Consider the following 288,358-nt stretch of genomic DNA (forward strand, 5'->3'; position numbering starts at 1 on the left):
GCTGGAAAAACAATGGCACCAAATCAGAGGAGGAAGGCAATTTAGACAAGGGTACCAAATGGACCATCTTAGAGAAGCGATCACAAACCACCCAAATGACCGACATCCTTTGAGAGACAGGGAGATCTGAAATAAAATCCATGGAAATATGCGTCCAGGGCCTCTTCGGGACCGGCAAGGGCAAAAGCAACCCACTGGCACGAGAACAGCAGGGCTTAGCCCGAGCACAAGTCCCACAGGACTGCACAAAAGAACGCACATCCCGTGACAAAGAAGGCCACCAAAAGGATCTAGCCACCAAATCTCTGGTACCAAAGATTCCACGATGACCAGCCAACACCGAACAATGAACCTCAGAGATAACTCTACTAGTCCATCTATCAGGGACAAACAGTCTCTCCGCTGGACAACGGTCAGGTCTATCAGCCTGAAACTTCTGCAGCACCCGCCGCAAATCAGGGGAGATGGCAGACAAAATTACCCCCTCTTTGAGAATACCCGCCGGCTCAGGAACACCCGGAGAGTCAGGCACAAAACTCCTTGACAGGGCATCAGCCTTCACATTCTTAGAGCCCGGAAGGTACGAAACCACAAATTCAAAACGGGAGAAAAACAGCGACCATCGAGCCTGTCTAGGATTCAACCGCTTGGCAGACTCGAGATAAGTCAAATTCTTGTGATCCGTCAAGACCACCACGCGATGCTTGGCTCCTTCAAGCCAACGTCGCCACTCCTCGAATGCCCACTTCATGGCCAACAACTCTCGATTGCCAACATCATAATTGCGCTCAGCAGGTGAGAACTTTCTAGAAAAGAAGGCACATGGTTTCATCACCGAGCCATCAGAACTTCTTTGCGACAAAACAGCCCCTGCTCCAATCTCAGAAGCATCAACCTCGACCTGAAACGGGAGCGAAACATCTGGCTGGCACAACACAGGGGCAGAAGAAAAACGACGCTTCAACTCCTGAAAAGCCTCTACAGCCGCAGAGGACCAATTGACCACATCAGCACCTTTCTTGGTCAAATCAGTCAACGGTTTAGCAACACTAGAAAAATTAGCGATGAAGCGACGGTAAAAATTAGCAAAGCCCAGGAACTTCTGCAGGCTCTTCACAGATGTCGGCTGAGTCCAATCATAAATGGCCTGAACTTTAACAGGGTCCATCTCGATAGTAGAAGGGGAAAAAATGAAACCCAAAAATGAAACCTTCTGAACTCCAAAGAGACACTTTGACCCCTTCACAAACAAGGAATTCGCACGAAGGACCTGGAACACCATTCTGACCTGCTTTACATGAGACTCTTAGTCATCCGAAAAGACCAAAATATCATCCAAATATACAATCATGAATCTATCCAGGTACTCTCGGAAGATGTCATGCATAAAGGACTGAAACACAGATGGAGCATTAGAAAGCCCGAATGGCATAACCAGGTACTCAAAATGGCCCTCAGGCGTATTAAATGCTGTTTTCCATTCAACGCCTTGTTTAATACGCACAAGATTATACGCCCCTCGAAGATCTATCTTGGTGAACCAACTAGCCCCCTTAATCCGAGCAAACAAATCAGACAGCAGCGGCAAAGGGTACTGAAATTTGACTGTGATCTTATTAAGAAGGCGGTAATCAATACAAGGCCTCAAAGAACCATCCTTCTTGGCCACAAAAAAGAACCCTGCTCCCAACGGTGATGACGACGGGCGAATATGACCTTTCTCCAAGGATTCCTTTATATAACTCCGCATAGCGGCGTGCTCTGGCACAGATAAAATGAACAGTCGGCCCTTAGGAAACTTACTACCAGGAATCAAATTAATAGCACAATCGCAATCCCTATGAGGAGGTAGGGCACTGGATTTGGGCTCATCAAATACATCCCAGTAATCCGACAAAAACTCAGGGACTTCAGGAGTGGAAGGCGAAATTGACAGCAATGGAACATCACCATGTACCCCTTGACAACCCCAGCTGGACACAGACATAGATTTCCAATCCAATACTGGATTATGGACCTGTAGCCATGGCAACTCCAAAACGACCACATCATGCAGATTATGCAACACCAAAAAGCGAATATCCTCCTGATGTGCAGGAGCCATGCACATGGTCAATTGAGTCCAGTACTGAGGCTTATTCTTGGCCAAAGGCGTAGCATCAATTCCTCTCAATGGAATAGGATACTGCAAGGGCTCCAAAAAAAACCCACAGCGCCTGGCAAACTCCAAGTCCATCAAATTCAGGGCAGCGCCTGAATCCACAAATGCCATAACAAAATAGGACGACAAAGAGCAAATCAGAGTAACGGACAAAAGAAATTTAGACTGTACCGTACCAATGGTGGCAGACCTAGCGAACCGCTTAGTGCGCTTAGGACAATCGGAGATAGCATGAGTGGAATCACCACAGTAAAAAAACAGCCCATTCCGACGTCTGTGTTCTTGCCGTTCAGCTCTGGTCAAAGTCCTATCACATTGCATAGGCTCAGGCCTATGCTCAGAGAATACCGCCAAATGGTGCACAGCTTTGTGCTCACGCAAGCGCCGATCGATCTGAATGGCCAAGGACATAGACTCATTCAGACCAGCAGGCGTGGGAAATCCCACCATGACATCCTTAAGGGCTTCAGAAAGACCCTTTCTGAAAATTGCCGTCAGGGCACACTCATTCCACTGAGTAAGCACAGACCACTTTCTAAACTTCTGACAATATACCTCCGCTTCATCCTGACCCTGACACAAAGCCAGCAAGATTTTCTCTGCCTGATCCACTGAATTTGGTTCATCATAAAGCAATCCAAGCGCCAGAAAAAACGCATCTACATCAGGCAATGCAGGATCTCCTGGCGCAAGGGAAAATGCCCAGTCTTGAGGGTCGCCACGCAACAAAGAAATAATGATTTTTACTTGTTGAACGGGGTCACCAGAGGAGCGGGGTTTCAAAGCAAGAAACAGTTTACAATTATTTTTGAAATTCAGGAACTTAGATCTATCCCCAGAAAACAAATCAGGAATTGGAATTCTAGGCTCTAACATCGGATTCTGAACCACAAAATCTTGAATGTTTTGTACCCTTGCAGTGAGAAGATCCACACAAGAGGACAGACCTTGAATGTCCATATCTACACCTGTGTCCTGAACCACCCAGAGGTTAAGGGGAAAAGAAAAACAAAACACACTGGAGAGAAAAAAAAAATGGTCTCAGAACTTCTCTTATCCCTCTATTGAGATGCATTAACACTTTGGGCCCGCTGTACTGTTATGGACCTGGTGGTTAGGAGCACCCGGAACGACCTGATGGTTAAACTAACACAGGACAAGCTCTGGGAAGTGGGAGCTCTGCTGACCGCAACCCCTAATCCTATCACACACACTAGAAATAGCCGTGGAGCGTACCTAACTCTGCCTAGACGCCTCTTCACAGCCTAAGAGCTAACTAGCCCTAGAGATAGAAAATAAAGCCTATCTTGCCTCAGAGAAATTCCCCAAAGGAAAAGGCAGCCCCCCACATATATTGACTGTGAGTTAAGATGAAAGTCACAAACACAGAAATGAAACAGGTTTCAGCAAAGGAGGCCAGACTTACTAAACAGACTGAGGATAGGAAAGGTATCTTTGCGGTCAGCACAAAAAAACACAAAAAGACCACGCAGAGTGTGTAAAAAGACATCCGCACCGACTCACGGTGCGGAGGTGCCACTCTGCATCCCAGAGCTTCCAGCTAGCAAGGCTAAATCATGATAGCAAGCTGGACAAGAAAACAATGAACAAATAATTAACCAGCAGGGACTTAGCTTCTGCTGGAGTAGACAGGTCACCAGAAAGATCCAAGAGCGAACTGAACTAGTACAAGAACATTGACAGCAGGCATGGAGTAACGATCTGAGTGGAGTTAAATAGAGCAGCCAGCCAAAGAATAAACTAAGTCACCTGTGGAAGGAACCTCAGAAGCAGCAGCTCCACTCACAGCCACCAGAGGGAGTCCATGGACAGAACTCGCCGAAGTACCATTCATGACCACAGGAGGGAGTTCGATAACAGAATTCACAACAGATATTATGTCTTCCTGGACCAGAACTATATTGTATCATACAATTATTAGGTTCTGTAGAAGGACGTAGATCTGGGGATTTATTATGATGGAATATAGGCTGAACTGGATGGACAAATGTCTTTTTTCGGCCTTACTAACTATGTTACTATGTTACTATTTTACTCTTGGCCACGGTGTAATCCTGTGCTGTATGACCCGTTAAATAAGCATCAGCTTGCCTGTATATGAGCCGTGCCTGCCAGTACCAACCTGCACCTGCATGTGCCTATCTGTATACCAGTCGTATCAGTCTGCACCTGGCGGTACAATCTGTACTCTCTTCCAAGGCTGTTCCAGCTACCTATCACTTGGGGTCAGCTGCCATGTGTCTGAGCATTCCCTGGTGTAGCACCTGGTATCCATTGGGAGCCAAGTCTAACCCCACCATCATGGGCTCTAGTGAAGAGTCAGGTATTCACCTAGTCAGTGTCGGATTGGGGTGCCAAAGGCCCACCAGTAACTGACTTTGGGGGGCCCACTTTCACTTGCATAAAAATATTACACTACCCTGGTTCACAAATTTACCTATATCTCTATATAATAATAAACTGGGTAGTTTAGTAAATGAATTATGAGATGCTGTTACCATACCATACATTACCATATACATACAATACCATACAATACCATACGGACGGCCGCCGGGGAAGTAGCGCTACTGTAGGCGGTGTTCCCCGGTGGCTGGTGCTGAAGCCGGCTGTCATCCATTCTCCCCTGCTCGGCCGGTGAGAAGCGTGAGCAGGGGAGATTGAATGAGAAGCAGCGGGCACAGGCTCAGTAACTAGCGGTGACGTCACTGAGTCTGTGCTCGCTTCCGACATGACCTCTTGTTACCTCAGGACCGTGGTATTATGCAAGTGATGAGGTCACGTAAGTTCAAGCTCTGTCACAGTGACCTCATCACTTGCATTCTCCCACGGTCCTGAGGTCACAGGAGTTCATGCCGGCAGCGAGCACAGACTCATTTCCGTCACTGGTAGTTACTGAGCCTGCGCCCGCTACTTTTCATTCATTCCCCAGTAGTTTACAGCCAGGCCGGTCACATTAGCACCGCTCCCGGTTTTAAACTGTACATTTCCCAGACATGGATTACGACGTGGGACTGACTGTACATTGGACAAGTATGGTATATTGTTGGTTTATAATTTTAATTTTTTTTTACAGGACATCGAGGGAGTTGCTTGGATTAGCAGTATAATAAAGATGGAAAAACATAGTAACATAGTTATTAAGGTTGAAGGAAGACTTTAAATCCATCTAGTTCAACCCATAGCCTAACCTAACATGCCCTAACATGTTGATCTAGAGGAAGGCAAAAAAAAACCCATGTGGCAAAGAGTAATCTCCACATTGGGGAAAAAAATTCCTTCCCGACTCCACATAAGGCAATCAGACTAATTCTCTGGATCAACGCCCTATCAAGGAATCTAGTGTATGTACCCTGTAACATTATACTTTTCCAGAAAGGTATCCAGTCCCCTCTTAAATTGAATCTTGAATCACTCATTACAACATCATACGGCAGAGAGTTCCATAGTCTCACTGCTCTTACAGTAAAGAATCCGCGTCTGTTATTATGCTTAAACCTTCTTTCCTCTAGATGTAGAGGATGCCCCCTTGTCCCTGTCTCAGGTCTATGATTAAAAAGAGCATCAGAAAGGTCTTTGTACTGTCCCCTTATGTATTTATACATTAACATAAGATCACCCCTTAGCCTTCATTTTTCCAAACTAAATAGCCCCAAGTGTAATAACCTATCTTGGTATTGCAGACCCCCAGTCCTCTAATAACCTTGGTCGCTCTTCTCTGCACCCGCTCTGGTTCAGCTATGTGTTTCTTATACACCGGAGACCAGAACTGTACACAGTATTCTAAGTGTGGTCGAACTAGTGACTTGTATAGAGGTAAAATTATGTTCTCCTCATGAGCATCTATGCCTCTTTTAATGCATCCCATTATTTTATTTGCCTTTATAGCAGCTGCCTGACACTGGCCACTAAATGTGAGTTTGTCATCCACCCATACACCCAGGTCTTTTTCATTGACGGTTTTGCCCAGAGTTTTAGAATTAAGCACATACTTATACATCTTATTACTTCTACCCAAGTGCATGACCTTACATTTATCCCCATTAAAGATCATTTACCATTTAACAGCCCAAGCTTCTAGTTTACATAAATCATCCTGTAATATAAAATTGTCCTCCTCCGTATTGATTACCCTGCAGAGTTTAGTGTCATCTGCAAATATGGAAATTCTGCTCTGTATGCCCCCTACAAGGTAATCAACCCCTTAAGCCCCAAGGGTGGTTTGCACGTTAATGACCGGGCCAATTTTTACAATTCTGACCACTGTCCCTTTATGAAGTTATAACTCTGGAACGCTTCAACGGATCTTGGCGATTCTGACAATGTTTTCTCGAGACATATTGTACTTCATGATAGTGGTAAAATTTCTTAGATATAACATGCGTTTATTTGTGAAAAAAATGGAAATTTGGCAAAAATTTTGAAAATGTTGCAGTTTTCCAACTTTGAATTTGTATGCCTTTAAATCACAGAGATATGTCACACAAAGTACTTAATAAGTAACATTTCCCACATGTCTACTTTACATCAGCACAATTTTGGAACCAACATTTTTTTTTCTTAGGGAGTTATGAGGGTTAAAATTGACCAGCAATTTCTCATTTTTACAACACCAATATTTTTTAGGGACCACATCACATTTGAAGTCATTTTGAGGAGTCTATATGATAGAAAATACCCAAGTGTGACACCATTCTAAAAACTACACCCCTCAAGGTGCTCAAAACCACATTCATGAAGTTTATTAACCCTTCAGGTGTTTTACAGGAATTTTTGGAATGTTTAAAAAAAAATAAACATTTAACTTTTTTTCACAAAAAATTTACTTCAGCTCCAATTTGTTTTATTTTACCAAGGGTAACAGGAGAAAATGGACCCCAAAAGTTGTACAATTTGTTCTGAGTACGCTGACACCCCATATGTGGAGGTAAACCACTGTTTGGGTTCATAGCAGAGCTCGGAAGGGAAGGAGCGCCGTTTGACTTTTCAGTGCTCACCGCACTTTGACCCACCAAGTGCTTCACAGAAGTTTATAATGCAGAAATGTCAAAATAAAAAATCATATTTTTTCACAAATATGATCTTTTCGCCCCCAGTTTTTTTCCCCAAGGGTAAGAGAAGAAATTGGACCCCAAAAGTTGTTGTGCCATTTGTCCTGAGTACGCTGATACCCCATATGTGGGGGGTAAACCACTGTTTGGGCGCATGGTAGAGCTTGGAAGGGAAGGAGCGCCATTTGACTTTTCAATGCAAAATTGACTGGAATTGAGATGGGACACCATGTCACATTTGGAGAGCCCCTGATGTGCCTAAACATTGAAACCCCCCACAAGTGACACCATTTTGGAAAGTAGACCCCCTAAGGAACTTATATAGATGTGTTTTGACAGCTTTAAACCCCCAAGTGTTTCACTACAGTTTATAATGCAGAGCCGTGAAAATAAAATCTTTTTTTTTTCACAAAAATTATTTTTTTGTCCCCAGTTTTGTATTTTCCCAAGGGTAACAGGAGAAATTCGACCCTAAAAGTTGTTGTCCAATTTGTCCTGAGTACGCTGATACCCCATATGTGGGGGAAGGAACCACCGTTTGGGTGCATGGCAGAGCTCGGAAGGGAAGGAGCGCCATTTGGAATGCAGACTACTCGTAGATGGATTGGTCTGCAGGTGTCACGTTGCATTTGCAGAGCCCCTGATGCACCTAAACAGTAGAAAACCCCCACAAGTAACCCCATATTGGAAACTAGACCCCCAAGGAACTTATCTAGATGTGTTGTGAGAACTTTGAACCCCCAACTTATATAGATGTGTTTTGACAGCTTTAAACCCCCAAGTGTTTCACTACAGTTTATAACGCAGTCGTGAAAATAAAAATTATTTTTTTTCCTACAAAAATGTTTTTTAGCCCCCCAAATTTTTATTTTCCCAAGGGTAGCAAGAGAAATTGGACCCCAATAGTTGTTGTACAATTTGTCTTGAGTATGCCGATACCCCATATGTTGGGGTAAACCCGTTTTGGCGCACGGGAGAGCTCAGAAGGGAAGGAGCACTGTTTTACTTTTTCAATGCAGAATTGGCTGGAATTGAGATTGGACACCACGTCGCGTTTGGAGAGCCCCTGATGTGCCTAAACAGTGGAAACCCCAATTCTAACTGAAACCCTAACCCAAACACACCCCTAACCGTAATCCCAACCATAACCCTAACCACACCCCAAACCCTGACACACCCCTAACCCTAATCCCAACCATAAATGAAATCCAAACCCTAACCCTAACTTTTAGCCCCAACCCTAACTTTAGCCCCAACCCTAACTGTAGCCCTAACCCTAACTGTAGCCCTAACCCTAGCCCCACTCCTAACCCCAACCCTAACCCTAGCTCGAACCCTAACCCTAACCCTAGGCCCAACCCTAACCCTAATGGGAAAATGGAAATAAATACATTTTGTTAATTTTTTGTTTCCCTAACTAAGGAGGTGATGAATGGGGGTTTGATTTACTTTTATAGCAGGTTTTTTTAGCGGATTTTTATGATTGGCAGCCGTCACACACTAAAAGACGCTTTTTATTGCAAAAAATATTTTTTGCGTTACCATATTTTGAGACCTATAATTTTTCCAGATTTTGGTCCACATAGTCATGTGAGGTCTTTTTCTTTGCGGAACGAGTTGTCGTTTTTATTGGTACCATTTTTGGGCATGTGACATTTTTTGATCGCTTTTTATTCCGATTTTTGTGAGGCAGAATGACCAAAAACCAGCTATTCATGAATTTCTTTTGGGGGAGGCGTTTATACCGTACCACGTTTGGTAAAATGGATAAAGCAGTTTTACTCTTCCGGTCAGTACGATTACAGCGATACCTCATTTAGATTTTTTATGTTTTGGCGCTTTTATACAATAAAAACTATTTTCTAGAAAAAATAATTATTTTTGCATCGATTTATTCTGAGGAGTATAATTTTTTTATTTTTTTGCTGATGATGCTGTATGGTGGCTCGTTTTTTGAAGGAAAAGATGTCGTTTTCAGCGGTACAATGGTTATTTAAATCCTTTTTTTTTATTGCGTGTTATTCCACTTTTAGTTCGGCGGTATGATAATAAAGCGTTGTTTTTTGCCTCGTTTTTTTTTTTATGGTGTTCACTGAAGGGGTCCTGGGGGGACATCACTGTACAGTGACAGATCACTGATCTGACACTTTGCAGAGTACTGTGTCAGATCAGCGATCTGACGTGCACTGCTCCTGGTTTACCAGCGCCTGCTCTTAACAGGCACTTGATAAGCCACCTCCCTGCAGGACCCGGAAGTAGCCCCGCGGCCATTTTGGATCCAGGGCCTGCAGGGAGGAGACGCTCGGTAAAGGTGAGCACATTGCCTTGTACACCTTTTGTGTGGCACCGTATCAAAAGCTTTTGAAAAGTCCATGAAAACTACATCCATTGGGTTCCCTTGGTCCAGTCCGGCACTTACCTCTTCATAGAAATTGATCAGATTAGTCTGACATGAACGGTCCCTAGTAAACCCATGCTGATACTGGGTCATGAGGTTATTCCTCTTCAGATACTCCAGTATAGCGTCCCTAAGAATGCCCTCCAGGATTTTACCCACACTAGAGGTTAAGCTTACTGGCCTATAATTTCCAATTTCAGTTTTTGTCCCCTTTTGGAATATTGGCACCACATTTGCTATACGCCAGTCCTGTGGTACAGACCCTGTTATTATGGACTCTTTAAAGATTAAAAATAATGGTCTATCGATGACTGTACTTAATTCCTGCAGTACTCGGGGGTGTATCCCATCTGGGCCCGGAGATTTGTCAATTTAAATGATTTTTAGACGCCGACGTACTTCCTGCTGGGTTAAGCAGGTTACATTTAATTGGGAATTTTTATCACTAGTCATTTTGTCTGAGATTGGAATTTTCTTGTGTAAATACTGATGAAAAAAAGTCATTTAGCATATTGGCTTTTTCCTCATCCTCATCCACCATTTCAACCAGACTATTTTTAAAGGGGCCAACACTATCATTTTTTAGTTTCTTACTATTTACGCAGTTAAAGAATATTTTGGGATTATTTTTACTCTCTCTGGCAATAAGTCTCTCTGTCTCAATCTTTGCTGCCTTGATTTGCTTTTTACAGAATTTAATTTTCTGTATTTATTTGATGCCTCATCACTACCTACTTCCTTTAATTCTCTTTAATTCTCTTTAATTGGGCAGCACGGTGGCGCAGTGGTTAGCACTGCAGCCTTGCAGCGCTGGGGTCCTGGGTTCGAATCCCACCCAGGACAACATCTGCAAAGAGTTTGTATGTTCTCTCCGTGTTTGCGTGGGTTTCCTCCGGGCACTCCGGCTTCCTCCCACATTCCAAAGACATACTGATAGGGAATCTAGATTGTGAGCCCCCATCGGGGACAGTGATGATAATGTGTGCAAACTGTAAAGCGCTGCGGAATATGTTAGCGCTATATAAAAATAAAGATTATTATTCTCTAAATGCTTTCTTTTTGTCACTTATTGCGCCTCTTACAGCTCTATTTAGCCATATCGGTTTCCTCCTATTTCTAGTATGTTTATTCCCATACGGTATATACTGTGCGCAGGTCCTATCCAGGATACTAATAAACGTCTCCCATTTTCTTTGTGTATTTTTGTTTCTCAGGATATCGTCCCAGTTAATTGCACTAAGATCCTCTCTCATCTGTTGGAAATTTGCCCTCCTGAAGTTTAGTGTCCTTGTAACCCCTCTATTACACATCTTATTAAAGGTTACATGAAAACTTATTATTTTGTGATCACTATTCCCCAAGAGACCCCCAACCCTTATATTTGATATGCGGTCTGGCCTGTTGGTTAATATTAGGTCTAGCAGTGTCCCTCTTCTTGTTGGGTCCTGAACCAGTTGTGAAAGGTAATTGTCTCTCATAGTTGTCAAAAACCGATTACCTTTGCTGGAACTGCAGATTTCCGTTCCCCAATCTATTTCCGGGTAGTTGAAGTCCCCCATAATAATGACTTCCCCTTGAGTCGCAGCTTCATCTATTTGCTTTATGAGGATATTCTCCATTGCTTCCATTATTTTTGGAGGCTTATAACTAACCCCTATCAGTAATTTGTTATTTTTTCCCCCTCCCCTTATCTCCACCCACAGGGACTCTACATTTTCATTAGATTCACCCATATTATCACGCCGGATGGGTTTTAGGTCTGTCCCACACGTCCAGATAATTCCGGTACTGGAAAAATCGGTACCGGAGTTATCCGGTGGCAGCCGTGTGCCGTCCGTGTGCCGACTGGGTACCACACGCACCATGCAGGAGACAGCGCTACAGTTAAGCGCTGTCCCCTGCTTTGGGTGATGAATCCAGAATTCATTCCTTCTTCCCAGCAGCGTTCTCTGGAGAGAAGGAATGAAAAATCATTTTTTTAAAAAATTTTTTGTTGTTAAAATAAAGTTCCCGGTAATCTCCCCCTTCCCACCCCCTGTGCGCCCACCCGCTGGCATTAAAATACTTACCCAGCTTCCTCGATGCTTCCATCCTCTCAGCGTCGCACCTCTTTCTGTATGAGCGGTCACGTGGTGCCGCTTATTACAGTGATGAATGTGCGGCTCCACCCCTATGGGAAGTGGAGCCGCATATTCATCACTGTAATGTGCGGTACCACGTGACCGCTCATACAGGAAGAGCTGCGACGCTGAGAGGATGGAAGCATCGAGGGAGCTGGGTAAGTATTTTAATGCCAGCGGGCGGGCGCACAGGAGGTGGGAGGGGGAAGATTACCGGGAACTTTAACAACAAAAATTAAAAAAAATATATATTTTTCATTCCTTCTCTCCAGCGAACGCTGCTGGAGAGAAATGAATGGGGCTTCAGCACCACAAGCTGGGGGGAAAGCGCTTACTGTAGCACTGTCTCCTGCACGGCACACGGACAGCTTCCGTGTGCGGTACGTGTTTTACACAGACCCATTGACTTTAATGGGTCTGTGTGATCCGTGCGTTCCCACAAACACTGACATGTCTCCGTGTTTTGCAAACGGACACACGGTCCGTGAAAACACGCCGACATGTGCAGAGACACATTGATTTTAATGTGTCTACGTGAGTCAGTGTCTCCGGTACGTGAGGAAACTGTCACCTCACGTGCCGGAGCCACTGACGTGTGAAACCGGCCTTAAGGACGATTTTACATACAGACACACCCTTCCCCCTCGCTTATCCGTTCGGTCATTTCTGAACAGACTATAGCCCTGCAAGTTGACAGCCCAGTCATGGCTCTCGTCCAGCCATGTCTCAGATATCCCCACCATGTCATAATTATGCTCCAACAACATTAGTTCTAATTCGTCCATTTTGTTGGCGAGGCTTCTGGCATTAGTATACATACACTTTATGTATCTCTCTGTACCTCTATTCTTTCTTAAAATATTTATTGATCTAACCCCACCCCCCATGCCACCGTCACCCCTTACTTCCTTATTTGTACCTAGGTCTCTACCTGCACTATCTTCCCCTCCTAGAAAATGAATACCCTCCCCCCAATTCCTAGTTTAAACACTCCTCCAACCTTTTAGCCATTCTCTCTCCCAGCACAGCTGCACTTTCCCCATTGAGGTGCAGCCCGTCCCTAGCGTAGAACCTGTAGCCAACTGAGAAGTCGGCCCAGTTCTGAAGGAACCCAAACCCCTCCTTCCTACACCAATTCTTGAGCCACTTATTAACCTCCCTAATCTCCCGTTGCCTCTCTGACGTGGCACGTGGTACAGGCAGTATTTCGCAAAATACCACGTTGGAGGTCCTTGCTTTCAGCTTAATTCCCTGAAATCATTTTTAAGGACCTTCCACTTACCTCTGTCATTTGTGTCAATGTGCACCATAAAATTGTGTGGTGTATGATTTCATTAAAAGACTTTATTCTTACTGTGTGTTTTATCAACCCTTTAACAGCTATAGGATTAGCAATGGATAGGTGTCTTGTTGACACCTCTCCATTACTAAGCCAGGCTTAATGTCACCTTACAATAGGAAGTTGACATTAACCCCTCATTACCCCACTTGCCACCACTACAGGGCAAGTGGGAAGAACAGGGCAAAGCTCCAGAATTGGCGCATCTAATAGATGCACCTTTTCTGGGCAGTTGCGGGCTGCTGTTTTTAGGCTGGGGAGGGGGGCAAATTCATGACCCCTTACCAGCCTAAGAATAGCAGCCGCACCTGAGAGTTTGGCCGGGTTGGTTTAAAAACATAGGGGGGACCCCAAGTCGGGTTTTTCATTCATTCATTCTCCCCTGCTCACCGGCAGAGCAGGGAAGAATGGACGAAAGCCGTATTCAGCACCTGCCGCCAGGGAACAGCGCTTACAGTAGCACTGCTTCCCCCGTGGCCATTCGCGCACACGGAGAAGTGTGCACTGTTCTCTGTGTGCACGTGTGTGGCACGCTTTGCGGCCCGTGTGTCCGGGAGAAAATGGACATGTCTGCATGTTTTGCACATGGACACACAGTCCATGAAAACACGCTGACATGTGTCTACGGGTGTCAGTGTCTCCGGTATGTGAGAAAACTGTCACCACACGTACCGGAGACACTGACGTGTGAAAGAGGCCTAAGTCTATGAGAGCCAGGATGAGGCCTGGATGAGGTCCTCATAGACTTACAGTACACGGAGTTGTGACCACCGGCTCGCTCCATGAGAGACAGCAGCGTTCTGGCAGGAGACCGACCGGAGCGGTGGTGATAGAATGTGAAGAAGGCGGCTGGTAAGCCTAGGACTGAATGCAGGGACCTTACATTAGAAGCACCACTCCATCGCTGAAAAAAAAAAAAAAAAAAACATGAGTGGCGCTTTCATTATACCCGGAGCCTTTGCACCCACCATACCTTAAAGTGGATTTCTCATACAGATAAATAGGAAATGTTTGGCAAGTGTTTTAAAACTTTAAAAAAATATATTTTTAGGATTTTCCAACTGATCAAAAAAAAAAAAAAAAAGCTCAGTATAATATATCATTTCAAGTGTATAATATATCATTTCAAAACCTAACAAGTTTTCCAAGCAGAATCCTCTGGGAAATGTGTTTTTTAAATAAAGTTTTGGAGGGAATTTTTTTTTTATCCTAATCCGTATTTGCAGAGTTTGGGAATTATTTTTCTCCTTATTTTTTTTTTTCTTTTTACTTTTCATTTGCCAGCGCCCATCCTGGATCGGATGGCGGGTGACTACCACTTTTTTTTTCCAGCCAGGCACTTTTGAAAGCCTCTTCACAAAATAAAAAAAAAGTTAAAAAGAAAAACCTAGAATGAGCAGCTGAGTGGATTTCCCACAGAAGTGAATAAGAGATTTCCAATTGTTTTAAAGATTTTTAGAGCGGATCTGCGTTATAAAAAAAACCCATCTGTCCCTGCAGCATCCACAGAGGCTGTCACCCAGCTTTACCAGAGGACGGAAGGGCAGGTCTGCCGGTACACGGTGGGATCTGGCAGTGACGGATGGGGAAGATCCGACCACCACACTCCAGGAGAGGACACGGCGGACGGTTTCACGTGTCGGGAGTTGTAGTGACTGGAGATTGTATTTTGCCGCATCGGGTGGGCGAGCTGTCCTCCTACACCCGGCCAGTGGTGGCGATGACGCCCGGTCACAGGGGCCATGCCCGGCTCTACAGTGGGAGAACCCAGGCAGCAGCAGCACACGCAGGAGCCGGGGAGGGCGCAGAGCGGCGGCGGCGGCAGGGGCTGCACATCCCGGGGATACTGTGTCCTGGATCCACCCCTGGCTGCTGAGATCACTGGAGACATTCAGAGCCGCGGATCAAGTGCACTGTCCTGTAATCGATTGCCGAGCGCCTGGAGCTGCCAGCCTGGATTTATTGGCCGTGTGTCTGGGGAGCTGCTGCCGCTGCCTGCTTCATCCGTTTCTCTGGGTTTGACCAGCTGTCCCGGGCTAACCCCTGCCTGGCTCTGTGCAGATCATGGAGGAAGTGGGAGCTGGATTACCCTCCGCTGCAGCACCACTGCCCTAGTGCCCGGCGCAGCTGCAGAGCACCAGAGGCGGCGGGCAGCCCCAGGGATGGCAGCAGTGTGGCCCCGCATGCCCTGCTAAGGTAATGGCAGCCGTGCGCTCCGTGCTGCAGGTGACGGAGGAGGAGGGATGGGAGGGGGGCACAAACTTGTTATTGTCTGGCACTGTCACTGCGCTGCCGACTTGTTGATAGCAGGAGGAGGGGAGGGAGCTGTCACCCTGGCTGTCGCCGCGCTGTCACCCTGGCTGTCGCCGCGCTGTCACCCTGGCTGTCACCCTGGCTGTCGGCGCGCTGTCACCCTGGCTGTCGGCGCGCTGTCACCCTGGCTGTCGGCGCGCTGTCACCCTGGCTGTCGGCGCGCTGTCACCCTGGCTGTCGGCGCGCTGTCACCCTGGCTGTCGGCGCGCTGTCAGCCTGCCTGTCACTGCGCTGTCAGCCTGCCTGTCACTGCGCTGTCAGCCTGCCTGTCACTGCGCTGTCAGCCTGCCTGTCACTGCGCTGTCAGCCTGCCTGTCACTGCGCTGTCAGCCTGCCTGTCACTGCGCTGTCAGCCTGCCTGTCACTGCGCTGTCAGCCTGCCTGTCACTGCGCTGTCAGCCTGCCTGTCACTGCGCTGTCAGCCTGCCTGTCACTGCGCTGTCAGCCTGCCTGTGACTGCGCTGTCAGCCTGCCTGTCACTGCGCTGTCAGCCTGCCTGTCACTGCGCTGTCAGCCTGCCTGTCACTGCGCTGTCAGCCTGCCTGTCACTGCGCTGTCAGCCTGCCTGTCACTGCGCTGTCAGCCTGCCTGTCACTGCGCTGTCAGCCTGCCTGTCACTGCGCTGTCAGCCTGCCTGTCACTGCGCTGTCAGCCTGCCTGTCACTGCGCTGTCAGCCTGCCTGTCACTGCGCTGTCAGCCTGCCTGTCACTGCGCTGTCAGCCTGCCTGTCACTGCGCTGTCAGCCTGCCTGTCACTGCGCTGTCAGCCTGCCTGTCACTGCGCTGTCAGCCTGCCTGTCACTGCGCTGTCAGCCTGCCTGTCACTGCGCTGTCAGCCTGCCTGTCACTGCGCTGTCAGCCTGCCTGTCACTGCGCTGTCAGCCTGCCTGTCACTGCGCTGTCAGCCTGCCTGTCACTGCGCTGTCAGCCTGCCTGTCACTGCGCTGTCAGCCTGCCTGTCACTGCGCTGTCAGCCTGCCTGTCACTGCGCTGTCAGCCTGCCTGTCACTGCGCTGTCAGCCTGCCTGTCACTGCGCTGTCAGCCTGCCTGTCACTGCGCTGTCAGCCTGCCTGTCACTGCGCTGTCAGCCTGCCTGTCACTGCGCTGTCAGCCTGCCTGTCACTGCGCTGTCAGCCTGCCTGTCACCGCGCTGTCATCACATTGTCACCCTGCCTATCACCGCGCTGTCACCCTGCCTGCTCCTGGCTGTCACAGCGCTGTCACCATGGCTGTCACAGCACTGTCACCCATGCCCCTGCCTGTCACAGCACTGTCACCTTGCTCGTGCCCCTGCCTGTCACCCTGCCCCAAGCTGTGACTGCACTGTCACCCTGCCCCTGACTGTCACCTTGGCTGTCACAGTATTGTCACCCTGGCTGTCATAGTGCTGTCACTCTGACCTTGCTTGTCATAGCGTTATTACCCTGACCCTGGTTGTCACACTGTCCCTGACTGTCATAGACGCTGTCACCATGCCTGGAATCATGCACCTTATACCTGCGTGCCTCTTCTGTCTCCCTGCCTGTCCTCCTTCTCCTGCCTATCTGCATGTCACCCTGCTGTCCAAATGCTTATCCTACCTCGTCTGCCTGTCACTCTCCTGTCCATCTGCTGAATTTTATTCTGCTGCCTGCATCTCTACTTTTCACCCTACCTGTCACCTGTCCCTGTTCTGTCTGTCATCCTGCTGTGCACCTGTTTATCCTTCTTCTGCTGCTGGCGGCCCTACTACTTTTCATCCAACCAGATACCAGTGCCTGCCAGTCTATCCCCTGCCTGCTTGTTCTCACTGCCTGTCACCGCTGTTCACCTGTTTATCTTTGTTCTGTTATTTCTACTTTTACAATGTCAGTGCACAATATATCTGTCTGTCTGTCTGTCACTGGTGTCTGCTTCTTACTTGTACCTGTTCTTTCTTATTCTGCTGCCTGCTTTTCTACATTGCACTTGTGCCTGAGCCTTTTCTGCCTGCTTGTCATCCTGCTGTCCATCTGATAATCCTGCGTATTTTTCTGCTTGTCCTTCTACTTTTCATCCTGCCTGTCACCGGTGTCTGCCCTCCCCCGTCTGCGCCTGTCACCGCTTTCTGCCCTCCCCGTCTGCCTGTCACCGGTGTCTGCCCTCCCCCGTCTGCCTGTCACCGGTGTCTGCCCTCCCCCGTCTGCCTGTCACCGGTGTCTGCCCTCCCCCATCTGCCTGTCACCGGTGTCTGCCCTCCACCTTCTGCCTGTCACCGGTGTCTGCCCTCCCCCTTCTGCCTGTCACCAGTGCCTGCCCCAACCACTCCGTCTGCATGTCACCAGTGCGTGCCTCCAACCACCCAGTCTGCATGTCACCAGTGCCTGCCCCCCAACCACCCAGTCTGCCTGTCACCAGTGCCTGCCCCCAACCACCCAGTCTGCCTGTCACCAGTGCCTGCCCCCAACCACCCAGTCTGCATGTCACCAGTGCCTGCCCCCAACCACCCAGTCTGCCTGTCACCAGTGCCTGCCCCCAACCACCCAGTCGGCCTGTCACCAGTGCCTGCCCCCAACCACCCAGTCTGCCTGTCACCAGTGCCTGCCCCCAACCACCCAGTCTGCCTGTCACCAGTGCCTGCTTTCCCTCCGTTCTGTCTGTCACCAATGCATGCCCCTATGTCCAACTACACACGTGTACATCTGGTGTTATATGCAGCCATTGTCATTCAGTGACTGTAATAATGCTTCAGTAGGTGGCGGTTCCACATGAAGGTAGGGAGGGGAGTCTGTGTCTGAAATGTTGGGGTGCATAAACCTATTGGTGATGTATCTAGATCACAATCAGTGTTGACCACCATTTTTTTTTTTTCTTTGCCCACACTGTAAGGGCTTGTTCAGACAAGCATGTAACTGGGCAGTGTGCTGTCTGTGTGTCATGGACCATACATACAGGCCACATGCACACGTGGCAAGCGTTCCAGTGAACATGGCCGATTGTTTCCATGTAGACAGTCGCAGCGTGCACTCCCCTGATTCGATTCACAGAGCAGACTAGTTATTGTAAATGGCGGCAGCACCTGCACTCGTCCGATACGCGGATAGACACATGGAGCCGGTCACGTCTGCAGTTTGCGAGCATCATTGTCCCCAGCGTTGGTCTGAGTGTGTGAGGCTGTACATGTAGCTGCCAGGACAGCTGTGCCAGGCACTGTCCAACCCCACACTTCTTAATATCGGCGGTCCTTGTGGTCAGAGTGTGAATACTTATTGCGTAGAAGTGGAAATGTGATGATGGGGTCTCACCGTAATCTCGTGTGGGGCCAGGTTGATATTCTCAATGATGGGGTTTGGCAGTGAAGCCTCATATGAGGTGACCATGGACAATGGGTGACCATGTACATCGGTGGGATGTAATCCTGGGCCAGGACTGACGCACAGCTCTGCTATACCGGTTACACGCCCGTCATGTGATGGCAATGTCGCATGAATCGCACTCCACTGTGAAACGCAGATGTCATGTGGCTGATGGGCTCCTCCTTTCCTGCAGACTAAATAATCTGATATTGGTGAGTTGTGATCAGCTGCAGATTCCCTGGGCTCCGGCTTTTTAGTTTCATTGCATTTCCGAAATTGTGAAATTGATCCCATGGGTGCAACTCCGATGACTTACCTGTATTGTCTGGGAGGTGATACAACCTGTGTGATTGTGCGGGACACTGGATGTCATGTAACCTGGAGATGACTGATGTGACTATGTATGTAATGATGGCCCTGGTGACAATTACTGATGTGACACTATGACAACACTTCCAGTCATAGGAGGAATAATGCGACAGTGCGCCATGGTATACATTATAACCTGGTGGTTTGGAGTGTTGACACTGCTCTTGTATGGGAACTATTGCTGATTTTAGTCATAGGCTTTCACACTACAACACTATGGGTTAATAATGGCCAGGCTTGGGGCACTCTCAATAACATCAGATTGGAAAAGTTTTTCACTATTTTCAAATTTTGGGGGATACCGTAATTCCAAAATAATGTCAATCATGTCAAACATCCATGAAACTTTATTATGTTTTACTTATATTGTGCCATCATATTCTACAGCAATTCGCATATAGGTAGTCGCAGACCCCATTGGGGCTCACAATGTAAATTCCTTATCAGTATGGCTTTAGAGTGTGGGAGGAAACCCACGCAAACACGGGGAGAACATACAAACGCCTTGCAGATGTTGTCATTGTTGGGATTTGAACCCAGGACCCCATGGCTGGAAAGTAACAGTGGTAACCACTGAGCCACGGTGCTGCCTGGAACTTTTACTCAGATCATAATACCCAGCCAGATAGGTCACATCTGGAAACCCACCAAACCGGCTCATATATGAGGCAGTTATCTCAGGTCAGGAGACCGGGCAGAAGAGCTAGGGCTGAATATTGAAAACCAAGCGCTCTCCATGTGTCACAGACTTCGGCCTTAGTGGTGTTTTTATTGTTTTGTGATGATGTTCTTTAATGTTGGGGATACTTTGGCATGGCTGTGTTATATCCCAGGCCTTACCGCTGCTTGCTGAACAGATTGATGTTGGGACACATTGTTGTTGGTGTGACAGCTGCTGTGGATGTTCATACAGAAATGCTATGGTTGTGCTACCTTCACTAGTTCCAAGGTTGAGGATGGGAGCTCGTTCTCCTAGAACAGAACACTTTCCTTCTTTAAACTTCGGTATTACAAAGTCACTTGGGAGAACTATGCACCGATAGATACTAGATGTGCTTGGCGTAATGTGAAAGGTAGCAAGGTTTCAGGTTTTGTACCCTTCATCAGGCTTAGGTTGGCCACCAGGAAGACATGGATGACTTGGTGGCCACACAAGACCTGTTTCTGTACTGGAAGCTTGACACTATTGCCATTGAGGAATGTCACTCTAGATCTAGACTTTTTTTTTTTTTTTACACAGTCTTCTTGGTGACCTTCTCACGCCCGATGAGCAGTATACAACCTGAAATGTTTCTTTTTTTCACCTTTATGTCCAGCACTTCTATCTCATGTGATGTGTTAAGTTTGGATATGAGAGAGAATAGATAAATTGTTGAAGCATACCTTGTGCTTATTTTTGGGCTGTTCCCACAAGTGACTTCGTAATACATCTGCTATGGATGTGACATGTCTGGGTGGAGCACTAGTGACAATCGAATATACATATTGCCCATTCAGAGAGGAAGAGGACTTGAACTCTATAGTGCCACTTATTGGAAGTAGCGATCCTACAAGTCATTATCAACCCTTTAACGATTCTTGCAACATGACTTGGGATAAAAGCCAAATCAGAATCTCAATTTGCAGACAGTGTTTCGGGGTTTTGCCCCTCATCAGTGCAGAGTATGAGAACTGATTTGGCTAGGTGAGAGGCTCTGGACTGGGGTCTAAGGGGTAAGGTTTCTCCTTGTGGAGAGTGACATACCAATATGAGGAGGCTTATTCGCCATTTAATGACTATGGAGTAACTGGAGGGACCCTACATGTGGTTGATAAGACTACCTTGTTGGAAAAACTGCAATTCCCAAAGTGCCATAGCCACTGCAAGCTGGGAGTTGTAGACATGTATGACATGAACAGAACTCCATCCCCTGACAAGTAGGTATCACCTGGCAGTGAAAAGGTTAGTGTTGTGCCTCAGTAGATGGCAGTACCCGAGGTCCTCTCCATCATCGGAGTTGGATGCTATTGATGGCCTTGATCTTGGCGTCTCACCAAACCAACCTTGTCCTCACCTAGGAGCTGTCCTTTCCCTGTTTTCCTCCCTACACTTTTTTTTTTCTCACCCCTCTACCTCCTCCCCTTTCCTCCCCTTTTTTTTCTTCTCCTATTTTCTTTCTCAGCTGCTTCAGAAATAACCGGTGGATCCAGTTTTGTTTCTTGTTAATCTCATTGCTGGAGCAATGACCTCCCTCTCCCTCTTGCTTTCCTGAAAGTACGTGACATTCCTAACTTTCTTCACTAGTCTGCACCTCACCACACTCATCCTCACTGCTCTGCACCTCCCTTGGACTCATCACTACTACCACCACTATCCTCTCAGGACTGCCCTGCTCCTCCGCACTCTTCACCTGCTAGCAGACATCAATGGGCCAGCCCCACACATGAGGTAGTGACCTGTTTAATGTGCGCTCTTATCTCCTCTACATACTCGCACACCCTCACTGTGCTTTACATTGGGTTATTAGTATTTCTTCCATTATGGCTTTGTACATCTTATGTGTCAGGAATCCTTCCAATATATGTTAGTGTATCGAGATCAATAATTCTATTGTCTTATAGATGTAGCAGTGCTGATTTGGTTGTGTGCGCTTTCTGTGCCGTGTCAGTTTCCTAATAAAAGTTTTACTAACGCCTGTAATGGTCTTCCGTACTTCTCCAGGATTACCTGCAGTCCTTTGTAAAACCACAGGTGGCTCAAAGTATCGCAATCTGTTCTGCAAAATGACAAAATCACGCCTGCTACTTCTACCAGGCTTGGCTCTGTTATATCTTCATACATTTTTTTTCTTCTTTTTTTACGATTTCTACAGACGTTATGGGTTGCACTGGTTGTCTTTTACAAATTCGGTAAAAGTGACGCGTAGACTTGTGCCAAGTGCGTGAAGCAGCTAGAGACTTCACGTGGTGCGGACGCTTCCGACAGAAACTTTAAGACGTGCCCGTCACTGGGTGATGGGTGCACAATCGTTTCGCGGCATTTTTAAGTACGCAGTGTCAGATGGCAAATATCCGTCTGTCTTCTGTCTCCTGCATTCTGATACTTTGTATGCACGTTTTCCTTGGCCGAGATGAGATTTAATTTGTTTTCTCCGCCAATTGATGTCTTAAGGACTTTTTGCACGCAATTCTTTAAATAAGGGCAGGTGCACCCCTTCCATTCCGTATGATGCGCTGCAGCATATGTTGGTGCAATATATCTAATGGATCTCTTCTAGATTTTTGCCTGGTCGTTTCTATACCGCCTTGGAAAGTTATGTTTGCATTTGAGGACACTCGGTCGCTTCTTCACTGCGCCATGCCATCACTCCCTCTTATCTCGGTTGCCCCAATTCAGAGTTGGTTCCTGATTTTTATCTTTTCCGCCCTCGTATGTGACACATGAGTCCTAAGTAACTGAACTTTCCAACCTGTTGAATTTCCTTCTGAGAAGTAGCCCAGGCACCTCTTCCTCTTTGTCATGGTGGGTCTGTAGCATGTGGAAACAAACCTGTAATCTGCTGTCTGTGAAGGCAATTGTATCTGTCTGACAAGGGGGAAAAGGAGACCAGAGAGAGGGAAAAGTGCTCCTGCCATAAAGGCTGCAGATAGTTATAGACTTTTTTTTTTTTTTTACTTTTTTGGGAAGTGATTTGGAGACAGGACTTGAAGCTGCTCACTTTCCAGTAAGTAATGCAGAAATTCCAGGAGCAGGAGCTAAATATACTTGGTGGATCAATACTGAAATGGCTGGTTGTGAATAATTTAACTGGCCGTGCTGGAACGATTTGGAAGCTAAGAGCAAACGAGGAAGAGGTGACAAGAAAATTCCTCTTCGTTCCCCATGATATAAGCTCTAGGTTCTGACAGGCGATTGGAGTGTTTATTTCTTTTTATGTGTTTACTATTTTCTCCACTTACTGTAAATATTTATCTTTAAAGTATTTAGTGTAGCAAAAAGAGACTTTTCATTTTCTATCCATTTTGTCACTTTACTCGTTGACATGCGGGCTCTAAGTATTACTGCGATTTGATGTGCGGTTGTAGAAATAAATTGACGACATCTCACAAGCGGTTCTTTATGAAGGTAGTGGTGGTAATCTTCCATTCTGCAATGGTTTATCTTTTAAGAAGATAGGGGGGAGAATAGCTTGGGTAACAATTCCTGTAATAAGTTTGTGTTGCCCGTGGTGTATGATTTATGCCGGATTTGTTTGCTTCCGTTCAGTAGCTTCAAAACTGTAAGAAAATAGGGGACAATAGCTTAAGTAGCAATCCCTGTAGTCCGTCTGTATTGCCCATGGCGTATGAGTTATGTATTGATGGTATTCTTCTTCTTCTCTGTAGTTCCAAACATGTAAGAAAATGGGAGAATTGCTTAAGTAACAATTGCTGTAGTCATTCTGTATTGCCCTTGGTGTCCGATTTATGCCTAATTGTACTCTTCCGTTCAGTAGTTCCAAATCTATGAGAAAATAGAGATTAGCTTAAGTAGCAATTCCTATAAGGTGTACTTTGCTCGTGGTGGTGGTCTTTTCATTTTGCAATATCAAATCTTTTAGAAAATAGGGCAGAATTGCTCCCGTAACAATTCCTGCAGCAAGTATGTAATTGCCTGCTGTGTATGACTTGTACCATCATGGTAATCCGTCATTCTGTAATGGTAAATCCTTAAGAAAATAGTAAAAAATTGCTTAGGTAACAATTCCTCTGGTATGTGTATTTGCTGATGCGTCTTGCATTGTTCTGTAGCATGGAACTGTTCTTTTAGCTTTTGTACATCCTGCAAGGCTTTTCCAGTATAAATCTGCTATACATTTTGTTTTTGGAGCGTTAATTCTACAAGTGCCGTCCTGCAGACATTATGTGCAGCGCAATGTCCAAGGGATCAGACGTAGCCCAGGAAGCAATCACGGACTGACCACATAGCCATTCTGTTCTATAGATTGGACCCAGCAGAGTTTCTGCTGTGCGATGTACGGTAGCCCATACATTATTTAATCTCCCACCATTTCCATGTCCATCTCCTATGCTATACACTGCAGTGGAGGAGACTGGCTGACATATCATGTACAGATGATACAATATAGCATGTACTATTGTGTAACCACCATCAGGTAAGGTTCATTCCTTCTCAGTTTTTTTTTTTTTTTTTTTTTTTTTTGCTGTGGTCGACAAGTGTCATTCGCTCTACTGTATATTTTTTTTCTAATTACTGGATTTTTCTGATATTGCAGTCTATGCTGAAGAACTGACAGTAATTCCAGTAAACTGACAAGAACTTGGCAAGAACTACTTGCTGAAATTAAGAACTTTTTTTTTTAAAGACCTGTATCTCTTGGTTTTCTTGAAATCAATGCGAATTTCACTGTCTATTAATTGGTAAACAGTAGTGTAATTACATGATGTCATTTGTCCTTTGATATCATAGTAACCTATGGCACGCTGTGCGGAGTGCTAGCTAGCTTTTTCGTGGCTTCAAAGGGGTTAAGTGACATAAGACAGGAAGATAGTAGCATAGTAGTGTGTGACAGCACTCGGCTCACAGGGAGGACATAGGTACTTATGCTGTGTTCTTACAGGGGCTCTCCTATAACGCTTTCTCTTTATGTTGTGCATCTGCTGGTGATAGGACTATAACCTTTTTATAGTATTTTTTGGGAGGATTTGATGAGACTTAATCTGATATCATATAGGAAAATTAATATGAAATTAAATGTTCTATCTGAAAAGCGCTACGTTTAGTCCCTGCCGATCTGAATAATGGCCATGCACTTGACGGAGGACACCAGCAGGGCTTTCATAAAAGAGGGTCAGTTTTCCAAAACCTTGAAGCAGATAGACCGATCTGGAGTGGTACATTACAAAAAGATGAAGTACTGGATCTCGCCTGGTGGCCCAGGTCTATACACAGTCCAGCAGACACATGTAATTAGTTTGTTACATATGACACATTTATTTTCTTGTAGGAATGTCTATTGTTCTTAAAGATGTCCTATTATTCTTTGTTTCAGCACTGCTCTTTGACTATGGAAACAGAGAGACCCGATGGCTACGTAACTAGTAAGTGACCATTTCTGTGTTATGTCCTTTGCCTGTCATACTTGGGTTAATGGTTTTCTTCAATCCGGGATGTTTATGCCTAGCTTAGAGCAATGTTTCACATTCTGTAGTCCTCACAACTTCCATTATAGGCCATATTTTCAGGTTTTCCTTAGGGTTGCCTAGGTGAAAGAACCTGTGCCGATTTCTGATCCCTTGCTACTAATTCCATCATCTGTACAACTAAGGAAACCCATGGTCTGTTGGTGGGCCACGAGGACTGGAGTTTGGGAAGCACTGGTTTAAAGGGACATATTATAGAGACATGTGTCTGGATCCCGAAGATGTCTTCAGCCACCATGACCTCCCATGGTTCTCAGTGTGTTCTGGGTTAAAATTGCATTGTTTCTTTGTGTGTTCCGGATGTTTTAGGGTTAAAATCAGTTTTTGGTTGAGCTCTATATTTTGGTTACTTCCTATAGAGATATGGGATACTTGTTATACACCTGTTACTAGCCCTTGAACTTGAGCCTGTAAGACCTCGAGAGGTTGATGTTTGGTTGTGTGGTGGGGATTCTCGTGATCATGTCTGTGTTTAGTAGAAACCCTTCTACTTGATTTCTGGATGTCCCATCTGTAACGATATCTCTTGGGTAATCCATTACACTATGCAACTAGTTTTTTCAGTTCTTCACGAAGTTGCTCAGAACTTGATCCTATAGTGAACTGATGTGTAAGATATTGATTATACACTGCTTGTACATGGGACTGATTTACTAATTTCAGCAGTGGAGAACATGCGAGCAGCACATAGTAAATATTGTAATAACATCCTATTTAGTAGGACATCCAACATTTGTGGATGACGTTTTGCAAACCTTTACTATTCTATAATGCACTTATTGCTTCCAGGTAGGAATCTTCAGCCGTGGTACTGTGCAATGTCATGTATAACTTGTACGTTTACGTAGATTACTATGTACTTGGCACAAGGATAATTTACTTACGTGGCACAGTGCCATCACTCCGTTGTATGATTATGAAGCTGGTTTTGCTTTTTTTCTGCTCCTACAGAAGATCTGACCTCCGGACAATTGGTGGACTACTAATCGGTTCCTGTAGACTAGTATTAGCCACTGTGCATCTTAGTGCTACATGTTGTGTCTCAGCCTGTTGACCATGTTTTACCTATGACTTGTGCTTCTGTATTTTGATCTTCGTTTTTAAATGCTATACAGTGTCCATGGATGACATAATATCTCCTCTCCGACTCTCTCTCAACAGTAGTATACTACATGATGGGAAATTCTTTGTCAGTCGTGATAATGTGCTTGTGTTGGGTTATTCATCAAGACATCTTGGCCAATTTCAATACGTCAGGTGGCTTATGTGTCCCATAAGTTTTTGGGATGAAAGTGATAATTTAAATTGTCACAAATGAATATAAGGTCTAGTGTTCCTGCGTACAATTAATCCCCAGATGCTGATGTTGAGTTTACTATATATTCTGTCATGTGAATGTACTATGGTTTTCATGGAAAGGGTCATCAAACCTACCAAGTGCTTCCAACTATTCAGCAGTAATGATCAGGATTGGACGTGCCATTGGTGTAACCTGTGCAGCTGCAGAGGGGTCCAAGTGTTAAGGTTGCCCACCTCCACCTCTAAAGAATGTGGAATTGGATTGCAAAGGGCCCATATATTGTTGTTGCCCAGAGCCTTCTGTCTGTGCCAACTTCTGGTGAGAATAACAATGGTGTGCAGTTACATTACTGATAAAATGGTGAATCCTCACGCTGTTGTGGCTTCTTAATTACCATCTGCTACAGGTTCTTGCAGTTTTCAGTTTCCTAAGAAAACCACATTGCAAATGTGATGCACACGTCCTTAATTATTCCATTGTGAGCTGAATAAATAGTGTAATGTAATGGAAACTGAGGCTAGGGTTCTATTTTGACTGGTGGCATCCACATTTTCCTTCCAGACCATAACGTCATAATTTCTATTCTGCATAAATTCTGTAAACTACGATAGAAACCTACACGGCCACATCATTTCCAAAGACCTAGTCATCTGCTGTTCAGTGGTCCAAAAGCCTGTGACCATCAACCACCATCTAGGAAATCGCCTACTGTCTATGAAACGGCTCCTTGTCATCGCTTCAAGGATGATACCACTAGGGTAATAAAAAAGAAAAAATGTGGGTCACAAATCAGACATATACTGGTAAGCTTTAGTGAGTGCAACACAAACCCATATTGGTTTCAGATCAGTGATTCATTCTTAATGTTTCATGTCTTGGTAAAAAGTTGCCTATTCTGATGGAGCATTCACAACCTACTTTAGGCCTGTTTGGTTTTATGTGAATATTGCTTAAATGACTGGTCCAACAGCGTCCCTTCTATGGCCTATCTTGGTGGGCAATACTGTAAATTGAGGCCACAGGATCCCCTTCAACCTATAACGAGGAGTCGTCCTACAAAAAAAGGACTCCCACATATCAGATATGTTGGTGTGTCCTAAGAATGTCATAAAGGTCTCCTCTGAATACACCTTTAAATACCCAAACAGTAAAAGTTCTCTAACTTTCCTTTACTTGAGCTGATATTAGAGAATGCATCTTAAGGGGCAGTTTGCCGATGGAGTCTTGTCCATGGACTTGGGATATGTACATAGATCATCACTCATGGCCATAACATATTTCATCTTTAGGGCTTTTTTTCAGCATTTTTAAACACTTCTTCAATCATTTTTCATAGTGGGGTTTTTTGTGTTTTTTTTTTTTTTTTTTCCCTTGATGTGCTTTAACTGATATTTTTCACATTTTCTAGAGAAGTCTATGGGGAAAAACAACTATTCCCAGAGCATTCTGTATCTTTTAAGAGCAAATAAAAGCCCACTGCCCTCATTCTACCCACCCCCCATTAAAGTCATAAACCAAAACCAATTGCGATTTATTATATACTTATTAATGGATCATCTGAATGCAGTTTTTGTCGTCAAACAAAATACTCAACAATTCTCGAAAAAGTGTTCACCTCTAGATCTTCGGTTACACACTGACCGACCTGTATTTTTGTAGTTATTGCAATCTCAGGACCCAGGTCACCATTCCACCTAGATAATTTTTCTGCGTCTAAATTATTATTATTTTATTTTTTATTTTTTTTTGCTCTGTCACTGATGATAAAAGTTGTGTTTTACAGGTCAATGAGATTAGTCATTTACGCTGCAGGGTTGCCTATGGTCTTATAGAATTTTTTTTTTTTTTTTTTTTACATTGTCGAAATTCATTATGGGTGAATCAACCCAAGAATTAATACGACATGGTTATTGCTTGTATTTTTTTTTTTTTTTTTTTGGATACTTGCTCTTGCTAGTAATAATTCTTCACTTGTAAGAAGTCATAAAATCCCTAAGCAATGGAATGCCCTTCTAGCTGGGAATTGCATCCACAGGAAAGAACATGTTAAGACTCTGGAAGAAAACATTCTACGAAGAGAAGGATCCTGTTGCAGATGTGATTCCTCAGGAGTTTTTGTTGGATGGACACCGGTGTCTGTGCTCAAATTGCAGATTTTGAGAGTCTGACTCTGCGGTCCTTTATTAAAGAACTGCTACAAGGTGTAAGAATAATGAAGTGGTGATGGGTAATTTCGCACTAAATACTGATTTATTTCCGCCCTTACATCAGACTATGGCTGTTTCCGGACATGTTGGACAGCTCTTGGCTCGATCCCGTTAATACCATCTCTATACAGATTGCCCAATACTTTTTTAGGATCTGCATTTCTGTAATAGAGATGTATCTATTATTAACCCCAAACTCTGCATAATGACAACCGACCTGCATGTAAAACTGCCCTTGCACATTGAATCACAGGGCCAATATGGCTCGGCTGCACGTGACCAAGGCAATATCTGGAGGGTTAAACGTTCCACCAGGTACTTTGGAATATCCCAGTAATTCTCGAGTATAGACAGTTCGTGAGCAGTAGTTCTGGTCTTCTGATTGCTACATTCTTGACGTTCATCAAGCTGCTGCCCCACAGGCAGATTTCTAACTGATCTTTCTTTCTTTATTTTTCTTTCTTTTTCTCAAACAGGTGATAATGAGCTTGTGCCCGAGAGGGACCACTCCAACATGGCTATAGATTTGACCTCCTGCACACCCAATGGGCAACATTCTTCCCCAAACCACTTGGCAAGCAGTAAGTCAACAGTATTTGCTAATAGAAGTCACGATTGACCAATTTGTACATCTGTTCAGAACCACAAAAAAAAACTTTTTTTTAAATTTCTCCTCCCTCGGAGACATTTTGTCCAACAAAAAGTAAACGTAAAGCCTGTCTGATCATCTTTGTCTGAAGTCATCTTCTCTTATTATAAAACTAAGCAATTATAAAGCTAATTAATGAGTTTCACCCAGAAAACTTTTTTTTTCTGCTTTTTCCTCTTGTTTTTTTTCCAAAATGGCTACCGTATATATTGTATTCACACCCAGATTTGATCAGTGGGGGGAAATAAACACGCACACATCTACAGTGCCCCATTGAATCACATTGGTATTTTTTTTTTTTTTTTCATGGACAGCGCTCAAAATTATATCAGTGTGAACCTTTCTTTAAAGAGGGCGAATTTCATATTTAACCATCATTCCTGGCAGCTGTACTGTAAGGAATCTCTATATGCCCTCATGCTCAAATTTTGGGCAGGACGAAATCCAGACTAGCTTCCTCATCACAAAAAAACTAGTATATATTACTCAAAAATACTTGAGTATTTGAGAGAAAATACTGCTTTTGGGTTAAAAAAAGAAAACAAAAAAAAAAAAAAACAGCCACAGGAAAAAGTTTTGGTTTGATTGACAGGTGCTTGGTGAGTGGGGAGATCGCCGGTCGAGTCCTCTTCCTGGATCATTATGTCGCTCTCTAAAACTCTGCCATATTCTAAGTAGGAAAGAAAACTGTTGAATAATTTGCAGGATGACATTTAGAAGCCTAAGATTATTGGTATCAGCCGTATGGAGCTGCTGTGTTGTTGCACATGTGCCGAATAGCTTTTCTTGTACATCTGATTTGGGGTGGTTTCTGCAGCTCGTGCATAGATTTTGTTGAAATATTTTTTTAGATTTATACAGAAATTTCTGTACCAGACCTTTGGGTGAATAGATGGTGCCCATGGATAGCCCTGCTAGTATGCCATGCTGCTTATTCTTGTGCACACTTCTCTGCAAAATCTGCCCCCATCATAGAAGTCAGTAAGTAACTGATGGCAACCTTGTGCTCTCAGTAACATTCATTTTAGAGTAGAGGATCCCTTAGAAACAGCAAATCCATAAATTAAAGTATGTAAAGTTTTAATAGTGTTTTTTTTTTTTTTTTAAATAAAGTCAAGAATGTCATTATTATTATTATTATATTTTTATTTTTTTTTTTGTGGGGGGGGGGGGGACTTTCTGTGCTGGTAAATATATCATTTTTTTAGTGGGTATTGCAGTATATATCTCCTTCCCATCTTTAGGCTTAACCCTTTACCGACTCTCTGATTTAGGCTTCCGTCACACATTATTTACATACGCGTTGGTATGGTGGTGCTTATGGATCACACGCTGTGAGTCAATGAGTCCGTGAAAAACCAACTAACAAAAATAACAAAAAAAGTAGCACTTGGACGTCATCCATGTTTCAGCCAATTGTTGTCTACTCTTTATTGTTTAATGGGTTGGGAATTCTTGGATTTTTTTTTTTATGGAATATGAGAAAAACTGATTCCACACTGGAAAATGAACGCATTGACCAAAAATTGATGAAAATTGGATCCCGCACACTGATGGCTAATGGTGTGTTTTTTTTTTGTTTTTTTTTAATTAGCTAAAAGTAATAAAAAAATTTGTCTGAATGGGCGCCTACTTCCCTTATGAGCAATTGATTGCCAGGTCACCCATGCACTTGTACTACTAGTGCCCTAATATTGAAGTTGTTTCCTAAAATTGCTAAAAAATGAGATCCATGTGGATAAAGAATATCGGTGGCATTGTACCTGCAGGTTTCTATACAGTGTAGCGGGCACTGAGTCTTGTCTTTTGCATGGCAATCATCAGTAGCTTTTATGTTTAAGTATTTTTTTTTTTGCCTTTTTTTTTTCTCCCAGTGACTTAAGCATATGTTGTGGCATTACATTAAATAATAATGAATTCAGATTTAGTGTTAAATATAATTTAAATATTCATCGCTCCATTAGGTTTTGGTCAAGTAATTATTTCCATGTGCCTTAAATACTTAAATTGAAAGTGTACTGCATAATTATTTTTACTGCGGCAAATCCGTTCTATTGATAGCTCTTCTTTGCTGGAAGCATTAAGTTTTACACTTTCAATTTCTGAAATTCTAATGAGGCCTCCAGAGCTCGCGCTGTAAGATGACGAATGTTCCAGGTCCGATAAAGCCCACCACAATGTGGAGTAAGCGTCTAAGCGTGGTCAGTCTACTAGTTGAACGAGATAAAGTGTGCTGTAATTCGCAATGGCTTGGGCCGTTTTCCTTCCTTTTGTGGCCAGCGTCTCAAGGTCTTTGAATGTTGTGGAAGGCCGTTCTGCAGAAGTGTCATTTGAATAGAGCCGGCGGAGCTTGTGCTTTAGCAAACATGACCAATTATCCGCCGGTCTCTAGAGAACTGAACACCTCATCTCCTGGAACAGTGGTGTTAGTTTCTCCTGGGATCCCAGCATTCGATAACACAAGCAGGTGATTCCTTCACAAGGTGCTGCTCAATGTTGCTTGTGTGCCGGTAGCTCTCGATATGTTCATGCCTTATCCTTCTAATGACCGTTTTATTGAGGGATTGCAATTTTACAAGCCCCGTTGTAAACTTTTTCTTGTTGGAAGAGATCCTACACCACTCACTTTTCCAGGGGATTACCGTAAACTAATGAACGTTCGTAAAATTAGTGACTAATTTCATCAGCTTAAGCCTAGGGTTACACACAGACTTATCTGGTGGAACGGTTGTATTAGCACTGTCACCAGACAGTCGCAGTCTATAGGAAAACCCATGCTGGTGTGATTAAAATGCTAGGGACTCAATTTTTTATGTATTTTTTATTCCTTCAAGAAGCATTAAAGATGTTTTCTAACGCTATGATTATTTTTCTTCACAAATGGATTCTAAAAGTTTACAAAGGATTTTAAAAAAGTAATGCTCCACTTTACCGATTATCTTCAGCTCCCAACACTTGTGAGGACACCTCCATGGTGATACCCTGGTGTCTTTTCCCCAGCTCAATCCATAGTACATCCATACAATACGTGAATTTTGTAGCCAGTCATTCGCCGCAGCAGTGACCTCAGTGGTTTGGACACATTACCACCACAGCCAATAATTTGGCGGCAACCGTGCAGGAGCCAAACGTCATACTGATGATAAAAACTGACATCCCTCGATTTATTTTTATATTTTTTTGGTTGGGGTATCAGTGGCTTACTAGCATGGGTGCTTCAGGTGATGATTAACATGTTTATTATGTATTATTTTATTTTTTACCATTGTAAGCTGTGTGTGGCCAACCACTTTTAAAGTTGTGTAGATAACATTTTCATGCTTTTTTTTTTTTTCTTTTAAATATTTGAAATACAAGTGAACAGTAAGCGCATGTCCACGGGGAGGAGATTTCATGAAATGTCATCCACATACTGTGGAGAAAATCCACAGAGTAAATTGACCAGCACTATGGATTTTACATTAACATTATTTCAATCTATGCTGTGGATTTTTACCAAGAATGTCAGTTTTTTTGCAAGGGAGGAGAAACTTGTATTTATCAGAAAACCCACAGCAGATTAATTTTTGTCGGACTCTCTCTAAGGGTATGTTCACCCAGTTGTTTCTCATAGACTTTTCCGTGAAAACACGCTATGAAAAGATTGCAAACGTTTCTGCTCCATTTTTTTTTTTTTTCCTCTACACTTTTATGGTTTGTTTTACAGTTTTTTTTGTTTTTTTGACCCTTTTCTACTTCAGTTGATTCAGGATTTCAATTTGGAGCATTTTTTTTTTTTTTTTGGAAAACCATCGCCATGTACATTTTAGATGTGCATTCCCATTAAAATGATTAAGTTTATGCAAAAAAAAAAAATATCTGAAACAGAATTTTATGTGGATTTTGGACCAAAATCTGCTCCAAAATCCACATCCAAAAGCTCTTTGTAAACCTACGTTTAGGCACTGGTGATCCAAGATGCCATCCGCATAACACCTTGTGGTTTTTCCTTGGTATGTCTTGCTGTCGACAACACTTTGCACACTCATGTTACATAAGATAGATTCAGGGAGGGTAGAAGTCTCTGTTATCCTTTGAGTACCAGCCAGATTCTCTGTAACTTATAAAGGTTATTAATACTATTGTAAATGCCGTTACTGCTATGCAATATTAAAGAGTAACTCCAATTATGTTGCTGCCCAAGTCTCCTACAAGAGTGAGTGGTCCAGTTTCATGGACAACCTTCCGTTTTCGGCTCAATGTAATTATTTTATTCTATATCCATGTTGTCCTAACCCTTTTCACTTTCATATACTGGATTGTAATTTTTTTATTTTCAGAGTAAACTTTTTAATTCTTTGTGTATCTACTTTGGATATAGGAGCCCAGACCCCTTCTATATGTGACCACTCGCTCTTGGGATACATTTTAGATGGTGTTGCTACAGTGTAGAGTTCTTGAATGTTACCCGAGATGGCAATTCATAAAACATTCTGACCAGAGGTCACCTTGCTCCTTCCACTACATAAGGCTCCGGTTAAGACTTTTGCCGGTTACAGTGGAGGAAGTCTGCCTCTCAGCTCCACGCTATCTGTGTCTGTTTGTGGTATCCAGGACCTTTTCTCTTTCCTGTAGACATCATTCTCTGACAAATCCATACACAATAGCAGAGTAGACGAGATCCAGCCTATTCTATAGAAAGAACCCTACCTAGCTGGATTTTCTCAATGTCAACTGGTGACAAAGGGGAGTTGAAAAACAAGTTGTTAAATGAGACAACAGAAATGATGATGTAGCGTAGCATATTTTTATGTAAGACCAAAGCAAATACTGCGTAAATCGCAACTCTCCACACAAACTAAGGCAAAGGTTTGTTCTGTATTTTTTTTTTTTTTTCAATGGCAGGGAATTCCAGGATCTGAAATCTATCACTGCTAGGAAAGATTTACATTACATAAATGGCCTTTTCTTTAATCTTTCATATCAGACCTTAGAGGTTCTAATGAATGGAATTTGTCTTCCTGCTGAGTTTTCTATCTATCTATAATCTTAAATTGTTAAAAAAATAAATATATATTTTTTTGTGTATTTTAAATCCAGAAAATAGAATAGTTGTGTGTATGTGTGTGAGTAAGGCACATATGCTTTTGTATTAGTTATTTGTTATGCAATCCGCTGTCGAACAACCACAAGACATGCATGCTTCGGTAACTCAAACATATTTTACGAGCATGCCGAAGACACTCTATTAGCACATTGATATGAGCAGGTAATGCATTATCCCAGCACGTTCGCTCATCACTAATTATCATCTATTAAATGCTTCGTATCACATTTTTCTATAACAGAAATATTTGACCTATTACAGCTAACATGGCTGAAAGGAAGTTGTAGCTATTTCCTGTTTGAGAAAGAAACACATACTTCTTAGTGGGGGGGGGGAGGAATTGAACAAGTAAGTGAAGTGGGCTGTCTATGATTACGAAGAAAGCTCTGCCTTTTTCTCCAAAAATAATGCTACTATTGGACTGTATAGGTAGACCATTGACTGTAGAAACACTGATTTCTGGGGTTAAAAAATGTAGCCTCTTTTTTTCTAATCTTAATAAAAACCCAATTCTATAATAATATTATAGGGATTACCCACTTTACGGACAACCCCTTCTCAATTACTATACTCCTCCATGTAAAATAAAAATAACCTGTACTCAACATCTGCATTACTGACCTCTGGAGGAAGTGAGAGAGAAGCAGAAGCGCTAACGTCTTCCGGATTTGTCAGTTTCATCGGAAGGAAGTGAGCGCGAGAAGGAAGTATGAGCGAAGAGGTTGCAGGGCTCACGTGGCCCTGGAAGATCCAGAGCTGACGCTGGAGGTGAGCACTGGCTGTTTTTATGTTACACTAGGTAATATAGTAATTAAGAAGGGGACGTCTGACTAGTGGGCATTATATATTTAATAAAAATATATGTGACTTTTTTTATTTATTTTTTTATGACTAGTGCTTCTTAAATCCATTCTCAGGCCACGCTGATTTTTTTTTTTTTTCAGGGGGCGGGGTAGAAGGAAATTGGTGGATCTTGTTTGTACATGTAAAACAAGGGACACGTTGGCGATTCGTAGATTAAGCAGTGTTAACAGCACTCCAAGTTTTGGCTCCTTTAGCATAAATCAAGGTTCTTACCTCCTCGGTGGATAATTTCAGTCAAACCTCCTGACAGAAATCCAAGAAATGGAGACCGGAGTCAGCTCTCCAAATTAGTTGCAAACAAGTATATTCACCCAACATGCAACATTTTGGCTCCATTAGCCTGAGAAAGATTGCACACTAGTCACATGTTGGACTGATATACTCGGTTGAAACTAACTCCGAGTGCTGCCTTGTTCTTCCATAACTTAGTCTGTAGTGTCTGACCAGATATCAGAGTAATGTCTGATCTGTTACAGCATTAAATTACATTATCTGGTCCTATGATGGAACAGAAAATGAATTCACAACGCATATGTGAATATAACCCTCCTGAAATTGGAAGACGTTTCAAATTCCTCGTCTTCTAAACAGGCCGCGTATTGCATTTTTACAAATGGATCTGTGATTTTTATCAGCTGCACATTGCATATTATCTGTTTATATATTGAGAACTGTAAGTGTTTATACTTGCCTATATAATTACAGGTAAATTCATGAATAATAGAAGAGTTCTAAAATGGGTCTAGTATATAGACCAGATATAAATATAGTTATGGCTTGTTCAGTGCAGCGATCCCGGGGCACGGCATGTAAGTGGACAGCCCATGGAAAGCTTGTGATCGGATCTTGAACGTCACCCTAAAATGTAGCCACTAGCATATGTGCACCCAGTCTTTTTTGCAGAGTTTTTTTTTTTTTTTTAGAGCACCAGCTGAGTGGACCCTTTGAGGAAGATTTTGTAAGTTTTCACTCAGTTTTTGCTTCAAAACATCCTAAGAAAACTCATTGTGAACATATCCTTGAAAGGGTTGTCAGGGACTTTATTGATGGCCTACCCTTGGGGTAGATAATCCATGTCTGATTGTGGGGGAGAGATAAATGGCACCTCATCGATCAGCTGTTCCCAGTACCGGCGGCGGCTGCATGTGCTGAGTTGCACTGCACAGCTCTGTCTACCGTATATAGTGGCCGCAGCCATGTACCTCGCATCCGGCCCCCTATTGATTTGAATGGGGTCAGCGGAGGTGTAGTACCCGATCGTGGCCATTATTACTTTGAGTTGTGCAGCTCCGGACCTCAGTACATGCGGCTGCCACCAGTTGATCGGCGGGGTATGCTCCATGTCTCATCCCACCGACCAGATATTGATGACCTATCTAAGAATAGGCCTTCATTATAAATATCCCAGAAAACACCTTTTGATTGCTTTACTCCTCTGCCTACTTGGTGCTGTTCGTAGATGTTAGTGGTCAAAACTTTTTAACATAGAATTAAGTACTATGTGTGTAACTGTCATCTGAACCAAAAATGCAGCACTTTCTGGGAAATCTGAAGACTCTTTACTTCAACTTCAGACTGAAGAAGAATTCGCGGAGTGGGTTTCCTGCAGGTTGATGGTGGTTTCACGTCAGGGCAGACTCTTGAATGAGTCCAGATGAACCCTTCGCCCCAGAACCTTCTTTTTACTCTGTACTTCCAAGGAATAAAATTTTGCCAGTGTTTTTAGCGTGAATTGGAGCGAGACCCACTTTTCTTCTATTACACACTAGCGTATCACATCCAATACGATCGCATCAGCTGCGATATGCTAATGACCCTCGGCTCCTGCTCTTCCGCAAGCATGAGCCGAGTGTTCGTGCTCTGTGCTTTGATCCTCCCGCATGACCGGTTCGGATCACAGCTATAGAGGAGGTACCACAGTACCAAGATATATTTCTTTCCTGTAGCTATAGAGGAGACAGAGAAAGTAATTTCTCCATCTTCTCTCCTGCCAGCATTGGTGGGAATCGCACTGCACTCGATTGAGATCCGATGTTTCACATGCCCCCATGGATTTGTATGTTGAATTTTTTTTTTCTTCTTTCCAAAAGCGATCCGATCAGAGCAGGGAAAAAACGCCACTGAGCACACAAGCGTAGGATTAAATTGTTACGAATGAAATCCAATTTTGAATCTGATTGCAGTCATCCGATTTAATCACAAGTGGGAGCAAGCCCTGATGATTATCTGCTGATAAAAAGACTAGTAAACATGCCGCCAGGCGTCATGAGAATTGCATTCAAAATCTCAAATTTTTCCTTGGCCTGTTTTTTACAAACTGGAATTTCTGGACTGTTTGCAACCCTGGTTCACACTCGCTTCAGAGTTGCGGTATGGTTTTTTTTTTTTGTACTATTATAAGAACAGGATAACGAGGAAAATATAAATTTGTCACATGACGAACCGAAACGGTGCTCTCGGTATAATTGGGTTTCTGTTTGGGTGTCGATCATTCTCATGGCGGGAAAAAAAAAATGCAACATTATCCAAGTTTCACACCAAGGACAAGTAATTGCATTTTAACTGCCACCTGCCAAAGATGTCTTTTAAAATCACGCTGGGCATTACCGGTAGTTTATATGAAATCACATCCACGTTGTTTGAATAGTTAAATGCAGGAAATTTTCTTTAAAAAGCAAAAAAACTAAAAAAAAAAAAAAAAATTGCACTATTTACGCTATTTGAAACCATGGCTTAATGGAGACTCTGATGCAAGTGTGAACCAAGCCTTCGCTAATGAGTCTTTTCTTCTTGTAGGCTCCATTGTTGTGTTCAGAGGCCATTTCATTATGGGGCCTAGAAGAAAATGTCCCAAGAATGCATAACCCTCTATTTTAAAGGTTGGCTCCCAGTCCTAACCTAACTATAGAGTTTTATTGGGGTGATGAAGAGACAATTTTATGGCAGAAAGCGCTAAACATGGTTGTCTCTTTCCAGACCAACTTCTGCAGTATTAGATCAGCACTTAGGAAGATAAAGAATCCAATGTGCTGCATTCTAGGACATCGCCATCAAGGCCTCTTACTTATTGCTTCCAAGCGATGTTGTGAGCATTGCAGAAGGTATATGTAGGGTTCTCTTCCTCCATATTTCCCAGACTATTACTTTCTCATGGAATCGACTCTGTTATTAATTATCTATTAGAATTCTGGTTGATTCCAGTCTCTAAAATACTTTTAAAGGAAGAAGCACAACAAATATATTGTGCACAAGAAAATTACTTTGTAGATTGGGAAAAAGTTCTGGGTTTCAGATGGAGGTAAGGAAAGCCAGAAGATCCAGTTGTGATTTATTGTCTAAACAACCCTTGTCAAATTCCACCTTCTTCGAGGTATTTTTCATTCTCCCTCCAGCAATGAAGTCATTATGGGTGAAGTTCAGAGTTCTGTTTTGCAATTATAAGTACTCCCTGAAAACAATCTGTCTGTCTGGCCTTGTCCATCTGTCTTTCTGTATAATTGGTTCTAGAAAACTATGCACTTATTTTGAGTCTTTGATGTAGAGTATCGTAAGCAAAAAGAATGTTTTTATAGAGCTATGTAGGAGTTTTCACCAAAAGTTATAGGAGCAAATTCCTCCTTAATTTTTTTTTTAATTTTAAATACCCGCATGGAGACAAATTGAATTAAAATAATATGAAGTCCATTATTTGCTTGTACTCCTGACTCCCAATTCCGGGACTATATGGAAGTGTTGGTGGTGCCTCACCGATGTCTTCATCAGAAGTTCTGCTTCTTCAGGGAAGTCCCTAATGCCGCAAGGTGAGTCATATAGTCATTTTGTTAGGAACGTGAAGATATTTTTGATGTGTCTTGAATGTTCTCTCTACAGAAGAGTAAATGAAGACAGGTGAGTGATTCCATGCCCATATAGCCATGTGCCCCCAGGTATGAGGTGACAACCCTATCATATTTCTGACTTTTATACTTCTCTCCCAAATGGTGGTTAGCGGACTGTCTAATTGACATTGGGTGGGGCAGGAGAGGGGGAGGTGTTGCAGTGTGGCCAAAGGGAGAAACTGAGCCTCTGAGCAGAAGAAAACTGACACTCTCGCTGGGAGTCTGGGAAACTTAATTTCTTCAACTCCCTTAAAGCATGATACATATTGATGGACAGCTCAGGTAAGATCTGCCTGAGATAAAGGCTTTCATCTTCGTAAAAGGTGCAGCAAAACGGTGAAACTTGTAGGGACATTTTACCCCAAATAAAAAGTCGTAACTTTTTCTCCTTCTTGAACATACATCAAATGTGGGACTTCTATTACTAAAGCAATAAAGCAGTAGAAACCTGAAGAGTCTGTGCAATGATTGCCCATTTTATCAAGTGGTACAGTATTGAGAGAAGCTACATCTGACACGAACAGGTCCAATGTTTCATGACATGTAATTATGGTGCACTCCTGCTAATATCAGCTGTGCACGGTGCAAGACTGCCATGTGAATTGGATCTTTTATGTGCTCTATGAAGTCACACAACTTAAATACTTTCATTCACAAGGTTGATTCTGGCTTACTATACTAAAATATGGATCATTTATCGATGTAGTAAGATTTTTCTTTAGCGCATCGTGCTTCTTGCTGCTAGCATTCTGTTTCTTTAGTAATCCTTCCCCCAATGCTCAGTACTTGCCTCCACGGTCTTCTGTTGTCCACTGATGATGAGACGGTCTAGTGGAGTATATCATCACGTAGTGATCTGGCCGTATTGCCTGTCTGGCTCTTTTATTTAGCACAGATATTACACCAATCTATTTAGCTTTATCCCAGACTGTTATTAAAAGCTCATCGTTATCGCCCTTCACTAGTACAAAATTGGGATATCGTCCATATTGTCTCTTTACAGGGTTACCTAAATGCCACTCTTGTAGCTGTCCCTTTAAAAAAGAAACCCCCCCCCCCCAAAATCCTTTAGATAAAATTAGTTTAGATCCAGTTATACTTTACTCTTTCCTTTTATGCATCACTAAATAAATGCGTTTTAAATGCCAAATCAGAAATCCCTTTTTTTACATTTTTTGTTGTTTTAATCACTTCTATAGCAACGTTAATTCCACAGCACTTTACAGATATTATCATCACTGTCCCCATAGGGCTTGCAATCTAAATTCCCTGTCTTTAACGTGTGGTAGAAGGCCCATGCAAACACAGGGAACATAGAAGCTCCTTACAGATGTTGTCCTTGGTGGGATTGAACCCAGGACGCCAGCGCTGCAAGGCTGCAGTACTGAGCCACCGTGTTGCCCATGCTGCCCTATAAAAGTTGTAGTGACGTTTTCGTGCCTTTCACCCAGCTTTCCCAGAAACGGGTCTAACCAAGAATACCCACATTTTTTTTACAATTTTAACCAAACCAGGGCTGTACCCCAGTAGTGCTCTTTTTATTTTTAATTAATTTGCATAAATACCCTCTCGCTTGTGATTTAAAATACACATAGGATTAAGAGCATGCACTGTGCTCAAAACGCCTAAGAAGAATTGCTTGTTTTTCCTTTGTTATAGATTCCCTTTAAATCCATCAGTAGGTTTTTGCTACCTCATCCAAGAACCGCTTGATGTAGACAAAGAGAAGCTGAATCCAAGGATGTATCACTTTGATTACCTGAGAACAGCTGCACCCAGGAATCTGAGATTTAGCAATGAAGCAGAGCTGAGAAAGCTACCCCCGACCACACCAGTCTCTATATACAATGTCCATAGACAGTGAGCTGCTAATCACAGTAGGGGGCGTGTCATACCAGGGCTCACAGCGAACAGCTAGTCACAGCAATGATAAGTTCTTGGTGCTAAAAAAATCATTGTAAGCAAACAAAGCCTCAGAAATTGATGAGAGGCATCACTAAAATCTGTGTTTTAACCTCTACCTCGTGCTGTATTCAGCTTGCATAGTAAAAACCTGCTGAATGATTCCCTGTTAATACCATGAAAAGTAAAGTTGATCTACTTTAGAACCACACAAGTGTTCCAGACTTCTTTTCGCATTCCTGTTGGTGATGCTGTATAATTAGGCCCATGCACCTGATCTCCCACCCCTCTATACGCCTACACTTTATAACCACGGGTTCAAATTATACTTGTGCCCATGGATTTTGAATGGGATGTTAATAGATGGTCCACCCTCTCCTCTACCCTTTTCTAACAAAAATTGCGCTCATTCTTCTGGAAAGGTTGTCTACAAGATTTTGGAGGTAATGTTTTGCCTATTCATCCAGAAAAGAATTTGCGAGATCAGACTCTGATTTTTGGGCCTGGCTCACACTCCCCTTTCTCCCTTTCTTGTTGATCCCAAAGGTGTTTGATGAAGTTAAGGTCAGGCCAGTCAAGTTCTTCCACCCCAAAAGTCCCCAGCCATAACTTCCACACCATGCCTCATTCAACCATGCTTTGCTTTGTCAACGGAGCACAGTCCTGCTGCAACAGAAAGGGGTAAGGGTCTTCCTCAAACTGTTCCCGCAAAGTTGTAAGGATACAGTTGTCCACAATTTCTCCTCATTTCTCAGCAACACCATTTTTTTTTTTTTTTCAAAGTTTTAATAGGGTTTCCACTTTCAGGTGGAGTTGCATTGGTTCCTAAAATCTTTTATGTTTCAATAATATCACAATTGATCATGGAATATTTAGGAGGGAAGAAATTTCACAAACTGATGTGTTTCAACTCCGGCATCCTATTTCATGACCATGCTCGAATTCAGTGAGGTCTTTAGAATGAGCCATTCCTTCCTTTAAAGGGAACCTGTCACCTGAATTTGGCGGGACTGGTTTTGGGTCATATGGGCGGAGTTTTCGGGTGTTTGATTCACCCTTTCCTTACCCGCTGGCTGCATGCTGGCTGCAATATTGGATTGAAGTTCATTCTCTGTCCTCCGTAGTACATGCCTGCACAAGGCAAGATTGCTTTGCGCAGGCGTGTACTATGTAGGACAGAGAATGAACTTCAATCCAATATTGCAGCCAGCATGCAGCCAGCGGGTAAAGAAAGGGTGAATCAAACACCCGAAAACTCCGCCCATATGACCCAAAACCAGTCCCGCCAAATTCAGGTGACAGAGTCCCTTTAAAGGCAGACTGCAAGATGGGGTGGGGGATTGATGTTATACACCTGTGGCAAAGGAACTGAAAGAAAAACCTGAATTCCATGGTAAAAACGTGTCCCAATATTTTTGTCACTACGAGCGTGTCCGCATTGGAAGTTTTATATTGGTGAGTACAGTTATATAAAACGCTGTAAAGCTGTCGACACCATTATTGTTGAAAACCTTTTACCCGAATGTTGCATTTGGTCTTTTTCATTGTACCAAGAAAGGGTTAATAAAATGGACTGTGTTTACAGTTGAAATTGCATGACCCATCTCATCCACCCCATTCCTTAACAAACCTTTCGCCAGTTCCCTCCGCACCTTCCTAGATACTCCAGGTTATTCTGGCCTCTGGCCAAAACCTGTCATAAAAAAGTTTTTTGTTTTTTTTTTCTTTTTTTCTTTCTCATCATATTTTTTTTTTTTTTGACAGATTCCCTCCCACCTGTATTTTGTTCCAACAGAACAGGTTTCTGGTCTTTCCACATTTTCTTTTAAACAATCCCAAGGTTGTATCCGGGTGGATTTACTCTTTTTTTTTTTTTTCAGCTAAGAACAAGCAACTTGTTCTTATCACCAACAGTCTAGTGTCAGGAAATCTTGTATGGCCTTTTAAGGTGCATATAGACCTCACATTAAAGCGCCACTGCTGGAGTGGTGCCACTACTGTAAGGTCTCTGACCCTATTATTTGAGTTACCAGTCTCCATGTTCTGCGCTACCCGACGCCACTCCGGTTCCACACCATTATCTTGTAACTGCAATTTCTAACTGACCGAAGTAACATAATTGTCACATAGAATAAGAGTTCTGCTTTAATATGACCCATTTTAGACATTCGCTGTTTAATCCAATTACTGCGAGGTCTCTGCCCCTCTTACCTGATCCGATGCCTGCTTCTAACCAATGCTAGTACCAACATTAATGGTAAATGACGCCTACGTTTTCTAATGCTTGGTCATAGAGGGCATACAATTCAGGATATGGACCGTTAGCGGATATCTTCATATGCGGACAACTGGTTTTTATTTTTTGCAGGAATTTCTGCACATTTAAATCCTTTTCACACACAATTTAGAATGAAATGTGTGCACGTACTCTTAAGTTTAGTTTACAAAAAAAGAGGAATTGGCAGCAAAAACGACAGAGAAAAGGCCAACGAAGACCCATCAGGGAAACTCTGCTGAGTTTTTGTGACGTGTCTTCGCCTTGGAAAATTCTGAGGGTGCACCTGTAGCGCCCCCAGACGCAGGGCCGCGGGTTGTTCGGTACCGGTCCTCTGCTGGCTCAGTTCTGGGGATGTCACGGTGGCTGGACCCGGTCCGTGACCCTGCTAAGGGGCGCCCAATGAAAGGTGATACAAGTCTGTCAAGGGTTTGTGACGCCACCTGTGGTGTTCGGTCAGGGTGACCGCTGCTTGGGGTCCACTGGGGTGATGTGATGGCAGCTAGATGGTATACCTTCCCACAGGTGAAGTATGTCCCCAGGGCTTCCCAGTATGATGGATGGTGATGGTGTGAGGTGCAGACAATAACGAGGACACAGGGTTGCAGTCTCTTTACCTCTTTACTGAAGACTTCAGGATCCGCAATCCAGAGCACAGTTAACAGGGCTGTCTGAGACCGGCCGGTCCGAAGGCACATCCAGAGTACCCTTTGCAGGTGGAAATCGTTGCCTACCACTAGCCCCTGTGTGTTGTAGTGCTTCCCTGCTGAGCATTCGGGATAGTCCTCACAACTTCTATTCTAATTCGTTCCAGTTCTTTCTAGTTCTCCATCCCCCAGTATGTTATGGCTAGGACGCACCCGTTTGACAGGTAGGCTCGGAGCTCTTCCGGGACCCTAGAGATGCCCCTCTCCACGCGTTGCCCCCTATGTCTGCTTAGGTGATGTAAGGTAGACAGCCAACCTATAATTAACTGTCCTGCGGTATTTGAAGTAAGGCATAAAGTCAGTCGCTTCCTCGGTGTTCCAGGCACCGGCTACGCGCCTCAATAGAATGTTGCCGTTCTCCGGGCACGATTCCTACTGGCTCTCCTTTGTGCTTGATCTCGTTTCTCACTGTCCACAATATCCTTCGCTTCATGTCTATTTCTTAGGATACCGCCGCGGGCTGTGCAGGCGCGGTTCCGTAACATTCTGTTCTTGTCGCTAGGTACCTGCCAGGTTCCCACGCCTGACAGGGACCCCCCTGAATCTTCCCCCTGCAACACCCCCTGCCACGGGATGTTGCCTGAATCCAACCCAGTCAGCTTCTGACTAACTTCCTATCCAACCCCTAGTTTTACCAGTATGAGGAGTGGCCTAATAAATAAAACCTTTTGCTCCCCCTAGTGGCCGGAGTGTGAAGTGTAATGTGTGCTGGTGATACCTGGTCAGGTGAACTCCTTTAGTGCCATCAGACGTACCATCACTCCCCTTAGTGTCAGAGCGATACTACTGCAACGACCATGTCTCTGGGGCGCTGCACACCTGTATCTTTAAAAAAAAAAAAAAAAAAAAAACTTGTGTGCACCTACCTTTTTTTAATAGGGTTGTTTCTACAGCTTGTGCATGGATTTTTGTATTTTTCTTTTCTGCAACAAATCTGGCATGTCTGTATGTGCCCTTTTTTTAAAGTGTGTTTTTTTTTTTTGGGGGGGGGGAGGTTGAGCAAAATTTTCTGCCGTCACTCTGACTACAGATTACCAAATCCTGACAGTGTGCACAGTCCCCTCCTATTGCCGGCTCAAGCAGTCTACATGTGATGTTCTGTTGAGAGAAGCTTGCTGACACATCACCACCATTACATGAAGGGCATACTTGTGGCCACGTGACAACCGGTGAAACCTGATGGTGTGCCCGTTGCGCACTGTCAGTATTCAGCAATCTGCGGTCATGTAGAGTAGCTGCAGAAATTTATGTTCAAGCGGAAAAAAAACCTTCAATCAGGTGGCCTTTTATCTGGCTAGCTATTGGCCCTGTATTAGAGAATATTCGTACAGCAGATATGCTGCTAATTTTTTAAGTGAAAAACTGTAAATACATCTATTGTGCAACAGCTATTGTCATAAAAGTCATGTAGGTTGCGATCATTAACAAGAGTCCTGCACATATGCCACTCAATGGGGTATCCGTGGATGCATTGTTGTAATGCGATGCTTGTTGTGTAACTGTAGCCTAATGGCTCGCATATTGCACATGCAATTGGGTAGCCCTCTGACCAATGTTCTACTATGGGGCAGTGCAGATCTGCAATTATTATTGTATTTATTATTTTTCCCTCATGCCGATTTCTGATCATTCACACGCACCTGTAGATTTGTATTGGTGTGCAACATTAAAAATCTTAAAAATCTTGATATTCTCACCTTCCGTCATCCCTCGCAGAATTCCCGATGCTCCCGTCCCCAGTAATGCTTTGCGAAATGACCCGATGATGTAGCGGTCTCGCGAGACCGCAACGTCATCACAGGTCATTCTCGCAATGCATTACTGGGAACGTGAGCATCGAAAACGCTACGGCGGACGCCGGAAGGTGAGAATATCAAGATTTATTTTTAAATTATTTTTAACATTACATCTTTTTACTATTTATGCTGCATAGGCAGCATCAATAGTAAAAAGAGAGAGAGAGAATTTCCCTACAACAGATCCAGTGCACGATGGATGAAACGGAAGGCCATCCGTCACAATCCGTTGCTAATTCAAGTCTATGAGAAAAAAACGGATCCAGCAGAAACATTTGCTGGACCTGTGTGTTTTTTTTTTTTTCCACAAAACGACGCATTGTGACCAAAAAAGAAAGACAGAAGTGTGAAAGATGCCTCAGGAAGATCTATGAGATGGAGGAAAGATGATGAGTTCAGATTTGTCCACATTGAGTTGAGGAAGCGAGAGGAGAAGGAGGATATGGCTGATAGACACTCCGGGATTCTGGACAGCAGAGAGGTGACGTCTGGGCCAGAAAGGTAGATCTGAGTTTCATTAGCATAAAGGTGGTACTGGAATCCATGGGACTTTGAGTTGTCCCAGGCCAAGTGTATAGATTGAGAAAAGTAGGGGTCCTAGAACAGAGCCTTGGGGGACTCCAACAGAGAGAGCGTGGGATGAGGAGGTAGAGTGGGAGACGCTGAATGTGCTGTTGGAAAGGTATGAGGACATCCGGGATAGGGCGATGTCTTTGATGCCAAAGGAGGAGAGGATCTGTAGTGGGAGGCAGTGGTCAACTGTGTCGAAAGCAGAGGACAGGTCTAGAAGGAGGAGTACAGAGTATTGTCCGTTAGCTTTGGCTGTAAGTAGGTCGTTAGTAATTTTGGTCAAGGCTGTCTCCGTTGAGTGATGGGGACGGAAACCAGATTGTAGATTGTCAAAGGGCAAGTTAGATGAGAGATGGGAGGAAAGTTCAGCGTGGACGTGCTGCTCCAGGAGTTTGGAAGCGAATGGGAGCAGGGATATTGGGCGATAGCTGGACATATCAGTTGGATCGAGGGTTGGCTTTTTAAGGATAGGCGTGATTGTGGCATGTTTGAAAGCACAAATGAAGGTGCCAGAAGTTAGTGATAGGTTGAAGAGGTGGGTTAGGGATGGGATAAGAGTGGTGGTGAGGTTGGGGAGGAGATGGGATGGGGTCGAGAGCACAGATGAAGTGATTTGGAGAGGAGACAATTAAGCCCCTTTTCAGTGCTTCAGTGATGTTGGATAGGAAGGTTATGGGTTTTGGTCTGGTGTACAAAGGGGTTGTGGTGGTTGAACAGTGAAGACTTGCCTTGTTTGGTCGATCTTATTTATAAAGTGTGTGTGGCAAAGTCCTCAGCAGAGATGAGGGAGGTTGGAGGGGGCAGTGGTGGGTGGAGGAGGGAGTTAAAGGTTTTAAATTACTGTTTGGGGTTGTAGGATAGGGAAGAAATGAGGGTTGTGAAGTGGGCCTGTTTGGCAAAGTTGAGAGCAGATTTAAAAGCGTGTGTTGCCTGTTTGAATGCCGTGAAGTCGTCTTGCGAATGTTTTTTCTTCCAATGCCGCTCTGCAACCCTGGACACTTGCTGGAGCTTTTTAGTGGTGTTATTGTGCCAGGGTTGTCTATTGATACGTTGCACTCAGCCATCAACGAGAGGGGCAACCGTGTCAATAGCTGATGTGAGAGTGGCATTGTAGAGAGCAGTGGCACGGTCTGTCGTGGAGTGAGGATATGGATGCCAGTGGTAGAATAAAGTCAGAGAACATGTGTGTGTCTAGGTGTGCAAAGTTTCTGCGGGGGTGAGCATGTTGCTTGACATAGATGACCAGTGAGGAGGACCGGGATGAGAAAGTGAGCAGATGGTGGTCGGATAGAGGGAGAGGGGAAGTGGTGAACACTAGGTCTAGTGTATGTCCGTCTGTGTGGGTGGCTGCGTAGGACCACTGAGTAAGTCCAAAAGATGAAGTAAAGGACAGAAGTTTGGAGGCTGCTGACTAAAGGGTGTCAGTGGGGATGTTGAAGTCACCCATGATGATGCGACTGTCTCAGTAAGCTGACACTCTGCTCAAACCCTGCTCCGCTCACACTTTTGACATATTTTGAGCTAATGGTAATTTGCATAATCTACCTGATTCTCTCACATGAGAGATCTTGGTCTGGCACAGCTGTGACACCCCTTGAAGTGATAACCCATACAATCACTTTAAAAAAAATAAATAAAACAAAATAAACAAAAAAATGTTTGATCAATGCCACCATAGATGAGGCGCCTGCACTGTCCTAACTATCCAATCACCCCCCCCCCCCCCCCCCCCCCTATTTACTAGCAGAATTCCAGGGTGCTTGCAAACAGCTTTCATTTTATTTTTTATGAAGAGCTGCAGTAGTTTAATGGTTATTTTTTCCCTTTGCTAAGATATTTTAGTTCTCCTTCTCAGTTACTTAAAGATCTTCCTTTTGGAGTTTCTTATCTCCCAAGTCCCCAAAGGACAAGAGCAGAAGGGTGACATGTGTGCGATTGTTTACTGATCTGCAGCTGAGCTAAGACACCTCATAGATGAAAGGTTGATCGGATAACTAACGTCCTTATCTCCCATATACTGTAAAGGCCCCTTCACATTAAGCGACGCTGCAGCGATACCGACAACGATCCGGATCGCTGCAGCGTCGCTGTTTGGTCGCTGGAGAGCTGTCACACAGACAGCTCTCCAGCGACCAACGATCCCGAGGTCCCCGGTAACCAGGGTAAACATCGGGTAACTAAGCGCAGGGCCGCGCTTAGTAACCCGATGTTTACCCTGGTTACCATCCTAAAAGTAAAAAAAACCAAACACTACATACTTACCTACAGCTGATATGTTAGATGTTTTTCCTGTAATGACGGTAAAGGATTTAATTCACTGTCTACTGATGATGGTAAGGAAACCACTTTCTCTGCAGAATTATACAAATTTTCCTAGCTAAGCCAAAGAACCACATGTTTTGTAAGAAGTGCTTACTGGTTTCCCTTTCAAGACTGATTGTAGCAGTTAACAGATGTTTTATCATCTTCAAATAGCAGTACAAATACTTGGTGGTTATGGACCAAGACATGGTACAATAAGCTTAATGGTTGCAGATCACACTAGATGGAGGTAAACACTTAATTGAACGTTTGCAGAACTTATTTTCTCACTTCTATTGTGACTGATCATTTTAATTTGGCTGTAGGCCCATGTGCTGCTCCTGTTTTCTGCCAAAATGGCAACTGACTTTCACCTGCTCCTCAATTCTTCGGTGGATCTCGCAGATTTTACCCCCAACTGCAGCATTCTTTCCTAGATTTTCTCTCATGGTTTCATCAGCAAGTCTTTTTGACCATGTCCTGTACCTCCAAGGGTCCTTGCCACTGCACATTGCCTAAGTCTTTGAATTACGAGTGAACCACCAATTAGTCAGTGTTTAAAGGGAACGTGTCATTGATTCATGCTGCCCAAACCGTGGGGCAGTATTAATCAGAGCCTGGAGGCACAGTTGCAGCTATGTATATACAGATGCTTCTCACAAAATTAGAATATCCTCAAAAAAGTTACTTTATTTCCCTTCTTCAATGCAAAAAGTGAAACTCGCATGTTATATAGAGTCATTACAGAGTGATCTATTTCAAGTGTTTATTTCTGTTAATGTTTATGATTATGGCTTACAGCCAATGAAAACTCAAGTCATTGTCTCAGTAAATTAGAATACTTTATAACACCAGCATGAAAAATGATTTTAAAATCTGAAGTGTTGGCCTACTGAAATGTGTGTTCAGTAAATGCACTCAAAACTTGGTCGAGGCTCCTTTTTACATGAATTACTGCATCAATACGGCGTGGCATGGAGGCGATCAGCCTGTGGCACTGCTGAGGTGTTATGGAAGCCCAGGTTGCTTTGATAACAGCCTTCAGCTCATCTGCATTGTTGGGTCTGGTGTCTCTCATCTTCTTCTTGACAATACCCCATAGAGTCTCTATGGGGTTAAAGGGAACCTGTCACCCCCAAAATCGAAGCTGAGCTAAGCCCACCAGCATCAGGGGCTTATCTACAGCATTCTGTAATGCTGTAGATAAGCCCCCGGTGTATCCTGAAAGATGATAAAAAGAGGTTAGATTATACTCACCTGGGCGGGCAGTCCGATCCGATGGGTGTCGCGGTCTGGTCTGGGGCCTCCCATCTTTATAGGATGACGTCCTCTTCTTGTCTTCATGCTGCGGCTCTGGTGCAGGCGTACTTTGCCTTGTTGAGGGCAGAGCAAAGTACTGCAGTGAGGTGCTGGGCCTCTCTGACCTTTCCCAGCGCCTGCACACTGCAGTACTTTGCTCTGCCCTCAACAGAGCAGACAGAGTACGCCTGCGCCGGAGCCGCAGCGTGAAGACAAGAAGAGGACGTCATCGTAAGAAGATGGGAGGCCCTGGACCGCGACACCCATCGGACCGGACTGCAGCAGGACCGCCCCTGGGTGAGTATAATCTAACCTTTTTCTCATCTTTCATGATACATCGGGGGCTTATCTACAGCATTACAGAATGCTGTAGATAAGCCCCTGATGCCTGTGGGCTTAGCTCATCTTCGATTTTGGGGGTGACAGGTTCCCTTTAAGGTCAGGTGAGTTTGCTGGCCAATCAAGCACAGTGATACTGTTGTTAAACCAGGTATTGGTACTTTTGGCAGTGTGGACAGGTGCTAAGTCCTGCTGGAGAATGAAATTTCTATCTCCAAAAAGCTTGTCAGCAGAGGAAGCATGAAGTGCTCTAAAATTTCCTGGTAGACGGCTGCTCTGACTTTGGTCTTGATAAAACACAGTGGACCTACACCAGCAGGTGACAATGCTCCCCAAACCATCACTATTAATAATTTATACAGCGCCAACATATTCCGTAGCGCTTCCACTGATTGTGGAAACTTCACACTAGACCTCAAGAAGCTTGTATTGTGGCCTCTCCACTCTTCCTCCAGACTCTGGGACCTTAATTTCAAATGAAATGCAAAATTTATTTTTCATCTGAAAACACCTTGGACCACTGAGCAACAGTCCAGTTCTTTTTCTCCTTGGCCCAGGTAAGACGCTTTTGGTGTTGTCTATTGGTCATGCGTGGCTTGACACAAGGAATGCGACATTTGTAGCCCATGTCCTGGATACGTCTGTGTGTGGTGGCTCTTGAAGCAGTGACTCCAGCAGCAGTCCACTCCTTGTGAATCTCCCTCAAATTTTTGAATGGCCTTTTCTTAACAATCCTTTCAAGGCTGCGGTTATCTTGGTTGCTTGTGCACCTTTTTTTTTTTCTTCCATACTTTTTCCTTCCACTCCTACTTTCCATTAATGTGCTTGGATACAGAACTCTGTGAACAGCCAGCTTTTGTAGCCATGACCTTCTGTGACTTACCCTCCTTGTTGAGTGTGTCAGTGACTGCCTTCTGGACATCTGTCATGTCAGCAGCAGGCTTCCCCATGGCTGTGGATCCTACTGAAACAGATTAAAGGTACCTTCACACTAAGCAACTTTCCAACGAGAACGACAACGATCCATGACGTTGCAGCGTGCTGGATAGCGATCTCGTTGTGTTTTACACGCAGCAGCGATCAGGATCCTGCTGTGACATCGCTGGTCGTTGCTAGAAGTCCGGAACTTTATTTGGTCGTCAGGTCGGCGTGATTCGTCATGTTTGACACCAAAAGCAACGATGCCAGCAATGGTTTTTCATGGAGCAAACAACCAGCGAGAACGATAAGGACGTCACTGGATCGCTCCTGCATCGTTCAGCTGTTGCCGGTGTTTGACGTCTCCTAGCGACATAAACAGCGACGTTGCAGCGATCGGCTCGTTGTCTATATCGCTGCAGCGTCGCTTAATGTGACGGTACCTTTAGGGAACTTTTTAAACACTTAGGAAGCCTTTGCAGGTGTTTTTTGTTAATTATTCTAATTTGCTATAATGGGTTTTCATTGGCTGTAAGCCATAATCCTCAACATTAACAAATAAACACTAGAAATAGATCACTCCATTTGTGATGATTCTATATAATGAGTTTCACTTTGTGTATTGAATAACTGAAAGAAAATTAACTTTTTGATAGTCTAATTTTGTGAGAAGCACCTTTTTAATTGTCTGAAACACTCTGACGTTTCAAAGAAAATTGACTAACAATTCAGCTGGAGAACATACTTGGAAACCAGTCTTTCTCTGCCCCATCTGGCTCTTCCCAGATATGTTGCAGGTGATTGACAGGTCTCTCCTTTGTATGTACACATTCACACGTCAGTGATTTCTCGTACGATAAAAATATGTCCAAATGTCATCAGTGTTTTTGATCAGAGGGTCATTGGAGTTTAGGCAGAGTGCCAGTTTTTACCATCAAAGTTTCATCAGTTTTTTTTTTTCTTGGATTGAATAAAGAGATTTCTCTAGCTCCTCTTGCAAAAAATTCTGTGAAAATCAATCAGCACACTGCTGACATCTGAGTGCAATATGATAATATTATTATTTTTATTTTTTTCACTGTCCCATAGCCTGGACTTTCATTTGCAATATTTCTCCAAGAATCGGATCAATATCAGACAAGTGTTTGTGCTATTTTTGTGCAGACCAATGTGTGCAAAGAAAATAATCGGACATGCAAATCACCCATAGACTTTCAGTGTTAAGGTTTGCTCACATCTGCTTATCAAAAATCGCTCTGATGTTCATCCTGAAAAGTTGGACAAGTGTCCAGCGTACCCCACTCAGTATGTCATGCGAGTGCAATGTAAGTGGGCATGGGTTTTTTTTGTTTTTTTTTCCTCACCTACCATCCATATGACATGCATATACAATCCATTTTAACATCGTTTGCATACTGTAACACTCTATGTAACTTAAAGCTAGTTAACAAACCTAAAAAAGCAATTTTGTGTAAAGATATAGATGGATGATGTAAGGTAAATAGATAAAATAAGTCTACCCCCCAATTTTTTTTTAACGAATTTAGGGCATTTTGAGGATGCTGAATTAAAAATATCTCATTACTTTTGCTGAACTGGTTCTTGTTTTTGAGGATTCATCCATGCAAATAATGCATTCCCCCAATGTGATTTGTGTGTGATAACAAATACAATACCTTTTTGGTCTGTCTTTTGGCTTTTAGCCGTGTCTTAGGTAATTAAATATCCCATATAATTTTTTTATATTTTAATTTGTAGGCTTACAATGCAATAAAAGCTACGTTTGGAAGCCAGTATTCTACTGTAATTAACTATTAAATATCTCAGAAACTAGAGCCAATCTGGCAAAGCTGAAATAATATTCTTAATCCGCACCATAAACTTAATATAAAACAGTTTAGGCATTGTTGGCACCAAAATCACTGTATTCGAGTGTAATAGACAAAATAGCTAGATGTCCTGTAGTTGTATAATATCACAAGCCCCCTACATATAATAAACTTGCACCCTTTAGTGCCTTTCATGTGGCACTAAAGGGTGTTCAACCTTGTTTAACTAAATAAATAAAATTACTTGGGGGTCCCCCCTATTTTTTTTATAACCAGCATAGGTAAAGCAAACAGCTGTGGGCTGATATTTTAAGGCTGGGAAGGTCCATGGTTGTTGGGCCCTTCCCAGCCTAAAAAATACCAGCCACAGTCACTCCAGAAGTGGCGCATCACATTAGATGCGCCAATTCTGGTGCTTTACCCGGCATCTTCCGATTACCCTGGTGCGTTTGCAATTGGGTAATGGTAATTGGAGTTGATGTCAGCTGTGTCAAAAATCACAGCTGGCATCAAGCCCCGGGGTTTGTAATGGAGAGATGTATCTCACACGCTATAGAGTAGAGTTCGCTTTACATTTGGGGGAACCCTACGTCATTTTATTTAAATAAGGCTAAACACACTATATTGTCACATGAAGGGCACTAAAGGGTGCACGTTTATTATAGGTTGGGGACTTGTGAAATTGTGTATCTACAAGACAATTTATCGTTTTTTTTTTTGTTTTTTTTTGGGTTCTGACTGTGAAGTTACTGTACTTGGACGTTGAAATTTCATGGTTCCTTTTGAGATGTGTGTATGAAAATCAGATGGCACACGCTTGGTCTGTGTGCCATGCGTGTTTTTTTTTCTGCACCCACTGACCTGCATTGGGGAGTCTCAATTATAGTTCAGCGCTCACTGTATGTGTTGGTGGACATTCGCTTGGCAGCAGAATTAAGGCACACCGGAACGGTTTCTCACTTAAACAGACGATCCAATTTAAACACAGCATAAACCGGATAGAGTACAGTCCTTTTCGTTACATCCCCGAACATATTAAGACACCAGTCTGTTCATGTAGCAGATACACCTCTCTGCCGGTCTTACAACCCCTTATCTGAGGTTACCTTCCAGACCTCATGCTGACTTCTTGTCAGTCCCGGCTTCCAGGGAAGATGCCTTACTGGGATCACTGTCCCAGACGATGACTTGCTCCACAGGTCAAACCCAATAGTTCCAGGCCCTCAGAAGGTCTGTAGCTTCCCCAATGCAGTTAGCCGTCACAGGCTCTGCAGGTACATGGTCTCACCATGTGCTAGCTATTCAGGAATCCAGTCCTCTTGCAGGACCTTCCAACACAGAGACCATGTGACCAAAACACAGTCTCATTATAACGTATGAGACACCCCCATTGATGGGAGGTGTGTGGTTAGCCAGACCCGCCCATCTCTCTGACTAACCCTGCAAGCTCAGCCCTTTATAAGCTAAATAAGGCTCATGGAACTGCAGGTCCCAGAGTACCATTTCAGACTTTTAGCGCAGAGGACCTCCTCCTCTGCGATACATACTGGCCATTCACCACAACGCCGGTCACTGTCTCAATATATATTAGAACTTTTCCCAGGTGGGGAAAAACTCACAGATGAACACTGCCTCGTTAAATAACATTGGTGCAAGTGCAATGAGTTTTTTTATCACATTGCACTCTCTGATTTTATACGCAGATGTGAGCAAACCCTTGGCAGTGCTATCTATATATATATATATATATATATATATATATATATATATATATATATATATATATATATATATATATATATATATATATATAATTTATATTTTCCTGCTTTTGGACAGTTCTGTCAGTGTAAGTGCTGAGTCTATGAGGATGTCGTGGCTCAAGACCAATGAGCATCTTGACTAGCAGCAGGGATGCTGTTTAACACCTATGCATCGTTTATGGGAAAAAATGCATCCTGCAAAGTTGTTTGCAGGATGCGTTTTTGCCCCATAGATTAACATTAGCGACACATTGACACACGTCGCAACCGTCGTGCGACGGTTGAGCCGTGTTGTGGCGGACCGCCGGGAGCAAAAAACGTTACATGTAACGATTTTTGCTGCCGACGAACCGCTTTTTCCGACCGCGCATGCTTACACCTCCCCACCTCCCCGCACCTTACAATGGGGCAGCGGATGCGCAGGAAAAATGCATCCGCTGCCTACGTTGTGCGGCGCATTCACTGCTAGCGTTGGAACCTCGGCCCAACACCAGTGTGAAAGTAGCCTTAGTCACGTCCCCTGCAGGTGCAGTGTTGTGGCAGCAATGGTGGCCATGCAGCATTGCATTTAAGCCATCTCCGCAAATGGACGGAACTGTACTTCTAGACTGCAAGTGATTTCTATTGCATCAGGAGCCGGTGGTCATACACAGCCTGGGTCTTGCTGCATGTGAGGAGACCAGACATGGCTCTAATCTTATCATTTCAGCCCCTCAGATGCAGCTGTCAGTGGTGACTACAGCGTGTGAAGAGTTTGACGAAGGGAGATCGATGACTTATTCTGCTCAATTTTAATATTAACATATTAATTACTAGATGGTGGCCCGATTTCTAACGCATCGGGTATTCTAGAATATTCATGTCCACGTAGTATATTGCCCAGTCACGTAATATATTGCCCAGTCACGTAGTATATTGCCCAGTCACATAGTATTTTGCCCAGCTACGTAGTATATTGCCCAGCCACGTAGTATATTGCCCAGCCACGTAGTATATAGCACAGGGCCACGTAGTATACAGCACAGAGCCACGTAGTATATTGCCCAGCCACGTAGTGTATTGCCCAGCCACGTAGTATACAGCAAAGAGCCACGTAGTATACAGCACCGAGCCACGTAATATACAGCACAGAGCATACAGCACAGAGCCACGTAATATATTGCCCAGTGACGTAGTATATTGCTCAGTCACGTAGAATATTGCACAGCGACGTAGTATATTGCCCAGCTACGTAGTATATTGCCCAGCCACATATGTAACAGGTTAAAAAATAAACATATACTCACCATCTGAGGGCCCCTTGTAGTCTTGTCGCCTGTGTGCGGTGGACACGGCAGCTTCCGGTCCCAGGGTTGGTATGAGCGCAGGACCTGTGGTGACGTCGCGGTCACATGACCGTGATGTCATGGCAGGTCCTTCTCGCATAGCATCCTTAGCATCGGAACCTGCTGATTGCACTGCCAAGGACAGGACACCACGTCGGAGGGTGAGAATAACGTGTTTTTGTTTTTTTTTTATTATTATTATTTGTAACATTAGATCTTTTTACTATTGATGCTGCATACGCATCATCAATAGTAAAAAGTTGGTCACACAGGGTTAATAGCTGCGTAACCGGAGTGCGTTACACTGCGCTCCGGTAACGCTGGCATTAACCCTGTGTGAGGGCTGACTGGATGACTGGAGGGGAGTATGGAGCAGGAACTGACTGCGGGGAGGAAAGAGCGGCCATATTGCTGCTGAACTGTGGCCGTCGCTGATTGGTTGTGGCAAAACGCCCACGACCATTGCCACGACCAATCAGCGACTTGGATTCCATGACAGACAGAGGCTGCGACCAATGAATATCCGTGACAGAAAGACTGAAGGACAGACAGAAAGACGGAAGTGACCCTTAGACAATTATATAGTAGATGAGCCCCCACATAGTCTCTGATGTACGGTGTACAGCATGTGCTCCACATAGCCCCATATAGACATCATGTAGCCTCTTGTATACAGCATGAGCCCCCCTATATACTGTATAAGACCCACACAGTCCCCTATATACATACAAATATCCTATACACATGAACAAAAACAAAACTGCACATACTCGCCTTGCTCCCATTTCCCCGATGCACTGACTCTCTGCAATGCGCAGCTGATGCGATTAAATTACGTCATCTCAACTGTTGGCTGACATGCTGATTGGTGGATGAAGGAGCCTGTGGCGCTGTCCTCCACCGATGTATTCACCGTTGTCTGCATCCAGAGAGCGGTTGCAGCGAGCGGGGACGGCAGAATATTGATGAATAGGGTCCTAAGAGTCAATGCATAAAAAAATTCAGAAAGTCTACCTGCTCCAGTAAAAAAAAAAAAAAAAAATGGATGACACCTGAGGGGAAAAAAAATCAATCCTTTTCTCTGAAATGGTAACCTTCACGTGGATGTGTGAATGAAGCCTAAGACTTGTCGTCTTTCCTCCACCAGTCTAATTACCGATAGGACTAGAATAAATCTTCCACTTTACAGACCAAAGGGCAGCCAGTCTAACTCTATTTGCAAGCTGCTTTTAGTTCCTGTGTCTGAAGTTTCCACATTTAGCTTCACTATAACTTTCATTAGGGCTTAAAGGGGTTGCCCAGTTAAAAATTGTAACAATGAAAAGTACCAGAATGGCATATGCAAATTGCCTCTTCTGAGAAAAAGAGGACTTAAACTCTATAGCGCCACCTGTTGGAAGTAGCGATCCTACAAGTCACAATCAACTCTTTAACGAGTCGTGCAATATGACTTAGGATAAAAGCCAAATCAGTATCTCCGTTTGCAGACACGGTGTTTCGGGCTGTTGGCCCTCGTCAGTGCGAAGCATGAGAACTAATTTGGCTAGGTGAGAGGCTCTGGACTGGGGTCTAAGGGGTATCATTTCTCCTTATGGAGAGTGACATACCATCTCTGGCTTGTCAAGGTAAGGAGGCTTATTCGCCATGCAATGCTCCTCTGGGAAATATAATATGCAAATTGCCTCTTCTGAGAAAAAGAGGACTTAAACTCTATAGCGCCACCTGTTGGCTTTTATCCAAAGTCGTATTGCACGACTCGTTAAAGAGTTGATTGTGACTTGTAGGATCGCAACTTCCAACAGGTGGCGCTATAGAGTTTAAGTCCTCTTTTTCTCAGAAGAGGCATTCAGCAGAATGGCATAAAGTGAAATCTCACTAATTCCTTCTTCCATTGCAAGTAAGCATGTTGGAAATATAGTAAAAACTATATACAATATATATCCAATATTGATGGAGTTTTGGGCATTCCAAAGAAGTTTGTTTGATAACTTTGTCTAAAATCTAGGCAAAATTGCATTACAGTGCTACAAAAGGCATAATTATCCTCTGCATGTTACTGGAATCGGCACAATATGAAATCTTTTGACCTTGGTAATGTAATAAAAAGAAGCTGTCATGCAATGAGGAAACCAGTAAAAAAAACCCAGGGAAATGTTGAGAGAAAACATGGGAATTTTTTAGAGATTACCATTTATATTTTAATCAACAGGGCTTAAAAAAAATAATATAAATAAATAAATTTGCATTTGGTAAAATGCATTATCTTTGATGGTAAAAACTAGAGTTGAGCGAATATGTTCGGAATTGGTCGCCGAATCTGAATTTGCCATATTGGTACCTTAATCGTGCTGAATTTTTATGTTTAACAATCGAATCCAAACCTATTCATTCATTTCAACTCCCATTGACTCCTATTGACGTTCTTCTTTGTTCGACGAATATTGCAAAAACCATATTCGCCGCCAATCGTAATTGGAACTGAATTTTGAAAATCTCGCTTAAATCTACTCAAGACTGAAAAATAAAATCTAGCTGTCTGTTAGACATGCTGTCTCTTGAAAAGTTACTCCACACCAGAAAAAAACATGTTTTGCAAATCTAAAATAATAAATTTTACTAATATACCGATTCCACCATGTGGTCTCCCACAGCTTACAGGTTATTCTGTCTCCGGTGGCAGGGGGCTTCCTCCTGCTCATTGTGTGTTGGTGATTTGTATGAAATGTTTGGCTATCTTGGTGAGTCCATTAGACAAGCCAAACCCTTCTCACACCAGTCTGCCCATTACACAGGAACACAGGTTGACTATATGTCAACCGAAAAGGCTGTCAATCATCTATGGACAGGGTAAACTGGACACGGACTGTCTCTTAGAGTCCTGTTAAGAATTTCTCTGCTCTTTATTCAGAAATCTTTCTTCAAATGATCTAAAACTTTAGATATGGCAGCACAAATTAACAGACAGGTTTGTTTTTCGACCTCCCTTAAGACAAGTCATGAGAAAAAAAAAAATTTGTATATTGCAAAAAAAAAAAAAATCCTTTGTCGGGCAAGTCTCAGATTGGGCGGCCAGGGGGAGAATTCATTAATTTCAGCTACTTTCTAAGGAAAATGTTATGGAACCGGTTTCATGGCTGTAAGCTAGTGTTGGTGCCGCCAGTGCAAGTGCAATGTAGGGTGTGTCTATTTTGGGATCCTATAGTTCTTGTCCCATATTTTCTTGAATAGAATTATTTTTTTAAACAGGTGCCGTCTTTGTAGTCCTCGTCATAATTGGGTATCGGCATCTCCAGTGATCAAGGTTATGAATTTGCCGGACTTGGAATAATGTATGGTCCTCTGTATACAATGTTTTATACTGTATATTGTGTGAATATATCCTATGTGGGGGAATATATGTCCCACATTTTGGTTAGACCATTCGAAAATGAAGATTTTCTGAGAAACTGACATCGTTGTGGCATAAACTATTGTGACCCCCTTCACAGTCCTAAAATTATCGGAAATTCTGTTGTAAATGGTCTCCTATAAAATGTATTCTAGATGCCGATCATCATGTGTTGAAGACATTTCTTTTACACTTGATGCGTAACCACTTTCTCGTAAGACGAGTGCAATAATTGTTGTTGTAAATATGATGTCACTTGTGGAATATGGTAAATCCAGTTTTTGCGGTAATATCTATACGATCTTGGCAAGAACTGTAATGTGCAGAACCTTGTCAAATTAATATTAGTATTTCTAGTATTTTATGGGACTAAAGATGATATTTAGGGCAGAGACACTGATTGGTTATTTGCTTTTCTCTACATCTTTTTAATTGTTTTTGGTTCTATTTTCCCATTTTCAGAAGTGTTTGGCTTAATTATTATTTATTTTTATTTTTTTTTTAGGTATTATTTACAGAAGTTATTTTCAAGTAAAGGATAGAGAAAGCGCCCCCCAAAAAAATTGTTCACTAAAATCTGTTTTTTCTTTTGTTTTTGTTTTTTTGTAAGCTGTGGGTTAGTGCCACATAGCAGCTTTTTACTGTGCAGTATTTTGGGCTGTTATATTGCTTCTATGGATAGTAAAATCCAGAAGGTTTGCTTTATATTGAGGTCACATTAACTTGTATGTGGCAGCAGTGTCAGACTGTGTTGGCAAAGGCCCGCCAGTAACATTGATTGTTGGGGCCTAATGTTCAGTTACATGCAAGCTGACCCGAGCACACAAATTTTACTTTTGCGTTTATGTAATATCAACTTGGCTAGCTTGTTTCATGAATGATTACGTTATACCTTTTTCTGCAAACTGTGAATCAAGTATAATAGCACTGCTCATCCGCACTCCTTCATAGAGGCCTACCGGAGGATTCTCCTGTGGGCTAGTCCAAGCCTGTGTGGCAGCGTGACCAGTCACTATAATTTGCTGTGAGTTAGCAGCACACCATTATTATTCTTTCCACTGTGGGGAAGTAATCGTCTGCCGTCTTAACTAGAACTGCTAGACAAGTGCCTACAATGAGTACCGTGTATACTCGAGTATAAGCCGAGACCCCTAATTTTACGACAAAAAACTGGGAAAACTTAATGACTTGAGTATAAGCCTAGGGTGGAAAATGCAGCAGCTACCGGTAAATGTCAAAAAGAAAAATAGATACCAATAAAAGTAAAATTAATTGAGACATCAGTAGGTTACGTGTTTTTGAATATCCATATTGAATCAGGAGCCCCAGGTAATGCTCCATAAAGTTCGTTATGGCCCCATAAGATGCTCCATACAGACATTTGCCCCATATAATGCTGCACAAACGTTGAATATGGCCCCGTAAGATGCTCCATAGTGATATTTGCCCCATATAATGCTGCACAAACGTTGAATATGGCCCCGTAAGATGCTCCATAGTGATATTTGCACCATATAATGCAGCACAAACGTTGAATATGGCCCCATAAGATGCTCCATATAAAAATGTGCCACATATAATGCTGCTGCAATAACCAAAATTGACATGCTCACCTCTTGTTGCTGCCCGCTGCTAATCAGCGTCTCGTCTCTCCGCAGTGACTGTTCAGGCAGAGGGTGGCGCGCACACTAATAGTCACTGCAGAGGACGCGGAAGACGGGGCGGCGGTGAAACGGGGAAAGGTGAATATGAAATACTCACCTGCTCCCGGTGCAGTCCCTGGCACCTTCTCCCGGACAGATGGTCTTCGGGAGCCGGCGGCTTCTTTCTCTGTTCAGCGGTCACTGGTACCGCTCATTACAGTAATGAATATTCGACTCCACCCCCATCGGAGTGGAGTCCATATTCATTGCTTTAATGAGCGGTACCACGTGACCGCTGAACAGAGAAAAAGCTGCGGGCGCTGGAGACCATGGGACATGCAGGGACCGTGCCAGGAGCAGGTAAGTATGTGACAGTTGTCGCTCCCCCTTGTGCTTTTTCAAACGATCTAGAACAGCACATCTTGAAAACTCCAATCTCCTTTGAAAGCTGATTCAGATGTATTATAGCTTCCTATCTACCTGCCTTGTTACTGTCTACTGTGCTCAATCTTTCCATGGTGTGACACACTGTCTTCTCCAACCTCCCCTTTTGTAGCAGTTTGTCTGTTCCTCACTCAGTTTTAAGCCTCCTACACAGTTGTTCATTTCAGTTGTTGGCTGTTTTTTCAACCTACATATGAAGATGATGATCAGGAATCTGTTAGGTATAACTGGTTACCCATACACTTGACTATAATCAAACAAAATCCCTGACTTTGTGCAAGTGTACCTAGAATAATCGGTTCTGTTCTGTAGAGAAAGGATAATCACACCAAATATTGATTTAGATTTTTTTTCTTTTGTTCATTCTCTATTTTTATCAATTTAAAAAATGCAAACTATTAACATATGTGTTTTATATATGTACTTCTTATTTTAGGAAATACTTTAACCATTTGATATTTGACTGGTCCTATCATCGACTTGGATTTGCTTAGCAATTGATGTTCTAGCGTGCCTCTAGTTCTTTATCTTCTGTGCCCCTTGTATTCTGACAGATCCTCTTGACTTTTGTCCTGCTGTGGATTTCTTGCCGTGAAACTATGTAGGGCTGGATTTCTTGTTCTCTGGGTATCAAAATAAGTAATTAGACCTTAGGGACTTTCCTGATGTGACTGCTGGGATGAGATGGGAGAAGGTGTTCTAGTTGCCGGTGTTCACTTCAACACATCTCTACAATCGCAAAACAGGCTGATCTTAAGAACATTTGTTGCTTCTGTGTATTCTAATCCATTAGTAATATTACCGCTTGCTTTTACAAGCAAGGATGGCATGACGTGCTTACCAATAAAAGTTTGACAAATGGTTCCTTTTCATGTTGTGTTGATTGATTAGAACAACTTTCTAGAACACTTTTTTTTTTTTTTTTTATGATGAAGATCCTCAATAAGCTTCTTGTCATGGACCCTGGGAATCACATCCTGGGAGGTGCGATTAAAAGATCAGAGGCAGGAGTAGTCCAGGGGAAGACACGCCCTGCTTCTATATATCCTGGGCGGAAAACCTAGGGATTGAGAAGGGACATGTCTGAGTAGTGTGCAACCCCTTAAAGAATCTGGAATGGATATAGGATCACTGTTATTCTGTTCGGAATATGGATTTCCTTACTGAAGGTTTTTTTTTTTTCTTTAAAAACTCTTTTTAAAAACAAACAAACAAAAAATTGCATGGCATTTCTGTGAAGCAGGTCCTGATGGAATCTTCTCCAATCTAGGCACTGTTCAATCAAAATGCTCCAAAAAAAGCTTCAGGAAAAAAAATCTTCAAAGCCATTTTAGGCTGCTTTCACACTGGCGTTTTTTGCCAGACGTCGCAATGCGTCGTTTATGGCAAAAAACGCATCTTGCAAAGTTGTTTGCAGGATGCGTTTTTGCCCCATAGATTAACATTAGCGACGCATTGCGACGCTTTGCCACACGTCGCAACCGTCGTGCGACGGTTGCGCCATGTTGTGGCGGACCGCCGGGAGCAAAAAATGTTTTTCTCCGGACGGACCGCTTTTTCCGACCGCGCATGCGCGGCCGGAACTCCGCCCCCCACCTCCCCGCACCTCACAATGGGGCAGCGGATGCGCCGGAGAAATGCATCCGCTGCACCCGTTGTGCAGTGCGTCAAACGCTAGCGTCGGAATCTCTGCCCGACGCATTGCGACGGGGAGATTCCGACACTAGTGTGAAAGTAGCCTAAGAAAACCAAAACGTCCCAAAAATTGAGTCTTTCCTTCAGTAGTTTCTGCTTGGAAAATCTAATTGTTTTTGAAGACTTTCCAAAACTTTGTGAACATAGTTTTTTTTAATTTTTTTACAGAAGCCTTTTTAAATCAAACCTTTGCATTGGGAGATGCTCTTGGTGTCCTGCAGGAGTCTGAAGAGACCATTGTATAGTTCACATTACATAATGTGTATTTTATATTTGTAGCATTTGATCTGAGATATAATTTTCTACAGGTGCTACTGTCTTCCCATTTTGTGATTTCTTGGATATATAGTTTCTTCAGTTTCCATTTTTAGCCTCTTTACTTGTAGATGTAGAGTCTTCACGGGATTGGTAATCAGACCCAATAATTACTGGTGATGCCTTAATATGTGATGCAAAGTACTCCTGAACCATCTGGTAAAAAGAAACTTCAGAATTTGAATGAGCAAGAGATCTTACAGGTTATTATTTTTTTCTTCTTCTAATTTCTAAGATGTTTTCTGTTGATAATTTTGAGATCATCCGCTACATGAGGCAACTTTGAAAATGTCATGTGAATGCAGGAAGAGACAGTTACTGAGAATGTTGCTCAAACAGCACAAGGAAAGAAAGATAGCGAAGGCTTTCATAATGATGAGATGGTTGTCACATTCCCTTATCAAAGGCTGAAAACAACAGGTTGTGAAACTGAACATGACATTGACTTAAAGGTGTCTGCATGTTCCGGCGATAAGAGACAAAGTATGCCGCAGGTCTGTAAGCACTTAATAATGTGCAGTGACACCCAGATACTTTGCTAGCTGAGTCTGTGGTATGCAAGTAACATGCAAGAAGTAAAGGTTTAGTAAGGAAGGTTCTACAGAAGTATTAAATATAAAATTAATATTTATCCCTTATATAGCCCCATCATATTCCACAGTGCTTTAGACATCATGATCTCTGTCCTCATTGGGGTTCAAAATCTAAATTCCCTATCGGTATGTCTTGGAAGTGTTAGCAAATCAGAGAACCTGGAGGAAACTCGCACAAACATGGGAAGAACATACAAAAATCAGAGACCTACCGTATTTGATTTGGTCCGAGTCACAGATCAAAGCTACCCACAAGTATATGGGTCTGGGAGAATCACTGACCGCACACGGATGTGCAATTTATGTTCTGCATGTGCTTAAATAGGGTCTATATGCTTAGAAGGAATGTTCAAACCAAGTACAGGTGCTTGGTGCACCCTTGATGTGGCCAAACAGTTCAGTGCACCTTCCGACATACTTGTTTTCCCTCCATCTCCCTGTCTTCTTTTGATTGACAAAATTCTTGACATCTTTTTCAGCCCTTCTCTGGCTCTATGAAAGAGGCAGCTAGAAGAGCATAACCCAATAGAATAAAACATAACTTTTACTAATAATATTAAAAAGTGGACAAAACCATGCAAAAGAAAATTAATAAGTGCTCACGCCGAAAACTGTGCTCAGATAAAAAATGGTTTGATCTCACCAATCATGGACACAGGGTCCCCATGCCAATGATGAAGGGTCCCTAAGAGGGTCCAATAGTTGTGGGATGAAGAAATGGGGGCGGGGGACCTGTTTCCTAACCCCCTGTCGTGCCCCAGTAATGACTCCTGTCCTGACAAGGACAGGTCCAAATCAGTCCCACTAAGGACACCCTCCAAAAAATATTAGATGTAGATGTAGATAACGCCTCCCTACGTGTTTCTTCTCCAATCGCGGAGATTCATCAGGGGAGTTTTCAATGGCCAAATGGCCCGGATACAGCTAACAAGTCCGTGGATGATAATTAACAGTCCAAACGAGCAGAGCCTATACGCAGTGGCTGTATGGCTTCCCAGGTACAGGCAGACCTGTGTGCTGTCTGCCGGCAAAAGATGAGTGAGCCAGCTCCACATGGCATCTGCTGCCTCCTAATAAGTTAGAAGCCACTCCCCCCTGGCCAGCTGGAATAATCAATGGTCACCCCCACCAACCTGTCACATAGTCCCTAATATGAATGGGGTCCCTACCGCGCTCCCATCCTGAAGCACATGTCAGAGCTTCCCCATGCCTACAGTTCACAAGCCGCTCAATACGGCGAAACCGGAAGTACCGGCGCCATATTGGATATCCGGCTTCCTGTGCGCCGCTGATGTCGTGCGCTCCACCGCTGGAACGCAAGCGCCGGGTGCCTAACTATGACAAGAGCGTCCATAGGAGCAGTGCCGCTCAATATGGTGAAACCGGAAGTGCCGGCGCCATATTGGATACTTGACTTCTATGAAGCCTGAGCTGTCAATTAAAGGGGTGCAGATCATGGAGAAACTAGCAGGTGAGAAGGTGAAAGTAAATGTTTGGCCACACCATGGGTGCACCGAGCACAGGTACACGATTTGAACAGTTACTCTGTGCTGACCAAGTCCCTTTTTAACATTGTAATGAGTAGAAGTTTTGCAATTTATTTATTATTTTGTCATACGTGAAAAATCACTGATGAAATCTGATCCAAAACACTGGTGAAACATGGACGTAAAAAATCACTTAGGTCTGAATGAGGACCTATTGGATTTATCGCATTGTGCCGAACTGAATTCACTCAAAGGCAATGGATTGGTGACCTCAACAGCTTTCTGGTTGTTGGAACCTCCTGTTAAATCATCCCTAGGCAACGCAATACCCCAACACTTAGTCAAGAACCACTCAATAAAATCCTAATCATGAACGATTGCATAAATATTTCCTATTTCCTGTGTTTGATGAGATCTATCGCTGTAATCTTGCAGTGAGATAATTTTTTTTTTTTTTATGTCTGACACACAGCCTGCCACATGCTCTTCTAAGTGCCATATACGATCAACTTGTCTGAAGATCAGTCTTTTTTACGTTCATCGTACGATTTTATCTACCCAGATGTGATATGTATACCTTTTCACTTTCCATGTTCTATTACATCATGGCAGTAGTGCTCAGCTCACGTGTAAGGCCGGAGTCACATTACCGTAGAATACGGCCGAGTACTATGCGACAAAACATCACATTACACATCAGCGTTTATTTTCTCAGGCGTAAACGGCATGCGAGTTAAAATCGCAGCTGGCTGCGATTGGCACTAAGACTCGCTAATGCAAGCCTATGGGTGCGATAAAAACATCGCACAGCACTTGGACCATGCGAGTGCTGTCCGATTTCTACTGTACGCGGCAGTTCATCTGCCACATACGGTAATATCACAGCATGACAGGTCTGAACAGGTATATACACATGGAATACATAGATATATAGAAGTCCGAGATAGAGAGATATATATATATATATATATATATATATATATATATATATATATATATTTCACACTGCTCAAAAAAATAAAGGGAACACCAACATACCACATCCTAGATATCTCTGAATTAAATATTCCAGTTGCAAATTTTTATTTATTGCATAGTGGAATGTGTTCAGAACAATAAAAAATAACAATTATCAATGTAAATCAAAATGAATATCCCATGGAGATCTGGATTTGGCATGATACTCAAAATCAAAGTAGAAAATCATATCACAGGCTGATCCAACTTCAGTGGAAATGCCTCATGACAAGAAAAAGATGCTCAGTATTGTGTATGGCCTCCAAGTGCCTGTATGATCTCCCTAGTGTAAAACGCCTAGGCATGCTCCTGATGAGGTGTCAGATGGTCTCCTGAGGGATCTCCTCCCAGACCTGGACCGGGACAGTCTGTGGTACAATGTGACGTTGGTTGATGGAGCGAGACATGATGCCCCAGATGTGCTCAATCGGATTCAGGTCTGGGGAACGGGCGGGCCAGTCCATAGCTTCAATGCCTTCATCTTGCAGGAACTGCTGACACACTCCAACAACATGAGGTCTGGCATTGTCGTGCATTAGGAGGAACCCAGGGCCAACCACTCCAGCATATGGTCAAACAAAGGGTCTGAGGATCTCATCTCGGTACCTAATGGCTGTCAGGCTACCTCTGGCGAGCACATGGAGGGCTGTGCGGCCCTCCAAAGAAATGCCACCCCACACCATTACTGACCCACTGCCAAAGCGGTCATGCTGAAGGATGTTGCAAGCAGCAGATCGCTCTCCACGGCATCTCCAGACTCTATCACGTCTGTCACATGTGTTGTGTGAACCTGCTTTCATTTGCGAAATGCACAGGGCGCCTGTGGCGAATTTGCCAATCCTGGTGTTCTGTGGCAAATGCCAAGCATCCTTCACGATGTTGGGCTTTGAACACAACCCCCATCTGTGGACGTCGGGCACTCAGGAACAGACTCCATGAGGATGGTCTAACTGTTTGTGCAGACACATGCACATATGTTGCCTTCTGGAGGTCATTTTGCAGGGCTCTGGCAGTGCTCCTCCTGTTCCTCCTTGCACAAAGGCGGAAGTAGCAGTCCTGCTGCTGGGTTGTTGCCCTCCTACAGCCCCCTCCACATCTCCTGGTATACTGGCCTGTCTCCTGGTAGCACCTCCAGCCTCTGGACACTATGCTGACAGACACAGCAAACCTTCTTGCCACAGCTCGCATTGATGTGCCATCCTGGATGAGCTGCACTACCTGAGCCATTTGTGTGGGTTGTAGAGTCCGTCTCATGCTACCATGAGTGTGAAAGCACAACCAATATTCAAAAGTGACCAAAACTCAGTACCAATGCTTTCTGGCTGATGATGTGGTCCCCGCCTGCAGAACCACTCCTTTATTGAGGGTGTCTTGACAATTGCCAATAATTTCCATCTGTTGTCTATTCCATTTACACAACAGCATGTCAAATTGATTGTCAAACAGTGTTGCTTCCTAAGTGGACAGTTTGCTTTCACAGAAGTTTGATATGACAGTTATTTTCTGTTAAGTGTCCCCCTTATGTTTTTGAGCAGTGAGTGTGTGTGTGTATATATATATATATATATGTATATATATATATATATATATATATATATATATATACATACACACACACACACACACACACACACACACACACACACACACACACTCTCTATCTATCTATCTATCTATCTATCTATCTATCTATATATATATATATATATATATATATATATATATATTCTATATCTATATTATAGTGGAACACCTCTCCATAAATGTCAGTCACCTGCACGATAATAAACACCTCAACAAACAAGGGGTCAGACTCCTGGCCAAAGAGGTGAAGGACATCGTGCTAAACAGAGACCCCAGGCCTGGATTCAACAGTCGCCATAATCACACTGAAAGACCCCCGAGAACGAAAAATCAGAAAACCCCAATGCTACCTCCTGAAGCTGGAAACAAAGCTCTTCACCCAGTGTCAGACCATCAGAGGTGGAGACCTCCACGGAGGGGACCACCGAGCCCACACAGACACATGCAGAGCAGAGATAGGGATGAGATAAAGAACCTGCTCAATGCACTGTGCAGCAGACTAATGTGACTGGATGGAACCAAGCACTTCTATAAAACAGTCAGAAATCCAGTTTGTCCCACACAGCCATACTCATTACAAGGTATATACACACAAAATACACAGAAGAATGTCTTCACTTACAATCAGCAGCTGGAATATTCAGGGTCTCAACGCCTCAACCTTTGGATCTAAAACAAAGGACCCTGATTTTATACAAAGTCTGAAAAATATAGACATTCAGATCCTCCTGGAAACATGGACCAGAGCCGAAAACGAATCACTGGTGCCTATTGGATACAAGGAATTCTGGGTCCATGCCCAGAAAAATAAAAACATCAAACCGGGCCGGGGCTCAGGAAGAGTAGTGATCTGGTATAAAGAGGATCTCCACCAGTACATCAAACCGGTGAAGAAAGGAGGCAGCCACATATGGATCAGAATCAGCAGCTCCATCCTCACTTGTCAGTCTGATGTCCACCTTTGTGCCACCTATATACCACCGCCAGAGTCCCCCTACTTCAATCCAGACTGCTTCAAGATCTTACAAAGAGAAGCCGCCCATTATCAGGCCCTGGGCAAAGTTCTCATCTTTGGAGACATCAATGCAAGAACAGGGAGAGAGAGAGACTTCCTGACCATGAATGGAAACATCTACATACTTGGAGCAGAGAATGACGGCCAAGACCCTGTACACACTGAGAGAAACAGCTATGACAGCACAGTCAACAAAAGTGGCAGAAAGCTCCTGAACGTATGTAAAAGTTTAGGACTTCATATCCTTAATGGACGAAGCAAGGGTGACTCCTTAGGAAGGTATACACTAAACTCCCATGTAGGGAGGAGTGTAGTAGATTACGCCATTACAGATCTGAACCTGGCAGATGTTAGCGCCTTCTTAGTCACCCCACAAACGCACCTGTCAGACCACAGCCAACTTCTTCTGTACATGAAATCTACAGAGAAACCATCCACTCAGAAGCCACAGCAGAGCGGCCTCTTCACCCGGCCTCCATCCTATAAATGGTCCAAAATGTCGGCACTAAATTATAAAGAAGCTTCCAGCAGACCTGAAATACAGCGGATGCTCCACCACTTCTACAACCTCGAGTACATGCCAAACCCAGAGGGAGTGAGCCAAGCCGCAAAGGACCTCAACAATATATTCTACGCAATGGCCAGACTGTCCGACCTTAAAAAAGTCGACTACAAGAGACCAAAAGAAACACAGGTCAATGGCTGGTTTGACAGAGAAAAGCTGTACGGAAGACCCTGAGAACAGCCTCCAACAAGAAACACAGAGACCGCAACCACCTGGGCCTGAGGGAAGCTTATGACTCCATACAAAGGCAGTACAAAACCATCCTCAGGAGGAAGAAGCAGAGTTACATCTCTACCAAGCTTAACCAACTCCAAGACGCCCTCCAAGACAACTCCTTCTGGGAACTATGGAACTACATGGGCACCAAAGACAAGAAAAACAACAACCATATCCAAAATGGCAACCTTTGGCTCCAATACTTCAGAGACCTCTATAAAGACATTCCAAAGGAAGAACTGAGCCAAGAACAGGAAAACATAATGGTGAAACTAAAAGCGGTGGAGGAAAAAATCAAAAACTTCCAAAACCCGGTGGATACACCTATAACACTACAGGAAGTAGCCGAGAGACTCTCCTCTATAAGATGTAGAAAAGCTGGTGGCCTGGATGGAATCCTACCAGAAATGCTGAAGTTCAGCCCACCAGAAATACAGGCTGCAATGGTTAAACTCTTCAATATTGTGCTGAGTGCCGGCTACTTCCCTCGTACCTGGAACCAAGGCCTCATCACACACATCCACAAGAGTGGGGACAGGTATGACCCAGCCAACTACAGAGGCATATGTGTCAGCAGCAACCTGGGAAAACTGTTCAACAGTATCCTGAACAAGAGGATCCTCACCGAGCACAACGTCCTCAGCAAGAGCCAAGCAGGGTTCATGCCGAACCACCGCACCACTGACCACATCTATACTCTGCATAGCCTCATTCAGAGACACGTCTACAATACAAAGAATGGGAAGATATACACCTGCTTTGTGGACTTTAAAAAGGCCTTTGATTCAGTGTGGCACCCGGGCTTATTCCTGAAACTGCTGGAGAGCGGAATAGGAGGAAAGACCTACGATGTCATCAAAAGCTCCTACACCGAGAACCGCTGCAGCGTGAGTGTGAACGGCAGAAGAACGGCTTACTTCCAGCAGAGCCGTGGAGTCAGACAAGGCTGCAGCCTAAGTCCAATGCTCTTCAACATTTACATCAACGAGCTGGCTACCGCCCTGGAATCCTCCTCAGCACCAGGTCTCACCCTCCACGACGCTCAGGTGAAATTCCTGCTGTATGCAGATGACCTGCTGCTGCTGTCACCAACCGAGAAAGGCCTCCAGGACAACCTGAAAGTCCTAGAGAAATTCAGCTCCACCTGGGCTCTACCGGTCAACCTAAAGAAAACCAACACCGTGGTGTTCCAGAGGAGAAAGAGAAGATCAGCCCAGCACCCATCACTTGTCCTCAACAACTGCGACCTCACAGGAACGGACAAATATACCTACCTGGGCCTAGAGATTCAATGGTCAGGGAGCTTCAAACAAGCCATAGAGACCCTGAAAGACCAGGCCTGCAAAACCTTGTATGCCATTCAAAGGAAACTCTACCATCTGAAGACACCAGTGAGGGTCTGGCTAAAAATCTTCGACTCCATCATCGCCCCAATCCTCCTGTATGGCAGCAAAGTCTGGGGTCCTCACACCTACCCAGACTGGTCAAGGTGGGATTCCAGTCCAACAGAAATATTCCACCTGGAATTCTGCAAGCACCTTCTCCAGGTCCATCGGAGCACCTCCAGCAGTGCTTGTCGGGCCGAGCTGGGCAGATTCCCTCTACACCTAACAGTTCTAAAGAGGGCGCTGTCATTCCGGGCTCACCTGCATAGGAGCAATCCAAGCTCCCATCACCATAAAGCCCTGATACATGTAGGTGAAACGGAAAAACCAGAACCCTCGGAACAACCCAGCCAAACCCAACCGGACCAGAACACCAATCACAACAACCTGACAAAAGCCGGAATCAGGAAGATGGCAGACGAAGGCCAGGAGAGGTATGTCAGTGACTGGAAGAATGATATCATCAGCTCACAGAAACTGACCATGTACCGGAGCCTACAGAGAGACTACAGACTGGCCCCATATCTGGAGAAACTCCCGGACCCCAGAGATCGCAAGCTCCTGAGCCGATATAGACTCAGTGCCCAGTCTGGCCATCGAATGTGGCCGACACAGGCAGAACTACAAGCCCAGGGAGGAAAGACTGTGCCAACACTGTGATCAGGAGGCCATAGAGGACGAAACCCACTTCCTGCTACACTGCTCCAAATACTCAGCAGTGAGGGACACTCACTTCAGGAGACTCTCACATCTCTTCCCGGACTTGATCACTATGAAGGAGGAAGAGAAAAGATAGCGCAGTATGTGAGCGAATGTCATAGACTGCGAGAAAGAGAACTATGATGCCATGGATGTGCCCCATCCACCTCCCCTATGCCATGGGCTATAGCCCCCACCCTGGATCTGCCCCCATCCACCTTCCCCACAGCTCCTACCCAACATCCCCACAGACCCTATCCCTATTGCCTTTATACACTTGCTTTGGCAAAACTGATGTGCATTTGGTCCTGCCAATAAAGCTTCTTTGAATATCTCTCTCTCTATCTATCTATCTATCTATCTATATATATATATATATATATATCTATATATATAATTGCCTAAGGGTTTTTCCGTCTGTCTGTCTGTCTGTCTGTCCTGGAAATCCCACGTCTCTGATCGGTCGAGGCCGCCAGGCCTCGACCAATCAGCAACAGGCACAGCATCGACGTAGAAATCCCGCGCCTCTGATTGGTCGAGGCCTGGCGGCCTCGACCAATCAGCGACGGGCACAGCGACGATGATGTCATAAAGGACGTAGACATCCCGCGTCTCTGATTGGTCGAGGCCGCCAGGCCTCGACCAATCAGAGGCGCGGGATTTCTACGTCGATGCTGTGCCTGTTGCTGATTGGTCGAGGCCTGGCGGCCTCGACCGATCAGAGACGTGGGATTTCCAGGACAGACTGCCGCGAATTCTGGAATCATCATTGTCCATATACTACGGGGACATGCATATTCTAGAATACCCGATGCGTTAGAATCGGGCCACAATCTAGTGTGTGTATATATATATATATATATATATATATATATATATATATATATATATATATATATATATATATATATATATATATATATATATATATATATATATATATATATATATATATATATATATATACACACACACACAGTTAGGGCCAGATATATTTGGACAGTGACACAAGTTTTGTTATTTTAGCTGTTTGCAAAAACATGTTCAGAAATACAATTATATATATAATATGGGCTGAAAGTGCACACTCTCAGCTGCAATATGATAGTTTCCACATCCAAATCGGAGAAAGGGTTTAGGAATCATAGCTCTGTAATGCATAGCGTCCTCTTTTTCAAGGGACCAAAAGTAATTGGACAATGGACTCTAAGGGCTGCAATTAACTCTGAAGGCGTCTCCCTCGTTAACCTGTAATCAATGAAGTAGTTAAAAGGTCAGGGGTGGATTCCAGGTGTGTGGTTTTGCATTTGGAAGCTGTTGCTGTGAGCAGACAACATGCGGTCAAAGGAACTCTCAATTGAGGTGAAGCAGAACATCCTGAGGCTGAAAAAAAAGAAAAAATCCATCAGAGAGATAGCAGACATGCTTGGAGTAGCAAAATCAACAGTTGGGTACATTCTGAGAAAAAAGGAATTGACTGGTGAGCTTGGGAACTCAAAAAGGCCTGGGCGTCCACGGATGACAACAGTGGTGGATGATCGCCGCATACTTAATTTGGTGAAGAAGAACCCGTTCACAACATCAACTGAAGTCCAGAACACTCTCAGTGAAGTAGGTGTATCTGTCTCTAAGTCAACAGTAAAGAGAAGACTCCATGACAGTAAATACAAAGGGTTCACATCTAGATGCAAACCATTCATCAATACCAAAAATAGACAGGCCAGAGTTAAATTTGCAGAAAAACACCTCAAGAAGCCAGCTCAGTTCTGGAAAAGTATTCTATGGACAGATGAGACAAAGATCAACCTGTACCAGAATGATGGGAAGAAAAAAGTTTGGAGAAGAAGGGGAACGGCACATGATCCAAGGCACACCACATCCTCTGTAAAACATGGTGGAGGCAACGTGATGGCATGGGCATGCATGGCTTTCAATGGCACTGGGTCACTTGTGTTTATTGATGACATAAGAGCAGACAAGAGTAGCCGGATGAATTCTGAAGTGTACTGGGATATACTTTCAGCCCAGATTCAGCCAAATGCTGCAAAGTTGATTGGACGGCGCTTCATAGTACAGATGGACAATGACCCCAAACATACATCCAAAGCTACCCAGGAGTTCATGAGTGCCAAAAAGTGGAACATTCTGCAATGGCCAAGTCAATCTCCAGATCTAAACCCAATTGAGCATGCATTTCACTTGCTCAAATCCAGACTTAAGACGGAAAGACCCACAAACAAGCAAGACCTGAAGGCTGCGGCTGTAAAGGCCTGGCAAAGCATTAAGAAGGAGGAAACCCAGCGTTTGGTGATGTCCATGGGTTCCAGACTTAAGGCAGTGATTGCCTCCAAAGGATTTGCAACAAAATATTGAAAAGAAAAATATTTTGTTTGGGTTATGTTTATTTGTCCAATTACTTTTGACCTCCTAAAATGTGGAGTGTTTGTAAAGAAATGTGTACAATTCCTACATTTTCTATCAGATATTTTTGTTCAACCCTTCAAATTAAACGTTACAATCTGCACTTGAATTCTGTTGTAGAGGTTTCATTTCAAATCCAATGTGGTGGCATGCAGAGCCCAACTCGCGAAAATTGTGTCACTGTCCAAATATTTCTGGCCCTAACTGTATGTGTGTGTGTGTGTGTATATATATATATATATATATATATATATATATATATATATATATTATATATATTTAGATTGCGGCCCGATTCTAACGAATCGGGTATTCTAGAATATGCATGTCCCCGTAGTATATGGACAATGATGATTCCAGAATTCGCGGCAGACTGTGCCCGTCGCTGATTGGTCGAGGCAACCTTTATGACATCATCGTCGCCATGGCAACCATTATGACATCTACGTCGATACTGTGCCCGTCGCTGAATCAGAAACGTGAGATTTCTACGTCCTTTGACATCATCGTCGCTGTGCCCGTTGCTGATTGGTCGAGGCCTGGCGGCCTCGACCAATCAGAGAGGCGGGATTTCTACGTCGATGCTGTGCCGGTCTCTGATTGGTCGATCAGAGACGCGGGATTTCCAGGACAGACAGAAAGACAGACAGAAAAACATATATATATATATATATATATATATATATATATATATATATATATATATATATATATATATATATATATATATATTTTTTTTTTTATTTATACCGGTAATTCTGCAGCCACTTAGTGTAAAATCACAGCAGGAGCCGACAGCATAGAGTAAATGGAGTACATGCAGTAGATACAGATGTCAGTGACAAATACAATTTTAGTACAGTGTGTACAGCTTACTGTACATGTATTTAATTAATGAAATATTATTTTTCTGAAAAAAATGGCTTGGGCTCCCACGTAATTTTTGTAACCAGCAGAGGGAAAGCCGATGGCTGGGGTCTGATGTTTATAGCCTGGCTAGGGGGTAACACCCCTGGAGCTTCCCAGGCTATTAATATCAGCTTGTAACTTTATACTTATCCTTTACTGGCTATTAAAATGTGGGACCCTAAAAAAATGCTAAAAACATCAGCTCTCAAACACCCTAGAATAGGTGCATCTTTAAGATGTGCTAGTTCTGGCGTTTAGCCTCACTCTTCCTACTTGCCCTCTTGTGATGGTTAGGGGGGTTGATGTCACCGTTGTATTTTCAGGTGATATTAAGCCCCGAGGTTAGTAATGGAGAGGCATCAATAAGACACCCCCATTACTAACCCCATAGTCATATCGTATAAACACGCACACGCACAATAATGTCCTTTAATTGAAAGAATGACACCGACTCCTTTAATAAATTTTAATTAAGCCATAATTACGACCTCGCCCATTCCACCAACGCCATTGTCTAATGCAAAAGAGTTAAAAAAAAACAAAAAAAAAAACAAAAAAACACGATATTCCTCACCTTTCCGCAGAGATGATGATAATCCATTTGTCCCACAACGTGTTTATCTCTGCTACATCTAGATGGCAGGCTGCATGGTTGCATGATTCGACCATACAGCCTGTCATCCAGCAAATATACTGAGCATTGTGTGCTCAGTGTCTCCCTGTGAACTCCTATTGCCGCGCCCCCACATAAGGGCAATGGGGTACTCAGTACCGGGTCCTTCAGTTCCCTCAGCTGGGATGTCACGGTGGCCCGACCCGGACCGTGGCCCTATGAGGGGCGCCCAAATAAATAGGGGGAAATAGTTTGTAGATAATGGTAGTGTTCGTGACGCCACCTGTGGTATTCGTTCAGGGTGACAGACACTGCTTAGGGGTCCGCTAGGGTGATGGAATGGCAGCTAGATGGTATATCTTCCCACAGGTGAAGTATATCCCCAGGGCTTCCCAGAATTGTAGATGTTGATGGTGGATGGTGCAAGGCGGGGTGTATAATGAGGACACAATGGGTGCAGTCTCTTTACCTTTACTGAAGGCTACAGCATCCACAGTCCAGAGTGCCGGATGACAGAGTAGGCAGAGTCCGGCCGGTCTGATGGCAATTCCAGAGTCCCCTTTTCCAGGTGGAAATCCGTAGCCTTCCCCTTGCGCACAGTAACGTAGTAGGTCCCTACGTGCATTAGCTCCCATAGGGTCCTCACTCTTGTTACTCTTCTCTCTGTCCCCCAGATGGATAGGACAAACCCGTATGATGGTGGTGGCCTGAGGCTATTTTATAGTGACCCTAGCGTCGCCCTTCCTCCGCGTTGCCACTTTGTCTGCTTAGGTTCTTAGGTTGGACAGCCAACTTGGAATCAACTGTCTTGCCGGTCTCTGAAGTAAAGCGTAGAGTCTATTACTCCCTCGGTGTTCTGGCCACCGGTTCTGTGGGTGGCAGCCTGCTTCTAGCTGGTCTCCCACTGGTGTTTTACTCCTGTTGCTACGACTTCGGTGCTCACTCACTACGGCACACTTCCTTTCTTGTCCTTTCCTAGGAGGCTGCCGCATGGGTTGCAGGCGCAGCTCCGTATCCTTCTTTTTTTTTTTTTCCTGGGCCGAGCCCAGTCTGCTCCTCTCCTCTCCTCCTCCTGGCTCCTTCTCCCACTGCTCTCCATCCAGCTTCTCTCTCACTTCCTAACCAACCCCCAGTTTTACCCAAGTGTGAAGAGTGGCCTAATAGATAGAACCCTTTTGCTCCCCCTTGTGGCCGGCGTGTGAAGTGTGTGTGTGGCTGTGATACCTGGCAGGGTGAACTCCTTTGGTGCCATCAGACGTAACATCACTCCCCCAAGTGGAAGAACGACATTACTGCAACGACCAGGACTCTGGGGCGCTGCACTATTATCTGTCCGATGGCACCGAGAGCTTGACAAAGTTCTACTGCTCGCAGTGCCACCAGACAGGTCCTGGGAGTTCACGGCTAATGAACTCACTTCAGCTAACTGACGTCAACTGGAGCACAGTGGGAAAATTTCCCACAGCACTCGCGCTGACATCAGATGTAAATCGAATGCTAGGTGTGAAAAATCGGATTGTAGTCGCATGACACTTGCATTATTACACTTGTGTGACTCTCGATTTTTCATACGTTTAGTGTGACTCTGGCCTAAGGCGTATTCACAGTGCAGCTTCCTAGAAGTCACACCAGCCTTCTGCTATGTCCTTAGAAATGGATGGCAAATGGCTAGCATTATTGTTAATAGACTCTAAGAAAAGGCAAACCATTTCTATTTAACTTGCACTGTTGCCGCCGAAGCCACTGACACCTACAAGTCTTGTTTCCATGTGGAAAAATGCTGCTTTTTGTTTTTGCAGGTATCTGCACTAAAATGTGCAATAGCAATCTGTATTTTGTTGTTACATTTTTGCTGGGTGTTTTTTCTTTTATGCATCTTTCGTCTTTTTTTTTTTTTATATATACTTTTTTTGGGCCGATTTGACAAGGGCAGCACTTTTTTTTCAGGGTACCTGACAGCTGATACATGCTCGAAGCTTGACCTAGACTTATACTAGGGAGTCAAAACAATGCCGAAGTCTATGTACCGTATTTGTGATGCCACTATGAAGCAAGTTGATCATTGGCTGCTGAAGCCACTTTCTTTTATTTTAATTTTTTTCAGGTGGGGGGGCATCCCACATTTGGCTTCTGGGCATCCCACATTTGGCTTCTGGGCATCTACATGGTAATGAAGCTTGGTGCTGTCTCAACTCTACTATTGTTATCCATTGGGGAGTCTATGTCCATTTTGTTGGAGTTAAAGTTAGTATAAAATAAACCGACTCCTAAAATATATATAATAAATTGGGTTCAGTAATTCAGTGGAGGATGTGCTGTAAATGTTTTCATAATAATTTTGGAAACTTCTAAAATTTCCTATAAATGTCTGTTCTGTTCCTGATCTAAGGATCTGGGCTTTTAGTTGACATGAATCTGTGCTGCACTTTGTTCATGCTCAGTAGTGACCAGTGCTGAGGACTTGGGGAGTTGAAGGATTGGCATACCAACTCCACAGTCCTGGCAGAAACGTTTGGGTTGTGTTTTTAAAAACTCATTTTAATTTTTTACATGCATTTTTTTCCCTCCTGTTCTTATGTAAGCCACTTTGCTTGAGCAGTTAAAAGCAACAGATTTTCTGCACAGAAGAGGCAACGATAAGAATGTACCGTAGCATTCATGCAACGTCACAACGTGGCCTTAAGTAGCAGCTTCTTAGAAAATACTATTGGAGTGCTGTATGGGACCTCAGTTTGAGGCTTGGTCCACTTTTTGTTATGTAAATGTGTAATGCCACAGGCATTCATTGGGCAACAGTCAAAAGATGGCACAACTTTTTTTTTAATATGGATTAGTGGGAGACAAGTATCTACAGATCTAAATCAGGCATTTAGAGATCCAAATTTAGGATTTTCTCCATCTTTTCTAGAACCTGTGGATCACACACCGTTTTTGTTTTTTTTATTTAGACACACAAAAAATGAAATTGCAAAGAATTACAATTTATGTGCCTTTATATCTCTTAATAAAATGGAAAGTAAAGGATATTGTCATTTTTCTGCCATATTGTTTTGTAATAGTCGGGTGTATGACCAGGTGTCTTATAATACAGGTCTTGTTGATTCTGTAGTTCCCGCAGAGTGGTAAACCGGGTCACATTCACAGTACACGTTCCATGTACCGTATGTGCCTGTATTATTATTGTACAGGTACGGTAGAGTCTGTCTAGCTGCGAGGAGATCCCTCTTGCAGTATTTATCCTCTATGGAGATCTGCTGTTCGCCTTTCCATCCCAGTGGGAGAGGATACAGGCACACAACAAGCACTGACGGCAGGATCTATAAGTGGAAGGATGGAGATGTGCTAAGCAGGAGCCCGGGGCTACATGAGGTTAGGCTTCACTCCTTCCTGCGCTGCCAACGACCCTGCACTCTTACTTGTGGGCTTCTACGCGCACACCACAAGGAGAGGGGCAAACAACTTGCAGAATACACCTGGCAGATGTTCTGTCCTACTGGAGGAGAGCCAAAAAGTAGCGTGATGAGACCATACGGTGAGAAGTTGGGAGCAAGAAACAGTCAACTCTCTGCGAGAGTAATCTTGAATCTTTTGAGGCTTGTTTGTTTCGTTTCTTTTTTTTTTTTTTTTTTAATTAATCCTGGCATAATGTTAGAGCATCCACTTATTTTATACAGACCATGTTTTTCTGAAAAATATTATACTACTTTATTGCAATGTATTTACATTTCCATTTGATTTTAACTTACAGTATGTATAATTTTAGGCAAAATTAGGATTTGGTCTTATTGCTGGTAAAGACTATCTACTACTTATTTTTAGGCATGTAGGGATAACCTTTGATAATTAAATCAATGTCTACTAAGTCATTGTTGGTCTACTCTGCATAGAGGTGTGTGTTTTTTGTTTTTTTTTTGTTTTGTTTTTCTTTTTTATGGCAGTTTTATTTTTTCTTAAAACATGCTAAAGTCAAGATTGTATATAATCTTTCAAAATATAAAATTCTAGAGCTCATTATTCTTCTTAGTTTCCCAGTATGACGCTCCTGGGCACCAATACAAAAAAGTAATGTTGCCACATGGCAATTACTTTAATGTCTAAGTACTGTGGTCCTCCACATCTTTGAACCTTATTTAAAATTATTTGTATTGTGGATGAGTTGGTTCCCAGCAGTCCTCCACATTTTTTTTTTATCACCTAGCTGCACTGCCATGTGCTTGATTGATATCAGCCATACTCAGTCACTGTTGGCAGTGCTGAGCAGATGTTAATCAATCATATAGGGGTGGCGCTAGGCAGAGGATTGATGCCCTAACTGCAAATCGGCAGGCACCCCAGTACACTTGTGCCCAGGAAGGTATGTATAAACTTGCCTATTTACCCAGCCAGCAATGTAATCCGTTTTAAGCTTGGTGACCTATCGGGAGCCCAAAGGTCACCATCGTGCGCCTAGCCTAGAGTTTAGGGAATGTATCGGAAGATTTCCTACATATTGCACACACATGCATGTTCTCTAGAATGATCCAGAAAAATTATATTATATATTTCAGCTTTTGATAACTGTGGAATTAGTCAGCCAAAGCGAGAAGCAAGATCCAATTCCTAGAGGTTCAGCCCCCCCTTTTCAGCTAGATCTAAGATGTTTTCATCTCGTCTCAAAGACTCTGTATAAATATATTTGGTGTTGTGTTTTAGATTATTGCTACTTAATAATTGTAAATATTTTTTTTTTTTTTTTTAATAGTGATACATTATGGTGTTACTGGTTGTGCTCTTACATACCAGATATGTATGTACCTTTTGATCAAGCCAAAGGGCTTTGAGGTCTCCTCAGTTTCATGAACTCCTTGGCCAGTAACTTGAAGAGACCGAGTTCACAGTCCCTTCCAATGTTATGACTCTGAACTCATTCAGACTCCAGGGACTTCCTGCTAGAAAATTGGTCCAAGTCTCAACAGTTTGGCCAGTGTCCACTTTTATAGTTTGGTCTTGGTTCCATCAGTTTTGTTTCTTGGGTGAGGAAAATAGGTTCTCCACCTTTTCCAAATTAGCAGTCCATGAAAAGCGTACAGCGCTCATGGCATCTGAGTACTGTCTGTTTTTTTTTTTCCCTCTGACTGGCATTGCCAATTTTCATCTTGACACTCAAATCAATATTGGACATGCTTTAGCAATTTTGCACAGACCACTTGGTCCTCGAAAAATCACAACCATGGGAAATGGCCCCATGCACTATTATAAGTATACGGAAAGCACTTGTATGCAAAAAAAAGGATCTTTGAAGGAGCCTTTATTTGTATAAATGACTTTAGGTTAAATTTCTCTACATTTTAAGAAGCCTGTTGTATACTAAGTGCTTGATCCTTTCTTTCTATAGGTGGTTTCACCCTGCATTCCTAGGGTACTGATTGGCATATATATAATTTTTTTTCTTTTTCTAGCAAACTCTGTGAAGTTAGAGATGCATAGCGATGAGGAAGGAGACCGAAAGACGCTTCGTCGCGACACACCACTACAGTCACAGGATGATGAGAGCGGACTGGAAGAATCTGTAGCTGACACCAATGGGATCTCTGACAGCCGCATGAGCCAGGATATGTCTCTGGACGGCGGAATCCGGCTTCCGAATGGTAAACTGAAATGTGACGTCTGTGGCATGATTTGCATTGGCCCCAATGTGCTAATGGTCCATAAGAGGAGTCATACGGGTAAGCAGCCAGAAGCCAAATTGCCTGTTGAATCTGATATTAATATTACCTGATACTATTGCCTGTCATTGCTTACATGTTGTACCCTTTGCAAGACTCCATAATGTTACCAAAAAATGTAAAGAAGCAGACAATGTATTAGTTTTGTAATTTTTTTTTTTGCAATCAGTTTACTCACCGTAGGTTCCTCTAATATAGAGATTGCAATAAAATAAGTTACCACTTTAAAATGATTAGGATTAGGTATATTTAAGACGTTGAATAGGACTTTGGTTTCTAGAAAAGTTGGGCGACGGTCAATACAGTTCCTATGGGTGTTGTCACCAGCTTTTCAGAGTCCAGAATGGCAAATGCTGGAGATATATTCTCTCTCTGTAGGGCATATACCGTAATACCATTTTGTGGTTATCGTTGCCTTTTTGTTAATCCGAGCACCATTGAAAATAGACATTGTGTATAGTTGAGCAGTAATGAAAACTCCTGTCTGCCCCCAAACATGAATTATGGATAGTCCTTACCGATTATCCACTATATAAAATTATCTTACGAAACATCCTCTGAGATAAATTCTAAGTGGCCTTTATAAGACCTCTCGGTAAAGGTCATGGACCCCGTTGGCTGCCTTTAGAATTGTTGATTCTTTCTTGACTTTTAATAATGTTAAAATTGGCTGAAAATTTAAAAAAAAATGAGCTACTACTGTCCTCTTTGGAATAATCCTTCTAATCTGAGATGGGGAAATAGAAGCTGAATTAGCCTTCCAGTAGAGTTGTATCCAAAATCTTGTGAGGCATGATGAAGCCTGTCATAATAACTAAAATAATGATTACCGAATATTGTGTGAAAGTTCTGTATAGCTCATTGCCATAGTGAGTGTTGTCTGCATTGTTTTTCGAGCAAAGTGCTAGTTTTGGGTAAATGGATACGGGTGAGAAAATGTATGTTTTGTATATACTGGTACCAACACTTCAGTCTTGTCAGGTACAGCATGGCTATAGCGCTAGTCTTTGTTTGGCTATCATTCACGGATTTATTTAACGTGGGCAATAATTTGTGGTCAACGCTTTATTCAGGTTCTAACATTAATAATCTAATGACTTATCTGACCCTATTAGGCTGGGGCTATATGGCGACGTGTTATGTTACTATATTAGAGCTTTGATTTTGCTGCAAATAAAATTATTGTAGGCAATTTATCTGCAACTTGGCCAAGTCTGTGGCACGTGACTTGTCACCGGCCACAGAACATCCAAAAAATTTCTAAACCTATGCAAATCTGCACTGCAGTATGTTGCAGGAAACATCCATTATTGCAATGTGTCAGTGCGATACATGTCGCCATGAAGTCTTAAGCCTAAATCCAACACGAATTACGTTTTTGCAATGAATCTAAAGGAGTATTCTGCAATTACTATCTATGGTTCCTATAACTGATCACTGACTCGGATCCTCATGTTCCTTGATGCTCCAGTTGTATACTATGGTTGTCCATGCTATTCATGGATTTATGCTATGTGATTTTTCCTTTAGCCTCAGTCCCAAATTTCTATATTTGGAGACTGTAATGCATCTTACCATATTGTAGATGCAAACCAGAACACATTCAGTGCTTGGTATGAGCCATGTAGTAACTCGTTGACCACTTTTATAGTTCTGGGTAGAACCATTTCTTCTTGACTGTCAAAATGTACCATATTTATTTTTTTTGTGCTATTAATCCCAAGCAGAAGAGAGAAATATTCCAGTTTTTTCTGTTGCATCTGGATTGACAGCTACTTTTTCATGTTGCAATTCTCCTGTTCCAACACATACCAGAGGTGCTCTGTTTTTGACTGAGATCTATTGATTGTAGGGGTCATAAAAGGGAACCTGCAGATATAGGGTTAATCTTCAGTCGTTCTGAACCTGCCCTGTGCCCACACTGAGAGCCCCTTTGCCAGGGGGAAATTTACTCTATTCCCAACTCCTCCCCCAGCAGCGTTCGTCTTCCAATTACGGAGGCGGTGCTGGCACCGCTTCAGTCACCGCTCTGTGTTGGAGAGCGCCATCATTGGACAGTTTGAGAGCACTATATTAACCTGCGGATTAACCCCATGTCTGCAGGTTAATAGCATTTTTTCATGTGACAGGTTCCCTTTAACCCCTCTGTGACCTTAGACGTACTATCCCGTCGAGGTGCCCTGGGCTTATCTGACCCTGGACGGGATAGTACGTCATAGCGATCGGCAGCGCTCACGGGGGGAGCGCCGCCGATCGCAGCTGACATCCGGCACTATGTGCCAGGAGCAGTCACGGACCGCCCCCGGCACATTAACCCCTGGCACACCGCGATCAAACATGATCGCGATGTGCCGGCGGTGCAGGGAAGCACCGCACAGGGAGGGGGCTCCCTGCGGGCTTCCCTGAGCCCCCCGCAGCAATGCGATGTGATCGCGTTGCTGCGGGGGTCTTACCTCCCTCCCTCCCTGCTCGAGCCCCGGATCCAAGATGGCCGCGGATCCGGGTCCTGCAGGGAGGGAGGTGGCTTCACAGAGCCTGCAGCACTCTGAGACAGATCAGTGATCTGACAGAGTGCTGTGCACACTGTCAGATCACTGATCTGTGATGTCCCCCCCTGGGACAAAGTAAAAAAGTAAAAAAAAAAATTTTCCAAATGTGTAAAAAAAAAAAAATATTCCAAAATAATGAAAAAAAAAAAAATATTATTCCCATAAATACATTTCTTCATCTAAATAAAAAAAAAACCAATAAAACTACACATATTTAGTATCGCCGCGTCCGTAACGACCCGACCTATAAAACTGTCCCACTAGTTAACCCCTTCAGTAAACACCGTAAGAAAAAAAAAAAAAAACGAGGCAAAAAACAACGCTTTATTATCATACCGCCGAACAAAAAGTGGAATAACACGCGATCAAAAGGACAGATATAAATAACCATGGTACCGCTGAAAACGTCATATTGTCCCGCAAAAAACGAGCTACCATACAGCATCATCAGCAAAAAAATAAAAAAGTTATAGTCCTGAGAATAAAGCGATGCAAAAATAATTATTTTTTCTGTAAAATAGTTTTTATCGTATAAAAGCGCCAAACCATAAAAAAATGATATAAATGAGGTGTCGCTGTAATCGTACTGACCCGAAGAATAAAACTGCTTCATCAATTTTACCAAACGCGGAACGGTATAAACGCCTCCCCCAACAGAAATTCATGAATAGCTGGTTTTTGGTCATTCTTCCTCACAAAAATCAGAATAAAAAGCGATCAAAAAATGTCACGTGCCCGAAAATGTTTTCAATAAAAACGTCAACTCGTCCCGCAAAAAACAAGACCTCACATGACTCTGTGGACCAAAATATGGAAAAATTATAGCTCTCAAAATGTGGTATTGCAAAAAATATTTTTTGCAATAAAAAGCGTCTTTCAGTGTGTGACGGCTGCCCATCATAAAAATCTGCTAAAAAACTCGCTATAAAAGTAAATCAAACCCCCCCTTCATCACCCCCTTAGTTAGGGGAAAAAAAATGTATTTATTTCCATTTTCCCATTAGGGCTAGGGTTAGGGCTAGGGTTAGGATTAGGGTTAGGGTTAGGGCTAGGGTTAGGGTTGGGGCTACAGTTAGGGTTGGGGCTAAAGTTAGGGTTTAGATTACATTTACAGTTGGGAATAGGGTTGGGATTAGGGTTAGGGGTGTGTCTGGGTTAGAGGTGTGGTTAGGGTTACTGTTGGGATTAGGGTTAGGGGTGTGTTTAGATTAGGGTTTCAGTTATAATTGGGGGGTTTCCACTGTTTTGGCACATCAGGGGCTCTCCAAACACGACATGGCGTCCGATCTCAATTCCAGCCAATTCTGCGTTGAAAAAGTAAAACAGTGCTCCTTCCCTTCCGAGCTCTCCTGTGTGCCCAAACAGGGGTTTACCCTCACATATGGGGTATCAGCGTACTCAGGACAAATTGGACAACAACTTTTGTGGACCAATTTCTCCTGTTACCCTTGGGAAAATACAAAACTGGGGGCTAAAAAATAATTTTTGTGGGAAAAAAAAATATTTTTTATTTTCACGGCTCTGCGTTATAAACTGTAGTGAAACACTTGGGGGTTCAAAGTTCTCACAACACATCTAGATAAGTTCATTGAGGGGTCTAGTTTCCAATATGGGGTCACTTGTGGGGGGTTTCTACTGTTTAGGTACATTAGGGGCTCTGCAAACGCAATGTGACGCCTGCAGACCAATCCATCTAAGTCTGCATTCCAAATGATGCTCCTTCCCTTCCGAGCCCTCCCATGCGCCCAAACGGTGGTTCCCCCCCCCACATATGGGGTATCAGCGTACTCAGGACAAATTGGACAACAACTTTTGAGGTCCAATTTCTTCTCTTACCCTTGGAAAAATAAAAAATTGGGGGCAAAAATATAATTTTTGTGAAAAAATATGATTTTTTATTTTTACGGTTCTGCATTATAAACTTCTGTGAAGCACTTGGTGGGTCAAAGTGCTCACCACACCTCTAGATAAGTTCCTTAGGGGGTCTACTTTCCAAAATGGTGTCACTTGTGGGGGGTTTCAATGTTTAGGCACATCAGTGACTCTCCAAACGCAACATGGCGTCCCATCTCAATTCCTGTCAATTTTGCATTGAAAAGTCAAACGGCGCGCCTTCCCTTCCGAGCTCTCCCATGCGCCCAAACAGTGGTTTACTGCCACATATGGGGTATCAGCGTACTCATGACAAATTGGACAACAACTTTTGGGGTCCATTTTCTCCTGTTACCCTTGGTAAAATAAAACAAATTGGAGCTGAAGTAAATTTTTTGTGTAAAAAAGTTAAATGTTCATTTTTATTTAAACATTCAAAAAATTCCTATTAAACACCTGAAGGGTTAATAAACTTCTTGAATGTGGTTTTGAGCACCTTGAGGGGTGCAGTTTTTAGAATGGTGTCACACTTGGGTATTTTCTATCATATAGACCCCTCAAAATGACTTCAAATGAGATGTGGTCCCTAAAAAAAAATGGTGTTGTAAAAATGAGAAATTGCTGGTCAACTTTTAACCCTTATAACTTCCTAACAAAAAAAAAATTTGGTTCCAAAATTATGCTGATGTAAAGGAGACATGTGGGAAATGTTACTTATTAAGTATTTTGTGTGACATATCTCTGCGATTTAATTGCATAAAAATTCAAAGTTTGAAAATTGCGAAATTTTCAAAATTTTCGCCAAATTTCCGTTTTTTTCACAAATAAACGCAGGTACTATCAAAGAAATTTTACCACTATCATGAAGTACAATATGTCACGAGAAAACAATGTCAGAATCACCAGGATCCGTGGAAGCGTTCCAGAGTTATAACCTCATAAAGGGACAGTGGTCAGAATTGTAAAAATTGGCCTGGTCATTGACGTGCAAACCACCCTTGGGGGTAAAGGGGTTAAAATAAACCAAAGTTTATTGTAATCCTTGGTGACCTGCACTTGGTATGTCGGCATTCCTTGTTCAAATCACACTTATTCTTTGCGCTTAGAATCCATATAGGTTACTACAGCGCAAAAAATAAAAAAGTATGTAATAAAATCCAAGGGGTTCTTTACAACTATTTCCATCATTGGCTCACAAAACCTACAACATTTCAATCCTATATGGGGGTCCTTGATGGTTTGACCATATATAAAGTCTTTGGTAAGGACCCCATATAGAGTTGAAACGTCATTTCTTTTGTAAGCTGCTGATGGAACGTGCAGTGATACACTTTTTGAAGAATCCTGCCTTTTTTATTTTCGGCATGTGACCTGTTGTTTTATCCTGCTAGAATTAGTTGCTAGATTATTGGTAGACTATGGCCATTTCTCCACCATCATTGGCATCATCAGTCCAAACCCTTCATACATGGAAGGGTGGAGAGCTCATTTTTGGTTGGCCTGTGCCAGGTGAGGCCGCTTTTTTTTTTTGTTTGTTTGTTTGTTTTTTAAACTGAAAACCTAGCGTGTGGCATTTTGCAGTTGTAGTCCTTGTACCTGACGGCTGTATTGTGCGCTCAGAGATGCTCCTCCGCATACCACTCTTGTGACGCATGGATATCTGAGATACTGTCACTTGTCATCTTGAACTAATCTGGCCATTTTTTTTCTAAACTGTCATTATCAGGGCGTCATTGCTAACAAGACTGCCACTCACCGGTTGCTTTATGTTGCACGCTATGCAACCTGTAGAGACTGTTATTCTGCTTTTGGTGTGACAATGACTGATCCCCTTGACCATATTTGCTTGTTTTTTTTGCATTGAGTTGCTGCCAGGTGAATGATTGCACACACATATTAGATGCCCCTATAGAGTATGGCCATCTGATGGCTTGTTTCTTTTGAGTGATGAATTCTACTTAAGGCTGTGTTCAAACGTTGCGTTTTTGCTGCGTTTTTTTTTTCTTCTGCAGGCAACACCTGCTCTCTTGACAGTTAAGAAGCTGCTTACAGAAAACAGGTTTTGCTGCTTATTTATCAGGTACATTTGTCTCTTGTGCTTTCTGATAAAGTTTAGTGTCCCCCTAAAAAAACTATGATGCAACTTCCAGAGTTTTCTGCACCAAAAATGCATCAAAACCTGATACCTGCATTTTTGCACTTGTTGTTTTCTATGGGTGAAAAAAAAAAAAAACGCTGAAAGAAGGGACATGCTGCAGTTTTCAAAAACGCAGCAATTTTCCAATTCATTCAGGAAAAAAAAGCAATGTGTGTGCATGAGATTTCTGAAAGCGCATAGCTTTTACTGGTGCTGCAAAATGCAGCTTAACCTTTGCATAAAAAGCCGCTAAAAAAACACAATGTGTCAACATAGCCTTACTGTCCAATATAAATGACCTGAGAGCTTCTGTCAAAGGACGGAAAAGTTAAAATCTATGGAAGGACCGTTTTGTTTTGTTTGTTTTTTTTTGTTGACCTAGTGGTGTGTGGCCCCATTTTTTTGATGGGATAACCACTCTTGTTGTTTTGTTTTTTTTATGCAGTGGGAGCTTAGTTGTATTTTACGGCCAGCTGCAGGTTGAACATACTCCACTCGGTCCCCTTCTTACCATTGTTTCAGCCCCTTTTTTTTTTTTTTTTGCGCCATTGATATTGCATGTTCTAAACTCTTAAAACTTGTAAAGCTTTTTACATACTTTTTTTCCTATGTTTTTATTTGTATATATGTAAGAGTCCCTAATATAATTCATTATGAGATCCAACATACGGTAATTCTTCTTTGTGTATGCAGAGGACCTCGTGGAGGATCATGGGGTTTTGCTGTTTGATGTGATCCGTAGGAAACATGATAGAGAACTTATGGAATTTGTGTAGTGGTAGTAAATTTGGCCCTTTTTCTAGGCAGATATTAAAATTTACGTTCTTGCTTTAGGAGATGTACTTTAATTTACTAGATAGAAACACAGATAATTCTTTACGGCAGTTACCTTCCAAATAATGGTTACATAATCAGGTGATGCAACTACTGTATGACCTTAGCCAGTGGGCTTAATTCTAGTTTGCATGGCATTGTCCAGTTTCAGCACTCGGTAGTTATGTCAGAAGACTAGCGCTTTATTTCCAAAGTATCTAACCCCTATACCCTTCAACAGAAGAGGTAGTTATTTGAGGAAGTACGCAAAGTTGGTCAACTCCAAATTGATTATAAACTTCTTGTTTAACTTTCTTCTCAAGTTAGAAAAGTCTGGGGCGAAACTCATTACACTTGCTGTTCTCATTATTCAGCGCCGTCACAAGAGCGGTACGACATGTCGGTAATGGCAGTTAACATTATGGGTATTTTATTATTTGATTAGCTTATTTGTCAGGTGAACGAAATTACTTTGTACTGACAGAGCCTTGAGACATGCTCTGAAAAATAAGCTTTATACAGTGATGTGAATCACTAGTGGGGATAAGCGCCGTACTTCAACTGGATGCGCACCATGGAAGACATAGCTCAGAAAGAACTGGAGTGCGATTTGGGTATTACCTGTCATTGAGCATTAAATCTGGTAAAATTGTTTATGCTAATCATGTGTGTGCTTGCAATAGCTCAGGTAATATTACAATCTGATCCTTCAGGCATTCTTGAGTGGAGCAGCCAACCCAATATCCATCCTCTTAAAACCTCCGTCAAAGTAACTGACACCAGCTAAATCAACAGCCTTTTATTATCTTACAGACACTGAAAAGTACAAGAAAGGTTTGTGTTGAATGATAATAATCCATTATCAAGCACAAATGTCCATATAACAAGATTTTTGTTCTAGGGTGGCAGAACCTGGTTTTGTCTCACAGTGGATAACATTCTGCATGGAATTCTTCATCCTAATCTAAATGGGACCTGTCATGTTGAAAATGGTATTTGATCTCCTGGATGAATGTTATAGAGCAGGAGGAGCTGATCATTTTTGTGGGAAAATTTTCAGTAAAACTTAGTTTTAATTATTGAAATCCGTGGTATTTGTGTGGATACGAGTCCAGGGGGTGGTCCTAGTCAGTGATTAGCAGTCTTCCCTCAATGACTGTGCATTCAGAGATTGAGTTGGACCACTCGCTGGACTCGTATGCATACAAACACCAGGGATTTCAATTAACAAGATACGAGTTAGGCCCCATTCACAGGTCTGTGTTGCACATAAATGTTCTATCTAGGTTTTTCAATGGTACAACACTTGGCTATTATAGTCTATGAGGCTGTTTACATGTCCGTGCTTTTTCACAGCCAGTGTGTCTGTGAAAAAGTCAGACATGACCGTTTTTTTTTCCAGTTTCACTGATGAAAAGTGCCAATACAAGTCTATGGGTCAGTGAAGAACACAGAGCATACAGATGGCATCAGTGTGTTGTAAGTATATACTCCTGTGTAAGCCGAGTTTTTCAGCACATTTTTTTTGTGCTGAAAACACCCCCTCCTCTGCTTATACATGAGTCATTGTCCCAGAATGATGGTGGGGGAACGGCCGAGCAGCGGGTCAGAGGCAGGAGCCGGGGCTACTGCTGTAACTGTGCCCACTGCTAAAGAGAAATGGATATTCACTGCGCTGGCAGTGAATATTCATTTCTCTTAAAGTGCGCACAGTTAGAGGCAGCCTCCAACTTCTAGCACACATCCTACGTTCCTTCCCTGTGCGCCCTCGCTGCATCTCGTTCCGGCACCAGCAGCTCTTCCGACCGAGCGATCACGAGTCCCTCGCTTATTAAGGTAATGAATATTCACCTCTCTCCACTCCCATAGGCGTGGAGTGAATATTCATTACTTTAATGAGCGGGGACATGTGATTGCTCGGCCAGAAGAGCTGTTGGGAGCTGGAAAGCTTATACTCGGGTCGACTTATACTCAAGTATATACGGTATTTAACATTCAAAGACTAGGAGAAGCTTTGTAATTTGTTTATCCGTCTGTGAAAAATACTGATGGTAAAAACAGACACGTGAACCATATACTGATAACACACTGATCCTAAACACTGGTACCATTTTTACACACGACCTGTGGATGGGGCCTTATACTGAATCTTTTCCAGCATACCTATATATAATTCTGCTCCGCTTCTTCTCTCTACCATGCTTCACACAGATCGGACTGCATGTACGATCTGACAGGTTGCTTTTAAAGCAGTTTTTCCTAAATGACATATAGCTTGTCTCCCTTCTAAACACTAGAATGGGGGTTTTGGTTGAGCATGCACATTTCTATTCACAGTCTATGGGACTGATAGAGACTAACTTCAGCACTCGTTGTGATCGATGGCTTCGTAGCTGAGGGTCCTCAAAATCCTACATTTATCCTGTTGATGGGCAATAAATGTCATGTTTAGCTAAACCATTTTAAAATGATCTTAATTCCACTTGTAACCGATGTTGAACAATAGTACATAGCCCTCGCACCTTCACATTTTTCCCCCAAACCCTTTTCTCCCTATCTTCATAACTTGTCTTCCTAACTTATGTCCTGACATGGTGCCATCTTTCTGCTCCCTGCCATCTTCCTACTTCTCGGTGTCCTCTGCTACGCAGAATAACTACTGGTGGCCACTGTTAGTGTCTATTTCGTATACAGAAAATGTTGTCACAAATCCAGGAAGTCACTGTCCTCAGGGAAAAAAGAAGCCTCCAAAAGTTGTACAAGGATAATTTTGTGTGAAAATCTTAAACCATTAGCTGTTTTTGGCAGTCTGTATTCTGTGAAAGAAGAGCTTGCTTTGTGTATTGCAATGCATATTGTGGCAGCTTCTCACAGAATAATTGCTGCCTTTTAACCCCTTTCTGCCATCAAACGGGATAGTATGTCCGATTGCAGAATCCCCGCTTTGATGCGGGCTTCGGCAGTGAGCCCGCATCAAAGCCGGGACATGTCAGCTGTTTTGAACAGCTGACATTTGCCTGCAATAGGCGCGGGCAGAATCCTCATCCGCCCGACCCTATTAACTAGTTAAATGCTGCTGTCAAATTCTGACAGCGGTATTTAACAAGTGCTTCCTGTCATTCGGCCGGAAGTGCGTACACCGGTAACCCCTGTCACATGATCGGGGGGTCATTGGTGCGTTGGCATAACAACCAGAGGTCTCCTTGACACGTCTATGGTTGTTGATGCCAGATTGCTGTGAGCGCCACCCTGTGGTCGGCGCCCATAGCAATGCTGTAATTCATCTTCATAGGGGCGATCTGAGCATCGTTCCTATGTAGCAGAGACGATCAGGCTATGCCAGCTTCTAGCCTCCCATAAAGGCTATTGAAGCATGGCAAAAGTAAAAAAAAAAAGTTTTTAAAAATCTGAAAAAAAAAATAAAAGTTCAAATCACCCCTCTTTTGCCCCATTTAAAATAAAACAATAAAAAAATAAAACCGACACATATTTGGTATCGCTACCTTTAGAATTGCCCGATCGATCAATTTAAAAAAAAAAAAAGAATTAACCTGAACGCTAAACGGCGTAGCAAGAAAAAAATTAAAAACACCAGAATTAGTTTTTTTGGTCGCTGCGGCATTGCATTAAAATGGAACAATGGGCAATCAAAAGAACGTTTCTGCGCATTTATTTTAATTTTTTTATTTTTTTAAGCAAAGTTTGAAATTTTTTTTTTTACCACTTAGGTAAAAAAATAACCACATGTTTGGTGTCTATGAACTCGTAATGACCTGGAGAATCATAATGTCAGGTCAGTTTTAGCATTTAGCGAACCTAGCAAAAAAGCCAAACAAAAAAAAGTGTGGGATTGCACTTTTTTTGCAATTTCACCGCAATTTTTTTTCCTGTTTTCTAGTACACGACATGGTAAAACCAATGGTGTCTTTCAAAAGTACAACTCGTCCCACAAAAAATAAGTCCTCACTTGGCCATATTGATGGAAAAATAAAAAAGTTATAGCTCTGGGAAGGAAGGGAAGTGAAAAACGAAAATGCAAAACCGAAAAAAGCTTCGGGGGTTAAGGAGTTAAATGGTTTTTAACATTTGCGACATAGCTGATGAATAATTCCATAAAAGTTAGATTGTTGGGTTTCCTACTATTGTGGGTACCCATTTCCAGTTCCCTGAGATCAGCAGTAGATGGAAGAAGCCTTACAGAAAGTGTTCAATTCCCCTGCACTGCCCCCACAGATGAAATGAAGCATTACACAGTTCATAGATTTAAAAGAGCTTCCCAGAACACATATGTAGACCACCCTGTGTTATTTTGGGGTATTGTTATCTACTTTCCCACTGTTTTATGTGCTGTCTGCTCACTTGGCTTAATTTGAAATTTGCAATTAATTGTTTGTATTGCAATCTCTTTAATTCGAATGCTAAACTTTTTTTTTTACTGTGTTTTTAATGAACATCAGTAGCATACTACTGTCCCAATCTATTTCATATGTAACATTTTTAGCTGGTGCCAGTCACTTTGCAGAGGAATAAATATTTCATAGGTTGGGCTTGAACATGGTGTCTCCAATGCCGATTTGTTGCCTCTTAAAACATTTTTTTTTTGTCATTTTCACAATGTTTTCTGGGATCTGAATCTGTTTTTATGCATTCAGCTGTCTCCTCTTTCCTATAGTTGGCGTGTATAATGTATAAGGGCAAAGTGCCACCATTCTGTATACCCTACTAATGCTAACGTTGCATTCACACATCCGTGATTCAGCAAGCGGCCGCTGGTTTCCCATCCAGATCCCAACGGCCTTGTTAAATTCTGCCAATTCTGAGACGTGTGTCCAGTCCAGGCATCGCTGTCTGTTCTCGGCCCACAACGCACAGATGTGGGAATCTGGCCTAATATGTAGGTAAATTTTAAATTGGACAACATTTCCTTAAAGTTTTCAATTTACCGTAAGTAGGTTGTCAATATGACCATCCATCCTGGTCCTGATAGGACATAAAAAATAGTTCTCTGGTTATGGATATATACCAATTCTTTTAATCTGACCTCTTGCCTATTAGGCACTAAAACATTAATTAAAAAGAAAAGTAAATTCTTCCATATGATTAGTAAGAGCCATCTCTGCTGAGTTGTAGGTTGCATCTTTGACGCCCGTTTGTGTGGCCACGTCTTCATAGAGCTACACTGGCATGCTTTGTGATAGTTCCCAATGTACGTTGGTTTATTTCAATGGAATTAATTTTGTCTCTGTCTAGGGGAGCGCCCGTTTCACTGCAACCAATGTGGAGCCTCATTTACTCAAAAGGGCAACTTATTGCGCCACATTAAGCTGCATTCTGGGGAAAAACCTTTTAAGTGTCCATTTTGTAGCTATGCGTGCCGACGGAGAGACGCACTCACAGGACACCTCAGGACGCACTCAGGTAAGTTGGCATTATCTGTCCACTTATGCATGATTTTCTGCATTTCTCCCAACCCTTGAGACAAAATGGGGCTCAGGTTTATGGAAGCCCTGCCCGAATGGTAGCTGTCTGGGGTGAATTGGATGGGTATGGTGCCCCACGAAATGTTGGCAGCTATGCTTATGTGAGATACCAATGTATAAGCTGCTACACTTCTTCCATCAGAATTCAGAAATAGACTTGTTTATTAATTTTCAATCAAAATGGATCAATACATTTATTCATCAGAAGTGGATACCTGTGGGCAGAAAAAACTGGTTGGCTATAGGAACCAATCACCGTGCAGCTGTCATTTCTTATTAATGAGACCCAGTGTGTCTCTCCACGTATGAAGGTGTGCACGTGACTGTAATATTTTACATGTTTTATAAATCTTTTCCTTCGTCACGATGTGCACCGTTGCCACCACAATCTTCTTCTGCAGTTTAGACCTTGCTAGAAGCTGGGGGTGTGGTGCTGACTGGAAGCAAGTTCTTTTGACTGGATTTTCCAGTGTATTGTGGTGTAACTGCCTTCCATGCTCATTACTCATCAAGGAAGCTCAGGAGCAAAATTCAAGGCTTCCTCAGAAGTCATCCTCTCAGTGTTTTGTGACTTTGAAAAAAAAAAGATATGGGTGTCGGAGTCCAATATTCTAAAAGACTTTTAGGGGGAGTGTTATATTAGTTTATTTTTTAATCCAAATGGATTGTGTGGAAAGGAATACATGGTTCACCAAGACTTTAGGGGTCAATAGAAATTTTGGGGGGAAATTTGATAACTGCTTTATCATTATGGCTTGCATGCACCAATATTTGTTTTTTACCTTTGTAAACTCTCCTGGAGGTTTAAAGTAATAAATTTCACTTTCAGTTGTGATACATAAAGGATAGGCAAAACTAAAAAAAAACACAACACATAGTAGACTTTAAAGTTAGTTAACTGTCAAATCTGTCGTTGATCTTATGGGACTGCTCCAGTCTGTAACACTCATCTTTCATCTTGGTAAACTCATTTTTGCCAAATCAAAGTTCAACTTTCAAGTGATTACAAATAAGCTTTTTTTTTTTCTTTATTTTTTTTTTGTAACAACGAGGTATAATGTATAGTGAAGTTTAGATTCACCAGTGATGTTTAAAGCTCAAATTTATAAGAAGAATTTAGTTGCTAAATGTGGTGGAACTAGTTAGTAAGACTATGTTCACACTGTGTTTTCTGTAGTGTGTTTGTGTCTCTGCCAGGGATACCATTCTGAAAATCTGAAAAAATGTGATTCGGACAAAACAGCCAATGGAAGCATAGGGGTCGATTTACCAAAGTTTTTACACCAGACAACTGTCGTAAAAGCTTTGTAAAGTCACAAAATTTTCAAATTCCTCAAAAGTGCAGGGATTTTTTACTCCAGAAATGCTACTCCATTCCCAGACTGGCATAGTATATCTGGGGCGGTGCACAGAGGCACTCAGGAGAGGCGCTGAATTCATTCAGTGGTATGTGCCTCTTAATGACTTGGGTGCATTCTACTCCAGCAGTAGCATTGTGCGAACGCGTGCTATTCCAGCACTGATGACTGCCTCATACAAGTTTAATTGTACTTTTTCTGTCGCTGTCCATATTTTCAGTTTTTGCCCATATAAGAAAAGGTAGACATTGCCAGAAAAAGTACATTGAAACTGCAAGAAGCCTCGACTGTGTCATTGCACTCTATGGCTCTATCTAAATCCCGGTTGTCAGGGATTAAGAGAAAACATGCAGGAGAGTCATGGGTCTCTTATTTTCTGTATCTGTATTAAATGAGATATGGTGGGGAGATAAGTATTTGATACACTGCCAATCTTACACGTTTTCCCACCTACATAGAATGGAGAGGTCTGTCATTTTTATCATAGGTACACTTCAACTGTGAGAGACAAAAATTTAAAAATAAAAAAAACAGAAAATCACATTGTATGATTTTTCAATAATTTAAATTGTATTTTATTGCAAGAAATAAGTATGTGATAACCTACCAACCAGCAAGGAATGTCTCTCACTAATCTATTAGTTTTCCTTTAGGAAGCCTTCCTACTCTGCACTCATTACCTGTATTAACTGCACCTGTTTGATAGATTTTGTGGACAGGTGTCTTTTATACTGGTAATGAGTTCAAACTCCAACCTCTCCACCATGGCCAAGACCAAAGAGCTGTCTAAGGACATCAGGGACAAAATTGTAGACCTGCACAGGGCTGGGATGGGCTACAGGGCAAAAGGCAAAAAGCTTGATGAGAAAACAACAACTGTTGGCTGAATTATTAGAAAATGGAAGAAACACATGATGACAGTCAAATCTTCCTTGGTTTGGGGCTCCATGCAAGATCTCAACTCTTGGGGTAAGGATGATTTTGAGAAAGGTCAGAAATACACAGAAGTACCTGGTCAATGACCCGAAGAGAGTGGGGACCACAGTCTCAAACATTACCCTTAGTAACACACTACACCGTCATGGATTAAAATGCTGCAGGGCACGCAAGTTCCCCCTTCTCACACCAGTACATGTTCAGGTCCTTTTGAAGTTCGCCAGTGACCATGGGAGAAGTCATCTGGTCAGATGAGACAAAAATAGAACTTTCTTGTATGAACTCCACTCGCCATGTTTGGAGGAGAAAGAAGGATGAGTGCAACCAGAAGAGCACGGTCCCAAACGTGAAGCTTGGTGGTGGAAACATAATACTTTGGGGATGCTTTTCTGCAAAGGGGATAGGACAACTGCACCCAATTGAAGGGAGGATGGTTTGTGTCATGTATCGTGAGATTTGGGCCAACAACCTCCTTCCCCTCTTCAAGAGCATTGAAGATGGGTCATGGCTGGGTCTTCTAGCATGACAATGACCTGAAACACACAACCAGGACAACTAAGGAGTGGCTCTGTAAGAAGCATTTCAAGGTCCTGGAGTGGTCTAACGAGTCTCCAGACCTGAATCTGAACCCAATATAAAATCTTTGGAGGGAGCTGAAACTCTGTGTTGCCCAGCCACAGCCACGAAATCTGAAAGATCATGAGAAGATCTGTATTGGAGAAGTGGGCCAAAGTCTCTGCTGCAGTGTGTGCAAACATGGTCAAGATCTACAGGAAACTCCTGATCTCTGTAATTGCAAATAAAGGTTTCTCTACAAAATATAAAATTTTGTCTTTCTATTGTATCAAATAATTAGCATTTTATTGCATTAAATATGTAAAAATCATACAATGTGATTTTCCTGTTTTTTGTATTTTTTTTATTTTTAGATTGTCTCTCACAGTTGAAGTGTACCTACTATAAAAATACAGACCTCTCCATTCTTTGATACACTGCCAAATTTTCAAGTTTTCCCACTTAAAAATACTTATTTTCCCCATTTTATATGGCTCATAAAACTCTCATGACCCTGGAGATGTTTGCGTATAGCACTCCTTATGGACTTATCGGTGGTCCTAGATAGTGATTTTCTTTGTTTCTTCTAATTTTGACACATAAGATGATCGGATCTCTAGAATGTGTTGCCCCAGCCTTATATTCTAGGCGCCATTGGCTTTGGGAGAAGCTGGATCAGCGGAACATACACTTTGAGGCCGTATCCACTTAACAGTGTTTTGCTGAGATTTAAAGAAAAACAATTACGATTAAACCGCGACATGCGGACACACACTAACCTTGACACGTAATACATGCACAATAGTTACAATGTTGTATCCCTGGCTTCTATTACAGTTTGTAGATTTCTCTGAATACAGATTGTCCTGCTAAGATTAGAAATTGCTGTTGTATCATCCTTATATCTTGATGTTACCAAGCAACATTTTGTTCCATTTTAACCATAAATAAATAAGCCTTATAATAGGGAAACCATATAAAATGTGCATGTTTCATACTAATGTCATATCTCACAGCCCTTTCGCCCAGAGAAAAAAAAATCTGTACTTGAGAAACATCCCTGAGGGATTAAAACCCAACGGAGAGGAAAAAAAATCCTGTCTGAGAGGGAGTGTTTGTCCAGCAGCATTCCTGGAGTGAGCTGGGGACTCCACACCCTGAAATGTGACTACAGGCTTCAGTCTGGTTTTCTTGTAATTTGCTTTCTGACTTGGATCTGTAAGAACAAAGTAAAGGACCCAGTGTGCCCCCCAAAACTTGACGCTCTAGACCAAATGCCAGCCCTCACGCCCCCCAACAGATAAGGTTTTCAGAATTTCCTTAGTATTCCACAGGTGAGAGAACTTGTGGAACTTTCTGATGCCTTGATGATTATTTCGTGACCTGTGAAATATTGGCGAAACCCTGAAAACATGATCTGTTGGGGCCATGAGTCTGATATGGCCTCAATCCTCATCCTTGGTATTGGCCATTAAAGTATAGTTGCAATAATAAATAATGGCACGTACGTGAGACCCAAAAATATCATGCGGCTCTGTGCCTGCTTATTCAAATGGCTTTTTTTTTCTGTCCCCCTTTATTGGATAGCCCCAAAATTCTGCCGATCCACAGTGTGTAAATAGTTTTTTTTGTTGTGTGTGTTTACTAGCTTCTTTCTCTTCGGTTAGCTACCATTGTTTTTAAGAATACTGCAGTAGGTGACGGACTGCTTTTTACTAAAGCATTTAGCCCGAAAGGAATAAACTGAAAGATATGAAATAATCTGCAGTTGAGATTTTTACTCTTCCGTATATATCTCTTGCTGTATTGGCAAATCCGTCCCTGGTGTTTGGTGTAATTTTAATATACCATAACTTTAGATCCCTATCTGCCTTGTATGCTGCAGTCAGTGGAGAGAAGTCAGAATTACCATTTATTTGTACCTCTACCCTGCCAGAAGCATATGACCGGGCCACGTTCTCAAGATTGATGTAGTTTTCATTGATAGTACTTGCATCTACCATACATTTATGGCATATCATGTGGCTATGCCACACATTTACGAGATGGCAATACCCCTTTTAATTATTTCTTTCATTCATGAACCTGCATATAACGATACGTCTTACGGGGTTTTACAGGCTGTAAAAGTATATTTCACAATAAACTGGATATTGGTTAAAATAACAAATAGAAATGTACCGGTACTTGCTTTTTAAATCCCCCCCCCCCCCCCCAATCCTGGTCATACGTCCTGTGGGCTCCCACTATCTTTACAATGCTATATGTGATTAGGTAATGGGATGACATGGAGCTCCTGAAGCCAGTGATTGACAAATGGTAGTTACTTTTTAAAGCATGGAAAACCTCTTTGGTATTTTACAAAAATAAGCCAAAATCACAGAGCTCTCAAGAGGACGATTTGTATTAAAACATGTCACCATGAACATTAACAACCTGAATCATAAAGTAAAATACATCTGCAACAGACTAATTTAAAAGCAAAGAAAAAAATCTTATTATTCATATACTGATTGTAGCTCCACCATATCACATCACTGCTGCATCTATCTATATATAGAGGTGTGTGTGTGTGTATATATGTATGTATACACATACAGATTATATTAAAGATGATGGAATCTGTTGAAATTTGAATTTGTCTGATCCCACAAACTTTCTCCATCAATTTGCCAATGAATTGCAAAGTTGCAAAGTCCCCATTTGCGGTAGGAAGATGAGTAACATTCTGAGGTACCCTAGCACTGTATCCAACCTCTTTCAAGCTCTTTGCCGCAAACCCAGTCTTATAAGTGCCAAAGTCACCTTTCCATAGAAACTGATAGTAATCCAGTAGCAACTAACAATCCATTTAAAAACCATAGTGCACTCAGACTTCTCATGGTTTTTATATTGTTAAAAACTGTCCAAATATTCTTAGTCATTTGTGATCAGGCAAACTGTTCTTTGAAGCCTACTGAGAAGCTGACATCTTTCTGTGTGTGTGTGTCTCTTTCTGTCGCTCTTCCTCTGTCTCGCTCTCTGTGTTTCTCTCGCTCTGTGTGTCTGTTTCTCTTTCCATCGCTCCCTCTGTCTCTATCTCTCTCATCTCTGTATTACTCAGACTAATATTCTCATATTCTTCACTGCTGCAGTTCAACATACTACTTTCTGGAGTATTTGTCCAATGTTTTAGGGCAGTGTTCCCCAAGTCCGGTCCTCAAGAGCCACCAACAGGTCATGTTTTCAGTATTTCCTTAGTATTGCACAGGTGATAATTGCATCACCTGCACAGGCAATAATTCCATCACCTGGGCAATACTGGGGAAATCCTCAAAACATGACCTGTTGGTGGCTCTTGAGGACCGGAGTTGGGGAACACTGTTTTAGGGCTTACTCTTCATATATGTTGCTGAGTAGTGAATTCCGACATCCTTTAACTATCCTGAATCACCCTAAAATGGTTGCTGCATTCCTTGCCTTAGCTTTTATACGAGCTTTGCTATTCTCCCCTGATTTTCTGGTCAAATATCATGTAATGTGTTGTGGAATCTGCAAGGCATTATGTGAAAGCCCAAGCCTCAGGTCATGTAAGTGTCCTATGGCTGATGCAATCTTCTACAAAACAAACCGAATCGAAAATTGTTCGAAGTTGCTGGGATCTGCGAATTTCATAAATTCAACACAAATTCAATGAATGTTGATTAAAAATATAGAATTACAATAGAGATAACAAAATCTTAAAGTTCTAAACAAAAAAAGTACACAAATTCATAAGATTAGAGGTAAAGTTTAATGGAATGTTTAAAGTATTTTCTGAAAAATACCTTAAATCACAAATTTATTAACCTGATTTCTCATCACTATGCAGTAGGCAAACCTCACAAATGCAACTACTGTGGTCGAAGCTACAAGCAGCGCAGCTCCTTGGAAGAACATAAAGAACGCTGTCACAATTACCTGCAAAATGTGGGAATGGAGAGAGGCCATGGACCAGGGTCTCATGGTGGTAAGTAGACCAGCATCAATATCTGCTTATTTGTGGCCAGTCTCTGTGCTCCAATAATGGTAACTTCACATTATAGGACACACAGTTAAGCTTGAAGGCACTGTTTTAAAATAAGGAGTTTGCACGTTTTTCCTGAAATAGCGGCACTCTTATCCATAGGCTATGTCTGGTACTGCAGCTCACTCCCTTTTAATTACTTAATGTCACAAGTGACGTAAGCAGCCCAAGAGCAGAAATAGCCTTTTAAGTAGAATGCACAAATTTCTATAGTTTATTATTTTTTTTAACATATCTGCAACTGTTAGAAGAAAGTTGCCGATAAGATAAAAGCCATCAAAAGTTTTCTTCATGCCAAGTTACACTGGTTGGCTTGCAGAGAAAATCATGTTAGCGTTTAGTATTTTTCTTATGAAATACGTGCAGTAGAAATTTGTAGCTGCTAATTTTACTTTTGCATAGCTTAATTTGGATGATAAAAGTTTTACAAAGTTTTTGTCGGCCATTTTTAAATGGTGCTAATGGGCATGACCCATACACTCCATCAGCTCCTACACGCAGAGTTCTAGAAGCCAGGAAGATGGGACAGCATTGTCCACTTTTGTAATGGCAATGGAAGGTCTGTTTTAACCAGGTAGTAGCCTTGTTGATCTATAGTGGTGCCTTACTTGGATGTGGCGTGCTGGTTAGTGATTCTGATGTGACATTTTGGTTCCATGTAGCATCTCCTATGGAGGAGTGTAAGAATCCAGAGATCCTGATGGAAAGCAACATGTCTCTGATGCCCTTTGAAAGACCAGCTGTTATAGAGAGACTTGCCAGCAACATGGGGAAGCGTAAGAGCTCCACCCCACAGAAGTTTGTGGGTAAGCATCTGCTTTCTTTTACTTAGTCTATAATGTACAAATGATGGCATTCTGTGTGCAGCTTCAACGTTTTAAACAATGTCCCAATCATTTATATTACCAATAATTATAGTTGACTATATTTCTTTTTTTGATAAGATTTTATTTTTTTACTGGGAAGTTTTTGCTGCTTATGACATAATGTAGTCACTTGAACCTAAAGAAAATTCCCACCCAAGATATAACAATATCAGATATTGCTGTGATAACCAAGGTTTCATCATTTATGTTTCGGTTATTTGCATACCGGCAGCCATCTTTACAAAATTGGCTACCAGATGTGTAGCCATATTGATTGGGACTTTTCAAGTACACTCTATGGAAAGAAAAAAAGGTATTGGGAAGCACCTCATCATTGAATTCAGATTTTTCTTTCTGTCCTATTGCCACAGATGTGTAAAGTCCAGTCCCTCGCCATGTCGTCTGCCTTTGCAAATATCTTATGAAACAATGGCTCATTTTAAGGAGCTCATTAATATTCAGTATGGCAGCGAAGTAAGATGTCACCTTTTTAACAAGTCACTTTCCTACTTCTTGTATGTTTCCCCATTAACTGTTAATGGTATTAAAAAGTGAAAGCATTTAGAAACTGCAGGAACTAAGTGGAAGTCATGTAAAGCAAGGGTTGCTAATAATAATAATAATAATAATCTCTATTTTTATATAGCACTAACATATTCCGCAGTGCTTTACAGTTTGCACACATTAACATCGCTGTTCCCGATGGGGCTCACAATCTAGAATCCCTATCAGTATGTCTTTGGAATGTGGGAGGAAACCGGAGTACTTGGAGGAAACCCACGCAAACACAGAGAGAACATACAAACTCTTTGCAGATTTTGTCCTTTTGTTTGTTTGAACCCAGGACTCCAGCGCTGCAAGGCTGCTGTGCTATCCACTGTGCCACCGTGCTGCCCATGGTCGCTAAGGCATATGGTGCACAAAAGTTGCCCTCGCTCTCCTTACTTGATGACTACAGAGCCCCAAGCCTCCTCTGGTATTAACATCCTCACAAATATTGTGTTCTGGGAGCTTTATGGCCTGGTTTTCCATGCCCAAGAAGCTTCATGGAAGCCTTACATCTTCATGCACAATGCCAAGTGTCTGATGGAGTGATGTAAAGCACATTATCACAGAATCTGAAGTAGAGTAAATGTGTTCTCTGAAGTGATGAATCAAACTTCTCTATTTGGAAGTATGATGGATGAGTCTGGGTTTGGCAAATGTCAAGAGAGCGTTGCCCGTCTGAATGTGCCAAATGTAAAGTTTGGAGTTGTTTTTCAGGGGTTGGCCTAGACCCGATAGTGACGGGAACTCTAAAGCCTTCAGAACACAAGACATTTTAGACAATTATATGCTTCCAACTTTGTGGGAAGAGTTTGAGAAAAAACATTTTCTGTTCCCCATGACTATAGCCCAGTTCGTAAAGCAGGATCTGTAAAGGCATGGATAAGTCGGTTTAGTGTGAAAGGATATGAACCCTGACTTCCATACCATCCAACACCTTTGGGTTGAACTAGAACGGAGATTGTGAGCCAGGCCCACTGATCTAACTTCAGTGTTTTGCCTTATAAATGCTCTTCTGGATGAATGGGCAAGAAGTTCAACAGACACCTCCAAAATCTTATTGAATTTCATCCCAGAAGAGAGAGAGATGTTTAAGCTGCAAAGGGGGAACCACCTCCATATTCATGTCTATGGATTTAGAATGGGGTATCCTAAAAACTCCTGTAAGTGTAATTGTGTAGGTGTCCCAATACTTTCACCATATAGTGTCTATTAATCAATTGATAGTAAAATAGTGACTTGGTAATTGAACTGACAAAATAAGTTGGGGGTCAGTTTTTGAGGAGCCGCTTCTAAAGCGACAACTACCGTAATATGGCTGCTCCAATTTTCAACTTGCTAATATACGGCTAATTTTATGTTTTGAGTTGAAGTTCTCTTTAGTGTGTTGCAGTCTTCTGGTATAAAGCTTCTTAGGAAATTATGTTCTTTTGTATCTACAGGGATTTACATGAATGCAGACTGCTGTAAATGACTGCCTGTATTTTGCTGATGAGTCTGGCATATCAAACAGTGAGAACTTCCCTGTTTGATAGTCCTATAATCACAAGTTGGAGAGTTGCTATTTATGCAAGTTCCTCATAATTTTATAATAGTTTATAAGGTTAGGCTCTTTTTAGGTCAATGTTGGAAATCTTTTCTTTGCTTACATCCATGAATAATGGACCATTTTCTATTGGAACATACTTGGACACAAAACCGGTTCATCTCTATTTTTTGCAGGCCCACGGATTTTTAACTGGTGAATAGAGATTGGCGGACCCCTGAATGTTCGGGTTTGGCGAGTTCGACCGAACAGTTTAAAAAAAAAAAAAAAAAAAAAACAAGTTCTGGTTCGGGTACCAGAACAGTACCCGAGCCCACACCTAGACCTCATTCACTTGAATGTGGGGTCCAAACATCCAGTGTTTGCCACCCTGTCATGTGCATCATGGCCGCTGGTTGGAGAGCCGCAGTTTCACACTGTCAAATAACCGCATGAGCTCACACCTATAATTGGAGGTAAAAAGTTTACATCTGGTCACTGGAGTCGTCTGATGGGACTACTACTCCCATCAGCCTCCTTCTGCTGCCGCTAATTACAGCGAGAGCAGGCGGCGGCTGATGGGAGTATTCATGAGCCAGTGCATGCTTTCTAAATAAATAAATAATATAAAAAAGTGTTGGTTCCCCAGGCAAAAACTAACAGCTGCGGGCTGCAACCCTCAGCTGTCAGCTTTAGCAAGGCTGGTTATAAAAAAAATAGAGGGGTCCCCACTCTGATTTTTTTTTTTTAAATAAATAATTTAAAAAAAAAAACGGTGTGGGGTCCCCCACATTTTTGACAATCAACCAAGCTAAAGCAGATAGCTCGGGGATGTAATTCTCAGGCTGGTAAAGGGGCCATGGACAGCCTAAAAATAGCAGCCCACAGCTGCCCAGAAAACGCACATCTATTAGATGCACCAATTCTGGCGCTTTGCCCAGCTCTTCCCACTTGCCCTGCAGCGGTGGCTACAGGGGTTCATATTTGTGGGGTTGATGTCACCTTTGTATTGTCCGGTGATCTCAAGCCCACGGCTTGGTAATGGAGAGGTGTCTATAAGACACCTATCAATTACTAATCCTATAGTTGTATGGTAAATAAACACACAGCCAGAATAAAGTCGTTCCTTTTTTATTTAAAAATAACTAACACAGTTCTACTCACCTAACGCCCATTCCATTGAAGCATTCCATTTCGACCAATATTTAAGATTTGAACAATTTGAACAATACTTGATTTGTGCTGCTGAACAGTCCTCTTCAAATTCCTAATTTTCAACAAAAAAAAATTTTCAGCCTTATTCCACCATCATTATGTATGTGCATGAGGCTGTTCTCTACCTACAGAGATTGTGTCGATATTGTTTCCCCTTGAAAATTTCAGAGTAAGAATATTCTTTGTTAGTAAACCACTGCTTCCTATGAAAGGAAATGACATCCATTTTAAAGACGTCCAAAACCTGAAAAATAGAACGTTTCACTGCGTATGATGGGAAAGTCCCTGTGTGCAGAATTAACATGGTACTTGCAAATGTCTTAGTCTTAGCATAATGTTAAAGAAGGCAGCTATTTTATTTGTTTTTGCCTTTCTAAAGTAATTTTTTTTTCTAAAATGTTCTACGATCTTCTTAAAATAATTGCAAATCTAGAAATATCCCAGTAAGCAGCCTTGTTTGACTTGGCTATATGACCACCCAAGCATAGCTTTTTCTGAGAATTTGGATATCTAGACAATGGTCACCCATTGAAATCCAGTTCTCTTCTCACCAGTGCTGTAGGGAAACTAGCCATTTAAATTTGGGATATATGATGGATGACGAGAAGAGGGGGATCAGCCATGTTGTATTTCAACATGACTAATTTTTTGCTACAATGGGAGGGGTAGGCAGATGTCATGTGCTTTTTTTTTTTTTTTTTTTTAACCCCTTCATGACCCAGCCTATTTTGACGTTAAAGACCTTGCCGTTTTTTGCAATTCTGACCAGTGTCCCTTTATGAGGTAATAACTCAGGAACGCTTCAACGGATCCTAGCGGTTCTGAGATTGTTTTTTCGTGACATATTGGGCTTCATGTTAGTGGTAAATTTAGGTCAATAAATTGTGCGTTTATTTGTGATAAAAACGGAAATTTGACGAAAATTTTGAAAATTTCGTAATTTTCACATTTTGAATTTTTATTCTGTTAAACCACAGAGATATGTGACACAAAATAGTTAATAAATAACATTTCCCACATGTTTACTTTACATCAGCACAATTTTGGAAACAAAATTTTTTTTGTTAGGAAGTTATAAGGGTTAAAATTTGACCAGCGATTTGTCATTTTTACAACGAAATTTACAAAACCATTTTTTTTAGGGACCACCTCACATTTGAAGTCAGTTTGAGGGGTCTATATGGCTGAAAATACCCAAAAGTGACACCATTCTAAAAACTGCACCCCTCAAGGTACTCAAAACCACATTCAAGAAATTTATTAACCCTTCAGGTGCTTCACAGCAGCAGAAGCAACATGGAAGGAAAAAATGAACATTTAACTTTTTAGTCACAAAAATTATCTTTTAGCAACAATTTTTTTATTTTCCCAATGGTAAAAGGAGAAACTGAACCACGAAAGTTGTTGTCCAATTTGTCCTGAGTACGCTGATACCTCATATGTGGGGGTAAACCACTGTTTGGGCGCACGGCAGGGCTTGGAAGGGAAGGAGCGCCATTTGACTTTTTGAATCAAAAATTGGCTCCACTCTTTAGCGGACACCATGTCACGTTTGGAGAGCCCCCGTGTGCCTAAAAATTGGAGCTCCCCCACAAGTGACCCCATTTTGGAAACTAGACGCCCCAAGGAACTTATCTAGATGCATAGTGAGCACTTTGAACCCCCAGGTGCTTCACAAATTGATCCGTAAAAATGAAAAAGTACTTTTTTTTCACAAAAAAATTCTTTTAGCCTCAATTTTTTCATTTTCACATGGGCAACAGGATAAAATGGATCCTAAAATGTGTTGGGCAATTTCTCCTGAGTACACCAATACCTCACGTGGGGGTAAACCACTGTTTGGGCACATGGTAAGGCTCGGAAGGGAAGGAGCGCCATTTGACTTTTTGAATGAAAAATTATTTCCATCGTTAGAGGACACCATGTCGCGTTTGGATAGCTCCTGTGTGCCTAAACATTGGCGCTCCCCCACAAGTGACCCCATTTTGGAAACTAGACCCCCCAAGGAACTTATTTAGATGCCTAGTGAGCACTTTAAACCCTCAGGTGCTTCACAAATTGATCTGTAAAAATGAAAAAGTACTTTTTTTTCACAAAAAAATTCTTTTAGCCTCAATTTTTTCATTTTCACATGGGCAGTAGGATAAAATGGATCATAAAATTTGTTGGGCAATTTCTCCCGAGTACGCCGATACCTCATATGTGGGGGTAAACCACTGTTTGGGCACACGGCAGGGCTCGGAAGGGAAGGCGCGCCATTTGACTTTTTGAATGGAAAATTAGCTCCAATTGTTAGCGGACACCATGTCGCGTTTGGAGAGCCCCTGTGTGCCTAAACATTGGAGCTCCCCCACAAGTGACCCCATTTTGGAAACTAGACCCCCCAAGGAACTTATCTAGATGCATATTGAGCACTTTAAACCCCCAGGTGCTTCACAGAAGTTTATAACGCAGAGCCATGAAAATAAAAAATAATTTTTCTTTCCTCAAAAATGATTTTTTAGCCTGGAATTTCCTATTTTGCCAAGGATAATGGGAGAAATTGGACACCAAATATTGTTGTCCAGTTTGTCCTGAGTACGCTGATACCCCATATGTGGGGGTAAATCACTGTTTGGGCACATGCCGGGGCTCGGAAGTGAAGTAGTGACGTTTTGAAATGCAGACTTTGATGGAATGCTCTGTGGGCGTCACGTTGCGTTTGCAGAGCCCCTGATGTGGCTTAACAGTAGAAACCCCCCACAAGTGACCCCATTTTGGAAACTAGACCCCCAAAGGAACTTATCTAGATGTGTGGTGAGCACTTTGAACCCCCAAGTGCTTCATAGAAGTTTATAATGCAGAGCCGTGAAAATAATAAATACGTTTTCTTTCCTCAAAAATAATTATTTAGCCCAGAATTTTTTATTTTCCTAAGGGTTACAGGAGAAATTGGACCCCAAAAGTTGTTGTCCAGTTTCTCCTGAGTACGCTGATACCCCATGAGTGGGGGTAAACCACTGTTTGGGCACACGTCGGGGCTCAGAAGGGAAGTAGTGACTTTTGAAATGCAGACTTTGATGGAATGGTCTGCGGGTATCACGTTGCGTGTGCAGAGCCCCTGGTGTGCCTGAACAGTAGAAACCCCCACAAGTGACCCCATTTTAGAAACTAGACCCCCCAAGGAACTTATCTAGATATGTGGTGAGCACTTTGAACCCCCAAGTGCTTCACAGACGTTTACAACGCAGAGCCGTGAAAATAAAAAATCATTTTTCTTTCCTCAAAAATTATGTTTTAGCAAGCATTTTTTTAGATTCACAAGGGTAACAGGAGAAATTGGACCCCAGTAATTGTTGCGCAGTTTGTCCTGAGTATGCTGGTACCCCATATGTGGGGGTAAACCACTGTTTGGGCACACGTCAGGGCTCGGAAGTGAGGGAGCACCATTTGACTTTTTAAATACGAGATTGGCTGGAATCAATGGTGGCGCCATGTTGCGTTTGGAGACCCCTGATGTGCCTAAACAGTGGTAACCCCTCAATTCTACCTCCAACACTAACCCCAACACACCCCTAACTCTAATCCCAACTGTAGCCATAACCCTAATCACAACCCTAACCGCAACACACCCCTAACCACAACCCTAACCACAACACACCCCTAACCACAACCCTAATTCCAACCCTAACCCTAAGGCTATGTGCCCACGTTGCGGATTCGTGTGAGATATTTCCGCACCATTTTTGAAAAATCCACGGGTAAAAGGCACTGCGTTTTACCTGCGGATTTTCCGCGGATTTCCAGTGTTTTTTGTGCGGATTTCACCTGCGGATTCCTATTGAGGAACAGGTGTAAAACGCTGCGGAATCCGCACAAAGAATTGACATGCTGCGGAAAATACAACGCAGCGTTTCCGCGCGGTATTTTCCGCACCATGGGCACAGCGGATTTGGTTTTTCATATGTTTACATGGTACTGTAAACCTGATGGAACACTGCTGCGAATCCGCAGCGGCCAATCCGCAGCCAAATCCGCACAGTGTGCACATAGCCTAATTCTAAAGGTTTGTGCACACGCTGCGGAAAACGCTGTGGATCCGCAGCAGTTTCCCATGAGTTTACAGTTCAATGTAAACCTACGGGAAACAAAAATCGCTGTACACATGCTGCGGAAAAACTGCACGGAAACGCAGCGGTTTACATTCCGCAGCATGTCACTTCTTTGTGCGGATTCCGCAGCGGTTTTACAACTGCTCCAATAGAAAATCGCAGTTGTAAAACCGCAGTGAAATGCGCAGAAAAAAACGCGGTAAATCCGCCATAAATCCGCAGCGGTTTAGCACTGCGGATTTATCAAATCCTCAGCGGAAAAATCCGCAGAGGAACCGAATACGTGTGCACATACCGAAACCCTAGCCCTAACCCTAGCCCTAACCCTACCCCTGACCCTAACCCTAACCCTAACCCTATTCTAACATTAGTGGAAAAAAAAAAAATTTCTTTATTTTTTTATTGTCCCTACCTATGGGGGTGACAAAGGGGGGGGGGGGGGGTCATTTATTATTTTTTTTATTTTGATCACTGAGATAGATTATATCTCAGTGATCAAAATGCACTTTGGAACGAATCTGCCGGCCGGCAGATTCGGCGGGCGCACTGCGCATGCGCCCGCCATTTTGGAAGATGGCGGCGCCCAGGGAGAAGACGGACGGGACCCCGGCTGGATCGGTAAGTATGATGGGGTGGGGGGACCACGGGGGGGGGAATCGGAGCACAGGGGGGGGAATCGGAGCGCGGGAGGGGTGGAACGGAGAACGGGGGGCGTGGAACGGAGCACGGGGGGGCTGGAACGGAGCACGGGGGGGTGGAACGGAGCACCGGGGGGGTGGATCGGAGAGCAGGGGGGGTGATCGGAGCACGGGGGGGTGATTGGAGCACGGGGGGAGCGGACAAGAGCACGGGGGGGAGCGGAGCACTGGACGGAGGGGAGCCGGAGCAGTGTACCGGCCAGATCGGGGGGCTGGGGGGGCGATCGGTGGGGTGGGGTGGGGGCACATTAGTATTTCCAGCCATGGCCGATGATATTTCAGCATCGGCCATGGCTGGATTGTAATATTTCACCCGTTATAATAGGTGAAATATTACAAATCGCTCTGATTGGCAGTTTCACTTTCAACAGCCAATCAGAGCGATCGTAGCCACGAGGGGGTGAAGCCACCCCCCCTGAGCTAAACTACCACTCCCCCTGTCCCTGCAGATCGGGTGAAATGGGAGTTAACCCTTTCACCCGGCCTGCAGGGACGCGATCTTTCCATGACGCCACATAGGCGTCATGGGTCGGAATGGCACCGACTTACATGACGCCTACGTGGCGTCATGGGTCGGGAAGGGGTTAATTTCCATCTTGCTTATTGGGTAATTAAGATTGATGCTGGGTTATTCAGCCAACCGCTTTTCTCTAAAGTGTATGGCTATCTTTACTTTTGCCAAAGCTGAGAACTACTGTATACATTGTAGTTGGAACTTTACAATACTGGAGATCGCCTATTTTAGACCATCACAGGCTGCTAGAACTCTGCGTGTTAGATTTTAGGGGAAAATTTATGAAAACCATTCAAAAAGAATGCCAACCAATCACACTGCAGCTTTTATTTTTTAACAGCACTGTAAGGGATAAAAGCTGCAATGCAATTGGTGGTTAAGGGTGACAAAGTCATTTTTTTTCTATTAGTCCATTTCATAAATCTCCCAAAACTGTTCATTTTGACAGACATGTATCAAACTTTCAGGCTTCAATAATAAAATGCCTCCAACTCAAAAGTCTGTGCATGTAGTTGGGTAACAATACCTGAGCACTTCACCTAGTAGTTGACAACTGCATTGTATGACTGAATAGTTAAAATTCAACAGTTTTACACTGCTTATATTATAAATCTTTAGGTTGGCCGAATAATGTATATCCTTAATGATTGATTGCTAATGCATGTTTTTGTTTGTAGGTGAAAAGCTTATGAGGTTTGGTTATCCAGACTTGCCCTTCGACATGAATATGGCCTACGAGAAAGAAGCGGAATTAATGCAGTCGCAGATGATGGACCAGGCCATTAACAATGCCATTACCTACTTGGGTGCAGATGCACTGCGGCCTCTGATTCACCACTCCACTGGCACCATGTCTGAAGTAGCTCCTGTTATCAGTTCAGTTTACTCTCAGGTCTACCATCCAAGCAGGGTGGAGAGGCCAACCAGCAGGGAAACCTCAGACAGCACTGATAACCATATGGATGGCCCAATCTCCCTTATCAGACCAAAGAGTCACCTTCAAGAGAGGGAAGTATCTCCCAGCAACAGTTGCCTGGACACCACTGATTCTGAAAGCAGCCATGATGATCGACCGTCATACCAAGGAAATCATGCCTTAAACGCGAAAAGAAAGCAAAGTCCAGTATATTCCAAGGAAGATGGCAAAGCTCTAGATGCCACGAAGGCTGGATTGGGCACTTCTAAAGATGTCTATAAAGTATATAATAGTGAAGGGGAACAAATCAAAGCCTTCAAATGTGAGCACTGCCGTGTGCTGTTTCTAGATCATGTGATGTATACGATCCACATGGGCTGTCATGGTTATCGGGATCCTCTTGAATGTAACATTTGTGGTCACAGGAGTCAGGACCGCTATGAGTTTTCCTCACACATAGTACGCGGAGAGCACCCGTTTCAATAGCTCAGAACTGGTGAGGTGCTTCTATGAAGTAGAACTGCACATGAAGAATACTGCACTTACGCACCCACTTTCCAGACTTTAGTTGCCCTAAAGCAATTTTAAGTTAGGTGTATTTTTAAGCTTGTAGAATATCCTTTCTTCATAAAATGTTAATGTCCACACTTCTTGTGAAACAATTTAAGGAGCAACTACCAATGTTATGGTACAACCTATGGGACTTCTACGTTGCTGAGGTGTGTTGTTGTAAGTGAACTTATGAATACATGTACTACTGAATCCTCAAAACTGATCTCCTGGTTGAGATCAGACTTTGTAAAACATATCCATAAATATGATGTAGTTTATGTAAAGCTACTATTTACTTACATTGGGAATCGGTTGAAATGGTGGAAAGCCTTCATTGCTTCCTAAGTTAATTCTGTACCAATAGCCAAAAATTGGTGTTAGCTTTTACTTAGTTTCAGTCATCCTTGGACCAGACTTTTAGCATTCGGTGTGTTAAAATTTCGTGATTATGGCTGAGAATTTTCAATTGACCTTTTAAAGGTCTGCAGATATGTTGTAAGTAAAAGTTTACTGTCAAAGTCAACATTATTATTTTGTACATGATCTCCATTGTACACATTTCTAACCTGCAATGCATAATATATATAGCAAAAAAATTTAGCCAGTCCTTGATCTGTAAATGATAATCACTTGATGACTTACTGGTGGTAAGCTTTTATCATTGATGATACAAGATAGGTGTTAATTGGGACCCCCATCAATCATAAGATCAGAGGTTTTGTTCCCCCCCCCCCCCATTCCAATGGAGCCATGACCGTGCATTTCTTTATGAGCGGTACACCATGCACGCACAACCTGCTCTCTGTTCAGACTTGGGATATTGGATTCCTACTCATAATCATTGAGGGTCTCGGTGGAAGGACCCCGAGTGATCAAACCCCTATCTCCTATCTTATTTGTATGAGGTGATTAGTGGTGATCATGGGACTTTTAGAGTTTAAAGAAATTGAATGCATCCATGAAAATGAAGATCGAAAGGTCTACAAATAATATGCACAAGTACGGTGATAAACAACTCTCTGATTAGTTATGCAGGTGAAGTGAAAAACAAAACATAAAGCATGTAAATCATTAGTTTCTGAGAACATAAAACATATTGTCAGTCTTAGACTAAAATAACCTTAAGACCAATTTTACCACAATTCTGAAAAAAAGAACATTTATAAGTTCAATAAAAGGTAAGAATAAGCTGGTTGCCAAGCAGCTCAGCATGAATGTATTGTAAATTCTTAGTTATGGAAGATTCCTTTCAACAAAAACTGATGCGATTCTCACTCCATTGTGGTTTGTGTTCACATTTTGTAATAAATTGATCAGATTGACTTCCAAGTTAAAAGTCCGAGAATCCAGCTTCCCTAGCAAATTTCGATCCTTTTAATTTTTATTCAAAGAAGTAAGTTATTGTGTGTTGGATTCAAGCCTTCAAGTGCTAGACTCCTTGGAAATGTAAATTGCTAGGACTAAATATCTATCTATCTATCTATCTATCTATCTATCTATCTATCTATCTATCTATATATAATCGGGTTGCCCACTACCTCGGATAACATTTTCTTAATTACTATAAGTGAGAGTGAAATGGCTGTTGATCGTTGCATGTGCCATAACAACGTCACGGGAGACTGAGTTCCGTCAGCACCAGACCCAAGTATAGGGCAATATAGCAAATGAGAAGGGGTTGTCCAAGTAGTATACAACCCCTTTAAAGTCAAAACAAGAGAAATCTGTAAAGTTCATGAAAACCCTAGGCATTCCGGGGGCTTATACACACCAGACAAACAAAGCCTTCATGTTTTGTTTGATTCGGGTCTATGAGCAATTATATCTAGGTCTTAAATTCTGAAGTTTATCTAGGGCACTTTACATTTAGAATGATGGCCCTTTTACCTGTGCTATGTTTTCTCCTGCCCTGCTATTTTTCAGAATTTCCATAGAAGTTAATGGAGAAGGGCACACATGCAGAGACCTGACTCCAGTGATAGTGAATACAAGTTGAGGAACCAGGTGTTTCCCCTTTAAGATAGAGATGGAACCCCACAGCTATGACTTTTATGGCATATCATGTGGAAATGACATAAATGTCTCAAGTGACAATACCCATTTTAGGCCAGAAATCTGTTTGAAATAAGCAATACAATTTTGTTGTAAAAAATATATCAGTTCCAGCATTCACTGGCCTCATCTGGTCTTTGTATATACTGTACTTGGATTTGCTGACATTTCTTATTTCTAACAGGTTTCAGACCTTAAGGGGAAAACGTAAGATTCTTGGACAACCCTTTCTATAAAGGTGTGGTTCAGGACGTCTCGCTTGTGGTTTGACATTTGTGTCGTGCAGTTTTGACAACTAAATTCCCGTTCCCTTTTACGCGGTTTAACAGCAGTGTTTTGCATCTGTAAAACCATTTTAATATTTTACTGTAAAAAAGTAAAATATTTTTTAACATAAAAAAATTCATGCATAACTGTGCACATGCAGGTGACTATAAGGCACGTTGAAGAAAAATTCCATGCAATTCTCAACCATAGCACTTGGCCCAGGGACACTCATTTGGAGTTTTGGGGTTGTATTTTTAAAGTGATTTTTATTCATATTTTTGGGGCCATATTTTTTTTTTTTACATATTTGACCATTTCATAAATCACCTTAACATTATCTCTCCTTTTGAGATTCTAGCTGTTACAATAAACTAGAAGTAAACTCAAATAGGCTTTTCTTCCCTGATAATGGGACTGCAAACTCGTTTTTCTTATAAATTGTGATAGTCCTGATCCCTGCCAAAGTGAATTGACATGTTGTAATGACCTCACAGAAATTAGAGATTTCCTCCTTGAATGAGTACAGGTGAAGATGGAGGCTTTGAAAAAGAACTCTTATAGGTTTGCTAAGCACATAGGTGTTCTCTAGATCAGAGGTATATGACCTGAGTCTGGGACCACATCCAGCAGATGATGCCATTCTTTGTGGCTCGTAACCTTGTGTGTCTGGCTCCAGCTCACATATATATATTTAGAGCAGAGTAGTGGCTCGAGCCATGCATTGCAGCCATTAAGTACCAGTGGTGTAATTTGAGGCCATCTCTGCAGCACCATAGATAAGCAGAACGAACTTCTAACTAATGTGGCACTTGAGAAAGAAGATGTGAATAGATGCCCATGCATGTATGTTTGTGGCTATCTTTATTGGATTTTTTTTGGGGGGGAAGGAGGGAGAGTTTAGCAAAACTCATCCATTATTGCTACTCACTTAACTCCTTCATGACCTTTGACGTATATTTAACACGCGCCAGCCGGAAGCCCGTCACAAATCCCGCCCATCGTCGCCACTGTTACATGTTCGTGGAGCGCTAATCGGTTATCATGACAGCCATGGATATGCAGAAGATACCCGTGCCTGTGAGTGTGAATCTCGTGTGAACGCCAGCTCGTGGTCGCCGTTCACATCAGATTGTGATTTCTGCTATAGCACAAGCGCTCAGACGATCACTGGGCCATATCTCTTAAGGGGACTATTGAGGTCAGATAAAAGTGTGGAAAAAAACACAAGTTAAAATTGCCCCCCCCCCCCCCCCCACCTTTTTGCCTCATCAAAAATAAAACCATAAAAAAGGTAAAAAAATGCACATTTGGTATCACTGCATTCAGAAATGTCTAATCTATCAAAATATCAAAACAATCATAGACCTGAGACAGGGACAAGGTGGCATCATCTACATCTGGAGGAAAGAAGGTTTAAGCATAATCACAGACGCAGATTCTTTACTGTAAGAGCAGTGAGACTATGGAACTCTCTGCCGTATGATACTGTAATGAGTGGTTCATTACTAAAATTTAAGAGGGGACTGGATGCCTTTCTTGAAAAGTATAATGTTACAGGGTATATATACTAGATTCCTTGATAGTGCGCTGATCCAGGGAACTAGTCTGATTGCCGTATGTGGAGTCGGGAAGGATTTTTTTTCCCCCAATGTGGAGCTTACTGTTTGCCACATGGGGTTTTTTGCCTTCCTGTGGATCAACATGTTAGGTCATGTTTAGTTTAGGCTATGGGTTGAACTAGATGGAATTATATAAACATAAGGATGAATGACCTCGGGGAGATCAAAACATCCAACACCGCAGAGACACCATCACGTGTTTCTCAACGCAGTGATCCAGAACACTGCTCCCATCCCTTATGGGAAATATGCAAATGCATGTAGAAAAGCCGCGGAGACACCATCACGTGTTTCTCAACGCGTTGAGAACCACGTGATGCTGTCTCCGCGGCTTTTCTACATGCATTTAGATGGAATTATAGTCTTCCTTCAACCTTAGTAACTATGATGCACTATGATCCGATTCGTAATCTGAGTAATGAGAAAAATATCAAAATGCCAGAATTAGTTTTTTTGGTTTATGAAAACGTATGTATCCTAAAATGTAATTAATAATAACGTCAACTCAGGAAGCAAATAAGCCCTTACCCAGTCCCAGATCTCGAAAAATGAAAATGCTACGGGTCTCGGATAATGGTGGCATAATCCTTGAAAAAAAAATTGTAAAATTTTGAACACTTTTTTTTTCACCACTTAAATAGAAACAAAACTATACATGTTTGGTATCTGCATACTCGTACTGAGCATGGGAAATAAAACATTTTTTAGCAATTTCACCACATTTATTCACTGCATCGGTTTTTAGTACACTATATGATAAAATCAATAGTGTCATTCAAAAGTACAACTAGTTCCACAAACAAAACCAATTCCTCACATTGTCATATTGACTCAAAAAAAAAAAATGATAGCTCTGGAAAGAAGGGGAGGGAAAAAAACAAAAACATAAAATCACATGGTCATGAAGGGGTTAAACAATAATGGATAAAGTTGGGCTTTTAATTTTTGTAGTGTGACTGGGGAAGAAGTGGCCTCCATTCTTGTGATAGATTGAAGTCCTTGAATTGACACCCACACCCTAAGACAAGAAAAGATTGTGTATCCCTGCTCTAGATTGTGTAGAAATATATATATATATATATATATATATATATATATATATATATATATATATATATATATATATATATATATATATATATATATATATATATATATAATTTTTTTTTTTTTTTTTTTTTTTTTATGAAAAGAGAAAATATCGGGTTTTTATTTTTTCCTTTGCTAAATGGAGAACAGTACTCAATATTATGTTACATATTACGGCCAGAAAAAATATTAAGTGGATTGTTCTCAATTGATTTCACGAGGTTTTTGTTTTTCAGTCGTGGTATGTGGAATTGAAGAGGCTGAAATATTGTTTGCATAGATAATGGAGTCATGAGGAAGAATGCTACTATCTTGCGTCTCATGATTGGCAAAATAAAGTTTACTGTTGGAATCCATGTATGCCAGTGGGTAATATAACCAGTCTTAAGTAGAGGATATTGAATTGAACCTACTGCCACTGAGGAACATTAATGCCACTATGTGGATGACAGTGGTTGCACTTTAAATGTTTAGCCTGTTAGGAAAAAACTTTGACACATTGTAGCAAGTCCTACTTGCATAAATTCATCCTGAATTAAAGTACTTTACACTGACCTACATTACTTATCAACAGTATTTGTCCATTACAATCTCCGAACATTTGGTGCTGCATAGATCCTCAATTTGTTTTAACGAAGCACCGAATGGCACTCATATCTTGCCGAGTGATCAAGCTGTATATAAACGTCAAGTTGCTTCGGGTTTAAATAGTAGATTAATACTTTGTAGTCGTATCACTGTTTGTCAGTCCTTTCCAGCAAGGCTGGTCCTTTGGTGAAAGGGATTGACCTATAAGACTCTCTTCAAACTGGAGTCGTTCTTTTACATACCATATCCATTTGGCAATAGATTTTAAGGGATCCCATTTACTTATCTTTTATTTTTTTTCCCCCGCAGGTATGATTCCACAGCAGACTATGTTTATATGCCCATTTAGTGGGGATGAATATCTGATAGAACAGTCATGGCATCAGTGTTAATAAAGTCTTCAGTTGGTTATCAAATTATGGTTTTACCATATTTTTATAACTGAAAAACATTTTACATATTTTCCTGCACCAATGAGTAAGACAACAGATTGACAGTGTAGCGTGAACTATCAGGTGCTTTTCATGTAAGAAAAATTACTTGATCTTGCATGTGGTGTTCTCCAGAATCTTGGAAATCCATTTTGTAATTTAAGTAAATGTTCTCCTTCTGGTGTTTCAGGACATATTAACTTGGCTAGTCAGCTTAGGTAAAACTTTATCCATTAGATACAATGTAATCTCCCAAATAAGAGCCATTGATATCCAATATTCACTCAATTTTACTTCATGCCCATCTTTGAGAGTAAGGCTAGGTTCACACTGTGTTGTGTGAACCCGTTTAACGGACTACGTTACACCGCGGCATAACGCGGTGTAACGTAGTCAGTTAACGCCGCCATTGCTTGTAATGGCGAACGCATCGCTAGCGCACGCCCACATTGGGCGTGCGCTAGCGATGTGCCGTCATTTGAGTGACGGACCTCGAACGCTGCTTGCAGCGTTCGTGGTCCGTTCCTCGCTAGCGCAGATCGGGCATCTGCGCTAGCGGGATCGGCAAACGCGATCCCTTTTGAGACATTGCGTTAGCGCAGTCCGTTAGGGCAGTCCGTTTAGCGCATACGCTAACGCAATGTGAACCTAGCCTAAGCCTTTTGTAGTTTTTTGGGGTTTTTTTTTTTTTAAGTATGATTCTGCTCGGCATTTCTACTGCAGACACTGTGAGAAGTCCTAAGAAAAGCGAAATTCAAGTTTCCTATTTTCAGTTCTTTCTGTGGCACTTTGTATATAGATATTTTGTAGGCGCTTGAGTTTAAATAGAACATCTACATTTTGTTCTACAGTTGACTTGATGCATACATTAAAATTGCCTTTTTTATTGGTGTATCACACTTCTGATACACAGTTCCCACATTTGTGATTCGTGGAAACGCTTGTCACTTGTAAGCCACCTTTTCTTCATCCTTTACATTACTTGAGCTGTGATGGCCATGGGGACAAACATTTGGATTTTTGTAAGGCACTTTGTCTAAACTTTGGTGTTTTTAAGCCCCAAATATACCTCAAGAGACACTCCAATGTGTCTGAAGAGGATACTTCCCTTTGTCCCTTTTGCTATGCACTTAACTGATGTCCAGTAAGCCCTGGCATCCTACTCCGCACAATTAAACAAAGCATGGACTTTGTGTATCTTCTCTTATACTGTGATCTATAATATAACTCCAGGTCATCACTGTGGGAATGACTTTTTTCTTTTTTTTTTTGGGAAGCCTTAGTTTTATGTACAAACATTTCCAAATCTGTGTATTATTGGGTGTGTAGCAGAACTTAACTGTTTTTTAAGCTGCTCAAATGACTTGTCCTTGTCATATGACATTGCATTCGTCACCTAGCCTCCTCCATGTGTCTTCAAGTGCATTGTTTAAAGGTTGCATTTAGTAGCGGCTGACACCATGCCCATGGTCAACAAAATCCAGGCATGGTCCTGGTTGCATATACCAGCCACAGCTTGAAGACCCATCTTAACATGCCAGATCCTATATATCATTTTCAACTGGGAAGTTATATATTGACCTTTTTTGTTCTTTTCTTTTTTTTTTTTTATTTTATTAACGCAACTATGGGTTATATCATGTTCACATAGTTTAGGATGGTCGTGTCTAGTCCAAGGGGAAATAACTGCAATCACATAAATTCTGAACATTTTGAAAAAGAAATTTTATTTGACGTTTTTGTCTACCCATAAAAACTCAAAAATAAAAACTGGCCTCAAGGATGGCAAGGATTTGCTTATTGCTGCTTGAATTAAGATATTTTTTAGGACATGTTCATCATAAACTCTTTTCATCCAAAAAGCCTGCTGACACCACTCTGAGGGCTAATGGGTTGAAGGAAATGTTTGTATAGGTCATTTATTACAATCTATGAAAACCGTGGTCTACATATTCTACTGTTTGGGTCATTGCTTGTATAGTCTGTTTACATATTTTTGTAATAAAATGTAGTTTTGTATTTAAAACCATGAAAAGGACTGGAAAAGGTTAAAAAAAAAAACACAACAAAAAATCAACAAAACCCTGTGTAGATGTTCTGAGAAATAAACTTATGATACATTCTTTGTAATGCATTAACTAGATAATCCGGTAAAGATCTTATTGTATAACTCGATAATTGCCTTTCTGTTCTTTTTGGCTTTGAATTTCAGTTGTACGTTTATTTTGTTCTAAAATGTATATCTTTGTATGAAAACTGGAAGCTTTTATTTCTTCTGCTTAGGGAAAATTGTAAAATTGTTTGTTTTTTGTTTTTTTTTTTCATGGGGAAATATGCTTTAAATATAAATACGTATATAAATGGTCACATTCCAGCAGTTGATGGCGGAATCTCTCAATGTATATTTTGTTTTTTTGTATGTATTATTTGCCTCTGAACATGGGAACAGAAAACTAGATAGTTATACAAATTTTGCAATTTTTATTTTTTAGATATATATTTTTAAAATGTACGACTTTCTAACTTATTGACAGCACTTAAGGGCAACCAATGAGCTGAAGAATGGACTGTACCCCACCAGAAAGTTATGAGGATATCTGTTAGCTGTACTAGCCTGGTTTTTGTTATACCTACTGAAGATGAACGTTTAATTGTGCATACACTGTATTATAATTGGCATCTGGGCAGAGCCTGCTACTCAATAGTGACTCTGTCCCCTCAATCTTCTCTATTGATTCCTGCCTTTGGGGCATGCACAGTAGTTATGTTAGCTATACTTGCATCGTTGTGATCTGCAAACTGTGCAAGTTCTCGAATCCGGGAATCAACAGAGACGGTGGAGATTGGATGACTGTTGAAAAAAACGGCTTCACACAAATAACTAGTTTAGTCTAATTATAGTACATTTCGGAGACTTATTACTTAATATTATCTAGCAATCCTTCTCAACCTGCGGAATTAAACCATGCTAGTACACCTTTTAAAAGCCCTATAAAGTAGTGGTTTACAGTCCGAAATTCCAGCTTACAGTAAATAGGTCTTTTTTTGTTTTTTTACTTATTCTAGCTCTTAATTACTGTGCAAATGATACATTTGCTCTTGATAAAAATTAGTAGATGTTTCTTAATCATCTAGAATGCTTAGCAGACATTTTAAGAGGGATAAAGGCGTTGCCCCATGATGTAACTTGTCATAAGTCAGGTTGTTGAGCTTGAACCACCAAGAATGATCCACGTCTGTCCTCAAGATTCAGTGGGAAGTTGGCCAATCCTGTGTTATGATTTTCTGTTGCTTTGAATTGCAGTGGGCCCTCAAGTGATTTGACTTTTGACATATTTCACTGACTTCTTTTCAGGTCAACCCATCAAACATCATAAAAACTACCTCTAAGTAATTGCGGTTGCAAAATAAATTTTTTACTTTTTGTTGTAGAATACTCTACTCATATTTCACTTTAAGCTAAATTGTTACCTTTACAAAAAAATGTTTTTGTTCCCAGTTGGAAGGCAAATGTTGAGGTACACAGCCCTGCTTGCCCTCAATCCATGCACTTTTGGGGTACTGAACTAGAAAATGTATACTATAATTTGATTTTATATGTGCATGTTAACCACTTTGGGAAGGGCTGGTGCCCAACCTCCAGTGGCAATGGTTTTATTTTTCTTATGCCCAGTTATTTTGAAAATGTTGCTGCCCTTCTGAGTGAATGTGCTTGTGTATGCATGATGGGGTTATTATGAGCCCTTAGTTTTAATATTTGAAGTTATGGAATCTTTGTAACAAATTGAGAGTTGTAATTATTTGATTGCACAACTACTGGAATAAACTTTTCTAGGGAATCTCAGGAACAAATGTGATTTGTCTTGACTGATTATATTTTTTTTTTACATTTTCCTATATTGTTTATTCGAACGTTAAGTATATATTAAGGGGCATTAAATTTTATAACGATAATTTTGAAAAACCAGCTCACTCTTGATGAGACTACTACAACTTCTAAGCATGAAGAAAGCTACTCCTGCCTGATGTGGCACAGTGAAGATTCAGATACAGAAAGTCCTCCAGCCAAATAAAATAGTAAACTTTCAATGAATTAAAAGAAAAACAGTAGACCTCTTTAAGTGTTCTTTTTCTGTGAGTAAGTCCTTTTCCTACACATTTCAGATTGAGTTGCAGTCTGAAACCTAGGAAAGAACTCAAATTTGGATATACTCGAAGATGTTTTGCTATTTTTTTTTTTTTACTTACCGTATATACTCGAGTATAAGCTGAGATTTTCAGCCCACTTTTTTGGGCTGAAAGTGACCCTCTCGGCTTATACTCGAGTAATTGCCAGTGGGGGGGGGAGGAGCAGCGCGGTGACATACTCACCTGTTCCTGGCGCTGTCCCTGCATGTCTCATGGTCTCCGGGCAGCTCTTCCTGTGTTCAGCGGTCACGTGGTACCGCTCATTAAGGAAATGAATATGGATGCTTATTCATTACTGTAAAGAGCGGTACGTGACCGCTGAACACAGGAAGATGCCGCCGGCTCCCTGGAGACCATCTGACAGTGAGACGCTGCCAGGGACCGCGCTGGGAGCAGGTGAGTATATCGGGGGAGGTGAGCATTGCGCGATAGTCACCTTCCTTGTTCCACCGCTGCGCGCTGCTCTGTCTGTGTCTTCCAGCCTCTGCACTTACTGTTCAGATCAGAGGGTGTGATGACGCGATTATTGTGCGTGCCGCCCTCTGCCTGAACAGTCAGTGCAGAAGATGGAAGACAGAGCAGCGCGCAACGGTGGAACGAGAAAGGTGACTATCGCAAGTGCCAGGGGCCTGAGCGAAGAGAGGTGAGTGTGATTTTTTTTTATTTTTTTTTTAATAGCAGCAACAGCATATGGGGCAAATGTGTGGAGCATCTCATGGGGCCACAATGTGTGGATCATCTCAGGGGGCCACAATGTGTGGAGCATCTCATGGGGCCACAATGTGTGGAGCATCTCAAGGGGCCACAATGTGTGGAGCATCTCATGGGGCCACAATGTTTGAAGCATCTCATGGGGCCACAATGTGTGGAGCATCTCATGGGGCCACAATGTGTGGAGCATCTCATGGGGCCACAATGTGTGGAGCATCTCATGGGGCCACAATGTGTGGAGCATCTCATGGGGCCACAATGTGTGGAGCATCTCATGGGGCCACAATGTGTGGAGCATCTCATGGGGCCATAATGTGTGGAGCATCTTATGGGGCCATCAACCATTATGCAGCATTGTATGGGGCAAATGTTTCTATGGAGCATCTTAGGGGGCCATTATTAACCTTTGTGCAGCATTATATGGGACATATTTTAATATGGAGCATTATATGGGGCGTATTGTGTATGGAGCATCTTATGGGGCCTATCATTAACTGTACGGAGCATTATATGGGGCTCCTGATTCAATGTGGATATTCAAAAACACTTAACCTACTGATGTCTCAATTAGTTTTACTTTTATTGGTATCTATTTTTATTTTTGCCGGTAGCTGCTGCATTTTCAACCCTAGGCTTATACTCGAGTCAATAAGTTTTCCCAGTTTTTCTTTGTGGCAAAATTAGGGGGGTCGGCTTATACTCGAGTATTTACGGGTAATTCATTGGAAGACAGTTTATATTTTTTTGACCATGGCTGGAGGACTTTATGTATCGTCATTAAATGGTATATCTGGTTACAAAAAAAACAACCGATACCATATTAGGGAACTTATAGAGGGGGACGTATCAACATCTCTTGTTTTGAAGGTCTTATTTTGTCCATACATTATAGACAGCTCTTTGATTTAATGGATTATTTTACAAAATGAATTGCTGATGATCACAGCAGTGAGGCATTATGTCAAGTGTGCCTTTGCTTATATCCATGCTTTTATTTTATCTATTCTTTTATGTCCAGATATCATCAGACAGTTAAGACACTAGTTATTTAACATCCCTTTATCTGGATCGAGCATTGCATCATCAGATTACAAAGCATTAGACAATAATGCTGTGTGACCAATATCTCGAGACCTCAGGTTGGTTGTAGCCCTACAAACCTCTGTAGCTGTCAATGATGCAGGGTGGGGGTCCATAGTGACAGTTGTACTTGGCAGGAGCTTCTTACAATTGCAAAATCCAAAATAAAAATTGCTCTCAGCACCAAATATTTGGGGCAATGCAAAATCAATCCCCTTCTAGCTGGGTGCCTGGAATCTCCTAGCGAGTACTAATTTGACCGTTTCCATGTTAACATGACACTGATACCGTTGGATCCTGTGTTAGGGCAGGAATCTATAGGATCCCTGACCCAACAGTCAGCATCCTGTAGCTTAGTGGCCTACAGGACGTCAGGATCCCAGCAGCGGCAGCACAATGACATCACTCAATTTTGCTGACGCACTCTGCAAGGAGGGAGTCTCTCTCACTTAGAAGAAATGGGTATAAAATATAATTTTTTGAGACTTCACACAAACGTGGCATTATTAAGGAAGCTCTCCCATTAACTTTTTTTTCTTTACGAAATGTGTGTTAATATACTCACCACTGCCTTGTCTGATATCCAATGCCTTTCCGCTCATCTTCTCAGTGATGTCACTGGGTCACGCTGCGCTCTGTATGACCAATAAGTGACTTTTACAGTGAAAGCCTATGTATCATTAGAACAAGGTTCTGTAGACTTTCATGCTCTATACTCACGCATAGAGTGAGCTGGATAGCCTGAAGGACAGTGATGTCACTGAGAAGAGTGAAATGGCGTTGGATCCCAAATATGATGGCTGTAGGTGAGTATAACACATTGCGCTACATACACACATGCAAAGATAGTTGTAATAATAATATTAATGGGAGTGCTTTAACCCCTTCCCAACCTGTGACAAAGCGTATGCGTCATGAAAGTCGGTGCCAATCCAACCTGTGACGCATATGCTGTGTCACAGAATGATCGCGTTCCTGCAGGCTGGGTGAAAGGGTCAACTGTAATTTCACCTGACCTGCAGGGACAGGGGGAGTGGTACTTCAGCCCAGGGGGGTGGATTCAACCCCCTCCCCCCGTGGCTACGATTGCTCTGATTGGCTGTTGAAAGTGGCTGTTTCACTTTCAATCAGCAATCGTAATATTTCACCAATGAAAATTGGTGAAATATTACAATCCAGCCATGGCCGATACTGCAATATCATCGGCCATGGCTGGAGACCACTATCTGCCCCCGCCACCGATCTCCGCTCCCCTCTGATCTGCTCCCCTGCAGTCTGATCTCCATGGGTGCCTCCATCTTCTAAAATGGCGGGCACATGCGCAGTGCGCCCACTGAATCTGCCGCTGGCAGATTCATTCCAGGTACATTTTGATCTCTGTGATAGGTTCTATCACAGTGATCAAAATAAAAAGATTAAGTAAACCCCCCTTTTATCACCCCCATAGGTAGGGAAAATAATGAAATAAAGAAAATATATTTACTCTTATTTTTCCACTAGGGTTAAGGTTAGAACTAGGGTTAGGGTTGCAATTAGGGTTGGGGTTGCAATTAGGGTTAGGGTTGCAATTGGGGTTAGAATTAGGGTTGCAATTAGGAATGGGTTAGAATTAGGCTATGTGCACACGGTGCGGATTTGGCTGCGGATCCGCAGCGGATTGGCCGCTGTGGAGTCATAGCAGTTTTCCATCACGTTTACAGTATCATGTAAACCTATGGAAAACCCAATCCGTTGTGCCCATGGTGCAGAAAATACAGCGCGGAAATGCTGCATTGTATTTTCCGCAGCATGTCAATTCTTTGTGCAGATTCCGCAGTGTTTTACCATACAAAAAACACTGGAAATCCGCGGAAAAGTGCCTTTTACCTGCGGATTTTTCAAAAACGGTTCAGAAAAATCCTCACACGAATCCGCAATGTGAGATTAGAGTTAGGGTTGGAATTAGGGTTAGGGTTGGAAATAGGGTTAAGATTAGGGTTAGGGGTGTGTTGGGGTTAGGGTTGGGATTAGGGTTAGGGGTGTGTCGCCTCAAGCTCAAAAATATCTCCAGAATCCATCCTTTCCTCAACCGTCAATCTACTAAAATGCTTGTGCATGCCCTCACCATCTCCCGCCTTGACTACTGCAACATCCTTTTCTGCAGCCTCCTTGCTAACATCCTTGCACCTCTCCAGTCCATCCTTAACTCTGCTGCCCGACTAATTCCTCTCTCTCCTCGCTACTCCTCTGCTTCCCCCCTCTGCAAATCTTTTCACTGGCTCCCATTCCCTCAGCGTATCCAGTTCAAATTACTAATACTGACCTACAAAGCCATACACAACTTGTCTCCTCCATATATCTCTGAACTAATCTCCCGATATCTTCCCTCACGTGATCTCCGGTCCCTATCAAGACCTCCTTCTGTCCTCCACACTTATTCGCTCCTCATCCAACCGCCTCCAAGACTTCTCCTGAACATCCCCCATCCTCTGGAATTCTTTGCCCCAACACTTCCGACTATCAACCACATTCGGATCCTTCAGACGGAACCTGAAAACCCATCTCTTCAGGAAAGCCTACAGCCTGCACTGATCCCGCTGCCTCCTCATCACTACTGAAGCTACCGCCTCACCAACACTGGAGCTCCTGCAACCCTCAACCTACTGTCTCCTTCCTCATAATCCTGTAGAATGTAAGCCCGCAAGGGCAGGGTCCACGCCCCTTTGTATCAGTCCGTCATTGTTAGTTTGTTTACTGTAAGTGATATCGGTAACTTGTATGTAACCCCTTCTCATGTACAGCACCATAGAATCAATGGTGCTATATAAATAATAATGTTGGGGTTAGGGTTGTGACTAGGGTTATGGCTAGAGTTTGGATTAGGGTTAGGGGTGTGCTGGGGTTAGTGTTGCAGTTAGAATTGAGGGGTTTCCACTGTTTAGGCACATCAGGGGTCTCCAAACGCGACATGGCGCCACAATTGATTCCAGCCAATCTTGCGTTCAAAAAGTCAAATAGTGCTCCCTCCCTTCCAAGCCCCGACGTGCGCCCAAACAGTGGTTTACCCAAACATATGGGGCATAAGCGTACTCAGGAAAAATTGCACAACAACTTTGGGGGTCTAATTTCTCCTTTTACCCTTGAGAAAATAAAAAAAAATGGCTAAATAATTATTTTTGTTGGAAAAAAATGATTTTTTAATTTCACGGCTCTGCGATATAATATTCTGTGAAGCACTTGGGGGTTCAAAGTGCTCGCCACACTTCTAGATAAGTTCTTTGAGGGGTCTAGTTTCCAAAACGGGGTCACATGTGGCGGGTTTGTACTGTTTAGGCACATCAGGGCCTCTGCAAACGTAACATGATGCCCAGACCATTCCATCAAAGCCTGCATTTCAAAACGTCATTACTTTCCTTCCGAGCCCCGATGTTTGCCCAAACAGTGGTTCCCCCCACATATGGGGTATCAGCGTACTCACGACAAACTGGACAACAGCTTTTGGGGTCCAATTTCTCCTGATACCCTTGTGAAAATAAAAAATTGCTGGCTAAAAAATAATTTTTGAGGAAAGAAAAATTTTTTTTTATTTTCACGGCTCTGCGTTATAAACTTCTGTGAAGCACTTGCGAGTTCAAAGTGCTCACCGCACATCTAGATTAGTTCCTTGGGAGGTCTAGTTTCAAAAATGGGGTCACTTGTTGGGGAGCTCCAGTCTTTAGGCACACAGGGGATCTCCAAACGCGACATGGTGTCCGCTAACGATTGGAGCTAATTTTTCGTTCAAAAGTCAAATGGCGCTCCTTTACTTCCGAGCCTTGCCGTGTGCCCAAGCAGTGGTTTACACCCACATGTGAGGTATCTGTGTACTCAGGAGAAATTGCCCAACAAATTTTAGGATCCATTTTATCCTGTTTCTCATGTGAAAATGAAAAAATTGAGGCTAAAATTTTTTGTGAAAAAAAAAAAGTACTTTTTCATATTTACGGATCAATTTGTGAAGCACCTGGGGGTTCAGAGTGCTCATTATGCATCTAGATCTTTGGGGGTCTAGTTTCCAAAATGGGGTCACTTGTGGGGGAGCTCCAATGTTTAGGCACACAGGAGCTCTCCAAACGCGACATGGTGTCAGCTAACAATTGGAGCTAATTTTTCATTCAAAAGTCAAACGGCGCTCCTTCCCTTCCGAGCCTTGCCATGTGCCCAAACAGTGGTTTAGCCCCACATGTGAGGTATCGTTGTATTCAGGACAAATTGTACAATAACTTTCAGCATCCAGTTTCTCCTTTTACCTTTGAGAAAATAAAAAAAATTGTTGCTAAAAGATCATTTTTATGACTAAAAAGGTTAAATGTTCATTTTTTCCTTCCATGTTGCTTCTGCTGCTGTGAAGCACCTGAAGGGTTAATAAATTTCTTGAATGTGGTTTTGAGCACCTTGAGGGGTGCAGTTTTTATAATGGTGTCACTTTTGGGTATTTTCAGCCATATAGACCCCTCAAACTGACTTCAAATGTGAGGTGGTCCCTAAAAAAAAAAGAAATGGTTTTGTAAATTTTATTGTAAATGAGAAATCGCTGGTCAAATTTTAACCCTTATAACTTCCTAGCAAAAAAACAAAAATTTGTTTCGAAAATTGTGCTGATGTAAAGTAGACATGTGGTAATGTTATTTATTAACTATTGTGTCACATAACTCTCTGGTTTAACAGAATAAAAATTCAAAATGTGAAAATTGCGAATTTTTCAAAATTTTCGTCAAATTTCCATTTTTTTTCACAAATAAATGCAAAAATTATTGACCTAAATTTACCACTAACATGAAGCCCAATATGTCATGAAAAAAATCTCAGAACCGCTAGGATCCGTTGAAGCGTCCCTGAGTTATTACCTCATAAATGGACACTGGTCAGAATTGCAAAAAATGGCCAGGTCATTAACCCCTTCATGACCTTGGGATTTTTCGTTTTTCCGTGTTCGTTTTTCACTCCCCTCCTTCCCAGAGCCATAACTTTTTTATTTTTCCATCAATTTGGCCATTTGAGGGCTTACTTTTTGCGGGACGAGTTGTACTTTTGAATGACATCATTGGTTTTAGCATGTCGTGTACTAGAAAACGGGAAAAAAATTCCAAGTGTGGTGAAATTGCAAAAAGAGTGCAGTCCCACACTTGTTTTTTGTTTTGGCTTTTTTGCTAGGTTCACTAAATGCTAAAACTGACCTGACATTATGATTCTCTAGGTCAGTACGAGTTCATAGACACCTAACATGACTAGGTTATTTTTTACCTAAGTGGTGAAAAAAAATTCCAAACTTTGCTAAAAAAAAAAAAAAAAAAAAAAAAAAAAAATGTGCCATTTTCCGATACTCGTAGCGTCTCCATTTTCATGATCTGGGGTCGGTTGAGGGCTTATTTTTTGCGTGCCAAGATTACGTGTTTAATGATAGCATTTTGGTGCAGATACGTTCTTTTGATCGCCCATTATTGCATTTTAATGCAATGTCGCGGCGACCAAAAAAACGAAAGTCTGGCGTTTTTGAATTTGTTTCTCGCTACGCCGTTTAGCGATCAGGTTAATGCTTTTTTTTAATTGATAGATCGGGTGATTCTAAACGCGGTGATACCAAATATGTGTAGATTTGTTTTTTTTTTATTGATTTATTTTGATTGGGGCAAAAGGGGGGTGATTTAAACTTTAATATTTTTTTTATTTTTTTCACATTTTTTTTAACTTTTTTTTTAACTTTTGCCATGCTTCAATAGCCTCCATGGGAGGCTAGAAGCAGGCACAGCATGATCGCCTCTGCTATATAGCAGCGATCTGCTGTTCGCTGCTATGTAGCAGAAAATCAGGTGTGCTGTGAGCGCCGACCACAGGGTGGCGCTAACAGCTACCTGCGATCAGTAACCATAGAGGTCTCAAGGACCTCTATGGTTACAATGGAGAAGCATCGCCGACCTCCGATCATGTGACGGGGGTTGGTGATGCCGTCATTTCCGGCCGCCCGGCCGGATGCGGTAGTTAAATGCCGCTGTCTGCGTTTGACAGCGACATTTAACTAGTTAATAGGTGCGGGCAGATCGCAATTTTGCCCGCGCCTGTTATGATCTGGTGGCCTAGGAGCAGCATGTGACATACTCTGGAGAAGGTGGTACCTGTACTGACCGCATACCCTGAACTTAGCACCGCAACTAGAAATAGCCGTGGGATGTAACTAACACTCCCTAGACACCTCGACACAGCCTAAGGACTAACTTCCCCTAAAGATAGAAACGGGAAAACTATCTTGCCTCAGAGAAAATCCCCAAAGGATAGACAGCCCCCCACAAATATTGACTGTGAGAGGAGAGGGAAATGACATACGCAGACTGAAATCAGGATTAAGCAAAGGAGGCCTTGCTAGCTAAAAAGAAAGAATAGGACAGAGAACTATGCGGTCAGTATTAAAACACTAGAAAATATCCACCACAGAAAATACAAAACTCCACCTCTGACTAAAGACATGGAGGAACATACTGACTAGCAATTAGGTCATTAAACCGTACGCTGAATCAAAAAGTGTTTAACTTTTTTGTTTAAAAGGTTATAACTATTGAAATACACATTACATATAAAATTCATTTAAAACAATACCTCTAAACCACAGTAGTGTAAATAACTGGCAGGTAGGCGTTAACAGCAAATATTATTATGTAAATCAACCATAAACCAAATGGAGAATTTTATTTTAATTAGCTCCAATAGTTTTGCACCCCTGGGCCAAAAATCTAACTTCAAGGCAACAATATATTATGCTGAAATTATAAATATTGTAATTTCTTTTCATGCACAATACACCTTGCTAGATAGACCAAAGCAGGAGGCAGAATGAATATATAAGTACAGTTAGTCTAGCCCGCAGTAGTATAACACTGCTATAAATTATTTAATATCCTAAAATGACTATAACTATATATTGGGCTAATACAGTATTACACTGTCTGAGTACTGTTCCTATTAGAATAAACGGAACTAAGTGCAACACAGTGCCATCAATCCATTCCACCAAAACATTCAGTATAATTCTATGTCCTCTGACAGATTGTCCACATTGTTATTCAGATGCTACCAACACATGAAAGGATACATTGATGTTCGCAAAACTATAAAAATCAGTTAAATGCATATTACCCCGAAAATTGGTAATCCTTGCTTGTCAGCCGCGTGGCACGCTACTCCTTACCAGACCCCGACGCGCATTTCGCGACAGCTTCCTCTTGGGGGCGTGACCATGGTGAGGCATCTCAGAGCCTTTAACCATCCATCAGCCAATCATGCTCCTAGCAGGGCGGACCATACTCCCTGCATTCAATCAAACAAATCCTTGTGACCGCGATCAGCACGCTACACAGTGAGTATAAGCCTTACTAGGTTGCCATCGCAACTCCAAGCTCGGGCACTTACAGGTGAAAATACTACCCACTAACTGCAGTCAGACCACCAGTCATTCACAAAGACGGCAATGAGCGGGCTGCCTAATGAGTATAAGCTTTGCCAGCAATTACAAACAATAGCGCCTTTTGATGATACCGCTACCTTAGCCAACATGATGATGTTAGTGATCTGAAGTCCGTCACAGAGGTTCACGCTACTAATATATACCCCAATTGAAGCAGCCAAACCGTGATCATTGTATTCCTATGACAGCCACAATACCCAGACAGCAGCCAGCAACATATGCACATTAGTTTTATTCTATTCCGGGCAGCACCACCTCATAACCAGATCACAATGTATATACTATAGGCGTATTATGTTGTCACCTAGCTTCACAGACCGTAATGTGAATACACTCATCTTTAAACTCCATCTACAAATACGAAGCCCATCAGGGCAAACCGCTACATGTGCACAGGCATCATGTTTGGAAAAACGCCCCATAAGCAGATTGCAATATGCACATACTCAAAAGTGTGCACAATTATGCTGCATTTAGGGCTATAACTCCCCAAAAACAGATTTCAATGTGTATATAATAAACAAGTCTCCTTTTAAGATACCTAGCCCCACCAACAGACCACTATATGTCTATCACATTCCAGTGACCAGTGCATTAGACATAAATAAAACCGTACTCCTACTTTTAGAGACAGATGAGTGACACAAAGCAATAAAAATAAATAAAGAGCCACAACGGCTCAATGATCAAAAGTGAACAAACTAAACATAAATATGAACGAAACTAGATGTGCCAATGGAATGGAATGAAAAATATTGTTAGAAACAATATAATAAAGGTGAAAAACACTTGAATACGGATGGCAAGAAAACGCCTGGGAGCTCCCCTGCAGATAGGAGCGCCCAGCCAACCACTTAGCCTCCGATCAAGTACGTGAATATAGATAACAAGGATGTGATGCCGCAATGAGAAAAATAATAATACTTAGAAAAAGACCAAATAAGTACTGTGAAATATAAAATCTTGGAGTCATATAATGAAGCGGTATAAGTGCGAACGAGTGCTCACTAGCGAAAGAGACCACCAGTCGCTACCGACACCACCCACACCATACAACCCCAACATAGAAAAGAAATGAAAAGGAATAAAGACACCAACCAGCAAGGACAGTGTATACTATGTGCTATATACTAAGTACATAAAAAATGCAAAATTGGCTAGGTATCAAAAAGATTTTTTTAAAAGAATCATTATTACCATCCATAAAACAAAACAAACTGCATTGTGACCAACCCAGGATCCATACTCTCTATTGTAAAAAATCAAGATACAGACAATAATTATTGAAGATATTAAATACTCTAATTACAATAGTTATAGACTAACGTATGTGCTGGAGTCTAAAGAATATGTATCTCCGTCCACAATCTTAAAGAGAGCCACCACTAAATAGCCTAAATTACTCCGTGAATAGGTATATTGTAATTGTCCATATTAACAAACTAATTTCAATACAATGTGATAAGTCTCTTACATTGTCCATATTCTTATAAAGCATGAATCATGCAAAGATTTGCTAGATGAGATCTTCAAGGTGACACTCTCAATAAGGTGAGTCTCTTTTGTTCTCCATACTCATTGATATTATACATTATCAGGCATATGAGCAAGGTATCTAAGCGACACTCCATAGTAATCACTTGGAACGAAGACTTAAGGGGTTGAAAGGAGGGATATTATTGTATGTCCTCATCCATATAATATAGAATCCCGATGAAATATCCCAGGGCATACACCATATAGTTGGATGGAAACAAGACTCTACAAAACAAGAAAACTACATTAAAACAAATAAGAGCACTAAAAACAGCCTCAAAGGCACACACACAACACTTTAAAAATGACCGATGTGAAACCTGCAGTAATTCTAACTAAAGCGAAACCATGTATGTCACAAGAAAGCCCCAAAGCCCAAATTCTCGTTAAGGCCCTGGGGTGCCAGAGTACCAAGGCGATAAATCCACCTACTTTCAATTTGCGCCAATTTCTTGGCCAAGTCACCTCCCCTTGGTCCCATTTTGACAATATCAATAGCTTTCACATTCATATGACTTGGGTCACAGTTATGAAATTTCTTGTAATGCCTTGGGAGTGTTTTAAGGCTGGCAATATCATTTACTGTTTTGGCCTTTATTATGTCCAAACAATGTTCACGGACACGTATCCTGAGTTCTCTCGTTGTAAGGCCTATATAAATCTTGCCGCATGGACAAGTAGAGTGATATATCACCCCCTTCGATATGCAAGAAATAAAACTTCTGATTTCATAATTTTTTGACCCATCAAAATTTGTGAATCTTTTAGCTTTAACGCAATTGGCACAAGCCTTGCATCTACCGCAAGGAAAGAATACAATAAGGTCCTGATTTGATCCTTTGTTCTTCTTGGTTGGCTCATAATGGCTATGTACTAAGATGTCCCGAATGTTTCTAGATCTCTTAGCCACAATAGAAGGTTTTGAGGGTAAAATTTGTTTCAGGACCGGATCCGTCTGCAGTACAGACCAATGTTTTTCAACGATCTGCCTAAACTGGAACCATTTATTATGGTATCCCGTGATAAAGCGAACTTGATCCTTCTCCTTGTTAATCTTAGTGACATTATTGTACAGTAGAGTATTTCTGGGGGTCCTTTTAGCCCTCACCAACCCTCTCCGTATAGTTTTTTCACTATAGCCACGTTGTAAGAATCTTGCTGTGAGATCATCAGCCTGAGTATTAAAATCTTCATCTCTTGAGCATATACGCCGGACACGTAAAAACTGCCCCACAGGTATCCCTTTAATCGTAGATGGTAAATGGGCTGACTTGGCATGAAGCAAAGAATTCGTGGCAGTGGACTTGTGGAAGACATCAGTAATTAAGTCACCTTCAGGCAGGGCACGTATCTGCAAATCAAGAAAATCCACAGATCGACCATATTTAAAAGTCAATCTTATGTTCAAATCATTGTGGTTGAGGGCCGCCATGAGGGTATTGAGTTGACCAATGCTCCCCTCCCATACAAACCAAATATCATCGATATATCTCATCCAACCTTGGATGAGATTGTTCTGGGGGATGGGATTACTCATGAAAATCTCCCTTTCCCAAGCCCCCAGAAACAGGCTTGCATAGGAGGGGGCACAACAAGCCCCCATAGCGGTACCCTGTAATTGCAGATACGTGCTCTGCCCGAATAAAAAGACATTGTGTGACAATACGAACTCCAGCAGTTCCAACAACAAGGAACTCAAATTCTTGTCAATATTACTTGTCTCCAAATACCAGGCCACCGCCCGAACCCCATTGTAATGCCTAATCGAAGTGTAGAGCGCCTCTACATCCGCTGTGACCATCACACTGTTAGGACCCAATTGAAGACTATCCAGCCTCTGTAAAGCCGCTGTGGTGTCTTTGATAAAAGATGGTAACTGACTAACCAGAGGCTTAAGGTAATGGTCAAGAACCTGTGTCACTACCTCACAAAGACCACCGTTGCCTGACACTATTGGTCTGCCAGGAGGATCAACGGGGTCTTTGTGTATTTTAGGGATGAGGTATAGTGTAGGCATTCTAGGGTGCATGTTCCTAACAAGTTCCAACAACCTCTTAGGGATAATGCCTTCAGAGAAGGCCCTTTCTAGGATCTCAACTAGTTCATCCTGGTAAGTGTTCATGGGATTTGTGCTTAGTTTCCTATAACACATTCTATCCCCTAGTAGTTTGTAGGCTTGTTTCTCATACAGCGTACGAGGCCAAATGACCAAATTACCGCCTTTATCCGCTGCTTTGAAGACTACATCATCCCATTCTTTTAGAGACTGCAGGGCTTTTTTATCCGACTGTCCGATGTTAGAGGGTATATCTGCATCTCCAGAGATACAGCTTGGGTGCAAAAAATCCTAACACAGACAAAGCTGGACAAGACAAAACATGAAAATGCACAGAACTATAAGGCCCACAGCATGTGGACAGCAAAAACAAAGCCAGAACTTATCTTTGTTGAAAAGAACAGCAAACAGGAGAGACCAGTCTGGGATGTGAATCCTCCAAAAACAATCGACAACTGTAACTGACTAAAGGATCAAGCAAGACTAAATAGCCCAGTCCAAATTGCAATTTGTCCAAGTGGAAACACCTGATAAATGCTGCGATCCAAAGACAGCAGCACTACCACTCATAACCACCGGAGGGAGCCCAAGAGCAGAATTCACAACACGCGCCTATTATGGGCACATGTCAGCTGTTCAAAACAGCTGACATGTCCCGGCTTTGATGCGGGCTCACTGCCTGAACCCGCATCAAAGCGGGGCTTCTGACCTCGGACGTACTATCCCGTCCGAGGTCAGAAAGGGGTTAAGGTCAAAATAGGCTGGGTCATGAAGGGGTTAATTTTGGAGGGCTCTCAAAAGGAGGAGTCTTTTGTAAATCCCCCTAAATGTTCTCATAAGAGATCATGCAGGAGGCATTTTTACTAGGTTAAAGGGTGCAATATTTGGCTTTACCTGAGTTCTGGCAACGTATGCTACTCCACCTATGGCTCAAACATCTTATTTGAAATGTACAAGAGAATACTGTTATTAAGCGTTTAAAGGTTCAACCTGCCGAGAATATATAGAGAAAATAAATATAGATAAAATGCAACTTTATTTTATTTTTTTAATATTGACAGTTGAAAAAAATGTTTTGGAGGCGCTCTTAAACCGTTATTCCCAGATATTTGCACCTGAACGAAGTAATTCCCATCTCCGCCTCCAGCTGCTGAAATGAAACTAATGTTTCAAGAGGTTGTCTCAGAATAAATAAAAAAAAAAAAAAAACAACTAATAATGGTAAATATGTTAAAATAACCATATCTGATCAGTCAGATCTATAGATTAGCTGATTGATACGCTGTGAATCGACGTCAAGCTGAATTTCCTGAAATTCAAAGGTGCTTGTGAATTGGAGCAACTTGCAATTTCATTAAATATATTTCTCACACCGATAAAGATTACAGCAGCCAGAGACCACACTCATGACCTAAGGCGCCACCATGTGGGCTTCCCTTTAGTGCCTTGAAGCTATCACATGACATGGATAGCACAGCCAATCAAGAGGTACTATCACACGAGCAATAAAACATGAGGGCAGAGCAAGCAGTGGGCATTTCAGGATTTTAGATCCTAGGAATAGAGGTAAAAAATCACAGCTCATTCCACACCGCTGTAGAAAAATGCTTAAATCTGATTAGAGCGCTATTATAGTGCTGAAGGATCTAGAAACTGAGAGTGGTAGTGTCAGTCTGTAAAGAATAATACAAAGATTCAAGTGATTCTGAGGTGCTGGACCTGCAGAGTCAGTTTGAGGGTGAATTGATTAATCTGTAACTTACTGTTATACCTGCACCTTTTTAATAAAAAAAAAAGTTGTATTATTCTTCACACACTGCAAACAAGTAGGGCAGTCTAATACTAATTTGTCTTAACTTTGCTACCGAAGAAAATTTCTGAAACCAAGGCTTGTGTGTGAGAGAAAGTGTACTTCCTGACTTGAGACCGACAAATTATAATTTTGTTTCTTATTTTTAAAAATCGAGGACATTTTTTTTTCCATAAATTTAAACACAACTGTCCACCTAATAAATATTTTAGCATAGTCCAATATTAGACACGCACACGCCACCCACATACAAAAACCTCTTGCAGGTACTTGCTTTTGGGATGTAAACCTACCTAGTTTTTCTTGTCCCGTCCTTTTCTCCTAGCCAGATATGTTGCGGTCACTTGACTATTACTAAGGCTGTGTGTGTTTAAAAAGCTCAAAGGGGTTCAATACAGTCCTGGAAAACTGAGTGATTCTAAATATTTTTTATGAGCAATTAGAATCTTCTGCCGCATTGAGATTCAATTTTTTTTTTTTTTTTTTTGGGGGGGGAGGAATTATGGCAGCTGGCAAATTAAAACTTTAAAAGTTTTTCTTCTGACAGTGGCTGCTCAAATATTTGGGCATCACTGCACACAAGCTCCACATGTCCCTCTTGAAATGTGAAAGGGCGAGAGTCTAGAATCAATAAATAGAAATGTAAAGAGCTCCTTGAAGTGTCCAAGTGTGGGAACATTTGTCTCCTGGGACTCTCGATGGTGGGAAGGAAAGAGGATTGGGGCAAGGAATATGTGGTACAGACTCTTGGCTAGAGAGATTTGGACCGTGTTGAAAATGGGGTGCTGCTGGGAAACACTGGAAACGTTATCTACCATCCAAACGTCCACCTGTTCGCACTGTTCTAGCTTTAATGGTGGTGTCCCGTGCCCCCCTGCAAAATGGGACAGCAAGCGAAGTCTCGTGGATGAGCGTATTTGTGGTGCTCCTGCAGCAGACACAGATTCAGCTGGCACCATCAGCAGCACATCCACTTCCCCATCCCTTACTGCATGCCTTGCACATTTTAAATTAAGCATATATGTGCCTGCAAATTTTCTGATATAGGGAAAATAAAATATTTAGCCCTGACAAGGATTGTTGTTTTAACGGTGCAGCACAGTTATACAAGTACGGCAATAGCGATATTAAACCCTGTCTAGATGCCTCTAATCCAAAACTATCGTTCCATGAAACGCAAGTACCAGTAGTTTTACTATAGAAAGGAAAATATTAAGCCCTGAAAAGGACTGTAGTTTTTAGTTTCCAGCAGCAGTATACTTATAGAAGGACTGTAAGGCAATAAACCCGGACTGTATGCATAGTCTGAAATACGCTCTCCCTCCTAAAACAACCCTCCCTGAACTGCTTCCTGAGGAGCGTGTGCCGAGCATCTTATATAAGACCACCTGAAGCGATGCGCCAGCTAATCACAGTAATGCCAAAAGCCTACATGGCTAGGGCATTACTGTGTATTTCAGGCAATCCCGGCATATCTATTGGCTGTCTGAGCGCCAAACATGCGGGGCGGGGACTCGAGTATGGCGCTCAGTGCTCCACATCACTCTATTTGAGTAAAAAGCGTGCACAAGCACCCCGTTGCTCGATTGAGTATCGAGCAGTGCATACTCGCTCACCACCACTAATCGGGACGTGTGAAGGAGGCATTAGGGTACGCTCACACTGAATTTTTGAAGCAGAAACTCTCCAAATCCTTCTCAAATACTCAAAACTTGATTTTAGTGATGTATTCATGCAAGTACCCCTATAAAAAATTTTGGTATACAATTGGGATGGGTTCAGTATGTGGCCCTTGGACAAAAAAAAATGCTGTGCACCCCTGGCTTATAGGCTTTTTCTTACCAGATCCAAGTCTTTTAGCAAAAATGTACATCTTAAAATGGAGCAAATTGTAATGTTTGTATTACAGGTTTCATTCAAAGTAAAACAATCTCTGAAATTAGTTTTATTTCCAAATCCAAGCAGTTTGTCTTTGTATTGAGCCTTGAGCTATAGAACAACAATTACATAAAGTTTTCATAGCAAACTGCAACAAGCAATCAAACATGAGTGAACCAATTCAGCATTGCTTTCACAATTTTGTAGTTTTGAAAAGTGTTAAAGTACACTAGTAACAAGAATGCTATGAGATGAACACTGTGGTGAATGCGTTTATTGTAGTGGTTATGGACAGAAGAGCAGCCTTAGATTACTAGACTATTGAAAAAAAGCACATATTAGGGATGAAACTGCGTTTATGAGAAAAGAATAGACAACATGAATGATGTAATACATTGACAGTAGCTTGCAAAATTATTTATCCTCCTTGACATTTTATTGTTTTGCTACCTCACAACCTGCCATTTTCTTCTTTTTTTTTTTTTTTTTTTTTTTTTTAGGCTTTGCATCAGTTCATGCAAAACATGTCTACAACTGTGAACATTTGGTTTTCTTTTTTGTGAAGCAAATATCAAATAGGACAAATAAATGAAAACTCTTGTGTGCATAACTACTTTATATACTCGAGTATAAGCCGAGATTTTCAGCCCATTTTTTTGGGCTGAAAGTCCCCCTCTCGGCTTATACTCAAGTCATACCCAGGGGTCGGCAGGGGAGGGAGAGCGGGGGCTGTCTAGTTATACTTACCTACTGCTGGCGCGGTCCCTGCAGTCCCTGCTTCTTCCAGCGCTGCATATTCTTCCTGTATTGAGCGGTCACATGGTACCGCTCATTACAGTCATGAATATGCGGCTCCACCTCCCATAGAGGTGGAGCCGCATATTCACTACTGTAATGATCGGTAACTGTGACCGCTCAATACAGGAAGAATCTGCAGCGCTGGAAGAAGCAGGGACTGCAGGGATCACGCTAGGAGCAGGTAAGTATACGGGGAGGGGAGCGCTGCGCGATATTTATCTGCTCCTCGTTCCGGTGCAGCTCCGTCTCCAGCCTCTTCTGACAGTGACGCTCAGGTCAGAGGGCACAGTGAAGTAGTCAGTGCATGCCCTCTGCTGAGCATCAGTGCTGGAGACTGAGCCGCACGAGGAGCAGGTAAATATTGAAAGCGCCGGCGTCCTGAGCGAAGAGAGGTGATTATGTGATTTTTTTTTTATTGCAGCAGCAGCAGCATTATATATGGCACAACTTTATATGGAGCATCTATGGGGCCATAATGAATGGTGCAGAGCATTATATATGGGGCACAGCTTTATATGGAGCATCTATGGGGCCATAATGAACGGTGCAGAGCATTATATATGGGGCACAGCTTTATATGGATCCTTCAAAAGAAACCTGAAAACCCACCTCTTCAAGGAAGCTTACAGCCTGTAAAGACCACACGGCCACCTCAACACCATTGGAGCTACTGCAACCCTCGACTACTGTCTCCCTCCCCATAATCCTGTAGAATGTAAGCACGCAAGGGTAGGGTCCTGTTCCCTCTGTATCAGTCTGTTATTGTTAGTTTTGTTTACTGTAAGTGATATTTTTATTATGATGTAACCCTTTCTCATGTACAGCAACATGGAATTAATGGTGCTATATAAATAATAATAATAATAATATGGAGCATCTATGGGGCCATAATGAACGGTGCAGAGCATTATATGTGGCACAGCTTTATATGGGGCCATAATGAATGGTGCAGAGCATTATATGTGGCACAGCTTTATATGGGGCCATAATGAACGGTGCAGAGCATTATATGTGGCACAGCTTTATATGGGGCCATAATGAACAGTGCAGAGCATTATATGTGGCACAGCTTTATATGGAGCATCTATGGGGCCATAATGAACGGTGCAGAGCATTATATGTGGCACAGCTTTATATGGAGCATCTATGGGGCCATAATGAGCGGTGCAGAGCATTATATGTGGCACAGCTTTATATGGGGCCATAATGAACGGTGCAGAGCATTATATGTGGCACAGCTTTATATGGGGCCATAATGAACGGTGCAGAGCATTATATGTGGGGCACAGCTTTATATGGAGCATCTATGGGGCAATAATGAACAGTATGCAGCATTATATGTGGCACAGCTTTATATGGAGCATCTATGGGGCAATAATGAACGGTATGGAGCATCTATTTTTATTTTTGAAATTCACCGGTAGCTGCTGCATATCCTACCCTAGGCTTATACTCGAGTCAATAAGTTTTCCCAGTTTTTTGTGGCAAAATTAGGGGGGTTGGCTTATACTCGGATCGGCTTATACTTGAGTATATACGGTATTTACCCCTCTAAAAGTCAGTACTTCGTAGACCCTCCTTTTGCAGCAATTACAGATGCAAGTCGCTTTGGATAAGTCTCTATGAGCTTTGCACGTCTTGTCATTGGGATTATTTCCCCCTCAAGAGAAAACTGCTTCAGCTCCTTCAAGTTAGATGGTTTCCCTGATGATCAGCAATCTTCAAGTCTATCCACAGATTCTCAACTGGATTAAGGTCTGGGCTTTTACTAGGCCACTCCCAAACATTTACTGTATATGTTTCCCCTTAAACCACTCTAGTGTTGCTTTAGCAGTATGTCTTGTTCCAACATTGCCTTGTTGGAAGGTGAACCTCTTTCTCAGATCACTGACAGACTGAAACAGGGTTTTATCAAGAATATCCCTGTATTTCGTACCATGTATCTTCCCCTCAACTCAGATCATTTTCCCTGTCCCTACTGCAGAAAATCATCCCCATAGTATGATATGGCCACCACCATTTTACACTATGGGGATAGTCTTTTTGGGGTGAGGAATTGCGTTTGTTTTGTGCCAGGCAAGCATTTACTGCAGTAGCCAAAAAATTTTAATTTTTGTTTAAGTTGACCACACCACCTTCTTCATACATTTGGGGAGTCTCCCACATGTCTTTAGGTAAATTCAAAGGGAGCCTTACAATTTGTGTGTAAGCAAAGGCTTTTTTCTGCCTACTCTTCCATAAAGGCCAACTCTAACTCTGTGAAGTGTACAGCTTATTGTGGTCGTACAGACAGATACTCCAGTCTCTGCTTGGGAACTTTGCAGCTTCTTCAAGGTTACATTTGGTCTCTGTCCTGCCAATCTGATTAATGCCCTTCTTGCCCAGGCTGAGAGTTCTTGTAGGCGACTATCTCTTGGTAGGTTTATTATGCTAACATTTTCTTTCCATTTGATGATGATGAATTTGATGATGCTCCAGGGCAGGGCTGGCGTCACCACCTGGCCCTCCTGGGGAAATGATGGGGCCCTGAGCAAGAGGAGGGGTCCACTGGTCATTGGGTACACCGGCATGCTATGGGGCCTGTGAGTCAAGGAAGCCTGGTACCATTACCTGCAAGTGTACCCCCTGCTTGCTCAGGGCCCCGGCACTTGCAATACTTACCTCTTCCCGCTCCAGTGTCTTTCGCGTCTCCCGAGTCTATGACATTTCAGGGCAGTGGGCTGGAAGACGGAGGTGCTGAGGAATTCAGACCTGCGGCCAGCGAGGAGACGTGCGTATTTCATTTTTTTAATGTATGGAGCAATATATGGGGTCCATTCTGTATGGAGCAACATATAGAGCCCATTCTTTATGGAGCCCATTTTGTATGGAGCAATATATGGGGCCCGTTCTGTATGGAGCAATATATGGGGCCCATTCTGTATGAAAAAATATGTAAGGTCCATTTTTTATGGAGCATTATATGGGGCCCATTATTCTGTATGAAGCAAAATTATGGGGCTCATTATGCTTTATAGAGGACTATGTGATGCCCATAATACTGTATGGAGGACTATACTGTCTGGTCTAAAATGGAAACTTTTGAATCTCCCTAGGGTACACATGCTGTGCTGTGAGGATTCACCGGTTTTTGAGCTATTGTAGAGCTTACAATAGATATCACTCATGTAATGTTAGAAGTGAAATCTTTGGCATTGTACTACACCTATATTTCTCTGCCATATCTGTGCATTATGAATTGTGGTATGTGACAAAGGGGGCCACTGGGACATTTTGACCCAGGGTCCATGAAAACCTGGAGCCGGCCCTGCCCTGGGAGATCATCAGAGAATGGGATTTTTTTTTTCCCGACACTGACTTCTCAGCACCTTTGCTTCTGACTTGTTTGGAGATCTCCTTGGTCTGTATGGTGTTTGTTTGGTTAGTGGTGCCTTTTGCTTAATAGTGTTGCAGCCTCTGTGGCCTTTCAGAAAAGATAACGAGCACATACTAACAGACCATGTGACACTTAGATTGCACACAGGTGGACTTCCTTTCACTAACCATATGACTAATGAAGGGAATTGCTTGCACCAGAAATTTTTAGGGGATTTATAGCAAAAGGGGTGAATACATATAAACATGCCAATCTTCAGCTATTTGATCTCATACATTTAATTTATGCCTTTATTTTTCTCACTTCACTTTACCAGCTTGGACTATTCAGTGCTGATGCATCACACATAAATCAAATTACAAAACTTTTAAACACAGGTTGTAATGTAACAAAAAAGGTAAAAAGCCAAGGGGAGGTGAATACTTTTGCAAGCCACTGTAAGCACATAGGTTGTGCCATATGTTTTACAGCTTGACAAACCCTTGTACACACCACAATATCCAGTGTAATGCCTTTTCATCACACACTGTCCATTCTAATTTTATCAAGATGAAAAAAAAAAACGGAATTTCTCTTTTGAGATAAGGTTTTCTAACTGCCTGGTTGCTTATCTGAGATGTTACACTTGTCTCCCAGGGTTTGCGCACTTCTCATTTTTACTATCCACCTTCATGTGAGCAATAAGCTCATTTGTCCATTGAAACACTGTGCATAATAACTGAAAATAAGAAATAAATATGCCAAGTCTGTATATATTTCTTTAATAATCAAGCTTGACCATTATAAAGGACTAGATGGTGGCCCGATTCTAACACATCGGGTATTCTAGAATATGTATGTAGTTTATTTATGAAGATTTCAGAATAATGCAATGAATACACAGGATTCGGCCGCCCGGGCGCGACCAATTAGCAAAGCGTGGTTCAAATCCCGTACCAATTCGCTGCCGGACTGCGCCTGTCGTTGATTGGTCACGGCCGTCAGTGAAGCCAGGGCCAGCTGCTGGTTTTTGAGGGCCCTGGGCGAAAGAGTCTCTCAGCCTACGTAGCATATAACACAGCCCAAGTAGTCTATAGTACAACCCAAGTAGTCTATAGTACAGCCCACGTAGTCTATAGCACAGCCACGTAGTATATAGCAGAGCTACGTAGTATATAACAGCCACGTAGTACATAGCAAAGCCACAAACTATATAGCAGCCACGTAGTATATAGCCAAGCCATATAGCACAGACACGTAATATATAGCACAGCCCACGCAGTACATAACACAGTCACGTAGAATATAGCACGGCCACGTAATATATTGTACAGCCACGTAGTATATAGCACAGGCATGTAGTATATAGCACAGCAACGTAGTATATAACAGCCCCGTAGCATATAGCACAGCCACCTAGTATGTTGCAGAGCCATGTAGTATATAGCACAGCCCACGTAGTATATAGCACAGCCCACGTAGTGTATAGCACAGCCCATGCAGTATGTAACACAGCCCACGTAGAATATGACACTGCCACGTAGTATATTGCACAGCCACGTAGAATATAGCAATGTGGATACCATATCCCTGTTAAGAAAAAAAAGAATTAAAATAAAAAAGTTATATACTCACCCTCCGGCAGCCCCAGGCCTTTAGCGATGCTCCTCGCGACGCTCCGTTCCCAGTAATGCCTTGCAGCAATAAGCCGTGATGATGTGCGGTCTCATGAGACCGCTATGTCATCATCTCGCGAGACCGCTACGTCATCACGGGTCATTGCCGCAATGCATCGGAGCGTTGCGAGGAGCGGGAAAGGCTGGCGCGGACGACGGAAGGTGAGAATATAATAATTTTTTTTTTTATTATTATTTTTAACATTTATATGTTTTTACTATTGATGCTGCATAGGCAGCATCAATAGTAAAAAGTTGGTCACACAGGGTTAATGGCAGCGTTTAACGGACTGCTAAAACCCTATGTGGGCGCTGACTAGAGGGAAGTAGGGAGGGGACAATTCGAGGCCGGACTGTGCCTGTCGCTGATTGGTTGCGCCCAGCCAGCAGCGACTAATCAGCGACTCGGGATTTCCGTGACAGACAGACAAACAGATGGAAGTGGACCTAAGACGATTATATAGATAGATACTGGTACAGTGTATGAGATGGTGCAATCCCATAACATCGCCTCCCTCATTTTTATACACTGCTCAAAAAAATAGAGGGAATACTTAAACAGAATATTACTCCAACTAAATTAAACTTCTGTGAAATCAAACTGTCCACTTAGGAAGCAACACTGTTTGACAATCAATTTCAATGCTGTTGTGCAAATAAAGGAGAGGTTCTGCAGGTGGGGACCACAGACCACATATCAGTACCAATGCTTTCTGGCTGATGTTTTTGGTCACTTTTGAATGTTGGTTGTGCCTTCACACTCGTGGTAGCATGAGACGGACTCTACAACACACACAAGTGGCTCAGGTAGTGCAGCTCATCCAGGATGCTACATGAATGCAAGCTGTGGCAAGAAGGTTTGCTGTGTCTGTCAGCGTAGTGTCCAGAGGCTGGAGGCATTGCCAGGAGACAGGCCAGTACACCAGGAGATGTGGAGGGGGCTTTATGCAAGGAGGAACAGGAGGAGCACTGCCAGAGCCATGTAAAATGACCTCCAGCAGGTCACAAATGTGCATGTGTCTGCACAAACGGTTAGAAAGCTACTCTATCAGGATGGTCTGAGTGCCCGACATCCACAGATGGGAGTTGTGCTCACAGCCCAACACCGCACAGGGCGATTGGCATTTGCCACAGAACACCAGGATTGGCAAATTCGCCACTGGTGCCCTGCGCTCTTCACAAATGAAAGCAGGTTCACACTGAGCACATGTGACAGAGTCTGGAGATGCCGTGGAGAGCGATCTGCTGCCTGCAACATCCTTCAACATGACCGGTTTGGCAGTGGGTCAGTAATGGTGTGGGGTGGCATTTCTTTGGAGGGCCGCACAGCCCTCCATGTACTCACCAGAGGTAGCCTGACTGCCTTTAGGTACCGAGATGAAATCCACAGACCCCTTGTGAGACCATATGCTGGTGCGGTTGCCCTGGGTTCCTCGTAGACAGTCTGTGGTGCAACGTGAAGTTGGTGGATGGTGCGAGACATGATGTCCCAGATGTGATCAATCGGATTCAGGCCTGGCGAGCCAGTCCATAGATTCAATGCCTTCATCTTGCAGGAACTGCTGAAACACTCCAGTCACATGAGGTCTGGCATTGTCCTGCATTAGGAGGAACCCAGGGCCAACCGCACTAGCATATGGTCTCACAAGGGGTCTGAGGATCTCATCTCGGTATATTCCATATTATTCTATTGGATCTGTGTCTATTCTATTGGATTATACCATTGTCATTCAGTGTCCTCCTGATGGTAGACTCATGAATATTAAGTTTACTTTGAATTCCTTTATGACCTCACAGATTATTCTACACCTTGTTAGTTGGAGTGATCTTTGTTGTTTGACCACTGCTGCGTATGTTGATGTTCTTGAATGCCCTCCATTTTATACATAATCTGTCTGACTGTGGATTGGTGGAGTCCAAATTCTTTAGATGATGGTTTTGTAAACTTTTTCAGCCTGTTGAACATCAATAACTCTTCTCCTGAGGTCCTCAGAAATCTCCTCTGTACAATGATACAATTCAAAATATGTGTTGTGAAGATCAGACTTTGATAGAGCCCTGTTATTAAAATAAAACAGGTCACCCAATCAAATGATTGTTACCCCTTGAATTAAAAACATCAGAATCCTATTTCACCTTCAAATTTTTTACTAATTCTAAAAGTTCAGATACTTCTTCCACACAGTCCTAAGATACTGGATCATCATTCTTATTTTTAAAAAAATACAAAGTCTAATATATTTTTGAGTCATTTGTTTTATTGGTTTCTGTTTATCGACAGTTAGAAATTGTGTGAAAAGTTGAATAATAGAGTAGTTTTAGATGAAATTTATGCAAAAATATGGAAAATTCTGAAGGGTTCACAAACTATCAAGCACTGCTGTTTAAAAAAAAAAACAACTTTTCTTTATATTTTACTTTTGTTTAAAATGAAAAAAGACTGTGGGGCATATTTTTTTTAATAAATTCTTTATTTATAACAAGCACTGAAAACATAACAAGCCATTTGTCATAGTATATTTAAGTAATGAATGATTCAGCGAGAGAATTAAGCAAACGTAAACACTTAACAAAAGGAAGCCTGACAAACAAGATGGAAGAACTAGAAGCAGAAATATCTACAGGTAACTTTGACATAGTGGGAATAACCGAGACATGGTTAGATGAAAGCTATGACTGGGCAGTTAACTTACAGGGTTACAGTCTGTTTAGAAAGGATCGTAAAAATCGGAGAGGAGGAGGGGTTTGTCTCTATGTAAAGTCTTGTCTAAAGTCCACTTTAAGGGAGGATATTAGCGAAGGGAATGAGGATGTCGAGTCCATATGGGTCGAAATTCATGGAGGGAAAAATGGTAACAAAATTCTCATTGGGGTCTGTTACAAACCCCCAAATATAACAGAAACCATGGAAAGTCTACTTCTAAAGCAGATAGATGAAGCTGCAACCCATAATGAGGTTCTGGTTATGGGGGACTTTAACTACCCGGATATTAACTGGGAAACAGAAACCTGTGAAACCCATAAAGGCAACAGGTTTCTGCTAATAACCAAGAAAAATTATCTTTCACAATTGGTGCAGAATCCAACCAGAGGAGCAGCACTTTTAGACCTAATACTATCTAATAGACCTGACAGAATAACAAATCTGCAGGTGGTCGGGCATCTAGGAAATAGCGACCACAATATTGTACAGTTTCACCTGTCTTTCACTAGGGGGACTTGTCAGGGAGTCACAAAAACACTGAACTTTAGGAAGGCAAAATTTGACCAGCTTAGAGATGCCCATAATCTGGTAGACTGGGACAATATCCTCAGAAATAAGAATACAGATAATAAATGGAAAATGTTTAAGAACATCCTAAATAGGCACTGTAAGCGGTTTATACCTTGTGGGAATAAAAGGACCAGAAATAGGAAAAACCCAATGTGGCTAAACAAAGAAGTAAGACAGGCAATTAACAGTAAAAAGAAAGCATTTGCACCACTAAAGCAGGATGGCACCATTGAAGCTCTAAAAAACTATAGGGAGAAAAATACTTTATCTAAAAAACTAATTAAAGCTGCCAAAAAGGAAACAGAGAAGCACATTGCTAAGGAGAGTAAAACTAATCCCAAGCTGTTCTTCAACTATATCAATAGTAAAAGAATAAAAACTGAAAATGTAGGCCCCTTAAAAAATAGTGAGGAAAGAATGGTTGTAGATGACGAGGAAAAAGCTAACATATTAAACACCTTCTTCTCCACGGTATTCACGGTGGAAAATGAAATGCTAGGTGAAATCCCAAGAAACAATGAAAACCCTATATTAAGAGTCACCAATCTAACCCAAGAAGAGGTGCGAAATCGGCTAAATAAGATTAAAATAGATAAATCTCCGGGTCCGGATGGCATACACCCACGAGTACTAAGAGAACTAAGTAATGTAATAGATAAACCATTATTTCTTATTTTTAGGGACTCTATAGCGACGGGGTCTGTTCCGCAGGACTGGCGCATAGCAAATGTGCCAATATTCAAAAAGGGCTCTAAAAGTGAACCTGGAAATTATAGGCCAGTAAGTCTAACCTCTATTGTTGGTAAAATATTTGAAGGGTTTCTGAAGGATGTTATTCTGGATTATCTCAATGAGAATAACTGTTTAACTCCATATCAGCATGGGTTTATGAGAAATCGCTCCTGTCAAACCAATCTAATCAGTTTTTATGAAGAGGTAAGCTATAGGCTGGACCACGGTGAGTCATTGGACGTGGTATATCTCGATTTTTCCAAAGCATTTGATACCGTGCCGCACAAGAGGTTGGTACACAAAATGAGAATGCTTGGTCTGGGGGAAAATGTGTGTAAATGGGTTAGTAACTGGCTTAGTGATAGAAAGCAGAGGGTGGTTATAAATGGTATAGTCTCTAACTGGGTCGCTGTGACCAGTGGGGTACCGCAGGGGTCAGTATTGGGACCTGTTCTCTTCAACATATTCATTAATGATCTGGTAGAAGGTTTACACAGTAAAATATCGATATTTGCAGATGATACAAAACTATGTAAAGCAGTTAATACAAGAGAAGATAGTATTCTGCTACAGATGGATCTGGATAAGTTGGAAACTTGGGCTGAAAGGTGGCAGATGAGGTTTAACAATGATAAATGTAAGGTTATACACATGGGAAGAAGGAATCAATATCACCATTACACACTGAACGGGAAACCACTGGGTAAATCTGACAGGGAGAAGGACTTGGGGATCCTAGTTAATGATAAACTTACCTGGAGCAGCCAGTGCCAGGCAGCAGCTGCCAAGGCAAACAGGATCATGGGGTGCATTAAAAGAGGTCTGGATACACATGATGAGAGCATTATACTGCCTCTGTACAAATCCCTAGTTAGACCGCACATGGAGTACTGTGTCCAGTTTTGGGCACCGGTGCTCAGGAAGGATATAATGGAACTAGAGAGAGTACAAAGGAGGGCAACAAAATTAATAAAGGGGATGGGAGAACTACAATACCCAGATAGATTAGCGAAATTAGGATTATTTAGTCTAGAAAAAAGACGACTGAGGGGCGATCTAATAACCATGTATAAGTATATAAGGGGACAATACAAATATCTCGCTGAGGATCTGTTTATACCAAGGAAGGTGATGGGCACAAGGGGGAATTCTTTGCGTCTGGAGGAGAGAAGGTTTTTCCACCAACATAGAAGAGGATTCTTTACTGTTAGGGCAGTGAGAATCTGGAATTGCTTGCCTGAGGAGGTGGTGATGGTGAACTCAGTCGAGGGGTTCAAGAGAGGCCTGGATGTCTTCCTGGAGCAGAACAATATTGTATCATACAATTATTAGGTTCTGTAGAAGGACGTAGATCTGGGGATTTATTATGATGGAATATAGGCTGAACTGGATGGACAAATGTCTTTTTTTGGCCTTACTAACTATGTTAATATGTTACTATGAAAGGAAAAAAGGGAAAAGGAGGGGAGAAATGGTGGGACAGGAAGGGAAGACAGAGGGGAAAGTGAGGGGAAGAAAGGGAAGTAACAAAAAATATATAGAACATTTCGAGTACACATGTGAGAACCTCTCAAAGTAGACAGTACAAAAGCCATTAATCCGCAAGGGGGCGAAGATCCACCTAAGGAGAAGTGCTAAGGCGTATTAGGTCGTAGTGTTGTCCGGGGGAGCCAAGTAGTAAGAAAACGGTCATGGGCATGCATCTCCCAACTTGAAAGTTCCTCCAACCTGTAAATGTGTTCTACTTTGGTGAACCACTCTCCCAATGTTGGGGGGGTCTCGCTCTTCCACTGAATGGTTATTAAGTGCATGGCAGCACTCAGCAATAGGGGAAGAAGACCATGTTTAGATGGTCTGAAGTTGTTCGTCGGGCATGAGAGAATGGCCTCAGATGGCATCAAGTTAATTTTAATTAGTTTTAACCATTTAAGAATGAGGTTTATTTCCTCCCAGAAATTTCTAATCAAAGCACAATCCCAAAATATGTGTGCATGATTACCTTGGTGTTCATGACACCTCCAGCATAAGTCGGAATTTGATAAACCTATATGATGTAGTTTAACCGGGGAAAGATGCCATCTGGTTAATATCTTAGGCTGATATCACACTTGCGTTTCAAAACGCATGCGTTTTAAAAAAAAACGCATGGTGAAAAACGCATGTAAACGCATGCAAACGCTGCGTTTTTTTGACGCATGCATTTTTGCATGTGGTGAAAAAACACGGCGTTTTGACGCGTTTACATGCGTTTTTTCATGCGTTTGCGTTTTTAAACGCATGCAGATAAATGTGTGACAGCTGCCAATCATCAAAATAAAGTAAAAATCCCACTATAAACAGAAAGAGCTAGGGTTAGGGGTAGGGTTAGGGGTAGGGATCCTAACCCTAACCCTAAAGGGATCCTAACCCTACGCCTAACCCTACCCCTAACCCTAACCTTAACCCTAAAGGGATCCTAACCCTAACCCTACCCCTAACCCTACCCCTAACCCTAACCCTACCCTTAAAGGGATTAGGGTTAGGGTTAGGGGTAGGGTTAGGGGTAGGGTTAGGATCCCTTTATCAATTTTATGGTGTGGGGTGGTATATCAGTGTTTTTTTTTTAAATGCATGCGTTTTTAACGCATGCAAACGCATGTGGTTAAAAACGCATGCGTTTACATAGACAGCAATGCATTTTTTTGGCGCAAAAAAGCGCATGCGTTTTTTGCGGCAAAAAAAAAACGCTGCTAAAAATACTACATGTTGCATTTATGCAACACAACGCATGCAGAAAAAAAACGCACGCATTGCAAAAATGCGTCAAAACGCATACAAAAAAAAACGCATGCGTTTTTAATGTTAAATATAGGGGGAAAAAACGCATGCGGTTTTTGCGTTTTTTACCGCAAAAACGCAAAAAAAACCCCGCAAATGTGAAACCACCCTTATATGAATTTTCTTGTAATAGAATACAACGAGAAAAACCTTGGGCACACAACAATATTTTGGAGATCTGATCTTCTGAAAATTGAATATTAAATTCGGATTCCCACAAATAAATGAATGAGGATTTAGAGTTCTGAGGAGGGGTAATGAGTCAGGAGTATATTTGTGATATGACTCTCAATCTAACTAGTCCTGTTTTAAACATAAGATCTAACCAAGACCAACTGTATCTATGCGGGAATTGTCTGAAATGTATAAGGATACGTTTAAAATGGTGTTCTTGGAGAAAGTTTTTTGGGAAGGTCAGAGCGTTACTAGGCCAAATGTCATTATTAAAGAGTCTTTCCTTCATAAAAATTATTTAGAGAATCCATGGGAAGCTTTGACCATAGGTTGTATGAGTCCTTAAAGTTGGGATTGACAAGGTATGGGATGGTTGCAATAGGAGTAAATGATGAAGGGAATGATTCTGGTGGTAAATCATTTAATATGGAGCGTCTAACATGGAGTAGTCAGGGTTATATCATCTAGTCTCAACGATTCCCATGGTTTAGAGCGAGACCATAAGAGTGGGATTCCCTTAATGCCCAATAAAGCTATGTCTATAGTGTCTGACGTTCCCTTCTCAAAACCAAGTGCATTTCTTAACCATCTACCTAAATGGATAGCTCTATAACAGACGTAGGGGTCTGGGACACCCAATCCTCCATGGGAGATGGGATATGTTAATAGTTTGAAGGGTAGCCTAGCTGTTTTATTCCTCCATATGAATTTAGATATTAGGGACTTTAGATTTTTGAAATAAGTGTGGGGGAGGCAAATGGGAACCATGTTCATGCAATATAGTAGTAAGGGCATCAGATATGCTTTGAACACATTGATACGACCCATCCACGAAAGAGTGGGTAAGTCATAAGATTTCATCAGCCTTTCTATTTTCTTTAGTAAGGGTGCAAAGTTAAAACTGAATAAATCAGTGAGGTCTTTAGTAATCCAAATTCCCAAATATTTTATGGAGGATGTGGACCAAGAGAAGGGAGTCGAATTGCGCAAATTAGACAGTTGAAAGTTCGAAAGGGTAATATTCAGGGCTTCTGATTTAGAATTGTTAATTTTGAAATTTGATATTTGACCAAAATAATTAAGTATATTAAGAATAATGAGAAATGCTTCAAGAGGATTAGAAATAAGAAAAAGCAAGTCATCCGCGAAGGCTAGCGTTTTTAGTTCCATTCCACCTATCTGTAACCCCTTAATCTGTTTTTCTTGTCTGATTCTTTGAATCAGCGTTTCGATAACCAGTATGAATAAAGATGGAGATAAAGGGCACCCCTGCCTGGTACCGTTGTTAATATTAAAAGTGTCCGATAAAATGCCATTAACCCGGACCCTAGCTGTGGGAGAGGAATACAAAGAAAAAAGTGCCGTAACAAACTGTGAGGGGAAACCAAACTTAGTCAAAACCTTCTCCATATACCTCCAGCTCACTCTATCAAAAGCTTTTTCAGCATCTGTAGACAAGAGAGCTAGGGGCATAGTCCGTGCTCTGGCATACATTATGGATTGGAGGACTTTAGTTGAATTATCTTTGCCCTCTCTTCCTCGCACGAACCCTGCCTGGTCTGAATTAATTATTTTAGGGAGGATGTTCCCCAGTCTGTTCGCTAAGAGTTTTGCCCCTTCGTATCCGTTTTGAGAAGGGATATCGGTCTATAACTTGAGCAAAGATTAGGGTCCTTGCCCTCTTTTGGCAGTACCATAATAAAGGCTTCTAAAGCTTGTTTCGGGGGGATTGTCCTGTAAGATATGAATTGAAAAGGGTTACTAAATGAGGCAACAAGGGTTTAATTCGTTTTTTGTAATAGATAATTGGGAGGCCATCAGGACCTTGGGCTTTCCCATTAGGAATGGTAGATAAAGTTTCTAAAACTTCTTCAGGGGTAATTGAGGCCGTTAACGACGCAATATCATCCAAAGATAATGAGGGGAGTTTCAAAGAGGAAAGGAAAGTATCTATTGCTTCTCATGTCTTCTGAAATATCTAAGTTATAGAAGCTTTCATAGAAATGTTTAAATTCCCTAGCAATGTCCACTGCCTCAGAGATATTTGAACCATTTGTAGCTTTTAGTTGTGTGATAAAGGTTCGCCCACTACATTTTTTCAGGAAGGAGGTCATAAGTTTGCTGCCTCTATTCCCATGGAGGTAGAATTTCTGTTGGCTTCTCATACATATCTTGGCTGAATGAATATTTAGAAGATCTTTCAGAGCTCTCCTAATTGTTATAAGTTCTGCCTGGGTTGCGTCAGCTTGAGTGTGTTTGTGTATTTTTTCCAGAGTGTTAATCTGGTGGAGAACAGACATTGCCTCTTTCGACCTCTCTTTTTTCAAATAGGCACCCAGTGCTATAAACTCTCCTCTCAAGACAGCTTTACGAGTCTCCCAGATCAGAGGTGTGGGGGTACCTGGAAGACAATATTCTTTAAAGAAAAGATTAATGGAGGATGAGAATTTAGTCACATGGGAGCTAGAGTCTAAAAGTGTTTCGTTTAGCGTCCAAGTAAAGGAAGGAAGAGGCAACGATTTGATATTCATCTCTAAGAAAATCGGAGCGTGATCTGAGAGAGAAATAACATGTATTTTCGCAAATTTTACTAGTCGAAGATGGCAGGTTTGAGTAAGGAGGTAATCTATTCTATGGTAACTATTATGTGGAGAAAAAAAAGAAAGTGTAATCTTTAGTCGAAGGAAAAAAACGTTCTCCATGGGTCAATTAAATTTAAAGATTGTAAGCCAATGTGTAATTTTCGTAATGCTTTTTGTGAGAGAGAAGATTTACCTGAAGAGGAATCTAATATTGGGTTAAGGGAGACATTCAGATCTCCACCTAGTATTATAATCCCTTCCTTGAATAAAATAAGGGTATTCAGAACTTGACATAACCAACTAATTTGGCCATGGTTTGAGGCTTATATGTTACAAATGGTAACTTTTGTGTTGGCTAGTAGACCTTTTATCATGATATATTTCCCCTCGGGATCTGATAGAGTATCCTTCAAAGTGAAGGGAATGTTTTTTTTAATGCTATGCTAACTCCTCTTGAAGCCGTGGTACCAGTGTTGTGGTACCATATTGGGAACTGTGTTCTTGACATATCTGGAGTCCTATCCTTTTTAAAATGGGTTTCCTGAAAAAATGCAATACTGAAATTTTTGGAGTGCAAAAATCTCAACAGCTGCCCCCGTTTCCTTGGTGAGCACATGCCCTTAACATTATATGAGGGCACCACTATGGTGGATGACTTGAAATCACTACCGGCCATGACCTAGAGAAGAAGTTAAAGAGATGTCTGCACATGTGTACCAAATTATCAAAACAACCATAACAATGATAATAACTTTGGGGGAAGGAGAACGTAACATATTAACAAAAGGAATTCCGTCTGTGGTGGAGGCAGGGGTACAAATCATCCTCCCGAAACAGACAGAACAGTCCACTATAGGCGCACAAGTGGCGATCCAAAATGGTTGGGCGTGAGAGAGGGGGAAAAGAGGAGGAAAAAAAACACAGCAACCCCCCCCCCCTCACAAATCTTCATTTACTGCTTTTAAAGTCTCTAACGGAGATAGTGGAGAAAGCAAGATTCATTTTCATGTCGAACTCTGATCCAAACCCAAACAAACCACAACAATAAGGTTGGGTCTGTCAACCCAACAAAGATCCTGAAAAGAGGAGGCTCCTCAGCAGTTCAAGGAGGTAGTTTCTTTTTAGCACCAACCTAGCCTTGTCTCGGACATGCCAGTATCTTGGCCGGGGACCACTCGCCCTGGCCCACCAAGGAATGAAGACCGGAAGGAACATTTAGTGTTATATCCAAGGGAAGCCAGGAAGGGACATCCACCGCCCCAATGCCAAACGTATCCCAAACGTTGTCAAGGTCGTCTGGATGGCAAAAAGTAGCTTGTTTTCCTCCACCATGTATAGTCAGGCCAAAAGGGAATAACCATTTGTATAGCAACTTGTTCGCACGTAGTACATCAAGGAGAGGCTTCAAAACCCTTCTCTTAACGAAAGTCGATGGAGAAAGATCTTGATATAGCTGAATGGACGAACCTTCATAGGATACATTTCTATTATCTCTGGCAGCGTTTAAGATTGCTAAGGTGTCCAAGTAGTTCAAGAGACCACAAATCACATCTCTCGGAGGGTCAGCGGTTTTAGGTTTAGGTCTAAGCGAACGGTGAATCCTCTCAATTACTATTTGGTCACATCTTTCTTGGGGCAGTAGAAGAGCAAATATTTCTTTAGCTGATTTTTCCAGGGATTCATTAGAGACTAGAGTTGAGCGACCTTGACCTTTTTAGAGTCGAGCCGGGTTTCGCGAAACCCGACTATCTCAAAAGTCGGGTCGAGTGAAATCGGCCGATTATGACGTAAAGTCGGGATCGACCGAAACACGAAACCCAATGCAAGTCAATGGGGCAGCATAGTCGGCAGTGAGTGGGGGCCAGGAAAACACCTAGAGTGCCCATTTTAATGTCAAAACCATCCATTCTTCTTAATGAAGCTTGTCAAGCGTAATTTACCTTATAATAATTGGAAGGCATTTGAAATTGGGGGTCATTTGGCTAAAGTTGTGGTGGGTAGGGCTGGTTCAAGTAATTAGTGGGCCCAGGAAATCTGGACCACGTCACGGCAGTGGAGCAGGGAGAGGTAAGTATTTCAACTTTGCAAGTGCTGTGAACCTGAGCAAGCAGGGGGGGCCCACTCGTTGGCATTGGCACTGGCACAGGGCCCCTCAAAGTACAGCGGTGTGTTTGCACGGCGGGGGCGCCTCCCACCGGCAGCAACACTTTTGCGTACCATGAGAGGCCCTGTGCCAGTGACGTCGCCAACTAGTATTCCTCCCCCCACCTGATGAAGGAACCTGCACTTTCATCTGCACCTTCCTGTTTGTCCCCGTGTAAGGTGGTATGGTATGCGGGAAGGGGGACCTGACTTTCAGCAGGGTCACAATCTTGCAGTGTAGCGTGCACGGGAAATGTTGCGTTATGGGTCAATGTACCAGCAGACTCATCTATCACTGGCTGGGCAATGGGCAGGATGAGGAGGAAACACAGATATAGGCCCAAAGAATAAAGTGGGCTAAATGCAGTTCAAAATTGGTAACACAGGACTAATCAGGGGGCATTGCAGTGGAGGACAACTGGAATGAGAGGCTGACACAGAGAGTAGGCCCAAATCAGTAAGTAGTTGAAATGCAGTTCAAAATTGGCAACAGTAGTAAACAGGCGGCACAGCTTTGTTCAGTGGAGGAGAACAGCAAGGAGTGGCAGACACCGATAGTAGGCCCCAACCCAACTAGTAGGCCAAATGCAGTCTAACATTAACAACTACTTAACGAGCGCCTGAAAACGGAATTTCAGGACAGGAAACCAGGAGAACAGCAAGGAGCGGCAGACACCGATAGTAGGCCCCAAACCAACTAGTACGCCAAATGCAGTTGTTCCGTTTAACCACAATTTAATGAGAGCCTGAAGATAGACGTTCAGGAAAGGCAACCTGGAGTACACCTTGGAGTGGAACACACCATCTCTCTACACCCCATACCCAATTTGTAGGTCTAATGCAGCGTAGTTTCCAACAACTACTAAACGAGAGCATGATGATCGAAGCATTGGCGAGGAAACCTGGGGAACACCTTGGAGTGGAACACACCATCTCTCTACAGTGGAACACACCATCTCTCTACACCCCATACCCAATTTGTAGGCCTAATGCAGCGTAGTTTCCAACAACTACTAAACGAGAGCCGGAAGATCGAAGCAATGGAGAGGAAACCTGGGGAACACCTTGGAGTGTAACACACCATCTCTCTACACCCCATACCCAATTTGTAGGCCTAATGCAGCGTAGTTTCCAACAACTACTAAACGAGAGCCGGAAGATCGAAGCAATGGAGAGGAAACCTGGGGAACACCTTGGAGTGTAACACACCATCTCTCTACACCCCATACCCAATTTGTAGGCCTAATGCAGCGTAGTTTCCAACAACTACTAAACGAGAGCCGGAAGATCGAAGCAATGGAGAGGAAACCTGGGGAACACCTTGGAGTGTAACACACCATCTCTCTACACCCCATACCCAATTTGTAGGCCTAATGCAGCGTAGTTTCCAACAACTACTAAACGAGAGCCGGAAGATCGAAGCAATGGAGAGGAAACCTGGGGAACACCTTGGAGTGTAACACACCATCTCTCTACACCCCATACCCAATTTGCAGGCCTAATGCAGCGTAGTTTCCAACAACTACTAAACGAGAGCATGAAGATCGAAGCAATGGAGAGGAAACCTGGGGAACACCTTGGAGTGTAACACACCATCTCTCTACACCCCATACCCAATTTGTAGGCCTAATGCAGCGTAGTTTCCAACAACTACTAAACGAGAGCATGAAGATCGAAGCAATGGAGAGGAAACCTGGGGAACACCTTGGAGTGGAACACACCATCTCTCTACACCCCATACCCAATTTGTAGGCCTAATGCAGCGTAGTTTCCAACAACCACTAAACGAGAGCATGATGATCGAAGCATTGGCGAGGAAACCTGGGGAACACCTTGGAGTGGAACACACCATCTCTCTACAGTGGAACACACCATCTCTCTACACCCCATACCCAATTTGTAGGCCTAATGCAGCGTAGTTTCCAACAACTACTAAACGAGAGCCGGAAGATCGAAGCTCAGGAAAGGCAACCTGGGGAACACCTTGGAGTGGAACACACCATCTCTCTACACCCCCATACCCAATTTGTAGGCCCAAAGCAGCATAGTTTCCAACAACTACTAAACGAGAGCCGGAAGATCGAAGCTCAGGAAAGGCAACCTGGGGAACACCTTGGAGTGCAACAAACCCTCTCTCTACACCACGGAAGGGCTGATTCTTAGGAAGGAAGGCTGTCGGAAAGAAGCAGGGCGCGTCCGAGGGTGATTATATTCTTATTAGGTATATACTCACCCTCGGACGCGCCCTGCTTCTATATTTGTAATGAATGTTTATTTGCAATGTGGTTTTGACTTACTCTATTTTTTTGGTAAATAATGATTTTATTATTTTCATTGTTTTGCATCTTCTTGGCAATAATATAAAGAAGACGCGACAGGACAACACTCGGTGGATGCCATATCTGTGTTTAAAATTGAAAAAACCTTTCAGTTAACTACTTGCAGGAGAAAGTTATTGTAGCTGGTGGCCATTTTTAGTACTGTACCAGATTTTTGTTGTATGTGTTTGTTTTTAATGTTAAAATGTCTGCATTTGATATCTCTCCAGTATTTTCTTTTTTATAAGCAACATACTTATTTTTATATTTTCTGATGTTGGATCCAGGGGTACACGGGCAGCAGTGGTGTGGTCAGTGGAGGCCTAGTGGAAGGAGTGACCGCAGACAGGCATCGAAGGCCTAAAATAATAACACATGGCTGTAGGCAATTTTAAATTGGTTACAGGGGTACACGGGCAGCAGTGGTGTGGTCAGTGGAGGCCTAGTGGAAGGAGTGACCGCAGACAGGCATCGAAGGCCTAAAATAATAACACATGGCTGTAGGCAATTTTAAATTGGTTCCAGGGGTACACGGGCAGCAGTGGTGTGGTCAGTGGAGGCCTAGTGGAAGGAGTCACCGCAGACAGGCATCGAAGGCCTAAAATAATAACACATGGCTGTAGGCAATTTTAAATTGGTTCCAGGGGTACACGGGCAGCAGTGGTGTGGTCAGTGGAGGCCTAGTGGAAGGAGTGACCGCAGACAGGCATCGAAGGCCTAAAATAATAACACATGGCTGTAGGCAATTTTAAATTGGTTACAGGGGTACACGGGCAGCAGTGGTGTGGTCAGTGGAGGCCTAGTGGAAGGAGTGACCACAGACAGGCATCGAAGGCCTAACATAACAAAAATGTCAATACAATGGTATTGTCAGTGGCAGGCATTGAAGGATGTCAGCGCATAGACTAAACATTGGTGGAGCTGTGAGATAATTTTGCAAGTGGTAGAGCACTGTTTGAGCTGGGGTGGGGGGAAACTGTCTTGTGGCCGGCGGTACAGGCCCAGGGCCCCTCATATTACAACGGTGTGTCTGACGTTGGGTGCGCACCACCACCGCCAGAGACACTTTATTGTACTAGGAGGGACCCAGTGGCAGTGCCGTTGACCAAAAGCGGGCTCACCCACCTCTTCAGACAAACTGCACTCTCACGGGTGCTGTCGCCAAGTGTCGATACCACGGCCCCGTGTGGGGAGTTTGGCCATTTAGTGAGGTGTAAACATGTCGTATGCTGGACAATCAGGTGCAGAAAATTACGAGATTGGAAAAGGCATTCAGAATAGTCCACAGGCAAGACCTTTTCATAGGAAAGCTAGGTGTCAGTCGGGCAAGGTGGGGCAAAAGATTTCGAAATCCAGTTGTGGTTCATTTTAATGAAGGTTAGATCATCTACATTTTGGGTAGCCAGACGAGTCCTTTTTTCTGTTAGTATTGAACCTGCAGCACTGAATACTCTTTCTGATAGGACACTAGCTGCCGGGCAAGCAAGCTCCTGCAATGCATATTCTGCCAATTCTGGCCAGGTGTCTAATTTTGATGCCCAGTAATCAAATGGGAATGATGGTTGAGGGAGAACATCGATAAGGGATGAAAAATAGTTTGTAACCATACTGGACAAATGTTGTGTCCTGTCACTTTGAATTGATGCTGCAGTACCTGTCCTGTCTGCGGTCATAGCAAAATCACTCCACAACCTGGTCAGAAAACTCCTCTGGCCAACGCCACTTCTGATTTCTGCCCCTCTAACTCCTCTGGTCTGCTGGCCCCTGCAGCTCGTGTGAGAACGATCACGGGCGCTGTGTGCAGGGAATGCCAGAAGCAAACGGTCAACAAGAGTTGATTGTTTGGTTGCTAATATTAGTTCCAAGTTCTCATGTGGCATTATATTTTGCAATTTGCCTTTATAGCGAGGATCAAGGAGGCAGGCCAACCAGTAATCGTCATCATTCATCATTTTAGTTATGCGTGTGTCCCTTTTGAGGATACGTAAGGCATAATCCGCCATGTGGGCCAAAGTTCCAGTTCTCAAATCTGCGGTTGTGCTTGGTTGAGGGGCAGTTTCAGGCAAATCCACGTCACTTGTGTCCCTCAAAAAACCAGAACCCGGCCTTGCCGCGCCACCAATTTCCAGTAGCCCCGGAAAAGCTTCCTCATTAAAAATATAATCATCCCCATCATCCTCCTCGTCCTCCTCCTCCTCTTCGCCCGCTACCTCGTCCTGTACACTGCCCTGGCCAGACAATGGCTGACTGTCATCAAGGCTTTCCTCTTCCCCAGCTGCAGACGCCTGATCCTTTATGTGCGTCAAACTTTGCATCAGCAGACGCATTAGGGGGATGCTCATGCTTATTATGGCGTTGTCTGCACTAACCAGGAGTGTGCATTCCTCAAAACACTGAAGGACTTGACACATGTCTTGAATCTTCGACCACTGCACACCTGACAACTCCATGTCTGCCATCCTACTGCCTGCCCGTGTATGTGTATCCTCCCACAAAAACATAACAGCCCGCCTCTGTTCACACAGTCTCTGAAGCATGTGCAGTGTTGAGTTCCACCTTGTTGCAACGTCTATGATTAGGCGATGCTGGGGAAGGTTCAAAGAACGCTGATAGGTCTGCATACGGCTGGAGTGTACGGGCGAACGGCGGATATGTGAGCAAAGTCCACGCACTTTGAGGAGCAGGTCGGATAACCCCGGATAACTTTTCAGGAAGCACTGCACCACCAGGTTTAAGGTGTGAGCCAGGCAAGGAATGTGTTTCAGTTGGGAAAGGGAGATGGCAGCCATGAAATTCCTTCCGTTATCACTCACTACCTTGCCTGCCTCAAGATCTACAGTGCCCAGCCACGACTGCGTTTCTTTCTGGAAGAACTCGGACAGAACTTCCGCGGTGTGTCTGTTGTCGCCCAAACACTTCATAGCCAATACAGCCTGCTGACGTTTGCCAGTAGCTGCCCCATAATGGGAGACCTGGTGTGCAACAGTGGCAGCTGCGGATGGAGTGGTTGTGCGACTGCGGTCTGTGGACGAGCTCTCGCTTCTGCAGGAGGACGAAGAGGAGGAGGAGGGGGTGCGAACGGCTACAGCCAATTGTTTCCTAGACCGTGGGCTAGGCAGAACTGTCCCAAACTTGCTGTCCCCTGTGGACCCTGCATCCACCACATTTACCCAGTGTGCCGTGATGGACACGTAACGTCCCTGGCCATGCCTACTGGTCCATGCATCTGTTGTCAGGTGCACCTTTGTGCTCACAGATTGCCTGAGTGCATGGACGATGCGCTCTTTAACATGCTGGTGGAGGGCTGGGATGGCTTTTCTGGAAAAAAAGTGTCGACTGGGTAGCTCGTAGCGTGGTACAGCGTAGTCCATCAGGGCTTTGAAAGCTTCGCTTTCAACTAACCGGTAGGGCATCATCTCTAACGAGATTAGTCTAGCTATGTGTGCGTTCAAACCCTGTGTACGCGGATGCGAGGCTAAGTACTTCCTTTTTCTAACCATAGTCTCATGTAGGGTGAGCTGGACTGGAGAGCTGGAGATCGTGGAACTAGCGGGGGTGCCGGTGGACATGGCAGACTGAGAGACGGTGGGAGATGGTATTGTTGCCGCCGGTGCCCTAGATGCAGTGTTTCCTACTACGAAACTGGTGATTCCCTGACCCTGACTGCTTTGGCCTGGCAAAGAAACCTGCACAGATACTGCAGGTGGTGCGGAAAATGGTGGCCCTACACTGCCGGAAGGGATGTTGCGTTGCTGACTAGCTTCATTGGCCGAGGGTGCTACAACCTTAAGGGACGTTTGGTAGTTAGTCCAGGCTTGCAAATGCATGGTGGTTAAATGTCTATGCATGCAACTTGTATTGAGACTTTTCAGATTCTGTCCTCTGCTTAAGGTAGTTGAACATTTTTGACAGATGACTTTGCGCTGATCAATTGGATGTTGTTTAAAAAAATGCCAGACTGCACTCTTTCTAGCATCGGATACCTTTTCAGGCATTGCAGACTGAGCTTTAACCGGATGGCCACGCTGTCCTCCAACAGGTTTTGGCTTTGCCACGCGTTTTGGGCAAGATACGGGCCCGGCAGATGGAACCTGTTGCGATGTTGATGCCTGCTGCGGCCCCTCCTCCTCCGCTTCAGAACTGCTGCCGCCTGCACCCTGTTCCCCCAATGGCTGCCAATCGGGGTCAAGAACTGGGTCATCTATTACCTCTTCTTGTAGCTCGTGTGCAACTTCGTCTGTGTCACCGTGTCGGTCGGTGGTATAGCGTTCGTGATGGGGCAACATAGTCTCATCAGGGTCTGATTCTTGATCAGCACCCTGCGAGGGCAATGTTGTGGTCTGAGTCAAAGGACCAGCATAGTAGTCTGGCTGTGGCTGTGCATCAGTGCACTCCATGTCAGATTCAACTTGTAATGGGCATGGACTGTTAACTGCTTCACTTTCTAAGCCAGGGACGGTATGTGTAAAGAGCTCCATGGAGTAACCCGTTGTGTCGCCTGCTGCATTCTTCTCTGTTGTTGTTTTTGCTGAAGAGGACAAGGAAGCGACTTGTCCCTGACCGTGAACATCCACTAACGACGCGCTGCTTTGACATTTACCAGTTTCACGAGAGGAGGCAAAAGAGCTAGAGGCTGAGTCAGCAAGATAAGCCAAAACTTGCTCTTGCTGCTCCGGCTTTAAAAGCGGTTTTCCTACTCCCAGAAAAGGGAGCGTTCGAGGCCTTGTGTAGCCAGACGACGAACCTGGCTCCACAGCTCCAGACTTAGGTGCAATATTTTTTTTCCCACGACCAGCTGATGCTCCACCACTACCACTACCCTCATTACCAGCTGACAATGAACGCCCCCGGCCACGACCTCTTCCACCATACTTCCTCATTGTTTTAAAAACGTAAACAAACTAACGGTATTTGTTGCTGTCACACAAATTACACGGTGAGCTATAACTTCAGTATGATTTAGCTACCCCTTTACAGGTGAGTGAGACCACAACGAAAATCAGGCACAATGTTACACACTCTGTTGTTGGTGGCAACAAATGAGAGAGATGCCACACACGCAGGACTGTCACTGAAGCACAAATGTAAATATTAATCTCCCACTGATTTGATTTTTTTTTTTTTTTAAGGGAGACTTTAGGAAAAAAAATAATAGAATAAAATGATTTTTTCAGGAAGAATTTAGAAACCAAATAAAATAAAATGATTTTTTCAGGGAGAATTTAGAAAACAAATAAAACAAAAAAAGGCTTTCTATGGCCCACTGAGTGAGAGATGACGCACACAGGAGTCAGGAGTGGCACACAAGCCCAGAGGCCAATATTTATCTCCCACTGATTGATGTAGTGATTTTTTCAGGTAGATTTTGGAACCCAAATCAAGCTAAAAAAAATAATAGGCTTTCTATGGCCCACAATTGGAGAGAGAGAGAGAGATGGCACACCCAGGAGTCAAGACTGGCACACAAGCAGAAAGGGCAATATTAATCTCCCACTGATTTGTTTTTTTTTTGTTTTTTTTCAGGGAGATTTTAGGAAAAAAAAAATAGAATAAAATGATTTTTTCAGGAAGAATTTAGAAACCAAATAAAATAAAATGATTTTTTCAGGGAGAATTTAGAAAACAAATAAAACAAAAAAAGGCTTTCTATGGCCCACTGAGTGAGAGATGACGCACACAGGAGTCAGGAGTGGCACACAAGCCCAGAGGCCAATATTTATCTCCCACTGATTGATGTAGTGATTTTTTCAGGTAGATTTTGTAACCCAAATCAAGCTAAAAAAATAATAGGCTTTCTATGGCCCACAATTGGAGAGAGAGAGAGAAATGGCACACCCAGGAGTCAAGACTGGCACACAAGCAGAAAGGGCAATATTAATCTCCCACTGATTTGTTTTTTTTGTTTTTGTTTTTCAGGGAGACTTTAGGAAAAAAAAAAATAGAATAAAATGATTTTTTCAGGAAGAATTTAGAAACCAAATAAAATAAAATGATTTTTTCAGGGAGAATTTAGAAAACAAATAAAACAAAAAAAGGCTTTCTATGGCCCACTGAGTGAGAGATGACGCACACAGGAGTCAGGAGTGGCACACAAGCCCAGAGGCCAATATTTATCTCCCACTTTTTTTTTTTTGTTCCAGGGAAAATTTATAAACCCAATAAAAAAAATAATAAATAGGCTTTCTATGGCCCACTATCTGAGAGACAGAGAGAGATGGCACGCTTAGGACTGGCACACAAGCCCAAAGGCCAATATTAATCTCCCTTTTTTTTTTTAAGGGAGAATTTATAAAACCAAAAAAAAATAAATAAATAGGCTTTCTATGGCCCACTATTTGTGAGAGAGATGGCACGCTCAGGACTGGCACACAAGCCCAGAGGCCAATATTAATCTCCCACTTTTTTTTTTTTTTTCCAGGGAAAATTTATAAACCCAATAAAAAAAAAAATAAATAAATAGGCTTTCTATGGCCCACTATCTGAGAGAGAGAGATGGCACGCTTAGGACTGGCACACAAGCCCAAAGGCCAATATTAATCTCCCACTGATTGATTTATTGATTTTTTCAGGTAGAATTTAGAACCCAAATAAAGCAAAAAAAAAAAGGGCTTTCTATGGCCCACTGAGTGAGTGATGATGCACACAGGAGTCAGGAGTGGCACACAAGCCCTGAGGCCAATATTTTTCTCCCACTGATTGATGTAGTGATTTTTTCAGGTAGATTTTAGAACCAAAATCAAGCAAAAAAATAAATAGGCTTTCTATGGCCCACTGAGTGAGTGATGATGCACACAGGAGTCAAGAGTGGCACACAAGCCCTGAGGCCAATATTTTTCTCCCACTGATTGATGTTGTGATTTTTTCAGGTAGATTTTATAACCCAAATCAAGCAAAAAAATAAATAGGCTTTCTATGGCCCACTGAGTGCGAGATGACACAGACAGGGATGGCACTCTAGCAGAAATGTCAATCTTAATCTCCCACAAAAAAAAAAAAATAACAGGGAGTGTCCTTCAATTACTATCTCCCTGCAGTAATCTCAGCCAGGTATGGCAGGCAGCAATAAGGAGTGGACTGATGCACAAATTAAATAAAAAGTGTGTACAAACCAAAAAGAAAGCTGTGCAGAAAGGAAGGAACAAGAGGATTTGTGCTTTGAAAAAAGCAGTTGGTTTGCACAGCGGCGTACACACAGCAATGCAGCTATCAGGGAGCCTTCTAGGGCAGCCCAATGAGCTACAGCGCTGAGGGGGAAAAAAAAAAAAATGTAGCTTCCACTGTCCCTGCACACCGAAGGTGGTGTTGGGCAGTGGAAATCGCTACAGCACAAGCGGTTTGGTGGTTAATGGACCCTGCCTAACGCTATCCCTGCTTCTGACGAAGCGGCAGCAACCTCTCCCTAAGCTCAGATCAGCAGCAGTAACATGGCGGTCGGCGGGAACGCCCCTTTATAGCCCCTGTGACGCCGCAGACAGCAAGCCAATCACTGCAATGCCCTTCTCTAAGATGGTGGGGACCAGGACCTATGTCATCACGCTGCCCACACTCTGCGTTTACCTTCATTGGCTGAGAAATGGCGGTTTTCGCGTAATTGAAACGCGACTTTGGCGCGAAAGTCGCGTACCGCATGGCCGACCCCGCACAGGGGTCGGATCGGGTTTCATGAAACCCGACTTTGCTAAAAGTCGGCGACTTTTGAAAATGAACGACCCGTTTCGCTCAACCCTATTAGAGACACTTTCAGGAACACCTTTAATTCTGGTGTTTTTCCTACGACTCCGGTTTTCTTGGTCTTCTATGGCTAAAGACACCATATTTAATTAAGATTTATGGAAGTTCAGATGATCTTTTATTTTATTTGAGTGATCTATAATAGAAGATTGAGTGGCTTCTAGAGACTCCACCCTGTTGCCAATTTGCTGGATGTCTGCCAGCAGGCCTGAAACCTCAGAGATCAATGGCTTCATCGCTTGAACTAGTGCCTTTTTAAGGAAAGATTTTGAAATTCCTCCAGAATCCATATGGGTAGCGTCGCTTCCTGAGGCGTCATCGCTCGAGTCAGAGTCCTCAATATGGTCATTTGCCGTAGTATTAGAGTGAGAATTCTTACGGACAGTACGGGTCATCAAGGGTTTGTGTTTCAAGAATTTCTCCATATCACTTTGCTTATCTTGCGCAAGAGTAGAAATAGAGGATTTGCGGCACTCTTTATGAGGTTTAACCATTCTATCTAGATGTAGCGCTCGCTTTTAAGATCACTACGTGTGCGCCACTGTAGCGTTTAGGCCTTCATGCTTGTAATTGTAAGTGAATAGAGCGTCACAGTTTCATAGTTTAAACAGGGAAGAGGATTGCCACGGATTTATCCAATATAGCAAATCAGAAGCGTTGTAGGATAAGAAAGAAAAGTATTAAAGGGTTAGGTACCCTTTTGCCAGCTCCTTACTTGTGGGCCCAAGTCTGTGGGATAGAGTAGTGTGAAACAATCAGGGGGTACTCTGCCTGCAGGGGAGGGCGCAGGTGAGGAATCAGGAGGTGCAGCTTCCCCAGGGAGGGATCAATTGTTTATTGCAAGAAGAAGATGATGATGATGATGGAGGGGAGATGGAACAAGGAGGCAAGAATTCCCCCTTTCTGTATGCAGCAATAAAGCCCCCATTAAAGGGCCTCTGTAGCCCCCTTCTGGGCGCACACCTTTCCCCTCACACTCGTCAGGGGCAAGCGAGTTTTTTTACCCCTTTGCTCCTCTCAGACCGGCTCCCAGGCAGCTAGTCCCTGTTTTATGTGCACTTCCGGAGCGTGTTTCTGTATTTACTGGTGCACTGGGGGGCCTCCGATAAGCCAATGGGCAGTATGTGTGCGCTCTAGTATCCGGCACAGAGCCAGCACCACAGATCCTCTTCAGCACCAAGGCGGCGGGGCAGGACGCGCACTCCCCAAGATGGCGCTGCCACCTACAACAAGCTCCCAGTGCGAGCATGGCCCTCTCCAGCGTACTTCGTCAGGGAGAGCTCCGGTGTGTCGGCTGGAGCGCCTGTGCTTGTCTTCACCGGTGAGTGCTGTGAGGCTGATGTCGCGCCTTTTGGTCTGGTATGACCGGTCGAGATGCGCAGAAATAGAGATGGCGCCCAGGCCCGCAGGCAGAGCAGTACGTCGCCGGTTATCTGGCCGCCTTCGGATCCAAGGTCCCTTTGGGGGGTTGCGATGTCCTCCCTCAATAATCCGGAGAATCCCTGGGCACTGTTAATAATCGGGCAAACTAGGAATCAGATGGCCTGATTGCAGGAGCCGTTCTAAAAAACGCCCGTCCTGTCTGGAGTTCAGGCCACACCCCCGACTGTGGGGCATATTTGACCCCTTTCTGACCTCCACAGTACATGCATGGTGTAACTTGGGAACGAGTCCACACCATACCCCACAGATAATAGCTAGCTGCGTGTCAAAGCCAGAGCTAACTCTAACTGCTGAAACTAGAGCGCCGACAGTGACTGTTAACCTATTAAATGCCGTTGTAAGTGAAAATGGCATTAACATGGTGCCTGCATGAGGTTGCGTTATTCCATCCGCCACATGGTGCTAATTGGTTGCTATGATAGCTGAAGGTCTGTTGGAAACCCCAATGCCTGCCATCGCAGAGCTCTGTTGAAACCCAGCCACAGTATTGCTGTATATGGAAAAAGTAATCAGACAATCGCAGATTCAAGCACAATAAGAAAACTAACAAACACAGTAAAAAAAAAGTTTAAAAACAAAATAAAAATTTGAATCACACCCCATTACCCCAATTAACTAGTCTGATCTATAAAAATATAAAAGTAACTAATACAATTGGTAAACACTTCAAAGAGATAAAAATTCAAAAATTGCAAGTTTTTTTGCCCTAAAAAATAATGCCTTTAGGAAGCAGTCAAAATGTCTTGTATATGTATGTGTGTAATGTATATCTCAAAGTGGTTTCAATAAAAACATCATCTCACTTGGCAAAAAGTAAGCCCTTAACCCCTTCATGACCGGGGGATTTTTCGTTTTTCCGTGTTCGTTTTTCGCTCCCCTCCTTCCCAGAGCCATAACTTTTTTATTTTTTCGTCAATTTGGCCATGTGAGGGCTTATTTTTTGCGGGACGAGTTGTACTTTTGAACGACATCATTGGTTTTAGCATGTCGTGTACTAGAAAATGGGAAAAAAATTCCAAGTGCGGTGAAATTGCAAAAAAAGTGCAATCCCACATTGGTTTTTTGTTTGGCTTTTTTGCTAGGTTCACTAAATGCTAAAAATGACCTGCCATTATGATTCTCCAGGTCATTACGAGTTCATAGACACCAAACATGACTAGGTTATTTTTTATCTAAGTGGTGAAAAAAAATTCCAAACTTTGCTAAAAAAAAAAAAAAAAATTGCGCCATTTTCCGATACTCGTAGCGTCTCCATTTTTCATCATCTGGGGTCGGTTGAGGGCTTATTTTTTGCGTGCCGAGATGACGTTTTTAATGATAGCATTTCAGTGCAGATACGTTCTTTTGATCGCCCGTTATTGCATTTTAATGCAATGTCGCGGCGACCAAAAAAACGTAATTCTGGCGTTTCGAATTTTTTTCCCGCTACGCTGTTTAGCGATCAGGTTAATACTTTTTTTAATTGATAGATCGGGCGATTCTGAGCGCGGCGATACCAAATATGCGTAGATTTGATATTTTTTTTATTGATTTATTTTGATTGGGGCGAAAGGGGGGTGATTTAAACTTTTGTTTTTTTATTTTTTTCACATTTTTTTAAACTTTTTTTTTTAACTTTTTCCATGCTTCAATAGCCTCCATGAGAGGCTAGAAGCAGGCATAGCACGATCGGCTCTGCTACATAGCAGCGATCTGCAGATCGCTGCTATGTAGCAGAATTGCACGTGTGCTGTGAGCGCCGACCACAGGGTGGCGCTCACAGCGACGGGCAATCAGTAACCATAGAGGTCTCAAGGACCTCTATGGTTACCATTCACAAGCATCGCCGACCCCCGATCATGTGACGGGGGTCGGCGATGACGTCATTTCCGGCCGCCCGGCCGGAAGCGGTAGTTAAATGCCGCTGTCTGCGTTTGACAGCGGCATTTAACTAGTTAATAGGTGCGGGCAGATCGCGATTCTGCCCGCGCCTATTACGGGCACATGTCAGCTGTTCAAAACAGCTGACATGTCCCGGCTTTGGTGCGGGCTCACCGCGGAGCCCTGCATCAAAGCAGGAGAGCCGGCATCGGACGGTATAGTACGTCCGATGCCGGTAAGGGGTTAAACAGCTGCATTGACTGAAAAAATGTCAGGGGTCTCAGACAGTGACGACGCAATCAAGAAACAATTTTGATTTTTATTCCACCACTAAAATTATTTATTATTTGCATTTGCTTATTTTCCTTATTGTAATTTTCAAAATGTAAAAGATGAAAATATATTTTGCTTTTGCTTCACGTGTCATCTTTAACTTTAGGCCTTTTAGAGATCATTTCATTTTGCTTAAGTGTTCACAATAACAGTAATTTTGACTGGGGTGCCCAAAGTTTTACATGCCCCTAAATAGCTAAAGTATTCTATTTTGACAGTTCATGCTGTGAATTTACTGTACTTGGCTGATGAAAATGGAGTTTCCTATAAGATGGTGCGTAAAAATCGGACGACACACGCATGGTCCGTGTGCGTGTGCAATTTTTTTCTCGCACTTATTTACTTGCATTGGTGAGCCTTGTCTGATTATACACGTCCGCTTGCACCATGCTCTGATTTATTTTCTCAGTCCGATCCAAGCTGAGAAAAAAATTGCACATGAACACAATCATTGAAGATCATTAGTCACCAGGCAATCCGATTTTTATATCTGATTTCACTTGTCTGCTTTAAACACAGATGAGTATGAACCCTGTTATTGAAAATTTAGAGTTCATTTAAAACCACCAATATACGAGCCAATCTGCAGTTGTGTATTAGCCATTTTAGAATGGCCTACAGCACCTCCAATGTGCACAGAACGTTGTCATTCTCAGCAGCATATTCTGTTTAAACAGGATAATGTGCTGCTGAGAATGATTATTCTTAAAGGGAACCTTTCACGTGAAAGAACTCTATCAACCTGCTGATATACAGTTAAAGGGAACCTGTCACCCCCAAAATCGAAGATGAGCTAAGCCCACCGGCATCAGGGGCTTATCTACAGCATTCAGTAATGCTGTAGATAAGCGACTGATGTATCCTGAAAGATGAGAAAAACAGGTTAGATTATACTCACCCAGGGGAGGTCCCGCTGGGTGTCACGGTCCGGAGCCTCCCATCTTCTTACGATGACATCCTCTTCTTGTATTCACGCTCCGGCTCCGGCGCAGGTGTACTTTGTCTGCCCTGTTGAGGGCAGAGCAAAGTACTGCAGTGCGCAGGTGCCGGGAAAGGTCAGAGAGGCCAGCGTCTGTGCACTGCAGTACTTTGCTCTGCCCTCAACAGGGCAGACAAAGTACGCCTGCGCCAGAGCTGCGGCGTGAATACAAGAAGAGGACGTCATCCTATGAAGATGGTAGGCCCTTGACCGCGACGCCCATAGGACCGGACCGTGACGCCCATCGGACCGGACCGCCCCCCAGGTGATTATAATCTAACTTCTTTTTCTCATCTTTCAGGATACATCGGGGGCTTATCTACAGCATTACAGAATGCTGTAGATAAGCCCCTGATGCTGGTGGGCTTAGCTCACCTTCGATTTTGGGGGTGACAGGTTCCCTTTAATCTGCAGTTTAATAGTGTTCTGAATCTGCTCGGTGCTGGCACTTAGACTCCCGCTGAAAAAGGAAATGAACATTATACCCCCGGCAGTGTTCAGCATTCAATTACGGGGGTAGCACCGGCGTGAGTTCAGTTTCCGCTCTGTGTATAGAGAGCGGCGGCTGTAACCGCTCCCCTGGCTCTGACTGGCACTGACCACAGCTCAGCATTAGGGCCAGTTATCAGTCAGTGCCGGTGTGCAGTTACAGTTGTCTATACATTGAGGGGTGACTGAACCAACCCTGGCACCTCTCCTATATCTTAAACCGAAACACTACAGGGAGGAATAAAGTTAGGTTCCTCCCGGCAGTGGGGGTGGCAGTGCCGACACTGGGCAGGTTAAGACTTCTATTGATCTGCAGATTAACCCCATATCGGGAGGTTATTAATGTTTTTTCACATGACAGGTTTCCTTTAAGCAAGCTTAATAATAATTTCACCCAACAAATGAGCATGTTGCTCATTCATCAGATATTTTGCAGTCTTATTACGCTGGTTCATTAATTGGAAATGAGTGTTAATAGAAATGTAAGAAAGTTTGTGGATACATATATTGGACGGGGGGAGCTGTATGTTGTACTATCTGGTTCCTGGGCAATCCACTCCACCGTGCATGGATAAGGCTTGTGAGATATCAAGCAGCTTTATTGAAAGTGATGAGAAAGGTTTTTCACTCCAGGAAAGCTAATGTCTATGTTGTGACTTCAGTAGCACAGTCATAGAAAAATACTTACGCGTTTCGAGTCTAGCTGAATCGTAATTTATGATTAAGATTCCGCTAGACTTGAACGCAACAAATATTTTTCTATGCCTATGCTATTATTTTAATGAAGTTCCCAACAGTAAAGAACTTTTTTGCTTTTAAATTCGCCTTGCTGCACTGCAAGACCTTTCTGTTCAAAGGAATGCTTTTTCATGATCATCCGTCGATGTAAATGTACCTTTTGTCTGTGATCAGACCGGCGTAATTTATGGTTTGTTTATGGACCACAATCCTCAGACTGATTGCAGGTCTCGGTCACTACCTGAATGAACTGCCTCATTTGCATCTATGAGGCTGTAAGTTTGGGTCATGAGTCCCATGGTCAGTTCAGGCGTTGTAGTCCATATATCGCCTGTGAAATATGGCTGTCTAAGGTTGACCTTAGACCGGACATTGTTAAAATACATCAGATTTATCACAGTGGTTAATCCTGTTTGTCTGCAATATGCACAATTTATCAATCAAGGTAAATATGTGGACATTTATTTTAGAGCCAAAATGATTATTGATTTTTCTTCATTTCATTTCTAGTTTTTTTCGTTCCTCATCATTTTCTTTTGCTTTCTTTTCTTTTGCTTTCTCAGTTATGGCTTTCACCATTCAGATGTTTTCAGCTATAACGCACTATGGCCCGCATCAAATTCAGGAACACACCATATAATGTAAATGTACGTCATATGTCGTGAAGAAGGGGTAAAAGAGGTTGTCCCTTTTTTTTGAAGGGGGTCTTCCATCAACATGGGCAAAGACACTGACCTCACTGATTTGCTGCTGAGGTGTTGCATGCCATAAGCTCCGCAGCCAATAGCAGACATCTGGTGCATCGGCAGAGACTCCCCGGTGGACCCAGGAAAACTGAATACGGCTCAATTTGTTATGTTTAATAAACTGTGGCCAGGGCAGAAATTATTTGACAAGGAGCAATCCCTTTAATTCTCATATTTCTTGATAACTGATCAAAAATGTATTTGCCTTGATAACATTAGTCATAAAAGTTATTTTTCTGTTATCTCAACAGAATTTTGAGTTTCCATGATATCTCTTCATGATGTGCTTGCTCATCATGACACATATTCCCTACATCTGATGCTCCAGATATCGTCTCCTCAGAAGTGAAAGATGTATGTTCCTGATAAGCTGGGAACCTCATTCTAGTTTATATTATTTTTAATTCTTATGCCCTAAATCAGCTTTTGTGCATGTCGGATGAGGTTCAGATGTGAAGCGATTGGGACGGTAGCTTAGGAGGTGAGAAGGACAATGGCTGATATTGTAACCTCATTCAGAGATAAGATCTGGAGTCTGTTCCTCTTTCAGTTGACTGATGGAACAGTTGTGTCTGTGGTTTAGTTCTTTTCTTATTTGACATTTTAGGTAGAAATAGGGCAAGCACTTATCTAAGGAAAGACGCTGCAGTTTGTTATCATTGTGTTTGGAAGGATCAGCAAAGAAGCTGAGGATAGGCTCATTATCTCCCTATTGTGGCATAATCCGTTTTACATCTATCGGACTCTGAAATACAATTCCACCTAATAAGTGGATAAACCAACTGTGAAAACTTGAGTCCTTTCATGTTCCAGTTTTAGCAGGTGCCTCTCTCAAGTAATGGAGGGGAAACGTGAACATTTCTTTAATGGGATGCCTTTTTTCCTATACTTTAAGGAAAATATTACATGAATTTATATATTTTGCCATTTTATTCATAAAAATAAAACAAATGCTTATCTCACAGTGGACTACTATTGAATGCTGATGATTTTATAAGAACCCTGGCCTTGACTGTTTATACAAAAACCCAATACCTTCATAAATAAGCTGAAATTTACAAACTGTATTATTAAAATATTTTAATAAAATGTCTTAATGAAACGATAAAGTCATGGCAGCATGAATGCTGTCATTTCAAGAAAGAATCAAGAAACATATATAGCAAGAATAGGATTAAAGGGGACCTTTCAATCAATTCATGCTGCCCTATGCACAGATAGCCCAGGTGTGGCTTTATCTGAAATGCTACGATGTTGCTTGAAAAGCTGGCTAGGCACTATATGGAAGGGCCGGACTTGTAGCTTTTCTCTTCCCTGCTCCAGTTGATTGACAGGTCTCTCCTAATGTACACACATGGGAGAGACTTTTGAACCAACTGTTGCAGTGTGGGAAGAAGCTGGCTTAGGGTGGTATTGCTATTCTTGACACTCTCTATTGTCCCCCAATTCTCCAAACTTTGTTTTCTGCTGCTGTATTTCAGAGAAAAAGTGGATCTGTCACCAGATTGCACAATGTTAATGCATAACTCCCAACCATCCTGGTTCCAGCTGGACAGTCCCGATTTTGAGATTCTATCCTGCTGTCATGGCCGGGATCTTACTTTTCCCGCATCACTTCAGACCAAATGTACCGCCGCTTTAAACTGCTAGCGCAATCGCTAGCTGTGTTAGATCGGAGCAGATATTACTCCTCGCTCTGACATTGATTGGCACAGGAGACATGGAGAGGACTTTATCAGTGGTGTACCGGAGCTGCAGCAACATGAGCAGTCGGCGGCATGGTGTGGCTGGATGACATCATTAAGCGCCGTGGGAGAAGAAGCTGCTGGCTGCTGCAAGGGAGCGTGGTGCGCGGTGAGAGGGCTGTGTGTGTGTCTGTAGGTGTGTGTATTTGTGTGTGTGGTGATGGAGAAGGCAATGAAGGTGGTGGGGAGAAGGCAATGATGGGGTGTGAGGGCAAAGATAAGGGTGAGGTAACTATGTGTGGCCATTATACTGTACACAGCAACATGTGGGGCCATTATACTGTACCAAGCATCATGTGGGGCCATTATACTGTACGCAGCATCATAAAGGGCCATTATACTGTATGGAGCATCATGTGTGGCCATTAAACTGTACGCTGCATCATGGGGCCATTATACTGTATGCAGCATCATGTGGGGCCATTATACTGTACCCAGCATCATGTGGGGCCATTATAATGTATGCAGCAATATGTGGGCCATTATACTGTACGCAGCATCATGTGGAGTCGTGATACTGTACCCAGCATCATGTGGGGCCATTATACTGTATGCAGCATTACGTGGGACAATTATACTGTAGGCAGCGTCACGTGGGGCCATTATACTGTATGCAGAATCATGTGGGGCCATTATACTGTATGCAGCATCATGAGGACCATTAAACTATACACAGCATCATGTGGGGGCCATTATACAATACGCAGCATCATGTGGGGTCATTATACAGTATGCAGCATCATGTGGGCCATTATACTGTACAAAGCATGATAAGGCCATTATACAGTATGGAGCATCATGTGGGCCCATTATACTGTACTAGATTGTGGCCCGATTCTAACGCATCGGGTATTCTAGAATATGCATGTTCCCGTAGTATATGGACAATGATGATTCCAGAATTCGCGGCAGACTGTGCCCGTCGCTGATTGGTCGAGGCAACCTTTATGACATCATCATCGCCATGGCAACCATTATGACATCATCGTTGCTGTGCCCGTTGCTGATTGGTCAAGGCCGCCAAGCCTTGACCAATCAGAGACGCGGGATTTCTACGTCGATACTGTGCCCGTCGCTGATTGGTCGAGGCCGCCAGAGACGCGGGATTTCCAGGACAGACAGACAGACATCCAGACAGAAAGACAGACAGACAGATGGAAAAACCCTTAGGCAATTATATATATAGACTAGATTGTGGCCCGATTCTAACGCATCGGGTATTCTAGAATATGCATGTCCCCGTAGTATATGGACAATGATGATTCCAGAATTCGCGGCAGACTGTGCCCGTCGCTGATTGGTCGAGGCAACCTTTATGACATCATCGTCGCCATGGCAACCATTATGACATCTATGTCGATACTGTGCCTGTCGCTGAATCATAAACGTGGGATTTCTACGCCCTTTATGACATCATCGTCGCTGTGCCCGTCGCTGATTGGTTGAGGCCAATCCTGGCCTCGACCAATCAGAGACGCAGGATTTCTACGTCGATACTGTGCCTGGCGGCCTCGACCAATCAGAGACGCGGGATTTCCAGGACAGACAGAAAGACAGACAGACAGACAGACGGAAAAACCCTTAGACAATTATATCTATAGATGGAGCATCATGTGAGGCCATTATATAGTACGCTGCATCATGTGGGGCCATTATTCTGTATGCAGCATCATGTGGGGCCATTATTCTGTATGCAGCATCATGTGGGGCCATTATACAGTACGCAGCATCATGTGGGCCATTATACTGCACGAAGCATCATGTGGCCATTATTCTGTATGCAGCATCATGTGGGGCCATTATTCTGTATGCAGCATCATGTGGGGCCATTATACAGTATGCAGCATCATGTGGAGCCATTATACTGTACGCAGCATCATGTAGGGCCATTATTCTGTAAACAGCATCATGTGGGGCCATTATATAGTACGCAGCATCATGTGGGGCCATTATACCATACGAAGCATCATCTGGGGCCATTATACAGTACGCAGCACCATGTGGGCCATTATACTGTACGAAGCATCATGTGAGGCCATTATATACTATGCAGCATCGTGTGGGGCCATTATACTGTACCCAGCATCATGTAGGGAAATTATTCAGTATGCAGCATCATGTGGGGCCATTATAACGTCCACAGTATCATGTGGGGCCATTATACGGTACGCAGCATCATGTTGGTCCATTATACAGTACTCAGCATCATGTGGGCCATTATACTGTACAAAGCATCATGTGGCCATTATACAGTATGGAGCATCATGTGGGCCCATTATACTGTATGGAGCATCATGTTAGGCCATTATACAATATGCAGCATCATGTGGGGCCATTATACTGTACGTAGCATCATGTAGGGCCATTATTCTGTACGCAGCATCATGTGAGGCTATTATACAGTATGCAGCATCATGTGGGCCCATTATACTGTATGGTGCATCATGTGGGGCCATTATACAGTATGCAGCATTATGTGGGGCCATTATACAGTATTCATCATCATGTGGGGCCATTATACAGTATGGAGCACTGTGTGGCCATTATACAGTATGGAGCATCATGTGGGGCCATTATACAGTATGGAGCATCATGTGTGGCCATTATACTGTATGCAGCATCATGTGGGGCAATTATACAGTATGGAGCATCATGTGGGGCCATTATGCAGTACTGAGCATCATGTGTGGCCATTATACAGTATGTCCATATTTTTTTCTGATTATAATTTTTGTTTATGAAACCATGTGATCAGCAGTGCTAAATGGGTGTGGTGGGAGCATGGATATGGGTGTGACTAGTTGTGAAATGGGTGTGATCAGGGCGTGGCCTAAAATTTGCCAAGGCGTGCTGCGCATGCAGCAACCTCTGTCCCCCTTTGCCTTCTTCAAAAGTTGGGAGGTATGTAAATGTCATACATTATAAAATAGATCTATTGGACCTGATAAGATTAGTGTACGTACTTCGAAAAGACATTTCAGAATACCTGATTAATCCTTTGTGAAAGATCCCCTGCCTAACATTAAATTCAGCATTTACCAGTTAGAATCATAAAATGCTCATTTTAATATGAGGCTTCTACAATCATTCTGAAATGAATGTCATTTTGTCGTCTATAAACAACACTGACGTGCTTTGTCAAAGAGCTCTAGCTCGGCTTCATCTGTCTGTAGAACATTTTATCAGAAGTATTGTGGTTTGTAACTTTTGGCACACTTCGGTAGTTCTTGGATTCACTCTAGTTGGCACCCCAAATTTTGAATTTTAATTACTGTATTAAAGAAAAAAAGAACACTCATTTCCTTGAAATCTACTTTCTTCTTGGTCTACTTTCAAATAAAGGGGTAGTCCCACATTGGTCAACGTTAAATACAGACACTAATTTCAGGCACCGTTCCTGTAAAGTGATAACAGAAAACTCATATACATAATTGAAACCCGGGGGGAAGGGAGGGGGGGGTGACACAAATTGTCCACTACCCCTAGCCAGACTAAAGGTACCTTCACACATAACGATATTGTTAACGATATCGTTGCTATTTGTGACGTAGCAACGATATCGTTAATGAAATCGTTATGTGTGACAGCGACCAACGATCAGGCCCCTGCTGGGAGATCGTTGGTCGCTGAATAAAGTCCAGAACTTTATTTCGTCACTGGACTCCTGCTGACATCGCTGGATCGGCGTGTGTGACACCGATCCAGCGATGTCTTCACTGGTAACCAGGGTAAACATCGGGTAACTAAGCGCAGTGCCGCGCTTAGTAACCCGATGTTTACCCTGGTTACCATGCTAAAAGTAAAAAAAAACAAACACTAGATACTTACCTACAGCCGTCTGTCCTCCAGCGCTGTGCTCTGCACTCCTCCTGTACTGTCTGTGAGCCGGAAAGCAGAGCGGTGACGTCACCGCTCTGCTTTCCGGCTCACAGCCAGTACAGGAGGAGTGCAGAGAAGCAGAGCGCAGCGCTGGAGGACAGACGGCTGTAGGTAAGTATGTAGTGTTTGTTTTTTTTTACTTTTAGCATGGTAACCAGGGTAAACATCGGGTTACTAAGCGCGGCCCTGCGCTTAGTTACCCGATGTTTACCCTGGTTACCGGCATCGTTGGTCGCTGGAGAGCGGTCTGTGTGACAGCTCTCCAGCGACCAAACAGCGACGCTGCAGCGATCCGGATCGTTGTCGGTATCGCTGCAGCGTCGCTTAATGTGAAGGGGCCTTTAGTCAGCTCCAAAAAGATATCAGAGAACAATAGGAGAAAAAGGAGCAAAACAATAACATTTGGTAAAAATCAACACATCAATTTTATTGAGTTATTAAATAGTAAAAAAGTTGTACATATAAATATCACAACAATACGTGACACACCAGTGTAATGCAGATAGCTAAGTCCTCACCCTCATAAGCCCCCACACAACAATAGTATGCACTGGCCCGTCACAGGTAGAATGATCCTATAATCATAAAGGGAGACAGAATGGAAGCCAGAGCCATGGTATGTTAGGCGAACAATGAAGGTAAATATGTGCACTAAGCATATCCGTACCTGAAGTGCAACAATAAACAGTGAAAATGTGCCATGCTTACCAGTAAATAGGTGGGGGACAAGAGGGGTCGGATATGGAATCCCGGCGCGCGTTTCGCAGCGGCGTGGGGCCGCTTTCTCAATGGAATGTACAATAAGCCTCCACCAGGACCTTTAAGTAACCCGATGTACCCAATCACAGGGCCGCATTCGGCCAATCATGGTGGCGTAAGTCGGCGCATGCGCACTGGGGCCGCCAGGTACTAGACCGCCGATAAGGTGTCATGCAGCGCGTACGCACCGGGGAAAAACCCAGGACATAATGCGCACAGCATAAAGACGCCCATCCGCAGACGGGACACTGCTGGACACAGCGCGATGCGCACAGCCACACAAGGAGGTAGAATGATCAACGATATGTCGTAATCCACATCGTCGGAGGATACAGCAAACTAGAAACCACTACAGGAATGCATCACATTCAATCAAAGCAATAACAAATTACAAATAAACTGTTTAGGCGCATAATTGTGCAGTCCATAAGTGCTGTGGAAAGGTTATATTCTTGCCCATGCGATGTGGTTGCGATCCAGGAATATATTTCAGGTTAATCCTCAGATCCATGGAGGGAGTTTTTCCCAATGCAAAACATAGTAAGATACAATGAAGGTCACAGACACTGCAAAAACAATAAAATTAAAACATAATTAAAAACAAATATCCGGGGGAACTTAGACAAAGGGGCAAGAAGGGATGGGAGGCTAGGTAGCCGGCAAGAATATTATAAGAACATTATAAAAAGGGAGCAAAGCTTAGGGATTCATTAAGTCCCTTTGGTGACATAGTATCTAATTGAACGATCCATCTAGTTTCAATTTGTGCGAGGAGTTTCTTATTGTCACCTCCTCTTATGCTCATGTGGAGGGCATCAATCCCCCTCACTTTCAACACTCTTGCATCGCTGTTATGGAATAGTTTGAAATGACGAGGAATCGTCTTTAAGTCCGAAATATCGGTCACCGTCTTGGCCGTGCCAACGTCCCGCACATGCTCCCGAATCCGTACTCTCAACTCTCTTGTAGTAAGACCTATGTATATCATGGGGCATGAGCATGTCGCGTAATTAATCACATTAGATGTGCCACAAGATATATGCTGTCTTATCTGAAATTCCTTAAGTCCATCTGAAGAGACGAAAGTGGAGCTGCGCAGGACAATGGCTCAGGCAAGACAGTGCCCGCATGCAAATGATCCAGGGAGAGGACCACAAGTACCAAATGGATTACTTGGAGCCGGAACATAGTGGCTCCTAACCAGCAAACCACCAAGATTTTTAGATTTTTTTTTAGGAGTCATTAGAGGAGAGCTTCCCAGGGTGGCCCCTAGGGCAGGATCAGCCCCCAAAACAGGCCAGTGTTTATTCAAAATGTCACGCATAGTGTTCCATTCATGATTGTAGGTGGAGATGAACCGGATTGGTCCCTCGCCACCCACATCCCTTTTTTTTTCCGGTTACTTACACCTCGACTCGCGTTTCGCTTATTGACTTCTTTATATTGGATATGACGTAACACTGTTTGATAGCACCATTTTATCTGTGCATGGGAGTTTTTATGCACTTGCACTTACCTACATGATTTTTCTTATATATAAGTAAGGTTTTGTAATATTCCTATGTAGTTATTACATTTTAATGTGTATTACTTAGCATGAGAATATTTATGCACCTGCACTTTTGATGTATATAAATGTCTTTCCCATGTAACAGATATACATAAGTTTTGTACCTACTGTATTTTTTCCTATGTAACAGATATACATAAGTTTTGTACCTGCATTTTTTTAATAGATTTCTTTTCATTATGTTAGAATCAACACACCCTGATCTCCTCATACCAGCTTTTTTCTGTGCTCACTATTTTTCTGGAAAAAAAAATATATTCTGATATGTTTTTAAGCAATTTAATAAAATATTTATTTTATTCTTTATAAGGTGTGGCATCTCTTTGTAGAGTATGTAAGGAATAAATCATGTTCCAGGCTTGTATATTGACCACACAAGTATTTATACATATACAGTACACATGTGGTCAAAATTGTTGGTACCCTTCCCCCCGTTTTAATGACAGAAAAACCCACAATGGTCACAGAAATAACTAGAATCTGACAAAAGTAATAATAAATAAAAAAATCTATGAAAATGAACAAATGAAAGTCAGACATTGCTTTTCAACCATGCTTCTACATAATATTAAAAAAAAAAACTCATGAAATAGGCCCGGACAGAAATGATAGTATCCTTATGTCATGATATGTACTTTTGCCCTGTCCTGTATTTGAATAATATGCCATTTGATGTATGTAACTGTTCTCTGGTTTCTATTAGCTGTAATTTATGTATTTTCTTGGCTGGGAGTTCACCTGTTACAATGTCTCCTTCCCCCAATACTTGCAGCCCTAAGCTCTAATGTAATTAAGCTTTGTCAACATCACTAGTGGAGGACTAGCCATTCGTCCTCACAGCAGGTGGCTAGTCAAATGTACATATTACATAGACTGCCTGGAGCCCACCAGTCTAGAATCTTCTGGTGGACCCAACCATTGAATAGAAGGTGTAACCCCTACCCCCTTCATGGGCGGATCCCAGGAGCTCAGACAATCCATTCTTATTTTTGAGATCAGATGTGAGTTGATCCTTGAAGGAGAAGGAGTGGGGATTCTTAGCTGAGGCAAGACCCCATGTCCATCTGGGACTGTGGAAGCGAACAGGGCGAGACTTGAGCTGAGGACATATCTCGTCGTTCGTGAGATTGTTTTGGGATCCCTTAGACTATTGCTTTGTTACCTGGCACAAGGATTATCGGGAGGTGCCCCCGAATATGTTCCGTTGGACTAATTGTGGACTATTGCTTTGTTACCTGGCACAAGGATTATCGGGAGGTGCCCCCGAACCTGTTCCATTGGACTAATTGTGGACTCTGTAGATCTACCTGCATGTGTTGTTCCAGCGTTCTTGATAATAAATCTGTTGAATCATCCCTCGGCCTGTTGTCCCTTCTTGCTCTGCCGTACACCCCGTCACACCTTAACTTAATATTTTGTTGCACAATCTTTTGTGGCAATCACTGCAATCAAACGATTCCTGTAACTGTCAATGAGACTTTTGCACTTTTTCCACAGGTATTTTGGTCCACTCCTCAAGAGCAAGCTGCTCCAGTTGTCTCGTGTTTGAAGGTTGCCTTTTCCAGATGGCATGTTTCTGCTCTTTTCAAAGATGCTCAATAGGATTTAGGTCAGGTCTCATAGAAGGCCACTTCAGAATAGTCCAATGTTTTCCTCTTTGCCATTTTTGGGTGTTTTTAGTGTTGTGTTTTGGGTCATTATCATGTTGCAAGTCATATGACCTGCGACTGAGACCAAGCTTTTTGACACTGGGCAGCGCATTTCTCTCTAGAATCCCTTGATAGTCTTGAGATTTCATTGTACCCTGCACACATTCTAGACACGCTGTGCCAGATGCAGCAAAGCAGCCTCAGAACATAACAGATCCTCCTCCATGTTTCACAATAGGGGCAGTGTTCCTTTCTTGTTATGCTTCATTTTTCTGTCTGTGAACACTGCAACCCTCAACCTACTATCTCCTTCCCCATAATCCTGTAGAATGTAAAGGCCCCTTCACATTAAGCGACGCTGCAGCGATACCGACAACGATCCGGATCGCTGCAGCGTCGCTGTTTGGTCGCTGGAGAGCTGTCACACAGACCGCTCTCCAGCGACCAACGATGCCGGTAACCAGGGTAAACATCGGGCAACTAAGCGCAGGGCCGCGCTTAGTAACCCGATGTTTACCCTGGTTACCATGCTAAAAGTAAAAAAAAACAAACACTAGATACTTACCTACAGCCGTCTGTCCTCCAGCGCTGCGCTCTGCTTCTCTGCTCTCCTCCTGTACTGTCTGTGAGCCGGAAAGCAGAGCGGTGACGTCACCGCTCTGCTTTCCGGCTCACAGCCAGTACAGGAGGAGTGCAGAGCGCAGCGCTGGAGGACAGACAGCGGTAGGTAAGTATGTAGTGTTTGTTTTTTTTCACTTTTAGCATGGTAACCAGGGTAAACATCGGGTTACTAAGCGCGGCCCTGCGCTTAGTTACCCGATGTTTACCCTGGTTACCAGTGAAGACATCGCTGGATCGGTGTCACACACGCCGATCCAGCGATGTCAGCAGGAGTCCAGCGACTAAATAAAGTTCTGGACTTTATTCAGCGACCAACGATCTCCCAGCAGGGGCCTGATCGTTGGTCGCTGTCACACATAACGATTTCATTAACGATATCGTTGCTACGTCACAAATAGCAACGATATCGTTAACAATATCGTTATGTGTGAAGGTACCTTAAGCCTGCAAGGGCAGGGTCCTCGCCCCTCTGTATCAGTCTGTCATTGTTAGTTTGTTTACTGTCAGTGATATCTGTAACTTGTAAGTAACCCATTCTCATGTACAGCACCATGGAATCAATGGTGCTATATAAATAAATAAATAATAATAATAATGTGCCTTACCAGAAAGTTCAATTTTTTGTCTCATCTGTCCATAGAACATTTTCCCAGAAGCTTTGTGGCTTGTCAACATGTAGTTTGGCAAATTCCAGTCTGGCTTTTTTATGATTTTTTTTCAACAATTGTGTCCGCCTTGGTCTTTTCCCTTGAAGTCCACTTTGGCTCATACAATGACGGATGGTGTGATCTGACACTGATGTTCCTTGAGTTTGAAGTTCACCTTTAATCTGTTTAGAAGTTTTTCTGGGCTCTTTTGTTACCATTCGTATTATCTGTCTCTTTGATTTGATTGTCATCAATTTTCCTCCTGCGGCCATATCCAGGAAGGTTGGCTTCAGTCTCCTGGATCTTAAATTTCTGAATAATATGTGCAACTGTAGTTACATGAACATCAAGCTGCTTAGAGATGGTCTAATAACTTTTACCTTTAACTTGTTTGTCTATAATTTTCTTTCTAATCTCCTGAGACAACTCTTTCCTTCGCTTCCTCTGGTCCATGTTGAGTGTGATACACACCATGTCACCAAACAGCACAGTAACTATAGCCCTATATACAGGCCCACTCAATGATTCCAAGATTGTAGACACCTGTGATGCTAGTTAGTGGGCACACCTTGATTTAACATGTCCCTTTTGTCACATTATTTTCAGGGGTACCATCATTTCTGTCCAGGCCTATTTCATGAGTTTTATTTTTTTTTTTATTCTGTGGAAACATGGTTGAAAAGCAATGTCTAACTTTCATTTATTAATTTTCATAGATTTTTTGTGTTCTTACTTTTGTCAGAATCAAGTTATTTCTGTGATCATTGTGGGTTTTTCCGTCATTAAACGAGGGGTACCAACAATTTTGACCACATGAGTAAATGAGAGCTCCTCTGAGGCATATTTCATTCTAAGCTAAACAAGCCAAACTTTTCCGACCTCCTATTATATCGGAGAGGCCTTCTATCCCATGTAATAACATAGTTGCTCGCATGGAACTGGCTCTAACCTCTGAATGTTTTCTTTTTAAATGCAGAACCCAAAACTGGATTCTATATTCAAGATGTTGGCTTACCACATTTATAGGGATAATACATTTGAATCACAGGATTTTATCTCTTTTCATAAATCTTAACCCCTTCACAACATGTGCTGTTCATGTATGGCATAAGTCAGAAGTGCGGGTATGCAATGGGTTCAGGGCCAGACTGGGACATAAAATCAGCCCTGCCACAAAAAACCCACCAGCCCACAAACTATAACACTCCTCACCCTGATCAGTGAATTTTGCTATACTTAGTCGTGCCCCTCATCACTCTTCTAAAAGGAGATATTTGGAGAGCCACGTGTGAATGGCCCGCAGTGCGTATGATCAACCACAGCTGCATTTACATGGTGCTCTACAGAACTCCGATTTTCAGGATCATTGGGGTCCCAGCAGTCGGATCTCCAGCAATTGGAAGGTACTTGGGATAATCCATTTAAACAGCTTTTCCAATATTTTATTTTTATTTGGCCATAGTAATATTGAAAATACTAAACCAACATTGACCCCCCAAAGTCCAATGTCGTCTCTTCGACAACAGAAGAAGTGGTAATGTGCAATGTATACAGGGCCGGCTCCAGGTTTTTGTGGGCCCCGGGTCAAAGTCTCAGTTGGCCCCTTTTGCACATACCACAATTCATAATGCACAGATACAGCAGAGAGATATACCGTAGGTGTAGTACAATGCCTAAGATTCCACTTCTTACATTACATGAATGATATCTATTGTACATTTTGCAATAGGTCATAAATCAGAGAGTATAATCCTCGATACAGTATTATGGGCACCACATAGTCCTCCATACAGTATTATGGGCACCACATAGTCCTCAATACAGAATTATGGGCACCACATAGTCCTCCATACTGTATTCTGGGCCCCATATAGTACACTACACAGAATAGCGTGCCCCATATATTGCTCTATACAGGATAATGAGCCCCATATATTGCTCCCTACAAGATTATGGGCACCACCTAGTCATCCATACAGTATTGTGGGCAACACATTGCTCTCCATACAGAATAAAATGCCCCATATATTGCTCCATACAGTATAACGAGCCCCATATATTGCTCCATACAGAATAATGAGCACCATATATTTCTCCATACATTATAAGCCCCATATGTTGCTCCAAACAGAATAATAAGCCCCACATAATATTCCATACAGAATAATGAGCCCCATATATTGCTCCATACAGAATAATAAGCCACATCTATTGCTCCCTACAGTATAATGAGCCCCATATGTTGCTCCATACAGAATAATAAGCCCCATATAATGCTCCATACAGTATCATGGGTACCACATAGTACTCTATACAGTATAATGAGCCCCATATATTCCTCCATACAGAATAATGAGCCCCATATATTGCCCCATACAGAATAATAAGCCACATATATTGCTGCATACGGTATTATGGGCACCACATAGTCCTCCATACAGTATTGTGGGCACCACATACCACTCCATACAGAATAACATGCCCCATATATTGCTCCATACAGAATAATGAGCCCCATATATTGCTCCATACAGAATAACAAGCTCCATATAATGCTCCATACAGTATTATGGGTACCACATAGTGCTCCATACAGTATAATGAGCACAATATAATGCTCCCTACAGAATAATGATCCCAATATATTTCTCCATGCAGTATAATGAGCCCCATATAATGCTCCATACAGTATAATGAGCCCCCTCCCTTGCTGCATTCACAATGGGCCCCATATATAGAGAATATGATGGGCCCCGTATATTGCTCCAAACTCCAAACAGAATGGGCCCCATATAATTCTCCATATATAATTGGCCTCATATGAGTCTCCATGTGATGCTCCATATAAAATGGGCCCTATATGATGCTCTATATAATGCTCCAGTGTATGATAGGCCTCATAAGATGCTACAGTATATGATGGGCCCCATATATTGCTCAAAACATTAAACAAAAACTGAAATCCTCAACTCTCCTCGCTGGCAGCTGCTCTGCTCTGGACTCCTCAATGTCAGTGTCTTCCGGCTCTCTTCACTGTGACTGTTCAGGCAGAGGGTGCACAGACGTGATGTCACTGCACCCTCTGACCTGAAACGTCACAGTCAGAAGATGCAGCAGCTGAGGAGCGGGAAAAGGTAAGTATCACAAATGCCAGGGACCTGAGCAAGCGGGGAGGGGTGGACTCTTTATTAGCCCATGTGGCAACATTTCAGTTCCACAGCAGACAAAGGTTATGTTATGGATCTGAAAAGCTGCCACATGGGCTAATAAAGAGTCTGCCACTTTTTTCACAACTTATGGAAGTGATTTTATTAAAGTTTGGACACACCTTCTCATTTAAAGATTTTTCTGTATTTTCATGACTATGAAAATTGTACATTCACACTGAAGGCATCAAAACTATGAATTAACACATGTGGAATTATATACTTAACAAAAAAGTGTGAAACAACTGAAAATATGTCTTATATTCTAGGTTCTTCAAAGTAGCCACCTTTTGCTTTTAAGACTGATTGCACACTCTTGGCATTCTCTTGATGAGCTTCAAGAGGTAGTCACCGGGAATGGTTTTCACTTCACTGGTGTGCCATGTCATTTTTAATAAGTGGGATTTCTTGCCTTATGAATGGGGTTGGGACCATCAGTTGTGTTGTGCAGAAGTCTGGCGGATACACAGCTCATAGTCCTACTGAATAGACTGTTAGAATTTGTATTTTGGCAAAAAAAAGCAGCTAAGTAAAGAAAAACAAGTGGCCATCATTACTTTAAGAAATGAAGGTGAGTCAGTCCAAAAAATTGGGAAAACTTTGAAAATGTCCCCAAGTGCAGTGGCAAAAACCATCAAGCGCTACAAAGAAACTGGCTCACATGAGGACCGCCCCAGGAAAGGAAGACCAAGAGTCACCTCTGCTTCTGAGCATAAGTTTATCCGAGTCACCAGCCTCAGAAATCGCAGGATAACAGCAGCTCAGATTAGAGACCAGGTCAATGCCACACAGAGTTCTAGCAGCAGACACATCTCTACAACAACTGTTAAGAGGAGACTTTCTGCAGCCGGCCTTCATGGTAAAATAGCTGCTAGGAAACCACTGCTAAGGACCGGCAGCAAGCAGAAGAGACTTGTTTGGGTTAAAGAACTAAAGGAATGGACATTAGACCAGTGGAAATCTGTGCTTTGGTCTGATGAGTCGAAATTTGAGATCTTTGGTTCCAACCACCGTGTCTTTGTGCGACACAGAGAAGGTGAATGGATGGACTCTACATGCCTGGTTCCCATCGTGAAGCATGGAGGAGGTGTGATGGTGTGGGGGTGCTTTGCTGGTGACACTGTTGGGGATTTATTCAAAATTGAAGGGATACTGAACCAGCATGGCTACCACAGCATCTTGCAGCGGCGTGCTATTCCATCCGGTTTGCGTTTAGTTGGACCATCATTTATTTTTCAACAGGACAATGACCCCAAACACACCTCCAGGCTGTGTAAGGGCTATTTGACCAAGAAGGAGAGTGATGGGGTGGTACGCCAGATGACCTGGCCTCCACAGACACCAGACCTGAACCCAATCGAGATGGTTTGGGGTGAGCTGGACCGCAGAGTGAAGGCAAAAGGGCCAACAAGGGCCAACAAGTGCTAAGCATCTCTGGGAACTCCTGCAAGATTGTTGGAAGACCATTCCCAGTGACTACCTCTTGAAACTCATCAAGAGAATGCCAAGAGTGTTCAAGGCAGTCATCAAAGCAAAAGGTGGCTACTTTGAAGAACCTAGAATATAAGACATGTTTTCAGTTGTTTCACACTTTTTTGTTAAGTATATAATTCCACATGTGTTAATTCATAGTTTTGATGCCTTCAGTGTGAATGTACAATTTTCATAGTCATAAAAATACAGAAAAATCTTTAAATGAGATGGTGTGTCCAAACTTTTGGTCTGTACTGTATGTATATACACTGCTCAAAAAAATAAAGGGAACACTAAAGTCCCTTATCCTAGATTTCACTGAATGAAATATTCCAGTTGTAAATCTTTATTTATTACATAGTGGAATGTGTTGAGAAAAATAAAACCTAAAAATAATCAGCGTAAATCACAACTAATATCCCACTGAGGTTTGTAGTTGGAATGATGCTCAAAATCAAAGTGAAAAATGAAGTTACAGGCTGATCCAACTTCAGTCGAAATGCCTCAAGACAAGGAAATGATGCTCAGTAGTGTGTGTGGCTTCCCCGTGCCTGTATGATCTCCCTACAATCTTGCCTTGCGCAGGCGTGTACTACAGAGGACAGAGAATGAACTTCAATCCAATATTGCGGCCAGCATGCAGCCAGAGGGTAAGGAAAGGGTGAATCAAACACCTGAAAACTTCGCCCATATGACCAAAAACCGGTCCCGCCAAATTCAGGTGACAGGCTTTCTTTAAGTGTTCCCTTTATTTTTTTGAGCAGTGTATACACACACACACACAAACACACACACACATAATAAGAGCAGATACTGAGAATTACACCATGTATACAGGACAGGAGAAGTATACACAGCTTCACAGTAAATACTGTGTTAAGGAATATAGAGTGGAGCTGTGTATATAGTATATAGTGTAGAGCTGGGCAAGTGTATATAGTGTGGGTTCCATACTATAAACTATTTACACAGCAACATACTACATAAACATCTGTACGTTCTATACTATATACTCGTATATACGCACAGCTCTACATTATACACTATATTAAGACAGCATTATACTATACTAGTTGGCCCGTGCAAAATTTTTGCACATTGGTTGTCGGGGGGACAAGCAATTTCAGGAAAATCAAGCTGGTCAAATGTAAATGTATTTAATGAAATGATGAACACATAGAGGTATGTGTCTCACTGACATTATAAATATATAATTATATATATATATATATATATATATATATATATATATATATATATATACAGTATACTATTTGAGCCCATGGATCCATTATATGTCCATTTTGCAAGCCGGCGAGAAAATCTCGCTATACGGATGTCATACGGATGCTTACGTGTGAGAAAATCGCATCCTCGCACTGCACATGGATGACATACGGCTCACTGTTCAGGGAACATTTCTGCGATTGTCGTCCGTGTCAAACAGACTGATTTTTTATACGCTGTTTGTGACTCCAGCCTAGAGGAGATCTCCCAGCATTAAACATAATGGTATTTTACTAACTGATCAGAAGGGGTCTGATTGTCAGGACCTTGAAATAGAACAGGGGCAGCAGCATTTTTTTCTCCTCCACAGCAGCATTGCCATCTATCTGCCTTATGTATGTGAACGGAGCAGCTCCCTGTACAGCACTGCCACTTTGACAGTAAAAATGATGAAGGAGAATTGACCCCATAACTGAGCGTATTTACACCATTGTATAATAATTGGGAATATCTGCAGTGTGAGATAGCGCTTACTGCATGTGTTGGGGGACACTTGCTTAGCAACGGGACTGAGTCACACAGGTACCTTTTTCTCACAAAAACAGTCCATGTGGTTTATCATGCAGTCATAAACCGGGTTATGCACAGTTCATTGTAAACTTCATAGAACACAATAGGCACCAACCGGTGACATTAAGGCTGCCGTCACACTAGCAGTATTTAGTCAGTATTTTACATCAGTATTTGCAAGCCAAAACCAGGAGTGGGTGATAAATACAGAAGTGGTGCATATGTTTCTATTATACTTTTCCTCTGATTGTTCCACTCCTGGTTTTGGCTTACAAATACTGATGTAAAATACTGACCAAATACTGCTAGTGTGACCGCAGCCTAAGTTGCAGCCTTAACTCAGATATTTCATATACGGCTTTAACTCACAGACTCTAAACATGCTGGACCTCTCACTTCGTCCAGTTACCATGGGTGACCGTACGTCAACCAGTTCATCAAAGTCCATGGAACACAACAAGCACCAACAGACTTTTCCACTGGCAGATACTTCTCTGCCGTTATGATAGCCCCCTTCCCAGGGTTACCTTTCTGGAGCTCCTGCTCCACACGCTGACCTCCTGTCAGTCCTTCTCTCCGGGAAGCTGGTGACCTGGGATCACCATCCCGGACAATGCCTTGCTCACTAGGCCACCTGTGAGTCCAGAGTAGAGCGCGCTCTCTCCGCCCACAAAGAACGTCCTGACATGTCAATGTCGGTGCATTCTTAACCCCTATGTATGTCGCAAGCACCGACTGATGCTTGCGCGCGTGCACCTGGAAAAACACCATGTCCACAAATTTTAAAGGGCCGGCGGCAGGAAAAACGGGCTGGTGGCCGCATCAACCAGCAGCGGCCAGATGAGCGGGCACCGCCAGCCAGCGGCCGCCGGCCCACATGACATTGTGGCCCAGCGGGAAAATGCCAGCTTGGGCAGATTTTTCAACCCCCTGAGTGGGTTCACAGGCTGAGCTCGCCGCATGCCCGGCAGTTAATGGCTGCATATTATAGCCTCTAACAATTGTTAATCTGTTAAATGCTGCTGTCAGATTCTCACAGCAGCATTATCAAGCGCTAGCATGAGGCACCCATGATGTGATTGCGGGTCACCGATGGGTTGCTCTGACAGCTAGGGGTCTGTTGCAGACCTCCATACTTGTCATTATGGGGCTCCCTTGAAACCCAGCTTGTGTCCAGGCTCCAAAGGAGACCGTGATTTTTGCTATATGCAGCAATATTGTGGTATTGCTGTATACAGCACAAATGATCAGAAGATCGCATGTTCAAGTTCCCTAAGGGGACTACCAAGAACATTGAAAAGTTAAAAAAAATGTTTTACTAAAATCTGAAAAAAAAAGAAAAGTTTAAATCATCCCTTTTTTCCCATATTGAAAATAAAAATTCTAAAAAATACACGTGGTGTCACTGCATTCAAAAAAGTCTGATCTTTCAAAATATAAATATAATTAACCCGAACAGAAAACCCAGTAAATGGGTAAAAAAAATCATGAATGCCAAAACTACATTTTTTTGGTCGCTACAATACCACAAAATATGCTGTAACAAGCAATCAAAATATCATATCTACTCAAAATGGCATCAATAAAAATGTTGTCTTACCCCACAAAAAATAAGACCAAAAAATCAACCATCGACCAAATCCAATCCCCCCCATTTTTTTTTAAACTTCTGATTATTTTTTCATCACTAAAATAATAAACAAACTGGACATTATTGATGTTGCCGTAATCGTACTGATGATCGGAATCATATTGCAAGGTCATTTTTACCACAAAATGTACACCGTAAAAACAATTCCCGAAAAGCTATGTCAGAATTGTATTTTTTTTTCTATACAATTTCTCCCCACTTTGAATTTTTTCCCATGCTCTCTCCTCCATCATTGCATTCAACTGTATCGGCATCATGGACTCCGGTATAGTTGAATGCAGCGGTAGCGGCGCTGGTGGGGGGGTAAGTCGGCGCGCAGCGGCCCACTATTGGCACCTTCTGGCATTTGCCAGAACTGCCCGATGGCCAGTCCGGCCCTGGTCCCGGGGATATTTCCTCATATTTCACTTACAGACCTGCACACATATGGAACAAGATGACACAATTCTTTTGACTCTAGATATTAACATTAGCACCTAATTCCTGGGATTCATCTCTATTGATTTAGATCAGCTAATTCCTTTAAGTGGTGAGCAAATTCTACGTAATTTTACAATAGTTGCTGAATATGTGAAACATCAGTTCCATCTTATGTTTTTTTACAGGGGTTGTAATCTACTTTCAATCAAATGTTGCTATGTAATTGAAGTCTTTCTGTCCTTCTTTGATATGATGCAAATGACTAATTGTGAAAAAATTACTAGTCAAAAGGAAAAGCAAAATATGTTAATTTAAAGAGGTCCTGACAGAAGGTCAAAAGTGCCCAATTTTTTATCTAATTTTATTCTGCTTGCACCATTAAGTAATTTAGATTTTTTTTTAAGTCTGCCATACGTTTTCAGAAATATAGACCTTTTTATTTATTTCTCAGGGGGTATGTCTCTAGATTGCTCTGCATTATTACAATGTGAGCAATGCCCTGTTGATTAAGACCATAAAAAAGAACTAAAAAAGGCCCATATCTCTGAAATCATATGGTTCATTTTAAATCACCAGAAACTAAAATACTCAGGAGCAGTGGGAAAAAATAGCAGCAGAACCTGGCCACTTTTGATCTTGTGACATGTCCTTTCAGATAGGCTTACCAAAGACTTTGCTACTGGTGTAGCTATAGGGTCTGTTTGGCCCAGGGGTTTAGGCCACTCCTTTAAATTGGTGTGGTAGTGAAATACAGTGGTACAATAGGGAGACATTGGCTCCCGGCTCTACCACTCAGCCTATTTGCCTGATTCTCAGCACAGCAGGCATGATGGAATGACTAGATCACTAACTTTTGATACCTTACCTTCTGCTTTCAAACAAGCCACAATCACGCCTGTACTTAAAAAGGCAACCCTCCACCCAACCGCTATGTACAGCCTAATATCGCTGTTCCCATTCGCTTCTAAACTCCTGGACCAACACATCCACGCTGAACTTTCCTTCCACCTCTCTTCTAACTTGCTCTTTGACAATCAGTATGCAAACTGGTCTCTGTCCCCATCATTCCATTGAGACTGCCCTGATCAAAATTACTAATGACCTACGTACAGCCAAAGCTAACGGACAATACTCTATGCACCTCCTTCTAGACCTGTCCTTTGCTTTCGACACAGTTGACTACTGCCTCCTACTACAGGTCCTCTCTTTCTTTGGCATCAAAGACCTCGCCCTATCCTGGATCTCCTCATACCTTTCCAACTGCACATTCAGCGTCTCCCACTCCCATACTACCTCCTCATCCTACCTTTTCTCTGTTGGAGTCCCCCAAGGCTCTCTTCTCGGACCCCTACTCTTCTCAATCTATACACTTGGCTTGGGACAACTCATAAAGTCCCATGGATTCCAGTACCACCTTTATGCTAATGACACTCAAATCTACCTTTCTGGCCCAGACATCACCTCTCTGCTGTCAAAAATCCCGGAGTGTCTATCAGCCATATCCTCCTTCTTCTCCACTTGCTTCCTCAAACTCAATGTGGACAAATCTGAACTCATCATCTTTCCTCCATTTCACAACTCTTCCTTACCTGATCTGTCTATCACAATAAATTACATCACGCTTTCTCCCGTACCGGAAGTCCGCTGCCTTGGAGTAACCCTTGACTCTGCCTTGTCCTTCAAACCACACATCCAAGCTCTTTCAACCTCCTGTCGCCTGCAGCTCAAAAATATTTCCAGAATTCATCCTTTCCTCAGCACCCAAGCTCCTAAAATGCTTGTGCATGCCCTCATCATCTCCCGCCTCGACTACTGCAACATCCTTTTCTGTGGCCTCCCTGCTAACACTCTTGCACCTCTCCAGTCCATCCTTAACTCTGCTGCCCAACTAATTCATCTCTCTCTTCACTACACCTCTGCTTCTCCCATCTGCAAATCTCTTCACTGGCTCCCATTCCCTCAGCCTATCCAGTTCAAATTACTAATACTGACATACAAAGCCATCCATAACCTGTCTCCTCCATATATCTCTGAACTAATCTCCCGATATCTTCCCTCACGTAATCTCTGGTCCTCCCAAGACCTCCTTCTCTCCTCCACACTTATTCGCTCTTCACCTAATCGCCTCGAAGACTTCAACGGAATATCCCCCATCCTCTGGAGTTCTGTGCCCCAACTCCTCCAACTATCAACCACATTCAGATCCTTCCGACGGACTCTGAAAACCCACCTCTTCAAGAAAGCTTACAGCCTGCACTGACTTTGCTGCCTCCTCACCACTACCGGAACTATTGCCTCACCAACACCAGAGCTGAAACCTCCCAACCTACTGTCTCCTTCCCCACCATCTTGTAGAATGTAAGCCCGCAAGGGCAGGATCCTCTCCCCTCTGTATCAGTCTGTCATTGTTAGTTTGCTTACTGTAAGTGATATTTGTCATTTATATGTAACCCCTTCTCTTGTACAGCACCATGGAATCAAATGGTGCTATATAAATAAATAATAATAATAATAATTTGCTGTGTAGAAAGTCAGTCCACACATTGCACAGATTCGTGCAGTGCATTAGGGGAACAAAGCAAGGTGAGTATTTTTTGTTTTTATTTTGCCATCATGCTAAGTGGGTGTCAATGAGATGATAATAATTTGAGGGGTGTAGGGGCAGGTAGCTATCATTAGTGAGTATAAAGGCCCATGGTGGCCATTATAGAGTGCGTGTTGCTGAGGAAGCCATCACGCTGTTTGTGGGGTGCTGTGGTGGCCATCATACTATGTGTGTGGAACTGTACTCCAGCTGTTTTTTTTAGTATTAATTTTTAATTTAGTTAAAAAAATTTCAAATTATATGTAAAAATGTCTAACTTTCCACTTCTGACATGTTCTGTTGTACCGTATGACTATGTAAGGGGTGTGGACTGTACAGTCGCGTTCCTACCCCTGAAGATACCAATCGTGTTATGTGAATAGTGACTGTGTACCCGCTATCCCTTTGCTGAATTTGATAAGGATTACATACAAGTCTCCATGTTTAAATGGAAGTCACCTTTATTAACTTGTGGAATTCGTGGTCCTGGCCAGCCAACACCATCGGCTAGAGGCGGCCTGCACGAGCAGAAGGCCCACACAACACTAACATCACCACCCAACAAGTTTTATGAAAAAACATTTTTTTGAAAAAATTTGTGAAAAATATTTTTGAGAAGTATAATTCATATTGAATATTTGTCTGTGTTTTCACATGGCCTAAATTCATGTACATGTGCTGCTGTGTTCTTCTTTATCTATATGATGCAGCTTGCAGTGTGCACGTGTTCACATTAGGAGTGCTGATTGGCTTTTTTTCTCTATTTAGTCACTGGATGCTGGCTGCCTCCAGGCTGATCTTGCACTCCTCCCATTGACCTTGCAGATGGCGGTAATCAACTCTACCTGCCCATAAATTGTAGGTTTATGACAGAGTGACATGTTTTGTCCATAGTTGTAGGCTGGTGGCCCAAAAGTGGCATGTATGGTAGAGTAGGACCCATCAGAGGGAGATCACCTTGCCATGGTTGATGGGCACATATGAATTGGCCAATTTATGTGCTAAGAATCTTTATTTCATCTATTACTGTAAGTTTTTATGAAAAAAAATTTTTTTGAAAAAATTTGTGAAAAATATTTTTGAAAAGTATAATTCATATTGAATATTTGTCTGTGTTTTCACATGGCCTAGATTCATGTACATATGCTACTGTGTTCTTTTTTATCTATATGATGCAGCTTGCAGCTTGCACGTGTTCACATTAGGAGTGCTGATTGGCTTTTTTTTCTCTATATATTCTTCTAGACGCCAGCAGGGTATAGAACATTTGGTTGTATAATGGTCACATGACAGTGATGTCACACAAAGGTCCTGCTGCACATTTAACATCAGAAACTGCACTGATAATGCAGGACTAGTATCAGTGCAGTTTCTGCATGTAATCACTGGGGGAGTGTGGGCACTGACGGGATGGGGACTAAGGGCACTAAGGGCAGTTGCCCAATTTTTCTTCCCTAATGATGGCTAATAAGGACTGGATAGATGAACTTTAGCATTGTATTTAGTTCTCTGCATGTATAATCCCCATTCCTTATATTGTACTATCGAGCACAGTATACAACACCATATTTTCAGGCACACAATCTATGAACTACACTTTATAAATGCCTCATGTACTAATAAATAGAAAACTTTCCATTGAGCTTGCAGATAAAAATAAAATCAAAATATTCAGGAAAAACCTGCTGCGCAACATAATAAATGTGTTGCTAATAAGGAATGAAATGGTTGGTTTAGCTATCGGGAAGAATTCTAAAACCACTCGCCTCTTTCATTTTCAATAGCCTTGTGAATCCTCCCAAAGAAGACACTGTCTTCTCAGGATTGACGTCAATGCACAGGATTTAAAGGTTGAATTTGTGTATATAGAGTAGATCACTCTTCAGCTGTCAACATTATATTTAACCTTATACGTAACTTATATAGTATTGATACTACCATTGGGATAGAGACTATAAAATGCCTTAGTGATGGTTTTCACCAACATGTTAGAATGTTAGATTTATCACTAGTAGTGATGAAAGAATGTGGCCAGATAAGGTGTAATCTGAGCATTCTCGGGTGCTAACCGAGTGTCTTCGGCGTGCTCGAAAAATAGCATGCCTGAGACACTCGGTTAGCACGTGAGAATGTTGTTATAATACCTTATCCGAGCACGTTTGCTCATCACTAAACTTGTTCCACTACACATTCTTGGTCCATAACATACATCTCCATTTTTAACAGGTACAATGCAGTTTGACTACAATATATCCTCAGTACAATGAACCTAATTATGACCATCCATGGTATGGTATTTCAATGCATAGGAAGTGTTATTCCTAGTACTGTGGCTCATGGCCATGTTACAGTAGTATTGTCCCCTAGAAGTATTGCTTTTAGGAAGAATACAATTCCTCAGAAAATTACCATACATTAGTACAGGGATAGTCCACAAGTGAGTAATGATGTTGGGACACCACACAGCCTTGTGCTTTGCTGTGTGTATGACACCCTACTTTGTTCTCCCTGTTCCCGCTATGTAGTTTTCCACTTCCACTTTCCACTTCCACTTCCATTATAAAATTTGTTGCATTCAAGGCCAGTCTGCCACCTTTTTCACACTGCAACCCCAATAAAGTTTTGCCCTTACAATTGATTTTTAAGTAGCTTTTGGATATATTCATTGTCTTATATTTTTTATGCATCCTGGAATTTAAATTTGATTAATGTATTATTTGACATTGTAAACTGCTTTTTAATACATTGTTGGCAGAATTCACAAGTGATTTTCTTAATGTGTTTTAAAGGGAAATATAAAGTGTCACCTATTTTTGACTAATTAAAACCAGAACCTAAAAAAAATATACATTTCCGGTACATAATTATGAGGGCAGCTATCTTGCCTGAGCTTCTGTTATCAGCATTTACTTTACAGCAGTCACATGGACCACAGAAACCTATAAACTGAAGATGACTCATTGCCTTCTGCGGGAGAGATTTCTAGCCATGTTATGTGACCCATGCAGAGGACATTGTGCAGAAAGGGAGATGATGAGCTATGACCAGTAGTGTTGATCGTGCAGTGAAAAGCTTGAGTGCAGTCTACTTGAATCGAGCATATTGGACGCTCAGATGTGCACAAATCGAGCAGTGAGCATAATGGAGGTAAATGGCAAGCTCAAGCATTTTTACAGAAGATGGAAAAATCTCTCTCCCTCTCTGCCCGGATCAGATTATTCACTTATGGGGATCTGAGCATTCGAGCACCACGTGATACCCGACACTGCTTGCTACTCAATCGAGTACCGAGCACACTCGCCCATCACTAATGACCAGAATCTTTTGTGGATCGCTAATTTTGTGTTATCCATATACAAGTGTTACCTTTCATTGTAATCATGCCTTTAATGATAATGAGATGACTGATAAAACGTGTTCCTTACAAAAGAACAATGACTGAATATTAGCAGGCTTAGTGGTCAGTGTGAAATGATGAATGTTAATGCAGGTGCTTCTCACAAAATTAGAATATCATCTAAAAGTTAATTTATTTCAGTTCTTTAATACAAAAAGTGAAACTCATATATTATATAGAGTCATTACAAACAGAGTGCTCTATTCCAAGTTTGTATTTGTGTTAATGTTGATGATTATGGCTTACAGCCAATAATAACCCAAAAATCATTATCTCAGTAAATTAGAATACTTTATAACACCAGCTTGAAAAATTATTTTAAAATCCGAAAAGTTGGCCTACTGAAATGTATGTTCAATAAATGCACTCAATACTGGATTGTGGCTCCTTTTGCATCAATTACTGCATCAATGCGGCGTGGCATGAAGGCGATCAGCCAGTGGCACTGCTGAGGTGTTATGGAAGCCCAGGTTGCTTTGATAGTAGCCTTCAGCTCTTCTGTGTTGTTGGGTCTGGTGTCTCTTGTCTTCCTCTTAACAATACCCATAATTAAGGTCAGGTGAGTTTGCTGGTCAATCAAGCACAGTGATACTGTTGTTTATAAACCAGGTATTGGTACTTTTGGCAGTGTAGACAGGTGCCAAGTCCTGCTGGAGTATTACATTTCCATCTCCAAAAAGCTTGTCGGCATAAGGAAGCAAAAAGGGCTCTAAAATTTCCTGGTAGATGGCTACGCTGACTTTGGTCTTGATAAAACACAGTGGACCTACACCAGCAGATAAAACGGCTCCTCAAACCATCGCTGATTGTGGAAATTCTACAACTTCAAAAACTCAACAATAGCACATTGTGGCCACAATTCTTCATCTTTTCTACAATATCACTTACAGGAGATTGGGGAATCGTTAACTGGGAAGAAATGTAATGAATTGACTTGTTACAATGGTGGCATATAGGGTTGAGCGAAACGGGTCGTTCATTTTCAAAAGTCGCCGACTTTTGGCAAAGTCGGGTTTCATGAAACCCGATCCGACCCCTGTGCGGGGTCGGCCATGCGGTACGCGACTTTCGCGCCAAAGTCGCGTTTCAATGACGTGAAAAGCGCCATTTCTCAGCCAATGAAGGTAAACGCAGAGTGTGGGCAGCGTGATGACATAGGTCCTGGTCCCCACCATCTTAGAGAAGGGCATTGCAGTGATTGGCTTGCTGTCTGCGGCGTCACAGGGGCTATAAAGGGGAGTTCCCGCCGACCGCCATGTTACTACTGCTGATCTGAGCTTAGGGAGAGGTTGCTGCCGCTTCGTCAGAAGCAGGGATAGCGTTAGGCAGGGTCCATTAACCACCAAACCGCTTGTGCTGTAGCGATTTCCACTGCCCAACACCACCTTTGGTGTGCAGGGACAGTGGAAGCTACATTTTTTTTTTTTCCCCCTCAGCGCTGTAGCTCATTGGGCTGCCCTAGAAGGCTCCCTGATAGCTGCATTGCTGTGTGTACGCCGCTGTGCAAACCAACTGCTTTTTTCAAAGCACAAATCCTCTTGTTCCTTCCTTTCTGCACAGCTATCTTTTTTGTTTGTACACACTTTTTATTTAATTTGTGCATCAGTCCACTCCTTATTGCTGCCTGCCATACCTGGCTGAGATTACTGCAGGGAGATAGTAATTGAAGGACACTCCCTGTTTTTTTTTTTTTTTTGTGGGAGATTAAGATTGACATTTCTGCTAGAGTGCCATCCCTGTCTGTGTCATCTCTCACTCAGTGGGCCATAGAAAGCCTATTTATTTTTTTGCTTGATTTGGGTTATAAAATCTACCTGAAAAAATCACTACATCAATCAGTGGGAGAAAAATATTGGCCTCAGGGCTTGTGTGCCACTCTTGACTCCTGTGTGCATCATCACTCACTCAGTGGGCCATAGAAAGCCTATTTATTTTTTTGCTTGATTTTGGTTCTAAAATCTACCTGAAAAAATCACTACATCAATCAGTGGGAGAAAAATATTGGCCTCAGGGCTTGTGTGCCACTCCTGACTCCTGTGTGCATCATCACTCACTCAGTGGGCCATAGAAAGCCCTTTTTTTTTTTTATGCTTTATTTGGATTCTAAATTCTACCTGAAAAAATCAATAAATCAATCAGTGGGAGATTAATATTGGCCTTTGGGCTTGTGTGCCAGTCCTAAGCGTGCCATCTCTCTCTCTCAGATAGTGGGCCATAGAAAGCCTATTTTTTTTTTTTTATTGGGTTTATAAATTTTCCCTGGAACCAAAAAAAAAAAAGTGGGAGATTAATATTGGCCTCTGAGCTTGTGTGCCAGTCCTGAGCGTGCCATCTCTCTCACAAATAGTGGGCCATAGAAAGCCTATTTATTTTTTTGCTTGATTTGGGTTCTAAAATGTACCTGAAAAAATCACTACATCAATCAGTAGGAGAAAAATATTGGCCTCAGGGCTTGTGTGCCACTCCTGACTCCTGTGTGCATCATCACTCACTCAGTGGGCCATAGAAAGCCCATTTTTTTTTTTTTTGCTTTATTTGGGTTCTAAATTCTACCTGAAAAACTCAATAAATCAATCAGTGGGAGATTAATATTGGCCTTTGGGCTTGTGTGCCAGTCCTAAGCGTGCCATCTCTCTCTCTCAGATAGTGGGCCATGGAAAGCCTATTTATTTATTTATTTTTTTATTGGGTTTATAAATTTTCCCTGGAAAAAAAAAAAAAAGTGGGAGATTAATATTGGCATCTGGGCTTGTGTGCCAGTCCTGAGCGTGCCATCTCTCTCACAAATAGTGGGCCATAGAAAGCCTATTTATTTTTATTTTTTTTGGTTTTATAAATTCTCCCTTAAAAAAAAAAGGGAGATTAATATTGGCCTTTGGGTTTGTGTGCCAGTCCTAAGCGTGCCATCTCTCTCTGTCTTAGATAGTGGGCCATAGAAAGCCTATTTATTATTTTTTTTATTGGGTTTATAAATTTTCCCTGGAACAAAAAAAAAAAAGTGGGAGATAAATATTGGCCTCTGGGCTTGTGTGCCACTCCTGACTCCTGTGTGCGTCATCTCTCACTCAGTGGGCCATAGAAAGCCTTTTTTTGTTTTATTTGTTTTCTAAATTCTCCCTGAAAAAATCATTTTATTTTATTTGGTTTCTAAATTCTTCCTGAAAAAATCATTTTATTCTATTATTTTTTTTCCTAAAGTCTCCCTGAAAAAAAACAAACAAAAACAAATCAGTGGGAGATTAATATTGCCCTTTCTGCTTGTGTGCCAGTCTTGACTCCTGGGTGTGCCATCTCTCTCTCTCTCTCCAATTGTGGGCCATAGAAAGCCTATTATTTTTTTAGCTTGATTTGGGTTCCAAAATCTACCTGAAAAAATCACTACATCAATCAGTGGGAGATAAATATTGGCCTCTGGGCTTGTGTGCCACTCCTGACTCCTGTGTGCGTCATCTCTCACTCAGTGGGCCATAGAAAGCCTTTTTTTGTTTTATTTGTTTTCTAAATTCTCCCTGAAAAAATCATTTTATTTTCTTTGGTTTCTAAATTCTTCCTGAAAAAATCATTTTATTCTATTTTTTTTTTCCTAAAGTCTCCCTGAAAAAAAAACAAAAAAAAAACAAATCAGTGGGAGATTAATATTGCCCTTTCTGCTTGTGTGCCAGTCTTGACTCCTGGGTGTGCCATCTCTCTCTCTCTCTCCAATTGTGGGCCATAGAAAGCCTATTATTTTTTTAGCTTGATTTGGGTTCCAAAATCTACCTGAAAAAATCACTACATCAATCAGTGGGAGATAAATATTGGCCTCTGGGCTTGTGTGCCACTCCTGACTCCTGTGTGCGTCCTCTCTCACTCAGTGGGCCATAGAAAGCCTTTTTTTGTTTTATTTGTTTTCTAAATTCTCCCTGAAAAAATCATTTTATTTTATTTGGTTTCTAAATTCTTCCTGAAAAAATCATTTTATTCTATTATTTTTTTTTCCTAAAGTCTCCCTGAAAAAAAACAAAAACAAAACAAATCAGTGGGAGATTGATATTGCCCTTTCTGCTTGTGTGCCAGTCTTGACTCCTGGGTGTGCCATCTCTCTGTCTCTCTCCAATTGTGGGCCATAGAAAGCCTATTATTTTTTTAGCTTGATTTGGGTTCCAAAATCTACCTGAAAAAATCACTACATCAATCAGTGGGAGATAAATATTGGCCTCTGGGCTTGTGTGCCACTCCTGACTCCTGTGTGCGTCATCTCTCACTCAGTGGGCCATAGAAAGCCTTTTTTTGTTTTATTTGTTTTCTAAATTCTCCCTGAAAAAAATCATTTTATTTTATTTGGTTTCTAAATTCTTCCTGAAAAAAATCATTTTATTCTATTTTTTTTTTCCTAAAGTCTCCCTGAAAAACAAAAAACAAAAACAAATCAGTGGGAGATTAATATTGCCCTTTCTGCTTGTGTGCCAGTCTTGACTCCTGGGTGTGCCATCTCTCTCTCTCTCCAATTGTGGGCCATAGAAAGCCCTTTTATTTTTTTAGCTTGATTTGGGTTCCAAAATCTACCTGAAAAAATCACTACATCAATCAGTGGGAGATAAATATTGGCCTCTGGGCTTGTGTGCCACTCCTGACTCCTGTGTGCGTCATCTCTCACTCAGTGGGCCATAGAAAGCCTTTTTTTTGTTTTATTTGTTTTCTAAATTCTCCCTGAAAAAATCATTTTATTTTATTTGGTTTCTAAATTCTTCCTGAAAAAATCATTTTATTCTATTTTTTTTTCCCTAAAGTCTCCCTGAAAAAAAACAAAAAAAAAACAAATCAGTGGGAGATTAATATTGCCCTTTCTGCTTGTGTGCCAGTCTTGACTCCTGGGTGTGCCATCTCTCTCTCTCTCTCTCCAATTGTGGGCCATAGAAAGCCTATTATTTTTTTTAGCTTGATTTGGGTTCCAAAATCTACCTGAAAAAATCACTACATCAATCAGTGGGAGATAAATATTGGCCTCTGGGCTTGTGTGCCACTCCTGACTCCTGTGTGCGTCATCTCTCACTCAGTGGGCCATAGAAATGCTTTTTTTGTTTTATTTGTTTTCTAAATTCTCCCTGAAAAAATCATTTTATTTTATTTGGTTTCTAAATTCTTCCTGAAAAAATCATTTTATTCTATTTTTTTTTTCCTAAAGTCTCCCTTAAAAAAAAAAAAAAATCAAATCAGTGGGAGATTAATATTTACATTTGTGCTTCAGTGACAGTCCTGCGTGTGTGGCATCTCTCTCATTTGTTGCCACCAACAACAGAGTGTGTAACATTGTGCCTGATTTTCGTTGTGGTCTCACTCACCTGTAAAGGGGTAGCTAAATCATACTGAAGTTATAGCTCACCGTGTAATTTGTGTGACAGCAACAAACCGTTAGTTTGTTTACGTTTTTAAAACAATGAGGAAGTATGGTGGAAGAGGTCGTGGCCGGGGGCGTTCATTGTCAGCTGGTAATGAGGGTAGTGGTAGTGGTGGAGCATCAGCTGGTCGTGGGAAAAAAAATATTGCATCTAAGTCTGGAGCTGTGGAGCCAGGTTCGTCGTCAGGCTACACAAGGCCTCGAACGCTCCCTTTTCTGGGAGTAGGAAAACCGCTTTTAAAGCCGGAGCAGCAAGAGCAAGTTTTGGCTTATCTTGCTGACTCAGCCTCTAGCTCTTTTGCCTCCTCTCGTGAAACTGGTAAATGTCAAAGCAGCGCATCGTTAGTGGATGTTCACGGTCAGGGACAAGTCGCTTCCTTGTCCTCTTCAGCAAAAACAACAACAGAGAAGAATGCAGCAGGCGACACAACGGGTTACTCCATGGAGCTCTTTACACATACCGTCCCTGGCTTAGAAAGTGAAGCAGTTAACAGTCCATGCCCATTACAAGTTGAATCTGACATGGAGTGCACTGATGCACAGCCACAGCCAGACTACTATGCTGGTCCTTTGACTCAGACCACAACATTGCCCTCGCAGGGTGCTGATCAAGAATCAGACCCTGATGAGACTATGTTGCCCCATCACGAACGCTATACCACCGACCGACACGGTGACACAGACGAAGTTGCACACGAGCTACAAGAAGAGGTAATAGATGACCCAGTTATTGACCCCGATTGGCAGCCATTGGGGGAACAGGGTGCAGGCGGCAGCAGTTCTGAAGCGGAGGAGGAGGGGCCGCAGCAGGCATCAACATCGCAACAGGTTCCATCTGCCGGGCCCGTATCTTGCCCAAAACGCGTGGCAAAGCCAAAACCTGTTGGAGGACAGCGTGGCCATCCGGTTAAAGCTCAGTCTGCAATGCCTGAAAAGGTATCCGATGCTAGAAAGAGTGCAGTCTGGCATTTTTTTAAACAACATCCAATTGATCAGCGCAAAGTCATCTGTCAAAAATGTTCAACTACCTTAAGCAGAGGACAGAATCTGAAAAGTCTCAATACAAGTTGCATGCATAGACATTTAACCACCATGCATTTGCAAGCCTGGACTAACTACCAAACGTCCCTTAAGGTTGTAGCACCCTCGGCCAATGAAGCTAGTCAGCAACGCAACATCCCTTCCGGCAGTGTAGGGCCACCATTTTCCGCACCACCTGCAGTATCTGTGCAGGTTTCTTTGCCAGGCCAAAGCAGTCAGGGTCAAGGAATCACCAGTTTTGTAGTAGGAAACACTGCATCTAGGGCACCGGCGGCAACAATACCATCTCCCACCGTCTCTCAGTCTGCCATGTCCACCGGCACCCCCGCTAGTTCCACGATCTCCAGCTCTCCAGTCCAGCTCACCCTACATGAGACTATGGTTAGAAAAAGGAAGTACTTAGCCTCGCATCCACGTACACAGGGTTTGAACGCACACATAGCTAGACTAATCTCGTTAGAGATGATGCCCTACCGGTTAGTTGAAAGCGAAGCTTTCAAAGCCCTGATGGACTACGCTGTACCACGCTACGAGCTACCCAGTCAACACTTTTTTTCCAGAAAAGCCATCCCAGCCCTCCACCAGCATGTTAAAGAGTGCATCGTCCATGCACTCAGGCAATCTGTGAGCACAAAGGTGCACCTGACAACAGATGCATGGACCAGTAGGCATGGCCAGGGACGTTACGTGTCCATCACGGCACACTGGGTAAATGTGGTGGATGCAGGGTCCACAGGGGACAGCAAGTTTGGGACAGTTCTGCCTAGCCCACGGTCTAGGAAACAATTGGCTGTAGCTGTTCGCACAACCACTCCATCCGCAGCTGCCACTGTTGCACACCAGGTCTCCCATTATGGGGCAGCTACTGGCAAACGTCAGCAGGCTGTATTGGCTATGAAGTGTTTGGGCGACAACAGACACACCGCGGAAGTTCTGTCCGAGTTCTTGCAGAAAGAAACGCAGTCGTGGCTGGGCACTGTAGATCTTGAGGCAGGCAAGGTAGTGAGTGATAACGGAAGGAATTTCATGGCTGCCATCTCCCTTTCCCAACTGAAACACATTCCTTGCATGGCTCACACCTTAAACCTGGTGGTGCAGTGCTTCCTGAAAAGTTATCCGGGGTTATCCGACCTGCTCCTCAAAGTGCGTGGACTTTGCTCACATATCCGCCGTTCGCCCGTACACTCCAGCCGTATGCAGACCTATGAGCGTTCTTTGAACCTTCCCCAGCATCGCCTAATCATAGACGTTGCAACAAGGTGGAACTCAACACTGCACATGCTTCAGAGACTGTGTGAACAGAGGCGGGCTGTTATGTTTTTGTGGGAGGATACACATACACGGGCAGGCAGTAGGATGGCAGACATGGAGTTGTCAGGTGTGCAGTGGTCGAAGATTCAAGACATGTGTCAAGTCCTTCAGTGTTTTGAGGAATGCACACGGCTGGTTAGTGCAGACAACGCCATAATAAGCATGAGCATCCCCCTAATGCGTCTGCTGATGCAAAGTTTGACGCACATAAAGGATCAGGCGTCTGCAGCTGAGGAAGAGGAAAGCCTTGATGACAGTCAGCCATTGTCTGGCCAGGGCAGTGTACAGGACGAGGTAGCGGGCGAAGAGGAGGAGGAGGACGAGGAGGATGATGGGGATGATTATATTTTTAATGAGGAAGCTTTTCCGGGGCTACTGGAAATTGGTGGCGCGGCAAGGCCGGGTTCTGGTTTTTTGAGGGACACAAGTGACGTGGATTTGCCTGAAACTGCCCCTCAACCAAGCACAACCGCAGATTTGAGAACTGGAACTTTGGCCCACATGGCGGATTATGCCTTACGTATCCTCAAAAGGGACACACGCATAACTAAAATGATGAATGATGACGATTACTGGTTGGCCTGCCTCCTTGATCCTCGCTATAAAGGCAAATTGCAAAATATAATGCCACATGAGAACTTGGAACTAATATTAGCAACCAAACAATCAACTCTTGTTGACCGTTTGCTTCTGGCATTCCCTGCACACAGCGCCCGTGATCGTTCTCACACGAGCTGCAGGGGCCAGCAGACCAGAGGAGTTAGAGGGGCAGAAATCAGAAGTGGCGTTGGCCAGAGGGGTTTTCTGACCAGGTTGTGGAGTGATTTTGCTATGACCGCAGACAGGACAGGTACTGCAGCATCAATTCAAAGTGACAGGAGACAACATTTGTCCAGTATGGTTACAAACTATTTTTCATCCCTTATCGATGTTCTCCCTCAACCGTCATTCCCATTTGATTACTGGGCATCAAAATTAGACACCCGGCCAGAATTGGCAGAATATGCATTGCAGGAGCTTGCTTGCCCGGCAGCTAGTGTCCTATCAAAAAGAGTATTCAGTGCTGCAGGTTCAATACTAACAGAAAAAAGGACTCGTCTGGCTACCCAAAATGTAGATGATCTAACCTTCATTAAAATGAACCACAACTGGATTTCGAAATCTTTTGCCCCACCTTGCCCGGCTGACACCTAGCTTTCCTATGAAAAGGTCTTGCCTGTGGACTATTCTGAATGCCTTTTCCAATCTCGTAATTTTCTGCACCTGATTGTCCAGCATACGACATGTTTACACCTCACTAAATGGCCAAACTCCCCACACGGGGCCGTGGTATCGACACTTGGCGACAGCACCCGTGAGAGTGCAGTTTGTCTGAAGAGGTGGGTGAGCCCGCTTTTGGTCGACGGCACTGCCACTCGGTCCCTCCTAGTACAATAAAGTGTCTCTGGCGGTGGTGGTGCGCACCCAACGTCAGACACACCGTTGTAATATGAGGGGCCCTGGGCCTGTACCGCCGGCCACAAGACAGTTCCCCTTCCCCAGCTCAATGAGTGCTCTACCACTTGCAAAATTATCTCACAGCTCCACCAATGTTTAGTCTATGCGCTGACATCCTTCAATGCCTGCCACTGACAATACCATTGTATTGACATTTTTGTTATGTTAGGCCTTCGATGCCTGTCTGTGGTCACTCCTTCCACTAGGCCTCCACTGACCACACCACTGCTGCCCGTGTACCCCTGGAACCAATTTAAAATTGCCTACAGCCAGCCCAATTTATTAAGTTAGGGCTTCGAAGCCTGTCTGCGGTCCCTCCTTCCACTAGGCCTCCACTGACCACACCACTGCTGCCCGTGTACCCCTGGAACCAATTTAAAATTGCCTACAGCCATGTGTTATTATTTTAGGCCTTCGATGCCTGTCTGCGGTGACTCCTTCCACTAGGCCTCCACTGACCACACCACTGCTGCCCGTGTACCCCTGGAACCAATTTAAAATTGCCTACAGCCATGTGTTATTATTTTAGGCCTTCGATGCCTGTCTGCGGTCACTCCTTCCACTAGGCCTCCACTGACCACACCACTGCTGCCCGTGTACCCCTGGAACCAATTTAAAATTGCCTACAGCCATGTGTTATTATTTTAGGCCTTCGATGCCTGTCTGCGGTCACTCCTTCCACTAGGCCTCCACTGACCACACCACTGCTGCCCGTGTACCCCTGGAACCAATTTAAAATTGCCTACAGCCATGTGTTATTATTTTAGGCCTTCGATGCCTGTCTGCGGTCACTCCTTCCACTAGGCCTCCACTGACCACACCACTGCTGCCCGTGTACCCCTGGAACCAATTTAAAATTGCCTACAGCCATGTGTTATTATTTTAGGCCTTCGATGCCTGTCTGCGGTCATTCCTTCCACTAGGCCTCCACTGACCACACCACTGCTGCCCGTGTACCCCTGGAACCAATTTAAAATTGCCTACAGCCATGTGTTATTATTTTAGGCCTTCGATGCCTGTCTGTGGTCACTCCTTCCACTAGGCCTCCACTGACCACACCACTGCTGCCCGTGTACCCCTGGAACCAATTTAAAATTGCCTACAGCCATGTGTTATTATTTTAGGCCTTCGATGCCTGTCTGCGGTCACTCCTTCCACTAGTCCTCCACTGACCACACCACTGCTGCCCGTGTACCCCTGGAACCAACATCAGAAAATATAAAAATAAGTATTTTGCTTATAAAAAAGAAAATACTGGAGAGATATCAAATGCAGACATTTTAACATTAAAAACAAACACATACAACAAAAATCTGGTACAGTACTAAAAATGGCCACCAGCTACAATAACTTTCTCCTGCAAGTAGTTAACTGAAAGGTTTTTTCAATTTTAAACACAGATATGGCATCCACCGAGTGTTGTCCTGTCGCGTCTTCTTTATATTATTGCCAAGAAGATGCAAAACAATGAAAATAATAAAATCATTATATACCAAAAAAATAGAGTAAGTCAAAACCACATTGCAAATAAACATTCATTACAAATAAAGAAGCAGGGCGCGTCCGAGGGTGAGTATATACCTAATAAGAATATAATCACCCTCGGACGCGCCCTGCTTCTTTCCGACAGCCTTCCTTCCTAAGAATCAGCCCTTCCGTGGTGTAGAGAGAGGGTTTGTTACACTCCAAGGTGCTCCCCAGGTTGCCTTTCCTGAGCTTCGATCTTCCGGCTCTCGTTTAGTAGTTGTTGGAAACTACGCTGCATTGGGCCTACAAATTGGGTATGGGGTGTAGAGAGATGGTGTGTTCCACTCCAAGGTGTTCCCCAGGTTGCCTTTCCTGAGCTTCGATCTTTCGGCTCTCGTTTAGTAGTTGTTGGAAACTACGCTGCATTAGGCCTACAAATTGGGTATGGGGTGTAGAGAGATGGTGTGTTCCACTGTAGAGAGATGGTGTGTTCCACTCCAAGGTGTTCCCCAGGTTTCCTCGCCAATGCTTCGATCATCATGCTCTCGTTTAGTAGTTGTTGGAAACTACGCTGCATTAGGCCTACAAATTGGGTATGGGGTGTAGAGAGATGGTGTGTTCCACTCCAAGGTGTTCCCCAGGTTTCCTCTCCATTGCTTCCATCTTCATGCTCTCGTTTAGTAGTTGTTGGAAACTACGCTGCATTAGGCCTACAAATTGGGTATGGGGTGTAGAGAGATGGTGTGTTACACTCCAAGGTGTTCCCCAGGTTTCCTCTCCATTGCTTCAATCTTCCGGCTCTCGTTTAGTAGTTGTTGGAAACTACGCTGCATTAGGCCTACAAATTGGGTATGGGGTGTAGAGAGATGGTGTGTTCCACTGTAGAGAGATGGTGTGTTCCACTCCAAGGTGTTCCCCAGGTTTCCTCGCCAATGCTTCGATCATCATGCTCTCGTTTAGTAGTTGTTGGAAACTACGCTGCATTAGGCCTACAAATTGGGTATGGGGTGTAGAGAGATGGTGTGTTCCACTCCAAGGTGTTCCCCAGGTTTCCTCTCCATTGCTTCGATCTTCATGCTCTCGTTTAGTAGTTGTTGGAAACTACGCTGCATTAGGCCTACAAATTGGGTATGGGGTGTAGAGAGATGGTGTGTTACACTCCAAGGTGTTCCCCAGGTTTCCTCTCCATTGCTTCGATCTTCCGGCTCTCCTTTAGTAGTTGTTGGAAACTACGCTGCATTAGGCCTACAAATTGGGTATGGGGTGTAGAGAGATGGTGTGTTACACTCCAAGGTGTTCCCCAGGTTTCCTCTCCATTGCTTCGATCTTCCGGCTCTCGTTTAGTAGTTGTTGGAAACTACGCTGCATTAGGCCTACAAATTGGGTATGGGGTGTAGAGAGATGGTGTGTTCCACTGTAGAGAGATGGTGTGTTCCACTCCAAGGTGTTCCCCAGGTTTCCTCGCCAATGCTTCGATCATCATGCTCTCGTTTAGTAGTTGTTGGAAACTACGCTGCATTAGGCCTACAAATTGGGTATGGGGTGTAGAGAGATGGTGTGTTCCACTCCAAGGTGTTCCCCAGGTTTCCTCTCCATTGCTTCGATCTTCATGCTCTCGTTTAGTAGTTGTTGGAAACTACGCTGCATTAGGCCTACAAATTGGGTATGGGGTGTAGAGAGATGGTGTGTTACACTCCAAGGTGTTCCCCAGGTTTCCTCTCCATTGCTTCGATCTTCCGGCTCTCGTTTAGTAGTTGTTGGAAACTACGCTGCATTAGGCCTACAAATTGGGTATGGGGTGTAGAGAGATGGTGTGTTCCACTGTAGAGAGATGGTGTGTTCCACTCCAAGGTGTTCCCCAGGTTTCCTCGCCAATGCTTCGATCATCATGCTCTCGTTTAGTAGTTGTTGGAAACTACGCTGCATTAGGCCTACAAATTGGGTATGGGGTGTAGAGAGATGGTGTGTTCCACTCCAAGGTGTTCCCCAGGTTTCCTCTCCATTGCTTCGATCTTCATGCTCTTGTTTAGTAGTTGTTGGAAACTACGCTGCATTAGGCCTACAAATTGGGTATGGGGTGTAGAGAGATGGTGTGTTACACTCCAAGGTGTTCCCCAGGTTTCCTCTCCATTGCTTCGATCTTCATGCTCTCGTTTAGTAGTTGTTGGAAACTACGCTGCATTGGGCCTACAAATTGGGTATGGGGTGTAGAGAGATGGTGTGTTCCACTCCAAGGTGTTCTCCAGGTTGCCTTTCCTGAGCTTCGATCTTCCGGCTCTCGTTTAGTAGTTGTTGGAAACTACGCTGCATTGGGCCTACAAATTGGGTATGGGGTGTAGAGAGATGGTGTGTTCCACTGTAGAGAGATGGTGTGTTCCACTCCAAGGTGTTCCCCAGGTTTCCTCGCCAATGCTTCGATCATCATGCTCTCGTTTAGTAGTTGTTGGAAACTACGCTGCATTAGGCCTACAAATTGGGTATGGGGTGTAGAGAGATGGTGTGTTCCACTCCAAGGTGTTCCCCAGGTTTCCTCGCCAATGCTTCGATCATCATGCTCTCGTTTAGTAGTTGTTGGAAACTACGCTGCATTAGACCTACAAATTGGGTATGGGGTGTAGAGAGATGGTGTGTTCCACTCCAAGGTGTTCTCCAGGTTGCCTTTCCTGAACTTCTATCTTCAGGCTCTCATTAAATTGTGGTTAAACGGAACAACTGCATTTGGCGTACTAGTTGGTTTGGGGCCTACTATCGGTGTCTGCCGCTCCTTGCTGTTCTCCTGGTTTCCTGTCCTGAAATTCCGTTTTCAGGCGCTCGTTAAGTAGTTGTTAATGTTAGACTGCATTTGGCCTACTAGTTGGGTTGGGGCCTACTATCGGTGTCTGCCACTCCTTGCTGTTCTCCTCCACTGAACAAAGCTGTGCCGCCTGTTTACTACTGTTGCCAATTTTGAACTGCATTTTGACTACTTACTGATTTGGGCCTACTCTCTGTGTCAGCCTCTCATTCCAGTTGTCCTCCACTGCAATGCCCCCTGATTAGTCCTGTGTTACCAATTTTGAACTGCATTTAGCCCACTTTATTCTTTGGGCCTATATCTGTGTTTCCTCCTCATCCTGCCCATTGCCCAGCCAGTGATAGATGAGTCTGCTGGTACATTGACCCATAACGCAACATTTCCCGTGCACGCTACACTGCAAGATTGTGACCCTGCTGAAAGTCAGGTCCCCCTTCCCGCATACCATACCACCTTACACGGGGACAAACAGGAAGGTGCAGATGAAAGTGCAGGTTCCTTCATCAGGTGGGGGGAGGAATACTAGTTGGCGACATCACTGGCACAGGGCCTCTCATGGTACGCAAAAGTGTTGCTGCCGGTGGGAGGCGCCCCCGCCGTGCAAACACACCGCTGTACTTTGAGGGGCCCTGTGCCAGTGCCAATGCCAACGAGTGGGCCCCCCCTGCTTGCTCAGGTTCACAGCACTTGCAAAGTTGAAATACTTACCTCTCCCTGCTCCACTGCCGTGACGTGGTCCAGATTTCCTGGGCCCACTAATTACTTGAACCAGCCCTACCCACCACAACTTTAGCCAAATGAACCCCAATTTCAAATGCCTTCCAATTATTATAAGGTAAATTACGCTTGACAAGCTTCATTAAGAAGAATGGATGGTTTTGACATTAAAATGGGCACTCTAGGTGTTTTCCTGGCCCCCACTCACTGCCGACTATGCTGCCCCATTGACTTGCATTGGGTTTCGTGTTTCGGTCGATCCCGACTTTACGTCATAATCGGCCGATTTCACTCGACCCGACTTTTGAGATAGTCGGGTTTCGCGAAACCCGGCTCGACTCTAAAAAGGTCAAGGTCGCTCAACTCTAGTGGCATACTTTTACAGGGGGTTAGTGAGCTCTTGAGAATGAGCCATCACTCCCCTAGTCTTAGTAAAGGCAGATGTCATGGCGAGGGGCGGAAATGATACACCTGTGGAATGAATGAGATACCGCAATTCAGTGATTGAGGTGTGTCCCAATACTTATTGTCCATAGAGTGTATCTGTACTTTCTCTGATGTAATGCAGAATCCTTCACATTGCAAACAAAACATAGCACAAGCTAAATACTCCTTGAAGACCAGAAAGGGATGACTGCCATAAAGACAGAGAATTGTGACAGTTTCCATACCCAGGCCTTGGAGGCATAACAGTCTTCCTGAGCTGGTGACCTTCACTGCATAGAGAGGGATGTGGTGAAACTAATTGTCAGAACATTCTTTCACAATTGCTCATTGCGAGAGATCATTTTATATTGAAGTCTGACATGCTAGAATACATTATAGAAATATAATTACAGATTTTAGTCTATATATGACAGCATGTCAGAAATGACTTAATATTCCCTCCTAGTGAACACTTGGGATGTTCTATTAAATGTCGGGTTCCGCGTTTCATAGAGATAAACTGTTATTAACAATATTAATTAAAAAATGACTTATCAATCAAAAGATTTTACTAGAAGGCAGCTTGTCGAAAATATATTTTTGCCTAGTCTCCAACACTGATATCAGCAAATGTGACCTATTGATTGGACAGGACATTGTTTCAATGTGTGCACGTGAATTTTGTTGGATTTATGTTGTCTGCATCTCTATAACTGATCTGTTTCATAGAATTCTTTAGGTATATTCACATAGAATTTTTTGGATGTTTATCAAAATTCAGTGCCAAAATCAACATTGAAAACACTTAAGACAGGCTTGCAATTTACTCCACTATGATAATGTGTGTAAGGTGCACATGGTACGATTTTCCACACACTTTTACTATGTGTTAAGATGAAAAGATAAAAATATCCCATCTGCCAAAACTTCATAAAAAAAGTTTTGTTTTGTTTTTTTGTAAAGTTTCAGTCTCTGATTTTCTTTCCAGAAAAATCCACAATAAAAAACTGTTTGTCAACCTAACCTTACAGTTATCGCCCCTGCTTGTTGATTACATGACATTTTTGATAATTACAGGGTAGGGTGACAGGTGAATGAGACTTTTGGGATTACAACAGTTTTCAACTGGAATCAATCCCAGAGACTGGCAATGACGATGATTCAGGTTTTGCTCTAATCTTTAGTTCTGGGAGGAATTGAGGTGAAGGGAAAGATTGTATGGAGCCTGGCTTATCCGAAATTACCATGGTGAGATGTAGAGCAACAGATAAACCTGCACTGCTACTTTTCGATAATCCCCACTAGGCACACCTTAACTGGATAGCTTCATTGCACCTGTCCCACCCTCACACGGCTTCTTGTTCAATACGGTATTTCCTTGTTTGTCTCGTGAAATTGTTCTCTATTTACAGTCAAGTGCAATGAAGCCTTTCCTTGATGCAACTCTGCGTGTCTGGAATATCGCTGCTGGAGGAATTAACCCTTTGTTTCATTTCATACAGAGATCTTGACATTGTCAGAACAACAACGGCCGGAGAACATGCTATTTTAAAGAAATTAAAAAAAAGTCGTTTTCTTTCTTTAATGTTGGCCGGTGGTAAACCTCATTTTGTGTAAATGGAAGGAAAATGTTTATTGTGTTTTATGTGACCTTGGGACTGTTGCCTATAGCTTTCGGCTTTGTAGCACACAGTTGCTGTATAGAACTATTTAGTTGCCCTTGGGACCATACAAATTTAAAAGTATCTGTGGACAGGATCACCACCCTCTGAATGGATCTGCAGGTCTTTGAACAAGCCGGTGCACGCCTGCACAATGGCTGTGGATGTCCGCGGTGACCCCTCTCCTTGTTTACTATAATTAAAACGGGAGCAGAAAATGTACACCTCCTCGGTGCCTGCGGTCACAGTACACAGAGTGAAAAAAAATCCTACCGAATAGCAACTGCAATGAAGAAGCTGATTAACCATCTCACAACTGTATACATTGGAATTATTATATACTTGCATCGAATGCTTGCATTAAATGGGTGTTCCAGACTTTTGGCTTTTTTAACTTACCCTTCTTATTCATGAAGATTATGGGAGCTTTCCTAATGCATGATATAAAAATAAAACAATGTGCTAACAGATCTGCAAAGCAGTATGTAATCACTGCAGCAGCTTTAAAGGGAATACATTAGCAAAGTTTCACACCCCAAACTATTTATTAGTGCAGCAATACATTTACATGACCAGTCCATTCCTCCTTTACTGAGAAACTAGCGTTTGAATTGAAATGCAAATAAGACTGTAGATCTGAAGACTCTGTCACTCCAGCTCTAGTCCCCCACCCATTGCAGCCTCCTCCTGCTTGACTGATGACTCATTTGACAGAATTTACATAGCATAGAGGCTGTCAGTGCAGCGCCCCAGAGATCTGGTCGTTGCAGTATGACACTCTGCCACTAAGGGGAGTGATGGTACGTCTGATGGCACTAAAGGAGTTCTCCTGACCAGGTATCACCAGAACACAGGACAGTCAATTATAGGTTGGCTGTCTACCTTTTTTTTTCCTACGAAGACATAGGGGGCAACAGTGGGAGAGGGGCGTCTCTAGGGTCCCGGAAGACCTCCAGGCCTTCTCGTCATACGGGTGCGTCCTAGCCATAACATACCTGGGGGACGAGAAACTAGTAACATCTGGAACTAAAGAGAGAGAGAGCTGTAGAGAACGAATGAATGAGAACAGCAGTTGTGAGGACTATTCCGAATGCTCAGCACTAGGATAGGACTACAACACACAGGCGCTAGTGGTAGGCAACGATTTCCATCTGCGAGGGAAACTCTGGAAGTGCCCATCGGACCGGCAGGTCTCAGATAGCCCTGTTAAACGTGCTCTGGATTGAGGATCCTGAAGTCTTCAGTAAAGAGGCTGCAACCTTGTGTCCTCGTTATTGACTGCACCTCACACCATCACCATCCACCTTACTGGGAAGCCCTGGGACATACTTCACCTGTGGGAAGATATACCATCCAGCTGCCATTCCATCACCCCAGCGGACCCCACAGCAGCGTCGGTCACCCTGACCGAACACCACAGGTGGCGTCACGAACCCCTGACAGACTGCACCACCTTTATTGGACACCCCTTAGCAGGGTCACGGACCGGGTCTAGCCACCGTGACAGCCTCAGAACCGAACCAGAGATGCCCGGTACCGAGAACTCGTGGCCCTGTGTCTGAGGGCGATCCATCAGTCAAGCAGGAGGAGGGGCACTGGGTGTTGAGTTGTGGTGACATGCAAATGAGGCTGTAGAGTTGAAGCCTTTGTCCCTCCAGCTCTATTCTCCCACCCAGCGCCACCTCCTCCTGCTTGACTGATGACTCATTTGCCTAAAATTATGCAGCATAGAGGCTGTCAGTCAAGCAGGAGGAGGGGGGCACTGGGTATAGAATAGAGCTGGGTGACATGCAAATGAAGCTGTAGAGTTGAAGCCTCTGTTACTCCAGCTCTATTCACCCACCCAGCTCTATTCACCCACCCGGAGATTTAGTTTTCATCGCGACAGCTGAATGATTTACAGCTATTAGGCTACGTTCACATTAGCGTTCCGCTAATGTGCGTCGCTGTTGCGTCGGCGACGCAGCAGCGACGCAGCGGCGACGCGCCCCTATGTTTAACATAGGGGACGCGTGCGTTTTTTTGGTAGCGTTTTTCGACACGTGCGTCGTTTCCGACGCTAGCGTCGGACGCAAGAAAATGCAACAAGTTGCATTTTTCGTGCGTCCGATTTTCGTCAAAAAACGACGCACGCATCGCAAAACGCAGCGTTTTTGCGCGCGTTTTTTGTGCGTTGTGCGTTGCGTCGCCGTTGCGTCGCCGACGCACCGGCGCGCAACGCTAATGTGAACGTAGCCTTAGCCAGCTTGATTACATGTGGGAGTCGCCTGGTTGCTAGGGAATCCCCACATGTAATCAAGCAGGCTAGTAGCTGTAAATTATTTAGCTGCCACAATGAAAACTAAATCTCCAAGCAGTCATAAATGCTCGGAGGTCACCCGAGAGTACTCGGGAAAAGCAACGAGTACACTTGCTCATCACTACTGATGACTCATTTGCAAAAAGTTACACAGCATAGAGGCTGTCAGTCAAGCAGGAGGAAGGGCACTGGGTGTGAAATAGAGCTGTGGTGACAGAGGCTTCAGCTCTACAGCCTCATTTGCATATCAGTTCAAATGCTGATTTTTCATTAATAAAGGAACAGACTGGCCATGTATATGTATTGCTGGAATTATATGTGAAAGAGCTACATGTACATATAAATAGTTTGAGGAGTAAAATCCTGCTGTCAAATCTCCTGTAAACTGTTACCAGTTCAAAAGTGATTAGTTTTTGCTCTTATTTTATTCCCTAAGCTTCTGGGAAATTCATCCTTTTTTCCCCTTTTTAACCCCTTTACCCCCAAGGGTGGTTTGCACGTTATGGACCGGGCCAATTTTTACAATTCTGACCACTGTCCCTTTATGAGGTTATAACTCTGGAACGCTTCAACGGATCCCGGTGATTCTGACATTGTTTTCTCGTGACATATTGTACTTCATGATAGTGGTAACATTTCTTTGATATTACTTGCGATTATTTGTGAAAAAAACGGAAATATGGCGAAAATTTTGAAAATTTTGCAATTTTCCAACTTTGAATTTTTATGCAATTAAATCACAGAGATATGTCACACAAAATACTTAATAAGTAACATTTCCCACATGTCTACTTTACATCAGCACAATTTTGGAACCAAAATTTTTTTTTGTTAGGGAGTTATAAAGGGTTAAAAGTTGACTAGCAATTTCTCATTTTTACAACACCATTTTATTTTAGGGGCCACATCTCATTTGAAGTCATTTTGAGGGGTCTATATGATAGAAAATACCCAAGTGTGACACCATTCTAAAAACTGCACCCCTCAAGGTTCTCAAAACCACATTCAAGAAGTTTATTAACCCTTCAGGTGTTTCACAGGAATATTTGGAATGTTTAAATAAAAATTAACATTTTACTTTTTTTCACAAAAAATTTACTTCAGCTCCAATTTGTTTTATTTTGCCAAGAGTTACAGGAGAAAATGGACCCCAAACCTTGTTGTACAATTTGTCCTGAGTACGCTGATACCACATAAGTGGAGGTAAACCACTGTTTGGGCGCATGACAGAGCTTGGAAGCGAAGGAGCGCCATTTGACTTTTTAATGCAAAATTGACTGGAATTGAGATGGGACGCCATGTTGCGTTTGGAGAGCCACTGATGTGCCTAAACATTGAAACCCCCCACAAGTGACACCATTTTGGAAAGTAGACCCCCTAAGGAACTTATCTAGAGGTGTGGTGAGCACTTTGACCCACCAAGTGCTTCACAGGAGTTTATAATGCAGAACCGTAAAAATAAAAAATATTTTTTGGAAAAAAAATGATCTTTTCGCCCCCAATTTTTTATTTTCCCAATGGTAAGAGAAGAATTTGGAACCAAAACATTGTTGCACAATTTGTCCTGAGTACTCTGATACCCCATATGTGGGGGTAAACCACTGTTTGGGCGCATGGGAGACCTCGGAAGGGAAGGAGTGCCGTTTGACCTTTCAATGCAAAATTGACAGGAATTGAGATGGGACGCCATGTTGCGTTTGAAGAGCCACTGATGTGCCTAAACATTGAAACCCCCCACAAGTGACACCATTTTGGAAAGTAGACCCCCTAAGGAACTTATCTAGAGGTATGGTGAGCACTTTGACCCACCAAGTGCTTCACAGAAGTTTATAATGCAGAACCGTAAAATTAAAAAATCATTTTTGTGAAAAAAAGAATGATCTTTTCGCCCCCAATTTTTTATTTTCCCAATGGTAAGAGAAGAAATTGGAACCAAAAAGTTGTTGTACAATTTGTCCTCAGTACGCTGATACCCCATATGTGGGGGTAAACCACTGTTTGGGCGCATGGGAGAGCTCGGAAGGGAAGGAGCGCCGTTTGACTTTTCAATGCAAAATTCACAGGAATTGAGATAAGACGCCATGTTGCGTTTGGAGAGCCACTGATGTGCCTAAACATTGAAACCCCCCACAAGTGACACCATTTTGGAAAGTAGACCCCCTAAGGAACTTATCTAGATGTGTTGTGAGCACTTTGACCCACCAAGAGCTTCACAGAAGTTTATAATGCAGAGCCGTAAAAATAAAACAAATTTTTTTTCCCACAAATATTATTTTTTAGCCCCCAGTTTTGTATTTTCCCGAGGGGAACAGGAGAAATTGGACCCCAAAATTTGTTGTGCAATTTGTCCTGAGTGCGCTGATACCCCATATGTGGGGGGGAACTACCGTTTGGGCGCATGGGAAGGCTCGGAAGGGAAGGAGTGCCATTTGAAATACAGACTTAGATGGAATGGTCTGCAGGCGTCACATTGCGTTTGCAGGGCCCCTAATGTACCTAAACAATAGAAACCCCCCACAAGTGACCCCATATTGGAAACTAGACCCCCCAAGGAACTTATCTAGATGTGTTGTGAGAACTTTGAGCCCCCAAGTGTTTCACTACAGTTTCTAACGCAGAGCCATGAAAATAAAAAGAAAAATTCCCCCCAAAATTATTTTTTAGCCCCCAGTTTTGTATTTTCTCGAGGGTAACAGGAGAAATTGGACCCCAAAATTTGTTGTCCAATTTGTCCTGAGTGCGCTGATGCCCCATATGTGGAGGGGAACCACCGTTTGGGCGCATGGGAGGGCTCGGAAGGGAAGGAGCGCCATTTGGAATGCAGACTTAGATGGAATGGTCTGCAGGCGTCACATTGCGTTTGCAGAGCCCCTGATGTACCTAAACAGTAGAAACCCCCAACACGTGACCCCATATTGGAAACTAGACCCCCCCATGAACTTATCTAGATGTGTTGTGAGAACTTTGAGCCCACACGTATTTCACTACAGTTTATAACGCAGAGCCGTGAAAATTAAAAAAAACTTTTTTTTCCCACAAAACTTATCTTTTAGCCCCCAGTTTTGTATTTTCCCAAGGGTAACAGGAGAACTTGGACCCTAAAAGTTGTTGTCCTATTTGTCCTGAGTACGCTGATACCCCATATATTGGGGTAAACTCCTGTTTGGGCACACGGGAGAGCTCGGAAGGGAAGGAGCACTGTTTTACTTTTTCAACGCAGAATTGGCTGGAATTGAGATCGGACGCCATGTTGCGTTTGGAGAGCCCCTGATGTGTCTAAACAGTGGAAACCCCCCAATTATAACTGAAACCCTAATCCTAACACACCCCTAACTCTAATTCCAATGGTAACCCTAACCACACCTCTAACCCTGACACACCCTTAACCCTAATCCCAACCCTATTCCCAACCGCAAATGTAATCCAAACCCTAACCCTAACTGTAGCCTTAACCCTAACTGTAGCCTTAACCCTAACTGTAGCCTTAACCCTAGCCCTAACCATAACCCTAGCCCTAGCCCTAACCCTAGCCCTAACCCTAGCCCTAACCCTAGCCCTAACCCTAACCCTAGCCCTAACCCTAACCCTAGCCCTAACCCTAACCCTAGCCCTAACCTCAGCCCTAACCCTAGCCCTAACCCTAGCCCTAACCCTAACCCTAGCCCTAGCCCTAACCCTAACCCTAGCCCTAACCCTAATGGGAAAATGGAAATAAATACATTTTTTAAATTTTTTTTGCTTTTCCCCAACTAAGGGGGTAATGAAGGGGGGTTTGATTTACTTTTATAGCGGGTTTTTTAGCGGATTTTTATGATTGGCAGCCGTCACTCACTGAAAGACGCTTTCTATTGCAAAAAATATTTTTTGCGTTACCACATTTTGAGAGCTATAATTTTTCCATATTTGAGTCCACAGAGTCATGTGAGGTCTTGTTTTTTGCGGGACGAGTTGACGTTTTTATTGGTAACACTTTCGGGCATGTGACATTTTTTGATCGCCTTTTATTCCGATTTTTGTGAGGCAGAATTACCAAAAACCAGCTATTCATGAATTTCTTTTGGGGGAGGCGTTTATACCGTTCCGCGTTTGGTAAAATTGACAAAGCCGTTTTATTCTTCGGGTCAGTACGATTACAGCGACACCTCATTTATATCATTTTTTTATGTTTTGGCGCTTTTATACGATAAAAACTATTTTATAGAAAAAATAATTATTTTTGCATCGCTTTATTCTGAGGACTATAACTTTTTTATTTTTTTGCTGATGTTGCTGTATGGCGGCTCATTTTTTGCGGGACAAGATGACGCTTTCAGCGGTACCCTGGTTATTTATATATGTCTTTTTGATCGCGTGTTATTACACTTTTTGTTCAGCGGTATGATAATAAAGCGTTGTTTTTTGCCTCGTTTTTTTTTTTTTTTTTTCTTACGGTGTTTACTGAAGGGGTTAACTAGTGGGCCAGTTTTATAGGTCGGGTCGTTACGGACACGGCGATACTAAATATGTGTACTTTTATTGTTTGTTTTTTTTATTTAGATAAAGAAATGTATTTATGGGAATAATATTTATTTTTTTTTTTCATTATTTAGGATTTTTTTTTTTTTTTTTTTACACACTTGTAAAAAATTTTTTTTTTACTTTTTTACTTTGTCCCAGGGGGGGACAATACAGATCGGTGATCTGCCAGTTTGCACAGCACTCTGACAGATCACCGATCTGTCTGAGAGCAGTGCAGCGTTACCAAGTGCTGCTCTGAGCAGGCACTTGGTAAGCCACCTCCCTCCCTGCAGGACCCGGATCCGTGGCCATATTGGATCCGGGACTTGATGCAGGGAGGGAGGTGGGAGACCCCCGGAGCAACGCGATCACATCGCGTTGCTGCGGGGGGCTCAGGGAAGCCCGCAGGGAGCCCCCTCCCTGCGCGATGCTTCCCTGCACCGCCGGCACATCGCGATCATGTTTGATCGCGGTGTGCCGGGGGTTAATGTGTCAGGGGCGGTCCGTGACCGCTCCTGGCACATAGTGCCGGATGTCAGCTGCGATAAGCAGCTGACACCCGGCCGCGATCGGCCGCGCTCCCCCCGTGAGCGCGGCCGATCGGCTATGACGTACTATTCCGTCCTTGGGAAGTAAAGCCCACCCCACATGGACGGAATAGTACGTCTAATGGCAGAAAGGGGTTAAATGATCCATATGGTTCCAGAGGTATGGGCCTTTTAATCTTGACTTTACGAAGGGGGCATGGCTCACAGGGTTATTATGCAGAGCAGCCTAAAGACGTATCCACAAAGAATCTTATGAGCAACGCCCTCTTGGTACAAAACATAAAAATTAGCGGTAAACAGAATGATCCCTTTCTTTGGAACAACAAAAATACAAGAAAATCACAGAAAAAACAGCCTTACCAACTCCACGTCAGATTATCAATGCACTATAAGACCCTCCATGATAAAAGTGGTGACAACAAAAAACAAAAAAAAATGAATACTTGGGAGCAGCGGGAATATGGCAAATTAGGGAAAAAACGGGTCACTGGTCAGCGCAAAAACAATATCTGGTCTGAGGGTGGCAGATAGGCCGGGGTCATACTTGTGAGTGCAATGCGAGAAACTCGCATCAATACCCGTCACTGCCTCTGGTACTCATGGCCGGAGCTTTGGTCCAGAGTGCCAGGTATTGATGCGAGAGACTCGCGCAAGTTTCTCGCATTGCACTCGCAAGTGTGACCCCGGCCATAGAGGAAGGAAGTGTACATATTTTTATCAAACTTATTGGCAAAGACCTCTTATTTTTTAACCCCTTCACCCCTTACCGAATAAGCAGCAGGGGGAACTCGGATACCTGGATTGCGCCGGCTGATCAGCTGTCCGGTGCCGTAGCTGCATGTATCGTGGCTGTGTGACAGTCACAACACATGCATGGAGAACCCAACAAACAGACTCTCCATGCATATGTTATGACTGTGACACCGCCACGACACATGCAGTTGCGGCGCCGAACAGCTGATCAGCAGGAGCGATCCAGGAAGCCGGGTTCCCCCTATAGCTTATTTGGTAAGCGCTATAGCTTGCCTAATTAGGAGGGACCCAAATAGATTCTCTCATCTCTAGTCATGATAGCCTTAGGGGACACTTCATGTGTTGTCATGACAGCCGGAGTCTGCTGATGGCCTGTCATTGCTATCCTCCTGTGGATGGCGTTTGTAGGAGATCATGATTTCTGCTATACATAGCACAAGCGATCGGACGATCGCAGCTTCAAGTCCCCTAAAAGTACTATTCAATATAGCAAAAAGGGAGAAAAAACGTTTTTAGAAATATGAAAAAAACACTAAAATTCAAATCACCTCCATTTGCCAAATAAAGCAATAAAAAACTACATATTTGGTATTGCTGCGTTAGTAAAAGCCTGCTATATCAAAATCTAAAATAAATTAATCTGATTGGTAAACAGCATAGCGAAAGAAAAATCAAAATGCCAAAATTACATTTTTTGGCCACCACAACATTGAAATAAAATACAGTTAGAGGCGATCAAAACATAATATGTACCCCAAAATGGTATCAGTAAAAAGATCAGCTCAGAGCACAAAAAATAAGTTTTTACACAGTTCTATATCCCAAAAAATGAAAATGTTACAGGTCTCGGAAATTGGCAAAAAAAAAAAAATTCTTACAAATTTCCAAAGTTTTTACACCACTTAAATAAAAAAATATACATGTTTAGTATTTGTGTAGTCATAATGACCTGTGGAATCATATTGGCAGGTTAGTTTTGCCAGATAGTGAACATGATAAATAAAAAAAACAACTGTGGAATTGCACTTTTTTGGGGCTTTTTTCCAATGCATCATATAATAAAAAGAAATGAATAATTTAAAACTCGCAAAAAGAAAAAAAGTCATATGGCTATGGGGGCCGGAAAAATAAAAAGTTTTGGCTCGTTGACAGAAAATTGCAAGGTCATGATTGGGATTAAAATGCACTTCCATCAAGTTTTTATCCTTTTAACATATTGCAATCATATCATATCGAACTGTGTACTTACAATTGCTCATTTGGCCTTTCTACTCAGTTAATTATTCCCTTTTCTCTGCCACATGTAGAAACATGAAGTCATGATGAGTCATCCTCTCTTCAACTTTTGACCTAGCAGCTGCTCCCTTCTCCCCCATAGACTTTTGCCATGACTCATAACTTGGGCAGAGAAAATTGACCTCCTGTTTTTACATAGAGCTTAGCAGGATTCAGCTAGTCCGTATACAATCACCTGATGTCATAGACCCAGTGAAAAAGAGAAGCATTAGCTGGGTGAAAAGCCAAAATGCGCAATTGGAAGTACACAGTGGTAAATAATATGATGACTGCAATATATTAAGAGGATAACAATTTTGATGGGAGCTTCTTTTAAGGATTAGAGAGCTATATAATAAAAATAATAATAATAATAATAATTCATAATATCATAAGAAAAATAAAACACTTAAAGCCACATTCTCATGTGCAAAAATACTGTTATTTTCTGCAAGTGTCCGCACCAAAATACGCAATCGCAATCTGCTCCAGTATCCCCCCTCCTTTTTTTCAGAAGTTTTTGATGCAGATTTGATGCAGTGTTTTTTAATATATATTTAGTGAAGAAAATACTGAGATTCTGCATTTAGAAAAGCAATTGCATTTTTTACATGTATGTTTTAAGAAAAATGCATAGTTCAGCAGCAAAACTAAACGCATAGTAGGTATAAATTTGTAATGAAGTCATATCCACTTTGCTTGAACTGTTAAACACAGCAGATTTTGTTCACATAAAACCGTAGCAATGTAGCAGAAAAAATGTTACATTGGAACATGGCTTTATTTCTTAAACCCTTTACCTCCCAAGGCTGTTTGCATGTTAATGACCAGGCCAATTTTTACAATTCTGACTAGTGTCACTTTATGGCCGGTGTCACACTAGTGAGTTTTACGGACGTATGAGAGGCGCAGAAAATACGCATTGCACATGGACCAATGATTTTCTATGGGGCAGCTCCTATCTGCCGTATTTTTCGCATCCGTATTATACGGTATTGTACGGCCGTAGAAAATCGCAGCATGCTGCGTTTGTCAGCGTATTGCGCAAAAAAAGCCAATGAAAGTCAATGGGGGCGAGAAAATATTCAGAAAAATTCCCACGCTCGAGTTCATCTGAGGTTATGCCAGCAGGGGGCGCAGCACCGCAAGTCTAGGTAGCTACATTCCCCTGCATTCCATTCATTCCCCAATTTTTACAGGCAGGGGCGGCTGCATTAGCAGGCTCCTGCTTGTAAAATTATTTAACCCCTTCAGATGGATTTACAGCGTGGGACATGACAGAGCATCGGAGCGGTATGGGATATTGTTGATTTTTTATTTTAACTTTGTTTCAGGTGACAAGGGTCTTCAATTGGATTGAGAGTATAATAAACTATTACAACACCCTGTGTCTTTATTTCAATAAAATACTTTATTCCTAATGTGTGTATGTTTTATTAACCATTTACTACTATTGGATTAATAATGGATAGATGTCATAATTGACACCTCTCCGTTATTAACGTGGCTTAATGTCACCTTAGAATAGCAAGGTGACATTAACCCTTTATTACCCCATATCCCACCATCACACGGGAGTGGGAAGAGAGGCTAAGTGCCAGAATAGGCGCATCTTACAGATGTGGCTTTTCTGGGGTGGCTGGGGGCAGATGTTTTTAGCCGGGGGAGGGGGCAATAACCATGGTCCCTCTCTAGGCTATTAATATCTGCCCTCAGTCACTGGCTTTACTATTCTGGCGGAGAAAATTGCACGGGAGCCCACGCCATTTTTCCCCGCGATTTAACCCTTTATTTTAACAGCTAGAGTCACCAAATTTTGCACACATGCACTGCTAACATTAGTAGTGAGGAATATGTAAAAAAAAAAAGCGGGGTATGAAATGGTTTACTGTATGTAAACCATGTCTCATATCCTGTCGGGTTTGGGAAGGAGATAGCAAAAGCCGGCAATTGAATTATCGGCTTTTCTGCTATCTAGTGCTGTATGAAATGTACATATATATATATGTGTCTCACTGACATATATATATATATATATATATATATATATATATAGACTGTATATATGTTGTAACGAACATTTGAGCCCATGGATCCATTGTATATCCGTTTTGCAAGCCGGCGAGAAAATCTCGCTGTACGGATGCCATACGGATTACATACGGAGGATGACATGCGCAAAATACGCTGCCACACCTTGCCTACGGATGACATACGGATCACTATTTTGGGAACATTTCTGCGTATTACAGCCGTAAAAAACTGACCGCATATTCGTACGCCTAGAGTGATGCCGGCCTATGAGGTAAAACTCCGAAACGCTTCAACGGATCCCGGTGAAACTGAGATTTTTTTTGTGACATATTGTACTTCATAATAGTGGTAAAATTTCTTCGATATAACTTGCGTTTATTTGTTAAAAAAAAATGGAAATTTGGTGAAAAATTTTGAAAATTTAGCAGTTTTCAAACTTTTCTTTTTTTATGCCCTTAAATCAGAGAATTATATCACACGAAATAGTTAATAAATAATATTTCCCACATGTCTACTTAACCCCTTCCCGACCTTTGACGCCACGTAGGCATCATGAAAGTCGGTGCCAATCCGACCCATGACACCTATGTGGCGTCATGGAAAGATCGCGTCCCTGCAGATCGGGTGAAAGGGTTAACTCCCATTTCACCCGATCTGCAGGGACAGGTGGAGTGGTAGTTTAGCCCAGGGGGGGTGGCTTCACCCCCTCGTGGCTACCATCGCTCTGATTGGCTGTTGAAAGTGAAACTGCCAATCAGAGCGATTTGTAATATTTCACCTATTATAACGGGTGAAATATTACAATCCAGCCATGGCCGATGCTGCAATATCATCGGCCATGGCTGGAAATACTAATGTGCCTCCACCCCACCCCACCGATCGCCCACCCAGCCCCCCGATCTGTCCGGTACACTGCTCCGGCTCCCCTCTGTCCTGTGCTCCGCTCCCCCCGTGCTCTTGTCCGCTCCCCCGTGCTTCAATCACCCCCCCGTGCTCCAATCACCCCCCCTGCACTCCGATCCACCCCCCTCCGTGCTCCTTTCCACCCCCCCGTGCTCCGTTCCACCCCCCGTGCTCCGTTCTACCCCCCCGTGCTCCGTTCCATCCCTCCCGTGCTCCGATTCACCCCCCATGCTCCGATCCCCCCCCCGTGCTCCCCCCCACCCTATCATACTTACCGATCCTGCCGGGGTCCGTCCGTCTTCTCCCCGGGTGCCGCCATCTTCCAAAATGGCGGGCACATGCGCAGTGCGCCCGCCGAATCTGCCGGCCGGCAGATTCATTCCAAAGTGCATTTTGATCACTGAGATAGATTATATCTCAGTGATCAAAATAAAAAAAATAATAATTGACCCCCCCTTTGTCACCCCCATAGGTAGGGACAATAAAAAAAATAAAGAATTTTTTTCCCCACTAATGTTAGAATAGGGTTAGGGTTAGGGGTAGGGTTAGGGTTAGGGGTAGGGTTAGGGGTAGGGTTAGGGTTAGGGGTAGGGTTAGGGTTAGGGCTAGGGTTAGGGCTAGGGTTAGGGTTAGGGTTAGGGGTAGGGTTAGGGGTAGGGTTAGGGCTAGGGGTAGGGTTAGGGTTAGGGGTAGGGTTAGGGTTAGGGTTAGGGTTTCGGTATGTGCACACGTATTCTGGTCCTCTGCGGATTTTTCCGCTGCGGATTTGATAAATCCGCAGTGCTAAACCGCTGCGGATTTATGGCGGATTTACCGCGTTTTTTCTGCGCATTTCACTGCGGTTTTACAACTGCGATTTTCTATTTGAGCAGTTGTAAAACCGCTGCGGAATCCGCACAAAGAAGTGACATGCTGCGGAATGTAAACCGCTGCGTTTCCATGCAGTTTTTCCGCAGCGTGTGTACAGCGATTTTTGTTTCCCATAGGTTTACAATGAACTGTAAACTCATGGGAAACTGCTGCGGATCCGCAGTGTTTTCCGCAGCGTGTGCACATACCTTTAGAATTAGGCCATGTGCACACGGTGCGGATTTGGCTGCGGATCCGCAGTGGATTGGCCGCTACGGATTCGCAGCAGTGTTCCATCAGGTGTACAGTACCATGTAAACATATGGAAACCAAATCCGCTGTGCCCATGGTGCGGAAAATACCGCGCGGAAACGCTGCGTTGTATTTTCCGCAGCATGTCAATTCTTTGTGCAGATTCCGCAGCGTTTTACACCTGTTCCTCAATAGGAATCCGCAGGTGAAATCCGCACAAAAAACACTGGAAATCCGCGGAAAATCCGCAGGTAAAACGCAGTGCCTTTTACCCGCGGATTTTTCAAAAATGATGCTGAAAAATCTCACACGAATCCGCAACGTGGGCACATAACCTTAGGGTTAGGGTTGGAATTAGGGTTGTGGTTAGGGGTGTGTTGTGGTTAGGGTTGTGATTAGGGTTATGGCTACAGTTGGGATTAGGGTTAGGGGTGTGTTGGGGTTAGGGTTAGGGCTGTGATTAGGGTTATGGCTACAGTTGGGATTAGGGTTAGGGATGTGTTGGGGTTAGGGTTAGGGTTAGGGCTGTGATTAGGGTTATGGCTACAGTTGGAATTAGGGTTGTGGTTAGGGTTAGGGGTGTGTTGGGGTTAGGGTTGTGGTTAGGGGTGTGTTGGGGTTAGGGTTGTGATTAGGGTTATGGCTACAGTTGGGATTAGGGTTAGGGGTGTGTTGGGGTTAGTGTTGGAGGTAGAATTGAGGGGTTTCCACTGTTTAGGCACATCAGGGGTCTCCAAACGCAACATGGCGCCACCATTGATTCCAGCCAATCTCGTATTCAAAAAGTCAAATGGTGCTCCCTCAATTCCGAGCCCTGACGTGTGCCCAAACAGTGGTTTACCCCCACATATGGGGTATCAGTGTACTCAGGACAAACTGCGCAACAATTACTGGGGTCCAATTTCTCCTGATAACCTTGTGAAAATAAAAAAATGCTTGCTAAAACATCATTTTTGAGGAAAGAAAAATGATTTATTATTTTCACGGCTCTACGTTGTAAACGTCTGTGAAGCACTTGGGGGTTCAAAGTGCTCACCACATATCTAGATAAGTTCCTTGGGGGGTCTAGTTTCTAAAATGGGGTCACTTGTGGGGGGTTTCTACTGTTTAGGCACACCAGGGGCTCTGCAAACGCAACGTGACGCCCGCAGACCATTCCATAAAAGTCTGCATTTCAAAAGTCACTACTTCCCTTCTGAGCCCCGACGTGTGCCCAAACAGTGGTTTACCTCCACACATGGGGTATCAGCGTACTCAGGAGAAACTGAACAACAACTTTTGGGGTCCAATTTCTCCTGTAATCCTTGGGAAAATAAAAAATTCTGGGCTAAATAATTATTTTTGAGGAAAGAAAACGTATTTATTATTTTCACGGCTCTGCATTATATACTTCTATGAAGCACTTGGGGGTTCAAAGTGCTCACCACACATCTAGATAAGTTCCTTTCGGGGTCTAGTTTCCAAAATGGGGTCACTTGTGGGGGGTTTCTACTGTTTAGCCACATCAGGGGCTCTGCAAACGCAACGTGATGCCCGCAGAGCATTCCATCAAAGTCTGCATTTCAAAACGTCACTACTTCAATTCCGAGCCCCGGCATGTGCCCAAACAGTAGTTTACCCCCACATATGGGGTATCACCGTACTCAGGAGAAACTGGACAACAAATATTGGGGTCAAATTTCTCCTGTTACCCTTGGGAAAATTAAAAAATTCTGGGCTAAATAATTATTTTTGAGGAAAGAAAACGTATTTATTATTTTCACGGCTCTGCATTATAAACTTCTGTGAAGCACTTGGGGGTTCAAAGTGCTCACCACACATCTAGATAAGTTCCTTTCGGGGTCTAGTTTCCAAAATGGGGTCACTTGTGGAGGGTTTCTACTGTTAAGCCACATCAGAGGCTCTGCAAACGCAACGTGACGCCCACAGAGCATTCCATCAAAGTCTGCATTTCAAAACGTCACTACTTCACTTCCGAGCCCCGGCATGTGCCCAAACAGTGGTTTACCCCCACATATGGGGTATCAGCGTACTCAGGAGAAACTGGACAACAACTTTTGGGGTCAAATTTCTCCTGATACCCTTGGGAAAATAAAAAATTGCAGGCTAAAAGATCATTTTTGAGAAAATAATTTTTTTTTTTTATTTTCATGGCTCTGCGTTATAAACTTCTGTGAAGCACTTGGGGGTTCAAAGTCCTCACCACACATCTAGATTAGTTCCTTTGGTGGACTAGTTTCCAAAATGGGGTCATTTCTGGGGGATCTCCAATGTTTAGGCACACAGGGGCTCTCCAAACGTAACATGGTGTCCGCTAATGATTGGAGCTAATTTTCCATTTAAAAAGCCAAATGGCGTGCCTTCCCTTCCGAGCCCTGCCGTGCGCCCAAACAGTGGTTTACCCTCACATATGGGGTATCAGCGTACTCAGGACAAACTGGACAACAACATTTGGGGTCCAATTTTTCCTTTTACCCTTGGCAAAATAGGAAATTCCAGGCTAAAAAATCGTTTTTGAGGAAAGAAAAATTATTTTTTATTTTCATGGCTCTGCGTTATAAACTTCTGTGAAGCACCTGGGGGTTTAAAGTGCTCAATATGCATCTAGATAAGTTCCTTGGGGGGTCTAGTTTCCAAAATGGGGTCACTTGTGGGGGAGCTCCAATGTTTAGGCACACAGGGGCTCTCCAAACACGACATGGTGTCCGCTAACTATTGGAGCTAATTTTCCATTCAAAAAGTCAAATGGCACGCCTTCCCTTCCGAGCCCTGCCAAGTGCCCAAACAGTGGTTTACCCCCACATATGAGGTATCGGCGTACTCGGGAGAAATTGCCCAACAAATTTTATGATCCATTTTATCCTATTGCCCATGTGATAATGAAAAAATTGAGGCGAAAAGAATTTTTTTGTGAAAAAAAAGTACTTTTTCATTTTTACAGATCAATTTGTGAAGCACCTGAGGGTTTAAAGTGCTCACTAGGCATCTAAATAAGTTCCTTGGGGGGTCTAGTTTCCAAAATGGGGTCACTTGTGGGGGAGCGCCAATGTTTAGGCACACAGGAGCTTTCCAAACGCGACATGGTGTCCGCTAACGATGGAGATAATTTTTCATTCAAAAAGTTAAATGGCGCTCCTTCCCTTCCGAGCCTTACCATGTGCCCAAACAGTGGTTTACCCCCACATATGAGGTATCAGTGTACTCAGGAGAAATTGCCCAACAAATTTTAGGATCCATTTTATCCTGTTGCCCATGTGAAAATGAAAAAATTGAGGCTAAAAGAATTTTTTTGTGAAAAAAAGTACTTTTTCATTTTTACAGATCAATTTGTGAAGCACCTGGGGGTTCAAAGTGCTCACTATGCATCTAGATAAGTTCCCTGGGGCGTCTAGTTTCCAAAATGGGGTCACTTGTGGGGGAGCTCCAATTTTTAGGCACACGGGGGCTCTCCAAACGTGACAAGGTGTCCGCTAAAGAGTGGAGCCAATTTTTGATTCAAAAAGTCAAATGGCGCTCCTTCCCTTCCAAGCCCTGCCGTGCGCCCAAACAGTGGTTTACCCCCACATATGAGGTATCAGCGTACTCAGGACAAATTGGACAACAACTTTCGTGGTTCAGTTTCTCCTTTTACCATTGGGAAAATAAAAAAATTGTTGCTAAAAGATAATTTTTGTGACTAAAAAGTTAAATGTTCATTTTTTCCTTCCATGTTGCTTCTGCTGCTGTGAAGCACCTGAAGGGTTAATAAACTTCTGGAATGTGGTTTTGAGTACCTTGAGGGGTGCAGTTTTTAGAATGGTGTCACTTTTGGGTATTTTCAGCCATATAGACCCCTCAAACTGACTTCAAATGTGAGGTGGTCCCTAAAAAAATGGTTTTGTAAATTTCGTTGTAAAAATGAGAAATCGATGGTCAAATTTTAACCCTTATAACTTCCTAGCAAAAAAAAATTTTGTTTCCAAAATTGTGCTGATGTAAAGTAAACATGTGGGAAATGTTATTTATTAACTATTTTGTGTCACATAACTCTCTGGTTTAACAGAATAAAAATTCAAAATGTGAAAATTGCGAAATTTTCAAAATTTTCGCCAAATTTCCGTTTTTATCACAAATAAACGCATAATTTATTGACCTAAATTTACCACTAGCATGAAGCCCAATATGTCACGAAAAAACAATCTCAGAACCGCTAGGATCCGTTGAAGCGTTCCTGAGTTATTACCTCATAAAGGGACACTGGTCAGAATTGCAAAAAACGGCAAGGTCTTTAAGGTCAAAATAGGCTGGGTCATGAAAGGGTTAACATCAACACAATTTTTGAAGCACAATTTTTTTCGTTAGGAAGCTAGAAGGGTTAAAAGTTGATCAGCAATTTCTCATTTTTTGCAGCAAAATTTACAAAACCATTTTTTTAAGGACCACATCACATTTAAAGTGGCTTTTAGGGGCCTATTTGACTGAAAATACCCAAAACTGACACCATTCTAAAAACTGCATCCCTCAAGGTGCTCAAAACCACATTCAAGAAGTTTATTAACCCTTCAGGTGCTTCACAAGAATTTTGTAATATGCAATGAAAAAATTAACATTTAACTTTTGTCACAAAAATTTTACTTTAGTCCCAAATTGTTTTATTTTTGCAAAGGTAACAGAAAAAAATGAACCACAAAATTAGTTGTGTATTTTCTCCTGAGCATATCAATATCACATACCCTTAGAAGGGAAGGAGCGCCATTGGACTTTTTGAATGTAAAATTTGCTGGAATAATTAGCAGATGCCATGTTGCGGTTCCTGATGTGGCTAAACAGTGGAAACCGCCCACAAGTGACATCATTTTGGAAACTAGACCCCTGAAGGAACTTATGTAGATGTGGGGTGAGCACCTTCAAAACCAGAAACTCCCGAGTCTCACCATATGGCTAAGCAGTACTGTTATATAAGAGGCATCTTGGAGCTCAGAATTTTTGATAATAGTTTGCGACTCCACATACAGAACCCCTAATTGCTAGAAGAGCAGAATAACCCCTCAAGTGACCCTATTTTGGAAATTATACCCTTTGGGAATTTATCTACAAGTGTAGTGACGATTTTGACTCCTTTGGTGTTTTTCAGAAACAAGTTGCAGTGGATGTTGGTTAGTGAAAATTGCAACTGCCGTTGTAGTGCCTGTACGTTATGCTCAGCACATGCACCCATAAGGCTACGTTCACATTAGCGTTACGCTAATGTGCGTCGCTGTTGCGTCGGCGACGCGCCCCTATGTTTAACATAGGGGACGCGTGCGTTGTTTTGGTGGCGTTTTTCGCCACGTGCGTCGTTTCCGACGCTAGCGTCGGACGCAAGAAAACGCTACATGTAGCATTTTCTGTGCGTCCGATTTTCGTCAAAACGACGCACGCGTCGCAAAACGCGTGCGTTTTTGCGCGCGTTTGCGCGCGTTTTTCCGTGCGTCGCCGCTGCGTCGCCGACGCAACGGCGACGCGACGCTAATGTGAACGTAGACTAAATTAGGCGGGCTCTCATCGCTACAGAAATGCCAGACATGTGGACACTAGCTGTGCTTTAGGCAGATTGTGGGGCTCAGAGGAGAAAGGGGCATTTAGATTTGGGAGCTCAGAATTTGCTTTGTACAACCAGTAATGTGGAAGCCAGTTTAATATATTTTTTATGTTTGGCTGCTGTCACACACTAAAAGATGCTTTTTTTTCAAAAACTAATTTTTGCTTCACAATATATTGAGAGCTATAATTTTTCCATATTCATACAGAGTCATTTGATAGCTTATTTTTTGCTGGATGAGTTTATGTTTTTATTGGTATTATTTTCAGGCTCATGACATTTTTTGACCGTTTTCTATTCCTATTTTTGGGAGGCAGAATAAACAAAAAACAACAATTCAGGAATTGTTTTTTTTTTTAATGCCGTTCCGCGTATAGTAAAATTGATAAAGCAGCTTTATTCTTCGGGTACGTATGATTACAGTGCTATAACATTTATAACTTTTTATGTTTTGACGCTTTTGCACAATAAAAACTATTTTATTGAAAACATTTTATTTTTGCTTTGTTTTATTCTGTGAGCTATAACTTTTTTTTATTTTTTTGCTTATGGAGTTTTATGCCAGCTTGTTTTTTGTTGGAGAAAATGATGTCTTTAGCAATACCAATTTTATTTACATTAGTCTTTTTGATCACGGTTTAGTCTCCTTTTTGTTTAGAGGTATGATAATAAAGCATAGCTTTTTGCCTTTTTTTTTTTTTACAGTGTGCAATAAAAGGGTTAACTATTAGGACGGTTTTGGGTCGTCCTGGGCGCGGCAATACCAAATTTGTGTACTATAATTTTTTTTTTAATATCTCTATAATGTGTATAGCAAATAGATCAATGGCTGCACTCAAAATTTACTGTGCTAAGGCAAGGAAATGTGCGATACATGAAATGGGAATAGCATAATGGCTTGTGAAATATATGAAAAAACACATGAGATTCTTAGCACAAGATTTGGCCAAAAGCCGTGAGCCCATCCACCAAACGTCAAGGTAATTTTGAGTGCAGCCATTGATCTATTTGCTATATGACTTTTTTGGTTATGCACCAGTTCAGACTAGATTGCTGTTCAGTCAGTTTTCCTATATTTACTATGTACTATTTTTTCTGACTTGAACGCCCCGCCCTTCACCATGCTGTGATTTTAATTACATCCAAACACAGTTGGTTCTGAGCTTCCTTTAAAAGCAGGCTTTACCACGTTATTAGCCATAGGTAAGTGTTCACACTAGGCAGTCAGCTCAGGTACCCATCCGTTCTGAGATTACCTTGACGTTTGGTGGATGGGCTCACAACTTTTGGCCAAATCTTGTGCTAAGAATCTCATGTGTTTTTTCATATATTTCACAAGCCATTATGCTATTCCCATTTCATGTATCGCACATTTGCTTGCCTTAGCACAGTAAATTTTGAGTGCAGCCATTGATCTATTTGCTATATGACTTTTTTGGTTATGCACCAGTTCAGACTAGATTGCTGTTCAGTCAGTTTTCCTATATAATGTGTATATTATTTTGTGTTTTTTTCTTTTTTATATACTTTTACAACTTTTTTCACTTTTTAAATTATTCCCACTATGGGACTTTCACTTTCCGCAGTCTGATTTCAGTTATAAGGTATAGCAATGCAGGAACCTGTCAGCCCTGCAGACAGAAGTCAGTTAGATCATGCACTGCAGGCACCTCTCCTGGCACTGAGAGCCGGGTGTCAGCTGTCAGAATCACCTGACACCCTGCGGCTTATGTCACATGCTCACAGCACCCTCTGTGCATGCAAAATTGCCTAGACATATCCTCACGTTCAAAGTTGGTACTAGAGATGAGCGGTGTTCGAGTTGAGCCATTTGCCAATCTCAAATTTGAGCTGTTTTGGGTGGTGTTCGAGTCATTCGACGAACCCGAACAATTTGCTTAAAATTCAGAGTTTCTGATCGATAACTGTTCGTTCAGCAAAAGCCTCGCTTGATTTGCACATTAAAACTATTTATCATTGTTAATAGGCTGTTTCAGTGTATAGTGAGAGGAGGAGGGGGGGGGGGGGTAGATCTGTGCTCCATTCCATTTTTTTTTTCTTTCCCGCATTCACAGTGGGGCAGTGCAGTCTCCCAGCCTATCAGCAGTGTGCACACACACATCAATGTGCATGTGATGCACACAAGCAAGGGCATGTGTCATTGGCTGTTGTGTCACATGTCCTTGCCCTATAAGAACCAGCCATTTGCCCCGTCACCACCATTTCCTCACTGCTGCAGCTTAGTGTTAGACGGCACCACTGCTGCTGTGGCCGCTATACAGACAAAGAGTGTTTTTTTGGAGCGAATTGTCAGAGAGATAGGTTTAGGGAGTCGGGAGGAGTTGGGACTAGTTGTAATATCAGCACTTTTCAGGGTAGGTTACAGCAGTTCATAGCACTGTTTGCCAGGCAGGTCTGTGCCAGTGCTGTGCAAGTGTTTGTCACATCATTTGGTGTAATCTAGCTCAGCCAATCCTTTTGGGCTAGTAGCATTGTCTGATAGTCATCTGAGTAGCCCGCCTGTGAAACTAACTACACCGCCTGTGTATCTCTATTTTCACTGCATCTAATCCAGTTAATAGTTTAGGGCCTAGGAGCAGTGTCTGCACATCAGCAGAGTAGCCCGCCTGTGAAACAAACTATACCGCCTGTGTATCTCTATTTTCACTGCTGTACCCGTCGAAGCACCTAGCTTGCGAAACGGCCGTCGTCCAAGCTCCAATACCGCACCCTCCTGCTTACCTGATGTCCTGACGGATGTATGTATTTACTCAGTTTCTCCATTAAAGTTCACGTTTTCACTGCTACATTGGGGTGAGTGCTGCATATTTTCTCTTTATTGTTCATATGGACTCCTGGTTCACATTTTGTATGCAAAGCACCGCAACCCTCAGCATTTCGTGACACCTGACGGTTGGGATTCCATTACCAGTCCTGTTCATTGGATATTGTATCGCTCTAGTGCCATCCTTTTCCATATACTTTTAGCGGCTCATAATCCAGTCATTAGTTTAGGGCCTAGGAGCAGTGTCTGCATGTTAGCAGAGTAGACCGCCTGTGAAACAAACTATACTGCATGTGTATCTCTATTTTCACTGCATCTAATCCAGTTATTAGTTTAGAGCCTAGGAGCAGTGTCTGCACGTCAGCAGAGTAGCCCGCCTGTGAATCTAACTATACCGCCTGTGTATCTCTATTTTCACTGCATCTAATCCAGTTAATAGTTTAGGGCCTAGGAGCAGTGATGCCCAGAATCTTTGTGAGTCAGATCCAGGCCCAGATGAAGAAGGTTCTGAGCATAATGTAGACCCTCGTTCCCAAACTGTAACTCCTGTTGGTGGAGACAATGAGGAAGATGATGATGAGACTGAGATACCTGATTGGAACGAAAACTTGACTTTTCGGTCTGGGCAGGAAGAGGTTGGCTCTGAGGACAACGGGTGTGAGAACACACAGGATGATGATGACGATGTTGTAGACCCCACTTACTGTCAACCCCCAGTCTACCAGTCCATGAGGTCAGCAAAGGAGGTGGAGGAGGATGCTAGTTATGAGTCTGATGACGAGGTAACGGTGCGCCTTCCAGGACAGAGACGGAGTACTGGAAGCATGTCAACAACTGCCTCAGTCCAGAAGTCGTGGTCGCTCTTCAAGTCGCAGGCTCTAAGCCTTGCATAGCCTGGGCATTTTTGACATCACAAAGGATGACCCAACTCATGTTGTCTGTAAGATTTGTCAACAAAATCTCAGTAGAGGCAAAAAAATCACTAGCTTGAGTACTTCATGCATGAACCGTCACATGGATATGAGGCATAAGTTGCAGTGGGAAGCTCACTGTGTTACAATGCGGTCTAGTGGGCCGGGTCAACCACCGTCTGCCCCATCAAGTGCATCCGCATCCTCTTCATCCTCTGTGACTGTGGGGACAGCAGTCGCACATGGTTTTGGATGAAGACATTCCACCTCTTTACCCGCAACAGCCAGTGTGATTGGCAGGTCGTCAGGACATTTGCTAGTGGAAACACCTGCTGGTGTTGAGCGCTCGCCGACATCGAAACCACATTTTGATCAAGGCAACATAACATCTCCGCCTGCACCTTCCTCACAGACCAGCAGTTTGCCGTGGACACCCTACTCAACTCCATCTAAGCACGGCAGGCAGCCCTCAGTCCCTCAGATGTGGACAAGTAAAAGACCATTTCCTCCTAGACATGACAAAGCTAAGAGGTTAAATTTCTCCATCTGCAAGCTGTTGGCTACAGAAATGCTGCCTTTCCGCCTGGTGGACACAGAGGATTTTCGAGACCTTATGTCCGTCGCAGTGCCCCAGTATCAGATGCCCAGTCGCCACTATTTCTCAAATAAAGCTGTGCTTGTGCTACACCAGCATGTCGCACACAACATCACCGCTTCCTTGAGAAACTCTGTGTGTGACAGGGTGCATTTCACCACAGACACTTGAACGAGTAGACATGGACAGGGGCGTAACATGTCGGTGACTGTGCACTGGGTAACTACGGCGACATCAGGAGAAGGGGCTGCTGTCCAAGTTTTGCCGTCGTCACGAGTTGCTCGTCGATCCTCTGTATCTAGAAGTTCCTCCACTGCTTCTGCCTCCTCAACCTCCTCTCGGTCCTCCACCTGCACCCAAAACCTGTCTGGTAATGCCACCCGTGTTGTAACTGCGCAGAAGGAATCCTGCACACCTCCTCACTATGCTGTCACCAGGGCTCAACGGCATCAGGCAGTGTTTACATTGAAATGTCTGGGAAATGTGAGTCACACAGCAGAGGAGTTGTAGTCAGCTCTGGAGACCGAGTTCCATCAATGGTTATCTCCACTCAACCTGCAGCCAGGGAAGGCTGTGTGCGACAATACTGCAAATCTGCGTGCGACCCTTCGCCAGGGCAATGTCACACACGTGCCTTGTATGGCTCACGTTTTGAACCCGGTTGTCCAGCAATTTTTATCCCACTATCCCAGAATAGATGGGCTTCTGCAGAGGGCACGGTCGCTGTGTGCTCACTTCCGCTGTTCGCATCCCGCAACTCGACGACTTGCATCTCTACAGAAGTCGTTGGGCATGCCAGTTCACCGGCTGAAATGCGATGTGCCCACACGGTGGAATTCAACTCTGCACATGTTGCAGCGACTGTGGCAGCACTGACGAGCCCTGGTGCAATACGTTATTACGTATAGCCTGGGCCAACAAGATCAAGAGGTGGGGCAAATCACTCTGCAGGAGTGGTCTCAGATCAGGGACCTATGCACCCTTCTGCACAGTTTTGAAATAGCAACGAAGATGTTTAATGCTGACGATGCCATTATCAGCATGACCATTCCGGTGATTTACATGCTGGAGCACACCTTACACAGTGTTCAGAGTCAGGGGGTGGAACAAGAGGAGGAGAAGGAGGAACAGGAGGAGTTGTATGCAGAAGGGATTATATCTCCAAGGTCAAGAAAGTTGGCAGCACCAAGGCGGCTGGCATTGGAGGCTGGGGGAGAGGGGTTAACGAGTGCGCATGGTAGCAGCCATACTGTTGAGGAAGGTGCAGGAGGCGAGGAAGAAGTGGAGGGCGAACTGGCGCCGGGCATGGAATACTCATAAGATGAGGGAGTCCTTGATCAAATTTCTGTTGTGCGAGGTTGGGGGGAGAGGACAGACGAAGGAAGCATGATTTTCACCTCGCCACCACCAAGACAACAAGGACTTGGTCCTCCTGGATGCGCAAGACACATGAGTGCCTTCTTGCTGCACTACCTGCAACATGACCCTCGGATTGTCAGAATCCGAAGTAATGCCGACTACTGGGTTGCCACACTCTTAGATCCCTGGTACAAAAGCAAATTTGGCGAAATAGTTGCTGCCATAGAAAGGGATTCACGCATGCAGGAGTATCAGCAGAGACTGTTACAGAATCTAACATCTGCTTTTCCACAAAACACCAGTGGTGCACGTAGTGAATCTCTGAGTTCTAACTTGCCAACCGTGGGACTATCGAGTCATCACTCAAACCGTAACAGTAACATCTTATCAGGTGGTAACAGCATTTTTTTTCCAATCGTTTCAAGATTTTTTTAGACCATCCTTTGCAAGGCCACAGGAGACAAGAAGTCTGACGCACAGCCAACGCCTAGAGAGGATGGTACAAGAGTGTCTCCAAGTTAACATCGATGCCATGACTGTGGAATTGGACCCTTGCTCATTTTGGGCTTTCAATCTTGAGAATGGCCTGAGCTCACCACTCACGCCTTGGAGATCTTGTCGTGTCCCGCAGCCAGCGTTCTCTCTGAACGTGTGTTCAGCACTGCTGGTGATGTGCTGACAGATAAGCGCACGAGGCTGTCCAGTGACAATGTAGACAGACTAACGTTCATCAAGATGAACAAATCCTGGATCCGCAAGGACTAGGGTTGAGCGAAACGGGTCGAACATTTTCAAAAGTCGCTGACTTTTGGCGAAGTCGAGTTTCATGAAACCCGATCCGACCCCTGTGCGTGGTCGGCCATGCGGTACGCGACTTTCGCGCCAAAGTCGCGTTTCAATGACGCGAAAAGTGCCATTTCTCAGCCAATGAAGGTAAACGCAGAGTGTGGGCAGCGTGATGACATAGGTCCTGGTCCCCACCATCTTAGAGAAGGGCATTGCAGTGATTGGCTTGCTGTCTGCGGCGTCACAGGGGCTATAAAGGGGAGTTCCCGCCGACCGCCATGTTACTGCTGCTGATCTGAGCTTAGGGAGAGGTTGCTGCCGCTTCGTCAGAAGCAGGGATAGCGTTAGGCAGGGTCCATTAACCACCAAACCGCTTGTGCTGTAGCGATTTCCACTGCCCAACACCACCTTCGGTGTGCAGGGACAGTGGAAGCTCCTTTTTTTTTTTTTTTTTCCTCAGCGCTGTAGCTCATTGGGCTGCCCTAGAAGGCTCCCTGATAGCTGCATTGCTGTGTGTACGCCGCTGTGCAAAGCAACTGCTTTTTTCAAAGCACAAATCCTCTTGTTCCTTCCTTTCTGCACAGCTATCTTGTTTGTTTGTCCACACTTTTTATTTAATTTGTGCATCAGTCCACTCCTTATTGCTGCCTGCCATACCTGGCTGAGATTACTGCAGGGAGATAGTAATTGAAGGACAGTTCCCTTTTTTTTTTTTTTTTTTTTTTTGTGGGAGATTAAGATTGACATTTCTGCTAGAATGCCATCTCTGTCTGTGTCATCTCTCACTCAGTGGGCCATAGAAAGCCTATTTATTTTTTTGCTTGATTTGGGTTCCAAAATCTACCAGAAAAAATCACAACATCAATCAGTGGGAGAAAAATATTGGCCTCAGGGCTTGTGTGCCACTCCTTACTCCTGTGTGTGCCATCTCTCACTCAGTGGGCCATAGAAAGCCTATTAATTTTTTTGCTTTATTTGGGTTCTAAATTCTACCTGAAAAAATCAATAAATCAATCAGTGGGAGATTAATATTGGCCTTTGGGCTTGTGTGCCAGTCCTAAGCGTGCCATCTCTCTCTCTCTCTCAGATAGTGGGCCATAGAAAGCCTATTTTTTTATTATTTTATTGGGTTTATAAATTTTCCCTGGAAAAAAAAAAAAAGTGGGAGATTAATATTGGCCTCTGGGCTTGTGTGCCAGTCCTGAGCGTGCCATCTCTCTCACAAATAGTGGGCCATAGAAAGCCTATTTATTTTTTGGGTTGATTTGGGTTCCAAAATCTACCTGACAAAAATCACTAAATCAATCAGTGGGAGATTAATATTGGCCTCTGGGCTTGTGTGCCACTCCTGACTCCTGTGTGCGTCATCTGTCACTCAGTGGGCCCTAGAAAGCCTATTTTTTGTTTTATTTGTTTTCTAAATTCTCCCTGAAACAATCATTTTATTTTCTTTGGTTTCTAAATTATTCCTGAAAAAAATCATTTTTTTTGTATTTTTTTCTCTCTCAAGTCTCCCTGAAAAAAAAATAAAATAAATAAATCTGTGGGAGATTCATATTGCCCCTTCTGCTTGTGTGCCAGTCTTGACTCCTGGGTGTGCCTTCTCTCTCTCTCTCCCCAATTGTGGGCCATAGAAAGCCTATTAATTTTTTTGCTTGATTTGGGTTCCAAAATCTACCTGAAAAAAATCACTAAATCAATCAGTGGGAGATTAATATTGGCCTCTGGGCTTGTGTGCCACTCCTGACTCCTGTGTGCGTCATCTGTCACTCAGTGGGCCCTAGAAAGCCTATTTTTTGTTTTATTTGTTTTCTAAATTCTCCCTGAAACAATCATTTTATTTTCTTTGGTTTCTAAATTATTCCTGAAAAAAATCATTTTTTTTGTTTTTTTTTTTCTCTCAAGTCTCCCTGAAAAAAAAAAAAAATCTGTGGGAGATTCATATTGCCCCTTCTGCTTGTGTGCCAGTCTTGACTCCTGGGTGTGCCATCTCTCTCTCTCTCCCCAATTGTGGGCCATAGAAAGCCTATTAATTTTTTTGCTTGATTTGGGTTCCAAAATCTACCTGAAAAAAATCACTAAATCAATCAGTGGGAGATTAATATTGGCCTCTGGGCTTGTGTGCCACTCCTGACTCCTGTGTGCGTCATCTGTCACTCAGTGGGCCCTAGAAAGCCTATTTTTTGTTTTATTTGTTTTCTAAATTCTCCCTGAAACAATCATTTTATTTTCTTTGGTTTCTAAATTATTCCTGAAAAAAAACATTTTTTTGGTATTTTTTTTTCTCTCAAGTCTCCCTGAAAAAAAAAAAAAAAAAAAATCTGTGGGAGATTCATATTGCCCCTTCTGCTTGTGTGCCAGTCTTGACTCCTGGGTGTGCCATCTCTCTCTCTCTCCCCAATTGTGGGCCATAGAAAGCCTATTAATTTTTTTGCTTGATTTGGGTTCCAAAATCTACCAAAAAAAATAACTAAATCAATCGGTGGGAGATTAATATTGGCCTCTGGGATTGTGTGCCACTCCTGACTCCTGTGTGCGTCATCTGTCACTCAGTGGGCCCTAGAAAGCCTATTTTTTGTTTTATTTGTTTTCTAAAATCTCCCTGAAACAATCATTTTATTTTCTTTGGTTTCTAAATTATTCCTGAAAAAAATCATTTTTTTTGTATTTTTTTTTCTCTCAAGTCTCCCTGAAAAAAAAAAAAAAAAAAAATCTGTGGGAGATTCATATTGCCCCTTCTGCTTGTGTGCCAGTCTTGACTCCTGGGTGTGCCATCTCTCTCTCTCTCCCCAATTGTGGGCCATAGAAAGCCTATTAATTTTTTTGCTTGATTTGGGTTCCAAAATCTACCAAAAAAAATAACTAAATCAATCGGTGGGAGATTAATATTGGCCTCTGGGCTTGTGTGCCACTCCTGACTCCTGTGTGCGTCCTCTCTCACTCAGTGGGCCCTACAAAGCATTTTTTTTTTCCTAAATTCTCCCTGAAACAATCATTTCATTTTATTTGTTTTATAAATTCTTCTGTAAAAAATAATTTTTTTTAAATTTTTTTTTTTTTCTGAAGTCTCCCTTTTAAAAAAAACAAACACAAATCAGTGGGAGATAAATATTTACATTTGCGCTTCAGTGACAGTCCTGCGTGTGTGCCATCTAATTTGTTGCCAACAACAACAGAGTGTGTAACATTGTGGCTGATTTTCGTTGTGGTCTCACCCACCTGTAAAGGGGTAGCTAAATCATACTGAAGTTATAGCTCACCGTGTAAGTTGTGTGACAGCAACAAATACCGTTCGTTTGTTAACGTTTTTAAAACAATGAGGAAGTATGGTGGAAGAGGTCGTGGCCGGGGGCGTTCATTGTCAGCTGGTAATGAGGGTAGTGGTAGTGGTGGAGCATCAGCTGGTCGTGGGAAAAAAAATATTGCACTTAAGTCTGGAGCTGTGGAGCCAGGTTCGTCGTCTGGCTACACAAGGCCTCGAACGCTCCCTTTTCTGGGAGTAGGAAAACCGCTTTTAAAGCCGGAGCAGCAAGAGCAAGTTTTGGCTTATCTTGCTGACTCAGCCTCTAGCTCTTTTGCCTCCTCTCGTGAAACTGGTAAATGTCAAAGCAGCGCGTCGTTAGTGGATGTTCACGGTCAGGGACAAGTCGCTTCCTTGTCCTCTTCAGCAAAAACAACAACAGAGAAGAATGCAGCAGGCGACACAACGGGTTACTCCATGGAGCTCTTTACACATACCGTCCCTGGCTTAGAAAGTGAAGCAGTTAACAGTCCATGCCCATTACAAGTTGAATCCGACATGGAGTGCACTGATGCACAGCCACAGCCAGACTACTATCCTGGTCCTTTGACTCAGACCACAACATTGCCATCGCAGGGTGCTGATCAAGAATCAGACCCTGATGAGACTATGTTGCCCCATCACGAACGCTATACCACCGACCGACACGGTGACACAGACGAAGTTGCACACGAGCTACAAGAAGAGGTAATAGATGACCCAGTTCTTGACCCCGATTGGCAGCCATTGGGGGAACAGGGTGCAGGCGGCAGCAGTTCTGAAGCGGAGGAGGAGGGGCCACAGCAGGCATCAACATCGCAACAGGTTCCATCTGCCGGGCCCGTATCTTGCCCAAAACGCGTGGCAAAGCTAAAACCTGTTAGAGGACAGCGTGGCCATCCGGTTAAAGCTCAGTCTGCAATGCCTGAAAAGGTATCCGATGCTAGAAAGAGTGCAGTCTGGCATTTTTTTAAACAACATCCAATTGATCAGCGCAAAGTCATCTGTCAAAAATGTTCAACTACCTTAAGCAGAGGACAGAATCTGAAAAGTCTCAATACAAGTTGCATGCATAGACATTTAACCACCATGCATTTGCAAGCCTGGACTAACTACCAAACGTCCCTTAAGGTTGTAGCACCCTCGGCCAATGAAGCTAGTCAGCAACGCAACATCCCTTCCGGCAGTGTAGGGCCACCATTTTCCGCACCACCTGCAGTATCTGTGCAGGTTTCTTTGCCAGGCCAAAGCCGTCAGGGTCAGGGAATCACCAGTTTCGTAGTAGGAAACACTGCATCTAGGGCACCGGTGGCAACAATACCATCTCCCACCGTCTCTCAGTCTGCCATGTCCACCGGCACCCCCGCTAGTTCCACGATCTCCAGCTCTCCAGTCCAGCTCACCCTACATGAGACTATGGTTAGAAAAAGGAAGTACTTAGCCTCGCATCCGCGTACACAGGGTTTGAACGCACACATAGCTAGACTAATCTCGTTAGAGATGATGCCCTACCGGTTAGTTGAAAGCGAAGCTTTCAAAGCCCTGATGGACTACGCTGTACCACGCTACGAGCTACCCAGTCGACACTTTTTTTCCAGAAAAGCCATCCCAGCCCTCCACCAGCATGTTAAAGAGCGCATCGTCCATGCACTCAGGCAATCTGTGAGCACAAAGGTGCACCTGACAACAGATGCATGGACCAGTAGGCATGGCCAGGGACGTTACGTGTCCATCACGGCACACTGGGTAAATGTGGTGGATGCAGGGTCCACAGGGGACAGCAAGTTTGGGACAGTTCTGCCTAGCCCACGGTCTAGGAAACAATTGGCTGTAGCCGTTCGCACCCCCTCCTCCTCCTCTTCGTCCTCCTGCAGAAGCGAGAGCTCGTCCACAGACCGCAGTCGCACAACCACTCCATCCGCAGCTGCCACTGTTGCACACCAGGTCTCCCATTATGGGGCAGCTACTGGCAAACGTCAGCAGGCTGTATTGGCTATGAAGTGTTTGGGCGACAACAGACACACCGCGGAAGTTCTGTCCGAGTTCTTGCAGAAAGAAACGCAGTCGTGGCTGGGCACTGTAGATCTTGAGGCAGGCAAGGTAGTGAGTGATAACGGAAGGAATTTCATGGCTGCCATCTCCCTTTCCCAACTGAAACACATTCCTTGCCTGGCTCACACCTTAAACCTGGTGGTGCAGTGCTTCCTGAAAAGTTATCCGGGGTTATCCGACCTGCTCCTCAAAGTGCGTGGACTTTGCTCACATATCCGCCGTTCGCCCGTACACTCCAGCCGTATGCAGACCTATCAGCGTTCTTTGAACCTTCCCCAGCATCGCCTAATCATAGACGTTGCAACAAGGTGGAACTCAACACTGCACATGCTTCAGAGACTGTGTGAACAGAGGCGGGCTGTTATGTTTTTGTGGGAGGATACACATACACGGGCAGGCAGTAGGATGGCAGACATGGAGTTGTCAGGTGTGCAGTGGTCGAAGATTCAAGACATGTGTCAAGTCCTTCAGTGTTTTGAGGAATGCACACGGCTGGTTAGTGCAGACAACGCCATAATAAGCATGAGCATCCCCCTAATGCGTCTGCTGATGCAAAGTTTGACGCACATAAAGGATCAGGCGTCTGCAGCTGAGGAAGAGGAAAGCCTTGATGACAGTCAGCCATTGTCTGGCCAGGGCAGTGTACAGGACGAGGTAGTGGGCGAAGAGGAGGAGGAGGACGAGGAGGATGATGGGGATGATTATATTTTTAATGAGGAAGCTTTTCCGGGGCCACTGGAAATTGGTGGCGCGGCAAGGCCGGGTTCTGGTTTTTTGAGGGACACAAGTGACGTGGATTTGCCTGAAACTGCCCCTCAACCAAGCACAACCGCAGATTTGAGAACTGGAACTTTGGCCCACATGGCGGATTATGCCTTACGTATCCTCAAAAGGGACACACGCATAACTAAAATGATGAATGATGACGATTACTGGTTGGCCTGCCTCCTTGATCCTCGCTATAAAGGCAAATTGCAAAATATAATGCCACATGAGAACTTGGAACTAATATTAGCAACCAAACAATCAACTCTTGTTGACCGTTTGCTTCTGGCATTCCCTGCACACAGCGCCCGTGATCGTTCTCACACGAGCTGCAGGGGCCAGCAGACCAGAGGAGTTAGAGGGGCAGAAATCAGAAGTGGCGTTGGCCAGAGGGGTTTTCTGACCAGGTTGTGGAGTGATTTTGCTATGACCGCAGACAGGACAGGTACTGCAGCATCAATTCAAAGTGACAGGAGACAACATTTGTCCAGTATGGTTACAAACTATTTTTCATCCCTTATCGATGTTCTCCCTCAACCGTCATTCCCATTTGATTACTGGGCATCAAAATTAGACACCTGGCCAGAATTGGCAGAATATGCATTGCAGGAGCTTGCTTGCCCGGCAGCTAGTGTCCTATCAGAAAGAGTATTCAGTGCTGCAGGTTCAATACTAACAGAAAAAAGGACTCGTCTGGCTACCCAAAATGTAGATGATCTAACCTTCATTAAAATGAACCACAACTGGATTTCGAAATCTTTTGCCCCACCTTGCCCGGCTGACACCTAGTTTTCCTATGAAAAGGTCTTGCCTGTGGACTATTCTGAATGCCATTTCCAATCTCGTAATTTTCTGCATCTGATTGTCCAGCATACGACATGTTTACACCTCACTAAATGGCCAAACTCCCCACACGGGGCCGTGGTATCGACACTTGGCGACAGCACCCGTGAGAGTGCAGTTTGTCTGAAGAGGTGGGTGAGCCCGCTTTTGGTCGACGGCACTGCCACTGGGTCCCTCCTAGTACAATAAAGTGTCTCTGGCGGTGGTGGTGCGCACCCAACGTCAGACACACCGTTGTAATATGAGGGGCCCTGGGCCTGTACCGCCGGCCACAAGACAGTTTCCCCCCACCCCAGCTCAAACAGTGCTCTACCACTTGCAAAATTATCTCACAGCTCCACCAATGTTTAGTCTATGCGCTGACATCCTTCAATGCCTGCCACTGACAATACCATTGTATTGACATTTTTGTTATGTTAGGCCTTCGATGCCTGTCTGTGGTCACTCCTTCCACTAGGCCTCCACTGACCACACCACTGCTGTCCGTGTACCCCTGGAACCAATTTAAAATTGCCTACAGCCAGCCCAATTTTTTTATTTTAGGCCTTCGATGCCTGTCTGCGGTCCATTCTTTCAACTACTACTACACTGACCAGGGCACTGCTGCCCGTGTACCCCTGGAACCAATTTAAAATTGCCTACAGCCATGTGTTATTATTTTAGGCCTTCGATGCCTGTCTGTGGTCACTCCTTCCACTAGGCCTCCACTGACCACACCACTGCTGCCCGTGTACCCCTGGAACCAATTTAAAATTGCCTACAGCCATGTGTTATTATTTTAGGCCTTCGATGCCTGTCTGCGGTCACTCCTTCCACTAGGCCTCCACTGACCACACCACTGCTGCCCGTGTACCCCTGGAACCAACATCAGAAAATATAAAAATAAGTATTTTGCTTATAAAAAAGAAAATACTGGAGAGATATCAAATGCAGACATTTTAACATTAAAAACAAACACACAACTAAAATCTGGTACAGTACTAAAAATGGCCACCAGCTACAATTACCGTATATACTCGAGTATAAGCCGAGATTTTCAGCCCAAATTTTTGGGCTGAAAGTGCCCCCCTCGGCTTATACTCGAGTCACGGTAGCGGTGGGGTCGGCGGGTGAGGGGGTGAGGGCGCTGAGGTATACTTACCTAGTCCCAGCGATCCTCGCGCTGTCCCTGCCGTCCCACGGGCTTCGGCGCTGCAGTTTCTTCCTCTCTTCAGCGGTCACGTGGGACCGCTCATTACAGAAATGAATAAGCGGCTCCACCTCCCATAGGGGCGGAGCCGCTTATTCATTTCTCTAATCAGCGGTGCCGGTGACCGCTGATAGAGAAAGAAGCTGCGGCACCGAAGACAGGAGGGGACAGCGCGAGGATCGCCAGGACTAGGTGAGTATAGCATATTCACCTGTCCTCGTTCCAGCCGCCGGGCGCCGATCCATCTTCCCGGCCGGCGCCTCCATCTTCCCGGCGTCTCTGCTCTCTGACTGTTCAGGCAGAGGGCGCGATGACGCATACAGTGTGCGCGGCGCCCTCTGCCTGATCAGTCAGAGCAGAGACGCCGGGAAGATGGAGGCGCCGGAACGAGACGCCGGGAGCTGCAATCAAGGGAGGTGAGTATGTGGTTTTTTTTCTTTATTGCGGCAGCGGCGGCACAAATTTATGTGGAACATCTATGGGGCACAGTGAACGGTGCAGAGCACCGTATATGGCACAGCACAGCTATGGGGCACAGTGAACGGTGCAGAGCACCGTATATGGCACAGCACAGCTATGGGGCACAGTGAACGGTGCAGAGCACCGTATATGGCACAGCACAGCTATGGGGCACAGTGAACGGTGCAGAGCACCGTATATGGCACAGCACAGCTATGGGGCACAGTGAACGGTGCAGAGCACCGTATATGGCACAGCACAGCTATGGGGCACAGTGAACGGTGCAGAGCACCGTATATGGCACAGCTATGGGGCACAGTGAACGGTGCAGAGCACCGTATATGGCACAGCACAGCTATGGGGCACAGTGAACGGTGCAGAGCACCGTATATGGCACAGCACAGCTATGGGGCACAGTGAACGGTGCAGAGCACCGTATATGGCACAGCACAGCTATGTATGGGGCACAGTGAACGGTGCAGAGCACCGTATATGGCACAGCACAGCTATGGGGCACAGTGAACGGTGCAGAGCACCGTATATGGCACAGCTATGGGGCACAGTGAACGGTGCAGAGCACCGTATATGGCACAGCACAGCTATGGGGCACAGTGAACGGTGCAGAGCACCGTATATGGCACAGCTATGGGGCACAGTGAACGGTGCAGAGCACCGTATATGGCACATCTATGGGGCACAATGAACGGTGCAGAGCACCGTATATGGCACAGCTAGGGGGCACAATGAACGGTGCAGAGCACTATATGGTTCACACCTATGGGGAAATATGAACGGTGCAGAGCACTATATGGCACAGCAATGGGGAAATAATGATCTATTTTTATTTTTGAAATTCACCGGTAAATGCTGCATTTCCACCCTAGGCTTATACTCGAGTCAATAAGTTTTCCCAGTTTTTTGTGGCAAAATTAGGGGGGTCGGCTTATACTCGGGTCGGCTTATACTCGAGTATATACGGTACTTTCTCCTGCAAGTAGTTAACTGAAAGGTTTTTTCAATTGAAAACACACATATGGCATCCACCGAGTGTTGTCCTGTCGTGTCTTCTTTATATTATTGCCGAGAAGATGCAAAACAATGAAAATAATAAAATCATTAATTACCAAAATAATAGAGAAAGTCAACACCACATTGCAAATAAACATTCATTCCAAATAAAGAAGCAGGGCGCGTCCGAGGGTGAGTATATACCTAATAAGAATATAATCACCCTCGGACGCGCAATGCTTATTTCCAACAGCCTTCCTTCCTAAGAATCAGCCCTTCCGTGGTGTAGAGAGACGTTGTGTTACACTCCAAGGTGTTCCCCAGGTTGCCTTTCCTGAGCTTCGATCTTCCGGCTCTCGTTTAGTAGTTGTTGGAAACTACGCTGCATTAGGCCTTCAAATTGGGTATGGGGTGTAGAGAGATGGTGTGTTCCACTCCAAGGTGTTCCCCAGGTTGCCTTTCCTGAGCTTCGATCTTCCGGCTCTCGTTTAGTAGTTCTTGGAAACTACACTGCATTAGGCCTTCAAATTGGGTATGGGGTGTAGAGAGAGGGTGTGTTACACTCCAAGGTGTTCCCCAGGTTGCCTTTCCTGAGCTTCGATCTTCATGCTCTCGTTTAGTAGTTGTCGGAAACTACGCTGCATTAGGCCTACAAATTGGGTATGGGGTGTAGAGAGAGGGTTTGTTACACTCCAAGGTGTTCCCCAGGTTGCCTTTCCTGAGCTTCGATCTTCCGGCTCTCGTTTAGTAGTTGTTGGAAACTACGCTGCATTAGGCCTTCAAATTGGGTATGGGGTGTAGCGAGAGGGTGTGTTACACTCCAAGGTGTTCCCCAGGTTGCCTTTCCTGAGCTTCGATCTTCCGGCTCTCGTTTAGTAGTTGTTGGAAACTACGCTGCATTAGGCCTTCAAATTGGGTATGGGGTGTAGCGAGAGGGTGTGTTACACTCCAAGGTGTTCCCCAGGTTGCCTTTCCTGAGCTTCGATCTTCCGGCTCTCGTTTAGTAGTTCTTGGAAACTACACTGCATTAGGCCTTCAAATTGGGTATGGGGTGTAGAGAGAGGGTGTGTTACACTCCAAGGTGTTCCCCAGGTTGCCTTTCCTGAGCTTCGATCTTCCGGCTCTCGTTTAGTAGTTCTTGGAAACTACACTGCATTAGGCCTACAAATTGGGTATGGGGTGGAGAGAGATGGTGTGTTACACTCCAAGGTGTTCCCCAGGTTTCCTTGCCATTGCTTCGGTCTTCCGACTCTCGTTTAGTAGTTGTAGAAAAGTACACTGCATTAGGCCTACAAAATGGGTATGGGGTGGAGAGAGAGGGTGTGTTACACTCCAAGGTGTTCCCCAGGTTGCCTTTCCTGAGCTTCTATCTTCAGGCTCTCATTAAATTGTGGTTAAATGGAACAACTGCATTTGGCGTACTAGTTGGTTTGGGGCCTACTATCGGTGTCTGCCACTCCTTGCTGTTCTCCTGGTTTCCTGTCCTGAAATTCCATTTTCAGGCTCTCGTTAAGTAGTTGTTAATGTTAGACTGCATTTGGCCTACTAGTTGGGTTGGGGCCTACTATCGGTGTCTGCCACTCCTTGCTGTTCTCCTCCACTGAACAAAGCTGTGCCGCCTGTTTACTACGGTTGCCAATTTTGAACTGCATTTCGACTACTTACTGATTTGGCCCTACTCTCTGTGTCAGCCTCTCATTCCAGTTGTCCTCCACTGCAATGCCCCCTGGTTATTCCTGTGTTACCAATTTTGAACTGCATTTAGCCCACTTTATTCTTTGGGCCTATATCTGTGTTTCCACTTCATCGTGCCCATTGCCCAGCCAGTGATAGATGAGTCTGCTGGTACATTGACCCATAACGCAACATTCCCCGTGCATGCTACACAACAACATTGTGACCCTGCTGAAAGTCAGGTCCCCCTTCCCGCATACCATACCACCTTACACGGGGACAAACAGGAAGGTGCAGATGAAAGTGCAGGTTCCTTCATCAGGTGGGGGGAGGAATACTAGTTGGCGACGTCACTGGCACAGGGCCTCTCATGGTACGCAAAAGTGTTGCTGCCGGTGGGAGGCGCCCCCGCCGTGCAAACACACCGCTGTACTTTAAGGGGCCCTGTGCCAGTGCCAATGCCAACGAGTGGGCCCCCCCTGCTTGCTCAGGTTCACAGCACTTGCAAAGTTGAAATACTTACCTCTCCCTGCTCCACTGCCGTGACGTGGTCCAGATTTCCTGGGCCCACTAATTACTTGAACCAGCCCTACCCACCACAACTTTAGCCAAATGACCCCCAATTTCAAATGCCTTCCAATTATTATAAGGTAAATTACGCTTGACAAGCTTCATTAAGAAGAATGGATGGTTTTGACATTAAAATGGGCACTCTAGGTGTTTTCCTGGCCCCCACTCACTGCCGACTATGCTGCCCCATTGACTTGCATTGGGTTTCGTGTTTCGGTCGATCCCGACTTTACGTCATAATCGGCCGATTTCACTCGACCCGACTTTTGAGATAGTCGGGTTTCGCGAAACCCGGCTCGACTCTAAAAAGGTCAAGGTCGCTCAACTCTAGCAAGGACTTTTCTACCTCTGTGTCATCTTGGGGAGACTAAAAGCTTGATGATTTTTGAAAATCACCTCAACAACCTTTTTAAAAAAACTCTGGCGAAATTGATGCCACTTAAGTGGTGTCTGTGGCCGAATTTTTGGAAAAAATGGAGAAACTTTTATTTAGTCCCCTTGCTGAGTTTTACATGATGCTGCCATTGTCAATTCCAGGTGGGTGGGGTCGTCTGCAGAGTTGTTTCCTCATACTATGGCCTGGGATTCAGAGGTCTGCTCCAAAGCTTCAGTGTCTGCTAGTCAGCAGAGTAGCCCAGCCACCCACCGCCTGTTTACCTAAGTACTATTTTTAACGGCATGTAGCCCAGGAAATCCGTTTGGGCCTAGTAGAATTTAGTGATACTCAGCAGCGTACCCCACCCATGAAGCAAGCTACACCGCCTTCTTTCTTTCTCAATCTAACCCCCCGGCTCTGGGGTGTCCACTCTCCCTCCAGCTCTCTCCTTCTCACAGGTGGACTACCGCGTTTTTTCACACTGTGGCGAATCTTTTGGGTGCAGGCATAAGAAGTCGTCGAGGTAATGTATAATATGTGCCGCCTTACAAACGTCCATGACGAGACATTCGAAGAAGCAACTAAACGCCTCAAATAGTGAGCAGGATATGGAGCACCCCATGGGCAAACAGCGATCTATGTCGTATGCTCCTTCACAGAAGCATCCCAATGGGAGGACACTATTCGGAGGCACAGGTAGTAACTGGAACGCCCCCTCAATGTCTGTTTTGGTCATTAGGGTGCCCCTTACCAACTTCTTGACCCGCCTGATTGCCTCGTCAAAGGAGGTACAGTACATAGTACTGTACTTGGTTTCGCGACAATGTTGTCGTTTACTGACCTGCCCCTTGGATATGACAATTGGTGGATTTGTCTGAATGTATTGGGTTCATTTTTTGGCATAACTCCCAATGGAGGTACCACTATGTCTTCTAAGGAAAGTGTTCTGAATGGACCCGCCGCCATTCTACCTAAAGATATTTCTTTTATTTTTTTTTGTCAAGACGTCTGGGTGTTGGTAGAGTGAGTTTAGATTTTTACTCCACCTCTTTTGTTTTCACATGACTATACGTAGTTGTGACTTTTCCATGTTTTTTGTGTCTTCTGAGCAGTTTGTCAGCTTTTGGACACCTTTTAAGGTGTTTTCTATGTGTTTTCCATGTGTTTGTATGTGTTTGTGTTTGCCTGCCATTGGTTTCAATGGGGTTCGACGGCGTTCGTCGAACGTTCGACGAACAGTTCGGCGAACACCTCCCTGTTCGACGAACCGAACATGAACACTAGGGAGGTGGCTCAACACTAGTTGGTACGTACCAAGTGACCTGGATGTATGGATACGTCTAAGGCCAGTTTCACACGTCAGTGGCTCCGGTACATGTGGTGACAGTTTCCTCACATACCAGAGACACTGACTCACGTAGACACATTAAAATAAATGTGTCTCGGCACATGTCAGCGTGTTTTCACGGACCGTGTGTCCGTTTACAAAACACGGAGACATGTCAGTGTGTCAGTGGGAGCGCACGGATCACACGGACCCATTAAAGTCAATGGGTCCGTGTAAACACGTACTGCACACGGATGCTGTCTGTGTGCCATCTGTGTGCCACCTGAGGACCACACAGAACAGCGCTATAGTAAGTGCTGTCCCCTGTGTGTGATGCTGAAGCCGCCATTCATCCCTTCTGTCCTGCTTGGCTGAAAGCAGCGGTCGCAGGAGAGAAGGGGTGAAAGATCAAGTTTTTTTTTGGTTAAATTAAAGTTTGGGGTCACCTCCCGCCTCCCAGCCCCCTTGCGCCTGCCCGCTTGCAGAGAAATACTCACCCAGCTCCGGTGATGGCTCCTCTCAGAGCCAGCAGCTCGTCCTGTGTGAGAGGTCACGTGGTACCGCTCATTACAGTGATGAATATGTGACTCCACCTCCCATAGGGGTGGAGCCGCATATTCATCACTGTAATGAGCAGTACCACGTGACCGCTCACACAGGACGAGCTGCCAGCTCTGAGAGGAGGCATCGCGGGAGATGGGTGAGTATTTCTCTGCAAGCGGGCGGGCGCAAGGGGGGTGGGAGGCAGGAGGTGACCCCCAAACTTTATTTTTAACAAAAAAAAAATATTTTTCATCTCTTTTCTCCTGCGAGCGCTGAAGGGGACAAGAGATGAATGCCGCCTTCAGCACCACACACTGGGGACAGCGCTTACTGTGGCACTGTCTCTCCTGCATGGTCCGTGTGGTCCTCAGGAGGCACACGGGCAGCACACGGCAGCCGCTCGTGTGCCACACTGATGTGCCATGTGAGCACATGGACACACGGACATGGATAACTCCGGTACCGTTTTCTCCGGTACCGGAATTATCTGGATGTGTGAGACTGGCCTAAGGTCATAAAGGGGTTAAAGCCTACTCCTAGCATTCATGACATACAAACAAAGAAAGGCAAGCATGTTCAGTTAATATAGTTGATAAAATATTTTACATAACTAGTACATTTAAGAGGTGGTCTAGGCTTGGTACAAAAGTGTGTTGTCACAGACGTGACAGTGTGCAGTGTACACGTTTTCACAATTCCTCTGTAGTCACGGGAGTGTATGGGTATACCTGCATAATTACAGTCAGGTGCCGACTACTCTCACCCAGCTTCTTTCAATTCTTTTCTGAGAGATGCTAAATAAGTCTAGTCAGCACTTGGCCACAAACTATGCAAATCACATGCATGGGTTTATGTGTCTGCATCCTGGCTTGGGAAATTGTGACAGTATGCACACAGCAAACTGTCGTGATTCAGCAGTCTGCAGTCACATAGAGTGACTGCAGAATTTTACACCAACCTAGACAACCCCTTTAACTGTTGGGGCATATGCTCTTTTAGAAGTCAGACAAGTTTGTCAAGTAGAAGAGTTTTTCCTGAAGTATCTTTTTTTTCTTCTTGTATGTATGAAATAGTGAGCGGCTTCAAAGCCAAAGCCGCCAGAAGCAGCATGGTGGCTCAGTGGTTGGCACTGCAGCCTTGCATCGCTGGGGTCCTGGGTTCAACCCCCACCAAGGGCAACATCTACAAGGAGTTTGTATGTTCTCCCTGTGTTTGCGTGGATTTCCTCCCGGATCTCCATTTTCCTCTCACATTCCAAAGACATACTGGTAGGGAATATAGATTATGAGCCCCAATGGGGATAGTGATGATAATGTATGTAAAGCGCTGTGGAATAAGATAGCGCTATATAAGCATAGCATAATAAGAATGGTCAGGTCACTTTTAACTGCTTTGGTTCTCTACAAACAAGAAGTGGTTGAAAAAAAGCTAAAAAGACCGAAAATGTGCGCAGCAAATTTTTTTCTTCTTCTTTGCAGTGTATATATTCAATCTGGATGACCTTTCTTTAGCTCTTTTTTTTCAGGCGGAGGGTACCCACCTGAAAAAGAAGTTATGTGCACATACCCTTAGAAGCTGGAGACAAAACAGCAAGAACATGATTTTGGTTTCACGGTTAATACAACCAAATGAGCAGTACTCAGTTTTGAAAAGTAGATACAAGCAAAGAGACACCTCTAATTCCAGAATTAATTGACACAAGTTTATGGTGTGTATATATATATATATATATATATATATATATATATATATATATATATATATATATTTATGGTATATGTATATATATGACTCCAGCATAAATTAACAAGAGTCTGTGGGATATATAATTCGTATATATATTATTTATTTATATGTGTATACGATATATATATATATATATATGTGTATATATATATATATATATATATATATATATATATATACTGTATATCTACTATATAATTGCCAAAGGGTCACTTCCATCTGTCTGTCCCGGATATTCATTGGTCGCGGCCTCTGTCTGTCATGGAATCCAAGTCGCTGATTGGTCGTGGCAAAACGCCTACGACTATTGCCACGACCAATCAGCGACGGGCGCAGTCCGGCGGCAACATGGCCTCTCCTTCCTCCCCGCCGTCAGTGCCCGCTCCGTACTCCCCTCCAGTCAGTGCTCACACAGGGTTAATGGCAGCGCTAATGGGCCGTGTTATGCCGCGGTGTAACGCACTCCATTAACGCTGCCATTAACCCTGTGTGACCAACTTTTTTACTATTGAGGCTGCCTATGCAGCCTCAATAGTAAAAAGATCTAATGTTAAAAATAATAGAAAAAATAAAAAATCATCATATACTCACATTCCGGCGCCTTTTCTGTTCCTCGCGATGCTCGGTGTCATGATCCCAATGGCAGGGGATCACAAAAGGACAAGCACAAAAACAAAACAAGCTCTAGGGTGATGGAACCTGAGCTGACCGCGATCCTGAACCTAAACACACAACTAGCAGTAGCCGGGGAACGTGCCTACGATGATTCCTAGACGTCTCGCGCCAGCCGAAGGATTAACTTCCCCTATTAGAAGAAACACAGACCTCACTTGCCTCCAGAGAAACACCCCACAGAAATTGCAGCCCCCCACATGTAATAACGGTGAAATGAGAGGAAAGCACATACGTAGTTATGAAAATAGAATCAGCAAAAATGAGGCCCGCTAAAGCTAGATAGCAGAGGATACAAAAGTGAACTGCGCGGTCAGCGAAAAACCCTTCAAAAAACCATCCTGAAATTACTTGAACTCATGTGCCAACTCATGGAACATGAGGAGTAATTTCAGCCCACTAGAGCAACCAGCAGCAAGGAATCGCATATCAGCAAGCTGGACTATGACAAAAATAAAGCAAAACGTGGAACAGGAAAATCAAAACTTAGCTTGTCCTGAAGATAACAGACGCAGGGAGCAGAGGTAAAAAGACATGCTGATTACATTGATAGCCGGCAAGGAAATGACAAAAAGGCCAGGTTAAATAGGAAACTCCCATAACCTGATGGAACAGGTGGACACCAGAGACCGCAGAGAACACAAGTCACCCAGTACCATCAGTAACCACCAGAGGGAGCCCAAAAACAGAACTCACAACAGTACCCCCCCCTTGAGGAGGGGTCACCGAACCCTCACGAGAACCACCAGGGCGACCAGGATGAGCCCTATGAAAAGCACGGACCAAATCGGCAGCATGAACATCAGAGGCAATCACCCAAGAATTATCCTCCTGACCATAACCCTTCCACTTGACCAAATACTGGAGTTTCCGTCTGGAAACACGAGAATCCAAGATCTTCTCCACAACATACTCCAATTCACCCTCCACCAGCACCGGAGCAGGAGGCTCAAGCGAAGGAACAACAGGTACCTCATACTTCCGCAACAACGACCGATGGAACACATTATGAATAGCAAACGATGCCGGGAGATCCAAACGAAACGACACAGGGTTAAGAATTTCCAAGATCCTATAGGGACCGATGAACCGAGGCTTGAACTTAGGAGAAGAGACCTTCATAGGAACAAAACGAGAAGACAACCACACCAAGTCCCCAACAAGAAGTCGAGGACCCACGCGGCGATGGCGATTAGCAAACTGCTGAGCCCTCTCCTGGGACAACTTCAAATTGTCCACCACATGACTCCAAATCCGATGCAACCTATCCACCACCATGTCCACTCCAGGACAATCAGAAGGCTCCACCTGACCAGAGGAAAAACGAGGATGAAACCCCGAATTACAAAAGAAAGGAGAAACCAAGGTAGCAGAACTAGCCAGATTATTAAGGGCAAACTCGGCCAGCGGCAAAACGGAAACCCAGTCATCTTGATCAGCAGAAACAAAACACCTTAAATAAGTTTCTAAAGTCTGATTAGTTCGTTCCGTCTGGCCATTCGTCTGGGGATGGAATGCAGACGAAAAGGACAAATCAATGCCCATCTTAGCACAGAACGTCCGCCAAAATCTAGACACAAACTGGGATCCCCTGTCAGAAACGATGTTCTCCGGAATGCCATGCAAACGGACCACGTTTTGAAAAAACAGAGGGACCAACTCAGAGGAGGAAGGTAACTTAGGCAAGGGCACCAGATGAACCATCTTAGAAAAGCGGTCACACACAACCCATATGACGGACATTTTTTGAGAGACAGGGAGATCCGAAATAAAGTCCATGGAAATGTGCGTCCAAGGCCTCTTCGGGATAGGCAAAGGTGACAACAATCCACTGGCCCGAGAACAGCAAGGCTTAGCCTGGGCGCAAACTCCACAAGACTGCACGAAAGAACGCACATCCCTCGACAAGGAAGGCCACCAAAAAGACCTGGCCACCAAGTCTCTAGTACCAAATATTCCAGGATGACCTGCCAACACAGAAGAATGGACCTCGGAGATGACTCTACTGGTCCAATTATCCGGAACAAACAGTCTTTCCGGCGGACAACGATCAGGTTTATCCGCCTGAAACTCCTGCAAAGCATGTCGCAAGTCTGGGGAGACAGCCGACAAAATCACTCCATCCCTAAGGATACCAGTGGGCTCAGAATTTCCAGGGGAGTCAGGCACAAAACTCCTAGAAAGAGCATCCGCCTTCACATTCTTTGAACCTGGCAGGTATGAAACCACAAAATTGAAACGGGAGAAAAACAGTGACCAACGAGCCTGTCTAGGATTCAGACGCTTGGCAGACTCAAGGTACATCAAATTTTTGTGATCAGTCAAGACCAGCACACGATGTCTAGCACCCTCAAGCCAATGACGCCACTCCTCAAATGCCCACTTCATGGCCAAAAGCTCCCGATTACCAACATCATAATTCCGTTCAGCGGGCGAAAATTTTCTAGAAAAGAACGCACATGGCTTCATCACTGAGCCATCGGAGCTTCTCTGTGACAAAACCGCCCCCGCTCCGATCTCGGAAGCATCAACCTCAACCTGAAAAGGAAGCGACGTATCTGGCTGACGCAACACAGGAGCAGAAGAAAACTGGCGCTTAAGTTCCTGAAAGGCCTCCACAGCCGCAGGAGACCAATCAGTAACATCAGCACCCTTCTTAGTCAAATCCGTCAAAGGCTTAACAACACTAGAAAAATTAGTTATGAAGCGACGATAAAAATTAGCAAAGCCCAAGAACTTCTGTAGACTCTTAAGAGATGTAGGCTGCGTCCAGTCACAAATAGCCTGAACCTTGACGGGATCCATCTCAATAGTAGAAGGGGAAAAAATATACCCCAAAAAGGAAATCTTCTGGACTCCAAAGAGACATTTAGAACCCTTTACAAACAAAGAATTGGCCCGCAGGACCTGAAACACCTTCCTGACCTGCTGAACATGAGACTCCCAGTCATCAGAAAAAACCAAAACATCATCCAAATACACGATAATACATTTATCCAGATATTCACGGAAAATATCGTGCATAAAAGACTGGAAGACAGAAGGAGCATTAGAAAGTCCAAAAGGCATCACCAAATACTCGAAATGGCCCTCAGGCGTATTAAATGCGGTTTTCCACTCATCACCCTGCCTTATCCGCACAAGATTATACGCACCCCGAAGATCAATCTTAGTGAACCATTTAGCCCCCTTAATGCGAGCGAACAAATCAGTCAACAATGGCAAAGGATACTGATATTTGACCGTAATCTTATTCAAAAGACGATAATCTATGCAAGGCCTCAAGGAACCATCTTTTTTGGCCACGAAAAAAAAAACCTGCTCCCAAAGGGGACGAAGATGGACGGATATGTCCCTTTTCCAAGGACTCCTTAACATAATTCCGCATAGCAGTATGCTCTGGCACTGACAGATTGAACAAACGACCTTTAGGGAATTTACTGCTAGGAATCAAATCTATAGCACAATCGCAATCCCTGTGAGGAGGAAGCGAACTGAGCTTAGGCTCCTCAAAAACCTCCCGATAATCAGACAAAAATACCGGAACCTCAGAAGGAGTAGATGAAGCGATAGAAATCGGAGATGCATCATCATGAACCCCCTGACATCCCCAGCTTAACACAGACATTGTTTTCCAGTCTAGGACTGGGTTATGAGTTTGTAACCATGGCAGACCAAGCACTAAGACATCATGTAAATTATACAGTACCAGGAAGCGAATCACCTCCTGATGAACGGGAGTCATACGCATGGTCACTTGTGTCCAGTACTGAGGTTTATTCATAGCCAAAGGTGTAGAGTCAATTCCTTTCAAAGGAATAGGAACTTCCAGAGGTTCCAGACTAAACCCACAGCGATTGGCAAATGACCAATCCATAAGACTCAGGGCAGCGCCTGAATCCGCATAGGCATCGACGGAAATGGATGATAATGAATAAATCAGAGTCACAGACAGAATGAACTTAGACTGTAAAGTACCAATGGCAACAGACTTATCAACCTTTTTTGTGCGTTTAGAGCATGCTGATATAACATGAGCTGAATCACCACAATAAAAACACAATCCATTTTTCCGCCTATAATTTTGCCGTTCACTTCTGGACTGAATTCTATCACATTGCATTATCTCAGGTGCCTGTTCAGAAGACACCGCCAAATGGTGCACAGGTTTGCGCTCCCGTAAACGCCGATCAATCTGAATAGTCATAGTCATGGACTCATTCAGACCTGTAGGCGCCGGGAACCCCATCATAACATCTTTAATGGCCTCAGAAAGGCCATCTCTAAATTTTGCAGCCAGAGCGCACTCATTCCACTGAGTAAGCACCGACCATTTCCGAAATTTCTGACAATATATTTCTGCTTCATCTTGCCCCTGAGAGAGAGCCAATAAAGCTTTTTCAGCCTGAATCTCTAGGTTAGGTTCCTCATAGAGCAAACCCAATGCCAGAAAAAACGCATCCACATTGAGCAACGCAGGATCCCCTGGTGCCAATGCAAATGCCCAATTCTGAGGGTCACCCCGCAGGAAAGATATAACAATCTTGACCTGCTGAGCAGGGTCTCCAGAGGAGCGAGATTTCAAAGAAAGAAACAACTTGCAATTGTTCCTAAAATTCAGAAAACTAGATCTATCTCCAGAAAAAAACTCTGGGATAGGAATTCTAGGTTCAGACATAGGCGTATGTACAACAAAATCTTGTATATTTTGAACCTTAGCAGCAAGATTATTCAGGCTGGAAGCCAAACTCTGGACGTCCATGATAAACAGCTGAGGTCAGAGCCATTCAAGGATTAAGAGGAGAATAAAAAAAAAAAGCCAAGCTGCAATTAAGGCTAGGCAGCAAACACTGAGGAGGGGAAAACAAAAAAAAAAAAAAAACTTCCTCAGACTACTTTTCCTCCTACTTCAGCCAAAACGATGACCAATTTTTTATGGCTGGCTATACTGTCATGATCCCAATGGCAGGGGATCACAAAAGGACAAGCACAAAAACAAAACAAGCTCTAGGGTGATGGAACCTGAGCTGACCGCGATCCTGAACCTAAACACACAACTAGCAGTAGCCGGGGAACGTGCCTACGATGATTCCTAGACGTCTCGCGCCAGCCGAAGGATTAACTTCCCCTATTAGAAGAAACACAGACCTCACTTGCCTCCAGAGAAACACCACACAGAAATAGCAGCCCCCCACATGTAATAACGGTGAAATGAGTGGAAAGCACATACGTAGTTATGAAAATAGAATCAGCAAAAATGAGGCCCGCTAAAGCTAGATAGCAGAGGATACAAAAGTGAACTGCGCGGTCAGCGAAAAACCCTTCAAAAAACCATCCTGAAATTACTTGAACTCATGTGCCAACTCATGGAACATGAGGAGTAATTTCAGCCCACTAGAGCAACCAGCAGCAAGGAATCACATATCAGCAAGCTGGACTAAGACAAAAATAAAGCAAAACGTGGAACAGGAAAATCAAAACTTAGCTTGTCCTGAAGATAACAGACGCAGGGAGCAGAGGTAAAAAGACACGCTGATTACATTGATAGCCGGCAAGGAAATGACAAAAAGGCCAGGTTAAATAGGAAACTCCCATAACCTGATGGAACAGGTGGACACCAGAGACCGCAGAGAACACAAGTCACCCAGTACCATCAGTAACCACCAGAGGGAGCCCAAAAACAGAACTCACAACAGCTCGGGTAACCGCTCCATGCAAGCGGCAGGTTCCGGTGGCAAGGATGGTATGCGACAAGGACCTGCCATGACGTCATGGTCATGTGACCGTGACGTCATCACAGGTCCTCCGAGAAAGACCTGCCATGAAGTCACGGTCATGTGACCGCGACGTCATCACAGGTCCTGCACCCATAGCACCCCTGGGACCGGAAGCTGCCGCGTGCACCGCACACAGGGCCAAGACTTCAACGGAGGGTGAGTATATGTTTATTTTTTATTTTAAGTCTGTATACTACATGGCTCTGTGCTGTATACTCCGTAGCTGTGCAATATACTACGTGGTTGGGCAATATACTACGTGACTGGGCAATATACTACGTGGCTGGGCAATATACTACGTGACTGGGCAATATACTACGTGGCTGGGCAATATACTACGTGACTGGGCAATATACTATGTGGCTGTGCAATATACTACGTGGCTGGGCAATATACTACGTGACTGGGCAATATACTACGTGGCTGGGCAATATACTCTGTGGCTGGGCAATATACTACGTGGCTGGGCAACATATTACGTGACTGGGCAATATACTACGTGGCTGGGCAATATACTACGTGGCTGGGCAACATATTACGTGACTGGGCAATATACTACGTGGCTGGGCAATATACTACGTGGCTGGGCAATATACTACGTGGCTGGGCAACATATTACGTGACTGGGCAATGTACTACGTGGCTGGGCAATATACTACGTGGCTGGGCAACATATTACGTGACTGGGCAATATACTACGTGGCTGGGCAATATACTACGTGGCTGGGCAATATACTATGTGGCTGGGCAATATACTACGTGGCTGAGTAATATACTACGTGGCTGGGCAATATACTGTGTGGCTGGGCAATATACTACGTGGCTGGGCAATATACTACGTGGCTGGGTAATATACTACGTGGCTGGGTAATATACTACGTGGCTGGGCAATATACTACGTGGCTGGGCAATATACTACGTGGGCATGCATATTCTAGAATATCCGATGCGTTAGAATCAAGCCACCATCTAGTATATATATATATATATATATATATATTTATATACACATAATCTCGAGTAATTTCATTACGGCTAAAATCGTGCTTCTCTAACACATGTGTTATCTTTAATCTCTGATTTATTATTGATTGCTTAAATTTGATTTTGTAAGAGGACATGATACATATTGAGACAGGTCGCACTTTTGGAAGTCCTCAGTTGGTCTATGCTTAAAGCTTTGGACATTAAAAGTAAAGGGTCAGCCAGGTATATTGTACATGTGTACACATGTGATGGTCATGACACCCTCCCTTTCCAGTCTCCAGTTTTCCATCACCCCATATGCTGCCGTTGACTTTTCCCCTCTTTCCGCACACACTTCGGCTGGTTTATAAGAGAGCTGGCCAATAACAGATTCCTGCAGTACACCTGTTATACAGGATTCCAGCTTTCCATGGTAACTCCCAGACCAAGCCCTCCTCCTACTCCACACAAACCAGCCTAATCCTCCCTCGGTTCCTCCTTGCTCACCCTGACACAGCTTTGGACTTGTTGTCTTAAAGGCTCTTTCTTAAACAAATAGGAGCTGGTTTCTGTTTTCTTACATGGGAGTGAATACACAAAGGATTTTAGCTCCCTCTATTCCTAGGTTCAGGGGTGCTGATGGACATGGTAAATCAGGGGTGAGAAACTCAAGTGTCATAGTTTAAATTGATTAGAAAATCCAGTTGACAGTAAATCTTACATGTCTTATTGTTCTATAATATGTTTACAAGTTACGAGTTATAAAAACCTGAATATGACTTTGTGCAGGCCTATCATGTGTAACAGTGGTTTATAGTATCTTCAGAAATAAAGCTATGAGACAATGGATCGCCCCCCAAGGGCACTGGGGGTACTCGGTACCGGGACCTGCAGTTCACAAGGGGATGTCACGGTGGCTGACCCGGTCCGTGGCCCTGGGACGTCTGTGAAAAAGGGAAAGGTCTTTAAGGGAAATATTTGTGATGCCACCTGTGGTATTCGGTCAGGGTGACCGACACTGCTTTAAGGGGGTCCACTGGGGTTATGTTATTGCAGCTAGATGGTATACCTTCCCACAGGTGAAGTGTATCCCCAGGGCTTCTCAGCGTGTAGATGATGAATGGTGAATGGTGCAGTGAAGAATGAAGACACAAGGTTGCAGTCTCTTTACCTTTACTGAAGACTTCAGCATCCACAGTCCAGGGCACCAGATCACAGGGCAGGCAGAGTCCGGCCGGTTTGGAGGCAAGTCCAGAGTTCCCTTGTCCAGGTGGAAATCAGTAGCCTTCCCTTGCGCTGTGGTGGTGTAGTCCCTTACTGCCTATGGCTTCACATAAGTGTCTCACAGATGCGATGTCTCGCTCTCTCTGTCCCCCATATAGGATAGGACAATACCCGTATGACTGGTGACTTGAGCCTGTTTATAGAGTCTGTTAGATAACCCGGCTCTGTAGGTGTTACTGTGCCTCCTGGGTGTAGGTGCGGACAGATAACCTGCAATTAGCTGTCTTGCCGGTCTCTGGAATGGGGCAGAGAGGTCCTTACTCCCTTGGTCTTCCAGCTACCGGGATTTGCGCCTCAGAGGGAGGCAGCCTATTCGGGGCTGGTCCCCCTCTGGTATCCTCTCCTTTGCTTCGACTTCCTTCACACTCGCTGCAATACAATTCTGCCTTTCAATGTCTCTTTCTGGGAGCTGCAGCTCTGAGGGTATGCACAGCTCCTTTGACCTTCTGTCCTCCTCAGACTCTGGTCTGGAACTCCCTCCAGAACTCCTGTCTGGAGCTCTGTCAGGAACTGACTGCTGTCTGGAACTGACCAACTTTCCTTACAGACTACCAGTTATATATATATGGGGAGTGACCTAATAAATAGGAGCAGAAGCTCCCCCTGGTGGTCTGGAGTGTGAAATGTGTTGCATGTTTATGATACCTGGATGCAGTTATCCTTCTTTGCCTCCAAACATAGCATCCCTCTCCCCAAGAGGAAAGCAATACCACTGCGAAGACCAGGACCCCGGGGCGCCGCCCCCCTCCCCCCATTAAATCCAGTACTCCCGGACTGGGAAAAGAAAACAACAGTTACAGGTTAGCAAACAGACATACACATTTTTGTAATGCTAGAAAAAAAAATAATACCATATCTAAGGCTTCCCTTTATGGGAGGTGAGGTCACTTGAAAGTTACGTAGCAAAACATATTTACATCATATGCATACTTTCACAGATAGAAAACTTTAATAAAACAATATGATTATAACCTAGATATTAAGTGCCACGACCCTCACGGGTATTCTATCTGAAAGTTTTTTGTCCAACCCCCGCGGGTTACTTTTGTTTGTCTTCATTTTCTCAAAAGTGCATCAGGATATCAATACTCACTATCGGCTATATTGAAACACCATTCTATCTAAATTCAAATTTCAGCTTTCATTACTATTTACTGCATTAACTCTTTAATATATTCTAGCAAAGTGCAACGATTAAACATTCCCTTTAAGGGTTCCAACAATATTCAAGGTTTTTTAATGAGGTAGTGCAAAGTATCAATCACATTAATATTCAAGTCAATTAAAACTTTAGAACAGCAGCAATGAAGCGAGGGACCCATCATTAACCCTCAACGTTGGGCTTGGGCGGGCTACAAGGCGTGTGAGTATCCAGATCCGTTATCCTGCTGCTCCAGACAGGTTTTTCTTCAGGTCTCTAGAGAACAAAACACTTTCAAGCAACATTAGAAGCAGTCTCTTTAGAAGCAGTCTCTTTAAAAGCTTCTTTTGTAAAACCAGTAGGAAGCACCTTTAACAAGGTGCAAACTATTTACAGCAAAGTTCTGATCATGCACAGTTCATGATTCTCAGTTCGTGAAGGCAACTTGTGCAAATATGTGCAAAACTTAGGATCCTCCTAAAACTGAGGACCCCTTTAAGGAATAACCCTGGCCGGGCTCAATAAACTTTAGAAGCAAGAAGTTAACAGTGAACTATTTACAGTCATTTTTCACATTTCTAAATTACTTTTGCAGTTCCGGAGGTAGTACTGGCAGAGGCAGTCCCTTAGGGTATGGGCGGCTACCAGGTGCTACGTATGGGGCGCCTTCACTTCTGATGGGGGTTTGGGTGCCCACTGATATCTGTTCCACAACAGCTTGAGTGCAGGTGATGGTTGGTCCTGTAGCTACTGCAGTCTCTATAGTGGTAATAGTACACACCATAGTCTTTGTAGTGGTGCAGGCAGGGGTGACAGGAGTGGTGGTAGTTGCAGCTGCTTTAGCACTAGGGGGCGCTGTTACTGCATGAGGAGGTATGGCTGGTGTCTTGGGGCTAGGCAGTCTTGTGATGGGGTCTTTGTATTTGTGGACGTTGAGAGCGAACCACCCTTTGGCGCCAAAGTGCCTGGTGTAGGTGACGCAATCCCCTGGGTACAGATCCCTATCCGGGTTCCTTCCGAAAGGTGGGACTCCACATCCCTCCTGTTAACAAAAACTTCAGCATACAGTCCTTGCTCTTTGATGAAACCCCAGCCTCCTTTTAGCTTGAAGGTTACCACTATGCCCTGCTTAAGCGGGGCCTGGTTGACAGATCGGTCCTTTCGTGTTATGAACTGGTGGTTTAGGAGCAACATTGGACGAGCTCTGAAGGAGGTGGTACCTGTACTGACCACAGTCCCTAAGCTCAACACAACACTAGAAGTAGCCGTGGGATGCTCTTGTCACTCCCTAGGCACCTCGTCACAGCCTGAGAACTAACTACCCCTAAAGATAGAAACAGGAAAACTATCTTGCCTCAGAGAAAATCCCCAAAGGATAGATAGCCCCCCACAAGTAATGACTGTGAGTGGAGAGGTGTTCTGCTGTGCTATCAGGCAACACAGTGTGCAGTAATCAGCGCACATACAGTGATATGGCAATAACCCAAAAACAATAGAACAAGCTCTGAGACGTGGAATCTCTGCAGACTGCAATACCTGAACCTATCCTCACACAACTAAAAGCAGCAGTGGATTGCGCCTAACACTACCTATGCAACTCGGCACTGCCTGAGGAGCTGACTAGCCTGAAGATAGAAATACAAGCCTGACTTGCCTCAGAGAAATACCCCAAAGGAAAAGGCAGCCCCCCACATATAATGACTGTTAGCAAGATGAAAAGACAAAACGTAGGAATGAAATAGATTCAGCAAAGTGAGGCCCGATATTCTAGACAGAGCGAGGATAGCAAAGAGAACTATGCAGTCTACAAAAAACCCTAAAGCAGAACCACGCAAAGGGGGGCAAAAAGACCCACCGTGCCGAACTAACGGCACGGCGGTGCACCCTTTGCGTCTCAGAGCTTCCAGCAAAAGAGAATAGCACAGCTGGACAGAAAAAACGGAAACAAAAACAAAGTAACACTTATCTAGCAGAGCAGCAGGCCACAGGAAAGATGCAGTAGCTCAGATCCAACACTGGAACATTGACAAGGAGCAAGGAAGACAGACTCAGGTGGAGTTAAATAGCAAGGCAGCCAACGAGCTCACCAAAACACCTGAGGGAGGAAGCCCAGAGGCTGCAATACCACTTGTGACCACAGGAGTGAATTCAGCCACAGAATTCACAACAGTACCCCCCCCTTGAGGAGGGGTCACTGAACCCTCACCAGAACCCCCAGGCCGACCAGGATGAGCCACATGAAAGGCACGAACAAGATCTGGGGCATGGACATCAGAGGCAAAAACCCAGGAATTATCCTCCTGAGCATAACCCTTCCATTTGACCAGATACTGGAGTTTCCGTCTAGAGACACGAGAATCCAAAATTTTCTCCACAATATACTCCAATTCCCCCTCCACCTATAATGACTGTTAGCAAGATGAAAAGACAAAACGTAGGAATGAAATAGATTCAGCAAAGTGAGGCCCGATATTCTAGACAGAGCGAGGATAGCAAAGAGAACTATGCAGTCTACAAAAAACCCTAAAGCAGAACCACGCAAAGGGGGGCAAAAAGACCCACCGTGCCGAACTAACGGCACGGCGGTGCACCCTTTGCGTCTCAGAGCTTCCAGCAAAAGAGAATAGCACAGCTGGACAGAAAAAACGGAAACAAAAACAAAGTAACACTTATCTAGCAGAGCAGCAGGCCACAGGAAAGATGCAGTAGCTCAGATCCAACACTGGAACATTGACAAGGAGCAAGGTAGACAGACTCAGGTGGAGTTAAATAGCAAGGCAGCCAACGAGCTCACCAAAACACCTGAGGGAGGAAGCCCAGAGGCTGCAATACCACTTGTGACCACAGGAGTGAATTCAGCCACAGAATTCACAACAGAGAGGGAAAAGACATACACAGAATGAAACCAGGATGTAGCACAGGAGGCCAGTCTAGCTAGATAGATAAGACAGGATAGAATACTGTGCGGTCAGTATTAAAAACTACAAAAATCCACACAGAGTTTACAATAATCTCCACACCTGACTAAAGGTGTGGAGGGTAAATCTGTTTCCCAGAGCTTCCAGCTAAACTGAATTAATCCATACTAACAAGCTGGACAAAACATAGAATGCACAGAACGAATAAGTCCACAACATGTGGACAGAAAAGAGCAAAGCAAGGACTTAACTTTGCTGAACTGGTCAGGATATCAGGGAAATCCAAGAGAGATGTGAATCCAACCAGGAACCATTGACAAGTGGCACTGCTGAAGGGAAGAGCCAGGCATAAATAGCCGAGCAGAAAGACAATCAGTGGAAGCAGCTGCAGACTGCTAAATCCAAGGAGCAGCCATACCACTTAAAACCACCAGAGGAAGCGCAAGAGCAGAACTCACAAAAGTGCCACTTACAACCACCGGAGGGAGCCCAAGAGCGGAATTCACAACAGTACCCCCCCTTGAGGAGGGGTCACCGAACCCTCACCAGAGCCCCCAGGCCGATCAGGACGAGCCAAGTGAAAAGCACGAACCAAATCGGCGGCATGGACATAGGAGGCAACAACCCAAGAATTACCCTCCTGGCCATAACCCTTCCACTTGACAAGATACTGAAGCCTCCGCCTCGAAAAACGAGAATCCAAAATTTTCTCAACCTCATATTCCAACTCTCCCTCAACCAACAGCGGGGCAGGAGGATCAACCGAGGGAACAACGGGCACCACATATCTCCGCAACAAAGATCTATGGAAAACATTATGAATGGCAAAGGAGGCTGGAAGAGCCAAACGAAAAGACACAGGATTGATAATTTCAGAAATCTTATAAGGACCAATAAACCAAGGCTTAAACTTAGGGGAAGAAACCTTCATAGGAACATGACGAGAAGACAACCAAACCAAATCCCCCACACGAAGCCGGGGACCAACACACCGATGGCAGTTAGCAAAACGTTGAGCCTTTTCCTGAGACAACGTCAAATTGTCCACCACATGAGTCCAAATCTGCTGCAGCCTGTCCACCACAGAATCCACACCAGGACAATCAGAAGGCTCAACCTGCCCCGAAGAAAAACGAGGATGAAAACCAAAATTACAAAAGAAAGGTGAAACCAAAGTAGCCGAACTAGCCCTATTATTAAGGGCAAACTCGGCCAACGGCAAGAAAGCCACCCAATCATCCTGATCAGCAGACACAAAGCATCTCAAATAGGTTTCCAAGGTCTGATTAGTTCGCTCAGTTTGGCCATTAGTCTGAGGATGAAACACCGAAGAAAAAGACAAATCAATGCCCATCCTAGCACAAAAGGCCCGCCAAAACCTAGAGACAAACCGAGAACCTCTGTCAGACACAATATTCTCCGGAATGCCATGCAAACGAACCACATGCTGATAAAACAATGGAACCAAATCTGAGGAGGAAGGCAACTTAGGCAAAGGTACCAGATGGATCATTTTAGAGAACCGGTCACAAACAACCCAGATAACAGACATCTTCTGGGAAACAGGAAGATCTGAAATAAAATCCATGGAAATATGCATCCAGGGCCTCTCAGGGACCGGCAAAGGCAAAAGCAACCCACTAGCGTGGGAACAGCAAGGCTTGGCCCGGGCGCAAGTCCCACAGGACTGCACAAAAGCACGCACATCGCACGACAAGGAAGGCCACCAAAAGGACCTAGCAACCAAATCTCTGGTACCAAAAATCCCAGGATGACCAGCCAACACTGAACAATGAACCTCAGAAATTACCTTACTTGTCCATCTATCAGGAACAAACAGCTTCCCCACTGGACAGCGGTCAGGCTTATCAGCCTGAAATTCCCAAAGCACCCGCCGCAAATCAGGGGAGATTGCAGAAAGAATCACCCCCTCCTTAAGAATGCCAACCGGCTCAGGGACTCCAGGAGAATCAGGCAAAAAACTCCTAGAGAGGGCATCAGCCTTAACATTCTTAGATCCCGGAAGATACTAGACCATAAAATCAAAACGGGAGAAAAACAGGGACCATCGAGCCTATCTAGGATTCAGCCGCTTGGCCGACTCGAGGTAAATCAGATTCTTATGATCAGTCAAGACCACAACGCGGTGCTTAGCTCCCTCAAGCCAATGTCGCCACTCCTCAAATGCCCACTTCATAGCCAACAACTCCCGATTGCCGACATCATAATTGCGTTCCGCAGGCGAAAACTTTCTGGAAAAAAAAGCACACGGTTTCATCAAAGAACCATCAGAATCCCTCTTAGACAAAACGGCCCCTGCCCCAATCTCAGAAGCGTCAACCTCAACCTGAAAAGGAAGAGAAACATCCGGCTGACGCAACACAGGGGCAGAAGTAAATCGGCGTTTAAGCTCCCGAAAGGCCTCAACAGCCGCAGAGGACCAATTCGCCACATCAGCGCCTTTCCTAGTCAAATCAGTAAGGGGCTTAACCACACTGGAAAAGTTGGCAATGAAACGGCGATAGAAATTAGCAAAGCCCCAAAATTTTTGAAGGCTCTTCACAGATGTGGGATGAATCCAGTCATGAATAGCTTGGACCTTAACAGGATCCATTTCCATAGACGAGGGAGAAAAAATAAAACCCAAAAAAGAGAACTTCTGAACTCCGAATAGGCACTTAGACCCCTTCACAAATAAAGCATTATCACGAAGGATCTGGAATACCATCCTGACCTGCTTCACATGAGACTCCCAATCATCGGAAAAAATCAAAATATCATCCAAATATACAACCATGAATTTATCAAGATAATTGCGGAAAATATCATGCATAAAAGATTGGAACACAGATGGAGCATTAGAGAGCCCGAATGGCATCACGAGGTATTCAAAATGGCCTTCGGGCGTAATAAATGCAGTTTTCCATTCGTCACCCTGTTTAATACGAACAAGATTATATGCCCCTCGGAGGTCAATCTTAGTAAACCAACTAGACCCCTTAATCTGAGCAAACAAATCAGAAAGCAAAGGCAAGGGGTATTGGAATTTGACCGTGATCTTATTAAGAAGACGATAATCGATACAGGGTCTCAAGGAGCCATCCTTCTTAGCAACAAAAAAGAAACCCGCTCCCAATGGTGACGAAGACGGCCGAATATGCCCCTTCTCCAAAGATTCCTTAACATAACTCCGCATGGCGGCATGCTCTGGCACAGACAGATTGAAAAGTCGGCCCTTAGGAAACTTACAACCTGGAATCAAGTTAATAGCACAATCACAGTCCCTATGTGGAGGAAGGGAACTGGACTTGGGCTCATCAAATACATCCTGGAAATCCGACAAAAACTCAGGGACCTCAGAAGAGGGGGAAGAGGAAATTGACATCAAAGGAACGTCACTATGTACCCCTTGACAACCCCAACTAGTCACAGACATAGATTTCCAATCCAGCACCGGATTATGTTCCTGTAACCATGGAAAACCCAGTACAACAACATCATGCAGGTTATGCAACACCAGAAAACGGCAATCTTCCTGATGTGCTGGAGCCATGTACATGGTCATCAGCGTCCAGTACTGAGGTTTATCCTTGGCCAATGGTGTAGCATCAATGCCCCTCAAAGGAATAGGGCTCTGCAAAGGCTGCAAGGAAAACCACAGCGCCTGGCGAATTCTAAGTCCATTAAGTTCAGGGCAGCGCCTGAATCCACAAACGCCATGACAGAAAAGGACGACAATGAGCAAATCAGGGTCACAGATAAAAGAAATTTAGGCTGTACAGTACTGATGGTAACAGACCTAGCGACCCTCCCAGTACGCTTAGGGCAATCAGAAATAACATGAGCAGAATCACCACAGTAAAAACACAGCCTATTCTGACGTCTGAATTCCTGCCGTTCTGTTCTAGTCAAAATCCTATCATATTGCATAGGCTCAGGACTCTGCCCAGAGGACACTGCCATATGGTGCACAGCTTTGCGCTCGCGCAGACGCCGATCAATCTGAATGGCTAGAGACATAGATTCGCTCAAACCAGCAGGCGTAGGGAAGCCCACCATAACATCTTTAAGGGCTTCAGAAAGACCTTTTCTGAAAATAGCAGCCAGAGCATCATCATTCCATTTAGTGAGCACAGACCATTTCCTAAATTTCTGGCAGTATAATTCTGACCTTGACACAGGGCCAACAGGGTTTTTTCTGCATGATCCACAGAATTAGGTTCGTCATACAATAATCCGAGCACTTGAAAAAATGCGTCTACATTCAGCAATGCCGGATCCCCTGATTCAAAGGAGAATGCCCAGTCCTGAGGGTCACCATGCAGCAAGGATATGATGATTTTAACTTGCTGAATGGGATCACCAGCAGAACGGGGTTTCAAAGCAAAAAACAATTTGCAGTTATTTTTAAAGTTCAAAAACTTTGATCTGTCCCCAAAAAATAAATCAGGAGTAGGAATTTTAGGCTCCAAAGCCGGAGTCTGGACAACATAATCTTGGATACTCTGTACTCTTGCAGCAAGTTGATCCACACAAGAAAATAAACCCTGAACATCCATGCCAGAGCATAAATCCTGAACCACCCAGAGATCAAGAGGAAAAAAAAGACAAAACAGAGCACAGAAAAAAAAATGGCTCAGAATTTTTTTTTCCTTCTTTTGAGATGCATTTAATTCATTTTTGGCCACTTGTACTGTTATGGACTGGTGGTTTAGGAGCAACATGGGACGAGCTCTGAAGGAGGTGGTACCTGTACTGACCGCAGTCCCTAAGCTCAACACAACGCTAGAAGTGGCCGTGGGATGCTCCTGTCACTCCCTAGGCACCTCGTCACAGCCTGAGAACTAACTACCCCTAAAGATAGAAACAGGAAAACTATCTTGCCTCAGAGAAAATCCCCAAAGGATAGATAGCCCCCCACAAGTAATGACTGTGAGTGGAGAGGGAAAAGACATACACAGAATGAAACCAGGATGTAGCACAGGAGGCCAGTCTAGCTAGATAGATAAGACAGGATAGAATACTGTGCGGTCAGTATTAAAAACTACAAAAATCCACACAGAGTTTACAAAAATCTCCACACCTGACAAAAGGTGTGGAGGGTAAATCTGCTTCCCAGAGCTTCCAGCTAAACTGAATTAATCCATACTAACAAGCTGGACAAAACATAGAATGCACAGAACGAATAAGTCCACAACATGTGGACAGAAAAGAGCAAAGCAAGGACTTAACTTTGCTGAACTGGTCAGGATATCAGGGAAATCCAAGAGAGATGTGAATCCAACCAGGAACCATTGACAAGTGGCACTGCTGAAGGGAACAGCCAGGCATAAATAGCCGAGCAGAAAGACAATCAGTGGAAGCAGCTGCAGACTGCTAAATCCAAGGAGCAGCCATACCACTTAAAACCACCGGAGGGAGCCCAAGAGCAGAACTCACAAAAGTGCCACTTACAACCACCGGAGGGAGCCCAAGAGTGGAATTCACAACACTTTCGGGCCTGGGCCTTGGCCTGCAGATCCCTTTTGTCAAAGGCGCTGCGCTGGGCCTGGTGTTATTCCTCCTTTTCCTCCCATTGGCGGGTGAGCTGCAGCTGGTACTCTGTCATGATCCCAATGGCAGGGAATCACAAAAATGACAAGCACAGATACAAACAAGCTCTAGGGCGATGGAACCTGAGCTGACCGCGACCCTGAACCTAACACACAAATAAAAGTAGCCGGGGAACGTGCCTACGATGATCCTAGACGTCTCGCTCCAGCCGAAGATCTAACTTCCCCTATCAGAAGAAACACAGACCTCTCTTGCCTCAAGAGAAATACCCCACAGCAAATAGCAGCCCCCCACATATAATGACGGTGAAATGAGAGGAAAGCACATACGTAGTATGAAAACAGTTTCAGCAAAATGAGGCCCGCTAAAGCTAGATAGCAGAGGATACAAAAGTGAACTGCGCGGTCAGCGAAAAACCCTTCAAAAAACCATCCTGAAATTACTTGAACTCATGTGCCAACTCATGGTACATGAAAAGCAATTTCAGCCCACTAGAGCAACCAGCAGCAGAGAATCACATATCTGCAGGCTGGACTAAAAACCAAATTAAGCAAAACACAAAACAGGAAAATCCAAACTTAGCTTGTCCAGAAGGTACTAGGAGCAGGGAGCAGAGGTAACAAGACACACTGGATACATTGATAACCGGCGAGGAAATGCCAGCAAAGCCAGGTTAAATAGGAAACTCCCATATGCTGATGGAACAGGTGGAACCCAGAAACCCAGGAAAGACAAGTCACCCAGTACCATCAGTAACCACCAGAGGGAGCCCAAAAACAGAACTCACAACAGTACCCCCCCTTGAGGAGGGGTCACCGAACCCTCACGAGAACCACCAGGGCGACCAGGATGAGCCCTATGAAAAGCGCGAACCAAATCATCAGCATGAACATCCGAGGCAACCACCCAAGAATTATCCTCCTGACCATAACCCTTCCACTTGACCAAATACTGGAGTTTCCGTCTGGAAACACGAGAATCCAAGATCTTCTCCACAACATACTCCAATTCTCCCTCCACCAGCACTGGAGCAGGAGGCTCAAGCGAAGGAACAACAGGTACCTCATACTTCCGCAACAACGACCGATGGAACACATTATGAATAGCAAACGATGCCGGGAGATCCAAACGAAACGACACAGGGTTAAGAATTTCCAAGATCCTATAGGGACCGATGAACCGAGGCTTGAACTTAGGAGAAGAGACCTTCATAGGAACAAAACAAGAAGACAACCACACCAAGTCACCAACAAGAAGTCGAGGACCCACACGGCGACGGCGATTAGCAAACTGCTGAGCCTTCTCCTGGGACAACTTCAAATTGTCCACCACATGACTCCAAATCCGATGCAACCTATCCACCACCATGTCCACTCCAGGACAATCAGAAGGTTCCACCTGACCAGAGGAAAAACGAGGATGAAACCCCGAATTACAAAAGAAAGGAGAAACCAAGGTAGCAGAACTAGCCCGATTATTAAGGGCAAACTCGGCCAGCGGCAAAAAGGTAACCCAGTCATCCTGATCAGCAGAAACAAAACACCTTAAATAAGTTTCCAAGGTCTGATTAGTTCGTTCAGTCTGGCCATTCGTCTGAGGATGGAATGCAGACGAAAAGGACAAATCAATGCCCATCTTAGCACAGAACGTCCGCCAAAATCTAGACACAAACTGGGATCCCCTGTCAGAAACGATGTTCTCAGGAATCCCATGCAAACGAACCACATTCTCAAAAAACAGAGGGACCAACTCAGAGGAGGAAGGCAACTTAGGCAAGGGTACCAGATGAACCATTTTAGAAAAGCGATCACACACAACCCAGATGACGGACATTTTTTGAGAGACAGGGAGATCCGAAATAAAGTCCATGGAAATGTGCGTCCAAGGCCTCTTCGGGATAGGCAAAGGTGACAACAATCCACTGGCCCGAGAACAGCAAGGCTTAGCCCGAGCGCAAACCTCACAAGACTGCACAAAAGAACGCACATCCCTCGACAAGGAAGGCCACCAAAAAGACCTGGCCACCAAGTCTCTAGTACCAAATATTCCAGGATGACCTGCCAACGCAGAAGAATGGACCTCGGAGATGACTCTACTGGTCCAATTATCCGGAACAAACAGTCTCTCAGGCGGACAACGATCAGGTTTACCCGCCTGAAACTCCTGCAAAGCACGTCGCAAGTCTGGGGAGACAGCAGACAAAATCACCCCATCCCTAAGGATACCAGAGGGCTCAGAATTTCCAAGGGAGTCAGGCACAAAACTCCTAGAAAGAGCATCCGCCTTCACATTCTTTGAACCTGGCAGGTATGAAACCACAAAATTGAAACGAGAGAAAAACAGTGACCAACGAGCCTGTCTAGGATTCAGACGCCTGGCAGACTCAAGGTAAATCAGATTTTTGTGATCAGTCAAGACCACCACACGATGTCTAGCACCCTCTAGCCAATGACGCCACTCCTCAAATGCCCACTTCATGGCCAAAAGTTCCCGATTACCAACATCATAATTCCGCTCAGCCGGCGAAAACTTTCTAGAAAAAAACGCGCATGGCTTCATCACTGAGCCATCGGAGCTTCTCTGTGACAAAACCGCCCCCGCTCCAATCTCGGAAGCATCAACCTCAACCTGAAAAGGGAGCGAAACATCTGGCTGACGCAACACAGGAGCAGAAGAAAACCGGCGCTTAAGTTCCTGAAAGGCCTCCACAGCCGCAGGAGACCAATTAGCAACATCAGCACCCTTCTTAGTCAAATCCGTCAAAGGCTTAACAACACTAGAAAAATTAGTTATAAAACGACGATAGAAATTAGCAAAGCCCAAGAACTTCTGTAGACTCTTAAGAGATGTAGGCTGCGTCCAGTCACAAATAGCCTGAACCTTGACGGGATCCATCTCAATAGTAGAAGGGGAAAAAATATACCCCAAGAAAGAAATCTTCTGGACTCCAAAGAGACACTTTGAGCCTTTTACAAACAAGGAATTGGCCCGCAGGACCTGAAACACCTTCCTGACCTGCTGAACATGAGACTCCCAGTCATCAGAAAAAACCAAAATATCATCCAAATACACAATCATAAATTTATCCAGATATTCACGGAAAATATCGTGCATAAAGGACTGGAAGACTGAAGGAGCATTAGAAAGTCCAAAAGGCATTACCAAATACTCAAAATGGCCCTCAGGCCTATTAAATGCGGTTTTCCACTCATCACCTTGCTTTATTCGTATAAGATTATACGCACCCCGAAGATCAATCTTAGTGAACCATTTAGCCCCCTTAATGCGAGCAAACAAATCAGTCAACAATGGCAAAGGATACTGATATTTTACGGTAATCTTATTCAAAAGACGATAATCTATACAAGGCCTCAAGGAACCATCTTTTTTGGCCACGAAAAAAAAACCTGCTCCCAAAGGGGACAAAGATGGACGGATATGTCCCTTTTCCAAGGACTCCTTAACATAATCCCGCATAGCAGTATGCTCTGGCACTGACAGATTGAACAAACGACCTTTAGGAAATTTACTGCCTGGAATTAAATTTATAGTACAATCGCAATCCCTGTGAGGAGGAAGCGAACTGAGCTTAGGCTCCTCAAAAACATCCCGATAATCAGACAAAAACACAGGAATCTCAGAAGGAGTAGATGAAGCGATAGAAATCGGAGGTGCATCATCATGAACCCCCTGACAACCCCAGCTTAACACAGACATTGATTTCCAGTCAAGGACTGGATTATGAGTTTGTAACCATGGCAGACCAAGTACTAGAACATCATGCAAATTATACAGTACCAGGAAGCGAATCACCTCCTGATGAACGGGAGTCATACGCATGGTCACTTCTGTCCAGTACTGAGGTTTATTCATAGCCAAAGGTGTAGAGTCAATTCCCTTCAAAGGAATAGGGACTTCCAGAGGCTCCAGACTAAACCCACAGCGATTGGCAAATGACCAATCCATAAGACTCAGGGCAGCGCCTGAATCCACATAGGCATCGACGGAAATGGATGATAATGAACAAATCAGAGTCACAGACAGAATGAACTTAGACTGTAAAGTACTAATGGCAACAGACTTATCAACCTTTTTTGTGCATTTAGAGCATGCTGATATAACATGAGCTGAATCACCACAATAAAAGCACAACCCTTTTTTCCGCCTATACTTTTGCCGTTCACTTCTGGACTGAATTCTATCACATTGCATTATCTCAGGTGACGGTTCAGACGACACCGCCAAATGATGCACAGGTTTGCGCTCCCGTAAACGCCGATCAATCTGAACAGCCATAGTCATAGACTCATTCAGACCAGCAGGCGCAGGGAACCCCACCATAACATCTTTAATGGCCTCAGAAAGGCCATCTCTAAACTTTGCAGCCAGAGCGCACTCATTCCACTGAGTAAGCACCGACGACTTCCGAAATTTTTGACAATAAATTTCTGCTTCATCTTGCCCCTGAGAGAGGGCCAACAAAGCTTTTTCAGCCTGAATCTCTTGGTTGGGTTCCTCATAGAGCAAACCCAATGCCAGAAAAAACGCATCCGCATTAAGCAACGCAGGGTCCCCTGGTGCCAATGCAAATGCCCAATCCTGAGGGTCACCCCGCAGGAGAGATATAATTATCTTGACTTGCTGAGCAGGGTCTCCAGAGGAGCGAGATTTCAAAGAAAGAAACAACTTGCAATTGTTCCTAAAATTCAGAAAACGAGATCTATCTCCAGAAAAAAACTCTGGGACAGGAATTCTAGGTTCAGACATAGGAGCATGTACAACAAAATCCTGTATATTTTGAACCTTAGCGGCAAGATTATTCAGGCTGGAAGCCAAACTCTGGACGTCCATGATAAACAGCTGAGATCAGAGCCATTCAAAGATTAAGAGGAGGAGGAAGTAGCCAGGCTGCAATAAGGCTAGGCAGCAAACTCTGAGGGAAAGGGGAAAAAAAAAAAAAAAAACTTCCTCAGACTACTTATCCTCCTACTTCAGCCAATACAATTAACACTTTGTGGCCGGTTATACTGTCATGATCCCAATGGCAGGGGATCACAAAAATGACAAGCACAGATACAAACAAGCTCTAGGGCGATGGAACCTGAGCTGACCGCGACCCTGAACCTAACACACAAATAAAAGTAGCCGGGGAACGTGCCTACGATGATCCTAGACGTCTCGCTCCAGCCGAAGATCTAACTTCCCCTATCAGAAGAAACACAGACCTCTCTTGCCTCAAGAGAAATACCCCACAGCAAATAGCAGCCCCCCACATATAATGACGGTGAAATGAGAGGAAAGCACATACGTAGTATGAAACCAGTTTCAGCAAAATGAGGCCCGCTAAAGCTAGATAGCAGAGGATACAAAAGTGAACTGCGCGGTCAGCGAAAAACCCTTCAAAAAACCATCCTGAAATTACTTGAACTCATGTGCCAACTCATGGTACATGAAAAGCAATTTCAGCCCACTAGAGCAACCAGCAGCAGAGAATCACATATCTGCAGGCTGGACTAAAAACCAAATTAAGCAAAACACAAAACAGGAAAATCCAAACTTAGCTTGTCCAGAAGGTTCTAGGAGCAGGGAGCAGAGGTAACAAGACACACTGGATACATTGATAACCGGCGAGGAAATGCCAGCAAAGCCAGGTTAAATAGGAAACTCCCATATGCTGATGGAACAGGTGGTACCCAGAAACCCAGGAAAGACAAGTCACCCAGTACCATCAGTAACCACCAGAGGGAGCCCAAAAACAGAACTCACAACAGTATCGTCCCAGCTCAGGACCTCCAGGGTCTTTCCCTTGCTCTCCTTCTTCCCAGGGAATCCCATGAGATCAGGTCCAGGATTGACCCAGGGGTACACTGTCTTTTCCACGTAAACCTCCCCAGGTAGGTTGGCAGGTTGAATTGGTGCCTTTAAGAACTGCTCCATCCCCGTAGGCTGGTCCCATTGCCCCAAGTTTTGGATCCGGCTGGACTCGTAGGGAGGTGGTGCTACAATAGGGCCTACCAAGATTTCATCAGCTACCGGAGCAGGGTTGGCGTCCTTACCTGCCTCTGTGGTGTCTCCATTGCCGGTCTGTACTGTCGATGGCAGAGACTGTTTGGCGGGAAGCGTTGCTGGAAGCGGTGCTTGTGAGTTTTCCACGGGCGCCGTCTGACACATAGCTTTGGTGCCCAGCTGCATCTGCAGGAGCTGGTCGATGAGCTGTTCCACCCCGGAGTGCAGAAATTCATGGCCGACTGGTGATGCCTGGCTGCAGTGTCTTTCCAGGTGGCTGGGGGAGTCCTCTTCTTCCACCTCACGCTCTGGTTCAGGCTGCTGGCCATGGCATCTTCCACACTGCTCCCTCTGTCTTGCTATTTTTCCCGCTCTCTCCTCCGGGGGTGGTTCCTTCTTCTTGGTCTCCTCCCACCATTTAGGATCAGGAGGCGGATCCCTGCTGCTGACAGACATGTCCTCAGGGTATAGAGATATTTGGAGTGGCGGCCATTATTTTTCACACTACTCAGTTAGTTCTCCCCCATGATGGCACGCCTTTCTTCTCCAGCGCTCCTCATGGCTCTGTAATGGTGGTAGTTTTGGCGGCAATTTTGGTGGTCTTTTGTGATACAAAGTCTTTCAATAAATCACGGTTCAGGCAAAATTCGGGCACAGTCTTTAGGTGCAAATGACCCGATTTTCGTTGTTTAGTAGATCCTGTTCGTGATGCCAAAATGGATCACCCCCCAAGGGCAGTGGGGGTACTCGGTACCGGGTCCTGCAGTTCACAGGGGGCTGTCATGGTGGCTGACCCGGTCCGTGGCCCTGGGACATCCGTGAAAAAGGGAAAGGTCTTTAAGGGGAATGTTCGTGATGCCACCTGTGGTATTCGGTCAGGGTGACCGACGCTGCTATAAGGGGGTCCGCTGGGGTTATGTTATGGCAGCTAGATGGTATACCTTCCCACAGGTGAAGTGTATCCCCAGAGCTTCTCAGCGTGTAGATGATGAATGGTGAATGGTACAGTGAAGAATGAAGACACAAGGTTGCAGTCTCTTTACTTTTACTGAAGACTTCAGCATCCACAGTCCAGGGCACCAGATCAAAGGGCAGGCGGAGTCCGGTCGGTTTGGAGGCAAGTCCAGAGTTCCCTTGTCCAGGTGGAAAACAGTAGCCTTCCCTTGCACTGCGGTGGTGTAGTCCCTTACTGCCTATTGCTTCACATAAAGGTCTCACAGATGCGATGTTTTGCTCTCTGTCCCCCATATAGGATAGGACAATACCCGTATGACTGGTGAATTGAGCCTGTTCATAGGGTCTCTTAGATAACCCAGCTCTGTAGGTGTCACTGTGCCTCCTGGGTGTAGGTGCGGACAGATAACCTGCAATTAGCTGTCCCGCCGGTCTCGAATAGGGCAGAGAGGTCCTTACTCCCTTGGTCTTCCGGCTATCGGGATTTGCGCCTCAGAGGGAGGCAGCCTATTCCGGGCTGGTCCCCCTCTGGTATTCTCTCCTTTGCTTCGACTTCCTTCACGCTTGCTGCAATACAATTCTGCCTTTCAATGTCTCTTTCTGAGAGCTGTAGCTCTGAGGGCATGCACAGCTCCTTTGACCTTCTGTCCTCCTCAGACTCTGGTCTGGAACTCCCTCCAGAACTCCTGTCTGGAGCTCTGTCAGGAACTGACTCCTGTCTGGAACTGACTAACTTTCCATACAGACTACCAGTTAAATATATATGGGGAGTGACCTAATAAATAGGAGCAGAAGCTCCCCCTGGTGGTCAAAAGTGTGAAATGTGTTGCATGTTTGTGATACCTGGATGCAGTTATCCTTCTTTGCGTCCAAACATAGCATCCCTCTCCCCGAGAGGAAAGCAATACCACTGCGACGAACAGGACCCTGGGGCTTCGCAACAACACTTAGGTAGACCTTATACATGTATTGTAATTGCCATTGGAGTGTTAAAGGGCACCTGTTCCCAGGACAAATCTGTCCAGTTTTTTTATCTTGTTTTATTACCGCACCCCCTGGAGTACTCAATTTTTTTTTTTTTATTTGCCATATGGTTCCAGAGATATGATGATGGTGAGAGTGGAATTCCACACTGCGTCTGTGTTTGTATATCCCTTCTCACCATCCCAAAGTTGTTTTTTGATAATTATATTTGAGTAACAACATTTTGGGTAAAAACTTAGGCAGAATTTGGGTGGAACTTATTATTATTATTTATTACTATAGCGCCATTTATTCCATGTCGCTTTACACAGGAAAAGGGGTATACATAATAAAAATGAGTACAGTAATCTTAAACAATAAAAGTCATGACTGGTACAGGAGGAGAGAGGATCCTGCTCGCGAGGGTTCACAATCTACAAGGAATGGGTAAGGATACAGTAGGTGAGGGTAGAGCTGGTGGTGCAGCGGTTTGGTCGATTGGTGGTTACTGCAGGTTGTAGGCTTGTTGGAAGAGGTAGGTCTTCAGATTCCTTTTGAAGGTTTCCATGGTGGGCGAGAGTCTGATATGTTGGTGTAGACAGTTCCAGAGTATGGGGTATGCATGGGAGAAATGTTGTATGCGATTGTGGGAAGAGGAGATAAGAGGGGAATATAGAAGGAGATCTTGTGAGGATCGGAGGTTGTGTGCAGGTAAGTACCGGAAATCGGTTAATGTGTGTTTTTTGCTTCGTTGGGTTGGGGATGAGGTTATTACAGTTTTGGGGGGTATTTGTCTCTACAGTCTCATTCAATAAGGAAGTGCAGATAAACGATTTTTTTCACTGAACGAACCTGAGTGTGAAAAAAAAATCGCAGCATGCACGAAGATGGCGGCTGGTAAGTATAATATTAGGGTCAGGGAACTTAGATTATTGGTACCACTGCAGCGCTGAAATGAAAAAATACTCTGCAGTGGTGCTTTAACAGGTTTGTCTTTCTCAAACATGGCCGAATCCAGAAACCAGAGCAGCACTTACAAGTTGTATAGCAAAGAGCTTGCAAGCAGATGCCTTTTTGCCTATGTAATCAGCCACTTAGAGACTCCAGTGTGGGTGACAACCTAGGTGATGAGCTGTACACAATAAAAATAAAAATCCCTCCATTTTTTAGAACATTGATCACTTTTATAATAAGAGGCAACTTGAACAGTTATCTGATTTTACAAGCACTTTGCAACTTTACCAATTAATGAAGATGAGACAACCCCCTCTAAGGATCAATATGACTCGAGCTGTCAAATATTACAACTGTCTGTTTCCCCTAATTTACAATGATCTCTTTGCAGAATTGACAACTTGACAAGCAGTCTCATATTGCATGAAACATAAATGTATTAATAAATAGAATGGTGGAGTAGAATGAAATATATTTTTCTAACTCAATGAAATAACGAAGACAAGACATCATGTGTTTTACGCAAGGCAGCTGCACTAATGTTTGTTTCTCTTGGTTTTTCTGGAATACAAAACCAAGATGAGATCCAGCTGTGGTGTCTACTAGGCTCAGCACCAACACTTCCTGAAGAAAACCACAGAGGATTCCAGTAAGGTAACACCTGCCTTCTGCTTTAAGCTCAATAGCACCTGGCAACCCATAGCTGTAATACATAGTATGAGCGGTGACTGTGGTAGAATTTGATTACCTTTCTTCCTGTTGACTTTCAGTTTTTTGTCTATATTGTGTTTTTCTAACAATTTGCTACATTTATAAAAACAAATACTTTTGTATTTTGTGTCAGAGAAGCAATATTCGTTAAAGTGATTTTCTCAAGTTTAAAAGTTATCCCCTAATGGAGCGGAGATAGATTTTGCAATCCTAGGTCTGACAACAAGATCAGAGAAACAGACACAATGCTATGCACCCACACAAAACAAAGCTAAGCTGCAGCTGACACTGAACTGCTCACAGATAGCCAGCAAATAGCCAGCAAATCACTAAGGACAGGAGGCACCTGGGGAAAGGCTCGTAGGCTAGACCAGATTGAGCAGCAGGGCTGTCAATCAAAGTGCTGACAGCCCAATAAACCCCAGCATCGGACTGGATGACTGGACTGTCATTCATAATACTGACAGACCAGCACACTCCCAATCCCATAGGGTAGCCTTATGACAGATACTAAAGGTATATTCCCATCAAAGACATTTATTACAGATTTTCAGTTAGGGTTGGATCACATGAGAGTATAAAAAAATTGTTCAGACTCACCTAGAAGAGTGTGTCATATTTTTCTTGCTTGTCATTCGTGTGTAGTCCGTATGCAATATAGCAGAAACTATTAATCGTTTTGAAGACCATTAGTTTCTTATGTTATAAAAACCAAAATATATTGGTAAAAAATGTATGTTATACTGTGGCTCGCTATGGCATCTGACTTTTTAAGCGCATTCATAGAGTTGAATGGGCGAGTCTCATCCGATCCATGGAACAAAACTAGTGCATGCTGCAATTTTTTCATTTTGTGGACAAATCTGCGTAAAATAGCATATTTCTTCCACATTCATGAAGAGTCTGGTTCTTTCTTTCCGCTACACCATTTTGTTTAGGGTTGTATGGTACATTAGGCTGACACACAGTTCTATTTTTCCTTAAAACACTTTGTGTCTCATTACTTATGTGTTCAGTTCCATTATCTGCACACAAACTTTTTTACATTCTTCCAAATTTATACAGTACAGACCAAAAGTTTGGACACTCCTTCTCATTTAAAGATTTTTCTGTATTTTCATGACTATGAAAACTGTACATTCACACTGAAGGCATCAAAACTATGAATTAACACATGTGGAATTATATACTTAACAAAAAAGTGTGAAACAACTGAAATTATGTCTTATATTCTAGGTTCTTCAAAGTAGCCACCTTTTGCTTTGATGACTGCTTTGCACACTCTTGGCATTCTCTTGATGAGCTTCAAGAGGTAGTAACCGGGAATGGTTTTCACTTCACAGGTGTGCCCTGTCAGGTTTATTAAGTGGGATTTCTTGCCTTATCAATGGGGTTGAGACTATCAGTTGTGTTGTGCAGAAGTCTGGTGGATACACAGCTGAATAGACTGTGAATACAAATTCTATGGCATGAAAAAAGCAGCTAAGTAAAGAAAAACGAGTGGCCATCATTACTTTAAGAAATGAAGGTCAGTCAGTCCGAAAAATTGGGAAAACCTTGAAAGTGTCCCCAAGTGCAGTGGCAAAAACCATCAAGCACTACAAAGAAACTGGCTCACATGAGGACCGCCCCAGGAAAGGAAGACCAAGAGTCACCTCTGCTTCTGAGGATAAGTTTATCCGAGTCACCAGCCTCAGAAATCGCAGGTTAACAGCAGCTCAGATTAGAGACCACACAGAGTTCTAGCAGCAGTTTCTTCACAGATAACAGTTTACTTTCAAGACTATGGACATAAAGCACATCTTGTACTGGGATATTTCTGTTTTGTATTGGGGAAACTTGACAATTAATGTAACCAGGGTTGGACCGGGGTGTCTGAGGCCCACAGGGAGAATGGACTTTAGAGGCCCACCCTACAGCTATATGCAAATATCTGTTAGCAGTTATCCCCGATGTCGTAGAGCGTCGACTGTGCATAAACAATAACTGGGATGTACGGTTATGTTAGTTTGCATTAAAGGGTTCCTTGATGAAAACAAGTTATCACTGATCCACAGGTTACGTAGGTGATAATTTAATAATCGATGGAATCCAACAAATGGAAACCTCAATGATCGGAAGAATGGGAAAATGTTATCCCTGATAGGACACTTTTATCCCCATTTTACAATGGAGTGGCAGGTGGGATATTTAACTGCAGCTCCATTCATCCTCTTTGGTGGCTTCCAGAAAAAGCCAAGTGCAGCCCCTTGGTGAATGAATGGATCAGTGGTCAAGTCGTACATGCCGCTCCATACTAATGGGGATAACATTTTTACATTCTGCAGCTTGGTGCAGGTCTCAGCAGTTGGATTCCTACAAATATATAACTTATTATCACTTATCCTTTGGCCACATTTACACATTCACACGTAAAACCAGAAGTGGAATAATCAGAGGAAGAGTATAATAGAAACACGTCACCATTTCTGAATTTATCACCCTCTCCTGGTTTTGGCTTAGAAATACTGAGACAAAATACTGACCAAATAGTGAATGTGTGAACATGGCCTTAGAATAAGTGATTACTTGTTTTCATCGTAGAACCCCTGTAAGTGCATAGTTGCTACTGTGTAATAGTCACAGGACAGGGAGGGGTTAAACATCCAAGTATTTAATCTTTATTTGAAATCAAGAATCTTCCCCTTATTGATATCAGAGATAACAAGTGACCTCCATACACAACACAATCCACTATACCAAGACCAATAATACCACATACAAGCAACAAATACAGCCACACCATGATCAGACTACATATTATCACCACACACCACATAGTGACCAAATAATATCACATACAAGGAACAAATACTGCCACATCATAATCAGATCACATAGTACCCGAACAATACCACATACAGGGGATTAATACAGTCACACCATGATCAGTCCACAGTGACCAAATAATTCCACATACAAGAGAGAAATACCACCACATCATGACCAGATCACATATTTCCACCACGCAATGACTGAGTATTAAAATACTGATCATTAGTAGAAAACACAATACTAATAACACTAAGATTACCACTGGTGACATTATTTACAGGAGCTCTGTGCACAGTATACAGTGTCAGTGTACAGGTAATACGGTGACTCACCAGTAACATTATAAACAGGAGCTCTGTGTATAGTGTCAGTGTACAAGTAATACAGTGACTCCATACAGTATATAACAGGCACTATATAATGCTTCTCCATTTAGTATATAATTAGCCCAATATAATGCTCCTCCATGCAGTATAAAACAGACCCCGTATATTGCTGCTCCATACTGTATATAATAGGCGCCATATAATATTCCTCTATAGAGTATATAATGGGACCCATATAATACTCCATACATAAAAAAATCAAAAACTCACCTCTCCTGTTCCCGCCACAGGTCTGGTATACACAGCGTCTGACTTTGCAGTGCTCAGGACAGAGAATACGCTATAGTGATGTCATCACGCCCTCTGCCCTGTGATGTTACAGAGTCAGAAGGCACTAAAGACACTACAATTCCTGGGAACATGGAGAGAGCAGTATTCGAGGGGGGCAGCCTGTGCCAGCGACTAACGGGCCCCATTAGGGCCCCATTCACCCAGGGTCCCATAACTTACCAGGTTTTTGTTTCCTCCTCTCTTTGGGGCCCACTGGAGATTTCACCAGTACCCTGCCAGGCCAGTCCGACCCTGAATTTAGCCATCTCCTATTCCCTCTGAATTCATGTACTGACCATTTGCCAACATCACTTTCTCTGACTTACCTTGGTCAAGGTTAGAGAAGAAGATTCATTAGTCATATGACTAGTTGCCCCAGAGTCTATGGGTCGCCATGCATGCTTTGATGTACTTGCATTAAAAGTAAATGCAGCCTCAGTTCTTGAAGTATCATAT

General features: G+C 43.4%; 1 protein-coding gene across 9 annotated transcripts; it reads left to right on the forward strand.

The window, feature by feature from the left end:
* The first annotated feature begins 14,838 nt into the window (after positions 1–14,838).
* IKZF2 (IKAROS family zinc finger 2) lies at positions 14,839–116,229 on the forward strand. 9 transcript variants are annotated; one of them, XM_069733417.1, is made up of 8 exons: positions 14,839–15,286; positions 25,120–25,168; positions 29,254–29,358; positions 81,706–81,894; positions 94,594–94,761; positions 101,523–101,660; positions 102,380–102,523; positions 111,850–116,229. In XM_069733417.1, exons 2-8 carry the CDS (start codon positions 25,135–25,137, stop codon positions 112,572–112,574), a joined length of 1,503 nt encoding a protein of 500 aa, XP_069589518.1. In that variant the 5' UTR covers positions 14,839–15,286; positions 25,120–25,134; the 3' UTR covers positions 112,575–116,229. The 9 variants fall into 9 exon arrangements, with proteins under 9 accessions (XP_069589518.1, XP_069589519.1, XP_069589515.1 ...); XM_069733414.1 differs by having other exon boundaries at positions 15,105–15,286; positions 81,706–81,972; XM_069733415.1 differs by lacking the exon at positions 14,839–15,286 and adding an exon at positions 21,387–21,515 and having other exon boundaries at positions 81,706–81,972; positions 111,850–112,722.
* Positions 116,230–288,358: the final 172,129 nt, after the last annotated feature.

The sequence above is a fragment of the Ranitomeya imitator genome, chromosome 7 (assembly GCF_032444005.1).
Source record: "Ranitomeya imitator isolate aRanImi1 chromosome 7, aRanImi1.pri, whole genome shotgun sequence".
Taxonomy (NCBI): Eukaryota; Metazoa; Chordata; class Amphibia; order Anura; family Dendrobatidae; genus Ranitomeya; species Ranitomeya imitator.

What these genes read in the sequence shown, in the direction of transcription:
- IKZF2 (XM_069733410.1), top strand. Translation starts at nt 24,869, where the DNA reads ATGGCCATGCACTTGACGGAGGACACCAGCAGGGCTTTCATAAAAGAG. An exon ending in ACCCGATGGCTACGTAACTA is followed by an intron (nt 25,169 to 29,253) that starts GTAAGTGACCAT and finishes TTTCTCAAACAG; the next exon opens with GTGATAATGAGCTTGTGCCC. An exon ending in CCCAAACCACTTGGCAAGCA is followed by an intron (nt 29,359 to 81,705) that starts GTAAGTCAACAG and finishes TTCTTTTTCTAG; the next exon opens with CAAACTCTGTGAAGTTAGAG.